This window comes from Chelonia mydas, chromosome 1 (genome assembly GCF_015237465.2).
Source record: "Chelonia mydas isolate rCheMyd1 chromosome 1, rCheMyd1.pri.v2, whole genome shotgun sequence".
Classification (NCBI taxonomy): Eukaryota; Metazoa; Chordata; order Testudines; family Cheloniidae; genus Chelonia; species Chelonia mydas.
Genome location: NC_057849.1, coordinates 154,448,852 through 154,701,865, shown reverse-complemented (window position 1 = coordinate 154,701,865; position 253,014 = coordinate 154,448,852). Strand labels below are relative to the sequence as shown.

General features: G+C 44.3%; 4 protein-coding genes and 4 long non-coding RNA genes across 19 annotated transcripts; 4 read left to right on the top strand and 4 right to left on the bottom strand.

Annotated features, from left to right (window-relative positions):
* The first annotated feature begins 9,147 nt into the window (after positions 1-9,147).
* On the top strand, positions 9,148-22,902 carry LOC122464072. The gene is made up of 3 exons (XR_006287931.1): positions 9,148-9,656; positions 21,113-21,146; positions 22,833-22,902. It is a non-coding gene; the product is annotated as an uncharacterized LOC122464072 (long non-coding RNA).
* LOC102931998 (cystathionine beta-synthase) lies at positions 12,331-71,465 on the bottom strand. Its single transcript, XM_007064426.3, has 16 exons — positions 70,842-71,465; positions 62,131-62,237; positions 49,453-49,587; positions 46,799-46,878; positions 45,423-45,554; positions 43,572-43,641; positions 41,733-41,824; positions 36,418-36,543; positions 34,203-34,287; positions 31,886-31,991; positions 31,080-31,151; positions 28,965-29,099; positions 27,701-27,809; positions 26,700-26,784; positions 22,270-23,103; positions 12,331-14,171 (listed from the first exon to the last, which is right to left on the bottom strand). Exons 1-15 carry the CDS (start codon positions 71,018-71,020, stop codon positions 22,943-22,945), a joined length of 1,674 nt encoding a protein of 557 aa, XP_007064488.1. The 5' UTR covers positions 71,021-71,465; the 3' UTR covers positions 12,331-14,171; positions 22,270-22,942.
* On the top strand, positions 27,286-45,506 carry LOC119566734. The gene is made up of 3 exons (XR_005226000.1): positions 27,286-27,462; positions 44,701-44,874; positions 45,218-45,506. It is a non-coding gene; the product is annotated as an uncharacterized LOC119566734 (long non-coding RNA).
* A 16,612-nt stretch (positions 71,466-88,077) lies between the features above and the next one.
* On the bottom strand, positions 88,078-137,458 carry LOC102932224 (cystathionine beta-synthase). 8 transcript variants are annotated; one of them, XM_043538126.1, is made up of 19 exons: positions 136,161-137,458; positions 128,454-128,505; positions 118,785-118,992; positions 115,593-115,699; positions 114,290-114,424; positions 109,954-110,033; positions 107,201-107,335; positions 105,436-105,505; positions 103,584-103,675; positions 102,555-102,680; positions 101,830-101,914; positions 101,500-101,605; positions 100,636-100,713; positions 99,165-99,299; positions 97,374-97,482; positions 96,407-96,436; positions 93,011-93,095; positions 91,492-91,636; positions 88,078-88,404 (listed from the first exon to the last, which is right to left on the bottom strand). In XM_043538126.1, the coding sequence occupies exons 3-18, from the start codon at positions 118,985-118,987 to the stop codon at positions 91,527-91,529; spliced, it is 1,686 nt and encodes a 561-aa protein (XP_043394061.1). In that variant the 5' UTR covers positions 118,988-118,992; positions 128,454-128,505; positions 136,161-137,458; the 3' UTR covers positions 88,078-88,404; positions 91,492-91,526. The 8 variants fall into 8 exon arrangements, with proteins under 8 accessions (XP_043394061.1, XP_037759094.1, XP_037759101.1 ...); XM_037903166.2 differs by having other exon boundaries at positions 88,078-91,636; XM_037903173.2 differs by having other exon boundaries at positions 88,078-91,636; positions 118,785-118,977.
* Positions 137,459-143,058: 5,600 nt separating this feature from the next.
* U2AF1 (U2 small nuclear RNA auxiliary factor 1) lies at positions 143,059-162,432 on the bottom strand. 5 transcript variants are annotated; one of them, XM_037903139.2, is made up of 9 exons: positions 162,252-162,384; positions 157,724-157,811; positions 154,647-154,677; positions 153,967-154,033; positions 148,867-148,916; positions 147,843-147,941; positions 145,903-146,036; positions 145,357-145,449; positions 143,059-143,341 (listed from the first exon to the last, which is right to left on the bottom strand). In XM_037903139.2, the coding sequence occupies exons 2-9, from the start codon at positions 157,768-157,770 to the stop codon at positions 143,185-143,187; spliced, it is 678 nt and encodes a 225-aa protein (XP_037759067.1). In that variant the 5' UTR covers positions 157,771-157,811; positions 162,252-162,384; the 3' UTR covers positions 143,059-143,184. The 5 variants fall into 5 exon arrangements, with proteins under 5 accessions (XP_037759067.1, XP_037759074.1, XP_007064489.1 ...); XM_037903146.2 differs by lacking the exon at positions 162,252-162,384 and adding an exon at positions 161,152-161,257; XM_007064427.4 differs by lacking the exons at positions 153,967-154,033; positions 154,647-154,677 and adding an exon at positions 152,996-153,062 and having other exon boundaries at positions 162,252-162,432.
* A 76-nt stretch (positions 162,433-162,508) lies between these two features.
* Positions 162,509-179,581, top strand: LOC122464071. The gene is made up of 3 exons (XR_006287930.1): positions 162,509-162,816; positions 168,527-168,624; positions 179,386-179,581. It is a non-coding gene; the product is annotated as an uncharacterized LOC122464071 (long non-coding RNA).
* A 1,284-nt stretch (positions 179,582-180,865) lies between these two features.
* LOC119565228 lies at positions 180,866-216,807 on the bottom strand. The gene is made up of 3 exons (XR_005223870.1): positions 216,765-216,807; positions 203,386-203,574; positions 180,866-180,959 (listed from the first exon to the last, which is right to left on the bottom strand). It is a non-coding gene; the product is annotated as an uncharacterized LOC119565228 (long non-coding RNA).
* On the top strand, positions 202,339-206,562 carry CRYAA (crystallin alpha A). Its single transcript, XM_007064432.3, has 3 exons — positions 202,339-203,033; positions 204,195-204,317; positions 205,564-206,562. The coding sequence occupies exons 1-3, from the start codon at positions 202,845-202,847 to the stop codon at positions 205,771-205,773; spliced, it is 522 nt and encodes a 173-aa protein (XP_007064494.1). The 5' UTR covers positions 202,339-202,844; the 3' UTR covers positions 205,774-206,562.
* Positions 216,808-253,014: the final 36,207 nt, after the last annotated feature.

Genomic DNA, 253,014 nt, shown 5'->3' with positions numbered 1-253,014 from the left:
TGGTGTCTTGGAGACCTTTTACACTTATATGAATCTGTCTTAAGCATTTTTGACATAAAACATTGTGCATGTTTTCTTCCAAATATTAAGGAAAAAAGATTTTCAAAGATGACACAGGGATTTATCTGCATCACTTCTATTAATTTGAGTGGGTGTGTTACAGCTAAATTGCCTAGTCAGCTTTGAAAGTCTTAATCACAAGGACTATAATGCTATAGTTCTGGTCTTCAGATGTGTCACCTGAATAGAAGTTGTGGATGCAGAGCACGTCTCAGGGTCAGGTCCTTTCATCAGAGAATATAATATCTGGAAAAGACTGACAGCAGGCACAGCTATAAGCATATTCATGTAAAGGCTTAACAGGTGTTCAGATGGAAAAATATGGTCCAGAGATGCCAGACCTTTGGAGAGAGAAGCCAATCTAGATAAGCTGCCTGGAAACCTTGCCTTTTTTTGAGATGTGTTGTGCACATACACATTCCATAACCCTCCCACCTTCCCGACTACTTCAGACATTACATACAGTGTTGCGAAGGAACAGAGAGGGAGGCGCAGACACACCTCTTATGTCTTTGCCTGAAAGCACCAGGAGAGTAGGAGCACATGCACCACCTTGTGGTACTGCTGGCAAAAGTCGCTGACTCAAGTGTATTGGGAACACATACACCTGCAGTGGAATGTATATGGGCACAACACATTTCAAAGAACAACATTTACTGTTGGTAAGTAACTGTTTTTGCAGGTAGCTTTGACTTTGTGCATTGATATGCTGAAAGAACACATAATAGATTTCCACTCCTTAGTAGTTCACTTTAATGTTTCGTAGTTTTATGTAACAGGAATTTAGGGGGGTTCATGTTAAAAGGAGAGTGACAAGTAGTATAGGTTCAAAACTTGACATACCTTAATATTGTTGCAATCTGGTGAAGAAAACCCCATCAAGTCTATATATGGCTACAGAAAACAATAACTGAGAATGCTTTGCAGAATTATCGTACAGAGCTCAGGCAAAAGCCAAAATTTGATTTGTAATATATATATATATATAAAATCAATTTATTTTTAAAAGCAGAAAAAATGTTTTCGTGTTTTCATTGAATATTTTCCAACATTTTCACTATATTTTCAGGGCGGGGGTGTGTGTGTGTGTGTGCACACATACATGTGCAGTTTTTTGCAGATGTGCAAAGTAATGATCACATGTAAATCCTGACTTGCATACAGACATACTTGTATATGCTGCAAAATGAACTTAGTGCATATGCAAATCAAGTACCTACAGAAGTGTTTGTGCAATCACTGTTGAAAATCTGAGCCTCAAAGTAGATATATACACAAATACAAGCAATACTCTAGTCTAAAAACAGACAACAATGAACGATACAGGACAGCACCACTAGAACTAAAATACACATACTTGAGATATGTCTTTTTTTTCTCTCTCTTTTAAATACATTCTGGCAACAATTCAAATGAAGCTTTATCACAAAGTCTATTTTTCTTATACAGAGTTTTTTCCCTTCATATGTTAATGCAGTTGATCTAAGAAGGAATAATATGAATTGACTCATTCATTCTAATATAGTAAAATATATACACAGATCAAAAGAGAGTGGCTGTTTCTTGTGCTCATACAAATATTGGTATTTGTACAAAACAAGATTGTTTGCTATTTGTCAGTTCTTTCTATTTAAAAAGTTTATTATACAGTCAAAGGGCAGAAACAATACCATGTGACATACATGACCAATCTCACAACAAATAGTGAATAGTCAAAAATGAACAGTTCTCATATACCTCATTGACTGAAAGTTGTTTGCACAAAATATTCAGTGTACACCTGTAGATAATGAATATATTTGCAAACTGATCCTGATTTCCTCAAATGGTCTGCAAGCAAGAAAGACAACTACATTCATTGTAATATATTCAAACTTGAAATAATGCACAGGATGTTAGTTCCATTTGTATAATTTTTAAATACCTGCACAGCAGGTAATTAAGACCTGTAATGTGGTAATGGTTCTGCTGCTTCAAGCGTTCAACGCTAACAAAGGAGGTCTTGAAAAGTTTGGGTATTATAATGGATTGTATGTGTACCAGAGTTCTTTCTCTGGAATGGATCAGATCTGTGTTTGGTGGGTGGCTTCCTTCTCTAATGTTTGATCTGAAAGAAGGATAAGAACCTTAGTGCTACTGTGAGCTAAGGGACCTTTACCTTCGGCTCAAATGCAAAAGAACTAGTGGTGGAGGTGCTTGAGCTGAAATTACAAGTTCAATTCCCTGTGCCAGAGATATGCACTCTGCAAACACCTGTTACATTTTTATGGAGCCACAGATTCTTGTTGATTGGCTCCTGGCTGAAGTTTTGAATGGACCCCCAGATTCTTTGGTTAGTGCTGCCTTAGCTTGGGTCAGTGTGTACTTATAATGTTTTCTGTGTCCTGTGTTGTCATCTGCTGGATGGAATCAGACCTGATGAAGTGTTTTTGTTTTGTGCTCTAGTCTAGTGATTGGTTGTGACCATCTGCTGGGGTTCCCAGAATTGTGAGTTACTGAGTTAGCCTTCTAAGCCTCAGCAAGTGAAAGTTTTGCTACTGCGTGACAAAGCCCTCACACACCAGCTTGTCTTTCTTGCCACGAAACTCTTCAGGGCTCTACCAATCCAAACCTTGTCTTACCAGTAACAAAATCGAATCCCAACTCTTGAATTCCCCAGAGACGTCTCCATGCAGTTTCTAGCCCCCTTTTTGAACACTCACAGAAGTTTTATGTTTGTTGCTCCTTGAAAGAGGCAGTACACTGCAGCCTGTTAGCTTAACTGGGGTTAACACACCCTTCCTTTCAATCGGCGCACTGAATTGTTTTATAGTAAAAGTAAAACAAGTTTATTAAACAAAAATTCCTAGGTTTAAGGATCAAGTATAAGGAATAAAGATAGAAAGGGTTACAAACGAAAGAAAAATACACTTCTATGACTTAGAAGTTAATTTCAGCAAGTTACAATCTTTGCCTAAACTGTTTTCACGCTGAAACTCAGTTCCCAGAGACTTCAACCCCCTTGCTTGAAGGATCCAACATTCTGTGATTTTTTTCAAGAGCTGTGGTCCCTTTAATCCCTCAATTAAATCCCCCAAAATGGCTCCCTGTTTCTGCTTATGTCTCCCAATGTTCATTGACCCTGTTACAAGAGACAGGAAGGCTCCCTGCTGTTCGTCCCTTCTTGTTGACTTCCCATCCCTCTGCTGATTCATATGTAAATGGGGGCTTCCATTGTTTTGTTTCCATAATGCTTAATTTACACTGGAGATAGCTACTTCCCCTCCTGTCTGGGAGAGAACCTATTTTTCCCTCTATTTAGTTGGACTTTAAAGCATATCAGTGAGTACCCATTATGCCGCATATAGTGTCAATACATACACTTCACAATGGTATTAAAGCCTGTGACACACTGGTGATTCATAAAAGACCTTATTCAGTACACTTCTAATACAGTAATATTCTGTATAATCAGTTTGATTCACTAGCTTATCACATGATGTTCAGACCCCCTGTCTTTTATAGTCCACTAAACCTTTGCAATGTATGCTTTGAAAACTAAGCCCAAACCATGCTTCTCTCTCCTGCCGGGGTGTAGACACCATGCTGTCTTCCCAAAGTTCATTGACTGTGATTCGAGAGGCAGGAGGCCTCCCTGAGGATGCAATCTCCATCCCCTTCCCCCCGCCCCCACGTCAAGACTGTTAAGTATTCATCTTTCTGCACTTGCTCTCCAGATGGCTTTGTTTACCTTGTGCTTCTCTTTGTCTTTGGTCACACTCTGCCTAACTTACATTAGAGACGCATTCAAGGAGGTGGAACCATACTCCTTTGTCTGGAACAGGCATGGCTTTCTTAAGCGTTGTTTTCCCAAATACATTGTGAGAACACATTTGCAGCACATAGCTATAAAATCCTTTGTGGGTTTACCATACATACATCACATAGTGATTTTCAGACCAGCACGTTACCAGTATATGATCCCTTACATGACACCTTTTAGATACCAATTATGACAACAGTATTTTAGGTGTGGTGAGTATGTCAGGTCTGACAAGAGTTGCTGGCACAGTGTAGTAAACCAACAATGGGCCTCTGTGTCACAGTGGTTTACAAAGAGGAGAGTAAGCTCTTCATTAGAGAGTGAAGGAAAGCACCCTTTAGCACAAGTGATATGTCTACATTCTCTGATGTTTCCTCTCCATATTTGCACTACTGGGATGAACCTACAGTGCAGGACCCTTCCTGAGAGCAAGGCTTATGGGGGCTTCATGAGTATACTGTTGCAACCTTGAAAATTTGGAGTACAGGTTATATAAGAGGAATGCAGTTCCAAAAGCCTCAGTCCTTTTCTGTGGCTAGCTGCAAGTGTAAGGACATTTTCTCCAGGCCTAGAAAGGTGTCTTTTTAATTCAGAACTCCACTACAATTGTTAAATGTCAGTATAATTAGTAAATGTTAGGAGCTTGCACTGTTGCACACTTAATTTTTACCTCAACCAGAATCCTTAGAACTCTTGAGTAGTGGCCAGGCTTATCCAAACGCCTGGATAAGAAGGTATGGATTTTGAACAGTGTGCATCACCCCCTTCATGTTCATAGAGATGGAAGTGCATTCCCAGTGCCTGCTCTGCATGAGAGGAGCCCATTCCTCAGAACACCACTAGGCACATAGGAGCTTCACACCTCAGCCTGCACTGATAAGAAGCAAAGTCTCTTTCCCTGGTCATGGAGGAAAACTTACAAATCTAGTTCCTGGATTAGACATCACATCAGCTGCCTACACCGTCAACATCAGAAAACCCACTGGAAAGTTGAAAGAGGTATTGGTTCCAAACCTCTTTAATTGTTACTTGCTTGGTTCTTTCTTACTTTTGAACTGCTCAGTATTTACTGCTTAAAAAAAGAAAAAGTCTAGATTAAGCAGTGCAAAAATTGCTGACTTCAGTGTGCCCAAGTTTGTCTTCCTTTTGTATTTCTACTTCATGTAGTTTCCACTCCTTTAGTTTTATTGCATGTTTCTGTGAATCCAACCTGGTGAAGGCAAAACTCTAAAAATAGAAGTGTTGGACCTGTCTGGCTTTACAAGGATTCCCTGGTGCTCATTTTTTTATCTAGAGGACCTACCATGTGACCCATTGTCCCACATTTCATTTTGGAAGTGGGGTTGGGTCCAGGAAAGTTTGGAGTCAGATCAGATTCCAAATACAAATTTTGCAATTCAGACAGGACTATCACTTAATGTAACTCTGAAACTCAGTTTAGAACAATCTGGAGAGGGCCAAAAGGTTCCCTGGGACTTACAACGAAATCAAATGGCAGGCTCCAAAAATTTCCAGCTACAACTTGTTTTTCATTCCCAAGTCCAAACTCGAAGAAAGCTCACAACATCTTATTGATATTGTGAAAATTTGTACTGTTGGGTTCTCCTGTATTACTCTAAATGTTTGCTGCTCTCTGGTATCTGAAGACAAAAATAGTTTTGTTTCTCAGATAAGGCTTCCTTTTTTGATTTTTTAAATTGTCACTAAAGAACACTGAAGTCACTGGAGGCTGTAGGAGCTCCGGTCCCAAGATGCAGCAAATCTGACTTAGGGCCTGCTCCTGGAGTATTTCTCCCTGGGACTTCAGCAAGAATTGAGGTTATATTCTGCATTTTGCAGCATTGGACCTAACATTATTGCCCAGTAATCTCAGTGTGTGGGGGAATGAGAGGGAGGGTTTCCTAAAGCATTCGAGCTTGTCTACGGTTCAAAACTGTGTTGCATTCCTAGGCGCCAACTCCGTGGAAAAAATGGGTGCTGAACACCCGCCGGCAGCCCCCCTGTCAGAACATCCCCCTCCCCTCCCAGTGCCTCCTCCCCACTGCAGGCCCCACCGATCAGTGCCTCCCCTTCCCACGCCAGGAGCTGTTTTGTGGCGTGCGGGAGGCTCTGGGGGGGGAGGAGGGTGGACGCAGCATATTCAGGAGAGGAGACGGACCTGGGTGGGAAGAGGTGGGACAGGGGTAGGGCCTTGGAGAAGGGGTGGAGTGGGGGCAGGGCCTGGGATCAAGCACCCCCCAGTACTTTGGAAAGACGGCACCGGTAATTGCATCATTGTGAAGAGTGAAGTTAGCTGACATAATACTGTCCACAACAGACCAGTCAGAGCCACGCAAATCATGTCAGCTAGCGATGATGATCAAAATTAGCTTACACCATGATAAGAATGATTTGCCATGATCTGCTCTAGCCACTCAGGCCTCAGCAGTGTGCCAGCTAACTCTTCGCAATTGAGTTTGAATACTACAATTTATAATATAGACAAGTCCCCTGTCTGTCTCTCTCTTCCCTCCCACCCCCTTTAGATTAATGCACAGCCATATCTGGCAGCTTGCTCTCATTTCTGCCTGGTTAAGTTCTTCCAGCTCTTCTGTTCCTTGTTCCCTTTCTTTCCTCGTCTCTGGCCACTGCTGCTTGTGGAATCAAACAAGATTCTCCCAAGCTCTTTAACTGGGTTTAGCTCTTACAGACTGAAATTCAATATTTAATCACTGAGCAGCAAAACAAATGCTTTTGCTTCAGACCCAGTTTAAAATCAATGCCTTGGGTATTAAACAAACATCATTCTGATAGTTTGTGAAGGCCCCACAGTCTCAAAGCCATCAATGCTAAACAAATGGCCTGCTGATGGAAATTACTGTCATGCTGGGAGAGAGAAAGCTCACATCTAGCTTCCAAAAATAGAACAGCTGGTTAAAGAGAGATTAGACGCAGGTCATCCAACTGAAAAAAATAGAGCAAAATGCCTGAGCAATTTACATTTCTCGAGAAAGGGCATAAAGTGCCCTCGATTTGCACACATGACGCCCCCTGCAGCCTCATGGCATTAATGGGTATTCCATGTACAAAGTTCACAATCTGGCACTAATTCTAATGTTGTTTTTTCCCCACAGACATAAGGGATATCTGCAAGAGTGTTTTAAAATGAACACATCAATTGCTGTAATTTAATTTTGCCTCAATGAATCAGTTTTTTGTCAGGCATTATTATGCCATGTCTACACTAGTCAATGCAAGATACATTGGCATACAGTTTGTATATCACTTGGCTGCTTGCATCGGTATTGTGGGCACTCACCAGGAGTGCTTGGGTCAATGCAGAGTGCAATGCACCATGGGTAGGTATCCTAGTGTGCCACATGCCACTTTCTGGCACAAAGCCTTTGGGGAAATTTTCACCAGGTGTTGTGAGACAGAAATGACTCTCCCAGGGATCTCTGGGAGGTAGGGGTCAAGTTCCCAGCATGCAACTTTCTGCATCCCATAATGCCATCCATATCCCATACCTTTAATGCCTTTTTTTAAAAAAATCCCACAAACCCATGCAGCACTCTTTTGTGTCTGCTATCTCTGACAGACGCATGGAGTTCAGAGAGCTCTGCATTATTCTCATGGATGTTAAAAATACAGGCCCCATGAGTCTCCTGTATTTGCAGACCCACAACAACAGGGGACATGATGGTTTCTTTGAGGACAGTTCACCAAGGGACATAGCGAAAACAATTCAAGGTTGTTGGTGACCTTCAGAGAGCCCCTGCTGACGATGGAACGCTGATTCTGGCCCTTAGAAATGAGCACTGGTGCGATTTCATTGTAATGTAGGTTTGGGGGGGATGAGCAGTGGCTGCATAACTTCTGGATGTGCAAGGTCACACTGCTGGATCTGTGTGCTGAGCTTACTCCAGCACAGGGGCACCAAAATGAGAGCTGTACTGACAATGGAGAAGTGAGTAAACCCACAATCAGTTCGGAAGCTTGCAACACCACCAGACTGGTTTCAGAGTAGCCGCCGTGTTAGTCTGTATTCGCAAAAAGAACAGGAGTACTAGTGACACCTTAGAGACTAACCAATTTATTTGAGCATAAGCTTTCGTGAGCTACAGCTCACTTCATCGGATGCATTCTTACCAGTCCATAAGCAATCATGTTAGACTTGCAAAAACCACAGTAGGGGCCACTGCCATGCAAGAGTGCAGGGCCACGCAGGACTGTGATTCTAGGCAATGTGCAGGACATAGTGGATGGATTTGCAGCAATGGGGTTCCCAAACTGCAATGGGGCAATAGAGGGCATGCTGCATATGCCTATTTGGCACCAGCCCCCGGGCCACAGAGTACATCAAAAGAAAAGGCTACTTTTCTATGGTTAGGTAAGCGCTGAAGGATCACCATGGATGCTTCGCCGAGATCAGCGTGGGCTGGTAGATGACACTCACATGACCACAAGACAGTTCAGAAAGCAATAAACACAAACCTTCTTTCCCAACCGGCAGAGTACCATTGGCAATATTGAAATGCTGATAGTGTTTCTGGAGGACGCAGGCTACGCCCTGTTTCCTGGCTCATGAAGCCGTTCACTGGCCACCTTGACAGCACCAAAGCACGATTCAGTTCCCAGCTCCACAGGAGCAGAATGACGGTTAAGTGTGCTTTTGGTAGCCTGGAGGAATGTTTGGCTTCTCAGTGAGAAAAATATCCCCGGAGTTATAGCAGCCTGTTGTGCACTGCATAATATCTCTGAGCACAAAGGGAAAAAATTGATGCCCGTGTGGAGATGAAGCAGTTGTCTGGTATCTTTGAACAGTCAGACACAAGGGTTATTACAAGCTCTGAGCCTGAGGGTGGCTTTCAAAGAACGTTTTAAAGGTCAGCCACAGTCATGTTCTCTGGACCTCCAGCTTTGGGTGATGCTAAGAAGTGTGTAGTGCTGGCTGTACATTTATAAATATGACAGGGTGTCTTCCTGAAGTTATGAATTATGTGGTGCTTGCTGTACATTTATACGTACTGTTTGCCTTGAGTACAGCTGTGCATTCTTCAATATGTGGCATGGGCTACTAAAGATAATTTTATTCTCTAAAAATAAAAATGTATTGCGTGGGCAAAACAATGTGCAAAAAATACCAGGCAACGTTCTACAACTTTTTACCATAAATCAAAGAGGTGGGCACTTTAAAATTGGAACAGGAGTAAACATTTCTGTCCATTTGAGTGCACAAATGTGTAACCATAACAGACTACATACACCAACTGCGGTTGTCAGAGGTCAGCATGTGTATGTAAAGCTGTGGTTTTCCTTGCTAGCTCCTGATGTGGAGCAGTAGGGGTAAGGATGAGGCCAGTGATGCCCTGTGTTGGGGGGCGTGGGGGTGGGGGGAGGCGTATGTGTGTGTGGGTGCGTGCGTGCATGCAGGAAACAGTGATAACGGAGTTCTTCGAGGACTGCAAAGGATGACTTTTTTTTTTAATTATTTTTTTTAGACCTCTATGTCAACCAGCATCTGCAGCATTTGGATTGGCTGCCTGAGGAGACTTCTTAATTCCTGGTGCACTTCGGGCTCCTTGGCCTGGGCCTTCGCATTCCTTCTCCATGCTGTCTGCCATGTTGAACCACTAAGCCGTTTTGTGGTCCTGCTGCAGCATGGTCTTGCAGGCTCTTTCTGAACAGGTTCCCCTCCTCAGCAGGGTCAGGCATTCTGGGTATGTGGAAAAAGCACCTCTCAAGGCTGCCATGCTAGAAGCTGCTGATTAAAAACAGACAGATGCACCATTGAATTTACAGTCTCAAGAGAAAGGTAAGTTTCAAAACTCCCATCCCTTATTCCCATGAACACTTTTAAGCAGACACCCTCTGCCCCAGTCAGTGACAGCCTCCCACTAACAGCCAGTCAGGCACTAGGAGAGAAAAATCGACATTCCAATTCCCTGGTAGGGCCATAATACTTTTTAGGCAGGCAGTGCAATAGCTGGGATTTGCCAAATGGTCTTAACAGGTTCCTTAAGAGCATCATTAATTGGCCTGGCAATCCTCATGATTGGTGGGACTCCTGCACCGCCTCCAAGGGACTCATCAGTTCCTGGAACTGCTTGAAGTCAGCTGCTATGGAAGGTAGTGGAGTCATCACCACTTCATCAAGTGATAAGGAGGAAGTATTAGTAAGAGGGGGTCATCTCCTTGTCTGCTCTTGATTCTTGCTCCTCGAAGCACAGGCGCTGGCTTCCTCTGGGCCCCAAGCCCCTGTGCCCCCCCAAGCCCCGCCCCCCACCTGCCCCTTTCCCCCAAACTCCCACCCCCGGCCCGCCTCTTCCCTCCCAGTTTCACCCCTCTCCCCCAAGTGCACCCTGCTCCTCCCCCCAACACCTCCTGCACACCGTGGAACAGCTGATTGCGGTGGGCACTAGGAGGGAGGGGGTGGAGTTGATCAGCAGGGCTGCCAATGGACGGGAGGTGCTGGGGGTAAGGGGGGAAACTGCCTGCCGCTGGAGCACCCACGGAGTCAGCACCTATGCCTCAAAGGTCTCCTCCTCTGGCATTGGTGGTGCGAGAGGTGGTGGAGACACATGCGCTCTTCTCTGCTCCCTCTGGTGGTGTGACGACCTTGTTGATGATAGAATGTCCCTGGATCCCAGCAAGACCCCTGGGGGAAGGGCATAGGGTACAGGTGGTGACAAGCCTCTGTGTTCTTGCCATGTTGATGTCTCTTAAAGTCTAGCCTCCTCCAGTACCTCAGTGGAGGAGGGGGCGTGATGTGAGTAGATAGGGAACCCTAGACTGAGATTTGAGTGTCAACATACTCCAAGGGGGGTGGGGTTGGAGAATAGTGGTTCTGCTTGTACTGTACAAGAGGGTGAGCATGGTACTCTAGGCGATGGGGGAGGGAGGTTATCAGGGACTGAGTAAATCTCAATAGGGATAGACACCCCCCGTACTGGTTAATAGGGGAGACTCTGACTCCAAAATACTAGCAGGTCCTTAGACTGTCTAAATTCTTGCTGTACCCATGCCATCAAAGTTGAGACCGAGCAAAACCACCCCCACCCCTCCGTAGGTGGGCAATGGTTCTACACCATTTGGGGTGGGGGGTAACTGCATTGCTATAACGGGGCACTTACGTTGGCCAGAGAAAAATTTGAGTATAGCCACATGCACAAATAGATCAACGCAAGTAGCCCTAACTTTGAAGTGTAGACACGGGCTATGGTTGTTCTTAGTCTTGGTTATCTCAGGGAGACAGTCTTTTTGTGACCTGACCCTTGGATTACACCTGCATTCCACTGAGACAATGAAATTGTTGACCAATTGGGGCAGGCATGTGGCCACAGGTGACAACATTTTCACAGGAACTAGACCTAGCCTATAGCACTCACGGCTCTACAAAAAAACAACCACTCGCCTCAACTGCCTTCAGAGTTAAATACAAAGTCCATCTTGCACTCTGGCATTCCCACAATCATATCCTCATTTTCACCAAAAATGGATATCCCCATTTTTACACATGGGACACCTGAGGCACAGAGAGAGAAAGGCCTCCGTGTTCAACAGTAGATGCCCTACTTTTGGTGTAACGAGCTTGAGATGCACAAGGGTCCTGATTTACAGTGGTGCTAAATACATACATCTCCACCTGAAAGTAATGGAAGCTGGGGCTATTAGGCCCAACATGCCTTGGGTTGGGCACCTAACATTTGTGGATACCTCTAAGTCTAAGGATAACATCCCCAAGGGTACACTGTGTAGCTTGAAAGCTTGTCTCTTTCACCAACAGAAGTTGGTCCAATAAAAGATAATACGTCACCCACCTGGTCTCTGGTGTCCTCAGACCAACAAGTCTCCAACAACACTGCAAAGAACTGAGTCAGTAACACAGTTGGCAATAACACCCACTCCCTCCACTCCATCTTGTCCCATTCGTCTGCTCAACTCCATGGATAGGTGAACCTCAAAAGGCCTTGAGGGTTCACTTTGATGTATTGTAATAGGCAGGTGCTTGTTTGAAGCATATCTGAAACTATCTTCCTGGAAATCTTGTATGAATAGCTATTCTTGCTTGTATGGAGTTTGACTAGCTGTCTCTTGGGGCTGGTTAGGTCAGAAACACTGTAAGAACAGCAGCCTCGCACATGATGTCAAGATTTCAGCTGGGATCAGACGTGGAAGTGGAGAGGGACATGGAAAAAGATTAGGGAGGAAAGAAGAACAGACCATTTTAGAACCTCCTCGGTGTGCTTTGGCCAGAGGTTCAGGTTAAGTCCTGTGTGTTATCTAAAGAAAATTGTCCGTCCACCAGTAATAAGGGCTAATGAATAATGATTTACAAGTATTCTGAAAATGAACATTAAAATTGCTTTTATTGGGACTCAAAGAAGAAACAATTAAAAATTTCCCTGCAGCTCATTCCCTGCTGAAGGTGGCATACGGTCATGTTTATATATATAAAATAAAGTTATGCTGTGACCTTTTTCTTGTAGTTGGAAGCGGGGCAGAGGTGGACGGAGGATAACTGTGCTCGTATTTGGAGAGACATTTCTTGTAGTAAGCTTGCTGCAGCAGACCCGACAGTCATTTGTGTTGCCAGGAGGTATACAGTAATGGATGGAAACTGATACTTTATTTCTGTACATGGGCACAGGGCAAACGAAGGGAAATTTATATAGAAAACACAAAGAATGATAAGGTGGCACCATCAAGCACTGGGAAATGACAGAACGAAGGTTACCCATGGACCCTTAGTTCAGCTTCCCTATGGTACAAGGAAAGGAGTACTTGTGGCACCTTAGAGACTATCCAATTTATTTGAGCATGAGCTTTCGTGAGCTACAGCTCACTTCATCGGAATCTGTCCCTGGTCTCAGTCCTGGTCCCTGGAACCACAGCCTTGGAACAGCAATTTCAGAGAGCACCTGCAGACCACGCTGAAGCGTGCTCAGCACAGACCGAACTCTTCAAAGAATCTAACTATCATCTGCAAACTGAGATTGTCAGAGGCTCATAACTTGGCCAGATTGGGGCAGATTTTCATGGAAGAAGGCAAAAGGCACAGCTCTTACATCAGGGTGATCCCTCTGCCAAATGGCAACCCCATGCTCCAAATATGGAGGTGCACGAGCTTCTCAGACCATTATAAGACGATTTTTAACATGGGAAAATACACCGTTTGCCCCTCATCTGATTCTGAGACTGGGCTGAAACATTTATGCTGAAGATTAAAAATTATATAGAGGCCTGAGGCTGACAGCTGGTCTAGAAAATTTTAACCCAAATGGTTAAAGTTTGGCAAAGTTAAGCAACTGAAAACAGGCTTGGAATGTGTCTTAATGAAAAGCATTGCGATCCGTCCGTCCATACATACATACACACACACAGAGTCATCTTATAAATATATAAATAGTTGCATTTTTTTTTTTTTTCATTTATGTTCTATCAGCAGTCACTCAAACTTTCCTGGACACCATCACGGAGAATGCCTATAGGTCATAACAGAAAATAATAACCTTACTATAAATGTTTGGAGCTGGTTTCCAGATTTAATAGAGAATGGCATGCCTTTGTATAGTTTTGTTTTCTTTTTTAGCCCTCTGTAATTCCACAGCAAGACAATAAGTCACTATTCCATTTTATAAGACAATTTCAAACACCAATAGCAAAAAATAATTATTATTTTCTTGTACATTCTATAGGGTTTTCCATAAGGGTGCCCAGAGGTATTTTGGAAGTTCTCTTATAGTCTAATAACGAAAAGCTTGGCCCTCCCGCAATACTTAGCTTACTTGGAGAACAGAGCCTATTCATTGTTAGACTGTAGTGGGTTGAAGTGTGGTTGGGGTGCAGAGTAGTTTGCCTCCTTCAGGGGGACATACACAAATCTCACTGTCCCTGGGGATGGTGCTGCCAGCAATTACGATTCTGTCATTGTCAATGGGACATACACACTGGGGACAGCCATCAGGAGGGCTTCCGGTCTCCTTGCACGTAGGTGAAACCGTGGGACAAACTGAAGTGCAGGAGATATTCCCTGTAGAAACACAGGTGCAGAGTTGGGTGGCAAAGTCTATGTGGAAAGATTTCCCCACAGGGACGTTTCCATCCTTGTAGCCTTGCATGGCACATTCAAATTGCTGGTAATCTGGACAGGAACATGCAGGGGCACATGGAGCACAGCAGGTATTCGTCGAAGTCACCACTGTGTGTTGGTCAGGGCATGGGCTACATTTGACAAGAGTGCAGTCTGGTTTCAAGGGTTTACAGGCAGCTTCGGGTAGCGGAAAGCAGCTCAGCAACAGGCAAAGCAAGTGTTCAGGCTTCATTTTCTCTATTTAAAAAAAGAGAGAGAGAGGCAAAGAGATATAGCAGTAATTGCTGGCTCAGACACCTGAGTCAATTATACCATTGTAAATGTAAGCGTTCTGCGTGAAACTGGTACTGAAATCAAATGGTCACAGTCCCATGAAATAGTTACTCACTGGCCAGCTGTATTATTATTGAATCTATTTCCCATGTTAAGTATCCACACACCTTCTTGTCAACTGTCTAAATGGGCCATCTTGATTATCACTCCAAAAGTTTTTTTCTCCTGCTGATAATAGCTCATCTTAATTAATTAGCCTCTTACAGTTGGTATGGCAACTTCCACCTTCTCTGTATGTATATATCTATCTTCTTACTATATGTTCCATTCTATGCATCCGATGAAGTGGGCTGCAGCCCACAAAAGCTTATGCTCTAATAAATGTGTTAGTCTCTAAGGTGCCACAAGTACTCCTGTTCTTTTTACGGATACAGACTAACACGGCTGCTACTCTGAAACCTACTATAATGATAATTTGTATAGCAATAGCACCTCAGGCCCCTAGGCCAACCACGCTAGCTGCTGTACAAAACACAGAACAAAACAAAACCCCCTGCACCAGAAAGCTTAAATTAGTTCTTCCTTTACTTACCCGGCAAGGCCAGCATTCCAGTTCTGGGTTTCTCCTCAAGTGGACTCAAACACAGTTAGTATGTTGTAATGGACTGATCATTGTACTGGGAGCCAGGGACCCTGAGAACAAATGTTGGCTTTGCCACTTACACTCTGTAACCTTGGGCAAATTACTTAATCTCTGCCTCAATTTCCCCATCTATAAAGAGGAGATAAAATTTACTTTCCTACTTCAGAGGAGTGATGTAATTCACACAGTGCTTTAAGGATGAGAACATCTAAATATTAAACTTTTAAGTCTATTTATAAAAGCTGGTTTGGTCATTTTTAATCTGCATGACATTGCCTGCTTCAATAAAGAGTAGTGTTACAAGATCTGTAGATTTTTTTCAGGCCAGGAGGGACGATTAGATCACCTACTCTGACCTTCTGTACAGCACAGGCCATAGAATTTCATCTCGTTCCCCCTGTACTGAGTCCAATCACTTGTGTTTTGGCTAAAGCAGATCTTCTAGAAAGGCATCCAGTTTTGATTTGAAGTTTGTTCCCAGAGCCGATGCTAGCCCACTGGGGTCCATAAACAGGAACATCCCCCCCACCTGATACTAAAGCAGGCAAGTTCTTGCAATAAAAAGCAAATGGGGGCCCCACTGAGCTTTCAGGCCCCTAAGATATTGCTTAGTCTGCTTATGCCTAGCACCAGCTCTGTTTGTTTCTGTGACTGATCACCGTCACTGTTGTTCTGATTAGAATGGTTTTGGTCTGGCTTCAGCTTCTAGCCATTGGTTCTTGTTATGCCTTTATCTACTAGAATTAAAGAGCCCTGAAGTACCTAGTATTTTGTCTCGGTGAAAGTACTTATACCCTGTAATCAAGTCACCTCCTGATCTTCTTTATGATAAACAAAACATGCTGAGCTCTAAGTCTCCTGATGTAAGGCATGTTTTCCAGCTCTCAAATCATTTTGTGGCTCTTCTCCTCTCCAAGTTTTCATCATCCTTTGTAAAATATGGACACCAGAACTATACACAATATTCTAGTAGCAGTCTCGCCAAGGCCATATACAGAGGTCAAATCACCTCTCTGCTCTTACCCACTGTGCCAGTATTTGGTTTGAGCATTGGCCTGCTAAGCCCAGGGTTGTGAGTTCAATCCTTGAGGGGGCCATTTAGGGATCTGAGGCAAAAATTGTGGATCGGTCCTGCTTTGAGCAGGGGGTTGGACTAGATAACCTTCTGAGGTCCCTTCCAACCCTGATATTCTATTACCTCTTTTAGCCACAGCATCACACTGGGTGTTCATGTTCAGTTGTTTGGTCTTTCTGACACTAAATCCTTTACAGAGTCACTGCTTGCCAGGATACAGTCCCCCATTCTGTAGGCCAAATGCAGGCCATATTAAAGGCATTTTGTTTGAATGAGCCCAGCTTACCAAGTGCTGACAAGCACTCTCCTGATTTAGCATGAGTCTTGTGATATTTCGTGTGTTTCTTAAAGCCCCAGCTCCTAGAGTTATGTGAATGCACAAGAATTTCAGCTTTTTTTTTTTTTTAAATGAAATTCTCTAGGATTCATGGTTGTGGAGAGAAGCTTGAAAAACATTCCCCAAATGAAACTTTAAAGGCTCTGAAACCAAAAGGCAAATAACAAGAACTCAAAAGGGATTATTTTTAAAAATTCTCATGATTTTTAAGCCAATCTTCCAATTTCGGAATGCTTGCCAGTGGCAACATTGCTTCCTTGTCCTCATCATTATTTACCATTCAGCCAAAGTTTGTTTCATCCACAAATTTTCTCTGCCGTGATTTTACATTTGCTTCCAGATCACTGATAAAAATGGCACCAGATTTAGAACCGATCCCTGCAGAAACTGACTAGAAACACTTCCATTAGACGGTGATTTCCCATTGACAACTACTTTTTGAGATCTGTCAGCTAGCCTGTTCTTAATCCTTTTAACGTGTGCTTTATTACTATTGTCTTGTGCTAAGCTTTTAATCAGAATGCTGTGCAATACTAAGTCAAAAAAATCTAAGTGTATGACATCAGTGCGGTCCCCTTTGTCAACCAAACTTGTAAGCTTAGCAAGAGCAAAAATCGGGTTTGGTTGCCAAGACCAATTTTTCATAAAGATACAACATTCCAAAAAATTGTTAGTTAATAGTTACATAGGGATGAATTTTCTGCTCAGATAAGTCCAGTTTTCTTTAAGATACCCCATGTCTCCTGACCTGATCTCCAGACCCATTCCCCAGCTACCATACACTCCTGGAAAATGGTCGCTCTAATTTAATTAACTGCTTGTAATTTATATTTCAGAACAGTAGAAGGAATCCTTTTTTACATCAAATATGTGACTGTGCTCTAAAATATAAAACAGTTTTAATTACCTGGATAGTCTTCATGCCAAATGTGACAGATGGTTTGGCCCAGGAACGGTGATCAGCCTTTTGATTTTTCTCCCAGCATAACCATACCAGTTCAGCTGCAAGGTTTTCTATTTATATGCAATGGCTCTCTGAGCCTTGATGCAGTAGAAACAGGGGGGAAAAGCCGTGGCTGGGAGTGGTCAAAAAGATTTTTATCTTGCTAATGGCTTCAGTTTAGTCTATATCTCCCTTGGTGATCTGTACATTTGTGAAGTCTATTCCAGATTGTGGTGCAATCCTACCCTTCCCCCACCCCGCTTTAGACTTTGACTGAGTGTACTGAAAAGACCATTAGACTGATAGCCTGCTAAGCGCAGTAAATATAGTGTATATTTGTATATGGTTTTCCATCCACAAGCATACAGAAATGATTCAAAAGCTATGAATGTACAACACTACTGAAATGCATCCAACACTGGGGAATAATGAACTCAGGGGTCGCACAGCTGGTAGCTTCTGTAGGCCGAGCGCATGGCCCATTCTAGGGGCTCCTGACATCCCTTCATTCCCCACCCCCACCCCAAGCTCACATCCTCCTCTAACTGGGAGTCCCTGCAACTCCCCCCCACACCTCAGGTTGCCATATTCTTTCCCCCCATTGCAGAGACTGTGAACACTCCACATGCTCCTCTACCAGATTCCCCACTTTTTGTCCCCATGGCAGGGGATCTGTTTGCTCCCTTTCCCTCCATGCTCCCCCTTCACTCCCAATCTCTTCCCTGCCAGGGATTATGTGCAACCCCCATTTGCCCCCCCCCACCATAGCAAGGTCCCCCATCCCTGTCAATTTTATTCCCATCCTAATTTCCTTGGAGCTTACCCCTCCCTCTCGGATTTCTGCTCAGCCAACCATTTTCGACAGGCTCCTGACAAATGTCTATTGTTTCTGTGGAGTCTATTAGCTGGGACAAGCTTTGCCCATTCTTTTCTAATTCATTAGTGCCACAACTCTTGCGGCCTCAACTTCCACAGCTACAGTGCCAGTTTCTTGGGGCAGCCCAACTAAGCTTCTGTCTTCCCTTCTCAGGTGCACCCCTTAAACCTGAAAAGCACTTTGCACTTCACAAGTCAGATAACACCCAAAACTTGGCCTAAATGAGCAAGGAAGCATGTGATCCTCTAGTTTACTGTGGTATGGTAAATGCCGGTGGCTTGAGTCATCCCAGTCGTGCCTCAGAGGGCATTTGCAAGCAGGGGTATTTGTAGGAGTGGGCCCATTGAAGGAGTGAATTTAGGCCTGATGTTGCAAACAGTTATACATGTTCTTCCTATAACTTCACTGTGATTCCTCCTAGTGAAATGACACAAATACTGAAGTGTTTGTTTGCAAGATTGGGCTCTCCCAGTCATTGTGAAAATAAATGTCCTGGTTAGTTTTTAGCCATAATCCTGACACGGTCTCCAAATTTAGCCTAACGGTGGGAAAAAGAAAATAAAAATACACCTGGCAACATTACTAACAAAATCCCCTTTCAGCTGTCAAACTTGTTCATAGTCCTCCTGACTTGCACTCCAGTCCCATCCCCCAGCTGCCACACACTCCTGAAATCATCCAGTAACCACTCAGACCAACCCTCATTCCCAGCTCACCTGCAAAACCTTCATCTTCTCAAAAGACTGGAAGGTAAAGGAACCCTGCCCGGGAGAAGGGTGGCAGAGTGAGGAGGGTTATACAAGACAGACATGGTGGGTGAGGTAATGTCTTTTATTGGACCAGCTTCCCTTGGTGGGAGAGACAAGCTGACCAGCTACACAGAAGAAGAGCTCTGTGTAGCTGAAAAGCTCATTGCTTTCAGCAACAGAGCTTGATCCAATACAAGATATTACCTCACCCACCTTGTCTCTCTAATATCCTGGGACCAACACAGCCACACCACCACTGCAAACAAGGGTTATACAAAGCACTTGTGGCTATAAACAGCAGGAGAGGGAGAGACTTTACTGTATTACCAAAAAAAAAAAAAAAGGCTGTCTGTCGGAGGGGGGGAGAGGAAATAGAAAGAAAGACCTGTTAGGTCACAGGTTTTGTTGTTCAGCTACATAATTGCAGTATATTGGCCCCAAGTGCATGGGGAGGGGTAGCTGAGGCAAAGGCTGAAATAGCTAATTGCTGTTTTTTGTTTGCTCTACCCACTGTATTTGTTTAACCTTGCAGTCTTTTTGCATGTGAGGGACAATGATATTTCAGCTCCTTTGTAAAGCCCTTTGAGAGCTACAGATAAGCCGTACTGTATAAGAGCTAAGTATTGTCATTATGGTTCTATCACACAATCCCAAATTCCTCACATACTGTCCCAGCAAATAAAATCCCCACCCGGCTGCCTGATTTAAGCCACCTTCTTCCCCACTCATAATGTCTACAAAACAGTTTTGCTTTGTCACTACAAAAATCTGTACCAAAGTGAAAATGTACAGAGTAAAGTAAATGTAATATAAAAATAAATAGCACGAGGAATTTTGTTCGGGGTGTATTTGTTCATTTTCATATTTCATATAATCCTTTATTTTAAACTTACCTGTGTCTACCCCAGAATTTGTAGTCTGCCTTAGAAAATGTATTGCAATTCTGATTATTCATGATCGTATGATCAAGGTCATGGCACCTGCCCTTGGGGTTTTACAGTCTAAAACCAAACAAGATGTGGTTGTAACAAACAGGAGGGAAGAGGGCATGGAGGACAAGGGTAATGGTAATAAAGACGCCAGCTTTCAAAGGATAACAATCTCATGGCTCTGAATCATTTCAGAGAATATTCCTTTTGTAAATAAATGAAACCAGCTACTCAGAAACCAAGGTGCCTTGCTACTGATTGTAGGTTGTTTGCTTCAGACAGCACACACTTGGCCTTGAGTTAGGCATGAGTGAGAATGACTTTTATAAAGAATAGGAGTACTTGTGGCACCTTAGAGACTAACCAATTTATTTGAGCATAAGCTTTCGTGAGCTACAGCTCACTTCATCTGATGCGTACTGATGAAGTGAGCTGTAGCTCACGAAAGCTTATGCTCAAATAAATTGGTTAGTCTCTAAGGTGCCACAAGTCCTCCTTTTCTTTTTGCGAATACAGACTAACACGGCTGTTACTCTGAAACCTTTTATAAAGAATCTTTCTCAGATCCTACTCAGAAGGATCCCAAAATATTTTACAAACTAAGAACCCAATCCTGCATCAATTTAAGCAGCATGACTTGGGCTCCTATGCCCTATGGTAATACAAATAATAAAAATAATAATAATAATCTTAACTTTAACTATTGATCCCATGCTTAAAGTTCATGCTTAAGTCACTCCAGAAACATGGTTAAGAAACAGGTATCATTACCCCCTCTGCTGGAATGCAGCTTCCTCTAGGGTGGAATGTGACATATGTCAAATAGTACACAGCAACACTTCAGCAGTTTAGGACAGAACAGAAAGACTACTGTACGCTGCAGGGAGACATTTAATTACACACATTGGAATATGGCCAACACACTGAGTTAACAATCCCCCCATTACTCCTGCAAAACATTCCATGGATTCTTTAATGACCACAAATGACTCAGGCCTCTGAGCTCTGTTTCAGATCTTGTCCGAAAGGGGCAAAACCCTCTCAAATAAATAATTAACTATATTTTGTTTTAAATATTGCATTTGTTTTTGTTCGAGTACATAGTCATATAAAGTACAATGCTTTTTCTTCATATATATAACAAAGACGATTTCTTGCAGCTATCAGAACCTCGTGTGCTGCTGGACAAACAGCAAATGGAAAATGTCATCTCTTTCTCACACACACACGCATCCAGCCAGCCGCACTCTTTCCTACTGAAAAGTTCTTGTTCTTGTGATTAATTTGTTGATTTTTTTTCTCTCAATTTATGAAACTATTCTCTGGATGAATTAAAAAAAAAAATCCACCAGCAAGGGCCTGATTCTGTCTTCTCTGAAATCAAAGGTGAGGTTCCTTCAGTTCAGTAAGGGTAAGGTCTATGCTATCAATTTACGTCGGTATAACCACGTCACTCACGGGTGTGGAAAATATGGCTACTGCCTGTCGGGGAGGTGGATTAACTACACCGCTGTAGATGAAGACAAGCCCTAAGTCTCCATCCAGGTAACAAACATTGTTCTTCAGGATTCCCTCTCCGGTTTAGGGAGAGAGACTTTATCACTTTTTGTTGTTCCCCCTCCCCTCCGCTCCTGTCCCCACTCAATGGTTTTTCCTTAGTGATAGTGAACAGCTTGGGTTTGGTGTGGAGACCCTCCCAAACTGTCTGAACTTCCTGAGTCTGCAAAGCTTCTCCTGAGATTTCCAGGTCTAGCTCTAGTAAGAGGACAGTTTATTGGGGTGGTCTGCTTTTCTGGCCAAAAACCAGACGTGAACAAACCCTTACCCAAATACTTGCAAAAGACTTGATGTATTGCGAATAACTCAGCAAACAAAAAGCAGCAGACACCATTCCTAACCATAAATACTTTATCATTTATCAAAAACCTTGTACATACCAGATTCGATTAAAAACACAGACTTGTCGCTTAGGAAAAGCTAAAACTGAAAGTAGTTGCTCCTCTCTCAAACTGCCCACAGCACATGCCTGAAGCAATTGTGCCTATTCCCCTAAACTGGGCTGCAAAAGTGATTTCATTTGTTTACTCTTCTCTTGCTGTGCACTCAGTTCCTTCTGTGTGGCTGTTCTGAGCTCTGCTAACAGCTCTTGGAATGGACTCCAAAGCTTCAAAAATCACATCGGACACCAAAAATAATTAATTGGTCCAAAAATCATGATTTTTTTTAAAAGAAAAGATTACATTGTGTTTTTGGGCTGTCTTTTGAGTTTGGGGTTCCCATCCCCAGTGTGTCTAGGTGACAATTAGTGCTGACCACTCCCCCAAAAGGTCCTGGGTAAGGGGATTTTGGCCTTTGCAGCAGGAGCTTTCCCCTCCCCATCTGCACAACCCCTGTTCAGCAAATAATCCTGCCCTTCAACTCTCATATCAATCCTGTCCCCCTGGCAGCTCCTGCATCGGTTTTGCCCATTCCCTGAGCCCCCACATCAATTCAGCCCCACCAACCTCACCTCTGCTCTTTCTACAGTTCCTGAGAGTCTTCACTCCTCTCTCCCAGGCCCTGGTGTGGGGGCTGCTGCAGGGTCGCCTCTTCTCCTTCCCAGGCCAGGTGTAGCAGGGATGGAGGGCAGATGGGGGAGGAGCAGAGGAGCCATCCCATTGTTCACTGGAGTGAAAGGAAGCAGAGCTGCCCTAACCTGCTGGGTCCTGCATGCTCCCTTCCTGTAAGAACGGGGTCTGCCCCTGAAGGGAGGGAAAGAGAAACTCTGCCTGCAGTAGCTCTGATTGGCTGCTCTTCCTCAGAAGGGTGGCGACTGGGGAAGGCAACCAATCAGCAGGGGTTTCCCCCAGCCAGGGGTGAAATTTGGGAGAAGGCTGGCTCCAGCCCCAGCCATAATCATGTGCCTCATGAAGTGGGAGAAGGTGTTAATTAACCATGAAAACAGCAAGAGACAAGTCTTATAAAATCTGTGCAATAAGACCCATATATTAACCCCTTCACCATCCCCCCCAATGTTGTGCTGTAATGTTATCTCAGTATAACTGCTTATTTTAATTAAACTTTGTTCTTTAGTCAGATCATCCTGATCCACAGATTCCTTTGACGTCATTTCGGATGCAATCAAGCGTATGGGACCAAGGATTAGTCAATTAAAATCTTAGCCTCGTCATTTTGAAAAACCGTCAGTGGCTTATTTCAGATTCATCTGAGGCAACAGAGCCTCTTGGTGAAGCAACTCTTTGTTGCTGGCTCTTGTCCTTTCGGGTAATGAAGTTCAGGAGATCCAGGGCCGTCACCATTCCAAACACCATCCGTTTCTTGGTGTAACTACCATCTCCAATGCCTGTAAGCACACGGCGAAGTACATTACTGAGTTATCTGACAAAGCAGTCCAGAAATGGCTGTGATTTTATAAAGATAAGACCTCAAACAGGCCAGCGTCATCCCTGCTATGATTCTACTGAAAAGGATTCCAGGCGCAACCCCACAGCAGTCAATCGGGTCACATCAGGGATGTACGGGGGCAACAGTGAATTATTTATCACTACAAGGAGTCTAATTCGTCACTTGACCTTATGAGACTTTTGTTCCAATGACTCCTGCCCTCCCCATCCCAAATCAACGATAATCTTTAACAGCAGCAGTGATCATTGTATTTATAAACAATCCTTCCGCCCCACGTCAGCTGATTTAGTGCTGTACCACATCACTACCAAGCAATATAAAGTGCAATAAAGTCTAACTTTTTAAAAAACATGTCCTCTTAAAAGCAAACTAATAAAATGCAGGCGAGGGTGTCTAAATCACAGAATGTTGGGAGGGATGGGAGGAAAGTAATAAAAATGGGGTGAACTGTGGTCAGACTAAAATAGCACCTTTTGACAACAAAAAGTGTTTAAGAAGCGAGGTGAGTCTAGCTGGCTGAGTTTTTCTACCACCTCCATTTTTTTAAAGTGAAAAATGCAATTTTGCCAAAATCAAAATGTTTAATAAAAAATGTGGTTTTGGAGACAGTTTTGATTTTTTTTGACCAAAAAAAATGTAAACAGAAAATTTAAGGGTTTTTTTGGTGAAAAAAAAAAATCAAAATCTTCCACAAACATTTTAAAATCAAATTGTTTTGATCTTAATATTTTGCAGAAATATACCTGTTTTTTTTTCAACTCTCTACAGCTGAGATTGATGGCCAGACTCCCCTTCCCACAGAAGAGGTATAGTCACAGAGGGGGATTCACAGAGCCATTGCTTGATTTTCTCGTGTTGGGAGATGCATATGGATTTGCAGGATCTGAGTTCAGCAGGACGGCTTGACCCTCAAACTGCAGCCCCTTGCAGGCGAACAAACCAACATGGCGTGCTATTTCACTAGCTCATGTGCATGAGCGGCTGTACATTTAACATTGTTCTCCCATAAAATCAGCCTAATCACACCCTGAAGTTCTAATGTTATCCAGAGCGCAGTTATCTTGGCTGCTTTGTTGTGGCAGTGATATCTTAAACACAGCACCTCCCATAAGATAAGGCATCAGCTACACTTACCAATTTTTACCACACAACTACATGGTAAGGGGTGTTATTTTTGCCAGCATAGGTAGATCTCTAAAAACCCTTGTGTGGATGCAGTTATACTAGCATAAGGGACTATATACTGGTGTAAGTTATTTCATTTCCCTGAGCTAGAAGAAGCTACTCAAGTCTCAGCACTTTTAGCCCAGTATAACTGCGTCTACACTAGGAAGGTTTCATTGCTCTATGGCAGTACAGGTAAAGTGGCAAAAGGTTTTACGTGCGAGCAAGGCCTAAGAAATGATCCCCTTTGTGAAAACTGTTTGCTGAGGCTATGGCTACACTACGGATGGTGCAGCTGCCCTGCTGTAAGCTCTCTAATGTAGCCGCTCCAAGTGGACGCAAGCGAGCGCTCCTGTCGGCTTCATTACTCCGGCTCCCGTGAGTGGTGGCAGCTGCGTCGGCAGGACATAACTTATACTGACCGAAGCTGTAGTGCGTACATAGCCTGAGAACCTGCCTCTATCATTTACAGAGGCTCTCCAGGGCAGGTGCTGTCATTTACTTTACATCTGTGCACCCAGCCCAATGGGGCTCTAGACTGATTAGAGCCAGATTGCCCTGGAAAACGCTACTCGGGGTGGAGGAGAGGGCCAGGTTCTGCTGCAGCTCTGCTAGGAGGAACTGCCCTTAGGGTCTCATCTCCAAATGGGAAAATCCAGCCCACACCTGAGCATGCTTGGTACCATGATTCTGGGCAGAGCCATGGAGTGCTGCCTGGCATGCACGGGCCGGCTCAGTTCCTGGTGAGCAGAGTGACCAGGAGATGGTAGTGAGCAGAGGAGGCACAGAAAACCAAAGTGTTGCCTGAGTGTGAACACACAGCAGAGCCGGGCAAAGCATGCCGTGTGCTTGAGGGAGGGCAGAAGAGCAATGAGCCCTCTAGTGGTCAATATGGCTAAGAGGGCTCAGAGAGGGGGGCGAGTTTGATTGGAGCCCCTGGCAAGCAATTGCAGTATTCCTAAAGAATAACAAAATGAACTTTTCCCCACCTTAATCACCACCTAACTTCACCCCACCCTTCTGAGTCCAGGTCTCAGCTGAGGAGAAGTGAATGGGACTCTCTGAGTACGCCTACACAGCAACTAGACACCCGCAGCTGGCCTGTGCCGGCCGACTCAGACTCAGGGAGCTCAGGCTGTGGGGCTGGAGCCCTGTGAGGTGGGCGCTCCCAGAGCACAGCCCAAGTCCGGAAGTCTACACAGCAATGAAACAGCCCTGCAGCCCTAGCCCCGTGAGTCTGGTGGCATGGGCCTTTTCTTTGCTGTGTAGACATGCCCACTGTGGACCCCATCAGTGTCGTTCTTTTGTTGGCCAAAAGGCTCACTCTGAAGTACCACGCAGGATTCCCTCCTCCTCACAGCTGAGCAAGCTGATCCACCCAACCCCTGCTATCTTAAAGAGCAAGTGACAAGAGAGAGCACTCTCCCTTCCATCTGCATAACCATACGGGAGCTCCTGGGTCCAAGCCCAGGGGTAGGGAAGTGGGGAGCGTGGTCCCTGTAGCAAGCGCCTCTTCTCTGGCACTCTGTGGCAGCTCCTCTGTTCTCTGTGGTACACTCCTCCTCAGGTCTCCTATTAGGAATCCACTGGGGTATTAACACTGCTCTCAACAGCATTACCACACAGCAGCAGCTGCTGCACAGAGATGGGGGGACTCAGCCATGGCTGCTATGGTGGCTGTGTTACTACAATCGTGCCTAAAGGCTCCAGCTGAGGTCAGGACACTATTATGCTGGGTGCTGTACATGAACACAGTAAAGAACAGACACTCCCCTGAAGCACCTACGATCCCAACACACAACAGGTGAGAAAAAGGCAGTACCATTATCCCTGTTTTAGAGATGGGAAACTGAGGCACAGAGACTGCGTGACGTGCCCACGGTCGCGCACACAGTCCGCAGCAGAGCTGGGATTTGAACTCTGACTTCCCAAGTCTCAGTCTGGTGCCTTTTTACCACAGATCAGGCTTCCTCTTTTGAATCTCTGGCCAAGAAATGACACACTTTACAATAGCCGTAAGGGCGTCACTAAAATAAATCCGTTTGTGTCCAGCTGTAGAGCTAGTTAAATAATCAGAATAAGAACCTTAGTGTTTCAGGCTCCCCATGCCTCTCTTCATGCTATCAGGCATGGGGCTTTGGAGAGGGGTGAATGGCCGGTGGATCCATGACTCTGCTTAGCGATGGGGGAAAATCCCTCATGCAGGAGGAGTACAGAGTTCCAGCTGCTCCGCTGGTACCGTCATGGCCCTATGGTGAGGATTCCATCCCCCATCCTTCCCCCAGAGAATGCCTGTGTAAAGCCCATGTCATCTGGTTGGTGCACAAGTCAAGAGTTTGGCTTTCCTTTTCCTCCGTAAAAGATACTTACATTGCAACTGTTCATGTACAACTATAGCAAAATGATCATTGTCCAGGATATTAGAGAGGTTTCCAAGGTTGTCATCCAGGCTAATCTAAAGAGCGGGGACCAAAAAAAGAAAAAGGGCATTTAAACGCTTCACTTTGTGACAGCATTAGGGACCCAATTCTTACTTTTAAAGCTCAGTCCTGTGCTGGGGGCAGTAGAGAGATGGAGGAAGGGAATACCAGAAGGCACAGGTGTGCTGATGCAGATAAAGCACTTCCTGGAGCTTCGGGGAGTGCAGGGGAAACACAAAAACAAGCACAAAGGACCAAGTCCTCACCAGGTATAGTTTGGAGTAGCTCCATTAACCCCATTGGAGCTATGTCAGCCTACACCACCTGAGGATCTGGTCCAGTGACAGTAGTCATCCCCAGGCCTTGCATGGGAGCAGAGAAATTGGGGAATACCTCTTTCGCTCTCCCTCCTTTGCACAACCGCAGAAAGCCTGGCATAATCTAACTTGTAATTAGACACAGTGGAATGCTTCCGAAACACAGGGCTATATATAGGGTCAATTCTGCCAAGTACAGAATTCTACCATTTCAGCAGCAGCTGTTTGCCATGGTATGAGTGGGAGCAGGAGCAGGTCCCCGTATTGGCAAAAATGCAATGATCGTGAATCCGTGATATGAGTATCACTCACAGAGTATTCAAGTTTCTCCAGCTAGACACGATCCTTGCCTAAAAACCTCACATGACAGATCCTGTCAGGATTTGCGTCATTTCGGTAAGATCCTTTTCTCATTCTCTCTCTACCCCACTTCAATTCCCTGTCCCCACTCCTCTTTCCCCTCTCATTTCTACTGTCCCTTCCCACCACCTCTCATCTTCTGTCTCTCCCTCTTGGTCGTCCCATCCTCTCTCTCCTCTCCCTCCTTGGAGTGGGGATCATGCCTTCTTTCTGTGTTGGGAGGTGCCTAACTCACCTCTGGGCTCTATTTGAAACAAATCAATAACTCTAATACCTTTGAAAACTCGTCATTGATGACCTTGATGACTGGGTCCGAGAACTGAGCATTTCCAGCCAGCACTGAGGAGAGGATGTTACTGGGAGTCACCATTCCCAAAATGTGACTGTAAGAGAACAGGGAGATTTGCAAAGGGTCAGGCTTGAGGTGGTCAAATGGCTGAACAGCTTTTAGGGACCAATCCCGCTCCCTTTGAAGTCAGTGACAAAATTTCCTGCCTTCAATGGGAGAAGGAGGTGGCCCTTAGTTCATCCGAGCATCTTTTTGGTGGGTGCATGTCTTCCTGACTGTCATTTGCTGGTGTGTCACAGTAAAAACAAGGCTTGGAAAATCAGCTCACTGTTGGGTCACCTCTTTCTTTCCTCCTTCCTAGGCTATGGGGTTAGCCTATTCTCCTGTACTATAATCAGTTTCCACCACAGGAGAACATATTTCTGACTTGGTTACCATCTGGTGTGGAAGGAAGCAGCCAAGGAAAGTACCTAGCAAGGAAATAATAACAGCACAACATTTAGATGCTAATACAGAGAGATGGGGATACAATTTCAGATTGGGAACGTTCCATCTCCAAACCGGAGCCTGGGGCCAGATCATTATTAGCTGAGACACCCTGTGCTGTAGGAAAAGCTCAACTTGTTTAGCCAGTGAGGGACTCCGTTGTATACCCGCAGCTGCTATTGTAGCTGTTTCATTAAAACATGTAACCTCAAGAGGAGGATCCTCTCCCTAATACAGTGTTTTTAACAGCAATTATTGTCTGAAATTGGCAGCTCAGGATTTAACATTTGAAGAAAAGTCAGCTAATGGGCACTTGCTGTCATTTACCAGTGTGTTTCATATCTATGCCTTACCTTTACTGTACACTTTATTGATTAGGAGCCTGCTCCAACACCCATTGACTTCAGTGGGTGTTGGATCTGGCCAGTTCTTCTCTTGGCTAATTTATGTCACGTTTCCTTGATAGGCCACATCTGTTATTGCTGACTATAGCAAAAATGAGGATTTGAAACAATATAGGTAGCTGATCCTAAGAGGTGCTGAGCATGTGCAACTCCCATGCCAACTCAGCATCTCTCAGGATTAGGCCCGTGCCATTATTTTTCACTTTTACCGTACAGGTTTTTAAATGGTACATTAAAAAGTGTATTGAAGGGACTGAATGAATCAGGTTTATTGTACAACTATAGAGTATTTCGTCATTAGTTTCCTCATTGCTGTTATTCATTCACATAATCATCCACACAACCGAGAAAAGAGATACCCAGATTCAGCAACCACTGGTGCCTGGGCACAGCCCTTCTCCTTGAGGATTTCGATTGCCTTTTGACAGTTGACCTCTGGGACAAGAAGGAGAGGGGCCGAGAGATTCAGCTTCCGCACCTTGACATTCCACCACCTGTTGGAAAAGGACAAGAGTGGGATTCACTAGCATGAGGCATGTGTGGGGCTGAGTCTGAGCTGCTCCTTGTCTTGTTTAGTCAGAGCTCGCTCAGACAGAGACTACAGTATAGGCAGATTTAGACAGAGGGCACCACACTGGAGCTCAGATGTGTACTCAGGCAAGTATCACTCCTGACTCAGGGCTTGAGCCTGCAGTGCTGAGCACCTGTCCCTGATCCACCAAAGCCCTTAAGCAAGTGCTTAACTGTAAGAAGGGGAGTAGTCTCACTTGACTTCACTTCTTTCATTTGTACCCTTGTTTCTTAAGGCCTGGAGCATGTAGCCCCAGCACAAAAAAAGAGTCCTACAACGCAGCAGGTATGGCTTCTGGAAGGTTTGGATATTCCTGTTCTCTCTGAATAGAAGGAAATCTGCAAGTCGGAAGTCATCTGACGTTAAAGGGCCTTTCAATCTAGCAGACAAAGGCAAAGCAAGATCTGATAGCTGTAAGCCGAAATTAGAAAAACTCAAATTGGAAACATGGGCGGCGCGTGAACCGTTGGCTTGGGGAGGCTAGCACCCAGCCCCGCCCCTTCCACCCTAGGTCCCGCCATTTCCGTGCCTCCCCCTCCCTCCCCAGAGCCCCCCCACTGCAGCCACCGTCCCCTGCCTCAGGCTAGTGCCCTGAGCCCCAGAGCGCGCCCCTGCCCCCCAGTTCCCAGTGGGCAGTGTGGCCCCAGCCCTGGAGCGCCGGGAGGGAGGGACGGCCCCAGCCCGAGCCTGGGCCACCGCACAGGGGAAGAGCCACAGAGCCCAGAAGCAGGAGCGGGACGGAGGGCAGAGCATGGGTGGGGTCATGCCTGGCTGTTTGGGGAGCCTCCCCCAGCCTATGCTACCTACCACCCATGACTGGAAATAAAATACAACCCTTTTTCAACAATGAGGTTAATTAACCTTTGGAGCAACATCCCAAAGGATGTGGCAAATTCATCATCACTCGGAGTCTTTAAACTGAGATTAACTCCCTTTCTAAAAACTGTGCTGCAGTACAACCATGAGTCACTGGGTTCAAAAGTGTTCACTTATGTAGTAGAGAAGACTAAATTCCCTCCACTGCAAGAATCACCTGGTGAAATTCTATGGCCTGGGTTATGCAGGAGGTCAGACTAGATTATCATAATGATGCCTTGTGCCCTTAGAATCCATTAATCTAAAATGGGAACTTTATATTTCCTGCCTGAATGGAAAATGGAGATATTTAAAAGGGCCCTTCATCTCTATTGTCTATGACCATTGTCACCACAGATCTGCTGGAAGCTTCCTTGCTGGGGAGGACATTTGACACTGACCTAGAAATTCATTCCAAATTGTTCTGCACTGTAGACAGACACAAGACCTTGGTCTGTGTGAAAGAATTAATTTCTGCAGAAAATAAACTCCTCCTTTATGGACTAGACCAATGAACAGGGAAACCAACATTTGAAAGAGAGTCCAATCCATTCCAACAAGATTAATCAGCGGTTATCAAACTGTGGGTCGGGACCCGTTTTAATGGGGGTCACCAGGGCTGGCTTAGGCTTGCTGGGGCCAGAGGCTGAAGCCAAAGCCCGAGCCCCACAGTCTGGAGCTGAAGCCTGAGGGCTTCAGCCTTGGGCAGTGGGGCTCAGATTACAGGCCTGCTGCCTGGGGCTGAAGCCCCTTGGGCTTCGGCTTCCCCCCATCCCCAGGGCAGTGGGGCTTTGGCTTTCCCACCTACCCCCGCCAGTGTGCCAGGGAGGGCTGCGGTTTTGGTCCCCAGTCCTGGGGTCATGTAGCAACTTTTGTTGTCAGAAGGGGGTCGCGGTGCAATGAAGTTTGAGAACCCCTGGACTAGATTAACTTTTCAAAGGGACTGAATTATTAAAAGAAAATTAAAAATAGATGATAATTTCCAAATGCAGAGTGTTTATTTCCCTATCAATGAGGGCAGTTAATGTAGCACGGAGTAGAACCTTACCAAGGCTTATGTTCCTGGATATTTTTTAGAAATCCATTCTTGCCCATCCACCTATCATTCAAGAACTTGGACCTAGAAATCATCAGCAAAGAACAAGGAAGAAGTTTGTAATACACCCAGCAAGAAATTGAGGGGGGTGGGGGGCGGGGAGAGAAAGGATTTAAATTCATTAGGCCTTAGCGTTTCACCATGGCTCCCATAGTTTGAGCAATCAGCTGATGTTGGCCCCTTTTGAGGTGAATGGGAGGTGCAGGTGAAATTACACCAGTTATTTAGGGCCTAAGTTTAAGCACCCAAGTTTGAAAATTTCAGTCTAGGTGATTTTTCCTGGTGCATAATAGAGTATGTCAATGACGAGTGAAATAAAATCCAAGCATTCTGACTCCCAGCCCTCTGCTCTTACCATTACATGATAATGTTTTGCACTCTTATGTTAATGTCCATATGAGGACTGCAAAGGTCCCTGTGAGGAAGGTAAATTGACTCCTTATTTATGGTCTCATTCACCACTCCAGTTTTATGCTGGTGTAACTCCATTGATTTACATGTACCTGCTTTCAGTGGTGTGTTACACTGGCGAAACAGAGTAGTGAAGTGGGTCCATAGTGTTTCCTCCTCTACTGACGGAGTGAGGTAATTTCCCCTCTGCCACAGAGAATAACTGGCCATGTGACAGCAAATCTTTTGTATGGCCATGTTATTCATTTGGTCCATGAATGTCATTTCCATTGATATGGCTGAACTCTGCAACACTGTCACCTCAGTGAAAGCGGCAGGTCGGAAGCACTACAGAAGAGGAGTCTTACATGTAGTTCCTGACGGAGTCGGGCAAGATGACAACACAGCGCTGACCCTCCGTCAGATTCTTGGCAGCCTTCACAGCAATGGACATTGCACTACCGGAGCTGCCACCTGATGTTATGAACAAGAAAATAGACTCACACTAGAGCTAACAGTATATGAGACAATAATATATAATCACAGAGTGGCCTAGGGTAATGCCCCTGCAGTGACAGGCAGGGGACAGTTGGGTCAGGGTTTGGTAATGGGACACTGAACCTTTAGGGCATGATCCTCCTCTCACCGGCACCAGTGTGTTTCAGACATAACTCCAGTAAAGCCAGTGCAGTTACACTGGTGTACGGGAGAGGAGAATCGGGCCTATAATCTTGTAAGCCCCTAGCTCCAACAGAGACCAGGTAGTGACCAAAGGAGAATGTGCAGGCGAGGGCTGTTGAATGGATGATGGGAGTGGTGATTCTAGTCCAGTTTGTGGCCCCATCACAAATGGCACTATCATCACTCTGTGAGCCGTGTCTGCAGGGAGGACAAGGATTGACAGGGCATGGCCCCAGCTCCTCAAAGGTATGTAGGCATCTAACTTCCATTGATTTCATATCTTTGAGGGTCTAGCCAGTGAGACCAAACTCCCTTCCAGCCTTTGAGATGAACCTTTCAGGTGAGGGGCAGGGGGGCTGGGAGGAACTTGCCCATGCTGTCTCTCCAGAGCTTCATTTCACTCTCCAGAGCTGTTGAGCTAACACATTTTACAAGTGCCTAGTGCACTTTAAATAAATGGTCGAAAGGAAGGAAAATTAAAATTGCACTTATACATGGGATACCAGCCAGTGATGGCGTTTGGGGCCGTGAATGTGTGTGTGTGTGCGCGCGCATCTGTGTGTTTTCGTTTTCCTGCGTGTAACTGAAAAAAAGGTCCTTGGCTTCTCACAGGTAATTCTACCTGCTAATATTTCAGGTTAGAAAAGACTAAGGGTCATAATAGTCCTCAGTCCGTGTGCACTTCGGATTTCTGAACCAAATTTGTTCTTGGTATGACACCATTGACCTCAAAAGGAATGATAGTGTGAATGTAATACTTCTGAGTGCAAGTGACATTTTGTAAGTAAGTGAGTTCTAGTAATTCAGTTTTGTAAACTAGCTGTACTCTAACAAATGTAGAAAAAGTGCTTATTTCATTGTCCATCATCTGAAATCTCAGACATAAGGAGTTAAGTTTAGTAATAGGTTGTTATTTTATCATTTACATGGCAATTCTCTTTAGACTTGCAGATGCTGTCCTTTGAAATGTGGAAACATATCTCCTGAGATAACCTTGAGTGATGGAAGACACTCAAGGCCAATTTTTAGAGGTACTTATGTACCTAACACCCACTGGAATCAATGGGAGTCAGGAGCCAAAATACCTTTAAAAATGTGCTTCTTATATATACTCGTGTTACATATATACGAAGGTAACATTTTCAGACTTGGGTGCCTAAACTTAGGCACCTAAATCCAAACATAGGCATCTAAATAAAAGAGGCCTGATTTTTCAAAGGTGCTGAGCACCCGCAGCGCCTCTGACGTCAGTGGCAGTTGTGGTTTCTCACTACTTCTTTAGCTATCAGCATGAGCCCCTGTACTGGCTGGTATTGGATTTGAACCCGTGTGCATCTGGCCCAGGGCTGAGAGTGCAGCCAGCTGAGATACACTGATGCCTTGTGGCGTGGGCCCTGATGTCCATCTGTAAGCAGCGTTTGCACAAGGACAACTGTTCGTTTTGGAAAGCTGTTCGGTTTCTCTTATGAAGGATTTCTCCCTTGCACCAGGGACTGGGAGCTGTAAGAACGCCTCACTTTAACAGGACATCTCAAAAGGTCCTGCTTCAATCCCTGCACCTTCCAGTATCATATGGCAACTGTTCAAAGACAGCAAATATAACCCCCTAGGGCTGACTTAGTGGAGCTGCAGGTTTTGTCCATTTGCCCTGCTCTGAATCCCATGAATCTTTCCACTCAGCTCATGTGTCACGGCACCCAAAAAAAGGTAGCCCCAGAAGATCTACCGCTTTATGCAAAAGTGTGAATGTGAGATGAGATTACAATTATTTAGCATGAGTCAGATCCAGGGCTGCTATAAATCATTGTAGCTCCATGCAATCAGTTCACACCAACTCAGGATCTGGCCCCACCAGTACAGCACAGAGAATGTGCTCGGAACTGTGTAAGACACAAAAACACAGACACTGCCTGCCCTGAAGAGCTTTCTAGTCTAAAATGCTTAAAAGATGGAATTAAAATGGAAAATGTTTATGAACAGACATAACATTCTTCAATAACTTACCACACAATAATCCTTCCTCTCTAATCAGCCTGCGAGCCATGAGAAAGGAATCCGTGTCATTGGACTTGTACCACAGATCCACCACCTGAAAGAAAGGAGAGAAAGATTTTAGGGTCCTAGAAATGTTATTTTGGGCTCCACTCCTCTGGTGCATTCTGCTCTGTACAGGAGGACGGGGTTTCAGAGGTGCTGAGCACCTGCATCTTCCTTCAGAGTCAAATCACTTTCCACTGCACTTGAAAATGAACACATATGGCAAAGCACCTGTAGGCTTCATCCTTAGCTTCCACTGGAGTGAATTTTATCCACATTAATTCCTCATACGCTTCTGCCAACACTGCAGAAGTAAAACTGTTAGTGTGGACAAGCCGGACAGTCTCTATGCAAAAAAATAAAGGGACACAAATCAGACATCCAGAATTGTAACATTCAAATCCAGTAAAAGAGTACTTCAATCTCCCTGGACACTCAATACCAGACTTAAAAGTGGCCATTCTTCAACAAAAAAAAACTTCAAAAACAGACTTCAATGAGAAACTGCAGAACTGGAATTAATTTGGAAACTCAACACCATCAAATTAGGCCTGAATAAAGACTGGGAGTGGCGGGGTCACTACAAAAAATAATTTCCCCTCTGTTGATACTCACACCTTCTTGTCAACTGTTGGGAATGGGTCACATCAACCATGATTGAATTGGCCTTGTTAGCACTACAAAAATAATTTTCCCTCTGTTGATATTCACCCCTTCTTGTCAATTGTTGGAAACGGGCCACATCCACCCTAATTGAATTGGCCTCGTTAACACTGACCCCCCCACTTGGTAAGGCAACTCCCATCTTTTCATGTGCTGTGTATTTATACCTGCCTACTGTATTTTCCACTCCATGCATCTGATGAAGTGGGTTCTAGCCCACAAAAGCTTATGCCCAAATAAATTTGTTAGTCTCTAAGCTGCCACAAGGACTCCTCGTGGTTTTTAGTGTCTAATGTGTTTTGAGTAGTGGTGGGCTGAGGAAGTGGTGTTCAGATCCCAGTCTGGGTCAGGGTTAAGCTAGGGTTCAGGGTTTTGCTGAACCAGGGCTAAGGTTCACAGAGAGATTCAGTGGTGCTGATGGCTTGCAAAGTGCTTTGGCGGAGATTTCAGGCCAAAACCCTAGGGATGGGCTCAAATTCAAGTGCTGTCATCCAACCAGATCTAAAACGTGAAGGGGCTCACACCTGAAGTTCTGGTTTTGTGTGCGACTCCGAGAACCAGGCTGGGTGTTTTCCTGTGGAGGCGGGGAGTGGGGAAGGAGGCCATTCAGGCTAAGTTAGGGCTGTGAAGAACTCTGACTGGCAGCTGGGTATGAGTCAGACTGGTGGGCAAGGCAGTTGCTGTGTGAAGGAGAAAGTGAGACGACGTTGTATTGCACTTTTGGCAATTTTTGTTTGTTTATAACTGCCTCTCTGTTTGCCTCTGTGTCTTTTAGATTGTAAGCTCTTCAGGGCAAGATCTCTGACTCTTCCATAGGTGGACCTACACTGCAATCACAGGTGTGAGTGCAGGTTGTGAAGACATACCCACGATAACTTTAATCTAGCTAACTCAGGCATCAGTAGCAGGGAAGCTGCAGCAGCCTGGGCTTCAGCACTGGCTGTCTTAGTCTGCCCAGAACCCTTGGTAATTACTCCGACAGACAGCCTGTACCACAGCCCACACTGCTGCAGCTTTACTGCTCCCAGCATCTGAGCTAGCTACACTAAAGCTAGAAATAACCTCTGTGAACATAGCATCTAGCACTATTGGGTGCTATCCCTGGTTAGGGCCTTCAGGCTCTACTAGAATTCAAATAGTAAATAATGATAATAATGAAAAGCACTGGGACCCATTATTATTATTATTAACAAGGCTATAAGAACCGCCTGAAAGTTTGTTAAGAAAGACAGAATGATGGAGTGCAGTGTTGCAGCGTATTTCTGGTTGTCTCTTAAATTTGGCCTCTCCCTGCAGCTCATTTAGGTCAGACATATGGGTTGGGCAGGTTCTAAGCCATCAGCGATAGCATCTTTTGCATTGGTAACTAATTCAGCTAACTTTCAACAATTAGAGATGGGCCAGAACTGGACCCTGGATCTGAACACTTTTGAACGTGGGGACAGTTTGGTCCAAGAGCCAAACTTCATGGCTGGGCCCTAACCACCCCTCCCCCATTGCTTGTCACAATTCTACTTACTGATCTGTCAAGGACAGTTGGGATAAAGTCGTGTCCAATCCCCTCTACTTCCATGGTTGCGTCCTCTGCTGTGTTCAGCTCACTGGGCAGAGCGACAATGGAGCCTTCGGGATCTACACAAACAATCTGAAAGGGAAGAATCACTAGTAAGACCAGAGGTGGGCAAACTACGGCCCGCGGGACCCTCCTGTCCAGCCCCTGAGCTCCTGGCCCAGGAGGCTAGTCCCCGGCCCCTCCCCCGCTATCTCCCCTCCCACACAGCCTCAGTGCACCGCCAGCGCAATGCTCTGGGCAGCCGGGCAGCGCAGTTGCAGAGCTACGGCCTGACCCGGTGCTCTGGCCTGCACTGCTGTAGCACCACCAGCCTCCGGTGCTCCAGGCAGTGCGGTAAGGGGGCAGGGAGCAGGGAGCATTGGATAGAGGGCAGGGGAGTTTGTGGTGGTGGGTAGGGGGTGGGGTGTGTGGATAGGAGTCAGGGCGGTCAGAGGGCGGGGATCAGGGGGGTTGAATGGGAGCAGGGGTCCCAGGGAGACAGTCAGGAAGGAGAAGGGGGGTTAGATGGGGCGGCAGGGGCAATCAGGGGCAGGGGTTCCGGGGGCGGTCAGGGGACAGGAAGAATCATAGAATCAAAGACTTTAAGGTCAGAAGGGACCAATATGATCGTCTAGTCTGACCTCCTGCACAATACAGGCCACAGAATCTCACCCACCCACTCCTGTAACAAACCTCTAACCTATGTCTCAGCTACTGAAGTCCTCAAATTGTGGTTTAAAGACTTCGAGGTGCAGAGAATCCTCCAGCAAGTGACCCATGTCCCACGTTGCAGAGGAAGGCGAAAAACCCTCAGGGCCTCTGCCAATCTGCCCTGGAGGAAAATTCCTTCCCGACCCCAAATATGGCGATCAGCTAAACCCTGAGCATGTGGGCAAGACGCAGCAGCCAGACACCCAGGAAAGAATTCTCTGTAGTAACTCAGATCCCACCCCATCTAACATCCCATCACAGGCCATTGGGCATATCTACTGCTAATAGTTGAAGATCGATTAATTGCCAAAATTAGGCTATCCCATCATATCATCTCCTCCATAAACTTATCAAGCTTAGTCTTGAAGCCAGATATGTCTTTTGCCCCCACTGCTTTCGTTGGAAGGCTGTTCCAGAACTTCACTCCTCTGATGGTTAGAAACCTTCATCTAATTTCTAGTCTAAACTTCCTGATGGCCAGTTTATATCCATTTGTTCTTGTGTCCACATTGATACTGAGCTTAAATAATTCTTCTCTCTCCGTGGTATTTATTCCTCTGATATATTTATAGAGGGCAATCATATCTCCCCTCAGCCTTCCTTTGGTTAGGCTAAACAAGCCAAGCTCTTTGAGTCTCCTTTCATAAGACAAGTTTTCCATTCCTCGGATCATCCTAGTAGCCCTTCTCTGTACCTGTTCCAGTTTGAATTCATCCTTCTTAAACATGGGACACCAGAACTGCACACAATATTCCAGATGAGGTCTCACCAGTGCCTTGTATAACGATACTAACACCTCCTTATCTCTACTGGAAATACCTCGCCTGATGCATTCCAAGACTGCATTCGCTTTTTTCACAGCTATATCACATTGGCGGCTCATAGTCATCCTGTGATACACCAGTACTCCGAGGTTCTTCTCGTCCTCTGTTACTTCCAAGTGATGTGTCCCCAGTTTATATCAAAAATTCTTGTTATTAATGCCTAAATGCATGACCTTGCACTTTTCACTATTAAATTTCATCCTATTACTATTACTCCAGTTTACAAGGTCATCCAGAGCTTTCTGTATGGTATCCCGGTCCTTCTCTGTATTGGCAATACCTCCCAGCTTCGTGTCATCCGCAAACTTTATTAGCACATTCCTGCTTTTTGTGCCAAAGTCAGTAATTGGTCCCAAAACCGATCCCTGAGGAACTCCACTAGTAACCTCCTTCCAGCCTGACAGTTCACCTTTCAGTGTGACCCGCTGTAGTCTCCCCTTTAACCAGTTCCTTATCCACCTTTCAATTTTCATATTGATCCCTATCTTTTCCAATTTAGCTAATAATTGTCCATGTGGAACCATATCAAATGTCTTACTGAAATCGAGGTAAATTAGATCCACTGTGTTTCCTTTGTCTAAAAAATCTGTTACCTTCTCAAAGAAGGAGATCAGGTTGGTTTGACACGATCTACCTTTTGTAAAACCATGTTGTATTTTGTCCCAATTACCACTGACCTCAATGTCCTTAACTACTTTCTCCTTCAAAATTTTTTCCAAGACCTTGCATACTACTGATGGCAAACTAACAGGCCTGTAGTTACCTAGATCACTTTTTTTTTCCTTTCTTAAAAATAGGAACTATGTTAGCAATTCTCCAGTCATACGGTACAACCTCTGAGTTTACAGATTCATTAAAAATTCTTGCTAATGGGCTTGCAATTTCATGTGCCAGTTCCTTTAATATTCTTGGATGAAGATTATCTGGCCTCCCCGATTTAGTCCCATTAAGATGTTCAAATTTGGCTTCTACCTCGGATGTGGTAGTATCTGCCTCCCTATCCTCATTCCCATTTGTCGTCCTACCATTATCCCTAAGCTCCGCATTAGTCTCATTAAAGACTGAGGCAAAGTATTTGTTTTGATATTGGGTCATGCCTAGATTATCCTTAACCTCCACTCCATCCTCAGTGTTAAGCGGTCCCACTTCTTCCTTTTTTGTTTTCTTCTTATTTATATCGCTATAGAACCTTTTACTATTGCTTTTAATTCCCTTCGCAAGGTCCAACTCTACATGGCTTTTGGCCTTTCTCACTTTAACCCTACATGTTCTGACCTCAATGAGGTAGCTTTCCTTGCTGATCCCTCCCATCTTCCACTCCTTGTAGGATTTCTGCTTTTTCTTAATCACCTCTCTAAGGTGCTTCCTTATCCAGCTTGGTCTACAACTCCTGCCTATGAATTTTTTCCCCTTTCTTGGGATGCAGGCTTCTGATAGCTTCTGCAGCTTTGACTTAAAGTAATCCCAGGCCTCCTCTGCCTTTAGATCCATAAGTTCTTCAGTCCAATCCACTTCCCTAACTAATTTCCTTAATTTTTGAAAGTCAGCCCTTTTGAAATCAAAAACCCTAGTTGCAGATTTATTCTTGTTTATCCTGCCGTTCAGTTTGAACTGAATTAGCTCATGATCACTTGAACCAAGATTGTCCCCTACAACCATTTCTTCTATGAGGTCCTCACTACTCACCAAAACCAAATCTAAAATGGCTTCCCCTCTTGTTGGTTCAGCAACTACTTGATGAAGGAATCCATCAGCTATCGCATCCAGGAAAATCTGTGCCCTATTATTAATACTAGCACTTGTCCTCCAGTCTATATCTGGGAAGTTAAAGTCTCCCATGATCACACAATTCCCATTAGTATTTACTTCTTTAAAAACATTAAAGAAGTCTCTATCCATATCCACATTGGATCCCGGCGGTCCATAGCACGCCCCAAGCACTATCCCAGGGCAGGCTCTAGCAGCTTTCTTCCCCAATGTGATTTTTGCCCAGACAGACTCTGTCTTATCCATTCCATCACTTATTTCTTTACAGTCTACCTCATCATTGATATACAATGCTACTCCACCACCTTTGCCTTTATTTCCGTCTTTCCTAAACAGCACATACCTTTCATTACCCATACTCCAGTCATGACTACTATTCCAGCATGTTTCTGTTATCCCTATAATATCTGGTTTCACTTCCTGCACCAGTAGCTCTAGTTCCTCCATTTTGTTACCTAGGCTCCTTGCATTACTGTACATCTTAATTTTTGCTGTTTGGCCATGCTCACATTCTTTACCCGATTAGGCACAGACATTCTACCGCCAGTATCACCTATTAGACTGGTATCCACACTACCCTTCCTCCTTATGTCCATTCTCCTACCCATGGCTGTATCCTTTCTTACTTCGTTTTCTTCCCTCTCAAAATGTTAAAATCCGGCTTGGAGATTACCTGACACCTCCCAACCATCTCCCCCAGATTCCTAGTTTAAAGCTCTTTTGATCAGTTGTGCCATCCTCCATCCTAGAAGTCTATTTCCCTCCTTACTCAGGTGAAGTCCATCCCGAGAGAACAGTCTTCTGTCCATGAATGCTTCCCAGTGGCCATACATCCCAAAGCCCTCCTTATAGCACCAGTGCCTGAGCCTTGTGCTGAGCATCATAATCGTGTCACACCTTTGTTGCCCTTCCCTAGGAACAGGCAGAATCCCACTGAAGATCACCTGAGCCTCGATTTCCTTAAGCGTCTTCCCCAGCCTGGCAGAGTCTCCCTTGATACGTTCCAACAAGAATCTAGCTGTATCATTTGTTCCCACATGAAGGACAATCAGTGGATTCTTTCCCACTCCCGTTAGGGGAAAGGGTGGTTGGATGGGGCAGGGGTCCCGGGGGGGCAGTCAGGAATGAGAGGAGGAGTTGGATGGGGCAGTGGGGGTCAGTCAGAGGTGGGGAGCCCGGAGGTAGTCAGGGGACAGGGAGCAGGGGGTGGTGGATGGAGTAGGAGTCCCAGGGGGACAGTCAGGGAACCGGGGGGGGGGGTGATGTTGGATGGGGCAGGAGTCCCAAGGGAGCCATCAGTGGCGAGAAGCGGGGGGAGGAGGGGAGGTTAGGAGGTGGGGGCCAGGCCACGCCTGGCTGTTTGGGGAGACACAGCCTCCCCTAACCGGCCCTCCATACAACTTTGGAAAGCCGATGTGGCCCTCAGGCCAAAAAGTTTTCTCGCCCCTGTGTTAGACACACTAAGAACCTAGGGAAAATGAAGCAGAAGCATCTCCAATGAAAAAATTACCTGTGTTCATGTAACCATATTTGGCTGCAACACGTTTTTCTTCCCAAGGTATGCATGAACATTCCTGTCCATTGGCATGGACAGACAGGACCTTTTCACCCGGAAGTTTTCCTTCTCATCACCTTTACAATTTAATCTTAGAAGCATGGGGAACTACAAGTCTCAAGGATTAGTGATGGGGGTGTGGAGCCTTCTACCTCTAAGTCACTAGTCTGAATCCAGCTCACGTTGAGAGTAACTGAAAATTGTTACCATCAAAAGTGAGCTGCATCTGTACGCTTCCTGGTTCAGTAAAAGTGGAAAACAGACACTCTAATAATCAGGCTCAGCCCAGCTGCAGGTGAGCGAGCAGTCAGTCAATGGCATCGCCCCAGAAGAGACGTCAAGGGCATTTCTCTAGTCAAAGGAAAGGACAGAAAAACACCAGGTTGCCACTAATGATCAATGCGCAGGTCAGTCTTTCTACCTACTTTGCATTCCGGGCACTTCTCCTTCAGCTTTCTGCCAATGCCAGTGATGGTACCTCCTGTGCCAGCTCCACCCACGACCATGTGGACCTTGCCTGCAGTTAAAGGAGGTGAGAAGCATTTAGAGAGGATGGAAATGTTCTCCACAACTGGTTTATTCTGGCATGTCACATCAGTAGGTATTTTACACATGTTCTTGTGCACAGAGAACCTGTCCATGTCGAAAACTGGATAGAATTCATGCTAGCGAGCAGAAGCATTGTAGTGCTGTGATGCGCCAATAAGCTTCACCCCATTGTACTTTGATAGATTGCTAGCTTGGTAACTCCATCCTTTTGCACTATGTTGTGTTGAAATTCTGCAGACACATTAGCTATAGCACGCATTGATTTGGCTGGCCTTAGTGTCCAGCTAAGAGAGAGCTCTGACATCAGTATAAGCCAGGAACAGCTCCACTGAAGTCAGTGTATTTACACGGATGTAAAAGTGGTGGAAGCAGCGGCATATTAACGCCTAGGCCGACAAGGCCTAGGCCTAGGGTGGCAAATTTGCAGGGGCAGCAAATTTATAATAGCAGCCAGAGGCTGCTTCCCCCGGCGCCGGTTCTCACCCTCTCCCCCCGGACCCGATCCAACCCCACCCCTTCCCCGCCCCCTCCCTGCCCCTATTGGTCCCCTTCTCCAAATCCTCGCCCTGGCCCTGCCTCCTCTCCTGAGTGCGCCGCGTTCCCCCCTTCCCCCCTCCTTTGCGAAGCTGTTTCCTGCACAAGCACTGGCAGGGAGCAGGGAGAAGCAGGACCCGGCGGCACGCTCGGGGAGGAGGCGGAGGTGAGCTGGGCCGGGGGGGGGGGGGGGGAACAGCAATTATTTCAGGGCCTAGGGGAGGCAAAATCTTTAATCCGCCACTGAGTGGAAGTGAGAGTAGACTCAGGCCCTGAGAGTTTTAGGCTGTAACTACACTGGCAAAAATGAGACATAATTCGTTACTGGTTGCTGCCAGGGCTAGCAATGGTGCACAGTATAGTATAGGCAGGGCTCAGGCTTTCTTGCCAGCATTGTCAGCTAACCTTGTTAAAACACCTGAGCCCTGTTTTCACTATGCCTTTCACTCTTTCTACCACTGGGGATGGGTTCCATTTTTCCCATCTAGACAAGGACTGAAATTCTTTTATTGCCTATTCCAGCCACCAAATTAAGACGGATTAGTCTCTGCAGCTCTCGCAAAGTTCTGATCCCTTTTAATTTACTGATGACTTTGCTGGATCAGCTACAGTGCGCCGATTACTCGTATGGAGTGATATTCCCAGGGAGGCCTCTTGACCCATTTAGTGCTTTCAACTAACCCATTACAGTGATGCCACAACTGCAGGTAGATGGCCACCTCCACTGTGCCACCCAGCACTGTGTCATGTCCCTACGTTCCCCAGGCCATGCTGTCACAGCTGACAGCAGCAGAGGCAGCTGAACTGAAGCCCCATTGGGTACAAGAGAGAGGAGACTGCTGGTTAGCCATTCTCCATGAGGGACCCACTACTTTGTAATTTGCTTCCTCCAGGGTCCAAATTAACCCAACTGTGTTGCAAGGCTCATCTCTTTCCCGAGGCTTTTGAAAATGGAGGGGAATTGTAATTACAAGGGTGGGGAATTGTTCAAGGGGGAGGTGGGTCATCCCAAATTGCTGCGCTCAGGGGTTATTTAAAGTTATGTCAAGGGTGCCTGTAACTTACCACGTCCCTTTTTAGCTTTTCTACACATTTAAATAAATAAGACCATAAAGTAACATAACCCTCCCTCAGAAGGACATGGCATGTGCAATCCATGGCTGAGATAGAACAAACAGTACCTTCGCACTGCTCCAGGATCTCCTCAGCGGTGGTGTCATAATGAGCCATCGGGTTGCCGGGATTTCGGTACTGTTTATTACAACAGAGAACAGTGTATGTTAAGGTTAACAGTGAGGGTCAGACACTGAACTAAGAACAGCTACAGAGGTGTTTTACTCAAGGCATAAAAAGCCCCCTCCGTGTCCTGCGCAACACTGCACCACAATCCGAGCAGGCCAGGGAGAGAGTCCTCGTAGTCTAGTAACTTGATGTCTTGGGCTTTAGGGAGGTACTGCAGTGTGTGGTATGTTTTCCAATGAGGAGCTAAACAGAAGGACAGGAATGTTGTCCCCAGCTATACCCCTAAACCCAACCCCATGCCCCCATGGAAGACACAGGCTGACAGAAAACCAGGTGTTGGCAATGCTGTTGGATGGGCACATCCCTTCATGACTGAACACAAAACAGACATAGCCTGATGAAGACTGGCAAGAGGGGGAGCTGCCTGAGGGTATGGAAGGGAGGTGTAGTGTCTGAGCAAGGGAATTCTGGAGGCAACACACCGGCGGAGATCAGAAACGGGCATGAAGGGGAAACTATGCTCAGAGGAGTGCTGTGACACTATTGAACAGATGTTTGTGCCTCCCCTCAGTGCTGATCCCTTGCCACTGTTGGGTGTTCATGGGGGTGAAAGGGCATGACCACTATGCCCCACTCAGACATATTCCTTCTGGGACAGAGTATGCTGCTGCCCACCCCGTCTTGTGCTTCCAGAGGACAAGTGCTCCTAGCTGCCTCCCAGGCTGCAGGGCTAGGGGGTGAGGGGAATGAAGGAGCTCCCAGAACTCTGAGCCCTGCAGTTGGTGGAGGGCTGCTGGCATGGGTGTTTCTAGTTCAGTGGTGCCAACTCTTGTGATGTTTGGTGCTTTTCTTAAAGCTCCAGCTCCTGGAGGCCAGCGATTCCCTGAGAAACTCAGCTTCCATTTTTTTTAAAAGTAAGCTTTTAATCCATGTGGTTGCAGAGAAAAACCTGCAAATGTGACGAGAGTGCACCCAAAAAGCTCATAATCCCCCAGCAAAGAACCCCCCCTCTGCCCCCATGTATTATTACTTTTTGTTGTTGTTTTAAAAAATCTCCTGATTTTTCAGCACAGTGAGTCATCAGGTAGCCAGGAGCAGAACTCAGAAGTGCCTGACTTCCAGCTCCAAGCTCAGGCCTCGACAAGCCCATGCTGCTGCCTCAAGGAAGCTCATTCGCAGAGTCTGTAGAAAGGTCAATGATCCTCTAAGCAAGAAGACTAAACTAACCTCTCCCTCCCTACGGTGAGCCCTGTGGCAGAAACGTACCAGCCCTGAGCAAGTGATCCTTGTATGTACGTGTCAATGTGTGGGGCAAAGAGGGACGGGTTCAGATTACCACTGCCCATTCTGTAGCAGGGGTTACTGTAAGCGGTTTGTTTGATCTTCACTGTGAGCCTATTTATATATACAGAACATACTTTTTTCCAGTGCTGCCAGTCAGGAACCTTTCTCAAGCATAAAAATGTACTTTAAAGTGGTCGTAAAACACTCTCCAGACAGAACAGGATCAAAATGTGCTCAAACCCCCAAAACTTTGCCACAAGTTCCACAGTCTCTGAATATGCCTCTTATTTTGGTTTTGCAGCCCAGTGCTTCAAGGAAGAGAAGTCAAGGCACATGTGCCCTAAAAATGAGCATCAGTGTCTGGGAGAAGAAATGCAGTGGCAAGAAGTGCCACAATGGCGCTGAGTATCTTACAGAGGTGTAGCAGAATGAGCGAGATGAGCAGACCTAGGCAATCCTGTACAATCCAGATTTAAAGAGAGAACCCAAAAAGTAATTGAATTTACCTGGTCCAGAATGTGGGAGTTCGGGATTTCATTTCTCAGCCTCTGAGCAACAGAAACATTAGACTCAGGGGAATCAAACTTGGCGGCTGGAGTCCTAACAATCTCAGAACCAAGAGCCCTTAGTATATCAACCTGTAAATCATAAAGCAGACACAATAAAGCTGATCTCCTGTACTGCTGGTAATCTGAACCTATATATTCATGTTAGTGTCAAAAGCCAGACTGGGCTTTGCATTCATGAGACATTTAACATTTAGAGTATTTAGAGATACAATGTCTGATTCTCAGTCACACTCACTAATGCTCTTGTACATCGTTCTGGCAGCATAATGGGCCTTTAAATTGGTTGGAAATGCCGCCTGAAAATATTCCTAAATTCAGAAGGCCTTCCCAGCCTGGCATAAGTATTCTAGCCTGGCCATGCTCCTAGCCTCTACAATGAAGTGGTAGCTGGGAGGCATGACCAGAATCAACTGCACTACTACTATTTGCTGGTTTCCAAGGGACATATGGAGCAAAGCATATCTTAGAGCACTCCCAAGGCTGCTCTAATGTATACCATGGACTGGGCAGCCCCAGCACAGATCCAGAATACAGGTAGAGCAAACTGGCCATAAGCACAGGAATGGAGTACCTGAGAATGAGTGTTTATCAACAGAGAGACACTGTTGTGTAGCGGTGAGAACAGGAGAGCTAGGTATTAGAGCTCTTCGTTTTCTGATCATTTGTTGGGTGGGTTATTACAGTTGGGCTGAGGAGGTGGTGTTTGATCCAGATTAGGTCTAGGTTAGGGTTGAGGTTTGAGCCAAGTCAGGGCTAGGATTCAGGTCTGAATTCAAAGGCGCCAAAGTCTTGCAAACTGTTATTGTGAGATTTTTGCCCCAGATGGAGGAACTCTCACAAGATCATGTGAAATTTCTGCCATCTTGATGGGGTTTCTGATTAATACTCCTATGAGGTAACTATAAATATCTTCAGTTTACATAGAGGGAAATGGACAGAGAGGTTAAGTGACTTGCCAAAAGTCACACAAGAAGTTAGCAGCAGAACTGGAAATGGAACCAAGGAGCCCTGCATACCTTTCCTTTGCTCTAACCATCACACCCCCCCATAGACGCAAAATTGCATCATCTCTGTGCAGAAATGTACCATATTTGGCTAATATATTGCACCAGCTGCATAGCTGACACCAGATAATCAGTCAGATTATCATTGCCTGCTTCATTGTCCAGAGAACTCTTCTGAATAACTACAAAGATATGCCATTACTTGTAACTAGGATTGTTACCGTATATAGGAAAGGGTTCACTAGTTCTAAAGAAAGAGAACTTTCCCCATTCCCAGGATTTCAGTGTAATACCATAAAGGACTCTGACCTTCTCCATGCTCATTTTCTCCGGCAACACAATGATGCTGCGGTAGCCTTTCACTGCAGCAACCAGGGCCAGTCCGATTCCTAGGCAGTGGGGGAGGAAAGGGAATTATTCAGTGACAGCATTTGGAAAGGTCAACTGACAGTCACAGTCTCCTGCAAGTCCTGTGTTAATCTGGTAAATGCAGCTCCTGAATTTGCATGTAAAAGCTAAATAGCAATGTACCATCTTAGACTTTTTGCATGCTCTCTGACAGTCCTAGTGTAGGAGGATGTTCTAATTTGAGAGTTTACTTGTAATTAAGTCTCTGTGCCCCTGAGAACTGGGGAAGAGCAGTATATTTTCACAGCATACCAACTGAAGGGACTGGAAAGGCTCAGAAGCATTTTTCTACACTTAGCAACGCACCGATCTCTTGTTTTCCCACATGTGTCGTTTCACACAGAAAAGATATAATTACGCTTAGACAGCTCTCTGTTCTCCTCAGGACTGCTTAATGCCCCCCGCCCCCAGCAGGCTAATGTGTGGGACAAAGCTGCACATATGCCAGCCTCACTCCATGGCTCGTTGGCAAAGTGTATCTGTGCTCTAATTTCACTTGGAATGACTGACTGAGCCAGCTGTTCCCATGCTGGATGGGGAAGGTAAATGATGCACAGGGCATGCGTGAAACATTGCTTCTGTACTAGGATGTGCTGTCGAAAATGTCTGCAATACACGCAGGAGTTAAATGCAGCCTGCCAGAGGATTGGTAGAAATTGCTTTAGTATTAGAGCTAGATCAAATGGTCAGATAACAAAAAGCAAAGAAATTCCACTGTAGGCCCCTACTCTGAGCTCAATCATGCCATTCAGGCACAGCCCAGTGTTGGAAGCGATGTGGAGTCACACGACCCCTAGGCAAGTACAAGGAGGAATGCTGCCTCGGGGGTGCAGAATTCCTTCCTGAGCCCTGTGGCATCTACACCCTTGTATAGGGTGCAGTTTAATCCTCCTCAGCTATGCTGGTCTTGTTTGGCCTGCTACTGCGAGGGGGTGTGGGGAGACAGACCCATAGCCCTAGCTGTTTGGGGGTCCTGCACGCACCAGGAAAATAGGACGGGTTGCACCTGCTTCTTGTGCAAGCTACAGAATGGGGAAAAGCTCCTGCACCTTCTCTCCCAACCATGAACTGGCCCTAGCCTGTTCCTGGCCAGCTGAGGCTAAGTAAGGCAGATATGGGAGAAGCGATGATATATTTGTAGGCTTGGCAACATTCAATTTTCATTTGTTTTATCATTGTGACGGATCATACTGATGTTTATTTTTAGCCATTTAAACGATCAAAGGCTGCCACCTGATGTGCCAAGACTACTTCTGCTCCTGCTTTCCCTGCCAGCTTGGGACTCCAGCACCCTGTCTTGTTGAGCCAGACACACCAGTCTGCTCCAACACAGACCCAGGGTCTGAACCACGTGCCCCAAAGCTGCAGACTAACTGAAAGCAACTTAAGAAGTGTTTCTGTCTTTAACACTCAGATGCTCAACCCCCAATGGGGTCCAAACCCCAAATAAATCTGTTTTACCCTGTATAAAGCTTATACAGGGTAAACTCATAAATTGTTCACCCTCTATGACACTGATAGAGAGATATGCACAGCTGTTTGCCCCCCCCCCCCCCAGGTATTAATACTTACTCTGGGTTAATTAATAAGTAAAAAGTGATTTTATTAAATACAGAAAGTAGGATTTAAGTGGTTCCAAGTAATAGAAGACAGAACAAAGTGAATTACCAAGCAAAATAAAATAAAACATGCAAGTCTAAGTCTAGTACAGTAATAAAACTGAATACAGATAAAATCTCACCCTCGGAGATGTTTCAATAAGTTTCTTTCACAGACCGGACACCTTCCTAGTCTGGCCACAATCCTTTCCCCTGGTACAGCCCTTGTTCCAGCTCAGGTGGTAGCTAGGGGATTTCTCATGATGGCCGCCCCTTTTGTTCTGTTCCACCCACTTATATATCTTTTGCATAAGGCGGGAGTCCTTTGTCCCTCTCTGGGTTCCCACCCCTCCTTCTGAATGGAAAAACACCAGTTTAAATATGGATTCCAGTTCAGGTGACATGATCACATGTCACTGTAAGACTTCATTACCCACTTGCCAGCACACGGGTATACAGGAAGACTTACAAGTAAAACAGAGTCACCTACAGGTGATTGTCCTGGTTAATGGGAGCCATCAAGATTCCAAACCACCATTAATGACCCACACTTTGCATAATTACAATAGGCCCTCAGAGTTATATTTCATATTTCTAGTTTCAGATACAAGAGTGATACATTTATACAAATAGGATGACCACACTCAGTAGATTATAAGCCTTGTAATGATACCTTACAAGAGACCTTTTGCCTGAAGCATATTCCAGTTACATTATATTCACACTCATTAGCATATTTTCATAAAATCATATAGAGTGTAACATCACAAAGGGAAAACTGCATTTAGCAGAAAAGGTTTAGCAAGCCTCATTTCCCCTCTTCATTGTAGTAGGAGCTGAAAGGCTCCAAAAGCTTCCATCTCATCTCCTCCTGTGTATCCCACTCAAAAATATCAGGCCACCATTCAATTCCATAACCATGCTGTCCAAATGCAGGGCCACAAATCCAGTTCCTACCTGTGTTTCCTGATGTTGGCTCAATGATTGTGTCTCCGGGTTTTATGATCCCAGCTCTTTCGGCATCCTCCACCATCCTCAGGGCGATTCGATCCTTCACGCTCCCCCCAGCATTGAAGTACTCACACTTTGCCACTAGAATTTGAAGGGGAGCCCAAATTACAGATGAGCCCAAATCCAACTCGCCTGCATACAATTTTATCCCTGCAATCAAATATGCTAAAACCATCACTACAGAGTGACTTTCTACACAGAGAAATGTATCAGTTCTTCTCAGATTCTCACCATTCACCCCTCACCAAGAGCACCAAAAAAAAAAAAAATAATAATAATAATAATATGTCATTGTAATTAACCACTAGCAAACTCCCAAACACACAATTATCTGCAGCTTTAGTCTATAGTATAAGGGCCAGGTACATAAGAGATGGAATGAAGAGACATTGTTTGTTTTACATTTTAATAGCATTTGTTATTCAGTAAAATTCAAGTCAATAAAGAATAACAAGTTCTACTACCAAGTGCCAGGTTTCTACGTCTGTTTTATGAGCTACCAGTCCTCCCATTTCTGGACACAAGAGGATTGCCAGGTTGGGTCACACAGTCATAAAGTGGGTGTTTCTCCTTCCTCTAAGGCATCCAACAGCAGCCAGTGTCAGAGATGGAAGAAGTGAGTGCACGGCTCATGGTTAAGGCAATAACTTAGTCATGGGTATTTTTAGTAAAAGTCATGGACAGGTCATGGACAATAAACAAAAACTCACGGCCTATGACTATGACTTTTACTGTAAACACCCCTGACTAAATCTTAGCTGCCCTGCTCCTGCAGTCCCTGCTGCTCTGGAGGGCCACCCAGAGTGCCGCTGCTCTGGGGGGTCCTTGGGGCACTGCTGCACTGGGGGAGCCTGGGTCCAGCCCCATCGACCACTGCTCTGGGGGGCCCCAGGGCCAGATGCTTGAGGCCACCAAGCACCGGCTGCTCCGGCCACCCCTGGGGCCACACTCCGCTCGCTGCTCCGCCACCCCAGGACAGCTGCTCAGGCGGTCCCGAGGGCCAGCCACACCAGCTGCTGCTAGGGCAGTCTCTGAGGCCAGCTGCCCAGGGCCGCCAAGCAGCAGCCGGTGCGGCTGTTCCCAGGGCCGCTCCAGCAGTGGCCCATCTGGCTAGCTGTGGGGCCACCTGAGCAACTGACACTGGCACTGGCTGGGCCCGGGGCTGCCTAAGCAGCTGGCTCCAGGGCCAGTTGCTTGGGTGGCCCTGGCGTCAGCCACACTGGCCACTGCAGCTACAGCATTTCATGGAGGTCATAGAAAGTCACAGAATCCGTGACTTCCACGACCTCTGTTGCAAACTCACAGCCTTAATCATTGGCCTTTTCTGGTGCAGCAGTTCCTGTATTGTTGTAGATTTATAAAGATGTAGAACTTTGCAAGTAACTTTTTGTGCTGTTTTTCTAGGCTACCTAATGAAATAAATAATTATCATTGGGCCAGATTCTCATAATCTTACTCTGTTTGTGTAGTACCTCAGAGCTGGTTCATGCTTCCTTTGAAGCCAACGTTTTGATATTGGCTTCAATTAGAGCAGGATTGGGACCTTACTCCACAAGAGGTCCTGCTGAAGTCCATGGGACCAGGACAACTTTTGGAGTAAATTACTACTCAGGGAGAGGAGGGGTAACAGAACCTGGCCCTGTTTGTTGAAGCCCAACAGCTGAGCTCAGGCTGAACAGAACAGGGAGGAGACAGGGAAGAATTTACAATCCAAGAGCCAGTTTGTGTCACCCTAACCCACGCTGAGTTGTTAGGACCATACTCTGCAAGGAATGCCCTTATGAAAACAAATCAGTAGATAATGTACTTGCAGGGTTTAAATTTTATGAGGTAAATTGTCAAAATCAGGCTACAGGGACATTCCAAAAGGCAAACATGACTAAACCCCTGGTTCACACCAGTTACTGCAAAAGTTTATTTTGCAGTGTACTTTGTGCTGATCGACAGGTGTTATAAAAGAAAACGTAAGGCCACTCATATAACTTATGTTTCCTTTCCAGTCCTGCACCTGCTGGGGAGACAACATCCTGGTAAATAGCAGCACTGCATATCTTCCTGGTTTGCCCACTGCCTTTTTGAACAAGCCCCTTCTGTGTCTCCTGGGGACATGCCTCCTGGTAACAACCTCCAGGTATGGGCAGCCTGCAGAGGTGCACAAGCAATTAATAATCTGCCCCTGTTGCCTGCCCTCCCTCCACCCCCGCAACACCAACTCACCCAGCCTTTACACAGAGGGCCTATACCAGGGGAAAGGTACACTGGAAAACGTCTTACCTTAAAATGAACCTCAGAGTGGGAAGAGCAGATGGGAATGGGACTCCACAATTGGGAGAAAACAAACATTTATTCCTTGTTAACACGGAGACAAGCCACAGGACAATAACTACCTCTGCTTTTTCTGATTTCCCTTAGCACTTGCAATGCTACAGCCTGCACATACAGGGGCCTTATCACATGCTGAAAGACTAGCAATCCTCCAAGCGAAGCAAAAGATGCTGCTCAGGGATCGTAGTGACAGTATCCCAATACGGGGTTATGAAGGCAAAGGTGTGAAGGGATGGTTTCCTGAAGCATTCATAAAGAATCAGAATGGAATGCATGGTCCTGGAAAGGGACCTGATGCACATGATGCATGCCCTCTGTTATTTTTTTATTCAAGTGGTGTTATTTATTAACTATGTCATTTGCTGGATCATCTGAGACAATGAGACATGGAATATGTTGGCCAGAGAGAGTACAAGACCTAGTAATCCCAGCACAAAGATGAGGAAGACCTAGAAAAAGGTGGTTTGAGATACTGAAGGAGGACATGAAGAAAGTTTGTGTCAGCTTGGAAAACGCACTCGATAAGAATATTTGGGATGAAGAACAAGAACCACCAACCCCAAATGATGGGACAAGGCAAAGAAGAAGCTAAAAAATTTCACTTGGGAACAACTCTCTTGCATCAATTAGAATATCTGTCCCATAGTATTAATCTATGTAATAAGATCCCAGGGTTGTCACTGTGCGTGTGTGTCATTCTGAAGCCTAGCACGTCTGAGTCAGTGTGAAGCAATAGAAGCAGCTGCAAGCATGGCTGAGAGCTCTTTTTGTCCAGGATTTCACCAGGTTCAATCATCACTGAGATTGTCTGCTACTGTCCAATTTTTAAGTTCTCAGGTGCTTTTCAGCGTTTTTACACACAACTATGAATTACCCCCAAGCAACAGCACGGGCTTTCAGCTAGTTCCTCCTGAAATCAATGCACACACTTTTCAGTCATTTCTTTGGGTACAAAACATTCATTAGCCACAACTACCCCTGGCCTCAAAGTAGGAGCAACACACTTCCCTGACTCTATTTCCCTAACCAGTTGGGGCATTTTGCAGAGGCGCTCCCTCCAGCTGTCCAGAACATTCAGAACGTCTCTCCATCTACTCCTCCCATCCCTCCGTTAGGCTCTCTCCCTTGCTCTCGCAGATGTGCAAAATGCAGCAAGCAGCTATCACAGGCGGCATGTCATCCAGCCTTGCCATGAGACACCTCCACCTTCCCTTCAGTCTTTCAAATGCGCACACTGCTCTCATTCGGCAGCCACACACGATATAGTTAAAAGTCGACGTTTTTCTTGTCAAAGTGTCCCGTAAAAGGCTTCATAAGCCAGGGTGGCAGAGGGGAAAGCTGGGGCTCCCAGAATGGCAGGAGGAATCAACTTCACTAATGTCTATGGTATGCTGAGAGCAAAAGTTCCCTTTGCTCATTCCAGCAAACAGGCCTGAGTTTCTAAAGATCCTGGCATCATGGACCTTTCCAGACCACCTCACATTAATAGCTGTGAACCTTCCGCAGTGATCAGCCTGCCCTGGCGGCAATGAGACATATCCTTCCTGTTGATAAAGTCTTTGATGTGGTGTGGGGGGCAAAGAACAGTCCCTATATAGTTCAGGAACCCCATCTGTGCAAAGCCATGAATAACTTCCTGTGCATTGCTGAGCTGTGTCACACAGCACGGCAGCTCTCTCTAAACAGCACTGCAAAGCTCAATGGCAACAGACCTGACAGCTGATCTACCAGTGAACTGGCTAGCCACGGACCAGTGGCAATCAGGGGCGGCGAGCTCCCAGGTGGTGAGGGCCACTTACTTCTCCAGGCTGAGGGGACCTCTCATTTTGGTGTTCTTCCGCTGCAGCTCCGGGGTGAGCTCTCCACAGGCCTCTGTAGGAAAGTAGCCGAAGTGCCGCTGCCAGTCATCCCAGTTCTGAGCCTCCCTCTTGTCCCACCAGGCACCGCTAAGTCTTTGAGACCACAAAGGGCTTTCAGCCAAATGAACCTGCTCCAGGAAAACGCCCTGCAGAAGTAACTACTTGAATTCATCCTTCTGCTCCTCCTTCACCTGTAGCCATACAGGCCAGGCATCCAAAGCCACCAAGCCAAACCCACCTGGCTGCACGCCTGTCAAAGCATATACCTCATCCTGTTTGAATTAACGGCTGTCATGACCGTGGCGCTCAGGAGGGTGACCACCCACCCCGAATTGGGCAGGACAGTCCTGAAATGCAGAGTTCAAGTCCCGATCCCTGGCTGAATGACTCCCTGGGACACTGCTCTGTGCCTGCCTGAGACTCAGGGGCAGCGCCAGCCTCTTCCAGGGGTGGGGTGGGGGGCTGAGAAGGGCCTCAGCCCCCCTGACCACAAGGCCGCACCCCCTGCTCCTCCTGTCCCCACCAAGGCCCTGGCCAGGCCAGAAGCCAGAGCTGGGCTGTGGTAAGAGCCACCCAGGGAGCCTGGACCACTGTGGGGAGCCCCAGACTCTTCACCTGCCCTGGGTGGTGCATCCCAGGGGTGGGGACGCAGGCCAGGGGCCACTTTTGGGCATCCGGCCCGGGGCATGCAGGATCCAGGGTTCCCTACAGCAGTTTGTGCTCCCTGGGCGACTCTTGCCATGGCCAGGCTCCAGCTTCCAGCCTGGCCGGGGGTGGGGCCATGGAGGAAGAGGAGAAGCAGGGCAGGGGTACAGAGGGGGTAGGGCTCCTGCATGTATCCCACTTTTGCCTTTTGAAAAGGTGGTCACCCTAATGCTCAGCAGTGTGTCCTCCACCATGCTGCCTGACAGCAGTTCTAAAATCATGCTGGCAAAATACAAATGAACACATGGATGCCAGGAGAGGAATTATGGGAATTTTTTACTTTGACCCTCAAGTCCCAGAATTCTTGTAGGTTCCAGTAGGCATCCCACATTGCACAGCATGAAAAATCTCAGCATGCATAGTGCCAACCGGCAGAACGTTGCACCAGCAGATATCTGCCTAGAATGCTGCACGGTTAATTTGAAAGAAAGGCAAATTAACGTGGATGTATGTCAGTTCAATATAATTAATTTGCTGCACTTTAGAGTGAACAAACTAATCTGAATTAACATGCACACTGCCTCAGGGAAATACAAATATGTCCTTTCACTGAAAATATACCCGACTTTCACACAGAAACAATAATTCAGCTTTACTCACAGAAAAGCAAAATCCAGACACAATACAAGGTACTTGGCTCACAGAATAACACTATCAGCATCAGAGACTGTAACAACCCAACTCTGCTCACAAGGGTCAGGGGGGAAAGACTCCATCTCAGCTTTGAAGCAAACACAACCTGGCTCTACTCAGGAAAAAACAAAAAAACAAAAACAAACCACTGGCTAAATGCATAGAAAATAAACCCTCACATGTTAAGGCACTGGAAACCATATGCACGATCTGACTGCCCAGAGAAACATCATAACGCCGTTCTACCGACATACAGCCAAGAGAGAAAAAATCCAATTCAACTCAGCTGAAAGCAAAGCAACAAAGGCCAGATCCACCTCTATGAATCAGGGCAGGAGGAGGGGTAGCTGGGATGGCTCTGCACCCTGGCAATTCCCCATGGCTGCAAGCTCCATAGAGATTATGGCAATAGGGGTGCAAGTTAGCACAGCCCTAAGTAAGACTGTGCTTTAGACCATGCCAGGGGTCAAACCGGACTCTGGCAGCCCCTAAAGAGGGGAGGTGCAAGCCATCTCCTCCCTGTGCATGTGAAGGTGCTACTGGAAGGCAGGGATGAATTCTCCAGTAAGTCTCTTGAAGTTAGTCTCCGTTTGAATGAGAATATAGTTGCACAAAATCACGGCCACACACTTTAGCAGAAAGAAAATACAACCCAGCTGTATTCACAGAAAAACACCTTACACTTGAGCAGGACAAGAGGCATGAATATTACGGGAAAGACAGAATACAAAACACCAAGTATATTCGAAGACCTATATCTTTTTATTTGTGCTTTATTTCAGTGTGCATCTACAACACCACTACCAAGTGCCCGTACATGAGCTAATGATCCCTTTGACAGCTATCAGACTTCTGCCATTCCAAATCACCCAGACCACGCAGGCCATGTCTTACTACCCACAATCCTATATGTCATTTATGGAGCTGATCCTATGTTATTTTAAAGACATTTTAAAACTCTTCATGGGAGAATTCTATAGAGATTAGGTTAAGGGAGCAAGAGGCTCAAGTTCAATTACTCCTCTGCCACAGACTTCCTGTATGACCTTGGGCAAGTCACTTAGGGTTAGATTCACAACCAAACTTAAGCTTGGTGATGCTCAGCGTCATCACACTTAGCGTTTAGGCACCTAGAAAAATCACTGGGATTCAAAAAGCTGGAGTTCGGCATCTAGGCTCCCTGTACAGTGAATGGGAAGAGACAGGCACCTGAGAACGTGATCCATAAAAGCCAGCATGCTAGGTGGCTCCTTGCCGAGGCTAGCCCATGTGTGCTAAGCCCTGCCCCTCTCTCAGAGATAGGCACCTAAATTCACAGTGCAGGGAGGCACCTCCCTCTGCTTGGGATTCTCAGCCGCAAATCCTCTCTTGGTGCCAGGCAGCTGCACCATTTTACCAAGTAGATGAAGCCTCATAACTTTTAACTCTGTAGTTAAGGTACTCACTGGGATGTGGAAGCCCCCCATTTCAAAGTGCCCCTCTGTCGGATGGGGAGAAAGGATTTGAAAAGCGGTCACCCATCTCTCAGGTGAGTGCTCTAACCACTGGGCTATGTGATATTCTGGTGCAGGGCTTCCTCAGTCTCTCCTGTTAAAGCTCTTGCACTGTGGAAGTCCTGCCCTTCCTTCCCCCAGCATCTTGTGTAAGCTTCTCATGCCTACTGGATCGGGCATTGCAGGTGAGTTAGGTGGAGGAACACCTCTCTCTGCCCGGTTTGTGCATCACTCTGGGGCATCTGGCGTGGGACTGCAGTGCACATGCTCAGAGGCAGATTCATAGGGGCCAAGAGAACATTTACTGCAAAAATTTAGGCATTGAGCGTGTTTTGGTGCCTACATGGGCCAGGGGCAGCTGAGCAGGGGTTTTGTGAATCCCAGTGAGGTCTGATTCTGGGATTTAGGCATCTAAGTTCTTTTGTGAACGTAGCCCCTAGTCTCTGGGCCTCAGGCCTGATCTACACTACAGGGTTAGGTCGACATAAGCTGCCTTGTATCGCCCTAGCTGTGGAAGTGTCTTCACTTAAATTTGGCTCCCACCGATGTAAGTGCTTCTCTAAGCTGATTTAGTAAGACCACCTCCCTTAGTGGCGTAGAGTTACAGTCGATGTAATTAGGTTGACGCAGCATCAGTGGAGACACTGCATTGCTTATGTTCACTGCTATTGGCTTTCAAGAGTCCACAATGCCCCACACTGACAGTACAATCGATACAAGCGCTCCTAGTGAGGACGTGCACCGCCAACACAGGGAGCCAAGTGTCCACACACACAAGCAACTCAGTAACTGCGGTGGGTGGTGGCTGTAAGCCAACGTAAATTAGGTCAACATAATTTTGCAGTGTAGACATGGCCTCAGTTGCTCATCTGTACAATGGGGATAATAGCACTGCCCTACTGCACAGGGGTGTAGTGAAGGTATATAAATACATGTGAAGTGCTCAGATACTGTGGTGACAGGAACCACATAAGAACCTATAACAGATAGATGCAATTAAAGAACGTATCGGATACAAGAATTGCTGCCTGGCCTTGCTGCCCTTGTAAAATTGAAGACAACCTGATTCAGCCTCTGCAGGTCACCATCAGGTTCAAATAAAAAGGGGAAAGATGTAACTTATTCTAATCTTAATAATACAAAGCCCTCCATCCTTTTACTAACATGCCTGACATGAAGAAAGGAATAGGTAAACTCCTCACACGGTAAGAGACTTCTGTTCCTGCTAGACAACTGGACCACTCCATCAGCTCACAGACCCACTTCTACTGTAACTCCTTCTATATTTATTTTGTCTTTAACATATATTTTACTGATAAACTCAGCTGTCAAAAAATATTAGCTATTTTCCTGTTGGGCACATGTAGGAGTCTGAGAGGAGCTTCCCCAACTGAAGCTATCCTAGAAAGTGAAATCACACATACCAGAAGGCTCATTGAAACTCATGCAATGCCATGTGAGGCAAGTAAATGCCCCCATAACAACGATGTGGGTGAAACCAGACAATCACGACACCCTTGAATGAACTCACGCGGAAAAATGATACAATACAAAAACACCACATCCCCTGTGTGTGAACTCTTTTCACAAAACGACCATTCTATAGCTGACCTCTCAGTCCTTGTCCCCAAAGGAAACCTGCACAACACCTTCAAAAGAGGAGCCTGGGCACTTACATTCATAACTTTGCTAGCCACTGAAAATCATGCACTTAATAAAAACAGTGGATTTATGGCTTATTACAACAATCTCTAACCTACAGCCCCATGTCCTATGACTGCAGAGGTGTTAACTGGCCACTTCACCTTGAAATGGTCTTTTGCAGTATGTGTTAGCTACTTATGCTAAACAATCTGTTCCCCCACATAGGCGTAGGTTGACTTCTATATTGGGGAGGAGGGTGTGGCTCCAGTCAGGCCAACGGGGCCTCGCATGGGGCAGGGGGACAAAGTCCATGCCTGCCCACAGGGTCGCCATTTCAGACGGGGGTGAGGGGGTTTGCAAATTTAACCGTGATTCCAGGGCCTACTTAGGCAACTGAAAACTAGTGTTTTTGCAGACAATAACTTAGAAATATCTGACAGGAGCACTGTATATAATTCCTATACCAAGAAAGAAAATTAAATAAATATTAGACTCACTCAGCTCTAATACTAACATGTTCTGACATCTTGTGGCAAGTCACTTATGGGATACTGGTTAGGTTTAAAATGCATCTGATATAGCTATATACACAAAGAACATGAAAAAATGGGGGTTGCCATACCAATTCTTAACAGACCAATCAATTAAGGTGGGCTATTAGCAGGAGAAAAAAATCTTTTGTAGTGATAATTAGGATGGCCCATTTCAAACAGTTGACAAGAAGGTGTGAGTAACAGTAGGGGAAAAATTAGCATGGGGAAATAGTTTTTAGTTAATGTAATGACTAATCTACTCCCAGTCTTTATTCAAGCCTAATTTAATGGTGTCCAGTCTGCAGATTAATTCCAGTTCTGCTGTTTCTCGTTGGAGTCTGTTTTTGAAGTTTTTTTGTTGAATAATTGCGACTTTTAGGTCTGTAATTGAGTGTTCAGGGAGGTTGAAGTGTTCTCCGACTGGTTTTTTAATGTTATAATTCTTGACGTCTGATTTGTGTCCATTTATTCTTTTGTGTAGAGACTGTCCGGTTTGGCCAATGTATATGGCATAGGGGCATTGCTGGCACATGATGGCATATATCACATTGGTAGATGATACGGGGGTAGGTGAACGAGCCTCTGATAGTGTGGCTGATGTGATTAGGTCCTATGATGGTGTCCCCTGAATAGATAGGTGGACAGAGTTGACAACGGGCTTTGTTGCAAGGATAGGTTCCTGGGTTAGCGTTTTTGTTGTGTGGTATGTGGTTGTTGGTGAGTATTTGCTTCAAGTTGGGGGGCTGTCTGTAAGCAAGGACTGGCCTGTCTCCCAAGATCTGTGAGAGTGATGGGTCGTCCTTCAGGATAGGTTGTAGATCCTTGATGATGCGCTGGAGAGGTTTTAGTTGGGGGCTGAAAGTGACCACTAGCACTGACCCAAGCACCCTTCAGTACTCATACTCCTGCCTCAGCTGCCAAGATTTGTGCTGCTCCATTTCCTATCCCCACCAGTGCTTGGGGCAGGATGTATACAGGAAATCAGCCACTCTCATCTGTGAGAAATGCCACATGTGGAGCTACATAAAGCCTGACAGCTGTGTAGTTAGTGCAGACATTCAGCACACAAATCCAGGCTCAATTCAATTTGAATCTTTGCTTTCCCGTTCATCTTTAATATTTCCTAGGTGAACTCATGTGGATTGGTATGGCACGTTTGAAATATGCAGTGAAATATCACAGTAAATAGCTTGAATAGTCACCAATTCTGTTTATCTTGGCAAAAGTGTTAGTAACTCGAGGGAAGCCTTGCTTCCCTCCATCATGAAGTGGGAAGAGAGGAGGTTATTATGACTAAGGCTAGCATCTTGTCACAGTAAATTACCACTGTACCTGAGGGCCTCCTAGTTCAGCCTTGCAAGAGAAGCTATACAGGAAGATTAGGATTGTCAACTTTCTAATTGCAGAAAACCGACCACATGTGCCCCGCACCTGCCCCTTCTCTGTGGCCCCGCCCCCATCCACTCCATCTCTCACACGCCCCACATCGCTCACTCTCCCCCATCCTCACTCACTCTCTCATTTTCACCAGGCTGGGACAGGAGGTGGGGTACAGGAGGGGGTGAGGGCTCCAGCTGGGAGTGCGGGCTCTGGGCTGGGGCCAGAAATGAGGAGTTCAGGGTGCCGGAGGGAGCTCCAGGCTAGGGCAGGGGGTTGGGGTGTGGGAGGGTCTGAGGGCTAATGCTGGGGGTTCAGGCTCTGGGGTGGGGCTGGGGATGAGGGGTTTGGGGTGCAGGAGTGGGGTCCAGACTGGGGTGTGGAGCCAAGTAGTTTGGAGTGTAGAAGGGGGCTCCAGGATGAGACAGGGGGTTGGAATGTGGGAGGGGGTACGGGCTCTGGGCTGGGGGTGCAGATTCCTGGGTGGGGCCAAAAATGAGGGGTTTGGGGCATGGGAGGGGGCTGGGGCAGGGGTTTGGGGTGTGGGAGGGGGTGTGGGGTCCAGGAGGGAGTTTGGGTGCAGGAGGAGCTCCAGGCTGGGGCAGGGGGTTGGGATGCAGGAGGGGATGCGGGCTCTGGGCGGCGCCATATCCCTCAGCTCCTAGGCATAAGGGCTGCCAAGTGGCTTTGTGCGGTGCACGCAGGCGCTGCCCCTGTAGCTCCCATTGGCCTCAGTTCCCGGCCAATGGGAGCTGCAGAGACGGTGCTCGGGGTGATGCAGAAGCAGCGCACAGAGCCCCCCTGGCAGTTCCTTACCCTAGGAGCTGAGGAACATGGTGCGACTTCTGGGGGCCACACACAGCAGGGAGGGAGCCCGCCAACCCCACTAACTGGACTTTTAATGGCCCGGTCAGCAGTGCTGGCAGCACCTGGCAACCCTACGGAAGATGTATGAAGTGTAGCTGTGGTTGTATCGGTCACAAGATATTAGAGAGACGAGGTGGATGAGATGATATCTTTTATTGCGCCAACTTCTGCTGGTGAGAGAGACAAGCTAAAGCTAAATCATCTGTTCCACCTTGCATTTTGCTGTGATGCTTGGAGTACCCTTCCCAGCCCTGAAGAAGAGCTCTGTATGGCTCAAAAGCTTGTCTCTCTCACCAACAGAAGGCGGTCCAATAAGAGATAATACCTCACCCAGCTTGTCTCTCTCTAATGCAGGAAGATGGGCAGGCAGGAGAGCGATGCTGCCATCTTTAAAGGAGAAGGATGGTCCAGTGGTTAGAGCAGTAGCCTAAGACTTCAGCGATCTGCATTCCAGTCCCCTTTCTTTCTGTGTGATTTTGGGCAAATTACTCAGCCTCTTTGTGCTCAGTTCTTCATCCGTAAAATGGGGATAATAACACTTCCCTACCTAACAGGGGTGTGGTGAGGATAAATACATTAGAGATTGTGTAGCGTTCAGGTACTACACTAATATGGGCCATACAGAATAGATTCTTTTGCACCGTTTTGCCGTTCCCCCAGGCTCCGTCAAAGAACAGGAGCAGCAGCTACATCAGCTCTGAGATCTTCTCCCTCCAAAACTGCTGACCTTGTGACCCTAATACTCCTCAGTTGCACTCAGTATTGCAAGTGGCTGAGTAGCTCAACAACACACATCCTATTTTTAAAAAATGGAGATTAAACTCACAGAGTACATAAGTTCGAGCAGTAACAAAAACGCAGCTGGGCAGTGGGGCTAGTAACCGTAGTAGTAAGAGTCTTTCTGTGAAGACCATCTTACTGGAGCAAGGCCGGGGTTACTATCAGTCAGGTGCTTGTTACACTGCAGTTTGAAATGCAGGCCACTATTTTAGCTCTGATAAATAACTGTAATGGAAAGGTCTAGAAGTATCCCAGCTATGCCATATTTCTCCACCTTCTTTTCACACTTTCCCAACCCTTAGTTAGTTACTGACTCTCTTACAAAAGAGGCCTTGTTCGCCCCAGCTTTTGCGCTTGCCACTCAGTTCAGAAAACCTGACAGAAGAGCAGTGGGCGTCGGATACTCACAGAGCTCACACTTCAGTCCATAGTCTTTCCCAATCTTGTTGATTCGAACCAGAGGGGTGCGGCCAACTTTCTTCAGAATATTTGGCAGGATGTTTGTTTCTTCCGGCCTGCGTTAGTGGAGGCAGAAAAAAATATACTGAGGGTAACTGTTACAGTCATCCAAATCCACATAAAAAGGAAACCAGAGCAAAACTTGAGAGAAAGAGAGCTGCAGGAGAGGAGGGCTGAGGGAGATTTTGATTCCAGGACACGACCATTGCTAATTGCCTACATTACTAATGATGCTAGGCATCAGTGATGGAAAACAGCAACAATCTCTGTCAATGGGACTACAGGAGGGTGTGCCATAATGGTAGGAAATACCACCATCCCCTAGATCAGACACACCGCCTAATGAATAACTTCATTTTAGCTGCCTTTGGGATGCGACTCACAGGACATTGTTGCCCATTCAAAAACCAAACGTCCCTTTTTACTGCTTCCACACTCTTACTTCCCTTGCCCTGCGGCTGTGCATGCACTGATCAGCTGGAAAGGGGCTTCGAAGAGCCACCTGTTACCAGAGTTGGCCTTTTAGCTCCCATGAAGGAAAAGCTCAGCTTTGGCTTTCATAAATAGAAATGTGTAGCCCCTTTCCTTGTGAAGGTAGCCTTGCAAATGTAAACTCACGTAACCTGATAGATAGGGCAAAAATAAATAAATAAATAAATAAATAAAAATAAAATCTCTCTCTCTCTCACACACACACACACACGCACGCACACACGCACACTTTTTACATAAAATAAGCCAGTTAAGGGTGAGGTATAGCCCATCCCACAGCACCCTTATACGGGATCTGCACAGTGAATGTGAGCAAGAAAAGTTGAGGCCAGCAGTGTGTGTTAACGTTTTCAGTTGTCTGTGAGCCAGTTGGTGCTTGCCCAGCCAGACGAGTTAGCTAAGACCCACTCACAGACATACAAGGGAAGGCTGTAAGCAGTCAGGTAAGTCTCACCCATCTCAAGAACCTAAGGAGACTCATTCCCCAGCTGACCAACTCGACCTCTATCAGAAGGGAGCTGCTTACCCAGCAAGCCACTGCTGAGAGCAGAGGCTGCAGGACAGCTCCTGCCACCACTGTTGCTGTTTTGAGGAAAAGCTTCCAGATAAGGGAGTTAACTAGAAATGGCTAAGCACAGTGGGTCATGAAATACTGGGCCAGGATGGGGGCAGAAACATGGATTGATTTTTTTTAGTAGGGGAATGTATTTTATACAAGGTATGGCCCATGCACCATCTGCGGAGGCTGAAAACTTCTGTAGGAGCCCTTGTTGAAAGTTTGCCAGCACATCACTGTGTGTGCGCAGGAGGTACGTGAATCTGAACTTTTGGGCCCACCTGTCATCTATTCTTCTTGGGCTCTTTTCCATAGATACTAACTGAACTGTGGCTACACAGGTGGGTCAAAGTTCCTAGCATCATTGATTGGAATGAAGCTGCCCATGCTGACTTGCATGGTGCATGGCTTCCCCCTCAGAGGAAACAGTAGATGTACCCATCTGTATAGAGTAATGAATTTCCCTTCCCCAGCTCCTTCACTGGGTTGCAAGTGGGTGGAGTTAGAGAGAGGCCTGTTCAGCTGGTATGAGGCCACCTGTAGCCTGACCTGGAGGAGCCATGCACTCCCCCAGAAGGGCTCTGACCGCATTAAAGGACTGGAGGGTTTAAAGACAATGCTGTCATAATTCAGTTACTCAATACTTCAGATGCATCCCCAAAGAGGAATTCTTTGAAATTCTCATGCCACAAGGGTATGCGAGTAAAATCCCAACAAAGAATTGCTGCTCACAGGAAACAAGACTTTAAATAGATACTCCAGACCAGAATTAGTCTCTCATTCACACAAATCCAGAGCATTAGCTAGAGAATCATGTGTTTATTAGCATCACTCTGATAACTCACTTGGAATAAGAGTGCACAGGTGAATAAACCAGATCTGGAGTTCAGTGCCCTTTAAATGACTGGTTGTACCTTTATTTGCTGGTCCCATAAAAAACATCAGTCTTGTCAGCTTTTTCTGCCAAGAACCTATGGCTGCAAACTCTTTGGAGTATGTCTTCACTTTGAGTTGGGGGTATAATGCCAGGCTGGAGAAGACATACTCGCACTAGCTTTGAGTGAGCTGTTGTGCTAAAAATAGAACGTAGCCGTGGCGGTGCGAGCAGTGGGAGGGGCTAGCTGTGCTGAATATGTACTCATTTTGAGACCATAGACATGTACTTGGTGTGGCTAACCCCTCCTGCTGCTCACGACCCTGTGGCTACACTATTTTTAGCACAATGGCTTGATCAGAGCTGGTGTAGGTATGTCTTCTCAAGCTACGAATCACACCCCCAGCTCCAAGTGTCAATATACCCAAATCTATGCCCTTAGCAGATTAAGGCGGTAGTATGCCTGTACTGAAAAGTTAAGTAGCAAACCCCAAAAACTTGTGTCAAGTATTTTTTTTTAAATATGTGAGTGTCAGTCCACATGTCTATAACACAAACAGAGCCAGAGTTTTATCTAGTGTCAATCAGTTTAAATAGAATTTTGCCAGTTTACAGCAGTTTAGGACTTGAACTCCCTTTGTTCAGAGAGAAATATTTATCCTATCACGTAGCAGAGAACTCTGATTTTTCCACAAAGGACTAAATTCTGCTCTGTTAGACTGGTGCAATATAGCCTTCCGGCCTGAGTTTATCTGTTCAGCTCCAGCGGAACTAGAGCATGTCACTGCTACTAGGCAAATGACACACATTTAAATGGCCTTTGGCCAAGTAGATTGGCAGTTTATGTCCTTGGACCTTTTACTCTTACAGAAAAAAAGATTACTCAAGGGGTGTGTTTATTGAATCCATATCTTAAAGCAGAGCTGAGCCATTGCCTTGAGTTGGTCTTCCCAGTACTTTTCTTCTGAAGAGGGTAACAACCCAGAGTTGTTCACCTCCCATTCAATTTCAGATATACAAACACACCCCGTATTTGCTATTGTGATTTGAACTCTGAACCCATGTCTTCCTTGAAATACCCAAGATGTATATGGCCTGTTGGTAATAAAGGTAGTAAATACAGATTTACTTCTTCAAAACTGACAAATATTATTGCATTTTTTTTTTTTGCACTCTATGGATTTGATCACAACTCCGTACACTCAGTATTTGATATTTAAAATGTGAGTTGTCTTGGTTAGTCATGATTGGTCCCAAAAGCCACATGGCTTTGTTTCTGTAGTGAGTGTGCATAACTCCTCTTACCAGGAGGAGGGCTTGAAGATGCTCTGAGGGCTTTGAATCTCAGGGAATGGTGACCATATAGTGGAAGAGAGCAGATAAGGAGGGTTAGGAGATCCTGTGCAGGCCCCAGAGACCTTACCCAATGCATCATTCTTAGAAAAGAAAAGGCTACAGTAAGTTTATTGGTGAGTGCAGAGTTAAAATTTAACTTTGTTTGTCACATACACAAAGTAACTCTGTGTGATGCATGAATAGTGTGGTCAAATCCTGGTCTGGCTTATTTAGCTGCCTCTGTGCCTTGGCTGGTGTTTTGTAGAATTAAACAGCATCCTTTACAAAATATACTGACTGCCTTTACTAGTGACCAGCAGATAGTGAAGAGAAACAGTCATAGCAGAAGAAAGGGGGAAATTTGTTAGTTAAAAAGACATATTTAGGCCCCAGACAGACACAAGGAATCATTCTCAGGCCTAGCCCATGGCTTCTCTCAATGAGTTCATTGTATAGCATGGTTCATTGTATATCAGCTCCAACATGGATTTGTCATGGCACTTCTGCTACCTATAAATGTTCAGGCATGGGAGCTCAAAATTCACATTCCAAGAGTAAAACAACTGCTCAAATGCTCACGTCACACAAACAGCCTTCATACCAGGGACTGAACTAAGGCCCTCCAGAGCTACAAGCACGAGTTCCTACAGTTTAAGCTAAAGAGCTTTCACCATAAGAGCTGTAATAGACCTATACCCTCTCTGGTTTGGCCCAGACTGGGACACGTAACACATGCTGACTAGTGGGTTATGTTCGCAGAAAGCAATACAGGAGAGGTGCAAGCAAGGCCAAAGTGAATCCACTTTTCAATTCAAACCAATACTTGTGGATTATATATATATATAGACACACACACACACACACATACATACACACACACACAAACACAGATCGCCATTTTCACTCTGCTCTAGAAATCAGTGACAAGGATCAGAGGAGAGCAGGTATGGTCAGAAGACTTTACCAGCAGTCAGAAACTGTCCGTGTGGCAGGGAAATGGACACTCCTTACTAGGGTGACCAGATAGCAAATGTGAAAAAGTGGGACAGAGAGTTGGGAGTAATAGACACCTATATAAGACAAAGTCCTGACCCATGGGTGGCAGGTATAATAGGCCAGGGGAGGCTCTGCCTTCCCCAGCAGTGCTGCTGGACCCCTGGTTGAGGGGTTTGGCACAAAGTTTTTGCTTTATTATGCCCCAGGCAGGATCCAGGAGGCCAGCCCCAGGCTCTTCAAGGCAGGGGAGTCTAGGCTCAGGGCTTCCAAGCTCTTTGTAAAATGTGTGAGCCTACAGGATCTCTGAGAAATGCCTTTGGTTCACTGGAATGGCTGTTCGGAATATTGCAGTATCACTGCATTTGGTTTCAGTTCTGTGTCTTAGTGGAAGCGAGAGGGTTCCACTTCAGAAATCCTGCTTTTACTTTGTGAGGAATCCTACTGTATAAAATGCCCAGAGGAAAACCTCATCATATCAGGATGTGAGACTTGATTGGTCATTAACTGGATTATATGAGGCAGCATAACTGGCTCAGACAATGTAAGAACCAGCTCAAACCTGTGCCGTTCTGAAGCTTTAGGTAATTACCCACTTCATCTGATCCAAGATCTACTCTTCCTTTTCTAATCTCCCTCACAATCTATACTGGACTCTCAGCAGGTCTGGAGGTTTGCTACACCAGCTGCTAGCTGCAGTTCTTGAGACTGCCCAAGGATCAGAACTGCACAATATATTTTTGGGAATAGAAATCCAGAACGTAGTCTGTATTTAGACATTTACGCCAAGGTAAAAGAACATAAGAATGGCCACACTGGGTCAGACCAAAGGTCCATCTAGCCCAGTATCGTGTCTTCTGACAGCAGCCAATGCCAGGTGCCCCAGAGAGAATGAACAGAACAGGTAATCATCCAGTGATCCATCCCCTGTCACCCATTCCCATCTTCTGGCAAACAGAGGCTAGGGACACTATCCCTGCCCATTCTGGCTAATAGCCATTGATGGACCTATCCTCCATGAACTTATCTAGTTCTTTTTTTAACCCTGTTATAGAAATACCAAATATCTCTGGAGAGTGTGCTATACAAAGGTGTATATTAGTGCAGTCTGAGTAGTACATATTTTCTTTAACTATAAAGAGTGCCGTGTTTCTGGAGGAATCAGGGCAAGTTGGAATCTGGATAGAGACACAGGAGTACACTTGGGTGGAAGGGATCCAGAATAGTTTTGCAAGAGGATCATTTGCACATGTGCTTCATTTTCTCATTCAGATTTCCCCAGAGGTAGCATATGTTGCCAAAGAATAAGTCATTCCCAGTCAGCATGCATATTGAAAAGAAAACTGATTTGACTGAAAGAGCTTCTCCTTTAGTCACTAGACATTCAGCAAATAAATAAGATAATTTAGGGACTATATTTCCAAAGCATTGTTTAATCAGGTGGCTAAATACATCACAGTTAATGACAAAGGGTGGAACAATCTCCTTTGTTAGTCATTCAGAATTTCTCACTGGTATTCCATGTTTTCAGTTTAAAGATGGAAGGAGGGCTTTGGCACCACATTGCACTGTCACTGGCAGGAAAGGCAGGAGCAGTTGCAAAGTTTCAGAAGCAGTGTAAGAAACGTGAGATTTTCACTATCTCTGAGCAACATGTTTTAACAACATGCAGCTCTGATACTCCCGGAACTCTGTGAAAAAACTAAATGATGTTGCCTAATAAATCACATGGACACTCTAAAGGAGGTAGCTGCTCGCTGGGAAATAGACTTTGGATACCACAGTCACAAAACGCACACATTAAAAAATTGTTTTGCATCACAAATTTTAAGAAACCCAAGTAACAACGGTCTAGAGGGTCTTTCTTTGTTCAAGCTGTACTAGTAAAGAGAATTGCCTCACTGTCAAACAGCAACAAGTAATTGCTTTCCATGTGGAGTAGCCTTATTTCAGATTGCCATTTGAGGGGCACATGATCCGTCATGGTACTTTATATTAGGATGAGAGACTGCCTCAAACTGCAAATTCAGATACAGATGTCCCCAAAGTTTAGAAGTGTTTGGATGACGGGTTCCAGATTGGGCCCATCATAGACACAGGCCCAAGACATTAGTTTCTGATCCAACTAACAGTGGGCTATGTGACAGTTGCTAGAACACCTTCAAAAATTCATTGAGTCCATCTATCCTGCAAGGACAGGAAATGCTGCCCAGTCAGAAGATGTATCAAATCCTGTACTGATATTACCTTTGGTCTTAGGCCCACCAGCTGTTCAGAGTTAGACTTGAGGACTGGTAGTCTTTCTGGACTTTTGGGGGAGCTCTTATTTTCATAGGTCTGTCTGGGTTGGCTTGCAGGACCATTAAAGAGCCACACATTTCTTTTGGGCAGTGCTGCATTAGCGAGTTACATCAATATGGCAGGAAACAGAGAAGGAGGATGGGACTGGGGACATGGCACTGGACTAGGACTCAGGAAATGTGGATTCAATCCCTAGCTCTGCCATAGCCTCCCTATGGCCTTGGGAAAGTCACTTAATTTCTGTGTGCATCAATTTCCCCATCTGCAAAATGATAATACCTCAGAAGGGTGGGGTGGGTTAACACCTAATAAATTAATGTTTGTAAAGTGCTTTGAGATCCTCAAACAAAAAGGTAGGAGTGAAAAGTATTAGTAATTATTTTATGTTGCCTCACATCACCGCCACTTGGTGTAGACCAAACAAATTCTACCACGTGGAAAAGGTGCTCATTCAGAGAAGCATCTTGCCCTTTTTCAGTTTGCTGAAAGTTTGCTGGCCCTGGGTGCATGATTTGGGGCACAAACTCCGCACTATTATGAGCCTAGATCTGTAGAGATTCTTGGTCTACCACAGGATGGGTCTGGGGGTCAGAGGCAAGGAAGTGGTAAATCAGGGAATGGGATCCTTGAATCTTACTTTGTAGATCCACTTTATCATAGGGTGGACTGGCCCTTTAAGGGATTTGGGCTCAGCCTCCCCTATGCCTTGTCATCTGGTCCCAAAGGTTGGGTTTGGGTTGGGTCAGATTATCAGGAATCATGTGATGGTAGGCCAAGAGATGGGGCTTCCTCTAGGATGAAGCCTACTCCAGCAGAGGGTGGGAGACCAGGGGCTAGAAAAGACTTAGGGGATGTCTCTCCAGAGAATCTGAGTGGGCCTGACAGAGTTCCCCTGGTCAGAGGGAGTTTTGAGAGACCCTGGGGCCTGAAGCCCTGACACAAGGGCAATGAAGGCGAAAGACATTCAGAGAGGCTTTTGCAAGGGATCAAGAGGGGATCCAGGGTCTGAAAGGATGGAGCTCCCAGCTCCAGCCTGGTGAAAGGGACTGGCTAGAGCTACCTGCCACAAAGGACCAGAGCAAAAGCATGATGAGGGAGGAGGCTGAGGAAACATCAGACAGCAGGACCTGGGATTTGGAAAGAACTTGTGAGCCCAACAAAGGACTGAACAAACCATGGAGTGGGGGAAGCCTGGTTTGGATTTGAAATATTTGAACTGCAATACTTTAATAAATGAGGCCCAAGAAGAGGTGTTATTTTTCCCACATGAGAGTCTGGGGACAGTTATTGGGAAGCCCCAAAAGGGGAAAATGAGGCAGTGACAAGGTCCAACACTGGACTGGTAAGACATTGACACCCTTCTCTATGGCAAAGGAATGCTAGGGCTGTGGAGTAGCTGCCATAAAGTGGGCCCAGCTCGCATGATGCAGCCTGTGGGATTGGGAGAATAGATTCCCCCTTCCTTCCTGTCAAGTTACTTGGTTTGGGTACCGGAGGAAGGACTGTTGCCTTGATACTGATCTGCGGGAACTGAATATTCCTTTACTGCCTGATGGTGCTATCCTTACTCATGTTGAGTTCCAGTAGCTTACTCCATGAGTAGTCTTATTGAGTTCAATGGGACTGCTCCCAGAATAAAGTACCCCTCAATGTGAGTAAAGGTGACCGAACTGGGCCCTTAGTTAACACATTAACAAATCTATACAGAGAGGGTGGGAACAATAGGTTAGAAGGCTCTATATTCATTATGGCTGCAGTCTCCAACAGTGCCCACTAATGTTGGGTGCCTTGTTTTCTGGTGCCTAACTTCAGATCCCTATGGGTCTGGTTTGCAGGAGAGCTGCTGGGCAATCCGGAATTGAAGTCAACCCTTGTCATGGTGAAAGAGAGGGGGCAGTTGTGAGTGGACAGGAAATATTAGTGGATCAGAGGACCCCCTTTTGGGAAAAGTAATAGCAGTTTTTAGACATAAAATCATGGCTTTAAATGATGAATTCTGACTACGAACGTTCTAGTGGAACCTTGAGGCACGGAGCGAGGCCCTGAATTTCCTGCAGTAGGGAGGATATAAAACAGTCTGAACATAACTAGCACAAGAGAGTTACTTACAAGGGCACGTGGGAATGAGGCGACTTGGAGATGGGCTTCCCTGGCTTCCATGTGCACTTACTGGGCAAGTTGGGAGGAAGCCATGTGTAGTTGGTTTTGGTTTCCTGATTTTCCGTATCAATGCCATTCTGCAAATGAGAGCTCTTGATCTTCCTGTTCAGTGTGGACACAAAAGCCATCTTGAGCTGAGAGGAAAAGAGTGGAAAAAGCAACCATTAGAATCAGGGAGCTTGATTTTCAACGTTGCGCGTGTACGCTGGGTGACCAGCTTGCACGGGGGCACTCGAGCTGATACACAGTCACCTCCGTGCCGAACTGGGTGCCATAATTTGAGCATCCACATTTGGAAATAGGCCCTCAATTCTTCAGTGCTATCTAGCCTAGGGGAATATTTTTTACCATCACAATTAAGGAACTGAAACCTCAGTTGTAATCAATTATGGTACAGCTGACAATGTAAGTGGGAAAAAACCAAACCAAAACATGGATAAAAAAAAAACTAAAGAATAACCCAGTGACTCCTTCAGTCTAGAAACCAATATCCCAAGACTTATAGTAAGTAAGCCACCTGAGGATGATTTCTGTAGAAACTTGATTGTCTGTTCTCTATGCCTCCTAAACTAACAAATCTTTCCCCCTCCCTTGAACCTGTTTGCAGAGATCTGACATTAATATATAGGACCCACTGCCACTCCCACTGAAGTCAACCACTGCCACTCCCACTGAAGTCAATGTGAGTTTGGTCATTGATTTGAATGGATGCTGGAGCAGGTCCATAATGTATGTTACAATGTTTGCTGTTCTTAAAGCACCATAAACTTGCATTGCACTTAAAGGTGATCTGCAAAAGGGTAAAACGAGGTTAGTCTTTTCTTATTACTTTATGATACACAGATGGGCCCGTCGAAAGTGCTTTGGTGTTTAAAGATTTTTGATTATTACATTAGGAATTCAGATCTTGTCCAGACTGAAAGGTATGATGACTGGAGAACTTGTGAAATGACTGCAGCAAGGTAAGCAAAAGAGAGGTTCAGATTCCATCTCCTGCTGTGACATCTGCACACTCTGACAACAGTTCTAGATATCTCAGATTGATCTGACTGGTGGCCTTAAAGGGACAGAGGGATACATTGTAGGTTTCAGGAGCCAAATGACAACAGCTTAAAAGTAGAAGGGTAAACAGTTATGGCCTATCTACACTTCAAATGCAGCTAAGTCAGGGGGAACGAATAAGATTCTGTCTACACTACAAATAATTGCAACTGTGTTGTAACCAGAGCAGGGGACAAATGTATTGTAACTGGATTCCATGATTTGGCTGTCTTTGTAGCAGAGATAAGCAAGGAAGTTTAGATTACTGCCAAAACTTAAACAATACTTACGCAAGATAAAAAATAAAACTAATTGTAAGAAACAAAAGAAAAAGTGCATTTGGTAACTAAAAGCCTCTTTTCTGCAGTGGTGCTTCCCGGGAGGCACTGTAATCCAGCCAAATCCTGTTTCAGTCTGTGTTAAATGAACAGACTTTGCAACCCAGTCTCAGTCACAGACATGCATCTTACATCATTTATGAGGTTTGACATTACTCTCACAGCACAGATTATTCTAGCCATATCTTTTTGAATTATTGTAGTGCTTTATTTTGTAATTACTGCAAGTAGAAATGTCATCACTTGTCTTGAGGGTTTGCAAATCCTGCACTTTCTGTTTGAGTCCAAAGCTTCAATTCTGAAATCTCTGAAAGGGCCAAATCAAAGTCCCTGTAAAGTCAAAAAAAGTTTTGTCATTGACTTCAATGGGACCCAGGTTTGGTCAAAAAGTAGAGATGGGACCAAGGTATGATCCAGACCCAAATTTTGGAAATGGCCCATCTGCTAATAATAAGCCAGATCAAAGCATTTGATCCAAGCATCCCTGAACATCAGAGGTGTTCACACTCCAAACCTGGATCCAGATGAGACCTTTGCAAGTGGTCTCTAGCTTTATTATAGGCTTAACCAAAACCCCAGATTTAAGCACCCACTGAAATGGGGATGTTCAAAATACAGATCCATAACCAAATTTTACAGCTTGATCCCATCTTGTTTAAAAGGGCACTGTTATAAGTTGTGAACGGCCCAAAACTTGACCCACTTTTGGACACTAATTCTCTGTGTGCTTTTATTTTCAAGTGTTCTTATGCTCTTCAGGGTAACTGTCACCAGTTTAGATTTACAAACAGAGCTGTGCCAAACACAGCAGCCATGATTCCATTGGGATTCACACACATTTGGAGGCCATGAGTTCTGCTTTGAAATTCAGGTGCAAAAACCACCACAAATATTCACAATAAAACTCATTCAAAAAAATCACCAAGCTTCATGTGGTTTTGTCATTAAACTGTCAGCCAAGGGCTGCTCAAAACTGCTTGTTTTCCTTGAAAGGCCTGTGAACCTCAACCAACTTGGGCTGAGTTGGGTGTTTGCAACAAAATCCAAGTTTAACCCAGCTGGAGGAACACCAACAAAGCAGTGTGCAGATAAATACTCATCTTGGTGAGGAAACAGAGTGTGATGGCTATCTATCTTGGGTACTTGTATGGCCTCCATTACCACAGTATCTGAGCACCTCACAATCTAACGTATTCATCCTCACAACAGCCCTGTGAGGTAGAGAAGTGCCTACGAATGGGGGAGTGAAGCACAGACACACTAAGATCCAGATCCGCAGAGGTATTTAGGCTTCTAACTCCCACTGACATCAATGGAAGTTAACAGGGAGAGATGTGAACAGAGTGCAGACTCCAAGAGCTAAATCAGCTCCTTCCACCCAAAGCACACAGAAGAGGGAAAGTTATATTTAAAGCTGTGGGATGGAAGGGATAGAGGTGTGGCCTGCTAACCACGTGGAGCCCAAAGTTCTGTGGGAAATCCCAATCTCAGTTATATTGCCGGTCCCTCAGCACAATTTTTCATTCTCCCTTCTCCCAGCAGCATGGATGGACCGTGGCCTGCTGCCCTGTTGCCTCCCTTGTTATAGCTTCTCCTCCATCCAGGGCAGTGCAAGTTGCAGAGGGGGAGTTCATGCTGAAACCAGCATTTGTCACATGAGTTACAGAGGGTCACTGACACACATGTCGATCATCATCTTTGCACTAATCTACGAAACCACTCCCTCTTGTAATTCCGCCGAGAGACCCACTTTTACTGTAATGTCTACAAAACACTGCAAACTGATAGTGACTGGGCAAGTGGCCAGATGGGACAACTCTACTCACATGCTTTTATGATGTAAGAATAAAACATGACATCATACCTATAGCATGCTGATAGCTGTATTTTACTGTTACCCCCATCCTCTTCTTATACCCACTTGTTACATCTGGTCTTGAATTTAAGACTGTGGGCTCTTTGGGGACTGTCATTTGCTCTGTGCGCGCACACACACACACACACACACACACACACACGATACAATGGGCCTCCAATCAGTTTGGGGCCTTTTGGTGCCACTGTTTCTAAATGGTTATAATCTATTTAGGATAGATAGAATGGGGAAAAAAGGGGAGGGGCACGGGTGGCAGGTTGCATAGGCTGGGGGAGGCATGGCCCTGCTCCCTGCTTAGCACCACTCCCTGTGTGCGCTCTAGTCCTCCCGCCCCCAGTGCTTCGGCTTGGGGGCAGGGGGGGTTGCGGCTGCGCACTGCCCACCCTCCCAGTGCTCCTTTGGGATTGGGGGGCTAGCCTGGGGTGAGACTGGGCCGGTGGCCATGGTCATGGGGGCTCTGGGCTCTAGCGGGGAGGGGGAATCAGGCGGGCCTCGGCTGGAAGGGGCAGGGCTGGGGGGTTGCCTCCCCCAGCTTGCGGTTCACGCGCCGCCCATGGGAAGGGGGAATGGAACTCTATGTCAAAAATGACATTAGTGTTTCCAAATCACTGATAACTCAGAAGAAAATGATCTTGAATGCTTATGGATCAATGTCCTAACAGTTAAAGCACAAGGTAGGGTACTAGTTGGGGCCTCCACCAACTCACATTAGGGAACAGGATGACCACTTCCTTACACCGCTATCTACAGTATGGGATCATAGGGGACTTCAGTTTGAGTGGCATATGCTGGAGGTCTCACGGTGCCAGTACTAAAACATCCTTGAACTTTATAGATGACAATTTCCTAACTCAGAAAGTGTTGCAGCCAGTGTGGGGGGAATTCTTCTCCTAACAGATAGAGAGGAACTGATCACAGAACTAAAAGTTAATGGGAGCTTAGGTACAAGTGATCATGACTTCTATAATGTATAAGCTAGTCCAGGCTAGTAATATATACACTTGGTGCTTTAATAGGGCTAATTGCACAAAGCTAAAATCAATTATGATTCAAATCAGCTGAGAGGAAAAATATAATCAGAAAAATGTGAATGGTAATTGGGAATCATTTAAGAACACTTTACTAGTTGCTGAAAAAGCGACAATACCACAGCCTAGTGAAGAAGCAGACTGTCCTGGTTAAAAACAAAACTGGTTGAGGGGAAGTAAAGGAACCTGTAAATATATATATACAAATGGCAGAAAGGAGAAGTTGACAGTAATGAATATAAAATCAGAAGAAGTTAGGAATTGTAGAAAATTGACAAGAGGAGCCAAGGGACACAAGAAGAAATCTATGGTCAGCAGTGTTAAGAACAATAATTAACTTTTAAAACATACTAGGAACAAAAAGAATCCTTACAATAGTAATGGTCCCTTACTAGTTGAAATGGCAGAATTATCAATAATAATGCAGAAAACACAGAAGTGTTCAATAAATATTTGTGTTCTGTATCGGGGGGGAGAAACAGATGATGAAATGTCATCATATGGTGATGGTAATACTCTTTGCATGCCACTAGTATCTCTGGTTTCAGAGCAGCAGCCATGTTAGTCTGTATCCGCAAAAAGAACAGGACTTGTGGCACCTTAGAGACTAACAAATTTATTTGAGCATAAGCTTTCACGGGCTCCAGCCCACTTCAGTCCACTGAATGCATCCGATGAAGTGAGCTGTAGCTCACGAAAGCTTATGCTCAAATAAATTGGTTAGTCTCTAAGGTGCCACAAGTCCTCCTTTTCTTTTTACTAGAATCTCTGTGGCTCCTAAAGTCAGACTTTTTAAAATCAGTAGGTCCAGATAACTTGCATCCAGGAGTTTTAAAATGGCTGACTGAGGGGTTCACTGGACCATTAATGTTGACTTTCAGTAAGTCTAGGAACACTTGGGAAGTTCTGAAAGACTGGTAGAAAGCTAATGTTTTGCCAATTTTTAAAAGGGCAAAAGGGATGACCCAGGTAATTATCAGCCAGTCAGCCTGACATCAGTCCTGGGCAAGACAATGGAGAGACTGATATGTGTCTCGATTAATAAAGAAATAAAAGAAGGTAGTGTAATTAATGCAAATGAACAGGATTTATGGAAAATAGAGCCTGCCAAACTTACATGTATTTTGATGAGATTACTAGTTTGGATGATAAAGGTAATAGTGTTGATGTAAAATACTTAGGCTTCTGTAAGGCATTTGACTTGGTGCTGCATGAGATTTTGATTAAAAAACTAGAATGATATAAACTTATCATGACTCACATTACATGGATTAAAAATGACTAACTCCTAGGTCTCAAAATGTAACTGTGAATGGGGAAACATCACTGTGACATTTCCCAGGGTACAATCTGGATTGTGGAATCTTTTATAATTTCATATATAATGCTGCTGTTCATAGTTTACCAGGACAATAATGTTCAGCAGATTATGAGTTATGAAATGATACCTCACAAGGCATACTTTGTACAAAATTTATCATAGTATTGTAAAAAGAAAGAACATGGGGTGGGTGTGTTTCCTGTGGGACACTTCAGGGATTGGTTCTTGGCCCTATGTTGTTTAACATCTTTATCAATGACCTAAAAGAAAACAAAATAAATGATAATTGCAGATGACACAAATTGGGGGAGTGGTAAATAATGAAAAGGACAGATCACTAATTCAGAATGATCTAGGTTGCTTGGTAAACTGGGCACACGCAAGCATTATACATTATACATATAAAAGTATACAACTGGGAACAAAAACGTAGGCCATGCTGGCATGAGGCGGGGGCTCTATCCTGGGAAGCAGTGCTCTGAAAAAAAAACCTGGGGATGGAGGTTAATAGTCAGCTGAAAATGAGCTCCCAATGTGATGATGTGTCCAAAAGAGCTCATGCAATCCTGTGATGCAGAAACAGAGAAATTTCGAGTAGGAGTAGAGAGGTTATTTTATCTCTCCATTTGGCACTGGTGTGACTGCTTCTGGAATACTGTGTCCAGTTCTGGTGCCCACAATTCAAGAAGGGCGTTGATAAACTGGAGAGGGGTCATAGAAGAGCCATGAAAATGACTGAAGGATCAGAAACATGCCGCATAGTGATTGAGCTCCTTGAGTCTCTCTATTTAGCTTAACAAAGAAAACGTTCAGGGATGACTTGATTACAGTCTGTAGGTACCTAGATGGGCTCTTCAGTCTAGCAGAGAAAAGTATAACGTGATCCATTGGCTGGAAGTTGAAACTAGACAAATTCAGACTGGAAATAAGGTGTAGATTTTTCATAGTGAGAGTATTAATCACTGGAATAATTTACCAAGGTTTGTGGGGGATTCTCCATCACTGGCAATTTTAAAATCAAGACTGGATGTTTTTCTAAAAGATCTGCTCTAGGAATTACCTTGGGGAAGTTCTATGGCCTGTATTATACAGAAGATCAGACTAGATGATCACAATGGCCCCTTCTGGCTTTCGAATCTATTCATCTGATACAATCCTCCTACTCCCAAATTAGTCATATTGAAGCATTCAAAATTATGAATGGAGATTAAGTTTAAAGTCTCATTTTTTTCAAGCCAATGATCTTGGGGTTCTTTTAGTTTGTCTTCTGGTCTTTGAGATTCACATTTTCAAGTTTTTCTCCACAACTTTGAGGGCTAAAAACAGACGTTAAAAAACAACAAACAACAACAACAAAAAATGGAGAGTCTCAGATCACCAACTGATTCCAGGTCCTGGGACTTTAAGGAAAATACAAGATATTGTGAGACTAATAACAAGACTCACATAGGTCGACAATGTTACTTGTGCTTTTGTTCTAATAAAATGTTCCATGGAAGAACGTGCATTGATCCTTTAGACTGGTTGGTGCCTGCAGCACTCACTCCGGCCCGCGTTTTACGGACCTGGAGCACTGGCAGGAAATGGGTGACTGAGTACCGGTTATGACTAAGGACATATGAATCAATCTGGCTAAAAAGTGGATGTTCTGAACTCCTTCCCAACACTTGCACCGAACCGGCAGCTAGTTTGGAGATTTAAAAACAAAAGTTTTAAAAATGTTAGGGTTCTTACAGTTTGGGTTTGCCAGCCTTGGGAGTGTCTCGCTAAGCAAATCCTTATTTGCCTTGTGAATTAAGGGACAAGGAGCACAAGTCATTTGTCTATAAAGAAGAGATTAACTGAAGAAGTCTGAAAGGAGATTAACACACTGCCCAACAAGCAGCTCTCATAACAAGGGTCACTGGACACAAGCTTGGCACTAGGAAGGGGGTATATCTTTTCTTTGTCACTTAAAATTTTGGAAGAGAATGTTTCATTTCCTCATTCCTAACCCTAACCATTCTTGACCGCAGTTAGTTGCTCCATTGCTCGTCCACCTCCACTCCCACCCCAGAACCTGGCCCTACATCCAGCAAGGGGCACATCTGCTGGATATTATTGCTAAAGCAGTCAGTACTAGAATAATATGTTATTGTTATGATTAGGCTTCATAACAAGCAGGGGAGTTCACATTTCTATTAGAGGCATTGTCTCAGCCTGTCTGCCTGAGTCTGCAGACATTATGGTATTGGTTACACTTGAGTCCTGTTTTTGAAGTCTATCTTCCCAGCCATAAAGGTTAGAAACTTATTTTGTTTTAAATATAAACTTAAATTCTGGGACATAATTATGCAGTACTTTGAACATAATCTGAAATCAGGACATTACTTACCTGGCTAAAAATCACATTCTATACTGGCCTTTGACATTAACTAATCAAACATTTAAAGAGGTGGCTGAGAAATCTTACTTTTCCTGCTGCCAAAAGCCCAAACCCACCACTTGGTCTCTGCTCAACTAGTAAAAAAAAATCCAGGTCTGCCCCCCTCCATGACAGCCTCTGTGATGCAGTTACTCATTTTCAACACAAAAAGTCTGCAGCACATTGAAAATTGAAGCATTTGTGCAAGCACAGAATTTAATGTTTAAGTCAGGGGTCAGCAACCTTTCAGATGTGGTGTGCTGAGTCTTCATTTATTCACTCTAATTTAAGGTCTCGCGTGCCAGTAATACATTTTAATGTTTTTAGACGGTCTCTTTCTATAAGTCTACAATATATAACTAAACTATTGTTGTATGTAAAGTAAATACGGTTTTTAAAATGTTTAAGAAGCTTCATTTAAAATTAAGTTAAAATGCAGAGCCCCCCCCGACCGGTGGCCAGGGCAGTGTGAGTGCCACTGAAAATCAGCTCGCGTGCCACCTTTGGCATGCGTGCCATAGGTTGCCTACCCCTGATCTAAATTAATAACACAGGACATACTGGACAGAGAGGCAGCAAGGGGGGAAAAGGGCTCGGCGCGCGTGTGATTGTGGAGCTGCAGCTATGCAATTTGGGTCTAGCATGCTGCACAGGACACGTCACCTTAGCTGATGCGTATGAAGTGTTTTGCAGATTTTAGTTTATGGCTATATAATCACATTGCACTGATAACTCTTCAGATGAAAGAAAACATCCCTGCTCTGCGAAGAAACCTTCATACATTAGGCTGAATGAAGAGATAAAGAAGGGTTTGGCACAACAGAAAGATTTTCATACTAATTTGCCCATCCAATCTTTTGCAGCACGCAAAGAAAATTCAAATCTTTTGTGTAATTTAAAAGTGAGTGAATAGAAAATGTTTTTCTTAAAAATCTCACCAAGTTAGACAAATAGAAGGTTAGTTTTCCAATTAAATAGGACTATCCAGAACTTGTTAACACAGATTCTCAATGAACCCTAATCAGACCTTGGAATGTGGCCCCCAAGTCACATGCTACAGTAAAATCAAAGCAATGCTATCTGATTAATAAAAACTGCATATATATCATATACTATTAGAAGAGAAGTACTGAGAGTATTAGATAAGATATACTTACCTGGCCTCAAGATAATTGCTGAGTGACTTCCCCCTAATGCTTTAGCTCGCCGTGTTTATATCTGCAGCAGTGTGAGAGAAAGCCAATCAGCTGCGTTAGAACACTTCATGAAAGATACTGATTGGGTGATCTCATGGCATGTATACCTGCTCAGGTTTAGTATGTGATTCATCTCAAAATCTTAATGGTCAGGATGTAAATAGAATGTGCAATTTATTTATTGATTCAGTTTCTATTTACTTAGCTTTAGTTTTAAAAATTCACCAGGCACATGTACATTCAGGCCTCTGTTCGGCAAGCTCTTAAGCACATGCTTAAACTCATCCCAATTCAACAAAGTACTAAAGCATGTGCTTAACTTTAAAGATCAGCATGTGCTTAGGGGCCTTGCTGAGTCAGAAACTAAGACCATAACAGAAGGATAAGAAAGGCTTTGGTGCACCCCACTGTACAAATATCCTTCATGTCTTTGGGGCACCCTACAATCAAACACATTTTCAGGGCCTGATTCCGCAGCAGTTACTCACATTGAGTAGCACCAACTCCCATAAGGTTGTGATTCTGTCACCCTCAGGTACAATGCAAAGGCACGGTATTATGGGAGAACAGTTCCAGGATTACGCAACTAACTGCCTAGCATGTCTGATACACTTTAAGATTGATGGGCTGGCGGTGAAAGAGGTTCGTTATGGATTTTTTTCCAGATTCCTGTTGCTAGCAGCTTTATTACTAAATCAGGATGTAGCACTTAAGGATCCTTTGCACCCCTAGCTAAAGGACTCTATAAGGATTCTCAAGTGATTGCATGCTGGCTGAGATGAACAACTATTAAAAAGGAGGTGTGTGGGAAACTTTGCTGTCGTACATGAACGCAGGTTATAAAAAGCAGCAATGACTATTTGGTTTGGACCCAAACCTTTCCAAGGCAATAAACATAACAGACAGAGGAATGACATTATCTTTGGCCTTTTGTGATACGTTGAATCTCTGGAAAACATTGCCAGGGATAATCCATAGTGGAACAATCCTGTGTGTTATCTGATGTGACCCAGTCTTCCAGGTCACACATAAAGGTGCTCCAAATAATGTTAGTCCCAGTAAGAATGATGTTCTGTGTACATTCCAGTTAAAGAATAATCCAAGGGGTCCATTCTGGCCTCGATATCTCCCTTCACAAATATACCTTGAACCAATACATGCTTAAATCTAGTCTAGATATGGGACTGACTGTGAGATGAACATCAACAGTGTGTTTGAGCAGCGTAGGTCTGTAACCTCCTCACACAGCCAGATCTGCCTTCCACACTCTTTACTGAAGACACAGGAATTTTGTATTGGTTTGATGCTGCCTTGCCAATGTGTGTGCTCAGATGATGGGGCAGTTCAGCCCACACATTTTGTGGGGAACAGAGTTTAGCTCTGACACCCCATCATATCTTCATTCCATGCAAACAACTCCCATTAATTTCATCATGGGTATATAACAATAAAAAAGCAAAGTGGTACATGGTTATATAATTCTTACCTTCCCATGGTGCAACGTTCAAGTTCCATCTGCAAATGTTATTAACAGTAGAAAAAAACCAGATCATATAAGTAATCTGGTTACTTATTTAAATGTAATAAACTGTTGTTTATTACATTTAAATTTTGCATGACTGTTCCCTTCAGAGGCGGGGTGCGTTCAGATTTTGTATTTACATACCAGCTTTTACCCTGAAAGACCTCAGAGTGCTTCCCATTGAAATGAGCCACCTCGGGCAGGAAAGTTGCAGCAAGGTAGACAACCAGACTACAACACGTCATAGGACAGTAGCAGAGAGAAGATGGCACATTTTGGGCAAAGACATCTGGGAAAATTCCTTGCTCTCACATAGAATAAGTCATGTCTATGAGGAGCAGATAGGGCTTCTGTTTTTAAAGATCATCTGAAAGATTTCACATTGATTAATTGAGTACTATGCAATTTACTCTGCCTTTGAAAGGATGAAGCGCTGATCTGGCTCCACTAGTTTGAACTGGTGGGTGCCCAGCTGCTTAGGAATTTCATGACCACAAAGCCAACCTCTCAGCTGATTCTCTCTTGGATGGGAATCTAGAATTCTCATTAGGAAGGATGGGTGCAGCTCAAAGGTGAATTCTGGGGGAAACTTGGAGGCAGGTCGGTTCAGTGCTTTTTTTTTTTTTAAGCTTATTCCATTGTGGAAGGAGAAAACCACACACATTTCCCTGTGACAAATGTTTCCTTTGGCTTTTTAAAAAGCAACTGAAGCTATAGTGTGAAGCTTGGTGTGAGTGCAGCCTTCCTCAAGGAGGAGGGAAATCCACCCACACGTGAAGAAAAACAGTCTAGCAAAGTTGAAAATGGCAGGTCTGAACATTCAAAACAGAACATTTTTCACTGGGTTTTAAAGCGTGCCTTAAGGTAAAGTTGTTTTGATGTAAGAGCCCAGAGACAAATTCTTTACTGGTTAGCATGACTCCACTGAAGTCAATGGAATTATGCTAGCCAATGGAGGACTTGATCCTTTCACTTGCACATTGTATGAATTGTGAGTGTTTAAGGTTGAAAAAAAATACATCGGCGGTTGGCTATATCAGAAGTCTGTATGCTTATTATACAATCCTTATATGAACATAAAGCTTCACTCCGTGGCTGAAACCTGAAAAACAACATCTATCAACAATTCTTTTTTCTCATTAAGAAAAGAAATCTTTTAAAGTCTTTTTTTAAAAAACAATAAAATGTTCTTCTCACTAAGGGTCAGATTCCAATACCTCTGCTCATGCTGAGTATATCTGATTTTATGTGTAATCCAGCTGAAGTCCGTGGTAGCACTTACAAAGTAAGCTCCTGCTCAACTTGAGTGAGGGTATCAAAGTCAAGTCCTAATCTTTATGGTATTATAGGCAGAAATTGAATGAATACAACTGAATACAACAATCACGTTTTAGGAAATTCAAAATTTCTCTTAGTTACCACAATGTGGGGCTCAATAGGGCCCATATTTTTCAAAAGATTTTAGTATTTGTTTGTATCACCTGCACATTAATTTTAAAGTACAACACCTCTTCCCAGCTGGTCCTTCATTGCAGTGCCCTCAGAGATGTCCACATCTGTGTTACCTCAGCATTTGGCAGAGGAAAGAAGAATATGTCTCAGTGTGGTCAAGGAGCTGGGGGGGGTCTTGTTATCTGGCAAAATTATAATACAAGCCGTGGGATAACCTGCGCTTCTTTATATTTTTCCCAGTAAATTGTTCATGTCTCCTATGAGAACGATCCAATGCAGCACAGTTCTAAAACAGGGAGGATGTCTCTGTTTTCCTTGAGCCATCACCCAAAGGTAAAACACACTCTTCTTCACCAAGCCCCCCACTGCAACTGGTAAATACTTTGCCTTGGTCACGGCACATGGCGTCGCACTCTCCTTACTTTCAACAGACATTCCTAGGGGGGTTTTCCAAAAGGAGGTGTGGAAAAGAAACCCAGTCCTTTTTGTTTCAGATCCCCTGCGCTCCTTGATTTGGAACAGGATGTGAACATAGTGCTCCCATTACCCACCTGAGTGCCCTAACCATTAGGCTATACTGGGATTTTTCTCAAGCCTCCTCTTGGAGTGGTTCCATTTTTGTAGAACTAAATATTCATTGGCCCAGGGACCAGAACTCACGTCCCCAACCTCCCAGGTGAGTGCACGAATCACTGAGCTACAAAGTCAATTGCTCTTGCTCTGGCCCAATGAATTAGGACACTCCTCTGGGATATGAAAACTCCAAGTTCAAGTCCCTGCTCTAAATAAGGCAGAGCAAAGATCTGAAACCAGATCTCCCACATCCCAAGAACGCCCTGACCAGCAGGCGATTAAGCGCATGCATATACACAAGTTGCCCTCAGCTGTCTGTTGTGCGAGACCTAGCCAGTTGGCATGCTCTGAGCACAGCGACCAGATCAAGCCCTGTCAGCGAGACAGGTGGGTGGACATCTAGGGGCGTAGGTGTGAGCTAGGGCACCTAGCAGCTTGGCAGAGTCTGGACTTAGGCAGTTTTGCACATGCTCACCTGTGTGAGCTAAGGTGCTGTGGGGACTTTACTGGCAGAGATCTAGGCAACTAGGGAATTTAGGCACCCACAAGTTTAGAGGGTAACTGAGGAGGAGCTGTGAAGATCTCAGTGGTGCCTAAATGTTGAACTTTGGCAACCAAGTCCCTTTATGAATCTAGCTCTTGTTGCTGCCTGTATTTAAGCAATTAGCTTGGCTGTCTCTGCATTACTAAATCTAAACAATTCTCGCCTAGTGTCCTCAGAGGATTTTTGTGTTATGGATGTAAACAGTCTGAATGAGCTCTCCTCTGACATCTAGTGGTGAGCTGTGCAAAAGGACTTCAGGAATTGATCTTGTTTGCATGAGCACGCCCACCCTGCTTAGACACTCAGCATGATGGAATTGCTTGCCCAAATAATCATGTGTGGCTGGGGCTGGATCCCCAGTCTCCCTGTTCCTGCGGCAGGAGTAATAAAGGGGCTGCTATCCTTGCTGTGTGAACTGAGGGCAGCAGAACTGTGCCTGGCATACCCCAATGGAGGGCCTTACCCTCAACTGAATGGCACTCGCTAGGCAGGGGACATGGGTTCCAAAGCCCAATGAGTTGAGAGAGGGTGGGGACAGGTACTTGGTGGTGAGGGCCCTGTTTAAGGTCCTGGACACCATTTAACCCTCGCTCTCTCCACAATATAATAGAAGTAATTTAGACTTAATTGAGAGTCTTGTTACATGCTGCAAAGCTGAAATCACTGATACCTAGGCCTAAGTATTAGACCTATTTTGGGACACTGTTTCTGGTGCAAGAGACTGCCCAGGGTGCACCAGCAATGAAGCATTCCCTTCCCCGCCCCACCACTAAAAGCTGAGATCATTGAGAGCTGTGTTAAGTGGTGGGCCCTGAAGACATCTTGGTGAGCAGGAAGGTGGCAGAGCAGCGTGGCTAGCAAGGCGGCTGGCAGAACGGCATGGCAAGTGGCCAGTAAGGTAGCTAGTGGAGAGGTGTGGCGAGCGAGTGTCCGAGCAGCAGAGCATGTAAGGTGCCTCCTTACCCCCCCCCCCCCCCCCACTTTCCAGCCAGGGTGGGAAGTGAATTCTGCGGATGAACCTCTGGACTCTGGGGCGGCACTGACCAAGGACTGCACCCCACTCACAGTTGCTGAGAAGGGACGGGAACGTTAAAGGGACTTTTGGGTTGCTGGACTTTTGAACCTGAGGGGAAAAGGACATTGCTCAACTTACTTGGGGGTGGGTCTTTTGCTCTGGGTTTATGTTTATGAACGTACTTGTGGTGTTTTCCCAAATTAATGCTGAGTTACTTCCCTCCTTTTATTAAAAGTTTTTGCTACACCCAGACTCTGTGCTTGCAAGAGGGGAAGTATTGCCTCTTACAGGAAGTGGTGTCTAATTGTCCCAGGTCACTGGGTGAGGGTTTTGAGCCAGTTTTGTGTTGTATTGTTGAAAAGGAACCCCTAGATACTGAATCCGGCCCTCGTTGCTGCCAACTCTGACTGGCAGAAGGGTTGCATGCTGTTTATTCACTAACAGGACTGAGTGCCTTATGTAATTATTGCCTTTAAAACTAGCCCTCACTTGCACTCGTGCAACTGTATTTCCAGCACACTTGCACAGGTTTAACTGGGGGCAGAAAGAACCATCACTTACCTTACCTGCTGACTCTGAGATGTTTTGTCCAGGTGGAGCATGCTTGTGTGCACCTGTGCCCTATGCCTACAAGATCAGAATCTTTGACCATTGGGCTGCGCCTGTGTCCTGCATGTCCTTGTGTCCCCCAAATTGAGGGCATGTAGGGCAGAGCAGCACCGACTACCTCCTTTTCCTCGCTAATCCCAGCATTACCAAACCCACAGGTTCAAACTCCTGAGTTAGATCCCCAAAATCCTGAGCTGTTTTAAAAAGACAATATTGCGGATTTTTGGGGGGGGGTCTGCCTTTATTTTTGAGCTCCCTCTGCCCATCTCCAGCATGTCTGTGAGACTTTCAACTTTTACCATCCAGAGGGGATAGATACAGGCACCTCCACCAGTAACAGGGCTTTTTTCTAAAAGGGAATTTATTACTTATGAAAGGTCATTTTGTGGACTGAAGTCATCTATCTACAGAACAGGCTCAGCAGAGATTGTACCTTGCAAGCTTCCGAGCACTGTCCCACCCTTATTCGGGGGAGCACCTCTAGGGATGAGGAGAGTTCAATCATTTATCAGCCCCAGGCATACCTGCCTGTTTTGCAAATCTAGGCTTCCTCCCTTCCACCATGTCTCCCATCAGTGTCACTTCCTCTTACCAAAAGGGGTCCCTGTTTCTGATCAGTCACCCACAGCAGCTGCCTTTAGAACCAAAGGGTACCCCCAGAGTCCTTCGCTTTAGCTGCATAGTGCTTCAAGAAGCAAATGTACAAAAGGATTTGGGGGCATGTTTGGAACTGCTGCACACAAGTGAGCAGAAATAGGAAACCCTTTTTGGAGTGGGGTGGGTAAGCAAGTGGACAGAAACTGCAGGCTGAACAGGAGTTTGGGAATGAACTGAAGGGCGTGATCAGAGACGCTCTTTTGCTGCTCCACTGAAAGTGGCACTGTAGGCAGACAGCTTTAGCCTATGGCTAAGACTGCCCTGCTCCCCCATGCCCCGTTAGCCATTGTTCTCTGCTGTGGCCACCACCAGCCCTCCATCATTGCCATAGTGGGTTTGCAAGCAACACCTGTCTACTAGATATTGGACTGAAATGATCAGAATTCATTTTCTATATGCTACCAAACATATTTGATAGAAGTTATTTGCAATCACTACCTAGGTGGGCTATATTTCAACCAGTAATCTAGGAGGTATTCAGGGTGCCTTCGTGTTGTATTACCCATCCACTGAGCAATCCAGGACCGCCTGTCCAAGAATGACTTTTAGACTGGGTCACTGATCAACGCCTCAAAAGACGAACTTAAAAAAACATTAAGTCACAAAACGTTAGAGCAGATGTTGCACTCTGACTTCAATTATAAGTGTACTACAGTCACTCCTTTCTTGCAAAATTCTCCCATTGGGCTGAAACATTCCAAAAAGAAAAAGAAAGGGGAAAAAAATAGGACACAATCTAATCTTCTGATTGATACCAAAAATGGAGGTTTGGAAGAAAAAAAAAATCTGTCCAGCTATTATTGATGGGGGCTGGGGGGCATTCTAAATATAATTTCTCTGCTTTAAAAAAAATGAAAATCTTCATACACATAGGTCTAAAAGACTCGAGCTTGCAAACTTCACATGTAGCTAGTCTGCAATGAGGAGCTGTAGCTGTGCAAATTATAACTTAATTTTTTGCAAGGAGATTAAATGTTTACTTTAGTGCATGGCAAATAAACCATTTCTACTCCGGTTTAAGAGGAGCAATTAACTGAGACACTGTAACTATGCAACACACACAAACAAGTGGTTTCATAACAATGCAGATAGCATTTCCCCTCTCCCCTGGCAGCTTATTTTTTATTAAAAAAAGAAAGAAAATTAAAAACTAAAAGTTTTGTTAATGCATCATTAACATTATGAGTGTACTGTACAACCAAAAAAGACACCAAGTTCTCATAGCAATGCTAACTGATCCGTATTGTTCTTATTTATTCATGTATGCAAATATCAGTCCAATTAGTAATCAATACAGGCTTGCAATGTGGGGAAGTAAATGCTGCTGTAAACACCTTAGCATTTGCCTTTTGTGTGTGTAAGTTTTGCATCTTTACAGCTGCATGTGTTTTGTTATGAAACATAGGGCAGACAAAAACATGGCTCTCTGCCAGGATCCTCACATATCCCCAGCTCCTTCCAGAGAGATAAAAAGGGCAGATAAAGTTCAGTCAACCAATTGGAACTGGGTGGTGCCTTATGACTGATGAAAATTTCACACAACAGGTCTATAGTCAAAGGTACTTTCAACTTGGACTGCCAACAGCAAAATTAAAAATATACCCATCCATTTTAAGTCACTCAAGTAGCTTTTATTGAACTCTTTATAGTGTACATTGAACTTTTGTGCAATAAATACAGCACATTGTATTGAATATTTTCCCTTTAAAACATAAAAGACTTCCCTTAATCACTGTAGAGTAGCTTAAATGTTGACATTAAACAGTAAGAAAGAGCGCTGAATGAAGTCTGCAATGGCTAACGCCATTTAAAACAGTGTATTACTCGCTGCATGAAGCTCAGTATTGCAATCTACAGGTTAAGACAGCACCCAGTGGTGAACTCTGTGAAGATTACGTCTGTCCAACGGGAGCAATTAATTGAATTACATGGAATTCTGGAGAGATAAGGTGAGAGAGATAGTGTCTTTTATTGGACCAGAAGCTTTCAAGCTACAGGAAGATCTGTGTAGCTCAAAAGCTTGTCTCTATCAACAGAAGTTGGTCCAATACAAGATATTACTTCACCACCTTGTCTGTCTAATATCCTGGGACCAACACGGCTGCAATTACACTACATACAAGGAATTCTGGAGTTAGCCACAGAAATGGCATGAGTGGAAAAAAGGACTTTAAAGCTCTCTCTAAATCCTTATCTGACACATGAAGTTACTAGCAAACCTTGCAAAGATGAATTCCACAGATTTAGTTGAAAAATTGCCTTCATATAAGAAAACTCTAATGTTTTTACAGAGTCACTAGTAAACCAAAAGGGTTGAAATTTAAAGAGAAAGACATACAAATGCAATGCAACATTTCAACAAATATCCCTACGTAAAGTAGTTTTAAGTAAGGTAGCCAGCATCCGTTTACAAAAATCTAGATAATATGGAGGGTGCATACACACACACCCAAATACACACCAGTAAAAATAGTTCTATTCAAGCTTTGGGCATAAGACTTGAGTTTCTCTCTCACACACACACTTCTCTGCCAGCCTTATTTGGTCTTCACAGCACAGTAAATACAGAGATTTTTAGGCAAAGTTTGAGAACCGCTGCCATAGAATACACAGGGAGTTTTGAACAGACCGCTGCATTTGACTACTTTTTCTCCAAGTCATTTCAGGACTGGGACGATTCTGCCAGATGCAACGGTCTATTAGATTCCCTCCCAATGGTACTGTTCCATCGATAGTTAGAGAATTACTTAAATCAGTCCAGGACCAAGTGGAAGGGAGCATTTCTTTAATGCTATCTAAGCTGCTCACAGGCTCCAAGCAACAGGGAGAGTTTTTAAGTCTTTCAGACACTTTGTGTAACTTTGTTATAACAGTAACTTCAGGGGACTTCTGGTGTTGAGGTAATCATACCCTGGGTTGAACAAGCTTAGAGGCCAAAGGCAGAAGCCTTTAGTAGCCATGGACATGACATTAAAGAGTTAACATGAAGCAGCCTGAAATAGTTGTTATGATTAAATTTTTTAATATTCAACTTTTAAGAGTAAAGAGAAGCAGTTACAAAACAAAATAGAGACTGTCATGCTACAGAAGGTAAAGAAACCTCCAAAGCCAATCTTAACTCTCATCTCCCATTACACATTAATTTCTCTCCTCTCCAGGCCAACAAGGCTATTGTCCCCAGAATAACTAATACTTTTGTTGACAGTTTGTGTTCAAAACTAAATTGGGAGGCAGGGGCTGCAGATTTTCAAACTGCAAAGCAAATGTGACAGCATTTGTGGGGCTAAGAGACCTGCTGACCTGCAGAGATCAAAGGAAGGAGGGAAATGAAAATACAGATGGGTGGGGTTTTATATTATATATATTTATTATATATAATATAAAACCCCACCCATCTGTATTTTCATTATATACGTACACACACATATATATATATAAAAATCCCTCTTTTAGTTGATTGACAGCTGCAGTTTCTTTGGGAGTTTTTGTCTGGCTTTTTGTGTAAACTGTAGAATTTTTCTGCTACAGCTAAAGGGAATGAGAAGCCGAAACAGCAACTCTGTGCTGCAGAGAACTTTATTGTGGCAAATAACTTATCAGAGGAGGATCACAGCAGTCATAATAGAGATAGGAAGTAGATTTCCACCCCCCATAACTGTAGAGTTATCATGTAAACCACTGCAGAGTGGCTGAGAGCTGCTATTAGCCAGAGTACAAGGTTAGGGGGACTGAACAGTTTGAGAAAGGGCAACACTAAACTAATGCAAGTTAGATACAAATGAGAGACCAGAAGCCTCTGTAGCTAAAAGAAATCCATACAGTTACACCTAGCTAACTGCACAGCATCCCCTCCACTGTGATTGGCTCAGACAATGTCATTGCAGTGGGGCACTGGTAAGTTTGGCCACAGTGTATTCAGTACACTTGTTAAATGTTATGGGCCAAATTCTGCCCTCTCTCAGACATATGCAGCCCTATTGCCTGTAGTCCATTATATATGTCTAAGTAAGGGCAGGATTTTGTCGTAGTTGTGTTTATGTTTTGTTATACATCACAGAAGCTAGTGTTTCTTCCCTGCAGTAACATCTAGAATTCAGAAGCACTTGAGGAGCCAGGGGGCTGCTATGAAAGGATCTTACAGGGCCTCGCCTTGCTCCTGCCGGGAAAGAATGACTTTGTATAACCCAGGTATAGGCGTAAGAACTTCAGTTCAAGCTAGGTCAGTCTTAGATAAAAGTTTTCAGGGGAAAGGTCTGCCTTCTTGTCATGCATCAGACATGCCATAACCGCTAATAATTCGCTCTTTAAAGAGCTTGATCTGATTTTGATTTGTTGTTTACACATGTGCTTATTCAGCCAGGCAAAAATAAATTATATGAGCTGTGTCTTCACTAATAAAAAGGTGTGGCTTTTACAGTAAGGCCACTTGCGTGTGTTAGCTATCTCATTGCCATATTTCAGTCAAGACAAGGCAAGTGATAGCTCTGACTCAAAACAGCTGCTGGAGGTAAACTCTATAGCTGGAGTCCAGGATTTACCTCAACCCTGTTTCAAGTTAACAATCGCATTGTGAAAAGATACAGAAATGTTTTACTAGGTAAGGCATACCCATATTGTCACCAAATCCACAGTCTTTGACTTATTCTATGTTAATGAGCAACACACAGTCTCATAGGCAGTCTTCCTAGATTGCTCTCGCCTCAGCTTCCAACACAATGGCTTGGCTGTTCACTTTATTACCTTCAATTAAGTGTTAACAGTGTTTTAGACTTTAAATACAATCAGTGAGGTCTAACATTTGTTTTTTATATAAATGCTATCCAGGTCAACCAATTTCAGGAGGCTGAGAGCTAACAATCCTGAAAAGCTCTGCAACATTTAGATGTGCTGTTATATTACAGTAGTCGGGATGATTCCAGCTGTGTTTATTTTTAGAATGTTAAAAAAAACCATGAGACAGAACATTCTAGCGAAGGAAAAGAGAGAAAGAGAGACCTGATTCTTTCTAGAGATTGTAAAATGCCATGGAAGATGTTGCAAACAGAGTGGTCCTTGAACTTAGGTGGCCCTTCTTTCCCGCTCCCGTGCAGTCACAAAGTTAAGCAAGTCAATGGCTGTAACAATGCCAAACACCATCTGTCTCTTACTGGAGGAGCCGTCACTGTGATCTACAGAAAAACACAAGAAGATTTTTCCTACCTTTGCAAGGCTCAAACCAAACACACATACTCAATTTTTATCTACTGCTGCCTAAAACTAGAAGCCAACTATGACTCCAAAATACTAGAGGCCTGCAGGTCTGGTCAAGCCAACCTACCCAACCGACTGTACATTCAGATGGAGGGAGGTGAGCTGCCATTCTTATTGACAGCACTCTAGGAATTATTGAAATGAAAGCCTTTGCTAAATTTCCTCATAAGGTTGCAAAGGAAACTAAATAGTCATGGGAAGAGAGGGAAATTTATGTCATGGATTAAGAACTAGCTGAGAGATAAGAGTTTGGAATAAATTGTGTTTTCAACATGGAAGATATCAGCAATGTAGTGCCTCACATCGCTGTACTAGGAGACTTAATACTTCGCATTATTTGAATGATCTGGAAATGGGCTGAACAGTGAAGAGGCAACATTTGCAAAAGACAACTGTTTAGGTTAGTGAAGTCTACAGGGGCTTGAGAGTCACTTCAGAGGGATCTAACAAAGGAAACAAATGGGTAACACACTAACAGGTGAAATTCTGTATAGAAAAATGCAAGGTAATGCACAATGGAAAGAACAATTTGAATGACTTTGATGCTATGATGTGTTCTACAGTAACTTTAAGAACCCACAAAAAAAGCTAGAGGTCAATCAGAAAAACATTTTCTCAATGCAAAGCGGTGCATTGTCACAATGCTCGTAGATTCTTAGACTATAAAGCCAGAAGGGACCATTGTGATCATGTAGTCTAACCTTCTGAATAACACAGGCCACAGGACTTCCTTGAATTAATTCCTGTTTGAACTAGAGCAATGTTCTAGGAAAACATCCACTCTTGATTTAAGAATTTTCAGTGATATGAGTTCTACCACAACTCTTGGTAAGTTTGTCCAACAGTTAATTACCCTCCCTGTTATAATGTGCACTTTTTTCCTAGTCTGAATTTGTCTAGCTTCAACTTCCAACTACTGGAACTTGTTATACCTTTGTCTACTAGCTGGTAGAGCCCTCTTATCTAATTTCTGTTCCCCATGTGGATACTTACAGATTGTGATTAAGTCACCCCTTAACTTACTCTTTGTTAAGCTAAGCAGACTGAGCTTCTTGAGTCGCACCGTAAAGAATGTTTCTAATCATTTCATCATTCTCGTGATCCAATGTTAGTAATGATGTTATACAGGAATATCTACACGGGTAAGGTGATTGGGGCCTTTGGTTTACCCAACTTTTGCCACACAATATATAATGCCTCATACATAACAGCTCACGGTGTCATCTGGTACTGGTTTTTATTATACACACACACACTACACTACCTTTTACAAGGAGTGTTGTTATACTCACACTGAATCTGCTCATGTACAACTAGAGCAAAGTGGTCTATTTCCAGGATATGAGAAAGTTTCCCCAAGCTGTCTTTCAGATGAATCTAAAGAGAGAAAGTTACCAAACTTAAAAGCAAAGTGTCCTGTAATAACATAAAAGTTCAACAGCGCCCCCTGTCCATCCTAGAGACCGTTAAAATTATAAGAATTAGCACTTGTATAGCGTTGTTCATGTTTAAAGTGCTGTACAGTACAACTACTACTTAATGAATCCACATCCCACTGAGTTCTTGGGGTTTGTTAAATGCTGTGGTTTTTGGAAAAAAGCTGGACAAGAAAAAAAATCCAGGGGACGTAGCACCTGAAATTTTCATTTTCACACACACCCACACACACTAAAGACAGGAAAGATTTTTTTTTAAAAAAACTAAGAGGTAAAAATCAGTGCTCCATGTGTGTAATGAAACAATGTTGCTATGTAAACATAAGACTATACTCACCTGTACAACTCTGGAGGGAATGGAAGTGAGAGGGTGGGAAATCAGACTGTCAGTTGATTTGGAAAAAGGAGGTTTTGGGGAGGGTAGCAGCAAGAAAAGCCATTAAAAAAAAAAACAAACAAAAAAACCCAAACCCGAGCTAACATATTACTCGAGAGCAACAAACAAAGAACTCAGAATCAAGAATTCAATGAACCTGCTTAAACTATTGTTAGGCTTTTCTTTAGCAACACGGAACAATAAAGCACTAAAGACCAGATTTTTTTTAAAGGTATTCAGCCACCTAATTGCCAAGGGAGTTAAGTGCCTAATACATTTGAAAATTTGGCCCTACAGGCTAATCTCATTTGTTGGGTATTTAAAAGAAAGCAAAAAATAGCATTCCATGAACAATCATGTTTTGGTATTATCTATGTGCTCCCATCAATTTGAAAACAAATCTGGTATATTAGCTGGGTGATTTTCCAAAAAGTAATATGGGCTATCAGCTGTACCTTTTATAAGGAGGTAGGGTGACCAGACAGCAAGTATGAGAAATTGGGGTGTGAGTGTGTGTGTGTAATAGGAGTCCATATAAAGAAAAGCCCCAAATATCAGGACTGTCCCTATAAAATCGGGACATCTGGTCACCCTCTAAGGACACTTCTGTGAAGTTACCCCACAGATGAACTTGCCTTCTATAGAATACAGCAGGGGTCGACAACCTTTCAGAAGTGGTGTGCCGAGTCTTCATTTATTCACTCTCATTTAAGGTTTTGCGTGCCAGTAATACATTTTAATGTTTTTAGAAGGTCTCTCTCTACAAGTCTATATTATATAACTAAACTATTGTTGTATATAAAGTAAATAAGGTTTTTAAAATGTTTAAGAAGCTTAATTTAAAATTAAATTAAAATGCAGAGCCCCCCAGTGGGCAGGACCTGGGTAGTGTGAGTGCCACTGAAAATCAGCTCGTGTGCCATAAGTTGCCTACCCCTGGAGTACAGCCTTTATCCTGCAAGGAGCTCAGTGTGGGACTGAAACAGACTGAAATAGAAAATGCATCTCCCACTAAAAATTTTATTTCTCCCCTTCTCAGTTGGTACAGCAACAACTATCTCAATGTGGGAAATTTCTCAGGAATGAATGACCTGTTGGTATTAGTGACACAAGGCAATGCATAAGGATGCCAACTAATGTCTCAGACCAGTCATTATTTCGCAGGATACAGCTCCTGGGCCATGATAATTACAGATACCTTGTGACTTCCAATTAGTTAGGAAAGTTTTATTTACAGAAAAGATTAGCTTACAGCAAAATAAAAGCTTGTTCCAGTAAAGAGCCTCAGGTTAAAAAAATTGTTTACACACAAATCAGATAAGTGGTGTTGCTGCCAGATTTGTGCAAGCAAAAACGAGCCAGAGAACATACAAACCCTTGAGCACCCAGACTTACTCATGCAAAAAGCTTGGGTGCAAGAATAGAGGCTCATTTTCAAAATATATAAAAGGAAATTGTTGAGGTTTAACATCTCTCTTCTATTTCCTGTTCATATTCATTTATATACTTTGGGCTACTAGCAACTTGACGTTCTCCAAACACTTTACAGACACTCAGGAATTTAAGGTGGACACTATTCCCGTGAGGAAGGATTATTATTCCCCTATTTTACAAATGGGGAAAACGAATGCTCAGGAAAGGCTAAGCAACTTGCCCAAGGTCATACAGGAAGCTGGTTATTGCTCTGGTCTCTTCTCTCCATCACACTCCCTCCGCTGCCACCTTCACTCACGCTGCCCTCTGTGGTATATCCACCCCCTATAAAATTTTATTGCTCCTGCTAACATATGCTCCTGATATTCCCCCTCGGCCTACTTCTCTACTCCAAAGAATTTTAAAAAACTACAGAAAAACTAGCAACACGCAGCCAATCCCAATGATTGCTTTGATTGTCAAGTCTCACTTTCCCCACTGTGTCTGTTTTGGCCTTTTTAGTTTGGTAGCTCTTCAAGGCAGCTGTTTTTTCCTATACACCTGCATAATGTCCAGCATACTTTGGGATCTGCTGTTAATCCCAATAACACTCAGATTCCCTGACTCAAAGTCTTGTGCCTTTTTCACAAGGATGGCCCATCCTCTCTATTCGGTAATCTGAAGTACCTGTTTTTGAATAGGTTATTTTGTGACTCTAATGTTTCATGGCTTCAGGAGACTAAATGCATAGCTGGTCATTTTAAATCAAAAGAGTAATTCTTCTTCAAATCTAAGGTGACCAGTTGGTAAGAAAATTATTGTGACTCCCATACATGAGAGAAGTTTCCTTATTTTCACTTTGCCTTCCAGTCACACCAAACATATCCATTTTATTTGAAGTGTGCCTTAAAGCTCTCTTCCTTCAAACAATACTTTACACCATCTTTGGGACAATGAGGACTCTTAAGTTTTTCCCCATTTCACTGACACAGATTCCAAATTAGTTGTAAAATTAAATAAAAATTTTTAATTCCAAATTAAAAAAAAAGCAAACATCTAGAATTCTTTTGTTTTTTTTTTATATACTTAGACTGTAAGCTCCTTGGGGCAGGGACTATTTTTATTCTGGGTCTGTAGAGCACCTAGCACAATGGGGTCCTGGTTCACAACTAGGGCTCTTGGGTACTACAGTAACACAATTAATAATAGCAATTCAGATTTTTTTTTATTTTTTTTTTAAACAGAGAACTGTATTTGTGCCAGCATACTAGCAGTGGCAGATACCAGGGGAGGGAGCTGGGGAAAGAGGGATGTTCAATCAGCGTATTTCAGGAGAAAATGGGAGGAGAGGCACAAAGAACTGACTATTACAGATACAACAATGAATACACCATACAGGCACGAGCAACATAGGGACCAGCAAAGCGAGGGATGACAGGAACGAAAATAGTTATGTTACACACCAGAGTTTCACCTGATGTTTGATTTGATGTCTAGGGAGAAAAAAAATATTTTTCTTTCATTTTGTCTGTAAAGCACTGGCACTCCTCCTTTTCCCAAGCTATAAAACAAGCAGCCAGTAGATTATACATAAGAACGTAATAATTAGATATAGCTGAATACAATTCCTTCTCCAGAATTTTAAATATTAATAGTTAAGATCCATTATGGATCTAATTATTTACTACTATATCTAATATTGAATCTAAAGCCTGAAAAAAGCTATGTCACAAAACATAATATCCTACTATTTATTTTGAGCGTCATAAGCTCCCCAATTAATGATATCACCTATCTCTTGTAGTGCTTATCATCAGTAGATCTCCAAGTGCTTTACACCGGAGCTCAGTACCATTATCCCCATTTACTGTACGATAAATATGGCACATCGACTGCCAGGTAGACTTGCCTGGCATAATGCTTTATGCACTTTGATGGCAGTCAGAACTAATCAGCCACCAGCTTGTGACAATTCCAGTCTTTGTTGCAAAGCGAGCACTTGCTGGTTTCAACTGCCATTGGAATTTACACAAAAGAGCTGTTTGAAGTTCAATGATTTCTTCCCATGGAGGCTCACACCACTCAGTTTTACATTCAGATTTGGGGGGGGGGGGGGGGGGGGGGGAGGGGGAGGGGGGGATGAAAAGAAATCCCAATGACAAGAAAAAAGTCCCCATCAAACCCACCACGGTTCAATGGTCTGATGCAGCACCATAAACCAACTCAAGTCTGGGAGCCTTTCAATGACCCCAGGCTGAGTTTAGAGTCTAAAATGAGATCCAAACCCAGGTCTGCATGCATAGTGGCACATTCTCAAACAGAAGATTCTGTATGGCCCTGCTTCAAATCTTACTCTAGCTGATGCCACTGTAATGCTCAAATACCTACAACAATACTTTAACAATAAAGTAGGTGACAGAGCAGGTTTACCTGTCTGAATTGCTTGTAGATTACTTTGCCGACATGATCTGATGGCTGAACTTTCCCAGCAAGTAACGAAGAAAGCATGTTCCCAAGGGTAACCATTCCCAAAATCACACTGAAAAGAGGAGGCATGGTCAAACAATGGCAGACACTCAGGGTTTTCTAGAGACAAGTGAACCGCACGCTCAGCAGGCTTTCCTCAGAGGGATGGCCAAAAGTCAGTTTAACTGGCTTAATGGTGTAGATCACCATTTTCAGAGGTGTTCTCAGATTCTGAGGGTGTCTACAGAGCAAAGAAAAACCAACAGCTCTGAGGCTCAGAGCCTGGATCAATTGACTCACGCTTGCGGGGCTAGGAATAGCCATGCAGATGTTCCTGCTGGGGCTACAGCCCAGGTTCCGAAACCCTGTCCCCCACGCCGCAGGGAGGCGGACAATGCAGCTCTCCCTCATCTCCGCACCCTCACTGCAGACAGAGTCACCAAGGGCGTGCCTCCATTGTGAGTGGCAGCCCGCTCCAAGCCCACCTCGACAGACGCAGGCTTGTGCGTCTGCAGTAATAAATAGCTGTGTAGACAGCGCAGCTTGGGCTCGGAGGCTCAGGGAAGAGGGTGGGCGTCAGAGCCTAAGCTCCAGGGTCTACACAGCTATTTTCAGTGTGGTAGCACAAGCCCTAGTCTGTTGACCTGAGCTGGGAGGCTTGCTGCTGTGTCGATATCCCCCAAGTGAACTCTGCTCTGCAAGGAGACTCAAAACTTGGGTGATCAGACATGCCGGTTTTCTGGGAAAGTCCTGGGTTTGGGTGTGAATGTCCTGGCTGGATTACACTTAAAATGGGAGTCTTCCCTACTTTTGCTGTAATTAGCCATTTTACTGACCTCCCTCCTACCTGGCTGTGCTCAGCTCCCAGAGCCAAAATGAAAGTGGGGCTAATAGTTTTGGGTCCTTCCCACTGAACTGTGGTGTGTGCTGGCACACACTATATTCAGGGGGATTCCAAATGACAAGGCTGATGGACACCGTAGCAATGACTCAGAGCTCCTAGCTAGTAACAGAAGGTTTGGGTGAACTCGTGGTTTCCTCTACTGTCTATCTAATCACTCAGTTGTCTGACCATGATTGCATGCAGTTTAAGTGAACCTGCAGATTTAAATAGTCTCTGCCGGCCTCCATAAGAAACCTGAGACAAGGCTAAGGTCACCACTAGCCCACTAAAGATCAGCATTCAGCTTTCTGCCATTGAGCAGGCTCACGAATGGAGGGTGAGGGAATGAAGATGTTGGATGTGGCCTCAAGGACTGAGATTTTTAAAATTTCTTTAGGCCCAGGTTAGCGACCACTTTCCAGTTTTCATTGCAGCAAAATGCCATGAAGAATCTACGGAGAACACCCAATCCTGCAAAGGTGGTGGTTCGCCCTCCGTTTTATTAAATGAGAGGTTTCGCTTTGATCTATTCCTCACCAGGAGTCCACAGCGATCCCCCAGACAAAAATGGAGGGACTTCTTCATTATAGACAGAGACATTTCAAATATAAGGTCATGGTATCTAGAGACCTATTAGGCCAAGAGCAGGTTAGTCCTGACAGGACAGCATTTTAAATCTGAAAGCTGTGTGGTATGTAATATGACATTTCTGAACTCTTGCTGACCCTGCAGGAGATGCTGGAGAATTAAATGACAGAAGACACACTTCTCATTTACTGTGTGTAAACAATAAATAAGAAATAGAAACTTGACTTACAGGTTTGTTTTGGAGGGGGGCGGGAAGGGAGGAAGATATTGATATCTGAACATACCCACATTCATCAACAACTGGTGCCTGGTCAAATCCCTTCTCTCGGAGGATTTCAATGGTCTTTTCACAGGTGACACCCGGAAGCACTGTCAGGGGAGCAGAGAGACTTAATTCCTGAACTTTGAGGTGCCACCACCTGCGGACAAAACATAGTTTTTACAGCAACTCGTCTGATCATTCTGAAACTGCCATGCCCTAAAATACCTTACAGGATTTCCCCTCACTACCAGCAGAAAGGCTCACTTGGGTCTTCAGGACTCAGGAAGGGAAATAATTACAACCGTGTCCCTTTTCCATCTTATTTGATTCCTATCCTTGCATGGCAAATGGCCAGCAGAGATTACAGATACCTCCAGTTGGTTATTTGGATCTTGATTTACAAAAAAGGAAAAGAACATTTTAATGGACTTGACGCCATTTAGTGAGACACCTAGATAGTTTGTGGAGCCATGTGCTCTTATCAGCATTACCCTCAACCTCCATTTCATCCAACTGTCTGGTACAACCACGGGTTGCATCTTGGCTCAAAACTAAACATCCATCATTTGTCATACAGTAATGTCAAGAGGCCCCAGCCAAGATCAGAGGCCTACTGTACATGGCACTGTACACACACATAGTAGACAGTCCCTGCCCCAAACTGCTAACCATCTAAATAACTGTAAAAACAGAATGCGTCTCTTATTCTGTTAGTACAGCATGTACCACAGCAGAGTTCGAATCCTACCTGGGGCTTCTGGGCATTACAATACAAATAAAGACCTTAGAAGGTATTTTTCCAGTTTGCTCACTCTGGATCCAGTCAGTGTTCTCTGTACAGACTGTTTGCAAACTTTCCCCCTCATGTTTGTATGTGGGTCTTCCAGCAGCAACAGGAGACACAGGCAGGGATTTGTTTAAAGATGGAAAACCATGAAGTCTAGCATGGGCCTTAGGGAAGTTAAGTACCCCAAAACTTCTTTTAACATTTTTGATACTGATTAGATGTCAAGCTGACAATGTCCATTTCACTGTACTTGACAAAGGATTATTATTTATGTTCCTGCAGTGCCTAGGAGTGCTAGTCATGGACCAGGGCCCCACTGTATGAGGTGCTGCACAAACAAAAGAAAAAGACAGTTCCCTGCCCCCCAAAAGCATATATGCATCTCAACCTGCCTAATGAATAGTAGATGACACCATAAACATCAATGAGGCATTAAAACATCAAGAATAACTGGGCTGGGGGAAGAGTTTAAAAAGTTTTCATTCCTTTAAGAACTGAAGTTGTCATCAAGTCAAAAGAATCTAATCTTTCTCAAAGTGAATAACTAAAAATATTTCTACTGATTTAAGTAGCCATCACCATATCCCCAAATGTACAGAGGATCAATTCAAACAGACAAGGAAACATGGCAAGCTACAGTGCAATTTAACGTCGCCCACCCCATTGCAATAGGCTCACAAAACTCAAATGAACAGGACTGCCTTACCAAGGTTTGTTAATAATGTCATCTTCTTCTTTCATGAACCCTTTCTGGGTCATCCATTTGTCATTCAAAAACTTGGACCTGGAAACCATCAAGAAAGCAAAGAAGTCATGAGCTCCCCCACAGGTTACACTGATGTTGATAGTACATACAATGGCACGTAGTTACGTCCCCAGCACAGATAGGGGTATAGTTACAAACATATAATAGCACTGAGTCAGTCAGTCTTTATGGCAAAGGGATATGTGAGTAGAATATTTGTAAAAAGAAAAAAGGAAATGGCACAACCAAATAATGAGATCACTTGTAATGGAGTAGAAGTGCTGGAAGGTATTAAATACATTTACAGTTTTGTGCTCCCATGCTACAAAATGGGGAACTGAACAGTGTCACAGAGTAAAGCTGTATTTTAAGTGTGGGGTCAAGTGAATTTAACCACAGGACTTAGAGCAAGTGTAAAACTGTGTGTCCCCCTCCCCACCCCACCTCACCCCGCACCATCCTGGCATGTGTTGTTACTACAGTAGTGTTCTCTTCAATTCATAGCACAAGGCAGAGATAGTAGAGGACAATCATTCCTTGAAAAGTTCCAGAAGAGATCCCATTTAAAATGGTTAAAGAAACTCAGGACTCAAACTTTTCCAAAGTGACCAATGATTTTTGGATGCCCAATCTGAGATACACTAAAGGCGCCAGATTTTCGCTGAGTTCCCACCTTCTGTAAATCAGGCTCCTGCCGGAGGCCTCAAGTTGGGAACCAAAAACCAGTAGATGCTGTGGAAAAGCTTGGCTAAACTCTGTATGAATGCCCCACCCTCTGTGAAGGCAGCAGGCACAAAGCAGAAAGAGAACAGGGCAGTTTCTTACATGTAGTTCCTGACAGAGTCGGGCAAGATGACAACACAGCGCTGACCCTCCGTCAAATCCTTGGCAGCCTTCACAGCAATGGACATTGCACTGCCGGAGCTGCCACCTGTCAACACCCAGAGCACACAGTCAAGACCACGACACGTGGAAGCCACTTGTGGAACAGGAGGATAGGATCAGAGCAAGGTGTTCGAGCTAAGGGCTAGAGAAGAGAACTCTGGAGCCCTAATCCCAACACTGACAAAGGTTTCCCTTTGACAGGTTAAGCGATTTACACAATGCCGCGATCTAATTCACAGGAAACTTTGGAGGATTAGTACCAGCTCTTACCGCACAATAATCCTTCCTCTCTGATTAACATGCGGGCCAAAGCAAAAGACTCCTCATCGTTGCTCTTGTACCACTTGTCCACCACCTAAAATAGTGCAGGGGACAGGAGACAAAAGACATAGCTGATGTTATCCCCCTTTCAGGAGATGCTGTTCAGCTGCTTCAAATTATAGACTTACAACTGCCTTCACATCTCGCAACTGCCTTTTTTTTTTTTTTTTTTTTTTGGGGGGGGGGGTTAATTAAGACTACAGTGGTATTAGTGGTGTTCCCCATACTAGTAGAAAGTACTTTGCCTTTTAAATAAAATGACTGTGGGAAAAGCTACAAGGAGAACTGGCCACTCTCCTCCATTCCCAGCTGACTTGCCAGGAAAGTGAGTCCTACCTGGCACCTGATGTCATTGGACTAGAGATCAAGCTGAGGGTTGGGGTTTTTTTGGTTTTATTTAAAGGGATTGTTCCGGGAAAAAGCTATCTGTGCAGTGTGTTTTCACACAGTATTATGAAAGAGCAAGAGAAATGTGTCCAGCTCAGAAGTTCACCTGAGGCTGCTTTACCTGCTGGGATACAGTGGGAAGAGGATTTCGTTGTGCCTCCTAACCCCTCTAATCTCAAAGAAACACTCTCTGTGTGCCTCACAGTAGCTGCCACGCTATTTCGAATTTCCTCCCCCTCCCCTCAGAGCAGAAGGCAAGGAGTGGTTAATTGAGGAGCTTGACTTACCGATCTGTCCAGCACGGTAGGGACAAAATCATATCCAATCCCCTCCACCTCATATGTCGTCTTGTCAGTCTTATTCAGTTCTTCAGGCTCAGCAAGAATGGAGCCCAGGGGATCAACGCCAATAATCTGGAGAAGGGGATTTCAGATTTGGCTACTGTTACACTGTTTTTTCGACACATAGCCATTAAATCAAAGTGTTATGTTAGGACTGTTACCTCACAAAACTGTCAAGCCATCCATACAGATACAGGCCGTGGTCATTGAAATAAGACTTTTTCCCCCCAGTCTGTCCTTTGGCAAGTCCCCTTCTGCAAACGGTCTTGTTGCTCCTACCCTTCAGCAACTCATCCTACTTGGTCAGGATGTGGGACATTGTAGGGGAAAGGCACAGCTCATTCTGTGCAGATTTTGTTTAGCTCAATGGAAGGTGTTTGCCCTGATCCCACTCAGAAGTCAGATCTCGTTACCATTTTGTACCAGGAACAAGCAGAAAGTCTTCTCAGTGTAACAAGGCACTAGTGTTAAAACCTAGTGTCTTGTTTCCATCAGAAAATGGAAAGCAGGCACCAAGAGTCATAAGGTAACAGAGACAGGAACGATACGTTCCTACTGAGGGACACACAGATTTGCATGTCATGGGACAAGTTTCATTTGGCCAGAAATTCAGTGATCCTAAAGAATTACCCCTTGTAAAGTCAGTGAAGAGAAAGTGCAAACATCTTTTGGATACAAACAGGTGTCCAAAATATACATAGTAGGGAGAACAACATTTTTCAAAATGGGCCATATGGAATTTGTGGTTTAATTTTCAGAATCAAACCCTGACTTGGGTCACAAGTGAAAAGAGAAGGAGATGGCTTCCTATGCTTTTTGTGAACAACTCAAAACTGCCACCCAAGCAGATGTGTCGCAGGTAGGGATTACAGTGCACCAGCAAAGATCAGAAAAATGGAACTTAGTCCCACAAGGAACTTGGCAAGACACTTACAGCTAGAAATAGTTACCAAGATGCTTTAGTTTGCCACTTACTTTGCAATCTGGGCATTTCTCTTTCAGCTTTCTTGCAACGCCAGTGATGGTGCCTCCTGTGCCAGCTCCAACCACCAGCATGTCTATTTTTCCTATTTTAAGTGCAAGGAATCAAATACCACCTTGAAAACATCCATTGGCATTATAGATAAAAATCCTATTGCAGACCAGGAACGCACAAGATGCATTACTACCTCCAAGGAAAGCGCAGTTACCCTCAGAAAGGTGATAATTTACAGTAGCCTTTTACCTCACAGTAGGTGTATTCAGAGACCTAACTTCAGACCTTGTTCCCCCTTCTCCCCCTCGTTTAGTCCAACGGGGCCCAGCTTTGTGACAGCCTTTTGGGCATGCTGCAACACTCATGTTTTCAACGCTTGGAGAAGGGCTGAGGGGTGTATGTATCGTATTTGCCATCTGTGGATTTGTTTTATTATGTTTGGTGGTAGATGTTGATCTGTCATTATTCTAGCTCTTTTTGTGCATTAATAGAACAATCAGGACTTGGCCAACAATTATTTTATCTGATTGTCTTTTATTTCTGGTAATATATCATTTAAAGAGCACTTCACTATCTTCCGGGCACTTATATAAAAAGTGATGCTTACAAATCAAAAACATCCCAAGAAATAGGGCCTGATTCTGATCTCACATGGGTGAGATTTCATTGACTGAAGCAATGACATCGGACTTACACCTTTGACAGTGAGATTCGAATAAGGCCCATTGACTTTACAAGATGGATTGAGAGTCAAGATGAGTTCTGAAATCAGAATGCGTCTTCAGTGATAGTAAAACCACCTTTGCACTTGTAAATGGAGGAAGTCTGACATGGAAAGCATGTACAGACAAACAAAAACTCATTATATAACTCAGACTATAACTGCACTTTACATGCAGGTCATTGTCACTATCAAAATCTAATATAGGGCTTTGTTACTTTAAATACAGAAATCCCATTGAGAGGCTAAACGTGAGGTTTTATGGCACAGACCAAGAAACCTGATTTGCAAGCTCCCTCTGCTGGCTCCAAACACAACTTACTGGTAAGTCTGAATACAACTGTGCCATGATAAAATCATGCATAATTCCTGGCACTGTCACAGTGGAAAATAAATAATTTCACGCTCAGGTCATGGTAACCTTGTGGACCCTGTGGGTGCGCACTGACAGTTTGTTAGTTCATTTTGATTTAGTCCTCTTGGAAATGGGACTAGATCCAAGTGAACTAACGTACTGTTAACGCACGGAAACAGGGTCCACATAAATGGCAAAATTCCTGGTTCCGTGACAGTGGTGATCGTTGTGACATAATCATAACCTTACGAAAAAGCTTGGTTCCTAACCCATGCGTATTCCTGAGGGCACCATCAACTGAGGAAAGTCTTGTGATAGGGTAAGTGGACCTTACACAGAGTTCTAATATTAAACTAAATTAAATTTAAATTAAAAATAAATTAAAAAAGATAAACCAAAACCCACATGCACAATTTAGACTGAGAACTAAGAGCCAAGCCTTTTTAAAAAGCAATTCCCATTCATGAACACTCAAACGCCCTAGGTCTTCAACTCCTCTGAGCTATGCAGACTTCTTTATCTAGGGGTCATCACTTTGCCTGGCCGGTCACAGTCATAGAAAGGTAAAAGCAAAAGTTTGTTTTTTTTTAAATCCCATACTTCTAACTAGAAGTGTGTCTCATTTGAATTTCGTAAACTTTACATAAACTATCTCAGAGCCTATGCAATTCTATACCCCTGAAAGCCTTGATCTGCTTTCCACAGGGGTATGTGATTAAAACAAGAGCACTCCAGAGGTTAATTCAGAAGAGTGCTAGCAGAAGGATTAGCATACCTTCACACTGCTGCAGGATCTCCTCAGCTGTAGTGTCATAGTGTGCCAAGGGGTTACTGGCGTTGCGGTACTACATTGAAATACAATGGAAAACATATGAAACCATGGAAACAGCTCATAAAAATCACAGTCTGAGGAGCAGGTCAAAAAATGGCCAGTGTTGTTCAAGCCTCACAATGACACTATAGGCTCCCACCAGTTTCTAAATTGTTCAGCCATTTACCAATACTTTCTACCTTGGCCTGGAAGAGATTCCTGCAACTGCCCCAATTAAAGTAAGTGGTATTTTTGTGTCAAGGTACTTCTAAGGTCCCAACATCCCTGAAGGCCAAGGGCAATCTCCTTGTGGGATTATGTTCTGTAGAAGTTTGAACTTTGTATAACTCGGATGCACAGAATTGCCAACCTAGCAGATAACAGTACCTTGGTCTTTCTGTAACCTATGTTAACATAGGGTGGTTCTTTCAGGGTGGATAAAAATAGATAATTTAAATTATGTGTATATTTTTATTTAAAATCAGATTTAAATTAAATCTTTTTTTAAAAAATATAAGCATCTGAAATTATGGCAACCTATGTTAAGGCCTAAACTTACTATAATTATCGGTATCACTTAAATTAAATTAGAAATATAATATTGAGCAGCATATGGTTGCTGCCAAAGTTTTAGAGAAAGTCAAACCACTGAACTAGTGGAAGTCACTTGGCAAGCACCAGAAAACAGAGTTTGAAATGCTAAATCAGCTTTTGATAGCAATAGCCTCTTCTGCAGGTACAAAGAGTATTTTCTTCATTTCAGTTTATTCAGCTACTTCAGTTCACTGACTAATTCCTTTAAAGTTGAGAAACTGACTCAGAGCTGAAAAGGCAGAAAAGTGTGTTTTTCTCTTCTGATCAATGAATAAAAACTAGGTGTGAGAAGATGAGATTTACTACTTCTAAAATCTTCAGGGATATGGTGAACAGAAACAATCAGTTCAATTCACTAACTACAGATACTTCCCTTGTTTAATAAATCAGTTAGTTGTAAATGCAAACCATATTTTACAATTTTTCTTCTGTATCCAGCACATTTTAAGGCAGTTTTATTTAACTAATAAAAACAATTAAGTGCTATTTTGCACATTTTAAATTCAATTCCAGTTTCCATCCAAATAGAGCTTGACACAAATCACAGGTATAAAAGTTAATCTAGTAAATAAGAAATGCATCGTTCTGTAACATAATAAAATGTAAAAATTAAGCATCTGAAAGTACCGTATGTTAAGCTATGCATAATTATTAAGCAATTATAGTATATTTTCCTGGCTAGCAAAAAGTCCCAAGTTTAGTGCAAAAGCTATATTTAATTGTAAACCAACATTTTAATGGCTACCAATTTTTCTTCAGGAAATGAACTCAAAAGTACAACTACAAAACAAGATTCAAACAAATTATTTAAACCAGTATTTCTGGTTTGCTGATTTAAATCATGATTAAAACTGTTGATTTAAATTGCTTCAATTTGAAAAGCCAGTTCACCCTGGGCTTTGTGTGTCACTCTAGTGGCTAAGGCACATTTAGACATTTGCGATCTGCTACTTTTGCTGAGCTAAAGAACCTGGTCAGGCAACAGCAATTCACACTTTTAGATCCAGAGATCCCAGGTTCAAACTACATATACCCCCATCCAGGGCTGTTACTCTTATCTGTGGAGTGCAGGAAAAGGAGATTACCAATATTTCTCTCTATCCCACACATGCACCTCAGTTGTTCAGGACCTTACCTGGTCTAGGATATGGGAATTGGGGATTTCATTTTTCAGTCGCCATGCTACTCCCACATGAGATTCAGGTGAGTCAAACCTGGCAGTAGTTGGGGTCCTCACAATCTCAGCGCCAAGAGCTCTCAGAACATCCACCTGAATCAAACAGTCAGTCAAAAATCTCCATAGGTACAGAGACCCTACTGGTATACCAGAGGATGGGGAAAAAAAAAGCTGACTATAAACTTACATAAACAAGAGTGTGCAACTCTTTCATACCCACTGCTTAAAGTCTGTATCAATTCAATTCCCAGAGGCAAAGTGTTTCAGAACAGATGCCCCACACAGGTTAAACGCTGTCCCTTCTGCCTTGGTTTTTTAAATATCTTGTGGCCTGAAATTTATGATTTGCCTACAAGGATGCACATTTGTCACTAGTATGTAACCTGCATTTTCACCTCAACCTAGTTGAAGATTTCCCCCCACCCCCGCAAAATCTAATCAATTCTGCTGGTGGAATTACAGAGCTAAAATAATTCTTATCAACGTGGCCAAGCAACACTGTCCCCTTCCCACAACTCGTGTTTTGAAAGCTACATGATGGATTTGACCTGAAAATGTAACATTCAATGGCAAATAAGAAAGCAGCATTTGGCTACAGTCCGCTTGTCTGGAGTATGAATTGAGGACACTCACATTTCTACATACCTTTTTTGAGTGTGTAGTGAGGGGTTACTCAGTGCAAAGTATTAAAAACACGTGAACACCAGCTACTTTACAGTCTAATAAAGACACAGCCAAGATTCCCAGTGCCATAGCCTAGAACCACCATTTTATTTCCAATGATTTGGACAGTGCCTTGCACACTAGGACCCACTCTTGGTTGGCTCACAGATAGCAACATAATAAAAATGTTAGAAATAAGTATTAAGTGCAGTGATTTCAACATACTATGCAGTAGACCTCCACTTAGACAGCAAGGTGGTAGATCCCTTAACAGACTTCTCCTTATGTTTGCAGTCATACCACGAGAAGTGTGATCTTTTGAAAAAGTCATTAGCTAAGGAGGGTTGGGTGTAGTCAGTGTTTAAGCAACAGGCCTCCAGGGCAAATCCAGGTGCTGCAGGATGTGGTGTGGGCAATTCAGCACATAATACTCTGCCTTTCATGTCAGAACTTTGCCCATGTGCCAGCAGAGTACCAGAGGGCACCTCTCCTATCGTTTCAAAGGACATTGAAAACAGAGGTCCTAATCATTTGTGGTCATTAAAAATCTCATGTCGTTTTCGTCAAGATTAGTGATGTTAGTTCCAATGGCCTCGCTTAGTTCCACTCCAGTTTTGCCTTCCAACAGTTACTGTAGTTTTAGCTGGGCCAAATTTTTTTCTTCACTTATTCTTGACTATTGTAAAATATAGGCAGATTTTAAGCTACTTACACCATCCCCAACCCTCAAGAGGGCTGAATTAGAACAATGGGGAAAGCAGTTCTTATCTGTGAAGTTGGTTGAGCACTTTGGGATCTCTGTGTGAAAGGCAGTATCTAAATATATCAGTTGTAATGTTCAGGTACCTCTTCTGGCTACATGGTGGTTTTGTACCCCTAGGCCTGCCTGGGCTCAACAGCTGCAAAGATTTCACACCCCCAAGACTTGGGAACGGAAGATTCTTAAAACAGCTGTGCCGATGCATAACTCGCTGCCTCTGCACAGGAGGGCCCTAGTGCTCCTTGGTTCAAAGAGTGAAAGGCAGGCTGTAAAAACAAAAATAAAAAAATCCACCAAGAAGCCTGTGCATAGTGCCTATAGCTTAATCATGAATACTCAGCATTGTTTTCTCTGCCATCCAGCCTAGCACTGGTGTAAGGGAACTATCTGGACCAATATCATCTTATTCCCATGGCAAAGTTATGTGCTGCTCTGAATTGTCTCTTCCAACTTAACTGGATACCCAAAAATTGAAATCAGAAGAGCAGAGGCTCGATCCCGCCATCCTTACTCAGGCCAACCTCCCTCTGACTTCAGTGGGAGTTTTACCCAAGTGAGCGATGCAGGATTGGGATCAAGCGCAGCAAGGCTGAAGTCATGAAGGCTAGAATTTTTTTCTTTCCACTACTGTTACAATGAAGGATTCCATATTGATCTGTTCCCCTTTGTCATTAAAGCTTCCTCAGCACATATGGATCCAAATTTCCTTAAGCTGAGGAAAGAACATTTTTGCTTTTTAGCCACTTGCCATCACTTCCCACGGTGTAACCTGAAACGATACACTGCAATGTAGCACCCTCTCTCGGGTCTCACCACTGTACATAGAACATGATGTTAAAGCATCCAGTTCTTCAGCTGTCTTCATTGGCTTCCCTCAGACCCTCCATTCAATGATAGTCTTTTCTTAGATTAAGTATCACTTCAATTTTCTGCTCGCATCTCAAGTCCTTCTTGTCACTGACACGAATACTTTAAAAATTCCTGCGCTCAGGGGTGCTACTGCTACCGGCAGCTTCACCTCTATAATTTCTGCCTTTTTGCTTTGCGACTGGCTTACCAATATTCCCCTTCAACATTGACAGCAACCCCCTCTGCCCTTCCCCCACCTCAAGAAGTTTATACATATACTCTGACCAATTATTTAAAAATATCTGACACATGGTAAATTGGTTTGCAGTGCCTCAGTATCCAATTTCACAGCCAAAAAGATGGCATCCTCCTCTCATCAGGATCTGAACATATTCAGACAAATTTATTTTTAATTATTGGCAATACAAGTAGTTCTGACCTTCTCCATGCTCATTTTCTCTGGCATCACAATGATGCAGCGGTAGCCTTTCACTGCAGCAGCCAGGGCCAGCCCAATTCCTGAAAGTGGGGAAATACAGAGTATGTTGTAAGAGAAACAAAACCACAATGGTAGCTTCTGCACGTCCCAGTTTTAAGAGCTTTTCTCCCCAGGCTTGAATGGGGTATCCCTGCAGAGACTAAAAAGGAAAAGGTTGCTACTCTCCAAGATAGTTGGAGAGCAGGACTGTCTGCTTTAAAAGCACCATTTGGCTCAATCCCAGACCAGAGCCATCAACAAGGTGAGCAAAGACTGGGAAATTTGCAAGTTCGTGTCACTGGGTTTCCCAGCCTAGTTTTTCCCTCTGCCCCACCTCTGCCCGTGTGTTACAGATGTAGTTTGGGAGTGAATAGAATTTCATAGATTAAAGCCAGAAGGGACCATTGAAATAATCTAGTCCAACCTCCTGCATAACACAGGCTGCAGAACCTCACTCAATTTCTATATCAAGCCCATAACTTCTGTTAGAATTATCCTCACTTAACAATTTGCATCTTTTTTTCTAGGCTGAATTTGTCTAGCTTCAGCTTTCTATTATTGGACCTTGTTATGCCTCCACCTGCTCGATTAAAGATCTGTTCACGGATCTCTTCCCCAGGTGGGTACTTGTAGACTGGGATGAAGTCAACTCTCAATCTTCTCTTGGATAAAAGAAGCTCAACCTGATAGTTTCTCTCTCTCTCACCTTAAGGCATGTTTTCCAGTCCTTGAATCATTTCCTTTAGCTCTCTTCTGAACCCTTTCCAATGTATCAGCTAGGGCTGGCCAGAAAATTAGAAATCCATTTCATGAACATCAAGGTTTTGGAATTTGTTTTCATTCCGTAGCAGAGCAAAACGGAGACCTTTTGAATTCCCCACCCCCTCCCGCTCCATTTAAAAGAGCCACCTCACAATAACCAATTGCCCAGTGGTGAGAGCACTCGCCTGGGAAGTCTTCTTGCTCTCTTATGTCAGAACTGTTCCACCTCATATAAATAATTAAATATGTATTGTGTCAGAAAGAGCCTGGTGGTTAGAACCCTTGCCTAGGATGTGGGAGATCCAGGTTCGAGTCCCTACTCTGAACCAGTAGCCATTAGGTATTCTGGGGTGGGTTTCTCTACGGAAGTTTTGTTGAGACATACACTTCAAAAAAAAGTTTGGTTTTGATAAATCAGTTTTCTAATGAAAAAATATTTCTTTGAAAAATTCCCAATCACCTCATCAACATTCATTCTGAAATGATGATACCAGAACAGGACACTGTATTCCAACCATGGCCTCACTAATTCCCGATACAGAGGTAAAACCTGACCAACACTGACAATCAGAAAGACATTCTAAACCCCAAACTCAATTACCCTATACTTTTAGGAGATTAACATGAAAGTGCTGCAAATGTCAAACTAAGGAGCCAGCTGCAGGGGAGGAGAAATCCTATGCCCTTCTTAGAGAAATTAGCTTAGTAGCTATGGGCAGAGGCCAGGAGTGACCGGCAATTCCCTGTGCTGGTGTGACCCAAGAACCCTTTTGATGCCAACTGGCAATGAGGTGCAGGGGGTTTACCCTGATTCTGGGATGTACATTCTGGTTCACCAAAGAATGTCATGTGAGGTCTCAAATGAAAGTTGCCGTCACACTGGTCACAAATATCACTGTGAAAAGCATGGACAGATACTATGTAATGAGTTATGTATGCATACTGAAAATATGCTCTTAAAGTCTGTATCAAGGCTGGCAAAAAGCTGGTTTTCTGTCAGACAGGAGATGTCTCTCCGTCTGTCTATTCGCACATAAATGGAGTATGGTCTCATTCACAACACCAGTCAGATCTATCACCCTATCACCAGTCAGAACTGAATGCAAAGGAAGGATTGTAAAAAAGAACTAACAGGAAGAGAAACAGAGCAGAGGCAGAGAAACTTATCTGGAGGTGCATAACAAGGGTTTACTTGGGTATATATGGGAGGGGGGGGAACTGGAACACCCAGACACTCTTCACTGAGGAAGTAAAAGGACAGCACTTTTGCTTTCTGAAAAAGGGGTTTCAGCCAAGCTTGACTGAAAATGCTGTAGAGGACTCTGGGTAAGATAAACTTCTGTAGACAGGAGGTTAGCCTGTTTAGTCTCTAGAAAGTGTGCTATGATTTTCGTTTATACATAGCCATTCGTTTCCAGTATCCTTACTCAGTATCACTTGAATCCTCTAGACCTGCTATTTCTGTGAGTGGATAAGGGGCTGGATACTACAGGGAATGCTCAGAGAGGGTTTGGGAGTTTGTGTGTGTCCATTGCTACTGGAACAGACAAAGGAAGGCCTGAAGAGGCCTGGAAGGCAGTACTTGTGCTGTCACAGGTTGTTGGTTTCAGAAGCTGATCCACGGTAGACACTGACAAGACTCCCTCACTCTAGAGCAGGTGGTGGTGGTGATGTGCCTCAAAATGCTGGGTACCCCTGGAGAGCATCACAGCTGCCTACTCTAGGCCTTCCAAAATTGCCACCTTTAAATCCGTTACTGAGTTGCAACAGAAAAGCTTCAAAAACAGACTCCAATGACAAACTGCTGAGCTTGAATTAATATGCAAACTAGATACCATTAACTTGGGTTTGAATAGAGACTGGGCGTGGCTGGGTCATTACACATATTGAATCTATTTCCCCATGTTAAGTATCCTCACCTTCTTGTCAACTGTCTAAATGGGCTATCCTGATTATCACTACAAATTTTTTTTTCTCCTGCTGATAATAGCTCATCTTTAATTAATTAGCCTCTTATTCCACCTTTTCATTTTCTGTGTGAGTGTGTGTGTCTCTCTCTCTCTCCTTACTATATGTTCCATTCTATGCATCCAATTAAGTGGTCTGTAGCCCACGAAAGCTTATGCTCAAATAAATTTGTTAGTCTTTAAGGTGCCACAAGTACTCCTGTTCTTTATTCTGATTTAAGAGACATAGTCCTGTTAGTATGACAGAACACAGTGTCAGCTCAGCCAGCAGTGTCATTACAGGTAAGGAGTCAGAGGCATGCAAAATACAGATCCAAACTCACAGGTCTCAAAAGTAGGATTCAGACTGCAGTTCCAGCCTTCAAAGGGTGAGTGCTGAAAACAGAGCTGTATCTAGATAGTCACCCAGTGTTTCCGCGAGGATGTCGTGTGCCTACCAAAGGCTCTAACCTTGAAGCTATTTTTGTTCCTGCTTTCCAGACCTCAATCCAGCTTGCACTGCAGAGCTGTATGAAAGTGACTTGTGCTGAGCTATCAGCAGCTCTTGCAAGCTAAGCACGGTCCACCTGTGTCAGCATTCAGATGGGACACCTCTGAAGAACTGCTAAGTGCCACAGGATGTGGTGCTGGCTAGTCAATAGGTTCACTGCAGAACTGGTGCCTCAGTATAACACTCTGCACTACCTGAAGTCATTCGGAAAACTGCACAGCTAAACACCTCACCACTTGGACGCACATGGCTCTTCCCACAAGCACAACCCAGGATGTCCTGGGCAAATTCCAGCTTTGGGTACTCTTATGTGTTCCAATGGTGTCTACAAGCCGCACTCATGGGCCCAGAGCCCATTCATCCTGCCCCCTGCATCCTCTCTGCAGTTTCAGTTGGATACAAGATTGTAGAATAAAGGTACAAGAGCTAGCAACCCTTGTGCTTCAGAGCAGAAGCCGAAAATGAATTCCAGACTGCTCTCATCAACTATTTGGCTCCCCTCTCAGACACTGAATAACTTGGAGATTACACCTTCCTCTGAAGCATCCAGCATCAGCCACTATCTGAGACAGGATGCTGGACTACTGATCTATTCCTATAGAGTAAAGGGTACAAAAGATGGTCTGGTGGATAGGGTGCTGGACTGACACTTAGTAGTCCTGAGTTTGATTCCCAGCTCAGCCTCATGTGACTTTTGGAAAGTCACTTATAATTTGCTCTGGACAATGGAGAGAGTACTTCCCAGCCTGACGTGGATATAGTGAGGACAACCAAGTCCTCTAATAATTGTGGGGCACTCAGGTACTAACTTCTAAATACAAAAAAGTAAGCAGTTGCCTCTGTAACCTTAACACTAGTTCCCACCCACTCTGACCAGCACCAAGCATCATATTTTCCTTCCTCAGCTGGACCCTGAGCTGGGAGCAGAACTTCTGTGAGGTTCTCTCCTCCTGTCAGGCATTTTCTCTTTTGAATGAGCAGCTCTCTGCTCCAACTCCTCTCCTACAGTTCCATGGAAGCCTTCAGACCATGTTCCCACAGTTGCTTAGCAATCTCACTGTGACCTAGAAATTCCTACCTGTGTTTCCTGATGTTGGCTCAATGATCGTGTCCCCAGGTTGCAAAATCCCAGCTCTTTCCGCATCCTCCACCATCCTCAGGCTGATTCGATCCTTCACGCTCCCCCCAGCATTAAAGTACTCGCACTTTGCCACTGGAAACAGAATAGTCAAACAAATGTATGTGTGTGTGGTTTTTTTTAAAAAGAGGCACTACTGCGTTCACCAGAGGAATTCTGACTCCTTACTTAGGCAGAAATTACCTTAGCTGGAGTGTTTTCGGATCTAATTAAACACCCCCTACCTCCCAACAAGACAAAGGGAGAGGCAGCCCACAGTGCAATGGAGAAGTCAGCACTTCCAGTGTCATTGGCCAATTTGATAAAGTTCTTGGCACATTTCACAGCTGGCCACAGGAACAAGAAGCCCCACACCGTGTCAGTTTCATCTTAACTAGTGGGTCTCTCCTTTTGTCCTCTCTTCTCTGCCTTGTTACATTGAGGCAGAAGATGAGAGAGGATTAAAAAACAATGTGTAGCTCAAATCAGGAGGGGGGAGTGAGGACAGGTTACGGTGCTCTACCAGTACCGGATGGAATTTTTTAAATAGGCCATTCCCTTGCCAATGAAGGATTGTTCCACACTGCATTTTCCACCTCTTGGGAGCTACCTCTAACTGTTAAGAAGTCCACCCTTGAATTTTATCTCATTTCTCCAAGTTTCAGCCCTTTGGACAACAGTAAACAGAATCTCTTAATTGTCTTCTGTGATGATCCCCTCCATGTACTTTTACCCTATTCCCATGTAGCAGTCATTGTTTAGCCAAGCTATGCAGACCGTAGTTTGTTCTTTTAAATCTTCCCTATGCAGTCAGTTGCTTCAACCATTTCATCATTTGCATGCTCTTTGGTGCCTATTCTGCAGCCTCATTCCGAGGGGCCCAGTGGCAACACCGAGAGCTGGTTGAAAGTTTCACTTGAAACGTTTTTGACCAAAAATGGCTTTTTAATCAGAAGGGGAACGTCATCAGAAAATGTCTATTTTTGATGTGTAGCGTGTGTGGTTTGCTTTTTGTTTATGCGCACGAGTGCGGGGGGAAGGGGATGTAGAGGCAATCAAAACACAAACCCAAAAACTGAAGAATTCTCTCTCTTTTTTTGGGCAACACGTTCATTTTTGTCAACTTTTTCCACAGGAATAAAAAGCATTTCCCAACCAGCTCTCGTGAGCACTGTTAAATAGGGTGATCCAGATTTCTGAAGATACACCTCTAACTCAACATCTGAAGATACATCTCTAACTTCTATCTGCAGCAAGTACTCACAGAGTTCACACTTGAGTCCAAAGAACTTTCCGATCCTGTTGATTTGTACCATAGGAGTATCACCAATTTTCCTCAGAATGTTCGGCAGGATGTTTGGAGACTTTGGCCTAATGCACAGACACATCGATTAGTTCTTGGTGGTAACACTGGGAGGTCACATGCTTATTTTGGATGTTCTTTTTAAACATACAGAAGTTCACAACAGAAAGGACTCTCTAAGACAGCAAAACCCTGATCCAAAACTTTTGGAGTAATCAGACATCAGTGAAATGGCGTGGATAGCACAAGGTACATGCATTTACCTCACGTGGTTTCCAAACTTTTTTTCTGGGGACCCAGTTGAAGAAAATTGTTGATGTCCGCGACCCAATGGAGCTGGGGATGAGGGGTTTGGGGTGTGGGAAGGGGCTCTGGGCTGGGACCAGGGATGAGGAGTTTTGGGTGCAGGAGGGGCTGGGGGTGCAGGAGGAAGTCAGGGCCCTGGGCTGGGGGTGCAGGAAAGGGTTCCAGGTTTTGGGGGGGGCTCAGGGCTGGGGCAGGGTATTGGGGTGCGGACTTACCTCTGGCGGCTCCCAGTCAGTGGTGCAGCTGGGGTACAGAGGCAGGCTTCCTGCCAGTCCTGGCACCGTGGACTGCACTGCGCCCCAGAAGCAGCCAGCAGCAGGTCTGGCTCTTAGGCGGAGGCACGCCCCCACCAGTTTGGAGTGCAGAGCCGGTGCTCGGAGCGGGGACAGCACGCAGAGCTTCATGGCCCCCCCTTCAAGGCCCCCCTGCTTAGAAGCCGGACCAGCTGCTGGCTGCTTCTGGGGTGCAGCGCGGTGTCAAAACAGGTAGGCACTTGCCTGCCTTAGCTGGGCAGCACTGCCGCTGGAACTTTTAATATCCCAGTCGGCGGTGCTGACCAGAGCGACCCTGTGCCTGACATGCCGTGACCCAGTACTGGGTTGCAACCCGAAGTTTGAAAAATGGCTGATGTAGTTTATTGTCATCATTACCAACCACTTAATTATTCACTTGATCAGGGCAACTGCTTAATAGGTTACTTAACATGAGCTAACTCTGGGTATGTCTACACTGGCAAGTTTCTGTGCCACAAGTTATACCCCTTTTATTAAAACGCTGGAATTAAACTGCGGTTGCGTGTCCACACTGTGCTCTTTGTGATGCTGGAGCGCATCCACATTAGCAGCTCTTGCAACCGCAAAGACAGCAGTGAATTGTGGTAGCTATCCCACTGTGCAACTGGCCGCAGGGTGCTTTGGGAATGGTTTGCAATGTCTCATGGGGCAGGCACAGCGTCATATGATGCAGGTTTCCCAATCCCATTGTTCCATGGGCATCCTAATACATTGACAGCTGCTTTTCAACTGAAGTGTTGGGGGTGGGAGGCAGAGTGTGTGTGTATAGAGGGAGGGAAGAGAGAGAGTGTGTTTTGCAGGACAGAGTCTCTCAACATGCTGTCTTGTAAGTTCAGACAGCAACAGGAAGCAACCAGTCCTGAGGCGGGGGAAGGGGAAACCCTGACATCAGCCCCTGCCTCCCTCCCTGGGCACTCTCTCTCTCTCTCATAAGCACACCTCTGCCTCTGTGTTCAACTGCACGAGCATTCCATATTAATGGCTTGTGGTGTGTCCCAGAGCAGATGAGCACAGCACACAACAGCTGTCAGAAACGGAGCTTTGAAATGGGAGGGGCACACATCTCCAGGGCAGTCGAGTTCAAACCAATGAGCAGAGCGCGGACACTTGAGGCATTATGGGACAGCTCCGGAGGCCAATTACAGGGCAGAAAGCAATTAAGTGCCCACACTGGCAATAGAGCGCTGGAGCCTCTGCACAAACAGCCTTACGAGGTTTGTTGAGGTGGGTTTTTTTGCAGCGCTGCAACTGAGGAGTTTCTATGCACAGAATTGCAGTGTGTACACATCTGCCGTTTGAGTGCCAAAAGCTGCTTTACTGCAAAGAAACCTGCCCGTGTAGACAAGCCCTCTGTCTAATGCAGCTTCACATCAGCTTCTTTAAGCAAAAGGCTAATGGGAAGGGAATGTTTGTACATTGTTAGCAATGTTCTTTGTTTAGTAGAGTTGGAAAACTTATTAAACATCAAGAACAGGCTGTTCTAGCTTGGAAGGGGTATTGTTAATTTTAAAGAAAGATGAAAAGGAGTTCTCTGCATCTCAAATTAGTAATGAGGGGGAGCAGGGAGGGAATTTATAAGATTTCAGACATTTTCTCCTTCTAGCAGATAGCGGCTACAATAAAAAGCATATTCACTGGCGAGATATACTGGGGGAGGGAGGTAAAGAATGATTCCCAGGTCAAAGGCAAGAGCTACAAAGCTGCGATCCACCGCCTGCCATGCTCTCACCATCTGAAGTAGGTTAGCATAAATTTCAGGCCTTCCAAGGAAAATGAATGCTTCAGTCATCTCTGCTGAGCATGCACATATAATCTCCATCAATGCCATGACTGCTCCAAACCATGGTTTGTCAACAAAAGCAGACTGGAAATAGTCAGACTAGATCAGTGATTTTCAACCAGTCATCCGTGGACCCCCTAGGGGTTTGCAGACTATGTTTAAGGGGTCTGCAAAAGGTTGTCATTACCATAAAACGGTGGTTTTTCAACCTAGGGACCGCAGACTATGTCTAAGATTTCCAAAGGGCCGTACACCTGCATCCGAAATTTTTTAGGGGTCCATAAATGAAAAAAGTTTGAAAACCACTGAACTAGATGATCTAATGTTCCTTTCTGGCTGTACGAATCTATGAAATGCTGAGCACAGATTAATGCTGCAATTACAGGTAGGTGTGACGAAATTCTTGGTGAATTTATTCATTTTTTGCCTGCATTTTTGGGGAGGGAGGGTTAAATAGCACCATTTAGGGAAGATGAAAGTGAATGTGTAAATATGAGAAAGCAAAAAACTGTCAAACACAAAAGATGACCTCTTGACCCCATTAAAGTCAATGGGAGTTTGCCTCTTTTATAACATAAGCTACGTTTAAACATACTGAGCTTGCAACTGTAAATTATAGGTATTGGATACAAAAGTGTCCATATGCAAAATCATGCCAATTTAACTAATACAACTAAAAAAATTCACACCTTTAGTTAAGCCCATGCAGTGCTTTGAAGGGACAAAGTCTTGGTTAACACTGAAAGGCAACAAGGAAAGAAAGGTATCACTTACAAAGTGGGGTGATAATGAGGGGATTCAGAGGGGGGTTTCCCCAGCTCCCAGGTACATTTGCTAGGGGTGTCAGGTCGGATCCACTCTCTCTCCTCACTGATGTTACAGGGCTCCTTCTCCAGCCCTCCGTTCAGCAGGCATTTAGCAGAGAAGTGAGAGCAGGAACTGGTGTCCATCTCTGCTTCTGGAGGAACTGAAGGCATTGTGTCTTTGAAAAGGAAAGAACCCGCCATTGAGACTCACTTTGAGCTTCCTCAGAAGCAAAAGGATTACCTCAAAGCCACTTAACATATGCAGCAGACTACTTTAAACCCTGCTGTGTCATGATGTTACAGATTATTATGAAAGCAACCGAACATAAGAGCAATGTAGGCTTACACAACATACTGCTACTGTCTTGCCTTCATTATGACACACAAAGCTGAAGTCTTCTGGAATCTTCTGCTTTCCCCATTAGAGGAGGGGCTCAGACTCACACTGTTCTAGTATCAAGTTCCAGGCAGACGGCATAGCCTAGCCGTCTAAACATGCAGCTGGAGCCAGGAACTTCTGAGACCTAATAACGGCTCTGCTGCTAACTCTCTATGGTGAGCTTGGGCAAATCACTTAGCATCAGAGGCTTAGGCTATATCTACCCTAGGACGTATGTTGGCAAAACTTATGTCGCTCGGGGGCGTGAACAGCAAACCCCTCTGAGCGACGTAAGTTTTGCTGGGTTAAGCGGCAGTGTGCACAGCATTATGTCAGTGGGAGACCGTCCCCCTCCGACATAACCACTGCCCCTCGTGGAGGTGGTTGTATGTCAATGGGAGAGCTCACTCCCATCAGCACAGAGCAACTACATGAGCGATCTTCCAGCCTTAGTTTCCCTATATATGAAAACAACAACATACAAGGGTCTTTTAAGGGCGGGTACGGGTTTGTGCAGCACCGTGACAACAGTAAGTGTTATGATCCTGGTTCAAGCTATGAAGGGCTGATAACTGAAATGGGAAGTTGGGCTTGGCTTTGGTGCAGCTCTGAGAGCAAAATGTGTGACCACATCCTGTGCTATGACAACGCCGTGAAGACAGACTGGTATTAATTAGAAGTTGCCCACAGTTTACAGCAGGCGGTCTCAAAGATCAAGAGACAAGACTGATCAAGCAGTGGAGTTTCCCCCCAACAAAAAACAAGCCACCACCACTTTCTACCCCAAAGAGCTACCATCTCCCCATCCTAAGCAGATGGCTGGCAGGTATATACCCCCTGGATGATCAGAGAGCAGTGCTGACTGACTCTAGACAGACCTGCATTTATCCTCCTAACCAGATAATGTGGCTATGTTGTAGGCAGAGGAGAAGCGGGTAGGGAATGGTTGTGTTAGAGAGGCAGTTTGTTTCACTTCTAGGCAGGAGAGATCCTCAATGAGTGGGTGAAAGTGAGAGAGAGCTGCCATAGAACTACTGGTCTGGCAAAAACCCAGAAACACCCCTGAAAACTCTCCCTCTGGGGAGGGCAGGGGAGTAGGTATCCGCCCTCTCTGGAGCAAGGCAATGAGGGAAACTAACCTGGACGTGGGGAGAAACTTTAACAAAAGCCACAAAGAAAAATAAAGCCTGGAGCTGAATTGCTTCCAAGACCAAGCTCCACAGGAAAGAGCAGCAGGCTCGCAGGGCCAGTTTTATGAAGGTTTATTTCAGACTAGATTTCCTGTGAGAGTCACTCTCACCAATAGGGAATATGGAGTCAATTCTATGCAGATGGTTAACAGGTCTTATTTTAGGTCATGTGTCTACAAAACCCCCCACAGTGACGTAACTTTTTTGGGTAGGGTAGCATAGCTGAACCCATGTCTTTTCCAAATGCATTTTCATGGGAAGGGACATAAGAAATCCCATTGCTTGAACATATCAATTTTAAAAGGATTATAAACCCACTACATTTGATGGGCATAACAGGTTTGCCTTTTGCTCTGGAAGCTATTTTCTAGAGATATGCTGAAACCAGACCCTCAAACCTCTTTAAAATTTCCGGAGGGTGAAGAGAATCTGAGATCCCAAGTGCCAGATCCAGATTTCTCTGTGTTATGATTTTGGTTCCAGATCAGAATGGCTTGAGAAAGCCATTCCTGTGACACTGCATCTCACAATGGCAGGAATCTCACAACAGCAGCTAATCCTATGAAACTTTGGACCCAGCAAATCTAAACCGTGGCCCTGATTCAGCTTCGAATTTGAACACCATCCTAAACCTAATTTGGATCAAAGCACTCTTCTTCATTTTATCACCATTATTTCCCTCTAGACCCATGCCCAAATCTCTCTGCCCAGGATAAACCTATAAAGATAACATCGGTCAGTGGATTCTAGGGTGTGCATCTGTATTAGGGTATTGAGGATAGAAGGTAAATGATTCAGAAGAATCAATTAGTCAATAAGCTCTTCAGGTTTATTTGTCTTTACTTCATTTGTGCATTAGGCCATAAGGCATTAGCCATCTGCAGTGGCAGAATACTGGCAGCAAGCAAAACAAAAGCTTCGTGGGGCATTCTCTGACGCAGACTCATTTTTCACTTCTACAAAGACAGGCTCAAACCCCAGATAAAGTCACTCGCACATCAGTGACTGGCCAAGATTTTAAAAAGTGACTAGTTAGTTATTTTTTGGTGCCCATCTTGAGACACCTTGAAAGGGCTTGAGATTTTCCGAAGTGCTGAGCGCCCACCTTCGAAAACAGTTCCTTTAAGGGGTCTCAAATTGGCCACCCAAAGCCTATTAGTCACTTAGAAAATTTTGGCCAGTGTGTTTATTGGTGTCAAAACCACTGCAGGCTCTGCTCTGCAGAGGCCCTGGCCTTGGGAGAGAGGGTGATGCGCCTCGACCAGGACCTCACTGGCAGAGCAGTGCAGGAAAGGTTGACAACAGCTATGCCTGGCTTTATCCCCTCACTTTCATGAACACCTCTCAGCATGTGTGAAGTGCAGGCCGACAGGATACGCATCCTGAAACTAAAATATCTGTGCACATGAACACATTTTTTCCAGTCACGAAAAAGATATTCTAATCCTACATTTAGGCCAAATTATGTCCTGACAAACCATAAAGCCCCACTGATTTCAAGGCAGGGCAGAATTTGGCCCTTTCAAAAAATGTAAACCAATTATGCTAGACAAATAGTAGCTGCTATGAGGCACAACACACGCACAGCTGTTCAGATATGCTCTGCTGCATTTATTTTATTTTGTTTACAATTTAAATGGATTTTAGACTTTAACAAGGTTGCCCAATTTTCTGCTGATATTATGCCCAAGATTAAAAGCTCTTCCACTTCATTTCTCAGAAACTCATTGTAACTCTTTGGGACTTTAGCTTAAAATAGAAGCCTCCCAGTTTGCCATGTTCCTAAGCATAGATTTAATCCAAGAGAAATTTGATCCCCCTCCAGGAATCTTATTACTATTCACTATTTGTCAAAGTAAAATCTTTCTCCTGTGCTTCAGAGCACAGGGGTTAAAATATCCCACCATTAAGCCTTCTATACTGGGCATAAGATACTGCAAAACAAAGTGGACAGGACTGTTAAACAGGATTAGTAACAGTTGTGTGGTAGGGATATCAGATAAATCTGTAAATTCTGTTAAACAGCGGTTGAAAGATTCCCAAATATGGGAGAACAAATGAAGCCCTCTTATATTACTGCTTGCCAGGATACTGCCACACTGCCCTTACTGATTGGGTATTGGGGCAGCTGGCTACACCTGTCTCTTCCTCCCCCAGCCCAGCTGCTCAATGCTCACTTGGATCCAGACCAAGTCTATGCACCGAAGGTTGGTTGACTCAAGTTATGTCAGCATACAGCTGCTGACTTGTCTGCCGCTCAGGCACATGGCTGAGCAGTTGCTTGCATCAGAGCTACACCACAAGTGCTTGTGTCAATGTAGAATGTGTTGCACCATGTGTAGGTATCTTAGTAGATCCCATGCTACTTTCCAGCTCAATGCTTTGTGAGATACCAGCAATTCACCCAGGGATCCAGTTCCCACTTTCTCTATCCCATAGATGTTGTGCCTTTTTAAAAACTCCACAGCCCCTCACACCGCTTTTTAGGCTCTACCATATCTCTGGCAGAAGCATGGACCCTGCACAGCTCAGCACAGTTCTCACAAGTGTTGCTAATACAGGAGGTACAATTCACCTGTGTTAGAAATGTCCAAATTATTGTAATTTATTTATGTAGGGTCTTGTTTTTGCAGACAATAATAAAAAGATACAGTTGCGTGTTGGTGCCCCTGGTCCCCACAGATCCACCTGGTCCTCACTGCATCTCCTGGCCCCCGCTGCTTCCCCCTCCCATTGCCCTGAGCTCCCTTCCATAGCCTCACATCCCAGGCTCACCCTGTTCCTGGCCTCTTGACCACAGCACTAGATAAGACCAGCCCCGTGACTGAAGCTAGGAGGAGGGGAAGACCTGAAGCCCACCCCCAGACTCCCATGGTGGAAGCCCGCCCCTGGACACTGCAGGGAGGAGCCACTGATTTGCCCCTCCCCCATCTCTGCCCAGAAGGCGGTCATGGCTGCAGGAAAACCCCCTAGGGCCACATGCAGCCACAGTAGTGTTATGTTGAGACAATGCACTTGAGAAAATGGTCTTCAAAGCCAGCATTTAACAGTCAGCCACAGTAGTGTTATGTTGCTTATAATGTGTGTCTCATGTGTACTTATTTGCTTTTACTTAGTATGGGTGGGTTTTCACCTCCTGCTATGTATTCTGTAATGTGGGGGATAGGCTAAGCAAGATACTGAGTTTCCAAAAATTCAGCAAAGAAACAGGCAACAAAATCAAAGAACAAATAAACACAAGATTAAAAACCTTTTATCAACACTAACTGGGTGAACCGTATTTTAAACCTCCAGTAAAAATAGAATTAAAAAGCAAACATTCATGTCCATGTATGTAAAACCTAATAACGGACTATTTTCACAAGTTTTCACAGCTTGGTGTACGTGTAGCTATTGCTCTCTTTGCTGTCCCCTGTGCTGTGGAGTTGTAGGGGTATGGAGGTACACCATGCTGCCACCTGTGTGTTGGGGTTGTGGGAGCAGTGACCATGGAGTTCTCCAAGGACTGGAAAGACTGCTGAGTTCAGGATCTTTGGACACGAAGGTGAGTAATGCTCTGCAACATTGTTTGTTGCTTGAGTAATCCCATTATATCCTGGTGCATTTTCCAGTGTGCCTCTTGGTCCTTTTGCTTCTCCTGCAATAGTCACTCTCTCCATTCCCAGACCTTTTCCATGGTTATGGGTCCTCTCCAAGTCCTGCATTCACAGTCTGAGGCCATAGAGGATTGAAGAATCTTGCAGAACAGATCCTCCCAGTCCTCTTCTTGCTCCTCCTGTTGAGGGTCAGATGTTCAGCAGGTGCAGAGGGGCAACCCTCAAGGCCCCTGATTAAAACAGACATGCTGTTGATTAAAACAGACAAATGCACCATTAGATTTGCAACCGCCATGGAAAGGAAAAGACGTGTCAGAATTCCTTTCCCTTACTCCCATAAATACCTTTAGAAATGCTAATTGGCACTTCAGCTTTGGAGTTGATCACTACAGCACCATTCTGCAGCTCAAACCATAGTCAGTATGGCCTAGTGGCGGGGGAGGGAGAAAAGAGGACCGTGGAAGCTATAAATGTTGGGCTCCCCTACCTGGGTATGGGTATAAGGAAAGTGCTGAGAGTGCTGGCAATATTTTCCACAGGCCACAGCGATCCGGGCTGATATTAACTCATGAGGCACAAAGGCAGAGAACCCAGCTGCTGGCAGCATCCCAAAGCCACCCATGGGCTCCAAGCCTGTTGTTACCTGGCACCATTGCAGTACTCACCACAGGAGTGGCATGGAAAGTCTCCTATCACAGTAGAAGAAACCAGGCTGCCATCCCTAGAAATCTTTGGGAAAGGACTGTAAAGTATCTCCATGTACGTTTCATGGAGATCTCTCAAGAAACTAAAACGGACAACCCTACACAGATAAAGTACTCTGCCCTGGCTCCCTGCCTAGCTCAACAAGCCAAAGGACTGAAAAGCAGATGGCAACTATCTGTTTGTTCCACTGCTACCCAAGCACAGGACATTGATCTGAAGGGGACGGTGTTATCCGACAGCCATAATGGTGTTTTTGAATTTACTCCCTATTCCCATTACATTAGGGAAGACAGCCTTCAAAAGGGAGTGCCTCTGTTTTGAGGTTGCGGATGGAATGGATGCCATTTCTAAATGGGGAAGAAGGGCAGAGAGGGAGGGAGGTGACGTTTTGGGAAGTGAAAAGCAAAGAAGTGAAAACAAAAAAGGAAAAACGCATGTAGGCACTTACCAAACTCCCTTCCCCTTCACCAGCAGGTTCATCCACGCTTGTGTGGAGGGGCTGGCTCAACTCCAGCCAAGTTTCAGACAATTCCTGGCTTGCAGCATGCTTTGAGTCCACTGTCACGTCTTTATGTCCCCACGCATCCACCTCCTCCTCCTGCTGGCAGGAGTCTTCACCTTGGGCTCCTGCAAAGTGACCATAGTGGTCTGCAGGGTGCTGGTGGGGTCGCTGCCAGGTATGGCATGCAGGTCACTGTAGAAGCAGCTGGGCTGCATGACCACACCAGATTTGTTGCTGCCCTCCCTGGCCTTCTGGAAACCATGACAATTTGCTTTCATGGGACCCTGCTGCTCGTCCCTGTTTCAGCATCCCCCTGCACAATTGGCACAGGCCATCAGGAAACAGCATTTCAAAAACCTAAAGGGGCAGGTTTTGGGTTTCTATGACCCCTGGGCAATGGAATTCAAAACTGACTAGAACAACCACTCTTGCAGGAACAGCGGTATTGTGGTACAGTTGCTGGAGGACCCAGAGTCAACACAAAAACACAGCCACTACCCTTGCTCTGCACAGCTCTACACCACACAGGGAGGTGGTGTTATTGTTAGGGTGACCATCCCATCCCTTGACTCCCTTATGTCATTGATTTGTCACATGGGTAAGGGAAGGCCAAATCAAATCTTTGGAGCAGCACTAAGCAATGTAACTGTTGGTTAAACCTTGTTTTCAGTGTAGAATTCAGCCTGAAGAAACTTAGCTTTTTAACAAGTAACCACAAGCTAAATATAGGTTTTCCTTTTGTGTTGTCCTAAGACTGCAATGAATTGCACATCTGAAATAAAAATCATGGATACGACTTCTTCTTTGAGACTTTGCCTGTTAAACAGGATAAATATTCACCAGTGTCCCCCCACTCCCACCCCGCTCCCTTGGCAGGGCTTTGTTTTTGCACTTGTAACACAGGTAAGGAGATGCCAGGAAGAATTGAGAAAGCCATTAATGAACCTTTCCCTTTCCAGAATTCTAAGTAAACAGCAAATGCTGGCCACATACGAGCATGAAGATGTTTTATTGCAAAGAAGGTTCAGAGAGTACTGTGTGCAGGGGAAAAGTTAAGCTTTAAAACATAGTAGCCAGCTCCTCCTTATCCCAATTTCTTAAAACTTGTGGAATTTATTATGTCCATTCCTATCTCAAATGTAGCAGTGAAAAGATTATTTTCCTCGTGTAAACAGATCTGGACAGATTAACAGAATCAATATTTAGCTGGTTTCTGCAATATTAAGCTTCAAATTAACTTTAATTTCAATTGCACATGTACACAGTTTTATTAATTGATTTTAAAACCGATGTATTGAAATGTATTAAAACTGATAATTACCATTTTAAACCTTAAAATTGCAGCTTGTGATAATTGCATTGTATACCTGAGGGCAATAGAAATGAACACCCGAGGAAAACAAATACACAACATACTAAGGGAAAAATTTCTCTAAAATGTTGCTTAAAATGAAGTGTTATCCCTTATTTTTCATGTGTTTCCCCTTATTTATATCCAACAAAGGTGGACATACAGTTATTGTGTTGCTGTAACAAGCTGCTTACGTTGGCACGAGACAAATTTTAGTGTAAATGCACCTCTACCCCGATATAACGCGGTCTTCGGGAGCCAAAAAAATCTTACCATGTTATAGGTGAAACCGCGTTATATCGAACTTGTATTGGTCTCGAGCACTTCTGTTATTAAAGCAGCCCCACCCCCCAGAGCATGTGTTATATCAGGGTAGAGGTGTATATGCACAACTAGGATGATGCAAGTCGCTTACGCCCACCAAACTGCAGGGAAGAGCAGGCCCAAGCAATGAGAGCAGGGGAAGACAGATATTTTCTGTTTGTAGTTCCTTAGCTCAGTGGCCTTAAGGAGAAGCTGCAGTCCTGCTGAAAGTACTGATGGGGCTACCAAACGTAGGTGTTCGGAGAAGCACAGCACTGAGCAGCCCTACAAACTTCTCCTCCAATGGAGCAATCTGGAGAAAACTCCCCAAGGAAAAGCAAAAGCTAGCAGAAATGCTCCCCCTTTGGCCCCTCCCAGGGGAAAGGAGCAAACAAGCCCAAGTATGGTATGGAAGAGATCTGTTGAGAGTTCTTCTCAGTTGTAAGCTAGTACTGCCTGCGTGTATCAAAATGAATGTCTCCGGTGTTAGAAGGCAAAATCCAAAAAGGAACTCCATGCTTTATAAGCTAGTCTAAGCATATATAAAGTTAATTTCTCAAAGTCCAGCCAACTGTTTATTACGACATGATTGGGACTTGTCCCCATGTCTTCATAGTTGTACGTTTGGCAGCTAGAAAAAGTATCTGGCTTAAGTCTTTGAAAGTGTCTGTGCTTTTTCTTAATATTTTTACAACTACTTTCACGGTTGTACAGCACCTAAGCACAATGGAGCTGCAATCCTGATCAGGGTCCCTCAGTGCCACTATAATATAAACAGACACACGCCATGTATCTGGAGGGGATATTCATTTAATAAACTGGAGAACCACGAGACAGTGGAACCGTGTGATGATTCTAAAATGTTATTCTGAATGTTATTGATCATGCACCACTGATGAAAACATGGCTTCGGCCCACTAATCCATCTCCCTGGAGCGGATTCTTACACTCCAAGCATTTAAGCAGTTTTAAACAGTCACCATTAACCCCCCTCTTCTCTCCTCTCCGCTCCCCCAAAACAAAACCACACTTCGAGAAATGTTTTTAATTTCCCTTTCCCGCCCTCCACAAAACAAAAAATTAAAAAGACAGCACATACCTAAACCTAAGACAGGCCATGTTTAGTCCTAGACAAGCAGTAAGTACCAGTATGAAGTCTGATATTTGACAGCCATAAGGGGTTAAAAACTGGAATTTTATATCACCGGGAAACTGGACATTTCCAGCTACCCAGTGGGACTCAGCATGTTGTTATATTCATACGAAGTCCTGATATACCAATCCACAATATCATGATAGTTTTAGTATAATAAACTTATTCTAGAGGTTTTAGGACTTCCTCTGAGGCACATGCAGATATACATATAATTGATGAAACAGTTGGCCTCTATGTACATACACAAGATTATGTGTCTACAGAATTTATAGTTGATATGTATGTTTGCAAAGCACACACAGTGAGAACACTGAGTTCTGGAACAGCCAGTACCTTTGTTATATTCAAACAAGGAGGAAGGCAGTGAGAGTTTGCCCAACAGGAAGGGATTTGGTTACTTTATTAGTGATACTACGTGCTTCTGTAAGAGGGTCAATTATGAACCTGAAACTTACCACCAATGCCTTAAACTTCTTGCTTCAGGGGTCTCCAATACAGTTTGTTCTCCTAAAACAAAAAATGAGAAAAAAAATGTTTTGAAAGACTCTTCTTAAAGAGAAAGAACAACTTTCTCTGTGTGTACAATATAGAAACAAGTAATGCCATCTTTGAAAAGTGCCATTTGGCTGGCTGCAGTGGGTAAAGAACAGAAAGGTTGTATATTGTAGCAACAAACAGCAAAGAAACAGTTTGTGTCTATGTGCTGGAGAAAAAGTATATTTGCAGCCTGCTGCCCCCATTGAAACAGGGTTGTGAGCCCAGGTGCTGGAACTAGAGGTGCTGGGGGTGTTGTCGCACCTCTTGGGTTGAAGTGGTTTCCTTAATTTACAGGATTTAGTTTGGTTCAATGGCTCTCGGCACCCCCACTGTAAAAATCGGTCCAGCACCCCTGGTTGAAAGGAAGCCCATTCTCTCAGAGACACCCCCTATACATGGAGATATCCATTATCTCCTTCCTCTTATATTCCCCCCTCACAATACCTACTTACCTACCATTAGATGTACACTTCCTCTCTAGACACATCAGATACACCTATGAACTCCCATCATCTCCTTTGCTAAAGAACCAGAAACCTCTGCTTCATTTCCTCACTGTACTACTGATCGGTAGACGCCACACATCTACCACCAGTAGCCCGGTGTTGTCAGCAGGGCGGTCTCTCTTTTTAAACCAGTTGTAACAAAAGTTCTGTAGGGAGAGCTATATTTGCTGGGAACAGCCAAATTTTGAGCTTCTCCCCCACATTCAAGCTATAAAGACAGAGGAAGCCATTTTAAAGATTGAGTTTTAAATAACGTTTAAAGATGGGACAACATTTTTTTTTTTTTTAAAAGAGGAAGCATACCAAGGTAGAATTAATCATAGCTGCCAATTTTTTTATCCTGGAACATAATATTGTTTCTAAAAAGACCCTGCACACAAAAAGAATGTGGTGTTGTACTCAGCAAGGACACAAAAAAATCCTAAGGATTTAAATACCTGGTTCTAAAAAGTTAGTGCATGTTTCTTTAAAAAAAAGCACCCGATATCTATGTGCTACCACAAAGTCCACACACGGACACAGAGGCCTTGATCGCCATAAAAGAGAATCAGCCTCTATTACTGCCGAGCCATCTAGTGCTCTGAGAATCAACTTTTCTAGGGTGACAACCTAAGAGATTGTGGACAGCCCTTTATGCTAAAAAGGGAACAACTTCTTTATCTAGTCCCCAATGGATATGGAAGAACATTAACCAGCAGTAGTCAGGCTTGCTGTGATGTATAAACATCCTATGGGATTAAGAGTCGAGCTTGGTTTGTACTCTTTACCCAGAAAAACCAAAAATTGGGATCAGTTCCTTATAAGCATCATCAATTATGTTAATAATCCTGCACTCTATATACCAGCAAGACACTGAATTTACACTCAGACTGGCTCAAGGCTAATTCTGACATACAAATTCAGCAAAACATAGGGTAGGACAGCTTTAGGTCCTCTTGCCCAAATTCATCCCAGGGCTATATTAGCTTCTGTGCCAACAGAGGCCCCTTGATAGTGGGGAGTATTTTGAGAATGTGGGCAAGGAGGAGGCAAAGTTACAGGAGTGGAAAGCTGCAGTTCCACCCGGGCACCAATGAATAGTTGGCAGGACTGGCAAGGGAGAGGCATGGACAGGGCAGCAAGGGAATACACTGATTTAGTGCGCCCCCACAGCAGCCTCTGCTGGGGAAATTTGAGTGCAACTTCATGCTCCTCCTCCAGCAGAAAACCCAGAAGAAGGTCAGAAGCATCAGCAACACTTCCCTCTTTTGGGGTAAATCCCCACTGAGACACAGACATATAGGCTGACGCAGGGAGTTATGTAAAAAAAATTACACCCCCTTACCAGTTTGATTGAATCAAAGGTAACTAAAAAAAGCCCATCCAATCTTTTCCATTACACACCAAAGTACACAAAACCAGAAACTAGAAAGCCATTTTATAGAAACGTGTAAAAACATAAAAACAGTAGAAAAGCATTTAGTCCCATATCTGTATTCACCGCTTTCTAGAGTAAGTGCACTCTCTTCATTCATCGTATCCAGCCCTTTAAACTTGGGGAGATGGAGAACATTTTTAAAAACAGATCTTCTGCTCACTCCTTTACTTGGAATTTTCTTCAGCTAGCAGCCTGCTCTGAACTTTGCTTTCCATATCAGTGCCAGTCAGGCCACTGGAGTGGCTCAATAGATTGCTGGAGAGATCTCAAGGGCACCAGTTTGAGTCCCAACTACGCCAGCAGTGGCTAAAAGTTGTCACTCTGTGATCACTGGGATCTGGACTGAGATCACCAGTGTGACAACCATCCACATCCCAACTGGCACCCCCATGGGGAGTTCAGACTGAATGAAAACTCAAATGCCTTTCTGTCCCTAGGGTAGGTCCCTACAGAACAGGGTTCAAGACCAGACTAGGAAACTGTTCCTGACACTGTCTGCACTGTACTTCCCCCCCATTGTACAAGAAGTCCATTTCCAAGGCTATTTATCTGACGTAGCGTGTGCGCGTTAAACATCCACAAAATAAAAAAATAAAATAAAGTTCCCACATGGGATCTAACATCGCACCTGAAGCTGAAGTTAAGTTGTCCAAAAACAAAACACAACCAAACAGGTTTATGAGTGAGATCTGATGGCTATCTGCGGGCTGAATGCTAAGTAGAAAGTAGGGTGCAGGACTCCATCGTGCCTTGTCTGGAGAATGGGACTATATTTCTCTACCATTTATCCTAGTTCTTGACTTGAGTTTGCTACAGAAAGAGGTGGAAGATGGAAAGAACAGTTTGATGTCAGTATCTAGTGGCCCCAAACATCTGAGTCAGATCATATAGCAAGGCCTTCAGAGGCAGGTACACGTACTGCTGATACACACTGCATTTCTTAATCCCTTTACTCGTTGGGGTGGGATTCTCAAAAGCACTCAGAGCTGGCCTTACTCTGCTCTCACTGAAGTCAATGAGAAAACTTCAATTGACTTCAATGGGAGCAGAGTTAGGCCAACATAGAGTGCTTTTGAAAGTCACATTCTAGAAACAAAGCACAGAGAAGAGTGCTCTGGTTAAGAATGCACCCTTCTCCCAGAGACTAGAAGAAACTGTCCTGTTACATCCCAGGCAACAGCCAATCTGTGCCTCTTGACACAGAAAAGATGACCTGCCTGTACTGCGGGTAGCAAAGTGGGAAAGCAGAGAAATCTGAAGTCTCATTAAACTAATGTTTAACTGTGGTTTTCCAAGAATCTTCTAAACTTTCTGGTACTCAGATATTGCAGCATTTGGTGACTTATAAACACCCACAAGAGGCAAACTCAGGAAGGACTCTAGGGCCATGACTCAGCATATGCTTAATCTTAAACAAGTAGTCCAATTGAAGCCAAAGGGTCTACTCATGTGCTTTGCTGGAGTGGGGCCTACCTGAATTACACTATGGCTCTGTGGAAGAGGTAAATCTCAAGAGAGGTACAGAGGGGCTTTTGCGGTTCAAAGCTGTTCAGTCCAATTCTCTCGCAATAGTCTTCTCCTATAGATGAAGATGAATGCACAGCTGTTTCTCTGCATCAATATCATTCTTCCTCAGTGCTGAACTGATATATCCAAGTCCTCCCCTGTGGCTTGAAATAAAAACCTATCTTTTTCCCCTGCCCCTTTAACGTTACCAGGATGTTAAAACTAGGGTTGATGGCAAAGTAATGGTGAACATTGGGTATCAGACTACCCAGAGCAAGTTCAGCAAAATGTCCCAGGTTAACACTTCACACAGAAAAGAGGACTGCCTGCATACAGATCTGGAGCTAGAGACACTGGTGTACTGAGTACCAGGACTTCTCATGAAATTTGAGAGTGTGTCAAATCACCTTGCTGACCTGTTTTTTTTTTTTTTTTAAAACACACACACAGAGTCCAACAGATTTTCTGCATAACAAGACTCCTGTATAGGGTTGCCAAACCTCCTGGATTGTATGGGAGTCTTCGAGAATTAAAGATTAATCTTTTTAATTAAAGACTGTCATTTGATGAAACCTCCAGGAATACGTTCAACCAAAATTGGCAACCCTACTCCTGTACAAATATCAAAGCATGAGAGCATTAGAGATAAGAGACTGGAAAGTTTCTGTCCCTAATCTGGAGACGGTAACTTTCATTATTCAATTCTGTATTGAAGTGGACTACTTTTGTTTATACTAAAAGCAGATCTGACCTTTCCTCCCCAGGGCATAAATATGTAGAGATACTCTGCACTTCTATAATGCTCCTAATGTATAGCTCTCAGAGTACTTGACAGAGCATAGGGCGGGAAGTATTATTCCTTCCATTATACAAGTAGGGAAATGGAGGCACAGAAAAGATTAAGTGACTCACCCAAGATTACAGAGAGCAGGAAATGGAATTCTGATCTCAATTCCTAGTTCCCCATGCAATTCACTAAACAGCTGCTGTTCCACAGTCCTGTACTACATCTCTTACTTGGGCAATATCTGTAATGAATGCTGGTGGAAAGGGGCACCTGTCCCTACTGAACAGAGGTGAAGTTAGCAGTTCTGGATTACCTGTTTCTTGTAGAGAGACTAAAAGAGTAAGGCACTCTCAGACCTAGTCTGTACACAAACTTGAGCTAGTTGTAACTAAATCACACCTTTAGTTAAACCAGTGAAAACCCCTCGTTGGATATGTATATCTGTTTATACCTGGTTCTCCAGGTTTAAAAATGAAATTAAGTGTATCCACATAAAGTTGCATCAGTTTAACTAAATCAATTTTTAAAAACCCCACCCCCCGCAAAAAAAACACCAACCAACCAAAACCCAGAACAACCAGACTTTTAGGTAAACAAGTTTAAGTTTGCATAAAGTCAAAGCCTCAGACACAATACAAGCTTGATGCAAATACAGAGAAATGTCATAATGCTTCTCATGAAAACAGTTTAGATTAGCAGTAATGAGTGGACTAGCCAAAAAATTAAGCTAACTCAGCAGCACTGTTCTTTAAAAATCAAAGCAAAACATTTTTAGAGGCTCCCCGTACAAGTTATGTGGTGTAGAGACATTTCTTGTAATCTAACACCTCAAGGAATTAAAATTGTCAGGCGCTACTAAACACTGAGTAACACCCTCAAGTTAGAATTTTAACATACATTTCCTTAATGTGCTAAGCATAACAGAGCTTATACCTTGGCAGAGAGACAACACTGAAGCAAGCTTGCCAAAAAGCAGAGCTACATCATGACAAATCCACTGTACCACCTTCAAACCCATATTAAAACAAAAAAAAAAGCAGGATTTTGGCTTTTTATTTTTACAGCAGTGCTGTTGCATCACCAAGGTGACTGAAACAGAAGCAATGAGTTACATGCCTCCTTTTCCAACCCCACACACAATGGCATGTGGTAAATTACAGACTTAAGAGTTGCTGAGTCACACTCAATAAGGTAGAACTGTGGTAACCAAATCCCCCAAGCATTTGGATCAAAGCATATAAAACTTGTTCAGGCAACAGTATGCAATGATCTCATTAAACTTTGTGCACAGTGGGGTTTCTTATTCCCAGAATTACTAGACTAAGCAACTCTGAGTTTTATAAAAAACGCTTTCACCCAGCAGCACGTGCTTGTTTCTCCATCCCAATTTCTCTCCCTCCATTTTACCCCTCCCCCATTTTATTCTCATTATATATGAGGTCTCCAGGCTCTTGTTTCACTCCCCTCACTACTCTGGAATTTCCTTCCCCTTATTGAGTGCTCAGTCCTGCATGGTGCGGAGTACTCTGATTCCAATTCACCAGAGTCCCATTGACATAAATAGGACAATTACTTATTTAAAAGTGGACCACATAGCTAGTTACTTCATTGGATTATGGCCAGCATGCTCAGCACCTTGCAGGACCAAGCCCTTAGAAAGATATGGGATATACAGAAAAAATGAGGGACTGTATTTATTTAAAAAAAGGGGGGGGGGAATCAGATCTATTACTGGTCAATTCAATAATGTTTTATTGGTATTAGAATAATCATTTTTACTGGTGTAGCTCTCAGAGGCCCCAATCATATTCAGGTCCCCACTGTACTGGGGGTTGTATAAAACACACAAAACATTCCCCAGCCTTAACAAGCTACATAAGTGTTGTAAGAAGTACATGTAAGAGCCCTCGTGTTTTTGGCAGAGGGAAGCCCAGGATGGTGAGACAAAGAACTAGTGCCAAGCCTGTAAGGGACAGGGAGAGAAACTAGAACACTAACACAACAAAGCAGCCAAACATGACCTATACGCTAACAAACAGGCAAAGGAGATTCACTCAATAACAGATGTAGGCTTCCCAGCAGTTAACTCCCAGCCTTTCCCTCCAAATTTCTACTTTTTGTCACATTTCCGGTGGCCCTCCCACAGAAATGTTAACCCCTGGGCATCACAAACCTTCCATCAATCAATATTACTTGCAAATCATCCATTTCTAGAGTAGTTCCCACCACCTTCTGTTTTTCTGCTCACCCCAGGAAACAAAGTAACCTCCAAATACATTTTAAAAATACACATTCCACAGGCCTGTGGAAAGACAATATTTACTATCCTTCTTTTATCAGGATAAGCACTACTGAGATGAATACAGTAAATAAAATTTTTGATAAATTAATTCACAAGAGATCATCTTGATAAGAGGATTTTCCATCCAACAATGTTTTCTCTACTGTCCAGCAGATTGCATCATGTTCTAATTAGCTTTACCCATCTTAAAAACACTAGAATTTAATACACTGGAATTTTGCCAGAACAAAACCCAATCAAACACCATTTACCCTCTGAACGGTAACTGTAGAAAGCTATCCACTCATCCCATCTGCAAAAGCTATCTGTAACTCTAGTTCGCACTAGGTGCCTAAAGGAGATCCTGTTTCTAGGGCAGCATATTATGAGCACCAAGGATTTCAGCAAGACTTGGAATAAAAGAAAATGACTGGAACTTGGCATCTTGATATCTCTATGTGCCAGCCTAACACTATCACACATTCATACACATATTCATCATCATAGCAATTGGTCAAAATCTCATCCACCAGGATAACATTCTCCAGATTTCAACCAGCACAAGTAGTTTATTTCGCGCCGTTAATTTCCTAAAGGCCGAAGGACAAAGTAAGGAGAACTAGACAGCTTTGTTCCCCAACTCCGACCATCGCATCAACGTTCACCCTACACCATCCAGCAGAAGAGGCGGCTGGCTCCAATCTCCACCATTGCCTGTATTTATTGGGGTGGGGGTGGGGGATATAGCGATGGCGCGGGGCTGGGGCACACAGAATACCTTCGCTCCCTTTCGGGAAGTCTCCCAATCAGACGAAGAAGGGAGGGAAAAGGAGGGGGGGGGAGAGGAGAAAGCTAAACCCATTCGCCATCGCAACGACTGCCACCTGGGTGACCTGACCTCTGGCAACCCCATCTACCGGCTGCAGCACAAGCTGATGCAACCGGAAAGCGGCAGGGAAGAGACACACCCCGCACAAAGAACACGCAGATCAGGCAACAACGACGAAACCCCGGCAGTGCGGCGCATCTCCCCAGCCAACGTGAAGCCCACGGGCTGCCCAGGCCGCTTCTCCCTCAACCCGCTACCCCACGTCCGACCTCTCCCATCCGCACGCCGCTTGCACTTGCCTGGCCTGGCGGGAAGAGAGGCGCGGCAGCAGCCCGAGTCCCGCTGCGCGTGGATGAGACGCCCCGCGCCGCAGCAGCCGCGGCCCCGCAGCCGGTGCCCCGCGCGTGTGCGAAGGGAATTCTCCCAGTCGGTCCCCTCTCCAGCTTTTGGAGAGGGCACGCGCGCTGATTGGCCGGGCCGGGGGCGGAGGGGGACACACCCCACCAATAGAAAAGCAGAGTCGCTCCTGCGCCCGTGTTCAGCCGGGGGTAGCGGGGTGAGAGTCCGCTGCGGGAGGCTGTAGCTGGCCGGGTTGTCTGCGGGGCCCACGCAGCAGCATCCAGCTTTCAGACTGCCTAGGGCGAGGACACATCCTAGGTCTGTCCCTCTAGCCCATCAGATAAGCACCAGCATCCACTCTAGAAGGAATGGGGCTACAGTATTTTTTCTTCTACCGCTCCAGGGAGCTAGCTACAGATATATGCCACAGTCCTGCAACCGGACTTGTTCAGGCAGGCCCCTTTGTCCACACAGATGCCATTGCAGGAGTAGGGTCGTACGCACACCCGCTCTGCACTGGTGAAAGCTGCTGTTACTCTGGTGATGGGTGCCATCAGAAGAACCTAGAGGGATATTAGTGCACAGATGTAGGAATAAGTTATTTTACAGCATTTCACACAACAATAAATAAGAAAGTGTGGTTTTGTGTTTAATGGGCAAACAAGGGTTGGATCCTGAAAGGTACAGAGCACTCAGGCCCTGTCTCAGGGAAGAACTTAAACTCATGCTTCACTTTAAGTATGTGAGTAGTCCCACTGGATTTAACCATATGCTGCAGCAGGGACCAGAGTGTTCAATGCTTTGCTGAAGGGAGTCTTCCAGTTGAAGCCCTTTAAGGAGTCAGGCCAGACCCTCAACAATATTTGGACACCTAGCTTCCAATGATTTCAGTGAGTTAGGCACCTAAATACCTCTGAGGATCTGGGCCTCAGTCCCCAAGCTAAGGAAGACACAAGCATGCTGCCACAGTAGCCTTGTGATGTCAATCATTCAAATAAGCAGTGAACTTGTAACTGAGGTTTTACATGTAATTTAGAGATAGTAGGCCAGCAGCTCCCTGTTCCTGCAGGAGTAGCATTTTCATCGAATCTAAATTTGATCTCACCTCTCCCACTCATGGTGGGGAATACATCCAACTCCTGTAGCAGCAGCTACTTCAGTCTGAAAAGGAGTAGCACCACTCCTACCCAATAAGCCAGTGATAAACAAGGAATTTCAAGGCACATATAGCTCTTCATAACATTACACGTTCTTGTCTAGGGGTTTAATAAGATGTCAACCCACATGATGCACCAATCGTGTTGGAGGAAAAATGGCAATTTAAAATTTACACAGAATAGCACAGACTACAGCAAACAGGATTGCACCAAAGTATATACCTCACTCAACAATTTTTCCTCTGAACAAATAACCCTGCAAAGCCCCAAATAGTGGTTAACTGCTCAGGCAAAATGGGCAACAATATTTAGCATTTATATAGGGTTTTATAATCAGTGCCTAATTACCTTGTAGTGTGTTGTGATTAATCCTCATTATCATCCCCATTTTACAGATATTGAAGCTAAAAATGATTAAGGCCACAGAGAGTCAATTTGAGCCACAACTGGAAAACCAGCTTGTGCTTAGCTCAGGTGATGCCTTTTCATTATTGAGTAGCTCCTCCTTGTTGCCAAAAGAAAAGGAGTACTTGTGGCACCTTAGAGACTAACCAATTTATTTGAGCATAAGCTTTCGTGAGCTACAGCTCACTTCATCGGATGCATACTGTGGAAAATACAGAAGACGTTTTTATACACACAAACCATGAAAAAATGGGTGATTACAACTACAAAAGGTTTTCTCTCCTTCCACCCCACTCTCCTGCTGGTAATAGCTTATGTAAAGTGATCACTCTCCTTACAATGTGTATGATAATCAAGGTGGGCCATTTCCAGCACAAATCCAGGTTTTCTCCCCCCAACAAACCCACTCTCCTGTTGGTAATAGCTTATCTAAAGTGATCACTCTCCTTACAATGTGTCCTGTACAGAGTAGTCTGCAAGAACAGGAATGAGACACAGGAGGTGCAGCACAGGAGACTTTAGAGTTCCCAAGTTTTGACTGTTCAGTAAGTGGCCACATCCTGCTCACTTTATTTGTGTGAATGGTATTAGGGATTATCTTCACACACAGTTGTACTAGTTTAATTAAACGTGCAATTCCAAATAGCCATAATGGTACAAAAAGGCTGTTTGAGTACTCCCATATAAACCTGACTTACAGTAGTTTAACTAAAAACCTATTTCTAATCCACCTAAATTAAACTGAAATAAGCCACTAAGGCCTGGGTTACAGTGGGGGGGATGGAGGGGGGAGGGAGTTTCGAACTAAGGTATGCAACTTCAGCTACACTATTCAGATCCGGCAGGTAGTGAAGACGTACCCTAAGAGAGCGGCTATACACTGATTTAAGTTACACCAATGCAATGTGTATGTGCAGAAAAAGCCTAAGCCTCTTTGCTCTCTTTCGATCTGGGTGCTAATTAGTGCAAACTGCAGTGAGTGTATTTGACATATCAAAATATTTTAAAACAGATTTTAAAATAATCCAGGAACAAAAGAGTTTATAAAGTATGCAGATTGACCACCATTACAGATAAACACCACTACTGTACTGTTAAGGAAAATCAGCATGGTAGATCATGTATTCTAGGGGGTTCACTCCTGACATCAACAAGGACAAAGACTGGACCTGTGATACACATGGAATCATGAGATATGGGTTTTGCTGATTTCCATATACATGATTTACTATTTTGGCAATTGTTAAAATAAACAGTGACTATGGAAAAACAGAGACCCCACTAAACAAAAAAGCCTTGTTGACTAGTCCACCAACCAGGTCAAAGATGTTTATGTATATACAAAGTAAACAGTTCTAAGTTTGTGACATATCAATTTAGTCAGAAAAGAGAAAGACATTTAATATTTCTACAGTTACAATGAGTATATTTAATTAGAATTTAGGAATTCTACTTTCAAAAATCACTATCTAGAACAGAGGCAGGGTTGTGATACTGTACAATAAACATTTAGCTCCCAAGTAGCAGAATTATTACTACTTAAAAAAATTCAAAGATGCAGCTCTCAGGCACTGAAGGCTTTTAAAGTAGTTTCTCCTCTGCAGAGTGAGATTATACATGTGTAGGATAAAAGCACAGGAAATTCAGATTTAACCTCTCTGTGCAGATAGCTTGAAACACAGTGACAATGTCAGCAGAGGAACCAGCTACAATCACTAACCCTTGACTAAAACCAATTTACCAAGTTGTGTTGTACAATGACAGGGAGAAAGGGGGTGTGTTGGGCTTTTAAGACACTAATTACTTATTTCCCAAGTTGTGCAAGCTCCTTCTATCATGTTCTTAAATAAAAGTGATGTGGTATTAGCCAAGACTGATTTCTACAATCATATACAAAACAGATCCTGCAGCCTTTACTCAAGTACAACCCTTATTGATTTGCATAAGGAAAGACAGTGGTCTCCACTTGGTAACACCAGTGCCCAAGTGCTATACATGGATTTATAATTGTTTTTAGATTGAGGAAACATATACCATTCCCTAGAATATTTAAAAAAAAAAAAAAAAGAGAGAGATCTGTCTCTTAACAAATGAACATAAGAGTTTAAAGAAAAGGAGTACTTGTGGCACCTTAGAGACTAACAAATTTATTAGTCTCTAAGGTGCCACAAGTACTCATTTTCTTTTTGCGAATACAGACTAACACGGCTGCTACTCTGAAACCCATAAGAGTTTAGTTGACAGGTGGGGTGTTTAAAATTTTTAGCACCTGACAACCTTGCTAGCATAGTTTCAAAGAAAAGTGTCTGGTTTAAAAGAAGGGTTATGTTTCTATTACCTGCAGATTATGTACCAAAAAAGCTTTATTTTGAACAAGTTCTCCATTTGGTTTTACAGTCTTAACATACATATTTATGGACAAGCAGCATTTTACAGAAGAATCAGATTTGAGACTAATACAAGTAAGAGGAAGTCACTTGGAATTATGAGTTTATTTAAAATTAAGCATATCCAGACATCAAAGGTACCATATGCTGTCATTTACTTGAGATTAAGAAATTCCATGAGCTAAAAGTGATGTTTTTCAACAGAAGAAATCTTAACATTTGGATAGTCATGAGTAGGTACCTTTAAAAAAATATTACCTGTTCTACACTTTGTATATGGGGAGAAGGGGATTAGGATAATAAAGTGAAGTTTCTCCATTGCCATTAAAAAGCCTAATTAGCTATTTTAAGTGGCTTCGAGGAAGTGACAACATTTGTGCCAAGTCCTTTTAAAAGTTCATACTGAACAATTTCACAACTGTAGTATGCAGTATTACAGGTGAAGGGCAAGGCTACAATGAAAACTGAGTTTGTGCTAGATTTGTGCTCTTGTGCTCTCACTAGTCAGGATTGTAGAAATGTAAAACTGTAAACGCTTTTCTTCTTTGTGAAATTCAATGACATCCCCTGGTTTGCTATCAGTGTCCCTGAATGCACGTTTGAGTTACGTTATTAATTCACAAAATGATACATTCAGTGGATTTCAATGAGAGAGAAAAATTTTGAAGTAAAATAAAGCAAAGCATGAGAAATTGGGGTCTTTGCAATTCATTTGTGATGTGTACAAGTTTATGTCACTTTACAAAGGAAAGCTGTACCAGGCTAAAATGATTTAAATAAACTGGTACAAATCACTGTGTAGACACTGGCTTCTATCAGTTGAGCTAGTTAGCAACATGACTTTGTGGTGCAGACAAGGTCTTACACATGCTGTTTGCCACGTGAAACACAAGAAAATAATCCCTGATTTATTTGTAGGCATTGCCTAAATGCACATGAATACCATCCGTATCTTGCTGGATCTTGCAATCTAACTAGAAAAGGGTATTAAGTAACACAATGTCACTGAAGAGAAAATGGGTAAATCTTAACGTGTACATTGAGATGAATTAGAGGGCTAAGAGTTAACAATTTCAACCTCTCAATTGGTGACAGGGGCACCCCCAGATTTCAGCTCATTGTGATATTGCCACTCAAGGTCATTGAAACGCTGTTGAAGTCCTTGAGGTGACAGGAAGCCAGGATCTAATTTCTAGTATATTGAAACATAGAACATCAAAGCCATCTTTACACATCATAATGGTACAGTAAGAGAAAAGCTTCTTTTGCTTTGCCCTTAGCCTTTAAAACCAAGTTTCTATATGTGCTGATTTCCCCCCAATCTGGTTAGTTAAGGCATTCTGCACAAATCTGGGAACAACTCAATTTTTATTTTGGCCCAAAAGTTCACCTTAAAGAGGTAAGATGTGTAAGATTTTCTGCTTCCCTCCTTCAATATTAATCACTATTTACCAATTCTAAGTGCCAGTGAGTGCGGTCTTTTCTTATGTTTATCATTTGGGGATAAAATAAAAACTGAAAGTTAATTATTACCGTGGCCACAAAATGTCTATATCCACTGCATTTACATAGAGCTATTCTTCAACCACTTTTAGGCAAGTTCTCATTAATACAAGCTTTTGAAAACACTAGTAGCATAATAAATTTCCTCCCTTTCTGAAAGCTAAATAATTCCTGATGTACAGGAAGTTGTAACTGGTGGATACTTTCTACAACCTATTTCTACAATGCTATTTCATGGATTGATAAGCAGACCGGGATCCAAGTCTGATTATACATCTCGTAAAGTCAGCTATTGTACAAGTTGTATAGCACTTAAGATGTTCCAGCAACTTGTAAGTTAGAGGCTTTAGCGCTAGAAGAGGCACTGAATCCCATAAAATGTATTTTGCTTTATGAAGTACAGCTATGATTCACAGTTGCAATGAAGACTGTAGATAGAGTAAGCCTACAAGTATCAACTTCAAAATATAATAAAATGCTCTTGTCCATTAGCTTTGCTATGCAAGTGCCTTATGTAGGAAAAGATGCTTTTAACTACAGTTCAGATCTTCTCTTAGAAGTGAGCAACAGATGGAGAAGGTACAGTGTACTTTTCACTAGCGCCCAACTTACTGCTTATCCTGAATACTGATATGCTTTCAGTTAAAAGGACAGCCAATGGAACTTCAAGTAAAGAAACCTTCCATGAAGGTGGATCTGATACTTAGATATTTTTTTTACACAGAACTCATCCTGCTGTATGGAGCATGAGCTTTTGCATGATAACTTGATGGTCTGTTATAAGATACTGCATTCATAACTTTAGCCTTAAATACTGCACTAGATACACTGTCCTCCTAAGGAATCACCTGAGGCAGGTAGATGTGTGTGTGTGTGTGTGAAGAATAAAAAAAACCCGCTTAACTATGAATTCTGGCACAGCCAGGAGTAGCAACTCAACTACTCCAGAGGGCTTAGAGAATAGGCTTTAGATTTTACACCAATGAATTGGATTTATTGTAAATGCCACAGTCACAGTGATAGACAGTGCAGACTTCTATTAACATACATATTTTTGTAACTTAGCATGTCTACTGAGTAAATAAATGCACTTTGCACAGCCTTCCTTTAAATGTGCCTAAACTAACCTAAAAAAGCAGACAGCAAAGCAGAAAGGGAAACTTAAATTGTAACTGTCTCTTAAGCAATATAGCACTTTATCCATGTATATAATATACTATTTTATATTATATACACAGGCATGCACATTTTCCTTAACAGTTAATTCATACCTGAATGTAAAAACTTGCACACCTCCAATACATTTGCCACCTTTACCGCAAGCATAGTTAATCCAGCTATTTGTCAAGAAAGAGGAATGACAGTAAAAAAAGACTTCCCCCACAAGAAACAAGTTACACAAAGAATACTGTATCACTACAAATTTTTATTCAGAAGCCCATCTTTTTTTAAAAAAAAAAATCTCATTAGGAACTTGTTTGGTCAATCGACTACAACACTTTCTACTGGACATATAGTAAAAATGGCATGGCTCAGAATCGACCAGATCTTTCACGATCTCTTGACCGCCTCCTATCACGTTCCCGCCCTCCTCCTCCTCCGCCACCGCCTCCTCCTCCGCCACCGCCTCCACGACCACGATCTCTGGATCTAGAACGACGTTCACGGGACCTTGACCTGGATCTATGCCTGCAAAAAAGCATTAAGAATGTAGTTCTTGAATATAGGGAAACAATGCATCAATATTCTACAGAGTACCAAGGATCAATCATTCAAATGAAAACACCAGAAAAAAGAAGTAGAGTTTGAAATAAGGTTGTGATTAGGTACTACCACCACCTAAGAGCCCAGCACTTTCAAGCCCACAAGGCCATCATTACAGAATTCTTCAGTTTTAGGCAGTGAAGGGTAAGTATGTATAGTGAAAACTGTTAACTGCAGTCACTTGTCTGAATGGCCAGAAAAGGGTCAGTTCCCTGTTAGTACCCCTCTAAGTTAATTGCACTGTTATGAAGAACCAGTTGCAGCACTGTGAAAAGTCTTTTGTAGCCATTTACAGATTTAATGGTACACTGCAAGCGTACAGGCCATAGGGACTGCTATATATAAAAAAAACACCTAACAAATCAGGATTTTCTGTACTGAATTTCCCAAGCAGCATGAGACCAAAGCATTTTCCTCCTCTTCAGTCTCCCTCCACCTTCTACATAACCAACATAGTAAGGCCAGTGAGCTGCAGGAGCCCAAAAATGCATCTCTTATGTCACAGCTACTCAGAGCTCCAGAGCCAGCCTCTTAGGGAGGAAGGTCATCAAAAATCTTTGAGAAGGATTTTGAAAGGCTTTAGTAAGACCATTGTATTACCAAATGGAAAATTATACATTTAAATTTTTTTAAAGTTATGTTACTAAATATGAACTACAGGATTTTTTATTTATAGGCATTGCTATGGAGCTCAAAGTGGAACTGAGTAACTGTTTGCCCCAACTTGTGAATACACCAACTTTGTATTTCAGGGGAGTTTGGTGATCTAGGACACGAAAGAATGATGCATTCTGGTGTGTCACAGCAAAAATGTGTGGTGCTTTTTTGGAGATGGGTAGAAGTGTGTATGTGTAAGGCAAAAGATGAAAAAGCAAGATCATTTGTGCTGAGCGTCTACTTTGCCCCTTGTAATTTGGGTCATTTGGCACAAGTCTCATTTTGGTTACAATACTGCAGGTCACCTTTAAATATATATAATTCATTCTTGAAAATCCATTCTCACAATCTCACAAGAAAGGACGAGGAAGGCTTTTCAGGAAGAGAGGCCGAGCTCAAGTGTTTCTGACTAAGGGAAAAGAGGTTGGGAACCAGAAAAGTAATCACGTGGCTCTTAAGTCAGCAGCACATTTTTTACAATATTATAACCTTCTTAGCATAAATAAGGCAAACAAATGAATCCTTGACACTTTCCATTTAAAATTAATTAATACTTAATTTCTCAGGAAAGCAGGAAACAATGCAATATGAACTTTTCACAAGTAAGTTTACTCCTCCAATTCCCGAAATATTGCAAGACAATTTAACAGCATTTTTAGAAAAATATGAATTTTTGTGTTTGTGAAAGTGTTTAATTGATAATACTGGAAAGTGAAGTCTAACAGCAAAAGAGGTTTCATACTGATAGCAGCAATGCAACATTTGCCAACGTACCTGAATTAAGATTAAAAGAAACCTTTTTGCCACTGCGTGGAACTCTGACTATGGCCACTCAATACACAGCATGCCTACCAACGGGGAACAGTAGCACCAACTGTTATGGAATTTTGTGATGTTGGCAACTGTCCACTAGGAATGGAACCAAGATCACCAACTCATCTGACACATGCAACAATCAGACTTCACTTTCCCAACATGGAATGGATATGAACTGATAACCTAGAGGGGAAACTCTGTACTTCACATTACTGACTCTCTCTGCCACCCTCCATTTTTGATTATTTTTTAAATTTGCCATAAAGCCAGATTAAGTCTTGAAGATTTACAGGAGAGTCAGATTGCGATTCCGTAACAGAACTGGATTGGGAGAAGAAAAAATGATTTAAACAACTTTCCTCAAAGTCAGATCCTATTCTTTGTGTCTTCAAAAAGCTTAGGGGGAAAAAAAAAAATCTCTAAATTATTTGCATCAGTTTGCTTTAAATCAAAATACGAATGCTTACTTCTTACGACGACGTCCATATAACTCACGTCGCAATTCTCGGGAGATGGGCTTCAAATGCATAAAGTTACAGAAACCTCCTCGCGTACACTCTCTGTGGAGTAGAAGAAAATTACCACAAAGAAAGCATTTCAAATTTATATTCTTAGCTTTTCTTCTATATAAACCTGAGGGGTTACGTTAACTGATCTGTGATTTTTTTTAATGTAACATTAAACATTGGGAAGTATGACTCTTGGTAAAATCTCTTAATTGCCCTGAAGTCAGAGTTACACATGAGCATAATTTACTGGTGCATGAATGTCTGAAAGTGAAGGGAAATTTTTTGTAGAGATGAAGTGACTGAGTGCACATGGGTGCTAAGGTATGTGAACTGAGCTTGCTCTAGAATCTATATGTTAGGGTAGCTTTAAGTGTATTTTCTTGTATTTTTACTGAATGCATCGTTTGGAAATGCACTTGAGAAACCTTACTCATGCAAAGCTTAACTTGGAGGTCTCTCTAAGCTACTATAATAAATAAGCAGTAGCAAATATCATTTCGTTACCCCATTTCATATTGACGGCAACAAGCTTCTCTGAAGTCAGTCACAGGTGAAAGCTCAGCATGAATCGGCTGACCATTAAACCAGCGATTGTTCAGATCAATCACAGCCTTTTCTGCATCTTCTTCACGACGAAACTGAGAAGAAAGTAAAATTAACATTCTCAAAATGTTACATAAAATAGGTCAAACATTACCATTTAATTCCTGGCTAGATATTTAACACGTGCTCAAGGCCAGTAATAAAACTAGAAGTCCATTTTATATTCTATTTGACCCTACTCTTAAGTGGTGTCTTAATAAAACATATGTGGGTCCATTCAGTTTATTATTTAAGCAGTAACATTTTAAACAGGAACAGGCAATCTGGAGAGGACTTAGTGGTTTCTCTCCAGACTAAAGAATTTTTTTGAACATTAACATTCCATGTTTAAAAGACTAATTGGTCTTGCAGGCATTTGTGAGGAATATGACTTAGATAACATAACTTGCAAGTATATCAGCCTGATGAATACTAAATCGTTATCTAACTTACTATTTACTGGACAATTAGAGTTTAAAGAGGCTGTCAAGCATTTTAGACAATGAATTTATGTTCTCTAAGAAGGTTTCATAAACACTTAGTTCAAAAAAGTAAGTGTGCAATAACAAGGTTCTGTGAGATTTAAACCAATATCCCATCGTTCAGTGTTTACACTCCAAAACAATACATAGTACTAATTACATAAGAACCAGAAAGCAAAACTGACTGGAAAGTAAGTATGTGATCAATACTTTTCGAATTCCATCAAAATTCTGTGAGGACAGTCAGAAGTCTGAGTGGGCAATGAAAGGGGACATGCAACTGGGACAAGGATTGGGGTTAAGAAGGGTGTCAGGATAAAACTAGGAACACTTAAAATGGCTGTATGCATCACAGCAATTATTGTAAATACCCAGTTACCCCCTGCCCCCCTTCAGGGTCAGCCTTGTACAAATGCCATTTCATTTAATCTGTTTTTACACCTATTCCAGTTTGAGTAATGATCTCATCAACATTATAAAAAAAGCCTAGCCTCAATGTTCAAGTTGAGCAAGTTGCAAAGAGTAGGCAAGTTATGACAGTTCTAATAAATTCAACTGCTAGCAAGATGGGCAAGAATTTTAAAGTATGATTTTCATCTGATTGACCTTTTTAAGCATATTGTACTTCTAATTTTAAAGTTTAATACTGTAATGTGCAACAGTGTAAATATGCCATTTATTACATTTTACTAGGGAGAATATAAAACAAGTTAACAGTCTTGAAACATTTGAAAAAAACTGATTCGAATTTTATTTTTAAAAAATCTACTTGTATTGTAGTTTAACCAGTTGACACACAAATTAACACAGAGCAAGACTGTTCATTATTTTTTATTCGAGTGGACTGAGCTGATCCAGGTCACAATTGAAGTCAAAACTGAACCCAACTATTCTAGTCTTCTCCTTAAAACCATCTGGTGCTTCTGTTCTGAGAGGCTTCAGAGGAATTGCAAGACATTCAGTGTAAACAGAAACTCCTCTCAAGTGCATTTGCTGAACACAACCGGGCCTTTCTCCAACAATGAAGTAATTAACATTTAATTGAGCATGTCACAATCATACTTGTAAGTTAACAACTTTATAGTTCACCGCTCTGAATTTCAATGCCCAAATGTAAATCAGACAACAGTTCATCTATGGGAAATATCTTCAGAATTAAAAAGGTGAGATTAAACTTTATGAAAACAAGACAGAATCAACTGTAAGGGAACGTATTTTTGCCTGGTTTGGATTCTAATCCACACACACGTATACAGAACCACTCCAACGTATAGGTATTTACTTTCATAAGGGTGTCACCATGTTTTGAAAATGTTAATTGTGCATATTAAAGAAAAATTTGTATTCATGATGTATTGCAGAGGTGCTTTTGTATCTTACCTTTACATATACATTTCCAACTAGATGATCTCCAAGGTTATCACAAACGTTCATCTCCTCAACTTCACCATATTTTTCTTCCATTTCCGTGAAGACCTCCTAAATATAGAGAAATTTATTAAAAACATTGTGCAAATTAGATGGATTAAACATACCTACAAGACAATCAATCATTACTAAGCAGGAAGACTATTCTCTCTCCCAACACCCTTCATACATTTTTGTTCTAAGACTGTAAATTTCTGGGCAGGCACTGCATCAGCCTGTGTGCATGGACAATATCTAATACACTGTGAGTACTACAAGGATAAGGTAATTAACAACACAACAAAAAGGTAACTTTTCTTTATTTGGAAAATGAGATATACAAGACACTAAAGCCTTTTGGAAAGAAAAGCCAATCCAGTCTACTACAGTACTACTAGTACAGTCTACTACTTCAGTCTACTACATTTCCAAATTTATTAATTGTTTGCTAACACTGAAGTATATTTTTTAACTCAGCTGTGTGAGGAAAAAGCAGAATGGGAGACACACCAAAAATAGACCATATAGTATTTTGTTTTGAAACTTAATCCAAGGTCTAATATAAACAATAGAGTTATAGGCAATTTAAACAGACTACAGCAGGGACTATATGTAAAACTGAAGTTATACGAAAAACATCTAGACACTAACAGGATACACATCAGTCAAGCAACCAAATGTCTAATTTGTGTTTTTTCCCCCCTCCACCATCCTTCCCTGATCACTCCCAGCATCCAATCTTATTATCATTTAAACAGTACAATCTCTGGGGCAGGGAGTGTTTCTTGTAATGTGCATTTAAGGCACTGCTTATCAGAATTAGAAGTGGTAAACCTAGAGAATGATAGTCTTTCTTTTTTGGTCCCATCAAGGATTAGCTGGAAAGTTTATTTTTCTAATTTTTCACTTCCACGAACTAAACTTTATATGTTTGCCTTTGAAAAATTAAGAATGTTTGAAGAATATAATGCATTTTAAACAGTGAATTTCAACATACCTCAAAGAATTCATCATAATGTTCCTGCATTTCAACATCGCTCACAGCACCTGCAAATTCCAAGAGTCATACTGATTAGAATCAATATTTGAATGACAAGACTCTGAACATACTACAAAATATATTTTAGAGAACAGAAGAAGTCATCTACCGAAGTATAAGAGATGCCATGTAGTTAATCATTAAGGAGAATTAAAAATAACTGTGAGCAGCTTTGAGTCCCAAAAGAAAGGCATATCTCAGTATGTGATACTAATATGGTCAAATCAAGACAAGTTTTAATCAGCATCCAAATAGTACACGCCAAATTTAAGGGGAAAGGATTTACTTTGAAATGTGACTGATTAAATGTAGAACCCCACCCTCTATCTACGAATGGTTTACCTACACAGAAGGCAAGTGCTTTGTCACGTTAACTATTTTAAAGCATGGTTATTAACATTTCTCTTCCTAAAGGCGGAGCTTTGTTTAAAGATGTTCACTCCTCCAGTATAAATACACTAGTTTGAGAAATCACTGATGTGATTAAAACTGCAGCTCATCATGATCCACTGAATTTGTTCAGAATACAAGATACACTTTTCTTGTTCCCTCAGTAAAGAGTGAAACTATGTGGCTTTGTTGTAGAAAGCATTTTTCCATTTTATTTTTAATGCCAATTTATCTTTCTGTAATACTGCAGAATGGTCTTGTTTTTGTTTTTTAATGCGAGAGGCTGGCCATATATTCACATTAGATCATTTTTGTGCTCCTAGCTGGCCTTTGCAGGTGAGTGCTGCTTGCCTGCTGCTAAAAAACTAACGTAAATTAAAATTTTGCTCATTTTTCAAAGTATTAAGTATAGCAAAATAAATTACAATAGATATTTCCAATTCTACACCATTTTACCATACATTTTATTTAATAAGTTATATACATTAAAGCCAGATTGATTAAGTCTTCAGTTAAATGGCTTTATTACAATCAAGTAGAGTAGTTTTAAAATAGATGTGGCACTTCATGCAAAAACAATATTTTAACCTTTAAAATGCAACACCATTGCTTTTCTGAGCAAAACCTGCAATACGACAGGATGAGGGTCCAATAAAGCTATGTTTATTTGCCTCAGTCACTGTGCAAAAACAGGTGTTCTGAACCCAGCCATTTCTGGATCACAGTGCAAATGATGCCATTTAGAACAGCTTTTCATCTTTACTGAAAGATGCTTAATATTAACCAATAAAACTACCTAATCTTCGTGGAAATATGAACGATTTTCATCTATAAGGTTAAAGGGACACTGGTCAAGTATTTTAGGCTCAAGATATTTGACCTTCCAGATTCAACATGTTTGCTTTTCAAGAGACCCTTGCCTATGCAGCAACTTTAAAGAACTCCCAAACATTTAGTCAACATTCACTACATAGAGACAGTTTAATAGCTAACCATATTCCCAGGGCTGTGCCAACATAAGGATGATAGCACACTAACATCTGAGTGATTTTTAAAAAAACATCAGTTTGGAAGAAAGGAGCACGATCAAAGTTTACGAAATGGGAAAGTGTTGAAAACTGATATGGACATTCCATTGCCAAACTAAGATTATAAAAAGAAAAGTAAATGAATTGGAAGTACTTGAGAGTGTCCCTCTAAGATGGAAAGGATAGGCATCATACACAGATCTCACAAATATTCAAGTTCCAGGGCTACCAGTGTCTGAACCTTGAGAAGCCCAACTACTAGATAAAATCAAGACTATTACTAGTCAAAATTAATGTTAATCCTCTATGACAACAATGGAGAGGAAAACAGTAAAGCAACATTAAATAGCTATTCATTAAGAATATATGCAGTATTTAAATAGGGACAAAGCTGAAAAGATATGGGGAGGGTTTCAGCACACCCATTGATAAAATAGAGCTATAACTCTACCATACCAGGTATAGTTAGGCTCTGTTATACAATTACTCATCTATCAAGACAAATTAAAGTTTAAATATTAATATCAAACTCTAGTTTGGAGAATCTGTTTACCTAAAGACTCTTGCAAACTCCAGGAGGGTCTGGGCAAATAAAATCTAAACAGCTGCACAGCAAACCAAGCAACTATAATTCTGTTCAAATTAGTTACCAGCTCACTGAGAACTTAGCTGATGTGTAGGAAGTACCCAACATCCAACTGCATATTTTTAGCAATACACAGATAGTAATAAGACCGTAAACATCTACAACAAAAAGCCTACAGGCCAACAGAACTTTATAAACCTAGACAAACTTCATAAGCAACATTCTACTTCTAAAGAAAAGCTCCAGTTTGACAACTGACATTAAGTGTCAGTCATCTAATCAGGGGCATTAGTTTTGTTATAAGATATGTTGTTTATACTATCCTATAAGTTGTTTATCTTATGAATCACATTTCACTCTGAAATTAGTATTTGATTTCATAAAATAGAATGATATCTAATTAAATGCTGGTAACCAGTGTTCCCTCTAATTGTTCCCACCCATGTGTAGAATGAATTTTGTTATGTGCACAAATATGGAGGTGATGTGAGACACAAACTTCATATCGGTGCACGTAACAATCATGTGGTGGGGTGGGACCGAGGGGTTTGGAGTGTGGGAGGGGGCTCAGGGCTGGGGCAGAGGGTTGGAGTGCAGGGGTGTGAGGGCTCCGGCTGGGGGTATGGGGTGCAGGAGGGTGCTCTGGGGCTACGCTGGGGAAAGAGGACTCCCCACAGCAGCACCTGGACTGGGAGGGGAGAGGTATCTCTCCCTGCTACAGCAGCTTCAGGGCTGGGGCTCCAGGATAGGTGCCCCACCCCTGGCCTCTGCAGGTCCGGCCAGGGCTAGGTTCAGGGAAGGGCGTCCCGGCCGTGACAGCCCCGGGCCTAGATTCAGGGAGTGGAGCCCTGTAACAGGTCCAGGCCGTGCCGCCCTGTCCGCAGCTGGGTCCGGGTGCGCCACCCTGGTTTGTGCAGCACTGCCCCTGCTGCGCCTGGGTCGCGCTGCGCCACCTGGATTCAGGCCGGGGTTGGGGCGCCCCGGCCACAGCAGGTCCAGGCTATGGCATAGTTGGGGCCAGGGCGCCGCCCCAGCCGCGGCAGGCTGGGGGCCGGGCAAGGTTGGGGCACCCCTCCCCCGGGCAGGTTCCCTGAGCACCTGTGCAGTGCTAAATTGGGGCAGGGAACTTAGACTAGTTCGAATTAGTTACCAGCTATGATCCAGTGGTTAAAAAAGTAATAAATGAACAAAACTTTACCACCACGTGCTCAATTTGTTATAAAATATTAGAAAAATAACACCCATCTTTTTAGTTCTAAAGCCCTTAACGTCTTTTTCTACTAGTGTCATTGGATCAGTAGTCACAAACTGACAATCTCAGTCATTTAACTTCTGTCATGATGCACAATACGAGACTTTTTGCCCATTTCCTAACTACAGAAGAGTTAAGAAATTAGTTCATAACAATATCCAAACTGCTTCCTTTCCCCAAGTGTACTTTTAAAATTATTTCCTACTATGCAAATATGTAACTTAGTTCTGGAATTTGAATTTTCAAAGTCAGGGAGAATTTTAAACATGCACTTATCCAAAAGGACAGCTGCACAAGAGCAGCATTTGTCAGTCCAATTTATCTTCCAAAGTAGTCACTAAATGGGAGCTACATCATTAGCCTAGGACAAATATTTTTGCAAGCAGTTTGAAAGTTCCAAATTTGAGTACTCTCAATGCTAACATAATGATGGGAAACACGTTATGGATTAAGTAAATGTGTGACTGTCCTGCTTTTTGAGCAGTGAAGTCTAATGCATACCTTTAAAACATAATAGCAAAAATATATTTCTAGGGCGCAGGCAAGTGGCAGAGGGGAAAAAGGGCAAAAGGAGACAGCAGTGGATCAAGACTGCTTTACAGTGGTTATCATTTCAACCACTTTTTGATTTAATGGACAAATATCCAATTTCTCCTAAGAAACAAATTCCTGTGGAGGGGTGGGGGTGAGAAGGACAAAAAAATTGTTGACACATTTTATGAAGTGTGGTCAGTTTGATCCGTTAAGCTAAAATGGTAGACCAGCTTAAGTCGACACTGAGCTCTGACAATCAAGCCCAGGGAACCAGTGAAGGAACTTGTATGAACTTACAGCGCAAACCGTCAGCAGACTGGGAAGAGTTTTGAGGGTTACGGTAAATGTTCAAGAGGGCAATGGTCTGAAATACAAAACGCAACAACTTTATATTATGGAAAAGAAATTTAACACGAAACTGGTTTCCTTTTGGTGATCGCTTTAGCCGAGTCTCAGTGCTGAAAGAGAGGTAGTTATTTTCTCCCAAGAGGGGAGATTTTCACTTAACTGGTGACCTTTCTGAACCAACCTAACACTGTAAAGCAATAGAGATCTCATGATACTCGATTACTGTATTTTTACTTTAACGGTTAGTTTGCTCACCTCCATTACAATAGAAGTGTTTACATGGGGTCAGTCAAAAAAAGTTTCCAATACAATAAATGGTGTCCAAGTGTCATAGTAATAGCTGTATTATGTAAGGTATCAGCACACTCAAATGTTTGATTTTGGCCTTACTGAACAATTAGTGAATAAAACCACCCAGCAAAACATTCTAAAAACAGCATAGGCTCTAATGTATAATACAGTAATCATGGTATAACATGAAATCTCCATTTCCTAAAGAAAGGAAAGGTGAAATAAAATGCACAATTTTGGGCAACTTACCGTATATCATAAATATACCTAAGTTTTCATATTATATCAAGAATTTGATAAATGCTTGCAATGTAATCATTTAAAAAAAATGAATGCAACAATAAGTGACAGGGTTTAACAGTTACAGGATGTAATGCTCATGCACTGTGCAAATGATTTTGAATCAAGGAAGTCCAATTAGTTTATCTTTTTATAGAAGTCACTTTCTGCACTTTATAAACATGTACATTTACCAAGTTCTTGATATATGCGCAAGAAGAGTTCCATCACTTGTCCTGTTTGCAACAGCTTTATGTCAGCAGCTCAGAAGCCAACATTATTTTCTCATAATTAGGAGTGGGCTCTTTAACACCATTCTTTAAAAAAATTTCTCCAACTGTGGGACTTACAGTGTGAGCCGTCAGCCGTCTGTGCACTGTTTTGGGGATTACGATAGATGTTTTGAATCAAGATGGTCTGCGGGGAAAAAAAATAAAAAGGGGAATTCTACTGGCTGCTGTGCATATAACAGACAATTGCAAAGAGACAACTATTCATAAGATTTTTCCTTTTGTATTTGCAGAGTATCTTCTGTAACTGCATCCAAACCATCATATTATGAAAACAGTTTTAAATTAACCACCAAGAAAGAGCGGTGTTTGGTTTCCCTAGTGAACTGTCCCAAGTATATTTACTGAAACTGTTTATTTGGGATAAGTGTATGACATCTTGTTTCAGAAGTACGTCACCTTGCTCTTCAAGCTGCTCAGAGTTATGCAGATACCCAAATTTATCTTAGTTTAAACCAAATTCATTACTGTGAGCCTAGAAAAGCAGCATTTGTGTCAGTGCACAGAACATAGCATGTGATGTTGTAAAGTCTTTAAACTGTTGCCTCATATCAAGTTTTTCAAATATCAACTAGATACCCCCTATTGTCTCATCAAGCAGTTTCTTGGTGGAATTTCTGTTTAAATAATATAATAGTTTTAAATGTTCACGTTTTCCGATCCTTCAATAAAGATCAATATCCTTTTAGCCCTTCTGCTTTTTACTTGAAGAATTAGACCAGGCAGGCTTGAAACCTTACATTTGTACCGTTCTTCTTAAAATCAAGTTGTCTGAAAAAACAAACCATGTTTAAGTTAGTAAACTAATATTACATAAAATTCCAATGTCCATATAACTAATCAGCTCAAAGAGATTTAGATTTAATTACTTAATATACAAGTTTAATGTTAGTTTGCATGAACTTTCATCCCCAATTGAATTTAACTGGTGCAATACTTTTGTTTTTTGATGCCACCAAGAGATTAGAATCTGTTAAATTACATTTAAATCATATACTGATTTTACTAACACATCAAGCAAACCAATACCTGCACCAGTGGTGACAACACAATAAAATATAACCATGGCAATAGCTCTCTATTAATAAGATCTGTTCCTCGATTTTCTATCACAGCTGATTACCAATATTTGCATAAAGACTTCCATAATCAACCTATTACACGTCAGATTCACTAGCAACATCACAATCCAGCTTGTGTGTCAAGTCCAATGCCACACACACAGTAGACTGAATTCACAACATGACCCTGTCAAGCCCAGCAATTCACTTCAACTGACATCAGCTAAACACGGATTAAATTGCCAGAGAGAAAATTGGTGGTCCAGGTTAGGAAACAATTACTTTTAAACTCAGGTTTAAAAAGTGATTTCTGAAAACATGTTTAAGCCAGACAGCATGGATGGCAAGTATCCATTAGATGTGTTGTTACAGGAAATCAGTGAAAGAGTTAGGAATCGAACCCAAGTCTACAACTAGGCCTGCACTAACCCACATACACTAAACAATCAATTTGTAATCACCTAGAGGATAATAGGGTTATAAGGAATAGCCAGCATGGATTTGTCAAGAACAAATCATGCCAAATCAACCTAATTTTCTTCTTTGACAGGGTTACTGGACTTGTAGATGGAGGGAAGTAGTTGCTATGATGTATCTTGATTTTACTAACGTTTTTGACACAATCCCACATGACACTGTCATAAGAAAACTAGGGAAATGTGGCCTGGATGAAATTACTATGAGGTGAGTGCACACCTGGTTGAAAGACTATACTCAAAGAGTAGTTATAAGTGGTTTTCTGTCAAACTAGGAGGGCATATCCAGTGGGGTACCTCAGGAGTTAGTCCTGGATCTAGTACTATTTAACATATTCATTAAATGACTTGGATAATGGAGTGGAGAATATACTTTAACGTTTACAGATAATATCAAGGCTGGGGGAGTTGCAAGCACTTTGGAGGACAGGATTAGAATGCAAAAAACCTGGACAAATTGGAGAACTGGTCTGAATTCAACAAGAGGAAATTTAACAAAGACAAGTGCAAAGTACTTCACTTGGGAAGGAAAAATCAAATGCACAACTACAAAATGGGGAATAATTGTGTAGATGGTAGTGCTATTGAGAAGGATGGGGGTTATGGTAGATCACAAATTCAATATGATTCAACAGTTGCGAAAAATGGTTGTAAAAAAGGCTAATATTCTGGGGTGCATGAACAGGAGTGTCAAATAGGTAAGACATAGGACGCAACTGTCCCACTATACTTGGCACTGTTGAAGCCTCAGCTGGAGCACCGTGTCCAGCTCTGGGCGCCACAATATAAGAAATGTGTACAAACTGGAGAGAGTCCATAGGTGAACAACTGAAGTGATAAAAAGCTTAGAATGTTGACATCTGAGGAAAATGGTCAAGAAACACTGTGCATGTTTACTTTTGAGAAAAGAAGACCCGGGCGGGGGGACCTGAAATCAAACTTCAAATATGTGGAGAGCTGTTACAAAGTGGAATATGATCAACTTTTCTCCATGTCTCTGGTAGGACAAGTAATGGGCTTAATCTGTAACAAGAGAGATTTAGGTTCGGTATTAGGAAATAATTTCTAATTATAAGGGGTAGTTAAACTCTGGAATAGGCTTCCAAGAGGTTGTAGAATCCCACTCATTGGATGTTTTTAAGAACAGATTTGACAAACACCTGTCAGGGATGGTCTAAACTTTATGTGGTCCTCCCTCAGCACAGGGAGCGGGACTTGACTTCCTCAGGCTCCTTCCAGCCCTACATTTCTATGGAATCCGTACTGTAATATTAAAACAGCTTTTAAAAATACATGGTTTCTGACCACTCAGTAGCATAGCTATGTTTGCAAGAGGAATTTTAAAGCAGATTCTTAAAATGGGAGAACTCTATTGTAGATGAGATATTAGAAGTGGTCTCCCCAGGTCACGGTTGAGGCATATTAGCAAGGCACTTCCACTGTTGCATATACTGTATTTCTGTGGCTAAATAGCTGGAAATGCAGGAGCTTTCCTAACCGCTAAAAATTTAATAAATGAGAAATCATCTCTTTACCTGCATATCTTGACAATCAGCAATGATAGAAAACCAAGTAAACGTAAACTGGAGTTTAAATGTGGAAATTTTCCAGGAGTGTGGAAGATGTTCTTTGAGAGAACTGTAGTGCTAATAAATCAAAAATACATGTCAACCAATGCCCCTCTCTTTATAGCCTATATCCACTCCTCATTTCACAGGTAACATTTAACCAGCCACAGACTGGATAATATGTAGAGCCAATCGTTGTATATCCTTAAGCAGCTAGACAGGCAGAGAAGCAATCCTTCCACACCCAATGGGCTAAGCAAGTGACCGCTAACGCTTTTAGCCTGGGCCAAAGATCACAGGAGGGCAGGGGAATCTCTTCTGACCACGTCAGATAAGGAAGCAAATTTGCTTATAAAAAAATAATCTTGGAAGTTCTCCCATTTGGGATGGGTAGAACATGCTGCCATTGTTTGTGGTGTAATCAATCTGGGATGGTTTAAGTGCCTAAACATCTCTGAGAAGGCAAAGTTAGAACTGTCTGGTCTCTACTATAGACAAGCTTACAACAGCATTGCTCCCTACAACCTTTAAGGTGATAGGAGACCATTATAAATGCTGGGGAGGAAAAAACACTCCCTCCCCAGAAAAAAAAAAAAAACATAAAAACGTTTTTTGGCCTCAGTTAATTTTGGATATGGTAATTATTCATTTGAAGTGCTTAGAACCTACACTAAAAGAGATAGGTACATAAATTCTACAAGAGGGAACAAACCTGGCTAAATGTTGGTTTATTGTGCAATCGAGAACATCTGTCCCCATGACGGCAAGCTCCAATTTTGAAATAAAATGAACAGTTCACTCTGCAAGTAAAAAACAAGAGATAATTAGTCTATGGAAATACAAGGCAAGAGGATATTAATACACAATTAGCATTTAACATAAAATGCACACTATCAACTTAACTTTAATTCACAATTACATAGGTCAATCAAATCAATAAAGTCCGAGACAGTAATGGGACTAGTTAGCTTATACTGATTCCCCCTCATCCATGACCTGAGAGATCTGCTGAACTCCAGGACAATCAAAAGTGCGCAGAGCAGCTGCAATCTAAAGTACTTAAGTGTACTTATTCAGTACCTGATTGTTAAATTCAGGGTCAGTGGGAAAATATTCTCACTTGTAACCACTATTCTTGCTATTTGTTTCTCCTCCTTCCTCATCCTTTCATTTCTGCCCTTCTTTCCTTTCTGTCTCTCTCTTCATCCAGGCAAACCCCAATTCTTTCCTCCCTCTCAGTCAGCTTCACTCCACACTACTTCCCATCCCACTAGCTAAAACAGCCAACAGTCAAATAGTTGACACTTAAGGGATGTCTACACTGCAGCTGGGAGGTGTGACTCCCAGCACAGGAAGACAGACTCCACTAGCTTAGCTCCCCCCTCTCCCTGCACCCCCCAACACACAGTTCAATGCCCCACTGGCTCCCAATGAAACATATAAACTGAACACATAGTATTTCTAATTTCACAAATACAAACAACTGCTAGACCTAGCCTTGACTATTTCTCTTTCTAATCAAGAGGTAATTTGTACCGCAGTAGCGTAAACTGCCCATGAACCAATGAGAACAGGACTTCATTCTTTTATTTAAAGGACTTATTTACCTGTTATGAAAAGTAAACACAGGCACTAGATAGTGCAGGGAGAGTGAAAACTGCCAATATGGGCTATATACATACACAATGTATATAACCTTGCTTTTGTCTGAATTTACTTTTCTTTATCCGTACACTCACAATTTACAACAATTCCTTCACATTTCCTTTTGTCCAGCTGTAAAAGCAACCAACTTCTTTCAACTGATAATAGCCCACCTTAACTGATTAGTTTCATTATAGTTGGTATGGCAACACCCATTTTTTCATGTTTTCTGTGTATATGTATCTTCCTACTATATTTTCCACTGCATGCATCCGATGAAGTGGGTTTTAGCCAACGAAAGCTTATGCCCAAATAAATTTGTTAGTCTCTAAGGTGCCACAAGTACTCCTCCTCCTTTTTGCTGATACAGACTAACACAGCTACCGCTCTGCAACTTATTTACTGGCTATGTCCCCACGATTTCCCCTCCCCTCTCCTCCCTTAACTCTGGTATGTTCACTACAGTGGCTAAAAAGCAGAACTTAAATAACTGGTAAATTTCACGTTGTTGCTCCAACTGCATAGCACAGAGGAACAGAGTGAAAAGCACTTAATTCTAATGGGTTGTGCATAACACATGTTGCATATTGACAAAATGATTTTAATAAATTCCATTTTGCAGTCACAATTACAGGCATGGAGGAAAGCTGAAGGGTGCTCAAGTGTTTATTTGGGCTTCTAGGCAGCAACTTCTATCACCAGACCACAGCATGAAACATTCAACACCCATTAAAGATTATATTCTAATTCATACCTGGCCTACACCTAGAATTTAGGTTGACTTAGCATGAAACTTTTCACAGCCCTGAGCAATGTAGCTAGGTTGACCTAACCCCCACTGTAATCACAGGTAGGTTGATGGAAGAATTCTCCCATCGACCCAGCCACTGCCTCTCAGGTTTGGTCTACAGCGGCTCTCAACCTTTCCAGACTACTGTATCCCTTTCAGGACTCCGATTTTTCTTGTGTACCCCGAAGTTTCACCTCAGTTAAACTACTTGTTAACAAATTTAGACATAAAAATACAAAAGTGTCACAGCACACTATTACTGACAAATTGCTTACTTTCTCATTTTGTCTGCATTAAATTTTAGTTTGTACTGACTTTGCCAGTGCTTTTTATATAGCCTGTTGTAAAACTTGGCAAATATGTAGATGAGCTGATGTACCCCACAGAAGACCTCTGCATACCCCCAGGGTATGTGTGCCCCTGGCTGAGAACCACCAGTCTACACTAGCAACTTATGTCAGTATAACTACGTGACTCAGGGGTGAGTGACACAGTTATACCAACATAACTTCCTATGCACTATGTTGAGGGGTGGGCATCTCCTGTTGACACAGTTACCGCCTCTTGTGGTGGATTACCTACAGCAACAGGAAAAGACCCCTCCCATCGGCATAGGTAGCATCTTCACTGAAATGCGATAGTGGTACAGCTGCATCAGTGCAGTTGTGATGCTGTAGCATTTTAAGTGTAGACAACCCTCAGAGATGGATATATTACAGCAGTGGTCTCCAACCTTTTTACACACAAGATCACTTTTTGAAGTTAAGATCAATCCAGGCTCTACCCCGCCCCTTCCCTGAGGCCCCGCTCACTCCATTCCCCGCCCCGTCACTCGCTCTCCCCCACCCTCACTCACTTTCACCCAGCAGGGGCAGGGGGATGGGGTGTGGGAGGGGATGCAGGCTCTGGGCTGGGGCCAAGGGGTTCCAAGTGTGGGAGGGAGCTCCAGGCTGAGCCTGGGGCAGGGGTGCAAGCTCTGGGAGGGAGTTTGGGTGCAGGGATCACGTGGTCACATTGCACCTAATTTCACGAGTTTTACTTTTGATTAGTGTCATTTGTGGTTTATAGATCCAAAATCCTCCAGGGATTGTCACAAATCAGTGTAACATTCTCAACTGTGGGGTGTGCATTGGCTGAGCCTGGGGCAGGGGGTTGGGGTGCAGGAGTGAGGGGTGCAAGCTCTGGGAGGGAGTTTGGGTGCAGGAGGGGGCTCTGGGCTGGGGGTTAGGGTGCAAGAGAGGATGTGAGGTGTAGGCTCCCGGTCAGCAGCGCAGTGGGGGTCAGGAAGGCTGCCTGCCTGCCCTGGCCCCACCCCACTCCTGGGGGTGGCTGGCTACACCGGCCCTTTCCTCCACAGCAAAAGAGATGTGCCAGCCAGACATTTCCAGGAGCAAGGTGGGGCATGACCCAGGAGAAGGGGAGGGGGAAAAAAAAAAAAGAGTAGAGTTCACTCCAAACCTAAAGCTAAAAACACAACTACAAAACCTCTACTAATTCATAATACCCCCAACAATTTCAACTCAATGACAATTTCAAAGTTTCATTTTCAATTCTCCTCACTTAGAATGAATGGGACTGGTGGGGTGGGGTGGGTGGGAGGAAAATCATGCTTAGTCCCTAAAGGGATCAAAAATGTTTGCACGATTTATCAATCATCCATTCCATCAAGTAGGCAGCAACATTAGCAAAATTCAAAAGCTACCTACCCTCATTTTCTGACAGAAGGATGACCATGAGCCATCAAAAATCCACTGGGGCAATGTCAGAATCAACGGCATCACCCATTTCTAGAGAACCTAAGCTTATCTTTTTAAGAGCAAAACAAAAACAAACAAACAAACGAAACAAGACTGCTGGCCCTGGAGTTTGCAAAAATGAATCTTCCAGACATCAATCAAGGGTAAAGAGGATACATTAGTGCTCCTGAATGAGCACAGCAACGGCTCCAGGGCTTTTGCTGATCAGAGCTTCACGAGCAGTAAAGCGACAGCAGAGCCGGGAGGGTCGTTTTCGCTATTGTAATCCAGAGCAGCAGGACCTGGATTTATGCGGCCACAGGGTGTCGAGGCGGCAGCAGAGAGGAGGCGGCTCTATAGAGGACGGCGGGGGGAAGGGAGCTACTAGCCTGAGCACGCTTTGAAAGGAGCCCTCGGCGCGGCGCTGGGCCCCATCCCCAATTGTTCACGGCTCCAAACCGGGACGCGAGGGCCCGCCCGGAGGGAGGCGCGCCCCGGAGCGCGTGCCCGCAGCAGGGCGGCAGACTCCGACAGCCAGGCAGAGCGCGGGAGAGCACGTGGGGAGATGCTCCGCGCGCACAGTGCTCGCTCCCTCCCCACCCGAGTCCCCGCCTCAGAATGCGGAGGCGTCCGGGCCGGCTCCCCATAGGGAACGGCGAATAAGCGCGTGGAAAGACTCTCTGCCGCGCGCAGCCCGCTCAGCTCCCCTCCCCCACACGGCGGTTACCCACTGCGCGCGCGGGCCTGGTCTCTGGAAGGCAGCGCGCGCCGCCCAGTTTCCTCTCACACCCACAGAAGAGCGCGCGCGCCGCCACGTTCCAATCGCCAAGGCCGCTCCGCCTGCTCCAGGCCGGGAAGCAATAAACTGCGGCGGCGGCGCAAGCAGGGCACGCGCACGCGCGCTCCATGGCGCGCGAACCCGGGCGGGGGGGGGGGGGAGGAGAGACTCCGCGTTGAAACCCATTATATGAACGGGCCGCACGAGCCCGCCCCCCGCCATCTCTCCCCTGCAGGGTACCCGGAGCGCTGAGCCTCCGCCGGTGGCGCAGCTACGGGCACAGGGCACTCACTTGTCCTTCTCTGTGCCGAAGATGGAGGCCAGATACTCCGCCATCTCCCACCACCGATCGACCGCCGGAGAGCCCCCGGCGCCGATTGAGCGCGTCACAGCTTCGCGCCGGAAACGCTCCGCCCCGCCCACCGCCTTCCAGCCAGTGACCAGCGCATGGGGGAGGGGTTGCTGCCATCCGCGCATGCGCCCCCCAGCTCCTCGCCCGCTTCTCTCGCGCGGCGGGGGCCTGGGGCCCGCGTTCTTCCTAGACTCAGTCAGTGCGAGCTCCCTCAGTCCCGCGCGCGCAGCCTGGCCCCGCCCCCCAAGGTTCCCGAGCTTCAGCAGGGAGCCCGCGGGTGAAGCTCAGGGTCGGGAGCAGGGGCCAGACCCCCAGCCCATACGTCACGGGACTGGCTCAAATCAGCGGGGTCAAACCCCAGCTGGGGTAGGAGCTGCTCGTGCAGAGCTCTTCCCTCCGCCCCGCGGGCTGTCATCTGAGGCTCCCACCTAATCACGGGACTCCCGGCGCTGGGGCTTTCAGGGCAGCAGCTCTGCACGGCCAGATTCCTGCTACAATCACAAAGGTTGGCAACACTGGCTTGTGCCCTTGGCTGGAAGGGTAGTCAAGGTCCAAATTTCTTGGTCAACGTCCAGACTCCAGAATAAAATAATTTGAAAAAAGGATGATCATTAAATAAAAAGATTTCAGGGTTCCTTCAAAAGTGTCTGGGGGTCTGGATTTGGCCCAGAGTCTGCCTATTGAGTACCCCATAAGCCAACAGGAGTGGGCTGACAGCAGGGCTGGGCTGTGCTGGGTTTTGAAGAGGGAATAGCGAAAAGGAATAAAAACAAACTGCAAGAAATCCTTTAAGGACATCAAAAGTAGGAAATCGGTATTCCCCAAACAGCGTGTATAGTGTGCTTCTAGTCCTGTGTAAAGTTGTGCAGTAACTATCGGTGTGTATGGAAATCAGTGGCAAGGATTATGGGATGCTTTTTTTGTCTAAAACAGAAATATGTGGCTCAGACCATATCTAAGAACAATTTTTATACTGCTACTGAAGTGATTAGGACAATTCACATGCATAAAGTTGTACATATGCATTTGTATCATGGGGGCCAAAAACAATCCTAATTGAAATTTAACAAGCACTCCAGTTCTGGGGATAGGGGAATAAAAATGGCAACTGAAAAATGCACTGAACATTCTTCTGGTTGGTTACAAAATAGACCTATACAAATGTTTGGTTTTTAATACGCAACAAAAGTTTTAGTAACATTACTGTACTTTGACAATGGTTTCACCCAATGAAAGGCATTCAGTTGATCTTTAGGCATTTGACAGCTGCACACAAACAGAAAATGCCACTGTGTGCGTCAGCTGAGCTAGTGATTGTCAGTAAGGGATGCATCAGGAAAACAAAATAAAATGAACTTGGCAAGAGCTGACAGGGATGCACTAACATTTTAAAATAACTTTGGTTTATGAAAATGCATTGGAGACAAACCTTTGCTCAAATATCTCCCTTAAAATGGTAACTGCCAGGCTTTGATGAATGGATTGCTGTATTGCTATGAGTACTAGTGTCAGTTATCAAAATGCTATTTAACTTTTCTCCCTTTAAAAGTCAATTTAAAAATCCCAGCGGAGGCACCATACAAGTTATATTTATGTAGTGCTTTTCATCCTGAAAGAATCCAGAAACTCTTCTCTAGCTATAGACATACAGCACCACTGAACTGGAGCCACCTGGGTTCCTGCACTTAAAGATGTTATGTCCTTGTCCTAGTGCAAAAAGGGATCCCTGCTTTATGGCTCTGGTGAGACCCTGCTTGGGATCCTGTATTCATTTCTGGGCACCTCAAAAGGCATCATGACCCAGAGCAAGGGTTAGTCCCTCCTGGCATATTACTTTCAGTTCTTATTACCAGAAAGCTTTTGATAAACTGAATGGAGTTCAGAGAATAACAACAAAAATAACTGAGCCTTTGAAGGCCCTGATTTAAGAGGAAAATTTAAGATAGGTAAATTTGGGTTGCTTGGTCAAAAGACGGCTGGGGAGGGGAAATCATGGGATGATCTGCAACACTGTTAACACGAAGGAAGGAAAGGAACTGCGAACCATTAGAGCTGGTCAGGAATTTCCCATCAGTCATTTTCTGAGGGAAAATTCACTTTCTACAAAATCAACATTTTCTGCTGGAAAATTCAAACTTTTATTTTTTCCATCAGAACATTGTTCCCACCTCTCTGGGATTTCAATAGGTAATTCCCAGGAGCCCAGAGCAGGGTGCTGGGAAGTTCACGCTTCTAGGCTCCAGGGCACCCTGCCAGGGTTTCTCAGGCACGGGAAGCAGGGGTGAGGGGGCATGCTGCAACACCCCTAGGTTTTGCGCTAGGCATCCCAGCTGCTGGCCCTGTGCCCCTACCGCCCGGGGTCCCGGCTGCCAGCCCCGCTTCTGCCCGGGGGCTCCGCTGCTGGCCCCGGGGTCCTGCTCAGCCCGAGGTCCTGCTCGGCCGCTGGCCCTGCACCCGGAGGTTCTGCTGCCGGCCTGGGGTCCCGTTTGGCTGCCGGCCTCGTGGATTATGCTGCCGGCCTCAGGGTCCCGCTCAGCCACGTGCTCGGGGACTCTGTTGCCAGCCCTGCATGTGGGGCCCTGGCCACCAGCTGCAGGCCTGGGGGCTCTGCTGCTGGCCCCAGGGTCCCTGCTGCCGGTTCACATGTGGGGTCCCAGCTGCCGGCCTGGGGTCCTGCCTAGCCGCTTGGCCCCGGGTCCTTGCCGCTGGCCCCAAATGCAGGGTCCCGGGCGCTAGCCCCTCGCCCCAGGTCCCAGTCATCAGCCCCACGCCCCTAGCTATGGCCCCAACCTCTGCCATCTTACCCCTGTCTGCATCCGCCCATCCTGGAGCCACGGCCCTGCTCCCGAGCCCAGCTCAAGGAGGTGGTGATGAGCTCAGACAGGGGTGAGAGGGGTGCAGCTCAGCACCCGCACTCAAAAAAATTGTTCCAGTGCCACTGGGATTTCCACTTCCTTGATAGCTGCCTGTCTCCCCATATGTTGGGCAAAGGGAGCTTTGGAAACATTTTGAAAAAGATCAAAATGCATATTTTGACTTTTTCAAAACAATAATTCGGAATTGCCATTCTGCAGGATATTTTAAAATGTCCATTTTTGGTTCTGTTTTGGATTTTTATTTACATTTCTGGAATTTCCCACAGAATGAGAATTCCAGGTCCTTCCCAGTTCTATTTAGGGTGACCTAGTGCAGTATAACTTGGAGAAATGGGAAGAGATTAAGAATTTAGGCCAAATATTAGTCAAATCTTCCCCCTGGAGATGAAAGGTGACAGGTTGAGATGTCCTTGTGATGCCATGGTGCTGAATCAAAATATCACCACATGGCAGTCTCATTGCTATAATAAGGGTAACATGTAACAGTCAACATCCTAATTTCTATTCTGATGGCTTCCAGCATGCAGACCGCTTGATGACATCAGCTGATGGACAGACTCCCTGATTCTGCTCTACTGCTGGTCCTCACAGGGGCCTGCTAGAAGGGCTTCCCCATGAAATGTAGACTCATTTGCATTTTGGATACTGGAGTTCTGTGGCTGCCTGCTGCTTTGTGCCAATGGGGCTGCTTATTTGAAGTGCCATGATCCAGCTGGCAAGACTGCAATCATCCTGCAGCATTCTGAGAGCTGGAGTGAGAGAGGAAAATAAACACCTTTTGAATGACAGTCTTTATAAGTTATTGCCAAAGGACTCTGGTTCCTTTCAGTAAGTGGGCAGTAGCTACACGAAACTGAGCTCAGATCTTCTGTAGAGATGAAGGGCCACATTTTCAGTGCAGTGAGGCCCACTTGCACACCTAGTTGTGTCCCTACACTTGGCAGTAGTTACTTCAGATTGGCACTTGTTTAAACAAGAACAGAATTAGGCCCAGTGTTTCAGTGGCTCTAGTGATCCCCCACTGCTGCTGTTGCTCTTTTGGTCTGCTCTCTGTGTGCCAAGGGAGACTGTTAGGTGATTAGAGAGTCTCTTTGGACAGTGACTGAATCTGTGCTGTGGTGTTTATAGTTGAGCAAATACTTCAAATCCAACTCGTTGATATGCTGGGCTTTCATTCGCTCCAGAAGTATAGTGGGAAAAAAAAAAACCCATTATTTTATGTTATTATAGGGCAGTAATAGTGTCAAGCTTCTTGGACCAAGGGCCCTGAACTGTGCATTGTATAATGATACTTTGCAGAGCATGGAATTCCAAGACTGATACTAAAGAGTCTCTGCAGGTTTGATTCTTCTCTGAGACTGGGTTTGAGCACTAGAAGGAAGGGGGTAGCTTGAGATCTTAGGCTATTGGTTTCTCACTGGTCTCTTGCGCTCTAATTCCATAGTTAGATGGATTTGGGGGTTTTCATTTTCTGATAACTTCAGATTTTTTTTAAAAAGCAGGCAAAATAATGCAACAGCAATTGCTGTTTTTATTGACTTCAGAAGAGGGCAGGAGAAGTGTTACTACCCCCATTGTACAGATGGGATCTAGAGATAGAGTGACTTGCCCAAGGTCATGAAAGACATTTGTGTCAGATCTGGGAATTGAACCCATGAATCCTACTCCAGTGCCTTAACCACAAGGCCATCCTTTCTCTCACTGTGGGGAGGGACATATAGCTTTGCAACCAGAAACTAGTTGAAAGGAGGAGCTATCCGTAGCTGCTGTAGATTCCGTAAAACTGTAGATTTTTTCTATTATTTAATATTAAATCTGTAAATGTTTTTTCTGTAAGTGAAATAGAGAAGGAACATCAGATCAAACAGTGGTAGTTTAGGGCGAGATCCTTCAGCAAATAAGCTATTTCCATTATGCAGGTTGATTGATGTATGCTTCCTACTCCCCTGAACCCTCCCCCCTCCAAAAAAAGCCCAAACCATGCCAAATTTATCCTGAAAATGTATTTACTGGGGAGATTTTGTTAAGAAAAAAAGTCCAGTTATAAAAAGCTGCAACCTGAAAGACAATACCCTACTTAGAGCCTATTCAGCTCTCTTTCTCAAATTTCCCAATGAAACCAGTGGGGGAGTTCCCCAATAACCAATTACTAGGATGTGCTGGTGAATAGGGCTCTTACATTATAAATGTAACAGATGCACCACTAATTGATGAAAAACTTAATTTGAACTTTCATTTGCATCACTGTAGCTCCCTCCAGTGGCAAAAAATTAAACCATTCACGCAGTACTTTCGGTGGAGGATCAAGGGCCACATGCAGACTGCTCAGAGGAAATAACTTAATGTGGTAGTAAGATAAACTTCCCTGACTCCTCTATTTTGACCCAGCTAACCATTCAGCCAAATATCCTTTACTAATATATAATTCTGTAATCTATTCCCTGTTCAATAAAACAGACCTCGAGTTCAGGTACTGGCAGTCTGCTCTCCTTGTCTGATAGATTTGCAATGAGAAAGATGTGAAGTGCCTTATTCTCAACCTATGCTTTTTTGGTCTATAATTCCCCCTCTTCTCCTCCAATCAGGATTGCTCCCTCAGATCAGATAAGCACTCAGTATTTGTCTTCCTAAGTATACTTTTCCTTCTATAATTTTATGCTGGAGGTTGGGTAAAACCCCATTGCAGCTGATGGTGTAATGGCTGCCTTTCATTCAGGATAAATGGAAAGAGCAGTTAAGCTCCTTTTTGGAGTAAGATAGCTGAAACAAAAGGAAGCCACCACCCAAAATTCAGGCCATGTGCAAGGCTGGTCAGGAATCTGAGCTATGTGGGCAGAGGGGTTTCACTGAGAGCTGAATGGAAATGCAGAGGCTGGGGGTGGGCATTGGATGGAGAGTGAGTGAGTGTGTGTGAGAGAGAAAGAGAGAGAGAAATAGCAAAAAGCACAGCAGAAGCAGACAAAAAAGCAGCAAGGAAGCCCAGAGACAGCCAGAGAAGCACTTGTAGGGTGACCCTGAGAGACAGCTAAGAGAGTGCTTTTGGTCAGACTGCAGGCTGGAAAGCAGCTTGGATCTGTGACCAAAGAAACTATCTACTTCTGTTTGATTACAGATGTGTTCAGGGAAACAGGACTTTGCACATTCTTTGTGACTTAACAGGATTATACCAAAGAAATGCCTAGCTCCGTCATCAGTTTCTTCTCTTAACAGAAACAACCTGCAAGACCCCAAATATTGGGTAATAGCTTGGATCCAAAGGGGGAACAGTAATATGTTCCAGAGATTATGCATCTTAATTTTTTCTGTATGTCTGAGTTTTTCTGTTTGTGTTTTCCACAGGGACAAGCAAGTCTTCCTGGATCAGGTGAACAGCAGTATAAGCCGTTGCAGCCCCTTCTCTGCCAAGGACCCCAGAACTGGGCAGCGCAGCCTAGCTGGTAAGGGGCAGGCAAGGCCAAGATACCCGGGAGATGAGCGAATTCAGCACATCTTGCGGATAGGGTCTCTATGGACCACTGCCAGACTATGGGGTGGTGCTTTCCTAGTGGAATTGAATCCCCACTCAGGAGATGCCGGTCCCTCAAGCATAGGGGATGTAAATCACAGCCCTTTGCACTTGTAGCAGGTGCATCTAGCCCAGTGTCCATGGAATAGTGTGTAGCCCTGTCACAGGAAGATGGTTTCCTGCTATGCTGCTGAGGCTTTAATGGGAACTGTATGCTGAGACAAAGAGTAACATTTTCAAAATCACCTATGTCACTTAGGAGGCTAAATCAATGGGAGTTTTACCGTTGGTCTCAATGTACATTTCAGTGTGATTTAGGCTCCTAAGGCACTTGGGTACTTTTGAAAATAGGACTTAGGCTCCCAATCACTTAGGTGCTTGTGAAAGTTTTATCCAGTGTAAAGACATTTATTTTCAAAACAGGAAACACTAATCCCCATGACAATATTCTTTTCCAATTATGACATGCAAAATAACTGATATAGCTCTAACCCATTTGTCCAGTCAATACTACTAAAGCACTAGCATGAACGCTGTTTACTTTAATACAGTTGAATAGCTGCAATTGCGTTGTATGAGTTCTGTTAATTGTAATTTTAACAGCTAATTACAACTCTCCAAGAAAATAAGGGACTTCTTTACTAGCACCTGAAAAGAGAAGTGGTTACATGTGGAAACAGAATTAATGTTGCTAATGCTAAATTATTTGCTGAGTATTTTAAAACACTTTCCTACAGACCAACATATAGCATTACAGCTCAGGACAGCTTTAAAAAAACAACAAACAAAACCCCAACAGCACCATTTTTGAAAACAGGAGGCAAGGTCATCTCTCTCTATTTACAATACTTGGTATTAGTCTGTGTTCAAAAAGAACAAGGGGCCCATTCCTGCCACAGGAAACTTATGCAAAACTCTGACATCAGCGAGTGTTCGGGTGTACGGCAGGATCCGTCCCTAAGGGTATGTCTACACTACGAAATTAGGTCGAATTTATAGAAGTCAGTTTTGTAGAAAGCATTTTTATACAGTCGATTGTGTGTCCCCCCACACAAATGCTCTAAGTGCATGTAGTCGGCGGAGTGTGTCCACGGTACCGAGGCAAACATCAACTTCCGGAGCGTTGCACTATGGATAGCTATCCCACAGTTCCCGCAATCTCCGCTGTCCATTTGAATTCTGGGTAGAAATCCCAGTGCCTGATGGGGCTAAAACATTGTCACAGCTGGTTCTGGTTACATATCGTCAGACCCCCCTTCTCTCCCTCCCTTCGTGAAAGCAAGGGCAGACAGTCGTTTTGTGCCTTTTTTCTTGAGTTACCTGTGCAGACGCCATACCACGGCAAGCATGGAGCCTGCTCAGCTAACCGTCACCGTATGTCTCCTGGGTGCTGGCAGACGTGGTACTGCATTGCTACACAGCAACAGTTTATTGCCTTTTGGCAGCAGACAGTGCAGTATGACTGGTAGCCGTCGTCGACGTAGTCCAGGGTGCTCTTTTAACCGACCTCGATGAGGTTAGGGGCGCCTGGGCAAACATGGGAGTGATTCAGCCAAGTCATTTCCCTTTTAAGTTTCGTTTCATGGAGATTCAGTCCTACTGGCAGTGCATTGTCTTTTAATCTGCAGCCAGCAGAATACTGCACCGTCTTCTGCCGAGCACCTAGGAGATGACGATGGCTAGCGGTCGTACTGCACAGTCTGCTGCCAACAAGATGTATAAAGGTAGATGAGGTGGATCAAAACAAGAAATAGACCAGAATTGTTTTGTATTCATTTCTCCTCCCTCCCTCTGTGAAATCAATGGCATGCTAAACCCAGTTTTGAGTTCTATCCTTGAGCTTTTGAGTTCTATCCTTGAGGGGGCCATTCTATTTCTCGCAAAGCCACCCCCTTTGTTGATTTTAGTTCCCTGTAATCCAACCCTGTAAGCCATGTCGTCAGTCGCCCCTCCCTCCGTCAGAGCAACAGCAGACAATCGTTTCGCGCCTTTTTTCTGTGCAGACGCCATACCACGGCAAGCATGGAGCCTGCTCAGATCACTTTGGCAATTAGGAGCACATTAAACACCACACGCATTATCCAGCAGTATATACAGCACCAGAACCTGGCAAAGAGAAACCGGGTGAGTAGGCGACGTCAGCACGGTGACGAGAGTGATGAGGACATGGACACAGACTTCTCTCAAAGCACGGGCCCCGGCAATGTGAGCATCATGGTGCTAATGGGGCAGGTTCATGCGGTGGAATGCCGATTCTGGACTCGGGAAACAAGCACAGACTGGTGGGACCGCATAGTGTTGCAGGTCTGGGATGATTCCCAGTGGCTGCGAAACTTTCGCATGCGTAAGGGCACTTTCATGGAACTTTGTGACTTGCTTTCCCCCACCCTGAGGCGCAAGAATACCAAGATGAGAGCAGCCCTCACAGTTGAGAAGCGAGTGGCAATAGCCCTGTGGAAGCTTGCAATGCCAGACAGGTACCGGTCAGTCGGGAATCAATTTGGAGTGGGCAAATCTACCGTGGGGGCTGCTGTGATGCAAGTAGCCAATGCAATCAAAGATCTGCTGATCTCAAGGGTAGTGACCCTGGGAAATGTGCAGGTCATAGTGGATGGCTTTGCTGTAATGGGATTCCCCAACTGTGGTGGTGCGATAGATGGAACCCATATCCCTATCTTGGCACCGGAGCACCAAGCCGGTGAGTACATAAACCGCAAGGGGTACTTTTCAATAGTGCTGCAAGCACTGGTGGATCACAAGGGACATTTCACCAACATCAACGTGGGATGGCCGGGAAAGGTACATGAGCGCGCATCTTCAGGAACTCCGGTCTGTTTCAAAAGCTGCAGGAAGGGACTTTATTCCCAGACCAGAAAATAACCATTGGGGATGTTGAAATGCCTACAGTTATCCTTGGGGACCCATCCTACCCCTTAATGCCATGGCTCATGAAGCCGTACACAGGCAGCCTGGACAGTAGTCAGGAGCTGTTCAACTACAGGCTGAGCAAGTGCAAAATGGTGGTAGAATGTGTATTTGGATGTTTAAAAGCGTGCTGGCGCAGTTTACTGACTCGGTTAGACCTCAGCGAAACCAATATTCCCACTGTTATTACTGCTTGCTGTGTGCTCCACAATATCTGTGAGAGTAAGGGAGAGACGTTTATGGCAGGGTGGGAGGTTGAGGCAAATCGCCTGGCCGCTGGTTACGCGCAGCCAGACACCAGGGCGGTTAGAAGAGCACAGGAGGGCGCGGTGCGCATCAGAGAAGCTTTGAAAACCAGTTTCATGACTGGCCAGGCTACAGTGTGAAAGTTCTGTTTGTTTCTCCTTGATGAAACCCCCCGCCCCTTGGTTCACTCTACTTCCCTGTAAGCTAACCACCCTCCCCTCCTCCCTTCGATCACCACTTGCAGAGGCAATAAAGTCATTGTTGCTTCACATTCATGCATTCTTTATTCATTCACACAAATAGGGGGATAACTACCAAGGTAGCCCAGGAGGGGTGGTGGAGGAGAGAAGCACCAGGAGGGGATGGTGGAGGATGGAAGAACAAGGCCACACAGCACTTTAAAATTTTAAAACTTTAAAACTTATTGAATGCCAGCCTTCTGTTGCTTGGGCAATCCTCTGGGGTGGAGTGGCTGGGTGGCTGGAGGCCCCCCCACCGCGTTCTTGGGCATCTGGGTGAGGAGGCTATGGAACTTGGGGAGGAGGGCGGTTGGTTACACAGGGGCTGTAGTGGCGGTCTGTGCTCCAGCTGTCTTTCCTGCAGCTCAACCATATGCTGGAGCATATTAGTTTGATCCTCCAGCAGCCTCAGCATTGAATCCTGCCTCCTCTAATCATGCTGCCACCACCTATCAGCTTCAGCCCTCTCTTTAGCCCGCCACTTACTCGCTTCAGCCCACAATCTCTCCTCCCTGTCATTTTGTGCTTTCCTGCACTCTGACATTGTCTGCCTCCACACATTTGTCTGTGCTCTGTCAGTGTGGGAGGACAGCATGAGTTCAGAGAACATTTCATCGCGAGTGCACTTTTTTCGCCTTCTAATCTTCGCTAGCCTCTGGGAAGGAGAAGATCCTGTGATCCTTGAAACACATGCAGCTGGTGGAGAAAAAAAAAGGGACAGTGGTATTTAAAAAGACACATTTTATAGAACAATGGGTACACTTTTTCACGGTAAACCTTGCTGTTAACATTACATACATAGCACATGTGCTTTCATTCCAAGGTCGCATTTTGACTCCCCCCACCGCGTGGCTAGCCCCTCATCCCTCCCCCCTCCCCATGGCTAACAGTGGGGAAGATTTCTGTTCAGATACAGGCAAACAGCCCAGCAGGAATGGGCACCTCTGAATGTCCCCTTAAGAAAAGCACCCTATTTCAACCAGGTGACCATGAATGATATCACTCCACTGAGGATAACACAGAGAGATAGAGAATGGATGTTGTTTGAACGCCAGCAAACATACCCTGCAATGCTTTGTTCTACAGTGATTCCCGAGTACATGTTACTGGCCTGGAGTGGTAAAGTGTCCTACCATGGTGGACAGAATAAGGCTGCCCTCCCCAGAAACCTTTTGCAAAGGCTTTGGGAGTACATCCAGGAGAGCCGCGAATGCCAGGGCAAATTAATCATTAAACTTGTTTGCTTTTAAACCATGTATAGCATTTTAAAAGGTACATCACCAGAGGTCCCTTCTCCGCCTGCCAGATCCGGGAGGCAGCCTTGGGTGGGTTCGGGGGGGGGGGGGGGTACTGGCTCCAGGTCCAGGGTGAGAAACAGTTCCTGGCTGTCAGGAAAACCGGTTTCTCCACTTGCTTGCTGTGAGCTATCTACAACCTCATCATCATCATCTTCCTGCTTCCGTGTTGCCTCCATCTCCATTGAAGGAGTCAAACAACACGGCTGGGGTAGTGGTGGCTGAAACCCCTAAAATGGCATGCAGCTCATCATAGAAGCGGCATGTTTTGGGCTCTGACCCGGAGCAGCCGTTCGCCTCTCTGGTTTTCTGGTAGGCTTGCCTCAGCTCCTTAAGTTTCACGTGGCACTGCTTCGGGTCCCTGTTATGGCCTCTGTCCTTCATGCCCTGGGAGATTTTGACAAATGTTTTGGCATTTTGAAAACTAGAACATATTTCTGATAGCACGGATTCCTCTCCCCATACAGTGATTAGATCCCGTATCTCCCGTTAGGTCCATGCTGGAGCTCTTTTGCGATTCTGGGACTCCATCATGGTCACCTCTGCTGATGAGCTCTGCATGGTCACCTGCAGCTTGCCACGCTGGCCAAACGGGAAATTGAAATTCAAAAGTTTGCGGGCCTTTTCCTGTCTACCTGGCCAGTGCATCTGAGTTGAGAGTGCTGTCCAGAGTGGTCACAATGGAGCACTCTGGAATAGCTCCCGGAGGCCAATACCATCTAATTGTGTCCACAGTTCCCCAAATTCAACCCAGCAAGTCCGATTTCAGCGCTAATCCCCTTGTCAGGGGTAGAAGAGCCCTTTAAGTAGAAAAAAAGGGCTTCGTCGTGTGGACAGGTGCAGGGTTAAATCGATCTAACGCTGCTAAATTCGACCTCAACTCCTAGTGTAGTCCAAGGCTAAGAGTAATAACATGCTATACAGGTGCTTCCTTGCCAGGAGAACTGAAAATTAGTAGAGGGCAAAGGGAATTTGCCAGTAGCAGAGTGTTAGCTTTTAGAACTGTGCTTTCATACATGTATTTATTAAGGTATTTGGAAGTAACACAAGAGTTAAATAGATGAGAGTTTAAGTCTGAATAAACTGGAAATCAGAAAGGCAAAGACTAAAACAGCAAAAAAACATTATCCAATGTTAGCCTCATCAACAACAAACAGAGAGTTGAAAAGTTGCAGATTATTGAAAGGGAAAACATTCACATGCCTGTGAGACATAGGTAAGCCAACCTAAGCCCTGGTTAGACACCATTAGGTCAATGGAAGAATTTTTCTGTCAACCTAGCAACTGCATCTGAAGTGGGTGGATTTACTACAGCAACAGAAAATTTCCTTCGATTGCTATAGTAAGTCTCTACACTGCAGCAGCATAGCCACTGCTATGTGCTACTGTAGCGCTTGTTGTGTAGACAAACCCACAAAATATCAGGGCATTTAGCTGCTCTTAAATTGAAGAGTGTTTTTCTCTCTGTGTCCCTTCCAAACATCTCATCACTGAAAAGGTCTTCACCACTGCAGCTCCTGCCACCTGGAACATCCTTCCTGTTTCTCATTGACTTATTTGCTACTTTCAGACTTAATTGACTCACTTTAGTTCCTCAAATCATGCTGTCTCTAGCCTCTCACGCTATTGAGTTGCTCTTCCTTGTGGCTAAAAACCTCACTGAATTCAGCACTGAGAGTGGCTCAGCTGCAGGTGGTGGGCTGCCAACTTGAGATGTTCCTAGTAGGGCTGTCAATTAATCGCAGTTAACTCATGCGATTAACTCAAAAAAATTAATCGTGATTAATCGCACTGTTAATAGAATACCAATTGAAATTTATTAAATATTTTTGGAATTTTTCTACATTTTCAAATATATTGATTTCAATTACAACACAGAATACAAAGTGTACAGTGCTCACTTTATATTTTTTTATTACAAATATTTGCATTGTAAAAATGATAAACAGAAAAAATAGTATTTTTCAATTCACCTCATACCAGTCCTGTAGTGCAATCTGTTTATCATGAAAGTTCAGCTTCATCATCATAATAAATAACAACCATAATACTTAGTTCTTATATAAATCAACCCCCTTACAAATTAAATGTAGATTTTTTTTCTTACATAACGACACTCACAAACAAAACAATGTAAAACTTTAGAGCCTACAAGTCCCCTCAGTCCTACTTCTTGTTCAGCCAATTGTTAAGACAAACACTTTGTTTACATTTATGGGAGATAATGCTGCCGGCGTTGCAAGGTATTTACATGCCAGATATGCTAAACATTTGTATGTCCCTTCATGCTTCAGCCACCATTCCAGAGGACATGCTTCCATGCTGATGATGCTCATTTAAAAAAAAAAGTTAATTAAATTTGTTACTGAACTTCTTGGGGGAAGAATTGCATGTCTTCTGCTGTGTTTTGCCTGCATTTTGCTATATATTTCATGTTATATCAGTCTTGGATGATGACCCAGCACATGTTGTTCATTTTAAGAACACTTTCACTGCAGATTTTACAAAACACAAAGAAGGTACCAATGTGAGATTTCTAAAGACAGCTACAGCACTCGACCCAAGATTTAAGAATCTAAAGTGCCTTCCAAAATCTGAGAGGAAGGGGGTGTGGAACATTCTTTCAGAAGAGTAAAAGAGCAACACTCCGATGCAGAAACTATACAACCCGAATCACCAAAAAAGAAAATCAACCTTCTGCTGGTAGTATCTGACTTAGATAATGAAAATGAATGTGCATTGGTCCACACCATTTTGGAACATTATTGAGCAGAACTCATCATCAGCATGGACGCATGTCTTCTGGAATGGTGGTTGAAGCATGAAGAGAAATATGAATCTTTAATGCATCTGGCATGTAAATACCTTGCAATGCCAGCTACAACAGTGCCATGCGAATGCCTGTTCCTACTTTCAGGTGACATTACTTTCCCAGCAGGCACCCCACAGCCTCGGCTGGGAGCGCATCCTCCCCAGGGGAGCAGCAGCCACCGCTCCTGTTCATAGACATAGAATCAAAGAATCATAGACTTTAAGGTCAGAAGGGACCATTATGATCTTCTAGTCTGACCTCCTGAACAACGAGGCCACAGAATCTCACCTACCCACTCCTGTAACAAACCCCTGACCTATGTCTGAGCTATTGAAGTCCTCAAATCGTGGTTTAAAGATTTCAAGGTGCAGAGAATCCTCCAGCAAGTGACCCATGCCCCACACTGCAGAGGAAGGCAAAAAAACCCCAGGGCCTCTGCCAATCTGCCCTGGAGGAAAATTCCTTCCTGACCCCAAATATGGCGATCAGCTAAACCCTGAGCATGTGGGCAAAACTCACCAGCCAGACACCCAGGAAAGAATTCTCTGTAGTAACTCAGATCCCACCCCATCTAACGTCCCATCACAGGGACTGTTCTGGAAGTCTTTTACACAGTGGGGACACCAGCAGGAAACCTCCTCCACTGCCCCCTACCTTCAGCCCCCTCTGGCCCCTGGCTCCAGCTCAGATGTCCGCAGGCCAACTCCCTCTTCTACTCTCTTCTACTCTCTTGCCATCAGCCCTCTGGCTTGGGGACGACAGCTAATAAACCTTTCTCCTGCTTCCAGCCTCCCCCTGTAACCTGCTATAGCTTTTTTCACCAATCTTCTTACTCCTCTGATTCTCCCTGATCCTTCATAGTCCCAGGTGCTGCCCTGACCTCTTAACTGGGGGCACCTGTTCTGGCACAGAAAAGCTGGACCAGCTTCATTTACAGGGGCCAGCCACCCTGTGATATTGTCCACACACGCTTACCATCCCCATACAAAACCCCTTAAAGCACATGCTCACAAGTGCATTGATCTCGTGCTTGGCTGAGGGTATGGGGTAAAGTACACGTTGTTCTCTCAGCTGTGCTCTCACCTGCCCACTTTGCAGTGTGGGGGCAGAGAAAACACATGAGAATGGCCATACTGGGTCAGATCAAGGGTCCATTTAGCTCTGCATGCTGCTGAGCACCGCGTTCCAAGAGTCTTCCAATGTCATCTCACAATTCCCAGTCCCTATTTGTTGCAGCCCTCCTACCTACTCTCGCTCACTCACCCCCATGCACTGGAAGCTACCTCGTGGTTTATCTACACCTGGTCAGCACTTAACCCCTCATTTCCACATTATCTGCTCCATTTTCTGCACTGCTTACCCTAGCTCTGCCAAAGGGCATTACACGATGTCTACCACCCAGCCTGCTTCTAACTGCCTGGAAGAACACTCCAGGGTTATGCTTAACCTCTGGTGTCAGAACAGCAAGGAGAATAACTTTGGGTAAGCACTTGAAATCTGCAATTGTTTGAGACCATCTCAAACCCTTAGAGACTCTCTACTGCTAGGCTAAGGATGGCAACAGCAGGTCCAGCAACTCCCTGGCTACTTGCCCCTATTATGAGGAATTCAGCTGGATGCTCACTACCACCCAGAGCCCAGCATCCTGTCTGACAGGGCTCTAAGCAGGGATGGTTTAATGCTTAGACTGGAAGAAGAGTGGACAAGGACAGCACCAAAGGAAACCATGGTGGAAGGGAGGTGAAGTCCCAGGAACAGGCCGTGATACTGGAAGCCCCAAATCAGACCAGATGGGCTAGTGGGTGTCCCAAGTCCATTTTCTGAGGACTTATTCAGGGATGTGCTGAGGGAACAACCTGGAGAGAGAGTAGTGTGGGAACTGGATCCACATCCCAGTAAGTGGCACCGGCCATCTTTACTATTATCATGAGGGAGCTTGAAGCATACATGGGAGGGATTCCTGGGTTATTAGGACCAATACAATTATTGTAAGCAGTGTTGTTGTAGCTGTGTTGGTCCCAAGATACCAGAGAGACAAGGTGAAGAGCTCTCTGTAAGATCAAGAGCTTGTGTGTCACCAACAGAAGTTGGTCCAATAAAAGATATTACCTCACCCACTTCATTTCTCCAGTGAAATTATTGTTACATGTATTAGGATGGGTTTAGCTTAAGTTGAGTGTAGAAACCATAACATTTCCCTGGACACCATTCCCCCATCCTCCCCCCCTTCCTCCAAGAGAAGGAAGAATATAAACATGCAATAATGATTCAGTTTTGCAATTTTTGCACTTATTTTTTAAAAAATCAGGATTACAAGATTAGCCAGCGTGAGTGCATATCTCCACATAGCATTCTCTTTGTAACTCTGTCACACCGCTAGGATGATAGAGTTACGCTATGATTAGAATTAAAGCATTGTCACAGATAGTATGGATTATAGGTCTCAGTAGCTGTATTAAGTGGAACAGTCCCTTATGGACCTCAGTGCTTTGCCTTCTGGTTCTGTCTGTTCATGGCATGCTGATCAGGCTGGGGAGGGAAATCAGCTCTGCTGTTAACAAGCCTCTGCATCAGTGTTCAGCATCCTGTCAATGTTAACCCAAATTTTCCCCCCACTCTTGGCAGGAGATGCTTGAGAATTTTTTATGCAGGAGAAACTCAAGGCAGTCTATGAGATTTCTGGATAGGGCAAACTTCCAACAGTCATGTTGGTAGTTTACCAGCCTTCTCCATTCCTTGATATGCAGCTCAGTCAACAGGCGATGAAAATACCCTTTGCGTGGATAGATTGGATTCCACCACTTGCCTGGAAAATTTGGTTCTTCTTCCACTCTGTGACTTCCAGAACAGAAATATCCTCCCAGGCTTCTCCATCCTGAAATAATGTTGACACCCATTCTGGTAACTGGGCCCTGAGCTGCTCACCCTTACCCTCCAACCAGGCCCCACTTTTAAAAAAATGAATTAAATTTAAAATGCTTACCATGGCTTGTCTTGGGGCTGGGCATGTTACTAGAAGGCTCTTCTGAATAAGTCAGTTTATAAAGGTGGAATAAAAGCATACCAGGTTGATAAAAGTATTGAACTGTGGCCTTGTTTTGATGCACATGTAAAAGAGGGAAGGGATTCTTTCCTTTTTTTCCCCATAAAAAAATGCTTTTTCATTTCCTTGGCAGGCACTTCCAACTCAGCTGCACCAAGGGAGGCACCCAGGACTCTTGGGGACAGGACCTTCAACCAAAAGAACTCAGACTTCGCCGTATCGTATAGCCAACCTGATTTATTAACACAACTAAAAGTATTATAATAACCAGAAATATCACTAAAACCTTTGCAGGCATGCCAGGTGCCTGTCCACAAATAACTACTTACAAATGTAAAAAATGAAATAAAATGTGCAAAACAGTGCCATTAACTGAAGTCCTAGCACCGCAGGTTCACCGGTAGTGGAACTGAACGTCACAAGTGTGCCTTCTGTTCTCCTTCTCCCTGGTTTAGCACATTGCCCAGGTTGTACGGGGCTGGAATGCACAGGGTACATCGTCCTATGTCAGATCACAGACGCGTTGATAGCCCACCCAAGCGCAGAATTTTCCAGTGACTGCATGATATGATAGCAGGGAGGAGAGTGCACGGGCATTGAACCAAAAGAAGTCTGAGTGCCTGGAGAAGAAGGAAGAGACAGGAAGTTGTATCCAAAGCTTTTTAATAAAGTACCAAACACTCTTATCTCACATAAAACCAATAGCAAATCAGCAATTGCCACATAAATTGCTAGGTGTCCTATGCCATCACACAGCATTACAGTCCCCCATCACAGTAACCTATTTCCTCATCCACATCACCCTGCAATGCAAGGACGTGGGCACACAAAACATCCCTTATTTCCCTTGCCTGTCCGGATCCAACCCCAGTAATGACAGGTGCACATTCTGGTTGCCTTCTCAGGCCTCCAAACCAGCAGTCTTGAGCCCACTCTATGTGAAAATTCTTGCCCTTATCCTTGCAGATGTTCAAGACACAGACAATCAGATGAATGGGACTGGCCACATTAGCATCCAAACGGTTCTGTAGGTAGCATCATCTTGTCTTCAGTCTGCCAAATGCACACTCAACCACCATCCTGCACCTGCTCAGAGTGTAATTAAACCTTCTTCCGCCCAGTGCCCTGAAGTCAGGGTACTGTTTCTTGACCCATACAGTAGAGGGTAAGTAAGGCCCATCCTTGATCCATGACTTGGCCCTGGATGGAAAGGAGATAAGTGAGGAATATGCAGAGCTGAAAGTGCCTCAGCTAAATATGTTGGCAGGGTAAAACCACTTCTGCACGGGGACACGGGAATGGCAGACACATTCTCCCACAGAACACCATGAACCAATTACTCAAGCAGCTTTAGTTGGCAAGGCACTAAGGACCATGGGATATGCCCCTAGAAATCCTAGTGCCAAACCTGTGTAACTGCAGTGCCTATTTGTAGCCAGATACACAGGATGGATTGTGTGCAGCTCTGCGGTGTGGCCGCTGGGAGGCAGGCTTGGCTACCACATACCTGAATGCATGCAAGCCAGGTCATGGGTGTACACACACACACACACACACACACACACACACGGTAGACATACCACACACACACACACACACACACGGTAGACATACCGTCAGTGGCTGAGCAGTAGCAGCTCTGCTCCCTAAGGCATGGCCATTCTCAGCACACATTTTCTCACCAGCTCTCTTTCTCTCAGAAATCACCTGTAGACAGAATGAGTGTCCTAAGGCAAGATACACTGCACTGCAATTGACATGCCAAGGGTTACAAGACTCCTCCTTTTCTCCCCCATCCAAACTGCTTTCCTAAGGATTAGTCTTTACTAGAATGTCATGGGAATTTCCCCCTGGTTTGTTTCTAGACTAGAAGAGGTTTAAGGTCACAACAGCAAAAGGGCCTTTTAGCAGTGTTCAGTTATTGAGCAGATGTATTGATGTAGGCTGGTTAAAAGCTGATATTGACTTGCACATGCTTTGCAATCAAGGCAAACTTATGCAGCTGTCACTTCTCTTCAATGGAGCAGGTTTTGTGCAGCTAGACATCAGCACTTGTGCAGTCTATCTGAAGGACAAAAGAAAGTCTTTCTGGTCCCTCCATTATTTCCCTCTGATTTACATCCCCCATCTGTCAATCTGTCCCTAATTATCCCTCTGTTTGTTGGACTCTTTAACCTAGAGTCCCACCTGCACCTTGGACCTCTGGGCAGAATGGAGGGGGGAGCATAAAGGAGCTGGCTCTGACTCTTTGATTCTGAGACCAGTTCCATTCTAATCCCAGGGTAGATTAGAGTGGCCTAGGGGCAGCCCTAAAACATATCAGATGGCTGTGGCCCCCAAAGATCTCTCCAATAGCTACAAATGGCTAGAGTGCAATAATGCTTTGACAATGCACCCCCCACCCTCCCACATGCTCCCATGCCTGATGCTACAGCGGTGAGTGTCAGGAGTTAGCTATGCCAACTGGGGACTCCTGCACATTGGTGCAAAGGGAGTAGAACACATTAGAGAACATGGACCATTAGCTCATCTTCAGGCTATGGACACTATTACTCTTCAAGCTGAAAGATGCTCAGGAGGCAAACTTCAGATTTGGATTTTGCACATCCCAGAGTCCAGAGGTTTCACAATTTGGTTTGGCTCATTTCTTATCAGGATGGGGTTTGTGTGTACAGTCTGGATCTGGATCCAGGCTTGGACTGAGAGGGGAGGATTGGATTCCCAGCAGGCCTAGTAGGTAGGTAAAATGTAGGTAAGAAGACTGGAGATTTTCTGAGGTAAAAGAAATTCTTTTCAGGTGACTGAAAATCTGCCTTTAAGATCCCAGCCAGACAGGAGATAGCCCCAGTGTCCTCCAGGATTTGCAGAATCTTCCTTGTCTGTGCCACGGTTTGCTCTGAGTGCTTCTCAAAAGGGAAAGCCCTCCCCGTGCTAGTGCACTGCCATAATCCATGAGAAGCTACATGAAATGTGTGTGGAGCACATTGTGATTTCAGCTGAAGACTGCACATCACGCCTGATGTGCTGTGTGCACACTGGAAAAATTGCCTGCCCAGCAGTTTGTGGCAATCAGAAAAGAAAGGAGGTGCCACGTGAGGTCTGCAATCCTGTGTTTGGAGCAGGCTTGTCAAAAGCCTTGCAACAACATTCACAGCAGAAGATAGCAATTACAGGGCCGTTTTTTCAGGGCAATTTCTCTTTTCTTCTACATGAAGAAACTTACTGCATAGCATTTAAAAGGCTGTGATTTTATTTGCACATGCTGGCCTCTTTCTGAATTTTCCCAGGCTCTGGGAATCACCTTGGGAAAATGAGAGCCCAGATTTCATTGTGCTGTTCTTGTTTTCTTGGGAGGGTGCTAAACTTCTTTCATGCTTTAAAAAATTACAGTGTGCATTCCCGCTGTTGGTTGTTCATTCATTCAGGTAATCTGTATCTGCATAGCCCTGCACTAAACATGACATTATGGGTCGGAGCTTGCACTTGGGTAAGCTGGCGTTGTTCCACAACGGAGAGAAAGTGATTTACAACCAGCTGAAAATGTCACCCGTTACGATCTGCATTACACTGTGAATAAACCTGATGCATTCTGACGGTTACCAAAACCGGAGACTGAAGTAGGGCAAGAGGGATGGAGCAGGCAGAGCGCACAGGAGTGGACGTCAGTGGTGGAAAGCGAGTTTTGCGAAGGGCTATGGAGGAGGAGAGTGAAGATATTTGTTGCATTGGCAGCAGGTGCCATTTTGCAGAACATTTCCTTTGCAATGTACCCTTTCCATTCCATGGAGTGCCTGCTGGCTCCTGTACTATGGGGCAGGGTGACACCAGTCAGGCGTCACTACATGTTGGTCATTCCTGTATACAATTTTGTCATGGCCTCTCTGCTTTTTCTCCTTTTCAAGCTAACGAGCACCAAACTCTAGTTTTTCATCAGGTAAGGCCAGCCGTACGTACATTGGCTACACACACTGCCATGCACCAGATCTTCAGTTAGCTGAGCTAAGTCTGTTTACACTAGTTCAGGATTTGGCCTGGTCTGCCTATAATGAATGTAACACTCTTCTACGGATTCTGATTTAGTGAATGTAATGATCTTCTTACTGATTATTCCTGTGTTTACTGTCTTCCTGTCTCACTCCCATTTCTGTGTTTGAACCACTGTCTTGTGTACTCCAGGTAAGCTTTCTGAGGCAGAGACACTGGGCCACACTCACTGGTTTGCTCTGTGATGCAAAGCAGCCATAAAACCAGAGTGCAAAGCAGGTGGTGTGGACTGATGCATCTGGCCCTGTGTGTTTTTAATGTGCTTCATATAATGCCGTATACAGGGCCAGTCTCAGCATTTTGTAAGATGGCCTGTGAAACATCCACACCCCTGAGCAAAGCAGTTAAGCTGACCTAACCCCCAGTGCAAACAGTGCTATGTTGGCAGAAGAATTCTTCCATTGACCTAGCTACCACTTCTCAGGGAGGTGGATTAATTATGGTGACAGAAGAACCCCTCCCATCGCATTAGTGAGTGCCTACACTGAAGCAGTACAGTGGCGCAGCTGCACTGCTGTAGCATTTCAAGTGTAGACAAGCCTCCAGTCTCTTCCTCAAACCCATCTTGGAGGTCACCTTGCTTCCAAACCATTGCTGACTTGCAGATCCACCTGTGGTGAAATAATTCATCTCTGACTTGCCAGCGGTTAATTCACTGCCAGTTCACCTGTGATTAAGCAATTTCTCACACTCTCTGGGGGTAGGGAGAATTAAACAATTCTCACAATAGCATTCATACTTAGCATGTATTTAGCACTTTACCTTTCCCCCCAAGGCTCTGCACAAACAATCTGATGCAGACTCAAGAGTGATTGAACAATTCAGTGCAGCATTACCACAGTTACAGTGCACCTCTGATTGCCTCTCCCCCCCATCCTCTGCTCTAAGGACCCTCCTTCTATAGTACCTCCTCTTCCTCGCCCAAGTCCCCTTTTGCAGTCCCCCAAATCATCACAGACTCACTAGTGAACATCTTTGTTCACTGCCTCTCCTTGCCCCATAACATCTACAACATCTTTTCATTCCCTCTCCTCCCTCTGAACCCCAGAAAAAGCCATTCTCCCTCACTGCCCCCTCCCGCAGCCGCTGCTTCTCCCAAACACCATATTTAGCCCCATCTGCCTGACGACTCTTCTCTACTGCCTATTGCTCTGCTTGAGAACATAAGAATGGCCGTACTGGGTCAGACCAAAGGTCCATCTAGCCCAGTATCCTGTCTTCCGACAGTGGCCAATGCCAGGTGCCCCAGAGAGAATGAACAGAACAGGTAATCATCAAGTGATCCATCCCCTGTCACCCATTCCCAGCTTCTAGCAAATAGAGACTCTGGACAACATCCCTGCCCATCCTGGCTAACAGCCATTGATGGACCTATCCTCCATGAATTTATCTAGTTCTTTTTTGAACCCTGTTATAGTCTTGGCCTTCACAACATCCTCTGGCAAGGAATTCCACAGGTTGACTGTGCGTTGTGTGAAAAAATACTTCCTTTTGTATGTTTTAAACCTGCTGCCTATTCATTTCATCCATTGCAGCCCCCCACCACAATCATGCTCTTCCCATTATGCCCACATCCCCCCTCCAACTCTCCAGAGCAGGGGTGGGCAAACTACGGCCCCGGGGGCCACATCTGGTCCTCCAGACTTTTTAATCTGGCCCTAGAGCTCCCGCCAGGAAGCGGGGTCTGGGGCTTGTCCCGCTCTGGTGTTCCAGCCGGGGAGCAGGGTCAGGGTCTTGCCCCACTCTGCACAGCTCCCAGAAGCAGTGGCATGTCCCCCCTTCTGGCCCCTATACATAGGGGTAGCCAAGGGGCTCTGCACCCTGCCCCAAGCGCTGCCCCCAGAGCTCCCATTGGCTGGGAACCGCAGCCAATGGGAGCTGCAGGGGTGGCACCTGTGGACAAGGCAGCACGCAGAGCTGCCTGGTCGCACCTCTGTGTAGGAGCCAGAGGGGGGACTTGCCACTGTTTCTGGGAGCTGCTTGAGGTAAGCACTGCCCAGAACCTGCCCACCGACCCTCTCCTGTGCCCCAGCCCCGATTCCCCCTCCCGCCCTCGGTCCCAGCCTGGAGCACCCTCCTGCACTCCCAACCCCACATCACCAGCCCCACCCCAGAGCCCGCACCCCCGGCCAGAACCCTCCGGAACCCCAACCCACAATTTCATGAGCATTCATGGCCTGCCATACAATTTTCATATCCAGATGTGGCCCTTGGGCCAAAAAGTTTGCCCACTCCTGCTCCAGAGGAACATAGGTGCAGATCCTGCTCTGTGCAGGAAAGAGCACTGACTCTAACTGTACAGGGACAGCGCATGCAGAATCTGTCAGTCCCAGAAGGGGTCAGAAGAGCATTGTTGATTTGTCTGTTTTTAAATACAAGAACCGTGCAGTCGCTTTATAAAAGGGCTCTTTGATACGGCCTAAAACCAAACTTTTTTTTTGGGTAGAGATTCACACACAAAACAAATAATAAAAAAAAAAATAAAATAAAAGCACAACATTGTTTGTGTGGGGGTACAGGGTGACCTGGGAGTTAAAGTGAGTTAAACTACCCAGACAGGTATGCCAGTTTCCTTCAGTATTTTCTTTAAAAAAAGTTCTCTGGCCTCAAACTAACATTTCCTTGAGGAAAGGAAGATTTTACAAAGCAAAGAGAGGAGCCCCAAAAGTTCTTATACATGAAAGCCTGCTTGCAAGCCAATGGAGCTCTAAGCCGCAGTGCCATGCTATTGCATGAGAGGCAGTGATCCAGAGGAAAGGGCACTGGACAGAGAGTAGGAGAATGGGCTTATAGTTCTAACACTGCCTCTGGCCTGCTGAGGGACCCTTAACAACATGCTTCCCCTGGCTGTTTCCCCAGTGAAATGGGGATAATGATACTGACTTTCTTTATGCAGTGTTTTGAGATCTGGGGATTGCGAGAGTTAGGTATTACTGTTATTTAAACCACCATAAAATTCCAAACATGCTTCTGCTTTAATTCTCCTGTTCTCTCAGTCTTGCTCTGCTACGTTCCTGATGTACTCTCTAGCTTGCAATGCTGCAAGCTGAGGTGCGGAGAGCATCTCATTCATTACGTAAACCCATTGATGAAAACATTAAGTGCATTGTGCTGCTGAAACTTGCTGAGCTTGTTTGAATAAATGCCAGGGATTAACAGTGTGTAAATTCACCAGTGGTTCAACAACAATGACATTATGCACCCCAAACACTGATGGGATTTGTTCAGTGTTCAGGACATGAGCTCTGAGGTGGAAAAAAGGGATTGCTAGTAATTTTTTAAGCCTCTTTGGCTGCACTGAGGCAGACTGTTGACATTATATAAATTCTTTAGATTAAAAAAAAAATGGTCTTTGTCTGAGGAGAGCTGATATTTAGCTTTTCCAATGTACAGCTGAACTGTGAAGTGGTTTGAAAATAGACAGATAGGTGTACAATAAAAATAACCCCATGCATTTAAAATAAGGAGGAAGTGGATCAAGGAGTGGAAATCTCTCTGATGCTAAGGGCCAGGAATCAAGCACAGGGCATGACCCTAACTCAAGGGATTTTCCAACCTTTTCTCAGATCCTCAAAGGTAGTTAGGCTTCTAACTTCCTATGATTTCATTAGAGAGATGAGAGGCTGAGGTAATATATTTCATTGTAATATATTTCATTGGACCAAACTTCTGTCTAATAAAAGATATTACCTCATGCCCCTTGCCTCTCTAATATCCTGGGACCAACACAGCTACAATAACACTGCGTACAACATTGATATCATTGCAAGTTAAGAGCCTAAATACCTTTGTGATCTGGGCCTCAGGTCTGGTCTACGCCTAAAAATTAGACCAACCTAGCTACATTGCCACTGTAGATGCAGCTAGGTTGATGGAAGAATTATTCCATTGACCTAGCCACTGCCTCTCAGAGAGGTGGATTACCTACATCGACAGAAAAAACCCTTCCGTCGATGTAGGAAGCACCTACAGTACAGTGCTACAGCAGCATGCTGTAGCTGTGACACTAGTCATTGTAGTGTAGATGCGGCCTCAGTAACTTCCCAACCAATCTTCCCACAGTCCTACCTTTATGGAGTAAAATCAACTGTGAATAAAATTTTGTTACATGTGGCCCTTTTCCTATGATATAAGAGCTGATAGTGCACCAAGCAGAACGGTGGGAGGCAAAGAGGGAGATGCTTGACTTTGCTATCCCACAGGTCTCTAGTGATCTGTATCACTGTGCGGGAAGCCCAGGATCAATTTCCTGTCCTGTAGTTCCTCCAAGCCATCAGGGCTAGAGAGTGCAATAGAGGCAGAGGTCCAGATTCTCAAAGGTATTTAGCCAAGAGCCTCGGCTTGCTCTGCAGTGACCTCTGTAGCTGATTAAGTAGTGGGGTTGATAGATTCCAAAGAATCCCCCTTCCCAGCTGAAAGGTTGGTGATTGCAAGGCAAAGCCTTGTAGGGAGAATTCAGGTGGGGAGGTGTGTTTGAATTTGTAGCGTGCTGTGGGGGACATTGAGATCTCTCTTACAAAGAAATGGAAACCAATTTAATAAAAATTGGACCTTAATGTTATGCTCTTAAATCTATATTTAAGCATCTAAGGGTATGTCTACACTATGAAATTATGTCGATTTTATAGAAGTCGATTTTTAGAAATCAATTTCATACAGTTGATTGTGTATGTCCCCACTAAGCGCATTAAGTCGGCAGAGTGTGTCCTCTACACCATGGCTAGCATCGCCTTACGGAGCGGTGCACTGTGGGTACCTATCCTACAGTTCCCGCAGTCTCTGCTGCCCATTGGAATTCTGGGTTAAGCTCCAAATGCCTGATGGGGCAAAAACATTGTCGCGGGTGGTTTTGGGTACATGTTGTCAGTTGCCCCTCCCTCCGTGAAAGCAATGGCAGACAATCGTTTCACGCCTTTTTTCCTGGGTTACCCGTGCAGATGCCATCCATGGCAAATATGGAGCCCGCTGCTGTTGTTGTGAGCATTGTAAACACCTCGTGCATTGTCCTGGAGTATGTGCAGAACCAGGCTAAGAGACGCCAGCACAAGGATGATTGTGAAGAGGACATGGACACAGACGTTCCTGAAAGCACGGGCTGTGACAATTGGGACATCATGGTGGCAGTGGGGCTGGTTGATACAGTGGAATGCTGATTCTGGGCCCAGCAAACAAGCACAGACTAGTGGGACTGCATAGTGTTGCAGGTATGGGATGATTCACAGTGGCTGCAAAACTTTTGCATGCAAGGCCATTTCCCTTGAACTTTGTGAGTTGCTTTCCCCCGCCCTAAAGCACATGAATACCAAGATGAGAGCTGCCCTGACAGTTGAGAAGCAAGTGGCAATAGCCCTGTGGAAGCTTGCAATGCCTGACTGCTACCAGTCAGTTGGGAATCAGTTTGGAGTGGGCAAGTCTACTGTGGGGACTGCTGTGATCCAAGTAGTCAATGGAATCACTTACGTTCTGCTATCAAGGGTAGTGACTCTGGGAAATGGGCCGGTCACACTGGATGGCTTTGCTGCAATAGAGTTCCCTAACTGTGGTGGGGCAATAGACGGAACGCATATCCCTATCTTGGCACTGGACCACTTTGCCAACCAGTACGTAAACCGCAAGGGGTACTTCTCAATGGTGCTGCAAGCACTGGTGGATCACAAGGGACGTTTCACCGACATCAACGTGGGATGTCCGGGAAAGGTGCATGACGCTCGCATCTTTAGGAACTCCAGGCTGTTTGAGTAGTTGCAAGAAGGGACTCACTTCCCAGACCAGAAAATTACCATTGGGGATGTTGAAATACCAATAGTTATCCTTGGGGACCCACCCTATCCCTTGCTCCCATGGCTCATGAGACCCTACACAGGCAGCCTGGACAGTAGTAAGGAGCAGTTCAACTATAGGCTGAGCAAGTGCAGACTGGTGATAGAATGTGCCTTTGGACATTTAAAAGCTCGCTGGTGCTGTTTGTTGACTAGGTTAGACCTCTGCGCAACCAACTTTCCCATTGTTATTGCTGCTTGCTGTGTGCTCCATAATATCTGTGAGAGTACGGGGGAGACATTTATGGCGGGGTGGGAGGTTGAGGCAAATCACCTGGCGGCCGATTTTGAGCAACCAGACCCCAGGGGGATTAGCACAGCTAGGCACGCTGCACATCAGAGAGGCTTTGACAACCAGTTTCATGACTGGCCAGGCTACGGTGTGACAGTTGTGTGTGTTTCTTCTTGCTGCAAAACCGCGCCCTTTGTTGATTTTAATTCCCTGTAAGCCAACCACCCTCCCCGCTTCGATCACAGCTGGCAAAGGAAATAAAAGGAGGACTTGTGGCACCTTAGAGACTAACAAATTTATTTGAGCATAAGCTTTTGTGAGCTACAGCTCACTTCATCCGTCACTATTGTTTTGAAACCATGCATTATTTCTTTATTAATTAAAAAAAAAAAGTGAGATAACTGACAAGGTAGCCCGGGTGGGGTGGGGTGTGGGAGGAGGAAAGGACAAGGCCACATTGCTTATTGTAGCCACACTACAAAACTGTTTGAATGACAGCCTTCTGTTGCTTGGGCCATCCTCTGGAGTGGAGTGGCTGGGTGCCTGGAGCCTCCTCCCCTCCCCCCCGTTCTTGGGCGTCTGGGTGAGGAGGATATGGAACTTGGGGAGGAGGGCAGTCGGTTATACAATGGATGCAGCGGGGGGCTGTGCTCTTGTTGGCTTTCCTGAAGCTCCAACAAAAGCTTCATCATGTCTGTTTGCTCCCCCATTAGCCTCAGCATTGCCTTCTGCCTCTGCTCTTTGCACTCACTTAATGCTTTCCTGGCCTCTGCCACGCTGTGCCCTATCAGTGCGGGAGGACTGCATGAGCTCAGAAAACATGTCATCGCGAGTGCGTTTTTTTCATCTTCTAATCTGCGATAACCTCAGGAACAGAGATGATAGGGGGAGCATAGAAACATTTGCACCTGGGGGAGATAAAAAGGGAGAGTAAAATTTAAGATGATACATTTCTGAGAACAAAAGGGAGACTCTTTCACAGTGAATAAGCAATTCAGAGCACACAGCACATGTGCTTTAGCTACAAGGTCGCATTTTGCCTTTTATATTGAGCGCCTGCCGATATGGTGACACATTACAAACGGGTGGGCAACAGAATTCGGTTTCCAGGCAGCCATGGTAAGCCTTTTGGTATGTGGGGTTGGCTTCTTATACCTTCATAACATGTGGGAATGGTTTCAAACTGCAGCGCCATCCTTTCCCATAGCAAGCAATGCCGGTTGGGTTTCACATTTAAAAGGAGGGGCTGTGGTTTTTGGGTGGATGTGCAGCACACACCTCCTCTCACCCCACCTCGTGGCTATTCTCTGGGATGATCCCTTTACCCCTTCCCCCCGCCACGTGGCTACTCTCCGAGATGATCTCTTTTTGCCAAGCGCAAACAACCCAGCATGAACGGGGTCCTTTTACTGTTCCCATACAAAAATTCCCCTGTTTCAACCAGGTGACCATGAATGATATCACTCTCCTGAGTCTAACACAGAAAGGTAAAGACCGAATGTTGCTTGAATGCGACCAAAACCCAGGACCATTCGCTGCCATGCTTTGTGCTGAAATGATTCCAACTACTTGCTACTGGCTTGATGTGGTAAAGTGTCCTACCGTGGAGGACGAAATAAGGCAGCCCTCCCCAGAAACTTTCTGCAAAGGCTTTCAGAGTATCTCCAGGAGAGCTTCATGGAGATGTCCCTGGAGGATTCCCACTCCATCCCCAGACACGTTAACAGACTTTTCCAGTAGCTGTACTGGCCGCGAATGCATCCCAATTCTTCAGGGCAAATCAAACATGAAACACTATTGCTTTTAAACCCTGTACTGTAGTTACAAATGTGCACTCACCAGAGCTGCCTTCTCCGGCTTCAGGGTCGGGGATCCCGCCTTGGGAGGGTATTGGCTCCAGGGTGATGAAAGGGTCCTGGCTGCCGGGGAGAACGGATTCACCGCTTCCCTGCTGCGTTCTCCTCCTCCTCCACAAAATCGTCCTCCCTGTTACGTGAGACTCCCTGCTTTCAGGTGTCCACGGACAGTGGTGGGGTAGTGGTAGGGTCCCCCCCCCAGAATGGCATGCAGCTGATCATAGAAGCGGCATGTATGGGGCTCTGACCCGGAGTGACCGTTTGCCTCCTTTGTCTTTTGGTAGGCTTGCCTGAGCTCCTTGACTTTCATGTGGCACTGCTGTGTGTCCCTGTTGTAACATCTCTCCACCATGCCCTGTGTGATTTTGGCCTATATATTAGCATTTCTTCTTTTTGATCGGAGTTCAGCCTGCACAGAGTCTTCTCCCTGTACAGCAATCAGATCCAGTGTCTCCCTTTCGGTCCATGCTGGAGCTCGTTTGCAATTCTAGGGGGACTGCATGGTCACCTGTGCTGCTGAGCTCGCCACGCTGACCAAACAGAAAATGAAATTCAAAATTTCCCGGGGCTTTTCCTGTGTACCTGGCTAGCTCATCGGAGTTCAAAGTGCTGTCCAGAGCGGTCACATTGGAGCACTTTGGGATAGCTCCCGGAGGCCAATACCGTCGAATTGCGTCTGCACTACCCCAAATTCGACCCAGAAAGGTTGATTTTAGCGCTACTCCCCTCGCTGGGGAGGAGTACAGAAGTCGATTTAAAGAGCCCTTTAGGTTGACAGAATGGGGTTGGTTGTGTAGACGCATTCATTTTAAAATCGACCTAACGTGGCTAAATTCGACTTAACCCCGTAGTATAGACCAGGGCTAAGTAAGCGGCCTCACTTTCAAAGGTGCTGAGCACCCAGCAGCTCCTGCTGACTTCTTTCCTCGGATGGGCTGGGGTTTCTATTTGCCTGCAACAAGTAACACTTGTTGGTCCTGTGAAAGTGATCAAAACGCATGCCTGCAATCCCTTCCTCCTATGATCACATTAATGCTTCCCTGCCCACCTTTATTCTTGTAACTGTGGAGCATGACTTCTGATAATATGCCCATGGAAAAAGTGCTTTGTAGGGAGGCACTGGAATTCAACATTGAGTGGAAATTGTTACCTGTTATTGCCTTTCTTGATATTTAAAGGTGGCAGGAAGATGAGTGTTGCTATTATTTCATCGTCTCTCATTACAGTGGCCACTTCAACTCTATGAGTGTCCCAGAACAGCTATGGCAACAGGCCTGTTAGATCCACAGTGGTGAAAAGGCTCACAGACTTTCAGTCCAGGAATGAGAAGAACTGTTCCTGGATGTGAACAAGGACTCTGACTACACAGACAAGGTTTGAAGAGCACAAAACAAGGCTCATGTTTCAGAGACAGGACAGCTTGGGGCAAGAGGACAGGGAAACAATGCAGGAAACTCTTTCCCTAATGAAAGAGAAATATGATGGAGGACAAACACTTCCAGAGGGAAATGTTTAGCAAACACTTAAGGACTCCAAAAGAATGACAATAGTGTTTATGCAACTGGCTCCTGCAGCTATGTCTGCCCCCTGCATAATATCACTGTTTATGGCCTTGAGTCAGGACAGCATTTTAAGGGAACGGCGAACCGTGGCCACTGGGAGCTGCGAGCGACCGTACCTGCAGATGCTCAGGTAAACAAAGTGTTTTGCAGCCCACCAGGGGCTTACCCTGAACAAGCCGTGAACCAAGTTTGGGAACCCCTGAACTAGTGTAATTGCCAACAGTTAAAAATTACCACACAGCCCTTTCTAAGCAAGCCCCTTTATTTTTAAGGTGAAACCATTATAGAGAAAACACAATAAAAAACAGTAAAAGAAACTACACACTAATCCAAGAAGGGCTCGGTAGGTTTTAGTCCTTCAAACCCCACCAAGGGGGTTTTCTGTGGTTATAAGTTCTTAGCAGCTGTTAGCTCAGAACAAGCACCCCCATGAATCTGTGACTCCTTCCATTATACATAGGGCCCTACCAAATTCACAGGCCATTTTGGTCAATTTCACAGTCACAGGATTTTAAAAATCATCAGTCTTATGGTTTCAGAGGTTTACATCTGAAATTTCATGGTGTTGTAACCGTGGGGGTCCAAACCCAAAAGATCATGGGTGGGGGCTATTGTAAGGGGGTAGTGGGATTGTCACCTTTACTTCTGTGCTGCTGCTGGTGGGGGCACTGCCTTCAGAGCTGGGCAGGGAGCGGGCCTTGCCTCCCAGTCAGGCTCTCTCAGGAAAAAGCAGCTCTGTCCTGCTCCCCGCCCAGCTGCCAGGGAGAGCAGCCAAAGGTGCTGGGAGTTGCGGGGAGGAGGCGCAGGGAGAGAAGGACAGAGCCACTCTCTCTCTTCGCCTCCAACAAGCCAATCTGGGGGGTGGGGAGGGGGCACTTGATTCCCCCTCTTCGTGTTGCCTGTGCTTCTCCTTGAAGTTTCCCAGGAAATCCACTTCACGTGTATTGTCCAAAAAGTTCAGGCTTGTCTGCCATATTGTTCAGTATAAACCTTTGATCATCCAGGCCCACAATAATACATCACCTTTGTGTTTAATACACTGGACTCTAAGCATACTTAACCTCAATAAGGTTTTTCAAGGATATTGCAGGAAATTGCCGTAGCTGTCTCCTCTCTCCACTTCCGTTGGTGACAAGCTTGTCTCTCTCTCACCAAGAGAAGTTGGTCCAATTAGAGATATTACCTCACCCACCTCATCTCTCTAATATCCTGGAACGGACACGGCTACAACTACACCACAAACATCTCCCCACTAAAGAAGTGGGGGTAACTAGGGGACGTGACTGGCATTCTAGGGAAACCTACTGACTTATTTTCTGGACAGGTTTATTCCACGGATGGCCTTTCATAATTTCACATTTCAGCTATTCACATGATAAACATTCTTGCTAGCAAGCCAGCCGACATCCTTCAACAATCCGTACAGAGTCATTTCACCACTAGCCCATATAATTTCTCTCTTTAGAATCTATGGGGCTCTTGCCTACCCTTTCTTACCCTTGCCACCCCGAAACCTTTGGGTGTAAACTTGAACCCTGGCCTTCCCACTCCCACATGGCTTCTAGGGAGTGTGTCTAGTGTCCCTTTGTCCCTGAAGGGGTTGGCTGCCGCAGCAATGGGTGGAGGTCCCCCCCCCCCCAAAAAAAAAAATATTTCACATAACAGTTCTTTGGGCCAAGAGAAAAAGCTGTTAGGGCTGCCTCGCTGTGCAGTGGCTCACAACCATGTACTGCTTTTAACAGCAGAGGACAGCAGGTGGGCAAGGGAGATTCCTCAAACCTCCCCCACAGCCAAATTCCTTTCTGTGCCCCACCCCTTTGGAGGCTGGGGTCTGGGTACTCCAGTGGCCTAACTTTAGCTTTTCGGTGGTGGGGGAGAAGGGGAGGAGTATCGATCCCTCACCTCACTGGGGTGGCCTTTTGTTCCCCACACAGAGTCAAGGTGAGTGTCCTTCCTGTCTGTCATCCTCCTCACTCACATGTATTTGTCTGTATACTGTGGGATGGTAACTTGATTCCTTTGGGTATTGGCGGGGGTGACATGACCTCCCTCCTCCCTGTCTGCTACTTCATTTGCTTTTTGGCTAAGGCAGTCCATTGCAGGCCTGGGAGCTAACTGAGGGGAGTCTGATTGACCCCTTCTGCTTTTAAAGTCATCATATCATTCCCTACCTCAAAGAATATGGACTATCTGACAATATCTCTACAACCAGCCCCAGACACCTTCCTGAGGCTATATAGAACTCTGTGCTGATTGGTAGAGGGAAGGCTTTTACACCCGGAACTATAACCAGCTGCCTCACAGCCATTGCCTGACATTCCACTCCAGCTCAAAACTGTCAGAAGGAACACAGGAATCAGACTGAGATGCATTTGATTATCCTTTAGGATAATATGTCTATTGTCCTTTGTTGTCTGCATGTTAACTTGTTTTTTTGCTATCACAGATAGCCTGAAACCATTTCTTAAAAAGGAAAGCTTTGTGTAATTTGCACAACTGTTCTTTCATTTCAAAAGTATAACAGTTCACTTCTCCATAAACTCCTGCACCAAAACTACTAAACAAGGTCTATACAAATACATAAAAATTTGGAGGAGGAAAAGGAAAAGGGAGGAAAAGTCAGCTAGGTTCTGGGAGAGGAGGAGGAGGAGGAAGTATTGGGGATGCAGCTGTAACATTTAGAAAAGTCTGGCCTTCTGGGATGGTAAAGGCAAGTGTGTGAAGTGACACACACTTTACGGTACCTTCTTACTAGGGTAACCCTTCTGCCAAGTCAAGTGGAACTTGGCAGCAACAAGGGTTGGGTTCATTATCTAGGGGTTCCTCTTAACAATATGACACAGAACTGGCTAAAGCCTCCACCCAGTAATCTGGGAAAACATAACACTAACCCAGGTGTCTCTAAGAGGCAATACTTTCCCACTTGTAAGCACTGAGTCTGTGTATAACAAAAGATAAGCTTTTATTAAAAGGGAAAGGGAACCACACGTACATTTGGGAAAACACAACAACCACATTCAAAAGCATGTAACCATAGGCAAACGCGACCCCACAGTGCGTTGGGCAGTGTCCTTTGCCTGTTTCCCACCTTGCAGTGGGAAAGTCTGAAGAACGAATGTCCCTTTATCACATCACTCTCCACTCCCTCCACTACACCCCACTCACAGCTGGCTGTCCTTGATTAGTGAAGACTCAGAGGTGCATTCACAGGGGTTCACCTCCCACCCAAGAAAGGAGGGGGGACGTTGAGCAATGTCTGTGTGGTTGCTGTGCACCTCTACAACTGGCTGTTTGCCACGGCCTCTGCTGCCACTGGTCACACGCTGCTGCGGTTGGACGCTCACTGCCACTTCTGCAATGCCATGTTCTGAGGTTTCACTGCTTAATCCAGGTCTTTAGTGATGTCAGCTTTTCCTGATTTCACTGGGTAGCAGGAAACCTCACTGCCAGTACCGCCTCTGCATTGTCTTTCATTTAACCACTGTCCCTACACCAGGTCTAAGGCATAGCCCCTAGATCTGCTTATCAGTGGCCCAGCTCTGGTCATCACTGAATAGAAAAAATGACTCTCCGTTGAGCCTAATCAGCTCTGTCCTTAAACACTGGGGAGGGGAAAGTAAAATGGTGCCTAGGATTCTTTCAGCAGAGTCCACACCACCAAGTAGAAACACCTATCCCCAACCCCTCTCATTTCCACTGGGAGATGGCATCCCTATCCCTGCTTAGCGAGTGAGGTTCATTTTAGAGTGACCCCCTCAATCAGGGCAAGCAAAGTACAGTTCTGCTGCCCTTTACTCACACAGTAAATATAACAACATTTCATTACCTCTGCACTCAATACTAAAGGGATTTGTAACCCAACACCAGCCAAAAGTGATCATTTTAGAAAAGCAGCTCCACCATGTTGTGCATCTAGACTTTTCTCCCAGCTCATCACTAGATGTCAGGGGAGAGCTCATTCAGACCCTGCTTACGTTAGAAAAGATCTAAAACTAAAAAAAAAAAAAAAAAAAAAAGGTCTGGTTGAGGACTATGTTTTGGATTGGTTCCAATATTTTACAAAACAGGCTAGGTCTTCACTGCAAATAAAGGGAGCATTTTTGCAATGAGATAGCTATCTTGCTGTAAACTCATAGTGGACAGACAAGGCACTGTTGTTTTAACCCTGATGCAGATAGTGGAGGTCAGCTCCAGGTGGGGCTAGAGGGTTGGCTTGGGCTAGCTACATTTACAGCAACTCAGTGTAAGAACAAAAAGAAAAGGAGTACTTGTGGCAGCTTAGAGACTAACCAATTTATTTGAGCATGAGCTTTCGTGAGCTACATCCTTTTCTTTTTGCGAATACAGACTAACACGGCTGTTACTCTGAAACCTGTCAGTGTAAGAAACCACACTTCTTTCTGCAATGAAGATGAAGCTTAACTCTTTATATGAGCACCCACAAATCTCATTGATTTCACTTAGGGTATGTCTACACTACGGAAGTAGGTCGAATTTATAGAAGTCGGTTTTTTAGAAATCAGTTTTATATATTCAAGTGTGTGTGTCCCCACAGAAAATGCTCTAAGTGCATTAAGTGCATTAACTCGGCGGAGTGCTTCCACAGTACCGAGGCTAGAGTCGACTTCCGGAGCGTGGCACTGTGGGTAGCTATCCCACAGTTCCCGCAGTCTCCGCTGCCCATTGGAATTCTGGGTTGAGATCCCAATGCCTGATGGGGCTAAAATATTGTCGTGGGTGGTTCTGGGTACATATCGTCAGGCCCCCGTTCCCTCCCTCTCTCCGTGAAAGCAAGGGCAAACAATCGTTTCGCGCCTTTTTTCCTGAGTTACCTGTGCAGACGCCATACCACGGCAAGCATGGAGCCCGCTCAGCTCACTGTCACCGTATGTCTCCTGGGTGCTGGCAGACGCGGTACTGCATTGCTACACAGTAGCAGCAACCCCTTGCCTTGTGGCAGCAGACGGTACAGTACGACTGGTAGCCGTCATCGTCATGTCCGAGGTGCTCCTGGCCACGTCGGCCAGGAGTGCCTGGGCAGACATGGGCGCAGGGACTAAATTTGGAGTGACTTGACCAGGTCATTCTCTTTAGTCCTGCAGTCAGTCCTATTGAACTGTCTTATGGTGAGCAGGCAGGCGATACGGATTGCTAGCAGTCCTATTGTATCATCTTCTGCCGGGCAGCCATGAGATGTGGATGGCATGCAGTCCTTCTGCACCGTCTGCTGCCAGCCAAAGATGTAAAAGATAGATGGAGTGGATCAAAACAAGAAATAGACCAGATTTGTTTTGTACTCATTTGCTCCCCCCAACCCCCCCGTCTAGGGGACTCATTCCTCTAGGTCACACTGCAGTCACTCACAGACAAGGTGCAGCGAGGTAAATCTAGCCATGTATCAATCAGAGGCCAGGCTAACCTCCTTGTTCCAATAAGAACAATTACTTAGGTGCACCATTTCTTATTGGAACCCTCCGTGAAGTCCTGCCTGAAATACTCCTTGATGTAAAGCCACCCCCTTTGTTGATTTTAGCTCCCTGAAGCCAACCCTGTAAGACATGTCGTCAGTCGCCCCTCCCTCCGTCAGAGCAACGGCAGACAATCGTTCCGCGCCTTTTTTCTGTGCGGATGCCATACCAAGGCAAGCATGGAGGCCGCTCAGCTCACTTTGGCAATTAGGAGCACATTAAACACCACACGCATTATCCAGCAGTATATGCAGCACCAGAACCTGGCAGAGTGATACCGGGTGAGGAGGCGACGTCAGCGCGGTCGCGTGAGTGATCAGGACATGGACACAGATTTCTCTGAAAGCATGGGCCCTGCCAATGCATGCATCATGGTGCTAATGGGGCAGGTTCATGCTGTGGAACGCCGATTCTGGGCTCGGGAAACAAGCACAGACTGGTGGGACCGCATAGTGTTGCAGGTCTGGGACGATTCCCAGTGGCTGCGAAACTTTCACATGCGTAAGGGCACTTTCATGGAACTTTGTGACTTGCTTTCCCCTGCCCTGAAGCGCATGAATACCAAGATGAGAGCAGCCCTCACAGTTGAGAAGCGAGTGGCGATAGCCCTGTGGAAGCTTGCAACGCCAGACAGCTACCGGTCAGTCGGGAATCAATTTGAAGTGGGCAAATCTACTGTGGGGGCTGCTGTGATGCAAGTAGCCCACGCAATCAAAGACCTGCTGATATCAAGGGTAGTGACCCTGGGAAATTTGCAGGTCATAGTGGATGGCTTTGCTGCAATGGGATTCCCTAACTGTGGTGGGGCCATAGACGGAACCCATATCCCTATCTTGGCACCGGAGCACCAAGCCGGCGAGTACCTAAACCGCAAGGGGTACTTTTCAATAGTGCTGCAAGCTCTGGTGGATCACAAGGGACGTTTCATCAACATCAACGTGGGATGGCCGGAAAAGGTAATGACGCTCGCATCTTCAGGAACTCTGGTCTGTTTCAAAAGCTGTAGGAAGGGACTTTATTCCCAGACCAGAAAATAACTGTTGGGGACGTTGAAATGCCTATATGTATCCTTGGGGACCCATCCTACCCCTTAATGCCATGGCTCATGAAGCTGTACACAGGCAGCCTGGACAGTAGTCAGGAGCTGTTCAACTACAGGCTGAGCAAGTGCAGAATGGTGGTAGAATGTGCATTTGGACGTTTAAAGGCACGCTGGCGCAGTTTACTGACTCGGTTAGACCTCAGCGAAACCAATATTCCCACTGTTATTACTGCTTGCTGTGTGCTCCACAATATCTGTGAGAGTAAGGGGGAGACGTTTATGGCGGGGTGGGAGGTTGAGGCAAATCGCCTGGCTGCTGGTTACTCGCAGCCAGACACCAGGGCGGTTAGAAGAGCACAGGAGGGCGCGGTACGCATCAGAGAAACTTTGAAAACCAGTTTAATGACTGGCCAGGCTACGGTGTGAAAGTTCTCTTTGTTTGTCCTTGATGAAACCCCCCGCCCCTTGGTTCACTCTACTTCCCTGCAAGCTAACCACCCTCCTCTCCTCCCTTCGATCATTGCTTGCAGAGGCAATAAAGTCATTGTAGCTTCACATTCATGCATTCTTTATTCATTCATCACACAAATAGGGGGACGACTACCAAGGTAGCCCAGGAGGGGTGGTGGAGGAGGGAAGGAAAATGCCACACAGCAATTTAAAAGTTTACAACTTTAAAATTTATTGAATGCCAGCCTTCTTTTTTTTTTGAGCAATCCTCTGTGGTGGAGTGGCTGGTTGGCCGGTGGCCCCCTCACCGCGTTCTTGGGCGTCTGGGTGTGGAGGCTATGGAACTTGGGGAGGAGGGCGGTTGGTTTCACAGGGGCTGTAGTGGCAGTCTGTGCACCAGCTGCCTTTGCTGCAGCTCAACCATACACTGGAGCATACTGGTTTGGTCCTCCAGCAGCCTCAGCATTGAATCCTGCCTCCTCTCATCATGCTGCCGCCACATTTGAGCTTCAGCCCTGTCTTCATCCCGCCACTTACTCTCTTCAGCCCGCCACCTCTCCTCCCGGTCATTTTGTGCTTTCCTGCACTCTGACATTATTTGCCTCCACGCATTCATCTGTGCTCTGTCAGTGTGGGAGGGCTGCATGAGCTCAGAGAACATTTCATCACGAGTGCGTTTTTTTTTCTTTCTAATCTTCACTAGCCTCTGGGAAGGAGAAGATCCTGTGATCCTTGAAACACATGCAGCTGGTGGAGAAAAAAAAAGGGACAGCGGTATTTAAAAAGACACATTTTATAAAACAGTGGCTACACTCTTTCAGGGTAAACCTTGCTGTTAACATTACATACATAGCACATGTGCTTTCGTTACAAGGTCGCATTTTGCCTCCCCCCACCACGTGGCTACCCCCTCAAGCCTCTCCCCTCCCCGTGGCTAACAGCGGGGAACATTTCTGTTCAGCCGCAGGCAAACAGCTCAGCAGGAACGGGCTCCTCTGAGTGTCCCCTGAAGAAAAGCACCCTATTTCAACCAGGAGACCATGAATGATATCTCACTCTCCTGAGGATAACACAGAGAGATAAAGAACGGATGTTGTTTGAACGCCAGCAAACATACACTGCAATGCTTTGTTGTACAATGATTCCCGAGTACGTGTTACTGGCCTGGAGTGGTAAAGTGTCCTACCATGAAGGACGCAATAAGGCTGCCCTCCCCAGAAACCTTTTGCAAAGACTTTGGGAGTACATCCAGGAGAGCCGCAAATGCCAGGGCAAAGTAATCCTTTCACGTGCTTGCTTTTAAATCATGTATAGTATTTTAAAAGGTACACTCACCGGAGGTCCCTTCTCCGCCTGCCGGGTCCAGGAGGCAGCCTTGGGTGGGTTCGGTGGGTACTGGCTCCAGGTCCAGGGTGAGAAACAGTTCCTGGCTGTCGGGAAAACTGGTTTCTCCGCTTGCTTGCTGTGAGCTATCTACAACCTCATCATCATCATCATCATCTTCTTCGTCCCCAAAACCTGCTTCCGTGTTGCCTCCATCTCCATTGAAGGAGTCAAACAACACGGCTGGGGTAGTGGTGGCTGAAACCCCTAAAATGGCATGCAGCTCATCATAGAAGCGGCATGTTTGGGGCTCTGACCCGGAGCGGCCATTCGCCCCTCTGGTTTTCTGGTAGGCTTGCCTCAGCTCCTTAAGTTTCATGCGGCACTGCTTCGGATCCCTGTTATGGCCTCTGTCCTTCATGCTCTGGGAGATTTTGACAAAGGTTTTGGCATTTTGAAAACTGGAACGGAGTTCTGATAGCACGGATTCCTCTCCTCATACAGCGATCAGATCCCGTACCTCCCGTTCAGTCCATGCTGGAGCTCTTTTGCAATTCTGGGACTCCATCATAGTCATCTCTGCTGATGAGCTCTGCATGGTCACCTGCGGCTTGCCACACTGGCCAAACAGGAAATGAGATTCAAGAGTTCGCAGTTCTTTTCCTGTCTACCTGGCCAGTGCATCTGAGTTGAGAGTGCTGTCCAGAGCGGTCACAATGGAGCACTCTGGGATAGCTCCCGGAGGCCAATACCGTCGAATTGTGCCACAGTACCCCAAATTCGACCCGGCAAGGCCGATTTAAGCGCTAATCCACTTGTCAGGGGTGGAGTACAGAAATCGATTTTAAGAGCCCTTTAAGTCGAAATAAAGGGCTTCATCGTGTGGACGGGTGCAGGTTTACATCGATTTAATGCTGCTAAATTCGACCTAAAGTCCTAGTGTAGACCAGGGCTTAGTAGGTGATACACTGCCTGAAGGCGCTGCTTCACTCTGCCACTGGTGAAGTATGTAACCTGAATTAGACTAAAGTTTACAACCCTCAGGAGACTGCACTACTGTGTGCCAAAGGCACAGATTAGGAGGGACTGAGGTGCACAAATGCCCTCAAAGATTAAAATGTTCTGTCCTGCAAACAGTCTAATTTAATACCACAAGGCTCCTTAGAAATGTGTGCACCCTAAATAAAGAAACAAAACGAAAGAAAAATGTTCACAATTATCCAACCAGTTCTCATATTGAATACACACACCAATACCCATAAAGCTAATGGCAAAAAACAAGTCCCGCTGAATACACATAAGGGATGTCTACTCTGGGAGTTGGGAAGTATGATTGCAGCATGTGTAGGTATACCTGAGCTGGCTCTGATCTAGCTAGATCAAAGCTAGCTAGAGTAACTATAGACACCTTTAGAAAATTTCCACTAGAAATTCAATTTAAAAGTCCTGATTGAATTGCTTGTCTAAGTTCAGGGTTACAGCCTGTTTTCTCTCTGGGTAGAGGTAGCCCCAGATAGCATAGCATACTGGAGAGTAGCTACTGTCCACAGATATCTGGCACTGATTCTAACCAGACTGTCATTCTCAGGTCAGTCTCTGCATTTCTGCTGACCAGTTTGCCTTCATCATGAGATCATGTCTTTCCAGAGAAATCCCACTAATGCGTTTATTCTGTGAAAGTAGTATATAAAGAGGGAGGCTTTCTGAGTCTCCACTGTGCAGTCCAGCAAAGACATCACTGTCCCCAGAGACTGCACTGTCTTCTCTCTACCGTCGAACTTGCAGCAGCAGAAAACATGGACATTACCATCCAGCACCCCTGGTTCAAACGAGCTCTTGGACCCTTATTTCCAAGCCGTTTGTTTGACCAGTATTTTGGAGAGGGTCTTTTCGATTATGATCTCCTGCCTTTGTTCTCTTCCACCATCAGCCCTTATTACAGGCACTCTCTCTTCCGCACCATTCTGGAATCAGGCATTTCAGAGGTAAGACTCCTTTACTGAATACCATTTACCTCTGTTGCCAGTTCATTAATAGTAACAACCACCTGCTACTTTCCTTGATTCAATTAGACTATGTAATTTAGCTCTGATGTGAACAGGTGCAGGAAAACTAGCAGGTTTCCTGCAAGATACTAAGCCCACCTGACCATCACAGAAAATTATCACAGGAAATCTTAGCAAAGGAAATAATTTTTTCCCTTTAAGAAAAAGATTTGACCTATAGTATTTTTACAATACTATAAAAAGATTACTTTAAGACCCTGACAGCAGTTTGCCATGTGCTGGGGAAAAAACAAAGCTTCCTCTGTTACATGAACATTCATATTAAGCTTACTTTTGTTGGGGATGGGACTCCAGGTATAAATTCAATCTTGAGCATGAACAATCTCCTTTCTTTTCTTTTTTTCACCATCTCATGACTTCTGTGTTATAATCCCACAGTGGAAATCCCAAGAAGAGTCCTCCAAAGACTATATGCAAAATGAACATTTTGTATGTTGGGCTGTATTCAAAACAGTCGGATCTGAAATGTCAAAGCGAGCGCAGATGTTTGTTCTTTCTGCATTCTACTAACCTTCCTGAGGTTTCCTCCAAAAATCTACCAGAAGCCCAGCAGAGCTAGAGCTGCAAGAACTTTATTAGACTTACAAGCCAGGCCACAAAACTGCAGATCACACTTTCTTCCTGAATCCATGCAGCTTAACAGAGAAAGTGTGGTTTAAAAGACAGAGTAAAAAGCAAAGGTGCGAGCTTAACAAAATAGGTGAAGCTACATAACTGATATAATTTCACCGCTAGCTGCTGAGCACAACCCAAATGTCCAATAAATCTCTAATGATAGATTCTGAAAAATAATCGAGTGATAGAGTGACACAATGAGAGCAGTGTGAAGGGATGCAAACTCAAGGAGCAATAAGGATGTCTTAGAATTCTACCAATCTTGCAATTTCAGGGCCTTAGCCAAAGCGCATTTACATTAATGGAGAACTCTATTGACTTCAGTGGGCTTTGGATCAGGCCCATAACCATTCTCTAGCCTTCTTAAATCACTTCTGAGACAATCATGCTCAGGATGAGACTGAGAACTACTTTGTTTTTAAATCAACAAATTATTGTTTTATTTTATTACTATATTAATTGCAGGTGAGGTCTGACCGGGAAAAGTTTACAATCTTCCTGGATGTAAAACACTTCTCTCCTGAAGATCTGAGTGTGAAGATTATGGATGACTTTGTGGAAATCCATGGCAAGCACAATGAGAGACAGGTAAGCATAAAAAGCATGCAACTTTGGAGGGGAATTATCCTGCTCTTTTCTCTTTCTGACTTTAAGGTGTTCCATATATATGTTATATAAGTTAATTGTAGAGCTGGGTGAATTTCCTACCAATATTTGCTTATGTATAAATTGGGGAAGTACAACTGGGAAGGATACTGTTCTCTACTTTTTCCAGAATTATTTTTCAAAGGTTAAACCTAAATTCACTAAATGTAGGTTCCCGGCTCTGGCAAAAATCAAACTGGATTTCTTATAATAATGAGAAAATGTCTCTGTTGTTTATTTTCAATCATCAAGCTCCATAACAGTCAGATGACAATGTGCACTGTTCAGTAATAATGTCTGACTAGAAAAAGAATGTTATTTGAAGCTGTCAAAGAATGACTGAGTTTCCATAATCCAGGATTACTTGTGGAAAGCTGAGTTTTCATATGCTTGGTTGGAGGAGTAGAGCAAAACAGACAAAACCAAAAGAACAAAGGGCCTAAGGCTTGCAAACTGACCAAATATGACATGGAAATTCAAGCAAGGATTGAAATGTGAATAATAATAACACCAGTGGCGGGAGAGAGGAGGGGGCACAAACTCTTCTTATCCATGAAGACACTTGTTGGGAAAACAAAACTTCAGAGCCCAAGCAGTATTTGTTTTATATATATATATATATTTCAGACTACTTTACCATAAAGGGAGAAAAAAGACACTTTAATGTCAATCTTTCTTTTTATTTCTCATTCTTTCAGCCAACAGCATCAGAGGAGCCAGGATTACAGCCTCTTGTTCCATTCAATGATGTTTCCAACATTCTGAAATATAGGCATTCATTTTCAGAGCGCTGAGCACCTACAGCTTCAACTGAAAAAAATGGGAGCTGCAGGTGCTCAGCACTGCTGACAGTCATGCCCAGCATCGTGTGGTAAGGGCCAAATTCTGCTCTGATTGACACACTTTGTAGCTCAGTTGGCCTGAGTGTTATTGCACAGGATATCAGCCAAGGCAGGATTTGTCCCTAATAAATTGTAGTGTAGAATAAAATGCATATACATTCATAGCTGTGCCTGAGACCGTGATCTCATTCTGAGCCAAATGTGGCTTTGAAATAACTGTTTGGAATTCAGTGTAAACATGGAGTCACACTCCGGTGATGTAGATTAAAACATGCTATGGGGTGTGCCTAAAGTCACACCAGGCACTGTTTCTGACCGCGCCATCTGTTCCCTCTGTCTGTTGTCAGGACGACTATGGCTACATTTCCCGTGAATTCCACCGCAGATACCGCCTGCCTTCCAACGTGGACCAATCTGCCATCACCTGCTCCCTGTCTGCTGATGGCATGCTGACTTTCTCTGGCCCCAAAGTCCAGTCCAACATGGACACCAGCTACAGCGAGAGACCCATTCCTGTATCCCGAGAGGAGAAGCCTGCCTCGGCTCCTTCTTCCTAGGCTGATCCTGCTGATGAAGCATCCAGGCATCTGTCACCGTTCGCAGGCCTCATTCACAGAGTCATTACATAGGTATCAGTGAATATCTAGATGGGGTTATTTTTTGTTTTAAATTTTTCTTGGATGACTGAGGGGCTGGGTGAGCAGCTAGTGGACTTTGAAGCTTAAGCCTAAACATTATGATGTCAGGTGACATGAAACAAGTGTGCTGCCAAACTGATGTATTTGCTGAAAAGGTCTTTAAACTGTACAGGATTTGGTAACATCTACCAAATATGAATAAGTGCACAACTAACATTAGCTCCCAACACACCCTTCATTAGCACAAGCCTTGTGCGGTGAAAAGCCCGGCAGACCTGCTCTAGCCTAAAGAAATTAAAATCAGAGCTAAGCTGATTACTGTGGAAAAAACCCAGAGAGACTGTGCACTTGCAATGAATGTGCCATGAGTTTCTTAGGACAAAAGCGAGAACAACAGTGTGTAATGTTTCGGAATTGCAACATTTTTTTCAGCAAAGTCTTTAAGTGTATCTGTTTACACCACTGCAGTGTCATCTTCCTTTAGTGCCAACTGATGCAAGGACAAGCATGTCTTTCCAATGTCTCTGTAGACCCTTTGGGGGGGTCCATCATTGTGCTGAGGCTTCAAATCCCTACCGAGCTCTTCCCAGCCTGCATGTAGCATACCATCTTTCTTAATCTTGCTGTAATTCTAATATAGCTCCAACTGTTCTAATGATATCTGACACACAATCTGAGAACTCAGTCAGTGGCAGTCAATAAAGAAAATGTGAAACAAGCAATTGGCATTTTGTTTATTTATTTCCTTCCAAGGTCTTCGTAGTTAAAATGTCACACACTGGTTCTACCTCTGCTCAGAATACATGTTCACTCCAAACAGAAATATCAACAAAAGACCAGTTCTTACACTCTCCTGTTTTTCTCTGTTAAAACCCCCAGATTTTTATTTCAGTTGCCTCAATAGAGACGACAGTGAAGACCTTTTTTATGTAATAAAATATAGTGGATAACATTCCAAAGCTTTGATTAACTATTGTTGTGAGCACACATAGATACATTGCCTGTTAACTCTCCCCACAATTAAAACGCATTAGCTCAGCTGTTCTCCAATCAGCATGCATATACCGCTAGTGGGATGCGGGCTGCAATCAGTTGGGATGTGTTGGTTTTTTTTAAAGTACAGTGTCAGGATAAAAATCTATTATAACTGCTAAGTATTAAAATCACAAATTTAGTGCACCAAGTACTTTGAGTTTTAGATGTGATACACTGGGTCTGAAAGTCTGAGATCTGCAGCACCAGGTGAACCTTTATAGTAGAAAAATCAGGAACGGATTTGCTCATATACTATATAGGGATAGTCCCTCCTAACTAGGGACAGTAGATGTCAAGAGTCTACTTAGATATTAGACCTATTAATGCTTGGTGGTAATATTAAAAGATCTATACACAACAAAGCAGATTCAAGAGCACATCAAGCGCACGGTCCTCTGGGAAGATCATCCTTCTATTCCAGGGGTTCTCTAACTTCATTGCCTCATGACCCCCTTCTGACAACAACAATTACTACATGACCCCAGGACGGGGATCGAAGTGTGAGCCTGCCCAAGCCCAGCTGCCCAGGTTGGGGGGCCAAAGCCAACACCTGAGCCCCACTCCTCTGGGTGTGGGGGGGGGGGCAAAGCTGAAGCCTAAGGGCTTCCCTATAACCCTGGGCCCCACTGCCCAGGACTGAAGCTCTCGGGCTTGGGCTTTGGCCCTGGACCCCAGCAAGTCTAACGCCAGCTCTGATGACCCCATTAAAATGGGGTCATGACGCACTTCGGTGTCCTGACCCACTGTTTGAGAACCGCTGTTCTATTCCTACAAAGGAAGTGGCAGAGCACTTCAAAAAGAGTGCTAGCTCAGGATCAGCCTTTGCCCTGCAGAAACACCCACCAGCCTCTTCCTCTCTACTGTGGTTCACTTGGTAACCAAACAATTGATCTCTCTTTTGGTATGTGTAAGATTAACCTTAAAATGCAACATAGATTCATAGATTCATAGATACTAAGGTCAGAAGGGACCATTATGATCATCTAGTCTGACCTCCTGCACAATGCAGGCCACAGAATCTCACCCACCCACTCCTGCAAAAAAACCTCTCACCTGTGTCTGACTATTGAAGTCCTCAAATCGTGGTTTAAAGACTTCAAGGAGCAGAGAATCCTCCAGCAAGTGACCTGTGCCCCATGCTACAGAGGAAGGCGAAAAACCTCCAGGGCCTCTTCCAATCTGCCCTGGAGGAAAATTCCTTCCCGACCCCAAATATGGCGATCAGCTAAACCCTGAGCATATGGGCAAGATTCATCAGTCAGATACTACAGAAAATTCTTTCCTGGGTAACTCAGATCCCATCCCATCTAATATCGCATCACAGGCCATTGGGCCTATTTACCATGAATATTTAATTACCAAAACCATGTTATCCCATCATACCATCTCCTCCATAAACTTATCGAGTTTAATCTTAAAGCCAGATAGATCTTTTGCCCCCACTGCTTCCCTTGGAAGGCTATTCCAAAACTTCACTCCTCTGATGGTTAGAAACCTTCGTCTATTTTCAAGTCTAAATTTCCTTGTGGTCAGTTTATATCCATTTGTTCTTGTGTCCACATTGGTACTGAGCTTAAATAATTTCTCTCCCTCTCCGGTATTTATCCCTCTGATATATTTATAGAGAGCAATCATATCTCCCCTCAACCTTCTTTTAGTTAAACACATGACTATTTAAAAGAGAACTTCCTCCGACTGCACCTCGTCCCTAAAGCCAGGAGTGTGGATGGGGGTGAGGAGGAGAACTTCAGCTGTTAATCAGGTGCCATCAGAAGAGCCTCTGCAACTCGCTTCCCCTCTCTGTGCTTGTGATTCCTCTCCCGCCCTTTATCTGCCTTGTCTATTTAGTTTGTACTCTCCTTGGGGCAGAGATGCTCTGCATAAATTTGGAGAGTACCTAGCATAATGGGGGCCTTTGATACCAGCTGGGGCTGAGAGGTGCTACTGTAATATACATAACAGTAATAATCCATCGTAAGACAAAATGAAGTACAGCTGTAGACAATGAATTTGCTATCAGGCTCAGTACAGCAAGGTACTGAGCACCCTCAACGCCTGCTGAACTCTGCGTGTGCTGAGAGCACTCAGCATCTCACAGGATCACGCTGCATCTTGCTGGGTCAATCACATAATAAAGAATGGCACTTGCTTTGCCCCCTGTTTTAATTCATGGCCAAAATCTGTTCTGAGTTACACTGAAGTAAAAGCAGAGTAACTCAACTGAATCCCCTGGCATTGCTCTGGGTTTATACCGGTGTAAATGACAGCCAAATTGGGCCCTCTACACTAGCTTTGTGTTTGACATGAGCTGAGCCAGCCCTCTCACAGAACTGCCTTTCACGGTACAGCACACATTCAAGCTGATGACTTTCTGTGCTGTCTCCACCTTCATAGGTGGCTGACCCACACCTGTGGCTGCAGACAGGGAAGACTCAAAGGTGATAAAGGCAGAAGAAGAGGAGGAGGAAGCAGCATGCTGCGTGTGCCTGGCACATTCCCAGGGTGGGCATAGTGACGCTTGTCTGACAGACAGGGAGAAGCTGTTGCATGTGTAGCCTAGCCCAAAGCAGCCTGAAATCTGCTGCCACTAAAGCCACCTGCTAAGCATCTGAGGAGAGAGGAACCACCTTCTTATACTGCCCTATGAGCTGTGCCTGAGGTGAACCCCTTCCCCTGCAGCAGCAGCCCAGGCCCCAGGCGGTAGACGGAGGAGAGAAGCGGAGACTGCCCAGAACTGTGCCCAGTACCTTAAAGGTATGCTGCTGTTCATCTGTGAAGGACAAGTAAGGGTGTCAGGGGTGGGAAAAGCAAGGATACAAGGGAAACAGGAGGCAAACAAGAGGGAGGCTGAGGTGTGACTGTTCTGTAATTCATACGTAATGGGGTGCCATGGATTTTATTGTCCTTTGCTTTTACTCACTTGGTTTTTTTATTTAATTAATTAGTGAGAGAGTCTAAGGGCTTTTCTCGTTTCTTTTTTTAAACTAAGAGTTTGCTGAATTTTCTTCTTGACGGAGGAACACGTGAATGAACGTTTCCTGGGAAAAACAAGCTTATAACAACATGAGGCCTATATTAGAGTGATCAATTGGAAGCCACTACTGCCACTGCCCTGAAGCTACCCTAACTTGGACTGGCAGCTGAACTGGCCCCTGCTGCCCTCAGCACTAGGGTAGGGGGGTGTACAAAGGTAGCAGAAAGCCAGCTATGCTCCCCTCCTCGTGTGCAGCTCAGGCGCACCTGAGACGCTGGTCTGTGACGTGTTCACAGCTCATTCCTGAGAGGACATGTTACTCAAGCTGCCCTGCCAAATGGGGACACAACAAATGCCTAGTAACTAGTTGTGCAAATTTGCATAGGCAGGTGAGCAGAGGCCAGGTTCACTATTTCCGCTCCAGCCACTCTGTGTGACATCGGTGGCAGAAAGGGAGGTAATCTGGCCAGCTCAGAATTCCCCCAGTGGAGAAGAGCTCTCTACTGGTGTAAAGTGATGTGGGCAGTTCCTACACCGACTTCCCCCACCTCTGTGTTGAAGGAGATGTGTCTGTGGTGGCATTCTGCTGATTGTCTATGCGTGCAGGACCACCATAGCCAGCGGGTGTAAATTAGGATAGCCTCTAAGCAGTTCTAACTTATACCAGAGTTGGAGCTGGGATAGCCAGTGAAACAGGTAGGTGTAACTGGCCCTCTTCCCAGCCCGCACCAACTGTATCTTGCTGGAGTAACTGCAGCCTTTAAAGTAATAGTCTTTTCACTCACTCACATACTAACAGCCACAATGACTCATTCATGATTTTTCAAATATCTAGCCCAAATGTCTAAATCCTATATCCTTCGATCTTTCTCATCTGGAAGCAGCTATTTTAATCTTTCTTTGGAGACAGTACAGCCCATAAAAGTTGGAGTTTTATGTCCTCTAAAACTAAGAAGATCTCTTATACCTTAATTGAAGATCTTCTTAACCACCCGCCAATTTGTAAATGCTACCAACACACAATCTTGTAGACCGAAGTCAGAGAATCTTTTAACCTTTATAATTTGATCTCCAGGAAAAGAGTAAAATACCACTCAATCAAATAGTATAGACATCTGACATCATAAATGAGCCAAGGTCTCTGCCTTTAATTTAGGGATAGCTTTGAAAATCAGTAGATTTAGTTAACTTGTCCTGGGCCCTTCTGCAATAGTTTATCTAATACTCTCCAGCTCTGCATCCAGCCTTTTGCTCTACCCAGAGTTAACACCTAAATGCTCACCCAGCACCTGGGATCTTACTCTTACGTCAGGCACAACACTTCAAATGTCCCACCCCCGTCTCAGATCCAAATCTCCAAGGAACCCCAGAACACAGCCCGTTTACTTCCCCCTGTCTCTACCTCATCAACTCCGGGAGCTCTGGGTACATTGCAGTAATCAGTTGCAACCCCAGCACTGTAACGACAAAATCATCCTTCCTCCTGTCCTGTCACTATGAGAAATTCTATCCTCCTGCTCTGTGCACTTAACCCAGAAAAGATCATTGTTTTCCCTCCTTGGCGTAAATGTTCTTTTATTAGTTCCTGTCTCCCAGAAGGCTCTATCACACTCTGTAACGTTGGAAACTGTTACTATTGTGGTTCCCCCAGAGTTGCTTGTGAAATTCATTTGTGAACAGAGTCATTAACATTTTTTAAGGTATAGTAGATCTTCAAAGTTTAAGTTTAGTAACTTAGCCAGGATTTTTTCCACAAAGAAAAAGATCTGGGGATTTTATCCACAGGAGACTGTTAGGTTTTGTGGTCACATTTAGTTTTTCCAACATTTGAGGGGTTTTTTATAGTAGTATATAGCTATAAGCAAGTGTTTTTATTTGGAATGGGTTTTCATTCATCCTGTTGTAGTGCATTTTTACCACCTTTTAACAGTACGTTGTAATTTCCATTCAGAGACTTCAACTCACTTGCCTATTTAGTATAAATAGCTTTTACTTTCCCTCCAACTCTCCAAGGAAGTCACTGAAGCTTTAAATTCATGTCCTGGATAGGATCAGTTTCAACATTCCTTTAACTAAATGACTGCACAGTGGCAGGGACTGTTAGGTTTTGTGATCACGTTTAGTTTTCCAACATTTGAGCTTTCTCATACAGTAGTATGGCAGCTTGAGTGAACAGTCTATGCCTCCACCGAGTATGCTGCAGGGCAGGGCTTTCAGAAGTCCGGTCTATCAGTGGGATCTTTGTTTTTGGCCATTGCAGTTAGAATTTTTACAGCCAGGGTTAGGTTTTTCTCACAAGAAGAACTCTTTATTTAGAGCACTTTTCTTCAGTTCTGACAGAAGTCAAAGACTTTTAGTGTTTCAGGCTTTTGGGATATGTCAGTGAGCATTCATCAGCTTTGGAATCAGGCTCGACCCCTCCCTCAGAAGAATTTATTTTTGAATAGCAGTACTACTGTCTGGGGAGCTGCAGAACCCACTGTGTTACTGGACAGGCTGATAGGGGTCTGGAAGAGGCATTATATGCACCAGGAGAGGGACTGAGACCTCTGCTTGCTCATTTGCGGTAGTAGAGTTGGTCAGTGACTGTAAAAAGTTCTTCACAGATTCCAAGGCCAGAAGAGACATGATCATCTTGTCTGACTTCATGTATAGCACAGACCATAGAAACCACCTCAAAATCATTCCTGGAGCAGATCATTTAGAATATATCCAATACTGATTTAAAAATCATCAGTGATGGACAAACCACCACGACCCTTGGTAAATTGTTCCAATGATTAATTACTCTCACCGTTAAAAATCTACGCCTTATTTCCAGTCTGAATTTGTCTAGTTTCAACTTCCAGCCTTTAGATCGTGTTATACCTTGCTGTGCGAGACTGTTCTTGTGAACGTTCATTTGAATTCCAAATGGCTGTGAAGTCTAAATCACTTATGTAACCCTTTTTATGATTGGTAAATCCTTTTTTGGGGTTAGGGGACTAGAACTGAAACAGTACTCCGGGTGACTTCCATGGCAGCATCATAATATTTTCACTATATTCTACCCCATTCTTCATATATCCTGACATCTCTGTTTGCTTTTCTGATCACTGCTGCACATCGAGCAGATGTTCTCTAGCTGCCTAACTTCCTGAGTGCTTACTAAATGTTCCATTCACCAACATTTATTTCGAATTTCTGTCACACTGCAGCAACCTTGTCATGTGAAGAAGTGATTCATTCCACAAGATGTCAGCCTTTCCCGTATTTCCAGCAAATGAGCTGAACTGTTGTAAGAAATTCCTCAGAAAGTGTTGCTGGAAATGTCAGTTTTTTCAGTAAGCTCAAGGAGGGCTTGCAAACTGTATCATAATGCATATGCACAAAAGGACAGACTTAAAGTTGCATGGAAAACTATAATATTGGCATGTCTTGATTTGACTGACTTTGCAACTCAGACAACATAGATGTGGGAGTTGTTGTATATAATGTCCTCATTTTTTTTAAAAAAAGAAAACACATTCTATCATGTGCAACTGTAATAATCCTCCTCCGCTTGCATCATCAGCGGGGTTTGAGTAAAGTTCACTGCAGCACAGATCTCTACCATTTGAGCTAAACGATTAACCACATTAGCTAGCAGCAGCAGAAAGCTGTTATCTTCTGTGGATTAGCCACTACACAGTTAAATAGTGGGCTACATATGCATGCTTGGACCCAATTTCTTGCCAGCATACTAAAACGCATAGATTTGAAAGACCCTTTCTGAAACTCTGTAGCTAAGTGGATGGCACTTGAGACTACCACATTAGAAAGCTGGGGTCTCCCATCTTGTGTAGCCTCACACTAGGGCTGGGTTGTAAAGGGCACAGAATTGACATCAGTTAGATGAAGTGGTGAATCTAGAACTCCTAGTTTCCAATCCTGTATACTTCCCTTTGGCCAAAGGGTATTTTGATGGGGAAATGCCTTTTGGTCCATACATATCCACATAGGATATGTCTACACTAGCGTGTGTGGCCTTACTGTAGTTCAGGTTAAATTATTGCCAATTAACTTTTTTAAATGCTAACCTGGACACGACAAAAGGTTTTTTCCCCCACAACACAAAAGTTGGTCATTTACTGAGTCTAGGGCAGCAACAGCAGGAGGATGAGGGGGCCTGGGAGGTTCAGCTCTGTGTGGAATGCTGAGGCAAGAAGCTGAAGGGGTGTAATTTGGCCAAATCTGAACAGATTTGCATGGGGCCCAGAAAAGACACCTCCCTGACCTTAGGACTACCCTCCTGCCAAATGTCACAGACCTTGGAGGGTCCTAGAGCTCTTCAAAACAACAGACTGAAGAGCTATTAGACTGACAAATATTAGGCAACCTACGCACAGGAATCCTGACTTCTCCCCCTCTAATAAAATATTATTTCAGGAAGCCTATCTATTCTGCAAAACATTCGATCTACAACCACACATCATTGGTCATTATATTCTACCTGTTTGCACCTTTTTAGGGCCACACAATGCCAGCCCTCTGTGGGCTCATATGGACCAGACTGCATTGGTACCAGCGGGGTTACACTGTGACAGGGGGAGGTCATGTTGAACACAGGAGTGGATAAGAGCCTCCTGCATTCCCCAGGCAGGTGCTCCATCCGTAGCAGTAGGGGTGGGCCGGAGGGGGAGGTAGGGAGACAAGCTGCATGAATGCGTGACTGTTGGTACAGTGACTTCAAAGGCAACTGCAGTGACATCCACAGAGTGCCCAGGGGAAAAGGTGCTGTCTCCACCCTGTGGAATACCTCTGTGCCAGGTGTATTTATTTGAGGCTGCATACAGGAAGGTACAGGAAATGACCTGGGCCTTAGAATGTAAGTTCTTTGGGACATTACTTATGTAAAATGCTGGGTACATTTATGGCTTTGTACAAGAAATGATAATATCTTAAAGAGGTGATAAATTTAAATTACAATAATAAATAATCACCAGGCCTAATGGCCATTGATCAATATACCTAACGGGGATTCTTAGGGAGGAAAATCAATATCCCGAAGGACTAGATTTGTGTTACCTTTTCCCAAACTGAGGCTTGTGCTGTTCAGCGGACCCGGAGTCACAGCACTGGTACATTTCTACCTAAACCAGTATTTACCTTTTGGAAATGGTGCCCCATTATTTAATTGCATTATTTCCAAAATTAGTACCAGCTGAGCTATTCTTTCAGGAATAATATTAGAGAGCTGGAGAAGCACTAACTGACTAAACTTGTGATGTAATTTTTGGCTGCAACATCTCGAGGAGCTGATGCTCCTGGGATGTATGCCACAGGGTGGGTGCAAGACGATGCCCCCAGTAGGGTTTATCACCCGGCAGTCTGCATCTACTCATTGGCAGTGGCTTTCTTTCCTGGGTTTGCAGCTCTCGTAGTGCTTTGTCTGGGAGAATTCAAAATGCAGTCAATTGTTTGTTTCATTATCCTTCTATTAAGATGATATGTATGTGACATACAACTCATAGAATACACCATCTCTGATCATAACACGTTTAAGACATCAATGAAATATATGTAAGGCATAATGTCTATTAGTTTGCCCATGTGATTTGTCTGGAGATCAGTTGCCAGTTTGATCTTGAGAAAGAAGGATGGAAAAAAATCTTTTTGCTTTTTCTTTACTTTTTAAAATGTCTGTTTTGTATTTAGTACCAGAAGGGTGGCCGTGTTAGTCTGGATCTGTAAAAGTGGCAAAGAGTCCTGTGGCACCTTATAGACTAACAGACGTATTGGAGCATAAGCTTTCGTGGGTGAATACCCACTTTGTCGGATCAGTCTTTGAGCTGATGAATTCCTGTCCTTTCAACCTTCTATCAGAGCTGCTGCTGCTCTGAAAGCCTGAAAGGGTTTCAAGTCCTCCTCTGCCTTTGCTGTTAGTAATATTACTATTGGATATCGCAGTTCTAGTGCTTGCTAATAGATGGCAGCAGTGACATGTCATTGGGATTTAACAAACCCTGCAATTTAAAGGGAATATAGAACCTAAAAGGTCACTTTCCATTCTGTAGAATGCTGACTGTACGTTCTTTTCACTGATGTTTTTCCTCAGCAATCATTATTTTAGTTTTCTTTTCCTTTGAAAATGTATTCGAAAGGAAGCTGGGCAGCACTATTATCTGCTCTGTCTAGTATTTTTCACCCACTCAGGGTGCTGTCAGCCTGCCACCACAGGAGTTAATGTACTGCAGTTTGCCCTCCAAATGGCTAATTACAACTTCAATTTTTCACTGAAAAAGTCTCTCAAAGTATCAGCCAGAGCTTTCAAACCCACTTTCCTACTTGCCATTTTCCAACTCTACCAAAATAAAATATGGAAGCCAGAATATGCAACACAAAGGCTGTGGTATGCTCAGAGCTGTAAATCTAAGCTGGTGTGACAGATCATTGCCACAGAAAAAGACTGGAAACCACCCCCAGAGAGAAGTAGTGATGGTGCCAAAACATCAACGCAAATCCCCATGGCCAGCTGATGGGAAAGAAGAAGAAAGCTCCAAAACACCCACACAATACTGAGGAGACAATCACCACTGAATATGTCAGCTTTCCGAACCCCTGGGACTGTTACCCGGGGTTCTTTCAACCCACAGCTCTTGGTAACTTTTACTCTGTGCGAGGTGGTGTCAGGACATAAATCAGGGGAGACACGGCCATCCGACCAGTAGATGGCTGGCACAAACAGGACAATGCAAAGGTGCTTTCACTTAAAGCTAAACTTTACTTAGTCTCAAGCACTTACACACGTCCGCAAAAGGTTAGTAAAACACCCCCAACCCTTGATAATTACCAAAGCTGAGTGTGGCTCTCGAGTGGTACAGCGGCAGGCTTCCGGTGGCCAAATAAGGTTAGTAAAACACCTCCAACCCTTGATAATTACCAAAGCTGAGTGTGGCTCTCGAGTGGTACAGCGGCAGGCTTCCGGTGGCCAAATCTTCCGTCTGCCCGTGGGGACTGCAAGATGTATCCAGAGGGAGAGTCCAAAAAGAGTCAAACGACCTCAAACTTTTCCCCCTTATTTATACATTAGACATGTCCCTTAAAGAAAACTTGTTACAAGCAGTTTCAGTGGTCCAGCAAAAGGTTCCTTCTGATTATTGATTAACCAGGTGTGGGTTTTTCCAGAGTTTGCAACCTTGAGGCCCACAACAGACATTCCTGGGGCACATACCGCTCTTCTAAAATGCATGTATCAGCCACTTCAACACAATTCTTATCAGGAAGGACGTGGGGTCAAGCTGCCCTCTCTGTGGCACCCAAAGACCCCCTTCCCCTTCTGCCTTGGTTAAGCTAAGCCTGCTGACTTGGCCAATTTACAGCCTGCTGACTTGGCTGCTTTTAGCAATAAGCCATAGTGATTTCAGGCACTTTACTGGTTTGCCAAAGTCTCCCCGTACAGGACAGCCGTGACCCTTTAAGGGGGATGCATTCCTGTCAGTGAAGAATGGCTATAGTGCTGGGCATATCACTGCCGATCAAAAGAGCTACTCCTTGAAATACAGTGCTGAGGACAGATAGGCAAACTCTGCCCTCCAGTGTGGGCATCTTCTTTCTTTCTCCTTCCAGACCCTCTGGTGTGTGTATAGGGCATCCCCCAGTTTCCATCATTTATTTCTGTCTTATGCTGGTCTGTTCAGGCCTTACCTCCTGTTGGAACCTGCTGTGCATCCTGGAGTTCGTTTTTGTAGGGAGTTAGTTCTACGTGACAGCGTTATCAATCCTGTGCACAACCTTAGGTCCACGGCTCCTTATTCATCTATTGGAGCTGTCCACATGTGGACATTCTCCCATCTGCCACCTGGGGGACGTGTGTGGTAGCTTCAGATGCCCCAAGATGCCTCTCTCATATTTATTAAGGATTGAGAAAGCCACTCCCATCTCAACTCCCTCCCCACTGAGGTTCCAGCTGCTCTCACCCCTTTCACCTGCTTCCTATGTAAAAAGGAAGTGCTGTATTGCCACCACTCCCAGCCACAGCACTGCCAGGGTGCTATGGACAAAGTCGGACCTGCATTGTGTTCACAACCCTTGCACTGGCTCTGCTTCCATTAAAATCACACAGTTGAAGTCAGCAGGAGCTCTACATGCACATACCAGGACAGTATTTGGCTCAGTTAATCTTCATATTAAGGTAGCTGATCGAGTATTCGCTGCTGGTGCTAAAAGGTGATCCACAAGGGACTTCTCAAAAAATTGAGCTTGTGTCCCTGTCTGTCAAGCTGTCCTGCAGGGGTTCAAGAGTGCCAGCCTCAGGGCAGACTGTGAAGAAGCAGGGCACAAACCTCAAATTGGTTGTGACTTCAATACTTAGATTTCACCAACCAATTAACAAGGGTGAACTTCTCCAGCACTGTAACAGCCTTAATGCAGACAGTCTTCGTGATGATCTATCCTGCCACCCAGGTAAGCTTACCTATGTGATAGATGGTCCCAAAGATCACAGCAATATTCAGGTTACTCCCAGCCCCAAAGGACCAGTCACTTACCCCAGGTCTACTGTACCTTAGATCTCACACCAAAGACAACGCATGTCTAGCCAATCCTATAATAAGCTATCTAAAGGAAATAAGAGTTATTCACAAGGTTAAAGCATGTAAGCGTGTATACACACAAATGAGTTCCAGTCTCAAATTTCAAAAGGTAATAGAAGCGTCTATAATAAACAAGCTCTACATGTCCTTTAGGGCTAACCCAGGCCAAGCACTGGGGAAGCTGCTTAGTAATCCTTGCCCTTCAGAGTCCAAGCAGCACAAAAGATACAATTTCTGCTCATTAGGGCTTTTTATTCCTTCCCCCCTTCTGCTCTGAGTTGCAAGTTCAGCTGGTGGGAGGAATTCAGTTACACATCTCTTCTTCATGGGGATGAGGGAAGCAGTCAACAAAGTCTTTTGTCCTCTGATATTCCACAGTGGTTCATCTGGTGTTGATGGGCCTTCTTTTGCTAAGCAGGAGATAACATGAGTTCAATCCTTGAGGGGGCCATTTAGGGATCTGGGGCAAAAATTAGGGATTGGTCCTGCTTTGAGCAGGGGGTTGGACTAGATGACCTCCTGAGATCCCTTCCAACCCTGATACTCTATGACTCTATGATCTTGTAATGGGACATTCACCCCGCCCCCCCCCCCCACCCCCCACTAGCCCTGGAGAGGTTAAATTAATATAGGCACAAGAGACCAATTAGCCATAGACTGCATCTGGAGGGGAGCTAAGGCTCATTGAGGCTTTTGGGGATGAAGCTCACCTAGGCAGACACAGGTGGGGCTTCTAATAAGCCAGGAAGCTGGCACCAGAGATTCCTTCAGTGGGGAAGCCTATAGCCACACTCCCTGATGGGGCTGGGGAGGAGGGAATGAATAGTAGGAGCCTGCAATAGGCAGTATAGGAAGGCACCCAGGAAAGGAGCAGTAATGGCTGGGAGAATAAAGACCTGAGCTGCTGGGTCGAAGGTCTCTGGATTAGAACCTGGTGTAGAGGATGGACACAGGTTTTCTTAGAAGCCACTGTGGGAGTGGCACATGAGGGGCAGCCTACATGGGGACTGCAGGGGTCAGTTTGGAAGGAGACTTTGATAATACTCCAGAAGGGGGGAAATTTCAATGTGACTTGGCCAGAGGACTAAGCCATGAAGAGGAAAGTGCTGTAGCTCTTGGATCATGAGAGAGGCCATGAAGCGAGTGAGTGGGATGACGGGCTGAGCAACCGCTGGAAGAGGCATCTGACCATATGGTGAACTAATCCCCAAATGGGCCACTAGGAGGCACCAGAGCAATAAGAGAGCAGTCCCTGTTACACGCCTCCTGTGGAAAACTAGTTTCACACTTGTTAATGCCCCTCTACTGTCTGGTGACTTACCATTAGGAAGCAAACACTTAAATATTACCTTATAATATGGGATATAGATATTATAAATGAGATTAATGCATGCAGCAATTTACAAGCATTCCATAAAGTCTAAATGCTAAGCACATAAAAACTCTACCCATTTTAACAATACCAACACACAGGTGAGACAGACTGGCTCCAGCTATGTACTTGTCAGTGTTCAGTTAAGATTTAGGGGCCTTAGCATGAGGTGGCACCTGGTCTGCCAGTGACACAGCTTCTTTGTGTTGAATAAGGAAGGCCTGGATTTTATTTTCCTGCTTATTATTTTTACATTAAAGAAAACAAATTAGGACTGTCTAATTTAGTCTTCCTTGGTTTTGCTGAAAGACCTCCTGGGGGTTTCAGAGAATATGTAGGGTGAAATTTCTCACACTGTTAAGTGAAGGGATGTGGGTGCTGCATGTTTGTCAAAGATGTCTTTCCTCCAAAACATTTATTAAGAATCTGTCCACGTTCTCTAATAATTTATAAATTTTAAAACAGTTCATAATAGAGTGATATGGATCATTTAAATTATTTATGTGGTTCAGCAGGATGTAACAGTTATATAGTAAGAAAAGACAGCTCTCTCTCTCTCTATAATATAATTAATTAATTAATATATTTGTTTTGATATCTGGCTATTCCATTATTCCACTTGAGTTTCAAGTCATCTGCATATGCTAAGCTCTCTGTATGACTGCGATCACAAACTGCAACGTGATCATTCAGTTCTAACATTCTGGTTCACCTTAAAGATTTTCACGTCTCATTGGCTTTTCAACAAGCCACTTGAATAGATCACCTGATTTTAATATAAGACAAATACCTTGCTACACGTTTAATTATTAGAAATGCAGAAAATTGAATACAATGAACTTAATTACTGAGGACAGAATGATTCAATGGAATTTTGTGCATAGATTCTCTGTAAGGATTCTCTGCAATCGTTTAAGAAAGAAGATTTTATGCTAGCAATAGAGACTAACTTTTCACTCTGAGGGCTAAAGTAATTCTACTGTCTTCACAATATTTTTTCCTATTAAATGTAAGAGAGAGATGGTTTGGGACACTGCATAGCATACAAGATACGAACAAGATCTCGTATAGAGTGCAAGCCAGTGAGTTTAGATCAAAAGTAGACTTCTCCCTTCCTAAGAAAAGCAAAGACACCCACTTGCTCCGCCCTGAAGTAGACTGATCATTCTGACACAGCACATGTTAAAATAATAAACAGAGATCAAGGCTGTTTATGGTTTGAGACCAACAACAAACTTGAGACAATCAAAGGGTATATATATTTTCATCCGGTTTCTCCTTTGGTGAGATAGCATACGGAAAATACACGAGTATTTGAAATATTGCTCTCTAGCAGAGTGCAACAGAATCAGCATACAATTATTTTGTTCCTGGTCTAGAATATAACCTACACCTGGAGATCATGGTTTAAATATTGAAGTAAAGGGTTTTAATCATAAGTTACCTATTCAAATTTATAGCTGACAAATTGCAGAGTGCTGTTGAACTGTTGCTCTTGCATTTTATACGTTAACTGTACAGCTGAAAAAGCATTCTTTTAACCAACTGATTAAAAAATAAATTCTGGTTGAAGATATTTTACGTGTAATTTTGAAGCAAGACAAACATTCTTTACTCATCAAGTACCTAACATTAAGAAAAGGCATTTCAATAGAATCTGTGGTTGCATTTGCAAAAGCCTTTAATTACCAGTTATTATTAGAAGGATTTGTACAAGGAAACTTTGGAAGCAGGGAATCAATTGATTTTTATTAATTATACCCCTGAAAAGCTAGCATTCTTCCCCCTCTGGCATGAAACCCGTGCACAGTTTACGATAACAGAGTTATCCGACGCCCATGTCCCTGCAGAGTGAAGCCTGTCAATAAGGCAGATGTCAATCCACACTTGTGAAGCTGCTGAGGAGCAATGCTTTCACTACCCCGACCAAAACAGAAACTTTGATAAAGTATTTGCAGTACCAGAAGAAATATGTCCATGGATTTTCAGATTCTATTTGCACTCAAGCAAAATATAACTGTTAATTAGCTGAGGAAAGTTAGAGACTCTTTCTTCTACTGCAAAATAAAAAATCAAGGCTCTAACCATTTTTTTTAATCCCTAGCTCACATCTCTGCTAATTTTTAAGAAACTAAAAGAGACTCTTGAAGAGATTGAAAAACACTGGTGTGAAATAATTAAACACCAATATTTTTGATAGACCTGATCAAGCGATTAAAAGCATAAAAATCTCTTACAAAAAACAAAAAGCTCCTTAGATGATTTGGTGTTCATAGAGGCACGCCAAAGAAAGTTCTCAATGTATGTGTGGCTGGCTTGGGCCAAAAAGAAATGGATTCAGAAACTGAATGAAGCTTCTCTGTTCAGAGGTCTCCATATAGAGAAATAAAAGCAGCTAATATTTTGGCGTCCTACTCTGTTGTTAGAAGCAACACCAATTTATAAGCTAATGAGCTCTTTGTGAAACCTTCACCTTCTTCCCTATCATGAAATATTAAAATAAACATACAACCTAGAGGGAAAAAAGTCTGACTCATACTATGACGGCTGGTTTAAAAATCCCCTGAAATTCCACGTCTCGGGAGAGAAGTGGGGGTTTTAGGAGGAATTTACCCTTGGCCAGAGCTTTTGCAAATGAGCTCAGACGTTTTACCCTGGGGCGGGGGGGAGGGGAGGCTTGAAGGAGGCAGGAAGGTTACTGCATGAAAATGGGACAAGTGGGTGGACAATGCTGGGAATACTGCCTGAGTGAAGGGGATGCAGCTACAGGAAGGATAAGGGAGGATAAGTAGGTAGAGGCAGAATTATACAGATATATGAAGATAGTGACAAGAAGCTTAAATATGACATGCTAATTGTTAGGGAGCCAGTGTCAGGATACAAAGGAGAGTGATATGATCACGCAAACTAGCAAGAAAGAGAACCTGGCAGATAGATTTTTTTTTATAGACTGAAGGGGGCCAAGATTTAAGCTAGCTTGTGCCAAGGGAATCCAACGACCCTGACTAGAGCTGTAGTTTAGGAACAGCTGCTGAGTCACTGGAGTTCAGGAGAATTACAAAACATGGCAGTTTTTGAAACTCAGGGACTCAAGAAAACTGACATAGCACTTAGCTCTCAGTGAGTATCCTGATTTCTTTTCAGCTGGGGAGACTTTTCCCAGAGGCCACTGTGCAGTTCAGTCAAAGCCTTTTAGTGCCAGCTCTGTGACTGGCACTGTACAATGCACCAGAGACAAGCTCTGCATTGAGAAGCTTCCAATGATTTGCTTTACCCACAAGAGCCAGACAGATTTTTATTGGTAGGATGCTGATAATATAAGAGACTAGAAGTCTCCAAGGGCCAGACTGCCTGCTTCATAGTGGTGTCTTTAGGTTGGGTGAGGATAGAGAGCCTCTCCTGCTCAGTTCAAATCCTTCTGCACAGTAGGAAAACCAGCACTGGCTCAGTCCAGGGACACTAAGGACCCCCCACTTAAAGAAGTGCCTAAAGTTAAGGATGCTCATGGCCAGTAAGTCAGTGCCTGACTGCAGAAGTGCTACAAGTAGCCAGTGCTTCTGCCATGCTTGTGCATTTCTTCCCCATACAACCCCCCTTGTGCAGGTAAACCCTTCTCCATCTGGAGTCTCCAAGCTACCACCCTCGCCACATTCAAATCCCTCCTGAAGACTCATGTCTTCTATGCCACCCACAGGGGAGTCATGAGTCTAAAACCCTCCAAAAATTGCTCCTTCCACTGCCTCCTGTCTTCTTTGTGTCTTTTAAATCAGTTCCTCGGAGCAGGGCCCATCTCCACTAAAGGAGCTAATATAAACAATAATAATGCAAATTAAGCCATATTACCTTATGAGGAGTAAATAGCAGTTTGGACTGCCATGGTCAGGCAACACCACCTTTGATTTCAGGGATTCTCACTGGTGCGTCTGCTCTCTTCAGGCTAAACAGTCACTTCCCTCTTAGCTGCAGGAATTTTCACCATCTCCCCAACCCTTGGTGTCAGGGGTTCCACAAAGTCCTTCGCCCCTTGATGTAGAGACTCCCTTTCTCCTGTTGCCTGGGGGGCTGCCAGCAGTGAGGGTTGCTAGCACTGATGATTCAAAGAGACCAACCAAAAATACTCTCCACAGTGCTGTGATCTCCTAGGTTCAACTTGCAATCAACAATTACTCAGTTTAAGAAGCTGGATCAGCCTGTCCGGGTCGAAAGGACAGTAAGGAGGCTGCAGCTGAATAAGAGTAGAGTCTTTGGATTGTTTATGTAGCATTCATAAGCTACTGCATACTCGGAGGGCCTGTTCACCTCGCAAACACACCCTAAAGTTATAGATGCACAGAAGTAAGGAAAAGGTACCTTGGGGAAGCAGCCCTTCTAACCTATCAGTTCAGAGACTCATCTGGAGTCTCCCAAGTCATCTCCAGCATTAGAAGGTGAAAAATCTGCCTCAAGACAGCAAAGTACAAGTGGTGCTTTGGAAGAGAAAAACAGAGCCCCCTTCCCTCCCCACAGGAAATGTGCTGGGCCTGTTTTTGTGCTGGGCCTGGGAATGTCTCTGCAGGCACAGCTCATGTTATGTCAGGCCTCTAAGTGACATCATTTGAACGAGAAAGAGAGAGGCTGGTGCTTAACCAATCTGGGCTGGTTAATTATTTAATTTTTATGTCATGGAAGGTTACCGTCAAAGTGTTAGAACAAAATAGCTACTTTAGTAAATCTTGAAACCAGCCCCACGGCAGGATGTGGCTGTGTGTATTGTGGTATCTCCCTCCCCTCAAGATATTTGGTGGTGGTTGGGTGTGCCACGAATGCAGAGGTAAGCGCTGTAGGCGTCCAAACACTAGGCGCTACAGGCTCTAGGCCTCAGTGGATCCCCATTCACCCTGAGAGATTTCAGATGACAGGGGGCTCCTTTAACAGGGCTGGCAGAAAAGAAAGGGTGGCAATACCTCGGCACAGTTACTTTGTTACAACAAAAGGTCATCGAAGCAGTTCCTAACCCAATGCACAGGGGTATCAAAGTAACCGTCCTCAGGCCCAGTGCCAGGAATAGTCCCTCCAGCCCAGCCCTCTGTCCCTGAGGCATTGAAGTACCAACCTGCGGTCCCCCAAGTCAGATCTCCGTTCTTTTTGTTCATGGTCTCACTGAAGCCCCTCCACACCATCCTGCTCTCATCACACATGCGGTTGTCCCTTGCCGCCTCCTTATAGGCAACTGCCCTATATGCGTCTGCTGCTACTGCTGGACTCCTGCCAGCAGCTGGAGACAGGCTGCTTCCCTGGCTGGTTCAGTCTTCTAGTCCCAACTCTCAAGATGCCTCCGCACAGCCTTTCCGACACAGCCAGTTGTCCGCCTGCTGCGCCTGCTTGCATGAAGCATTGGCCTGCTAAACCCAGGGTTGTGAGTTCAATCCTTGAGGGGGCCATTTAGGGATCTGGGGCAAAAATTGGGGATTGGTCCTGCTCTGAGCAGGGGGTTGGACTAGATGACGTCCTGAGGTCCCTTCCAACCCTGATATTCTATGTAACCTCTGAATCTCTGCCCAGCCTGATCCCCCTGACTTCAGGATGTTACTTCCTTTTCCTGTACTCTGGGGACTACAGAGCCCTCTACTGGCAATGCATTGAATTGGGTAACAGAGGACTCTCCAAATGCTAAACCCTTTCCCTTCCATCTCTACTGGGGTATGGAAAAGGTACCCAGTAATGAATCAGCAGGTCCATTACATTATATGTGTATAACTGATGTATACACAAACACACATACGTCATATATTGTGTGTAATACATGATATGACCCCATATCTTGAACAGCACTAAGCACATCATGAGTACTAAAGAAAAACTGTATAATATAAAGATGTATCTTTCCATACACACACAGAGCACATTTTCACTGTACTGAATTTGTGGCTAGAACCAGTGTCGACCAATCCTGTAAGCTGTTGAGCAACTCCAGGGAGCGTGAGGCACTTTGCAAGATTGGGCCCCATGAAACTTACAGAGAAAATGAAAACCTTGCGCCTATGTCCTTGATCCTCCATGAAGCAATCCCAGTTGCGAGTTTGCCAGCGATGCCACAAACCTTGGCCAGACCCTGCCCAATATCTAGTTGGGTACTCTAGTTGGGTACTAGCTGGAATGTCTAGTTGGGTACTCTCCTCCCTAGAGAGAACTGGAAATAGACTGATGAAAATAGAAAAAACTAACAAAGACTGAAATAATTTTTTGCAAACTAAATCAAAACAAAACCTTGCCCCAAAGCCACAGTATTAATTATTACAATCTCTGGTCTACAGCAAAGATGTTCAGTTTATTTTTAAAGAAATCAAGAAATGCATTTCTTGTGGAAGGATTTACTTATTTGGTAACTCTCTAGAAGGTCATTTTGATACTAATATCGGAATGAAATGGTCTTTGCCATTAAATATAATCTTATATAGCATCTAGATCTTCCCTTTCCCGGCTCCCTATCCCCCTATTTAAACAACAAGCCATTTTCTTTTCCCCTTTCCTTTTCCACCAGTCCTGGGCTCTGCTTGTGCTCAGGATGTTTCCAGTCTTTATTCCGGAAAGTGACAAACCCGTATTGTTTTTCAGCCAAGGAAAGAGCAATGAGTGCACTTTCAACAGTGCTGAACTGCTGACATTAATCAAACTATCACTTTACCCAAGTTCATGGGGATAAAGTGACACCGCCATGCTGCGAGGATTGTGGAAAACAGCATGCACGAACAATTTAGCTAAGCCTTGCGAAATGCCAGGGCCTCTAGTCAGAACTTCCCTCTTCTAGCTAAAATCTACTGCTGAAAATAAACTTTGCTTCCAAAGGAAGGCCCTGTTAGAGTTCTCTGTGTGCTGGCGGTATATGACAAGTGGGGTTATGTATTCTGAGCATATTGAGAATAGTATTTTAAGGAGAGAGGGTGAGCAGCAAAGACTATTCCTGATATTCTCTCTCTCTCATACACACACACCCCTGGAGTCATCAAGGTCTTCTGTAATGATTCCAGACAATATCCTTCCTGCGCTTCCAGAGTTACAGGCTGTCAATAATTCTCTGGCTCCTGTCCAGGATTCCCTTAGAGACCCTTGTTACACATTTACCCTGTATGTAGATTGTTCTAGTTACAGCATAGATTCCCATTCTTAAAGGAGGCTAGGAGTCATCTGACACTTCAGGCAGTCACCCTTTAAGAATAAAGGCCAAAAATAAATTCAGAAGATATTTGGGTATAAGAGGCGAAATAAACAGGCTGGCCGCAAAGTTGGAGCTCTGGTCTGTGGCTGCATTTCCGGAAGGTGCAGACTGAGAGATCTGCCCTGACAGCATCTCCCCCTTCTTTGTGCAATTTGACACTAGTCATGCTTTCAGGTAGAACTTTGGAAAAACTGAGACTATAGATATGTTTACACTACGAAATTAGGTCCATTTTATAGAAGTCGATTTTTAGAAATCGATTTTATACAGTCGATTGTGTATGTCCCCACTAAGTGCAAGAAGTTGGAGGAGTGTGTCCTCAATACCATGGCTAGCATCGACTTACGGAGCTGTGCACTGTGGGTAGCTATCCCACAGTTCCCGCAGTCTCCACTGCCCATTGGAATTCTGGGTTAAGCTCCGAATCCCTGATGGGGCAAAAACATTGTCGAGGGTGGTTTGGGGTACATGTCGTCAGTCACAACTCCCTCCCTCCCTCTGTGAAAGCAAAGGCAGACAATAGTTTTGCGCGTTTTTCCTGGGTTACCCATGCAGATGCCATACCACGGCAAGCAAGGAGCCGCTCAGCTCACCGCTGCTGTTGTGAGCATTGTAAACACCTCACGCATTATCCTGGAGTATGTGCAGAACCGGGCTAAGAGACGCCAGCAAGAGGATGACTGTGATGAGGACATGAACACAGACGTTCCTGAAAGCACGGGCTGTGGCAATTGGGACATCATGGTGGCAGTGGGGCTGATTGATACAGTGGAATGCCGATTCTGGGCCCGGCAAACAAGCACAGACTGATGGGACCGCATAGTATTGCAGGTATGGGATGATTCACAGTGGCTGCAAAACTTTCGCATGTGTAGGCCACCTTGCCAACCAGTATGTAAACCGCAAGGGGTACTTCTCAATGGTGCTGAAAGCACTGGTGGATTACAAGGGACTTTTCACTGACATCAACGTGGGATGTCCAGGTAAGGTGCATGACACTCGCATCTGTAGGAACTCCGGGCTGTTCGAGCAGTTGCAAGAAGGGACTTACTTCCCAGACCAGAAAATTACCGTTGGGGATGTTGAAATGCCAATAGTTATCCTTGGGGACCCAGCCTATACCTTGCTCCCATGGATCATGAAGCCGTACACAGGCAGCTTGGACAGTAGTAAGGAACAGTTCAGCTATAGGCTGAGCAAGTGTAGAATGGTGGTAGAATGTGCCTTTGGACGTTTAAAAGCTTGCTGGAGCTGTTTGCTGACAAAGTTAGACCTCAGCGCAACCAACATTTCCAATGTTATTACTGCTTGCTGTGTTCCATAATATCTGTGAGAGTAAGGGGAAGACATTTATGACAGGGTGGGAGGCTGAGGCAAATTGCCTGGTGGCCGATTTTGAGCAGCCAGACACCAGTGCGATTAGAAAAGCACAGCTAGGCACGCTGCACATCAGAGAGGCTTTGAAAACCCGTTTCATGACTGGCCAGGGTATGGCGTGACAGTTGTGTGTGTTTCTCCTTGCTGCAAACCCGCCCCCTTCATTGATTTTAATTTCCTGTAAGCCAACCACCCTCCCCACTTCGATCACAGCTGGCAAAGGAATTAAAGTAAATATTGTTTTGACACCATGCATTCTTTCTTTATTAATTAAAAAAAAAAAGTGAGATAACTGACAAGGGTGGGGTGAGGGAGGAGGGAAGGACAAGGCCACATTGCTTATTGTAGCCACACTACAAATCAAAACTGTTTGAATGACAGCCTTCTGTTGCTTGGGCCATCCTCTGGAGTGGAGTGGCTGGGTGCCTGGAGCCTCCCCCGCACCCCCCTCCAATGTTCTTGGGCGTCTGGGTGAGGAGGATATGGAACTTGGGGAGGAGGGCAGTCGGTTATACAATGGATGCAGCGGGGGGCTGTGCTCTTGTTGGCTTTCCTGAAGCTCCAGCAAACGCTTCATCATGTCCGTTTGCTCCCCCATTAGCCTCAGCATCGCCTCCTGCCTCTGCTCTTTGTGCTCACTTAATGCTTTCCTGGCCTCTGCCACTGAATGCCTCCATGCATTAAGCTGTGCCCTATCAGTGCGGGAGGACCGCATGAGCTCAGAAAACATGTCATCGCGAGTGCGGTTTTTTTGCCTTCTAATCTGCGATAACCTCAGGGACAGAGATGATATGGGGAGCATAGAAACATTTGCACCTGTGGGGAGATAAAAAGGGAGAGTAAAATTTAAGATGATACATTTCTGAGAACAAAAGGGAGACTCTTTCACAGTGAATCAAGCAATTCACAGCACACAGCACATGTGCTTTAGCTACAAGGTCGCATTTTGCCTTTTATATTGAGCGCCTGCCAGTATGGTGACACATCACAAATGGGTGGGCAACAGAATTCGGTTTCCAAGCAGCCATGGTAAGCCTTTTAGTACATGGGGTTGGCTTCTTATGCCTTCATAACATGTGGGAATGGTTTCAAACTGCAGCACCATCTTTTCCCATAGCAAGCAATGCCGGTTGGGTTTCACATTTAAAAGGAGGAGCTGCAGTTTTCAGGTGGATGTGCAGCACACACCTCCCCCCACCCCACTGCATGGCTATTCTCTGGGATGATCCCTTCACCCCTCCCCCAACTGCGTGGCTATTCTCCGGGATGATCTCTTTTTGCCAAGCGCAAACAACCCAGCATGAACGGGGTCCTTTTACTTTTCCCTTACAAAAATTCCCCTTTTTCAACCAGGTGACCATGAATGATATCACTCTCCTGAGTCTAACATAGAAAGATAAAGACCGAATGTTGCTTGAATGCGACCAAAACCCAGGACCATTCGCTGCCATGCTTTGTGCTGAAATGATTCCAACTACTTGCTACTGGCTTGGTGTGGTAAAGTGTCCTACCGTGGAGGACGAAATAAGGCAGCCCTCCCCAGAAACCTTCTGCAAAGGCTTTCAGAGTATCTCCAGGAGAGCTTCATGGAGATGTCCCTGGAGGATTCCTACTCCATCCCCAGACACGTTAACAGACTTTTCCAGTAGCTGTACTGGCCGCGAATGCATTCCAATTCTTCAGGGCAAATCAAACATGAAACACTATTGCTTTTAAACCCTGTACTGTAGTTACAAATGTGCACTCACCAGAGCTGCCTTCTCCGGCTTCAGGGTCGGGGATCCCGCCTTGGGAGGGTATTGGCTCCAGGGTGATGAAAAGGTCCTGGCTGCCGGGGAGAACGGATTCACCGCTTCCCTGCTGCGTTCTCCTCCTCCTCCACAAAATCGTCCTCCCTGTTACGTGAGACTCCCCGCTTTCAGGTGTCCACGGACAGTGGTGGGGTAGTGGTAGGGTCCCCCCCCCTAGAATGGCATGCAGCTGATCATAGAAGCGGCATGTATGGGGCTCTGACCCGGAGTGACCGTTTGCCTCCTTTGTCTTTTGGTAGGCTTGCCTGAGCTCCTTGACTTTCATGTGGCACTGCTGTGTGTTCCTGTTGTAGCATCTCTCCACCATGCCCTGTGTGATTTTGGCCTATATATTAGCATTTCTTCTTTTTGATCGGAGTTCGGCCTGCACAGATTCTTCTCCCCATACAGCAATCAGATCCAATGACTCCCTTTCGGTCCATGCTGGAGCTCGTTTGCGATTCTGGGGGGACTTCATGGTCACCTGTGCTGCTCAGCTCGCCACGCTGACCAAACAGGAAATGAAATTCAAAATTTCCTGGGGCTTTTCCTGTGTACCTAGCTAGTGCATCGGAGTTCAAAGTGCTGTCCAGAGCAGTCACATTGGAGCACTTTGGGATAGCTCCCGGAGGCCAATACCGTCGAATTGCGTCTGCACAACCCCAAATTTGACCCAGCAAGGTCGATTTTAGCGCTACTCCCCTCACCGGGGAGGAGTACAGAAGTCGATTTAAAGAGCCCTTTAGGTTGACAGAACGGGGTTGGTTGTGTACACGTATTCATTTTAAAATCGACCTAAAGCGGCTAAATTCGACCTAACCCCGTAGTGTAGACCAGGGCTATGTCTACCCTACAGGTACTATAGTGGCGTAGCTATGGCAATGTAGCTATGCTGGCATCACCCCGTAGTGTAGATGCAACCCATGGGCAGTGCGTGAATCGTCGGCAGCGGGAGCCTAGCCCCCGCCCCCGCCCCTTTTGCCCGTGACCCTGCTCCTTCCACGTCCCTTGCCAGAGCCCAGAGCCCCCTCCCTTGGCTGCCAGCCCCTGTCCCAGGCTAACCCCCCGAACTCCAGAGTGCCAGGTGGCATGCGGCCCCAGACCCAGAGCACCAGGAGGACGGGTGGCGCAGCCCCAGCTGTAGCTGGGGCCAGCACTAGGGGGACTGGAGCTGCATGTAGAGCGGGAATGGGGGTCTGGAGGCAGAGCATGGGCGGGGCCACACCTGGCTGTTTGGGGAGGCACAGCCCCCCCAAGACTATTGTACCTGCTGCCCATGATGCAACCTGTAGCAACAGGGTGTGGCGTGGGGTTCTGGCGCTGTAGGAACACCACCTCCCTGAATGATGGCGGCTAGGTCAATGGAAATATTCTTCTGTTCACCAAACTGCATCTTGGCTGTTGCCAAGAAGGCTAATGGCATTTTGGGCTGTATAAGTAGGAGCATTGCCAGCAGATTGAGGGACGTGATCATCCGCCTCTATTCAGCATTGGTGAGCCTCATCTGGAGTACTGTGTCCAGTTTTGGGCCCCACACTACAAGAAGGATGTGAAAAAATTGGAAAGAGTCCAGTGGAGGGCAACAAAAATTGTTAGGGGGCTGGAGCACATGGCTTATGAGGAGAGGCAGAGGGAACTGGGATTATTTAGTCTGCAGAAGAGAAGAATGAGGGGGGATTTGATAGCAGCCTTCAACTATCTGAAAGGGGTTCCAAAGAAGATGGATCTAGGCTGTTCTCAGTGGTAGCAGATGACAGAACAAGGAGTAATGGTCTCAAGTTGCAGTGCGGGAGGTTTAGGTTGGATATTAGAAAAAACTTTTTCACTAGGAGGGTGGTGAAGGACTGGAATGTGTTACCTAGAGAGGTGGTGGAATCTCCTTCCTTAGAGGTTTTTAAGGTCAGGCTTGACAAAGCCTTGGCTGGGATGATTTAGTTGGGGATTGGTCCTGCTTTGAGCAGGGGGTTGGACTAGATGACTTCCTGAGGTCCCTTCCAACCCTGATATTCCATGATTCTACACCAAGTGGATTTTTCACACTCCTGAGTGCCATAGCTACGGTGACCTAAATTTTAAGTGTAGACCAGGCTTCTGTGTTCTGGATCTGAAAGGGTATTAGAACAAATGGGTTGGCTGGATTCAAAACCCTACTGTGTTTTTAGGTTCAGCTGCAGAATCTTGCTTTCCAGGCAAGTTCATTGGCCCCGGTTTGTTTGAAAGGTGGCCCGAGTTCACTGAAAGGTTTGTGAACCTCAGTGAACCTTGGGTTTGGCAGGCCTGTATCGCAGGTTTATAATAAAATCCCAACAATTCATTGTATCTGTGAACCTTGTTTTAGTCATTTATACCACAGCAAAGTTTGTAAGAGTGAGTGCAAAACACTCCCACGCTGATGTGGTAGCATTTTACAGCCATGTTGCACTGGTGTCAATGAGGCCAGGAGGGATGTGGGGTAACAGAGAATCTGGGCTCAGATTTGCAGCATTTCCTATTAATTTTCTTTTTCTTGCAGGTTTAAGTCAGAGTCCCACCAAAAATGCACCTACCTTAAACAGAGTAGGTTTGGCTCCCAACTTTCTGAGCAGTTCTGGGATGAGTTTGAGTGGATCCGGGGCTCAATATGAAGCAGAACCCATAGGCTCTTAGGAAGGTGAGTTATTGTCTTAAGTCAAATTAGACTAACCGTAGCTGCTTACAAAGAAAAATATAGGGAAGCTGAACCAAAACCAAACTGGGCCCCATTGCACCAGTGGGGCTCTGGTGTCAATGGGCAATTTGTGCCAAGGAAGGACAGGAAGTGTTCGGGCCTGCGCTCTCCTCTTGCAGTGGGAGTGGGGTTCCACCAGTAGAAGGCAACTTTAAGTGAATTATAGACATGGATTCTATAGCTCTTTGTTCACAGAGGCTGCCTGAGGACATGCTTAAACAGTGTGTTCCCTGGATAACTAGGGGGATGCACCCTTCCCAACCAGGACCACATGCCTTGGGAACGGAATTGGCCAGTGGTGGGGCCCTTGTCAGAGCAGGGGGTGCAGGTGCCTTACACAGCTACAGCCTTCCTTCCAGGCAGACTAACCATTACAAACTTAGAATAAACAGATAGCCAGGAAAGGTAAACATGGATTATACTGGTTGCAATAGGTAACTGCCTGGAGCCCAATTCAGTCCTCTGATGCATGTGTGCAAGCAAGGGCAGAATTTGATTATAACAGGGAGCTATTAAAATATGAATTGTTGACATGTCAGGCTACCATCACATCAGCTTTGTAGGAGTTAGAGATTGCACACCATAGCGTGCCTGGAGACTGTAGTTCATGGATCATAGACCAGGTACTGTTGACACAAGCCTATAACAAGTGCTTCTTTGGGCACCATTGCCATTATGAGAGGCTTTTTAGCTCAGAAATAGTGACCCTATTAGCTTCGGACTCCCTTTGCACTGTAAGTCTGCACACTAAAATAATCTATGGGATGTTTTTAACTGGCGGGGGGAAAAAAGCCTCTTGTCCTGTAATCTAATGGTTTAAAATAAATTCATTTTGGGGTCTTTTAAAATTTCCAGACAGCATAGGATATTACTCCACATTGTGGTTTCATTGCGTGCAAGATTTCAATCTAACCCCCAAATAGAATTCCACATTATGGACTAATATCCTGGTATGACATTTGCATTGAGCATCCTGAGTTTTGTTTGAGCCATGCTATGACAAACTTTCATAGTCCCAGAGTTAGTTACAAACCCCAGGCTTGGCCCAGGCTCGCCGAAAGGTTTACTGCCAAACTGCCGAGGAAGCCTGCGACAAGAACTGAGTGAGTCTGGGCTGAATTTGAGTGAAATCCACAGGATCTTTGGAAATATTTATTATTTTAAATCATACACACAGCTGCTTTTGTATGAGATTTCAAAGCAAAATGTAGGGAAGGTAAATCAAATCCAAATAAAATTTCATTGATCCCTTCCCCCATGTTTTATACAGCTTTGCCATATAAGTTCATCTTAAAATAAGAACATTTGTTTTCCATTGGTATAATTCAGAATGGCCCAAGCGATCTGGGAAGGATTTTTGAAAAACAAAAGTTCTCCTTTGGGCTCTGAGCCATTCTATCAGGCTTCAACCCAGAGCAAATGTTTTTACATTCCAGTCATAAATACATACATTGCCAGCAGCTGAGATGGGTTTTTATTGCTTTCTTCATGCTGCAGGTCCTGTGAATACCTGCAAAAGCATAAATATCAAGAAAAGTTTATATTAGCATTTTTTGGAAAAAATGCAGTTCATGCAGCACCAAATCCTAACAGCTGGGAGAATTCACCAAAATCAGACAAACACCCTTTTAAAAAGAAAAACAACAATCCCCAAACCAGAAAAAACGCTGCCCCGCTTGGTCAGGAGTTTGAATTCAACTCAGGTCAGCAGTGACTGAATGTTGTTGATATTTGATGGTTGTTCAGTGGCCCATATGAAATGGGTCCATGTCCAAATCACAAAAGCTCCACCACGCTTGACATTAATAATTAATACCCTCATTGGCTGCCTGAATAAAGGATTTGGCCCTTAGAGATGTGCCTTTAACTCATATTCACATGAAGGATTTTCCCTCTTGTTTAAAGATGGTATTTGAAAAACTCCAGATCTTCTGCTTCACTTCAGCTAGTTGTCATGTATCCCGTCCTCTCTCCTCCCCCCTAGGGAGCCCATTGCAAAACTAGTCTGCTGGTGGCAAACTTCCTTACAGCCTCTCAGCCGTCTGTACTTTCAACTGGGGTTGGGATTCATTTAAAGGCTTTATGTGGATCCCCATGAAGTATTAATCTAAACAACATCATCTTACAGAAAATTAATTAATTTTCCATCTGCTGAAAGTTAAAAAACATTCATTAATCAGTGTGTTTTCTATGTGCTCTTGACCCTCACCTGGTTTATTTAAAAATAAAATACAGGCAAGTCTTTTGATTAGCTATTGTTGAGAAACAGTTAATTGAAGGAAATGTTTGCAATAGAAGGAAATTTAAGATTTAATCCTGGTATATTACTGGGCTATAGCCTGCGTGTCCGCAGAGCATATAATACAACACAAGACAATTTCAGAAGAGTGTCTTTCAGCCAAACCGTAGCCCAAATTTATTTGCAGAGCTAAATAATACTGAACTGGATCATTCCCTTCAGCTTATATGAACACAGGGGGACCCTAATCTAGCATACTATCTCCAAAATTGCAGAAGGGGAAGGAATTTTCCATGAAAGACCCAGTTATTCCTCAGACAGGCCAGGCCAAAAATCTAGTTAGAACAGCCTCTTCTGGTTCTGGTCCCAAAAGGAACCCAGAAGGACCAGGGCACACAAGTATAGGGGGAAACAAACAATATGGTACCTGAATATTTTCCAATCTGCAAAAATGAGTAGTATTTCCTGGAGGAGTGTTGGGGAAGGACAGGTATCTTAGATTTTGCAGCATTCCTATCTGGATTCCAAACTCCTCCAAAGTTCAATGATATTTTGATCCAGGCTTTTGATTTGACTCATCATTGTGATAAAGAAAAGTGTGAAATTCAGACCCAGTTTGGATTTCTAATACCCTCGTCTCTAACCCCCATCAGAGTTCAGGGATATTCACATCCTGGGATTTGATTCACTCCACCACAGTAATAAAGCCAGCTGCAAAATTTGGATCCCCCTCCATTTCAGATTTCACGCTCCCCCCCTCCCCGCCAAAAAAGTCAAAGGTATTTGTATCCAGGTGTTTAGAGATTTACGTGACAAAGAACTAAGTGGATATTATTTTTCCACAAATGCCTTCTCACTTTATATCTTGTATGTATGAAGATTTAAAAAGTTCAGAGGAAGAAAACAGTGTCTTCAGTCTGAAAAGCTCACCTTCTGCTAAGGGCAATCAGAAGTCCTCTTTATGAAAATCTTCTGCACTGCATCTCTCAGCTGAAAGTTTGAACATTCTAAATCCAACAGTAAGTTTACTTAAAGAAGGAAAGAAAAAGTACCAGCAGCTGACATGACAGTAAAGATTGAACAGGTTTTAATTTATCTCGACAGCTCTGACATCATTGAATGCCTGAGGGACTGTATTACTAATGGTTTGAGTGGCACACTAGAGCAGGTCATGAACCCTGGGGCACTCAGCCTATGATAACAGCACACTCCCCTTCACTGGGAATAAAAATATATAGTGCAGGGTCTCCATGTAATATTTCTGACAGATTGAATAATTCTACAAGGGTGAGCAGCGGGATAGAAATAAGAAAGTGGTGAAAATAAGGAAGGTGCAAATTCTCTCAAGCTAGGAAAGGTCTTATAACACCCTTCTATGTAGGTCATCTACAAGGTTAGAACCTGGGCCTGTCAGTGCCATTGCACGGCTCTCTAGAACTTCAGCTACAGGAACATCTTCGAAGCAGCAGTTGGTTGTTATCCTTTAGTGACCATCCTACAAGAAGGCAATGCCTAGTTAAGTACCGAAGGCAGGTGTCAAGTTCTGGGCCCAGTCCTGTGAGCAGCTAAGTGCCCTCCACTTCCATTGGATTGCACAGTGTGAATGTGGTTACTGCCTCAGTGAGGTAAGGAATGTTAACTTGCTTGAGACAAACAGAGATCTTTATAATCCATTCAGCAGAGCTCTATGTGGCAGCATAGAAGTGACTGCACTGGGGATTTTGCCAGCTCAGCTATGTTGCTAAGGAGTGTGTTTTTTCATGCCCCTGACCGATATAGCTATGCCAGCAAAACTTTGTACTGTACACCTGGCCTTAGTTAAGTCCACAAGGCAGGTGTCAAATTCAGGGCCCAGTGTGAGGAGTTGAGTATGTTTCACTCCCATTGGACAGCCCTCATTTCCTATCAAGGGCCTTGCAGGGGATGTTAATCATCTTGCCTACGCAGGCCCTTTCAAACTTTCCTGTGGGTCAGCAGGCACCCCCATATTCAAAGGCATACAAAAGTATCTTAACAACCCAGGTTACTCCATGGAAGTTTTAACACTAAACAAACACATAGTTTCTATTTTCAATTTGCTGAGCTTCTTCCCCTCTTTACTCCCCTCCTCCAACAATTAAAATTAATGTTATCATAGACAGGAAAATACACTCCAAACAAATTCTTATGCAATCCACAAATCCGTACCTGGGCTGATTGCTCAAGTTGCCTTATTTGTATCACACCTGCTTTAAATTGTGATGCTCCAAATTAGATGGGAAAAAACATGCAAATGCGGTGTATTTTCTGGCAAATTACCATGCAAACTGCACAAAAGTGAAGATTGCTAGGAGGAGAGCAGCACTAACATCATTTGACTGATTACTGAAGCAGGAAAATTAGGAGCAAGGGTGTCTGAAAAAAATGTACGTACCAATGCAGTCATATATTCAGATTGCATAAGGTTTGTCACATAGTCCCAAGAAAGTGTGTTTGCAACTCTTCTTATGATAAACTGAATGTAACAGTGACTGACACGTGTCATAGTGGAGATTACCTTCTACTTCACTTGGTAGACAACTGTACCTATATACTTTAATAAATATATCATGGGGACATGCTGTTTGTGAATGTGAGGCTGTGGCATGTTAAACTAATATTATGTACAAAAACTATGTTAAGAAAATGTTATGTAGGTTGCAAACATTTGGCACTCAGAATTTGACAAATGCCAGATTTATGGTTGCCTGAACAACCTTACTTCTGCCGCTTTGTGTGTCCGCCCTGTGTATCCAGTGAGGCAGGGTCCCTTGGAAAAAATAGCCTGTCACCATGTAATTAAAGACTGTCTCATAATACCTACACGCATGGGGGCCAAACTGAGTTTGCACAAGCAACCTTAATTCTGGCACTTCCTAACTTTTGAACACTGGACTTTGAAAGCTAAATAACATTTTTAATGTCATTTAATGTGTATAATTTCCCAAGGTTTGTGTGTGTTTTTTTAAGGTAAAAGGTATAAACAAAATCTATTTTGTGTGTCATGCTGTTTGGAGCAGCTCACAACTGTGAGTGCCCACCTCAGGGCAGACTGTCAGAAAACAGGGCAGACACCCCAAGCTGGTGGTGTTGTCTATAATTAGATTTCACCAAGCAGCCAGTTCCAAATGTGAACTCCTGGATCACAGTCTTACCATGGAGTCACAGACAGTCCCCTTAGAGTTTCTAGTCTATCTTGCCATGCAGACAAACTGGATTTTGTGATTAGTGGTCATTTACATCAAAGATCACATCACATTTAGGTTGCATCCAGTCCCAAGACCAGTCACTTACCCCAGATCAATTGGTACTTTAAATCTTACAGCAAAGACTGGCAGCCAATTCTATAGTAAACTAAGTAAAGGTTTATTAGCTAAGAAAAGGAAATGAGAGTTACTGAGAGGTTAAAGCAGATAAAACATATGCACAGGTGAGTCAGTTTGTAATTCCAAATGGTGGCAGTGATGTAATAAACTGCCAGTCTCCCAAAAGTCTTTTCAGGGTACCCAGATTTTCTCTGGGGAGCTTCACTTTGCATCTGGTACACTTCCCTGTAAGAATCCAAACAGTCCAGAGACCCAGGATCTTTCTCTGACTCCATTCTTATAGCTTCTTCTCACAGAAAACAAACTGATAGTATCACTACCCACGTGGGCTTTTCCTTTGAGGAATGCATTTTGAGTCTTGAACCTCTGATCATCACACACAATGACCACTTGCTTAGAAATTAGCACTTTTCCATTAAAGTTCTTCATTTGCATTTCACAAGGTTTCTTTCTTGTTTGATGAGTTATTTAGTTACAGCGCTACACAAAATGTAAACGTTTGCTACTACATTATAAAAGGATACTGGTAAGTGACAACAAAGCATGCAACATCCCATTAGTTTTCATGAAGTTTAAACACCAAATACATTCTTATACATTTAACAATTACTTTGATCTACACTAATACACAGGTGAATTGACCTGGGACTTTGGCATGAGCAGGCACCTGGTCTGCCAGCATCACAACGCTCAACTCTAAAAATGTTCTGGTGGAAACACAAGTGAGAGAAAGGAAAGAGCGATTGTTGGCAGCTCATGTCTCAGCCAAACCCAAACAGAAGTTCATGGGACAAAGAAAAGGCATATTTCTAGCCTGAAGGCTTTCCCACTGCTGAATTTCAAAAGCCTGTTGCAAACAAAGGAGATGTTGGAGCTTTTCAAATACAAATTGCAAAAATCTTTTATAATGATAATCAATCTAAATATAGAGTGTCATAATTACCAGGCTAACTGCCCCTCTGACCCCTCCTGGTCTCGTGGAGTGCAGCCGCTTTCAGATCTCTGGCCTTGAGCAGTCACCTCTCATGGGGCTTGTCTACACATACAACGCTCCAGCGCCCCGAGAGGTAGTAGTTATGTCAATGGGAGAAGCCCGCCTGTCGGCATAGCGCTGTCTACTTCGTGTGTTTGGACGGTCTAACTGCGCCACTCAGGGATGTGGATTTTCCACATTCCTGAGCTACATAGTTATACCAACATCAATTTGTAGTGTTGACCAGGGCTCAGAGTAGAATCAAGCGCTTCTTCCACTCTCAGACCAGGCCATGGGCAGCAGAACTCAGGTGTTGGTTCTGTTGCTGTCCTTGCAGTCCATTCCCTCGGGGAGCAATGGCAGTGGTAAACAATGAGCAGACAGCTTCTTAAAGCAAAGTGTTATCTATTAAGAACAAAAGCATTTCAGAGAAAACAGGTCGTAAAGCAATAAAGAGACTATACTCATGCCTAGCTTACCAGGTGCCTGTCTATCTTCCACATGGGAATCCTGGTAGCTCTAAGCATCCTAGAGATTCCCCTCCTCCCGACCTTCTAGAGTTTTGATGGCATAGTCTGTTCCCTTAACTCACAAAACTTTCACCCCCCTGCCTTTCTGGGGCTCCCAGCTTCAGGGAGTGTCTCCTTTAAAAACTGTTCAGTCTTTTTTTTGATTCCCTTCCTTCTCAGCCTGGCAAAACAAGGCTTGCACTTTCATTGGAGACAGGATAGAGGATCCTCAAAGCTAATAGTTTCACCCACTGCCTTTCAAGTGTGTGCCCAGAGATTCTTATCTGGGGAGTCTTTGTGTTGCCTTCCAGTATATTCTTCCACCAGCCACCATTGAATGGAAGCAATATAGGCATATAATAGACATTACACTGTCCCAATATCAAAACGAAAAGGAGTACTTGTGGCACCTTAGAGACTAACAAAGTCTCTAAGGTGCCACAAGTCCTCCTTTTCTTTTTGTGTATACAGACTAACACGGCTGCTACTCTGAAACCTATCCCAATATCAGTTATACAGTCAGTCTGAATAATTAGGTTACATACCAGTAACATTAGATTATTACATAACTATTCCATGCCTGTCACAGAGAGATCACTACAAGCTCTCCCTATAAGAACTGGACTGGAGTGGGAAATGCAATTCTTACTTAAGAACAATAGAGGGCACCTAGGAGTGGAAAGTGAGGGAGGAGAAGAAGAAAGCAAGGGGGTGGAGATGCTGCAGTGAACTAGTTTCAAGAATCCAGTTTAACCCTACTGACTGCTTGCTTACATCAGCTGAACTGTAACCAAGAGACTACAGTCATTGTCTTGACCCAGGCACAGTATAATCGGGTGCTGTGTCAGCTTCGCCATCCAGGTCCTAGGCTGTATCCCTCTCCTACATTTAGTTCTTTGGGAGAGGGATTGTCTCTTACTATGGGTATATAAAATGTCTAGCACAATAGGGCCCTGATGTGGGTTGTAATAAAAATAAGTAATAGTAATTTATACAACACCGGTTCTAGTCTGGGACCTCTGTTGAGCAGAGACAGTCAGTCACACAGAACTGTGATACGTGGTGTGGTAGTTTATGGTATAAAGCAAATGTCTGTCAGGGTTTAGAACACCCAACTCCTTTTCACTCCCGATTTAAAACAGGATTTTAATGCAGCTCTCAAGAGGTGAAAGGAAACACTAGTTCATTTTCTGCCCTACGTACGCTAGGGGATTTGTTACTTGTGATGATGGAGATCGCCTGGCAGACCACTAGATTTTCATACCCCAGGCTCACCATCTCCTCTTTAATCTTTAATGACACACTCTAGTTGAACAGGCCTCACCAACTGAGTGACAAGGGCTGTTTTTCACAATTGTCTATTAAAATATTCAGAATCTGATTGGATTGCCCCGTGCGGTTTGGGGGTTTGGAATAGAACTCTGCACGTGTACCTCTGAGACTGCCTGAAATTAAAGAGCAGATTTATGGGGCTATGTAACCAGAGCCATTCCTCGAGGAAGTGGTCACTGAGATTACATGGCACATAACAAACACCTGTGCCAACATCCCTGAAGCCAAACATGTGGATCTTGTTCTCCACTCAAGTAGCATTTGTCATACTTGGAAGTGGAAAATGTGGGTTTGTGGAGCTGACTGCTGTAATTATTTTGAAATGATTGTCTGGCTATTTCTTCATTTTAATATAACATGGCTTTATTTTTATTGGTAAAATATTTTAGATGGTTTTCTCAAGAGGCCTCTTTTTCTGCATCTTGATGCAAGCAATTTAACATTTATTTGCAAAGGGCAAGGGCTGCTTTACCTAACTTTCTCTTGGGTGGTTTGTTGTTGTTTGCAAAGCATAATTAGCACATCACACACATGCAACCAGGTGCTAATGTAACACATGAGCTAATTTTCCTTCCCAGATATTGTTAATGGACCAAGCCTCATAGATCATCCATGTCTAACTTGAGGGCTTGTCTACACAACAAATGCTTTGCTGGTATAGCTATACCAACAGAGGCCCCTAGATGCAGCATGTGCCAACAGAGGAGTTTTTCTGCTGGCTAAGTGATACCACCTCCCCAAATGACATTAGCTAAGCTGGCAGAAGCATTCCTCTGGTGGCACAGTTGCATCTACACTGCGGGTTTTGCCAGCATAGCTATGACAGCTAGGGGGTACGGTTTGTCCACATTCCAAGCCCACATATCTATGCCAGCAAAATAAAATCTTTGTAGTGTACACTAAGCCTGACTTTAATATGCTTTGGATCAGGCTCCTAGTTCTTTTCCCAAACAGTTCTGGAGTGTCCCTACAATACACTATGATTTATATTATTATGTACAAGAATTTCGAAAACAACTTGTGATTTTTGGATGCCTAACTCAAGATATCTTAAAGGGGCCTGATTTCAAAGGGCAGATGCTCAGCCCTTTTGGAAAATCAGGCCCAGTGAAGGTGTCTGAAGCTGGGCAGCCAAAAAATGGAGGCGCCCAGACTCACAAGAAACTTTTTTAAATCTTGGTCATTTTTGGTATCATGATAGCACCTGGAGCAGTTCTGGTCATGACTGAGGCCCTGTTCAGCTGGGTATTGTACAGGACACAGGGTAGCAAACTAGTGTTTTTTTCTTCAGTCTAGTTTTAAATATACAAAGACATGGTACATTCACCACTTCTTTGGAAGACTCTTTCACAAGCAAATTAAGAAATCTCCCTGTCAGGGACATTTCCCCAACCAATTACATACTCCAGATCACCTTTTACTTTGTGTACTCCAATGTGCATGATATTGGAAAAGATTTTAGATGTGCACCGTTGTTGATTTATTTGGGCTAATATTTTTTCACTCTTCAGAAATATCTCATTTTCGTGAGGGTCCCCAGCCTTAAAAAAAAATCAGACAGGGCCAAAGTCTCAAAGAACAGCCTCTGAATTTGCAAATGCACTTGCACGTGCATTAAGATGGATTTGGATTTGCATGGTTGGGTAGCGAGGTGCCCAATGCTTCTCTCTCTAGCGTGTGTGCAATTGCCATTTGCATCTGTGGGCTTTTTGCACACAAAATTGTGGGTGCAAAATTTGTGGCAAAGCAGTGGGGGTCCCTTTGGATAATTTGGCATGCACCAATATTCTGACGTAGAACAATACAGACAATGTAATGCAGGACACATAGGCAACAGCAGTATATGCTTTCATAACTTTTCTCTGGAGAGCAAGCGTGGCTTTGTTCCCATATATGCTTAACAGTGACCTGTAAAGGAAAAAAAAAGTGTTTCTTTTTGCTTCTTTTTTTTTCTTTACTGGTCATCTTTAAGAGAGTCTTTTTCTCATAGCTTTGCCATGCATTAACTCACATGACTTCTTGTTTATTTCCATTGCCTTTGCCTTTGGCAGTTCCAAGTAATACAATAATGTCATTCTTCCATTAGTCAGAGCAGTGTTTGTATTGTTTCATAATACCCCCTGTCAGGGTTCCCTCCGCACTCTGAACTCTAGGGTACAGATGTGGGGACACGCATGAAAGACCCCTTAAGCTTATTTCTACCAGCTTAGGTTAAAAGTTCCCCAAGGCACAAATTCTTTGCCCTTGCTGGGTACGCTGCCACCACCAAGTGATTTAGCAAAGAATCAGGGAAAGGACCACTTGGAGTTCCTATTCTCCCAAAATATCCCCCTAAGCCCTTACACCTCCTTTCCTGGGGAGGCTTGAGAATAATATCCTAACCAATTGGTTACAAAGTGATCACAGACCTAAACCCCTGGGTCTTAGGACAATAGAGAAATCAGTCAAGTTCTTAAAAGAAGGATTTTATTTAAAAAAAAAGGTAAAAATCACCGCTGTAAAATCAGGATGGAAAATAACTTTACAGGGTAACAAAAGATTCAAAAACACAGCAGAACTTCCTCTAGGCTTAGTTTCAAAGTTACAAAAAAAAGGACTAAACCTCCCTTCAGCAAAGGAAAAATTCACAAGCAGAACAAAAGATAATCTAACATGCCTTGCCTGGCTTTTACTTACAATTTTTGTAATATGAAGACTTTTAGGATGGTTTATAGGAGAAGGAGTTTTCTGACCTGATGCTTCCCAAGAGAACACACAAAAACAAAGCCTCTCCCAGATCTGAAAGTATCTTCTTTCCCCATTGGTCCTTTTGGTCAGGTGCCAACCAGGTTATTTGAGCTTCTTAACCCCTTACAGGTAAGGAGGAATTCTAGGCTACCCGTAGCTGTACGGTTATGACACCCTCCTTAACCAAGAGCTAGCTTATGTGGGGTCTGTTTGGAGGAAGAGAAAGCTTGGGGCTGCAAGGGGAGGGGGTTGGTGATGCGGCAGTAGGAGCCTGGGGGGAAAGGGATTACCCTGGGAGAGGACATTGGTGGGAAAGCGTAGCCAAAAGAGAGGACTACTGGATCCTGGGGCAGCCTGAGGGCATAAGGTGGTAGGAAGGGCAAGGAGTAGGAGAGTAAACCGTGTGTGTGTGTGTGTGTGTGTGTGTGAAGTGTCGTATCTGCCACACCCACCTCAAGCCAGATGCCGTGTTGCACATTGTGTGGTCATTCACACTAATGCAAAGTGGGTATAAAATGCTGCCATTCTGAGTTAGGTGCATTTCACACCCGTTTTACTCAGGTGTAAATGACAATACATGCTGCAGAGCGACAGAAACCCAGGGCCTGTAAATCTTGGCTGGAACCAGCTCCTCACTCCTTGTTCTCATTATTGTTGCAGCCCGTAGAGAGGAAACATGCGTACTATGCTCTCTAATGGGAGAGTTACGTTTCTTTCTTTTTGTTGTTTTGCTAAATCTCAAATAGACGTTATGCAGACTGATAGCAGGGTGCGCTTTGTGAATGCAAAAGCATAGCAAAATTGAAGGGTGCAAAGGATCCCAGGGGGGAAAAAAAACCCAAGCAAGTGCACACATGCATGCGCACACACATGCACCCACACACATACAGAGTAAAATCTCCATGGGGTGCATGGGTTACATTTTATTTGGATGGAGAGAGCACAGCTCAAACCCAAGTGATTGCACATTTTAGATGCTCTGGGACTGGAGGACATTTGTGGTTGCTATTTCTCTCAGTAGAGATAAAAAAGAGAACACTTTTTCCACTGCAGAAGCTTTGGCAGCCTGACAAACAATAATTTACATACTTTATGCCTCCTTTCTTGCCAAAAATGATTTCCACATTTTTCCCTTACTGTGTTTAAATTGCTTTCAGTCCGTGTATAATATCATACAGGACCCTTCAATTCACAACTGCTGTTTAGTAAAATGGCTTCCCTGGGTCAACACACTTTCATTTCAGGGTAGTTAATCCTGAATATATTCTCTGCAGGAGGTAGGAATATGCTCTGCAACTGAGAGATGTTTTGTCAGGGTAATAAACTGAAAGCTGGAGTTAGATGAAATTAGCTAGGAATGGAGCCCTTTGCCTTAGCTTTCTATTCTCAATGCTAGTCATGTTTTCAATAAGGGCCCTTCAAAATATGGGTCAAAACTATGTATATTGTAGCATGAATCAAAGAGAATAGATTGACTTGGTTTTCATGCATGAAAGAGAATAGTTGGAAAACAGCAGATATAGAAAGAAAAAAGATTCATAAAGATGAAAATGACTCCACACTTGAGTTAACATAAGAGAATTATGCTTTGGTTTTGTTGCACTTCACACCAAAATGATCTCTTATTAAGCCTTTGAAAGAGAAGGTTGTATGTTTGTTTAGTTTCTTAATGCTTACAGTGGTGCATTTGAAAAATAAAATTGTTCTGTAATAGAGAATATTCCTGGCAAAATATGAATCATTGTATTGAGTAGCGTATAACAGAATTCCAGTTTGGTGCAGGGGGGAGGGGAGGGGAGCAGAGTTACTTAAAAGGCCAGTCTTGACTGGATATTAATGAGTTCATAATTTCTTGATTGCTCTGTTCTTTGAGAGGCATACTTCTTTTCAGCAAGACTACATGTCTAAATACCACCTTTCCCATTTATATACTCTGCAAAGTGATGTTTGTAAAGTAGTTTGTTCTTCAGTTTCCCCTGAGATGCCACCCATCCACCTTCTTGAGGTGCTCGCTGTTCACTCTGATTCAACTTTCACACAGGATAAAAAGAAAGCAACATCAACCCTTAAATGGACATGTATCCTCCAGGAATTGTCCTACGGATCAAAGGATCTGCTCTTCGTACATTATTTCGTTACAACTGGCATTGCCCAATCAGAAATTCTTAGGCCCCACAAAAATAAACGACCTTTGGATTATCAAGGGTTCCATGCAATCCTGTTGATTGGGCCCATAGATTTGATGTAACGTACTAGGATCCTAATATCTGGTGTAGGGTGAATAAAAGGAAGACCCCTGAATTCATCATCACATTATTAGAGGAGCTTTAAAGAGATTTGAGAACCTTAATCCTTCGTGATTTTTAGGCACCTTTGGGTATGTCTACACTGCACACTAAGGCCAGGCTCTGACTCAGGTTTCAGCCCAAGCCCCCCTGTAAGTCCACACACAAATCAGTCTTACTTGGGTCAGCAAGCACTCAGGACCTGGGTCCCAAGACTCTGCTAGGGGGGTGGGTAAGATCCAGAGTCCTGCTGCGACTGAGGTCCAAGCCCTGTGATTTTGCAACATGGATGAAGCTCAAGCTGCAGACCCAAGTCAGAAGGTCAGTGTGGTGCTGTATGGATGCGTTAGCATGGCTGTGAGACCTGGGTCCAGCAATTGTAAACCCAGGTTTACAATGCAGTGTGGATGCTCAGGTCTGGGCTTGGAAACACCAAGTCCATAAGCCTGGGTCTCACAGACCCAAGTTTGGTGTGCAGTGTAGACAGACCCTTTGAGCTATTTCCATTTTAGCACAGCTCCTACTGGCTAAGGAGCAAATGCAACACAACCTGACTTATTTGGAAGGCCCAATAGACAATGGAATCACTATAGTTCCACAGCACAGTGCAGACACTCGATGCGGGGAACCCACACAAGGAGTTCACAGCTTGTACTTACAATAGATCTGTGGCCAGTAGATCTACAGCTATATCACTCCATCAGCTGAACCTCCAGTAGAAGAGGGTGCAATGGCTGTAGATTCTGCTGACAGCCAGGGGCTGTGTTTGTAGCCGTATACCAGCTCCGCCGCCATTCTGTGGCCTTGGGGTAAAATTTCACACACACACCTCACCCTCCCCAGAAGTCCTGCAGAACCTTTCTGTTCCATGTCCATTGGTGCCAGACCCAGATTTGGCCAACAGCAAGTAGCAGGTTTTCCTTCAGCTCCCTTGTTAGAACTGCTGTTAGCAAATGGCTCTGGTTTAAGTCTTGCCTGAATAAGCCATGCAAGCAGTGAGTCAGTCTGGCCATAATAAAATGGGGATACGAATAACTGAGAATTTTCAAAGTGTCTGGCCATAGGTCACCTAGTCCGCGTTGTGTCAAAACTGCAGTAACAACGCTGTGGTCGTTTACAACACGTGACAAATACCTATTGAGATATTAGACCTACATTACTTCAAGCGGAAGCTCTTTGCGGCAGGGGCTGTTTGTTGTGTGTTTGTCCAGCACCTAGTGCAATGAGGTCCTGATCTCTGATTGTGGCTGCCAGATGCAAATAATAATCATAATCATTAGGATACACTTTTAACATAACATTTACATTTTCTTAAATCTGTATTTTTTATAATATAAACTATTTCTCAGAGGTAAGGGGCACAGGCTGAAATAAGTCTTCAGCAACATGTATGGGTCATGCCTGCTGTCTGTTTTCGCTTCCTGTCAACCTTGACTTTGCCAACATCAGTTGAAGATTCTTTTACGTTTCAGTGAAAAGCTAATCTGTGAAAAAGGAGAGAAGAGAGGACAAAAGGAACCAGTGTCTATTGACAGAAAAGCCACCTCAGAGAGAATGCAGACACTGATTTCTTAACAGTTATCATAAGAAGAAAATGAAAGTCAATATTGAGCAGGGGAAAGTCAAATGTTGCACAATGTCCAGTGTATTTATCAATCAATAACAAAACACTTTACCTTTAATATGTCACCCAATAAAGTAGCTGTTACTCCTGCAGAATGCCTTATTCTCCACTCTATCTGGGTATGAGTCACAGCAGTTTATAACATTATATGTGCATTTTGAAGTGGGGAGGGAAATCGATTATTCATTCTGTTGAATAAGCTTCCATGAATTATGACAAAGGAACAATTTAAACTACGAAATAAGGATATTATGCAAGAGAATGGTATCTACTGAAATAAAATGAACCAAGAGCAAAATAAAAACCTTTCTTGCTTAGATCAAGCAAATTCAGAAATCCAGGAATGAATGGAAGTGCAACAGTGATAGGAAAAGTCATGGCCAAATCATATAACAAAAATATTTTGTTGTTTTTCACTAATTAATGACTTTGGACCAATTCTGCCTCATTGATATTCATTATTTGTTAAGAGCTGGCCGTGTGCTCAGCTTTATATAATGCATGAATAAAGACAAGGTCCTTCTCCCAGTGATTTTATGATTTGCTGGCCCCTGGACCTCGTCCTCTGCTTTATCTGTGGAACGAAAGGATCAGGAAAGCGAAAGCTGATGGGTCTCACATTGATGTCCAACTCAAGTCCATGCGGCTCTACTTGTGATTAAGAATTAATTTACACGAGTAAGGTTTGTACATGAGTGGGTCCTTGTTTACTCTACTTAGGACTTCACACACCCCTACAGCACACTGCACTCATGCCAATATTACTAGCTGGTTGTGCTTACATGCTATGTTTATGAGTGCTAAAGAGGATGCAGTGGAGGATGCTAGGAGAGTCTTGACTAGTTAAAGGATTTTTGATTTTGTGTCATCTAACCTCACTCAGAGCTGCACCTGGCATGAATGATTGGTGTTAATTTTCCAAGAGTTCAGTTTCTTCTTGAAAAACAGGCTTACTGTGCTTGCCAAGGATCTCAGTCTGATTGGCAAAAGATGAGGAGCACTTATGGAAGTGATGGTGGTGACGACTGTAGCACAAAAGAAAGCGACTCGCACTCGTTATATTTTTACTGCAAGGCTTGTCGCATGTCTGAATATTGACTGTTTTTATTAATCACTCCTTTGGATGATTTCCTTGTCGCACTTGCTGAGTTTGCTTGTCAAAACACAGGCGTTTTCATTGTACTCTTAGCACAGCAGATCAACTGAAGTCTCTTCTCCCTGGCTTCATGTACAATGAGCAACCTTAATAGTTAGTGAGGAGGAGAAGGGGAGCAGACATACACACACCACAGATGTGGAGGTGACTTGCATATGATAACATTGCAGAGCCATGTGGGAAATATATTTATCAAGCATCTCTGACTACCTCATCTGCACCCAACTCACTAATTCCTCTCTCCAGGGATTTATTCGAATTTTTGAGATACCTGAATCAGTCTTGGGCCAGAGATAACTTGTCTAGACACAGAAATGTCCTGGGTTTAAGGTGTGAGAGATACCTTGTAGCCCGGATAGAAACAGGAGCATTGCACAATTAGGGAGACCCAGCACCCCAGAACAGAGAAATAGCCCTGGAAGGGCTCATGATAGCTGTCTTTAAAAGGAGGTGACTTTGCTATGGAAGGAAAGGGTAACATGGGTCCGTTTTGGAGGTTTTTACATTTATTAGTCTTAATTGTTCTCTCTCTGAGCTTTGTAGAGTTGGACTTATGGTAACTAAGGCACTAGATTTAGGGTTACATTAAGTTTTGGATAGGCACATTACTCACAAATGGCAAAGTCCTAATCAGATAGGCAGCTCATCCCAAACAAGTGCTTATCAACGCTTCATGCAATACCATAACATTTCGTGGTCTCCATATACCACACATGATGCAGAAAAACTATTTGTAAGAAAGTTTTAATTTTTTTTTTTAAAATGGGACTATTTTTTCAGATTGAACTGCTTGTAAAGCCAGGTGCCTTAGTTACCACGAATCCCAAATGTTCCAGAATTAGAGGGAGCCATAAAAGGTTGTATAAACTACCTACAATAAAGGTATATAAAAAATATAACAGCCTTAAGTGTGATGACTTAGGACTCCAAAGGCTAGAAGTGAGTGCTTGGTCCCACTGAGAAGCTGGGAATTCCCCCTTTCCAATGGTACAAGATATTGGACTTTAAAATCATGGGGTGAAATCTTGGCCCCACTGAAATCAATGACAAAACTTCCATTGACTTTAGTGAGACCAGGATTAGACCCATGAAATTCATTTGTCACATGGTTCTGCAATTTATCAGACAGCTATCACCCTCACATGGCTGTCACCCCCACGTATGTTATTTTAAGAATATATGTATACACTCCACCACACATACATATATGTACACATTTATTCTGTTAAACTATTTACTGCCTTTTTTTCTTCTTTTTTTGCAAAAGAGGCCAGCTACATATCAGTGGTCCCAGCTAGCCTTTGCTGCAGAGTGATGTTACTTGCTTGGCTCTAGAAATAACAATTACACAATGCGTTTTGGCTAATGTTTCAGACCTGAGAATGTAGAAAATATTGATAGAAAATGTTTCCTGCCTTACAGGCCAGATGAGCAGAGAGATGGAAGCTTTCTACTGCAGGCCAGAAACTAAACAACAAACTAGCTTTCTTCACCAACCAAAATGTGCAGAAAAGCTGTTTCTTTTGTTTATTTTCCTTTAGCTGTGACTCTCTAATGCAAAATGTATTTGTAAAAAGCACATTTTGTGAGAAGGGCTAAGAAAGCAGGACAGCCTGGCAGCAGTGCACGTGCCACACAAAGCCGATTGTTCCATCACCAGCCTCAAGTTTCTAGCGTTTATGGGTTCGTACATCTGTAACTTCTGCACTGCTGACAGAGACAAGGGATTGGCTTCCTCACAGAAGTATGTCATTAGGCGCAATTATTACTCTTGGGAAGCTGATAATTAGCATCTTTGTATGGGGCATTTCAGGAGCATACAGACCTCAGACAATTGAATACAGCTAGGAATAATGATTCATTGATACCAACAGCTGAGCGCCATTCACACATGTCTGTCATTGCAAATGACACAGTACAGGGGCTGCTGACATTGTGGCAAAGAAGTTTCAAACTATTATTTTACAAATGCATGTTTTTCCTTTCCTAAGCTTATCCAGATACAAGCAGTAATGACTCTTTCTTTGCAGATAAAGCTCTCCTCCCTGCCCCATATGGGGACAAATGTTTTCCAAAGTGCCCCACCTAAATAACTAGGGCTAGATAGTGGGGAAGTTTGTGGGGCAGAAATCAGAGAGGAGTCCTTCTGTTCCCCACTGCAGAGTGACAGCTTTTGCCCTATGGTTTGCGACTTATGTTGCAGTTTGAGGAATTAGGCAGAAAAGAGATTGTTCACTCCATCTCAGGAGTATTTCTTTTGAATTTGTTTTCTCCTGTTAACAATGTCATCATATAAGTAAGGATGGAACCGGCACAGTGCTTCACGTTTGAATCACTGTTGAGCCCACCCGTGACATGAGTCATGGGCACGCACGATGACTTATTTAGCATGATTGAACCTCATGGGATCCTTGTGATTAAGCAACTGCTGGCACTCAGGAGGTGCTGTGACTGCTCTGACACCTCAAGATAGAAGGCTGTGGTGAGACTGATGGAGGTTGCAGATAATTCCATATGCAGCACCAGCCCACAGTCTAACAGCAGAAAAGAATGATTTTAAAGAGGTACTTCCCGACCAAATTTGGTCCTAATTTAGATTCTTTTTAAAATATGAGTATTTTTAAAATCACTCCCAATATAAATGTTCCCATGATTTTTTGTTCTTAATTCTCTTGGGCACAGTTTGTAAAACACAAACATTCCCCTGTAATATTTGAAACCCACATAATCCAGCTTCTCAGCTGATAGGAAAAATATAAAAATCAGAATAGACAAGTATGGGGGCTCCCCCAGAAATTTTTCACGTGGTATGCACAACTGAAACATTCTTGTTTTAACTTAGCATGGCACCATTCAGCTTTGGCCCAGCAGCCCCTCCGTTGTGATGGAGGGGTCACTGGGCCAAATTTCAGTGAGTGGCCTTGTGAACTGGCATGCCAGGTCAATTTGGGGCCCCTCTCAAATGGGGACCAGGGGCAAATTGCCCCATTTGCCACCCCCACCTAGGGTTGCCAACCCTCCCGGTTTCACTGGGAGTCTCCCAGAATCAGGCCCTATCTCCCAGAAGCTACTGAAGCCAAACTGGGAGATTTTAGGTGCTAAAACTCCAGCGGTGCAGCGGAGCCGCTCTCAGAAGTGGCTGGTACGTCCCCGCAGCCCCGGGGGGGGGGGCAGGGGTCTCTGTGCACTGCCCACACCCTGAGCACCGACTCTGCAGCTCCCATTGGCTGGGAACTGCAGGCAATGGGAGCTGCGGGGGCGGTGCTTGCAGTTGCGGGCAGCGTGCAGAGCCCCCTGCCGCCCCCCAGGGGCCAGATATGGCGGCTGCTTCTGCAAGCAGTGCGGGTCCAGGGCAGAAGCCACCCAAGGTAAGCGCTGTCTGGCCGGAGCCTGCACTCCGCACCCCCTCCTACACCCCAACCCCATCCTGGAGCCCCCTCCTACACCCCAACCCCTTACCCCAGCCCTGAGCTTGCACCCCACACTCCCTCCTGCACCCGGCTCAGCCTGAAGCCCTCTCCCACACTCCAAACTCCTCGGCCCTAGCCCAGAGGCCACACCCCAACCCCCTGCCCCAGCCCAGCGAAAGTGAGTGAGGTTGGGGGAGAGTGAACAACAGAGTGAGGGGAGCTGGAGTGGGTGGGGCCTTGGAGAAGGGGCGGGATGGGGTGTTTGGGTTTGTGTGATTAGACAGTTGGTAACCCTACCCCCACCTCTTGGCAGCCCGTCACTGTGTGTAACATGACTGTGGCTGCAGGCTCCTCTGCACAGGTATATAAATAGCACCTCTATGTTAACGTATGAGAACCAGAAAGTGAAAAAATTGACCTGGAAGTGAAAACTGACTATAAGCAACACGGAAACTGACAAATCTTATTTGTACGGTGCTTAGCACAAAGGGGCCTGAATATATTATACCAGAATATAAATAAATAAAATAAGTCTACTTTCATTGTTTAAGATGAAAAC

Excerpts from the sequence above, each read along its gene's own strand:
- LOC102931998 (XM_007064426.3), bottom strand. The coding sequence starts at position 71,020 with ATGGCTTTTGTGTCCACACTGAACAGGAAGATCAAGAGCTCTCATTTG. Across the intron at positions 45,555-46,798 it reads AGAAAATGAGCATGGAGAAG|GTTGATATACTAAGGGCTCT; the intron begins GTCAGAGTCCTT and ends TATGATTTACAG. Across the intron at positions 29,100-31,079 it reads ATCCAGGAACATAAGCCTTG|GTGGTGGAATGTCAAGGTGC; the intron begins GTAAGGTTCTAC and ends CTTTTCCAACAG.
- LOC102932224 (XM_037903166.2), bottom strand. The coding sequence starts at position 118,987 with ATGCCTTCAGTTCCTCCAGAAGCAGAGATGGACACCAGTTCCTGCTCT. Across the intron at positions 115,700-118,784 it reads CCTCATTATCACCCCACTTT|GCCAAAGTCTCCAAACATCC; the intron begins GTAAGTGATACC and ends TCTGTGCATTAG. Across the intron at positions 100,714-101,499 it reads GACTCTGTCAGGAACTACAT|GTCCAAGTTTTTGAATGACA; the intron begins GTAAGAAACTGC and ends GATGGTTTCCAG.
- U2AF1 (XM_007064427.4), bottom strand. The coding sequence starts at position 162,295 with ATGGCGGAGTATCTGGCCTCCATCTTCGGCACAGAGAAGGACAA. Across the intron at positions 148,917-152,995 it reads GTCTGCTGACGGTTTGCGCT|GTGCTGTGAGCGATGTTGAA; the intron begins GTAAGTTCATAC and ends TGGAATTTGCAG. Across the intron at positions 146,037-147,842 it reads TTGGAAATGTATATGTAAAG|TTTCGTCGTGAAGAAGATGC; the intron begins GTAAGATACAAA and ends CTTTCTTCTCAG.
- CRYAA (XM_007064432.3), top strand. The coding sequence starts at position 202,845 with ATGGACATTACCATCCAGCACCCCTGGTTCAAACGAGCTCTTGGACCC. Across the intron at positions 203,034-204,194 it reads TGGAATCAGGCATTTCAGAG|GTGAGGTCTGACCGGGAAAA; the intron begins GTAAGACTCCTT and ends TATTAATTGCAG. Across the intron at positions 204,318-205,563 it reads GCAAGCACAATGAGAGACAG|GACGACTATGGCTACATTTC; the intron begins GTAAGCATAAAA and ends GTCTGTTGTCAG.